This window comes from Podarcis tiliguerta (genome assembly GCF_965153285.1).
Source record: "Podarcis tiliguerta genome assembly, chromosome: 7".
Taxonomy (NCBI): Eukaryota; Metazoa; Chordata; class Lepidosauria; order Squamata; family Lacertidae; genus Podarcis; species Podarcis tiliguerta.
The window spans coordinates 25,055,412-25,327,775 of NC_139540.1; the positions used below are offsets into that span (position 1 = coordinate 25,055,412).

The 272,364-nt window shown below is 43.5% G+C and overlaps 7 protein-coding genes and 1 long non-coding RNA gene across 29 annotated transcripts; 4 read left to right on the forward strand and 4 right to left on the reverse strand.

The window, feature by feature from the left end:
- Positions 1-1,796: 1,796 nt before the first annotated feature.
- On the reverse strand, positions 1,797-38,453 carry ESRP1 (epithelial splicing regulatory protein 1). 2 transcript variants are annotated; one of them, XM_083451098.1, is made up of 15 exons: positions 37,933-38,453; positions 36,897-37,025; positions 33,027-33,140; positions 29,900-30,014; positions 24,448-24,546; positions 23,306-23,360; positions 22,364-22,474; positions 20,735-20,867; positions 20,603-20,645; positions 16,266-16,567; positions 13,766-13,984; positions 11,886-12,084; positions 6,625-6,793; positions 4,585-4,690; positions 1,797-3,048 (listed from the first exon to the last, which is right to left on the reverse strand). In XM_083451098.1, exons 1-14 carry the CDS (start codon positions 38,062-38,064, stop codon positions 4,600-4,602), a joined length of 1,911 nt encoding a protein of 636 aa, XP_083307224.1. In that variant the 5' UTR covers positions 38,065-38,453; the 3' UTR covers positions 1,797-3,048; positions 4,585-4,599. The 2 variants fall into 2 exon arrangements, with proteins under 2 accessions (XP_083307224.1, XP_083307225.1); XM_083451099.1 differs by having other exon boundaries at positions 11,898-12,084; positions 37,933-38,430.
- A 6,007-nt stretch (positions 38,454-44,460) lies between these two features.
- On the forward strand, positions 44,461-73,307 carry VIRMA (vir like m6A methyltransferase associated). 2 transcript variants are annotated; one of them, XM_083450891.1, is made up of 24 exons: positions 44,461-44,561; positions 48,975-49,090; positions 50,581-50,667; positions 50,951-50,999; positions 51,921-52,089; positions 52,363-52,485; positions 52,928-53,227; positions 54,667-55,816; positions 56,376-56,867; positions 58,049-58,203; positions 59,797-59,879; positions 60,908-61,001; positions 61,340-61,884; positions 62,369-62,604; positions 63,589-63,841; positions 64,947-65,164; positions 65,874-66,006; positions 66,592-66,744; positions 67,323-67,483; positions 68,409-68,505; positions 68,748-68,914; positions 70,792-71,123; positions 71,789-71,932; positions 72,961-73,307. In XM_083450891.1, the coding sequence occupies exons 1-24, from the start codon at positions 44,499-44,501 to the stop codon at positions 73,116-73,118; spliced, it is 5,478 nt and encodes a 1,825-aa protein (XP_083307017.1). In that variant the 5' UTR covers positions 44,461-44,498; the 3' UTR covers positions 73,119-73,307. The 2 variants fall into 2 exon arrangements, with proteins under 2 accessions (XP_083307017.1, XP_083307016.1); XM_083450890.1 differs by having other exon boundaries at positions 44,466-44,561; positions 58,034-58,203.
- A 487-nt stretch (positions 73,308-73,794) lies between these two features.
- LOC310682468 (RING finger protein 151-like) lies at positions 73,795-86,247 on the reverse strand. Of its 6 annotated transcripts, none has more exons than XM_083451389.1 (6): positions 86,129-86,247; positions 81,123-81,350; positions 79,233-79,372; positions 78,113-78,275; positions 76,936-77,056; positions 73,795-74,896 (listed from the first exon to the last, which is right to left on the reverse strand). In XM_083451389.1, exons 2-6 carry the CDS (start codon positions 81,326-81,328, stop codon positions 74,690-74,692), a joined length of 837 nt encoding a protein of 278 aa, XP_083307515.1. In that variant the 5' UTR covers positions 81,329-81,350; positions 86,129-86,247; the 3' UTR covers positions 73,795-74,689. The 6 variants fall into 6 exon arrangements, with proteins under 6 accessions (XP_083307515.1, XP_083307514.1, XP_083307516.1 ...); XM_083451388.1 differs by lacking the exon at positions 86,129-86,247 and adding an exon at positions 85,319-85,508 and having other exon boundaries at positions 81,123-81,347; XM_083451390.1 differs by lacking the exon at positions 86,129-86,247 and adding an exon at positions 85,422-85,483.
- A 296-nt stretch (positions 86,248-86,543) lies between these two features.
- Positions 86,544-124,044, forward strand: LOC310682339 (fibrinogen silencer-binding protein-like). 7 transcript variants are annotated; one of them, XM_083451003.1, is made up of 16 exons: positions 86,546-86,666; positions 87,568-87,706; positions 89,844-90,015; positions 106,568-106,759; positions 108,024-108,308; positions 109,686-109,848; positions 111,197-111,422; positions 114,224-114,431; positions 114,708-114,847; positions 115,910-116,200; positions 117,984-118,058; positions 118,389-118,564; positions 120,110-120,371; positions 122,027-122,093; positions 122,252-122,452; positions 123,616-124,044. In XM_083451003.1, the coding sequence occupies exons 2-16, from the start codon at positions 87,584-87,586 to the stop codon at positions 123,810-123,812; spliced, it is 2,778 nt and encodes a 925-aa protein (XP_083307129.1). In that variant the 5' UTR covers positions 86,546-86,666; positions 87,568-87,583; the 3' UTR covers positions 123,813-124,044. The 7 variants fall into 7 exon arrangements, with proteins under 7 accessions (XP_083307133.1, XP_083307132.1, XP_083307129.1 ...); XM_083451004.1 differs by lacking the exon at positions 86,546-86,666 and adding an exon at positions 87,027-87,078; XM_083451005.1 differs by lacking the exon at positions 117,984-118,058 and having other exon boundaries at positions 86,547-86,666.
- A 14,539-nt stretch (positions 124,045-138,583) lies between these two features.
- On the forward strand, positions 138,584-160,916 carry GEM (GTP binding protein overexpressed in skeletal muscle). 5 transcript variants are annotated; one of them, XM_083449834.1, is made up of 7 exons: positions 138,584-139,100; positions 139,728-139,814; positions 142,600-142,834; positions 144,388-144,732; positions 150,624-150,700; positions 154,368-154,572; positions 159,387-160,916. In XM_083449834.1, the coding sequence occupies exons 4-7, from the start codon at positions 144,402-144,404 to the stop codon at positions 159,662-159,664; spliced, it is 891 nt and encodes a 296-aa protein (XP_083305960.1). In that variant the 5' UTR covers positions 138,584-139,100; positions 139,728-139,814; positions 142,600-142,834; positions 144,388-144,401; the 3' UTR covers positions 159,665-160,916. The 5 variants fall into 5 exon arrangements, 4 of the variants coding, with proteins under 4 accessions (XP_083305960.1, XP_083305961.1, XP_083305962.1 ...); XR_014513670.1 differs by lacking the exon at positions 138,584-139,100 and having other exon boundaries at positions 139,614-139,814; positions 159,387-160,355; positions 160,407-160,916; XM_083449835.1 differs by lacking the exon at positions 138,584-139,100 and having other exon boundaries at positions 139,558-139,814; positions 150,627-150,700.
- A 12,740-nt stretch (positions 160,917-173,656) lies between these two features.
- Positions 173,657-200,859, forward strand: CDH17 (cadherin 17). The gene is made up of 18 exons (XM_083451026.1): positions 173,657-173,790; positions 175,875-175,960; positions 181,963-182,064; positions 182,160-182,297; positions 183,838-183,976; positions 185,128-185,286; positions 186,142-186,341; positions 186,722-186,856; positions 187,819-187,972; positions 188,422-188,637; positions 189,928-190,004; positions 190,663-190,854; positions 191,971-192,215; positions 193,676-193,806; positions 194,803-195,033; positions 196,399-196,515; positions 196,607-196,723; positions 198,309-200,859. Exons 2-18 carry the CDS (start codon positions 175,892-175,894, stop codon positions 198,416-198,418), a joined length of 2,532 nt encoding a protein of 843 aa, XP_083307152.1. The 5' UTR covers positions 173,657-173,790; positions 175,875-175,891; the 3' UTR covers positions 198,419-200,859.
- A 26,756-nt stretch (positions 200,860-227,615) lies between these two features.
- On the reverse strand, positions 227,616-231,058 carry LOC310682590. The gene is made up of 3 exons (XR_014514029.1): positions 230,591-231,058; positions 229,473-229,602; positions 227,616-228,553 (listed from the first exon to the last, which is right to left on the reverse strand). It is a non-coding gene; the product is annotated as an uncharacterized lncRNA (long non-coding RNA).
- Positions 231,059-250,859: 19,801 nt separating this feature from the next.
- Positions 250,860-259,582, reverse strand: PDP1 (pyruvate dehydrogenase phosphatase catalytic subunit 1). 5 transcript variants are annotated; one of them, XM_083449839.1, is made up of 3 exons: positions 259,393-259,546; positions 256,313-256,347; positions 250,860-254,785 (listed from the first exon to the last, which is right to left on the reverse strand). In XM_083449839.1, the coding sequence occupies exons 2-3, from the start codon at positions 256,341-256,343 to the stop codon at positions 253,131-253,133; spliced, it is 1,686 nt and encodes a 561-aa protein (XP_083305965.1). In that variant the 5' UTR covers positions 256,344-256,347; positions 259,393-259,546; the 3' UTR covers positions 250,860-253,130. The 5 variants fall into 5 exon arrangements, with proteins under 5 accessions (XP_083305965.1, XP_083305964.1, XP_083305966.1 ...); XM_083449838.1 differs by lacking the exon at positions 259,393-259,546 and adding an exon at positions 258,849-259,146; XM_083449840.1 differs by lacking the exon at positions 256,313-256,347 and having other exon boundaries at positions 259,393-259,582.
- Positions 259,583-272,364: the final 12,782 nt, after the last annotated feature.

A 272,364-nucleotide genomic window follows, 5' to 3' on the forward strand; every position in this document is an offset into this window, starting at 1 on the left:
GAGGCCAGCCTTCTTGTTCGCTCTGGCACATCTTCTGTACACAGTAGAATGCTCTATGCCAGACTTGAACTTGACAGACATTAGGAGTCTGCTCAGATACCCCTAGAAAGGGATGGTCCAAGGAGGTGTGGGGCATTGCCATGTCTATGTGTTTAGCCAATCAGAAGAGGTCTTTAAGAGGGGTTACAAAACAAGACCATTTTGATACTGTATGGTCTCCAATTACACGCTTTATAAAGATAGTGCTTTGAATAGGCCCTATACGGCAAGGCTACTCCATAGCAATATGGGACTCTTGCTTCCAAAATGCCCCTTTGCATATTCTACTGTATTACAAAGCCTGCAAAAGTATACTGAACTGTCTGTTCATTCCCCCCCCCCAACTGCAGTAATGTGCTCCACAGAGACCCCCGTTTTCATTTCTTTGTCTTGTCTGCAGGTTTTTGAAAACTTAAACACATCTCTTTTTTTAAACAACAACAACAAAAAGGTGTTTATTACAGCAGTAAACTGAAAGGAAAGGGTGGGGAAGAATCTTCAGTTGCAATTTGGAATACAGTGGTACCTCGGGTTACATACGCTTCAGGTTACACACACTTCAGGTTATAGACTCCGCTAACCCAGAAATAGTACCTCGGGTTAAGAACTTTGCTTCAGGATGAGAACAGAAATTGTGCTCTGGCGGCACGGCAGCAGTGGGAGGCCCCATTAGCTAAAGTGGTGCTTCAGGTTAAGAACAGTTTCAGGTTAAGAACGGACCTGGGGAACGAATTAAGTACTTAACCCGAGGTACCACTGTATTGTTACCTTACAGCAGCTGAGACTGCTGCTGCTAACAGGGCTGGCCATTGCTGTGCAAATGCGGCCCCTCTTCATTCCCCAAACCAGCCTGCTGTTCTCAGGTGGAGTGGAGGACGCTGTCCCAACTGCTAGTGTTTAAGTCAGTGTCAGCTGTCACTCTGGTCAGGTTTTGAACATAGATGGGGAAGGAGAGGACCAGCTTGCACTTTTATCCCAACTTCCCTCCCTCCTCAGAGGTTTATGAAGAAGTGATTTGGTCTCATTCATGGCAATTGTGTTCTCTCTTCCTCCCAGAAGGGAGGGGGGGGTGGCAGGAGGCTGTATGTTTTAAAGTGATATTTCCTTAACAAATGGACACGCAGCAAACCCTCGGCACTTTAGCATAATACTGATTATACAGAACCTTGCATTAGAAGGATCTGATGCATATGTTATGAAGATGGCATGTGCCAGCCAGGAAATCTTGCAGAAAAGGTCCGGATCTTTGGGAAACTACCGTATTTTTCGCTCCATAAGACACGCTTTTTTCTTCCTAAAAAGTAAGGGGAAATGTCTATGCATCTTATGGAGTGAATGCATGGTCCCTGGGGCAGAATTGCTCAGATCATGCAATGGCGCAAAAACGTGGTTACAAAGCACGGATCCACATGCATTCTCAGGATTTTTGCATTGGGCTACCCCAAACTCACCATCAAATCACATGTCTGTGGCCACAGCATGAACCACAAAAATCATACATCCACTGTTTCGTTCCGAGTATTTTTTTTCTTGTTTTCCTCCTCTAAAAACTAGTTGCATCCTATGGTCAGGTGCATCTTATGGAGCGAAAAATACGGTATTTCCACACAGCTCGGGATTGCAGCTGTTTCTTTTACAAGAACCAGCCCCATTGAAGAATGCCAATTCTGCTCCGCTGGGAGAGCAGGTGACCAACATTCAGTAATAATCAAGCAATAATGGTGTGTGTACAGAATGCAACTCAAGGGGTCCACAAATGGATTTAAAACAGTTTTAATACTTGTAGAAGATGCAAATGCAAAGTAAGTCAAGGAGCAAAATGTCCACATAGCAGGGTGGTACAAAATCCATGTAGAGTAGCTCAAAAAATGCATTTCTACAACAGTGATATGGTCTGTTTTTAATTTTTTTTTTTTTAATGCTTTCGGTAACAATTCATTCTTTTAACTCAGCAGACGGGGCAGGTACTAAAAGTTAAAAGGAGAGTTTCTGGGTTACAATTCTCCCAATAATCTCCGATAAACCTCCAATACTATCCAATCTAATTACTGCCTCCGTAGTCAAGACCACTGTGAGCAAGTATTGTGTTCCCATTATTTCCAAGTGTCAGATTTTATTATCATACCAGTAATTCTAAATTCTGTATCTTATGAGAGAAGAATGGAAGGGTTTGTGTATTGTTACAATACCCTCATTCCCCCACATTAAAATAATCCTGGGACAGTAACTTAAATATACAGTAGTCCAAATGTGCAATATACAAGTTTAGAACATTACATTTTATACTTTATATGCATATAATAATATATAATCTATTTTACAAAAATGTTACAGCATTTTCTCCCTCAAAGTATTGCATTTCACATTCTTAACCAAATCTAGACTGTCAAGTATACCTGGCTAGAATCCAGTTTTTTAAACAAATAAATATATACAAACACAAAGCAAACAATTCTTTATATATATAAAAAAACCCCAAAAGGCACAATCCCAAGGTCTTAAGAAGCCTTTATTTTATGGATATATAAAAATAATAATTTTGTGTGCAAATAAAAATGAAAGGTTGGTTTTCTCATATGTTTTTCTAACAATTTGGGTTTTTGTTTTGTTTTTGTAGTGATTTAATCTCAAGGAGGACCCTTTGTGTGATAGGTGAATTTAACACTTTGAATGCCAGGGCAAAGAAAACATCCAGCAATATCCCTCGCTTGTGAATTTGGCAACTGTGCTATCAAAGTAGTGAATGTCCCAGAAACTTTAAATGGCAAGCTTGCACCTGGGGTGTGCGGAGGGAGAGAAGCATCCCTATGGCCAACTGTGCATATGCCTAGTTTTTGTTTCCAAATAATAATTAGAAAACACCACGAAAACACAAAATGACAGGTAGATATCCAAGACAGTGGAAACTTCCCCATGTGCTAGAAGGGTTCAGCCACTGTAGAATTAGGAGTGAAGTCAGAGGGACCGGCATTTGGTTGGCTGAAGTTGTGCAGGAAGTTTAAGTGGAGCCTAAAAGAAACAGGCAAATAATAATAATAATAATAAATTTTTATTTATACCCAGCTCTCTCTGGCCAGAGCTGCTAACACCAGTAAAATTACAATAAAAACATAATGGGGGGGGGGGGACCAATTTAAAATACGGGTTAAAATATATCGTATTTTTTGCTCTATAAGATGCACCAGACCACAAGATGCACCTAGTTTTTGGAGGAGGAAAACAAGAAAAAAAATATTCTGAATCTCAGAAGCCAGAACAGCAAGAGGGATCTCTGCGCAGTGAAAGCAACAATCCCTCTTGCTGTTCTGGCTTCTGGGATATCTGTGCAGCCTGCATTTGCTCCATAAGACGCACACACATTTCCCCTTAATTTTTAGGAGGGAAAAAGTGAGTCTTATAGAGCAAAAAATACGGTAATTTAAAATGCAGTCTCATTTTAATAGTAGCCCATAGATCAAAACCATAAGGGGAGGGAAACATAAGGGTCAGACTGAGTCCAAACCAAAGACCAGGTGGAACGGCTCTGTCTTGCAGGCCCTGCAGAAAGATGTCAGGTCCTGCAGGGCCCTAGTCTCTTGTGACAGAGTGTTCCACCATGTCGGGGCCAGTACCGAAAAGGCCTTGGCCCTAGTTTAGACCAATCTAACCACCTTGCGACCTCCAAAGTGTTGTCATTTGTGGACCTTAAGGTCCTCCGCGGGGCATACCAAGAGAGGGTCCTAGGCCGCATAGGACTTTAAAGGTCAAAACTAGCACCTTAAACCTGACCCTGTACTCCGCTGGGAGCCAGTGCAGTTGGTAAAGCACTGGATGAATGTGATCCCGTGGCAAGGACCCCGTAAGGAGCCTCGCCGCGGCATTCTGCACCCGCTGGAGTTTCTGGGTCAGCTTCAAGGGCAGCTCTGCATAGAGCGAGTTACAATAATCAAGCCTAGAGGTGACCGTCGCATGGATCACTGTGGCCAGGATCAGGGTGAAAAAGGTAAGGGTCCAACTGCTTAATACGGCGGAGAGGGGAAAATGCCACCTTTGCTGTGGCTGCAATCTGTGCCTCCATGGAAAGGGAGGCGTCGGTTACACCCAAGCTCTGAGAGTTCTGTAAACTAGTGCTGAGATTCATTTTGCTTATAGTCTTAAACAGACTCCACCCTGCCGGCCCCAATCTACCAGTTCATTACCATGTGAGGGCTGTCCCTCAATAGATGGATTCAGGCAACAGCTACCCTTAAACATAATAAGCTGAGCATGAACACAGATGCCGCCTTAAATACAATATGCCAAGCATGCAACCACAAGTTGGCATGCACACAAGGGCAGTCATCTACTAAAGCACTGTGCCACCCCTCAACATTTGGAAATGGCAACGTAGGATTATTTAAGCTGCCGATCCTGGCTTCAAAAGGCTTGGAAGGACATGGAGGGGAATGAAGGGAAGGAGGAAGGAAAAAGATCTGGGGGTAATTGTAAGCACCCACTCCCCAATAGCTACTCCCAAAGTTCAGTGCCTACATTGTGCATTTAGGAGAAGATGTTGCTGAACCTTACCTTTGTTAGGAAAATCTAACTGCTTGGACCTTTGAAGACAAATCCGTTCTTTGGGCACTGACCTGGCCGATTCATCTGTGTGTACAGATCCATTCTCTGCTGCATACTATAAAAATTACAATTAACATGTGTTGCAAAGGGAACAGTTGTTAACACAAAGCTTAGCTTGTAACATCATCTCAGGCTCATTCCATAAAGAGCATAAGGTGCGTCTATTGTCTTCTAGCACTATTACTTGATTCCAAGTGTCTGTTTAACATTTACAGTTAGTTAAGTAAAAGTTGGATTCCAGAGAAGGCTTTCAGCAATCACAAAATGGCAATTGCTATCAAATGTTCACAGTTTTACCCCCCTGCATCCGGTGGGCTTGAATAAAGACCCCAAGGTACACATGGATTTCTATTAATCACGATTATTGTAGAGAAGATTGATTAGATAGCAATCTTTTCCAGATGTGCCTGGTTACTCAGGTCAGGCTCTCAGGATATGCACTTGGGGCAAGGAAAGCAAGCAGAGTTTTAGTGAACAGCCTATACCGAATTTGAACTTAAAAATACAACTTCCTGAGGAAGTTCAGGACCTCAGGAGTCGCAGCCTAACTGGGTACTGGAATATTCCCCAAAAGACTTTGGGTTTGGTTTGGCTTCCATTTCAATACCTTCTTCTGTCCTCATCCTTGTCTCAGCCAGAACATTTTCCAGGATCACAAACCAGCTCCTTTCCCAGTGCTCAAGAACTACTACAGCTCCACCATCATATGAGCCTCCATTCCTCCAATATGCTGAGCTTCTGGACTTCCTTTATGCTGCTCTCTGGGGCTCGTCCCCTCTAACCCTGCTAGGCTCCATTAAATTTCCAAGGGGAATGCCTACGGCACATGCCCCCCCCCCCCGGTCACTGCTACACTGGCTGCCAACACACAGAGTAAATATTCAGATATTCCCCACTAGGTGCTTCCAAAAGTTCATTTACTAAATAGTATGGGGGTAGTCCAGTGTTTCCCAATTGTAGTGTTTTGGACTACAATTCCCATCATCCCTGACCAGTGGTCCTTGCTAGCTAGGAATGATGGGAGTTGTAGTCCAAAACCAGCTGGAGACCCAAGTTTGGGAAACAGTGGGGTAGCCAATCACTGCATCAGCTTTACTGAGCATGGTCAGTGGTCAGGGTTGATGGGAGTTACAGAATAGAACATCTGGAGGACCATACTGGCTACCCTTGCACATAATTTCTGACCAATTACAGGTGCTCTGTACTCTTATGTATGTCTGATTGAGTTATCTGGGACATACGCCCAGGTAAGTGTGCGTGTACAGCAATCTTTCTCCAAACTTAGGTTCCCAGATGTTAAGGGACTACAGCTTCCCTCACCCTCGACCATAGGGCTGTGGCTGGTTGTTATGATGTGGGGTCAACAACATCTGGAGACCCATAGTTTTAGGAAATGCCAGTGCACAAGATTGCAACCTTAGTCCCCCCCCCCCAAAGTGTCAACTAATTTCTGGAGATCATTTACTAACTTTGCCTCATTGAAAGAGACGCGCTTCCAGATCTGGCTCCTATAAACCAGGACATCTCTCAAGACATTAGCTTGGATTCCCAACTTCCCTTCCATGAATGAAGAGAGCCCATAGAGCAGAATTCTCCCCTGCTTCCTTTTGTAGCCCCCTGAAAACCTGCTCTTAAGGATTGAGCAGCCCTTTGGGGGTATTGTAAGGAGGAGATGCAGTGTTGACAGAAATCGCACGCGCACACACACACACACACACACACAAACCCTTTCCTTGCACGAACAAGAAAGCCACTTAGGATCCAAGTCAGCCTTATTTTAAGACAGGTCAACTTCCTTTCCAACCGGCAAAACATTTCACACAGGTGACAAGTCCAAACTCACTCTCCCTACCCATAACACAACAGCATCAATCCGTAATGCATCCTGATCAGTGATAAGCAACAGCTTGTTTTGCTGCAACATCGCATGTTCATAGCTTGCTATATTCCGCTACAAAAGAAGTCTGCCCCTCACTCTCTTTTGCTTACCTAGGGTAATATGCTGTGTAATTCATAAAGAGCTGAGTGCCAGCTGGATAATATGCTGTAGAAGGTTGAAGTGTCCGTGGGTTGAGGAGCACGGAGGGTTGGTAGAGTGCTGCATCCGTCGGGATAACTGCCGCAGGAGCAGGGAAGGAGTAGGAAGGAGGAGACATGCCTAAACGACAGAACAAGACAGAGATGAAGAAGGTCAGTGCTTCTGCGCGCAACCTTTTTTAAAAGCACAAAGCATGATTAAGGCCAGGCTACACTCCCGATCCAGCTGGTCATTTCACAGCAGAAAGATGCAATTATACCACAAGCTATATTTTGCCCTCACACTTCTAGGAGGTAAAGGTAAAGGACCCCTAGACGGTTAAGTCCAGTCAAAGGAGACTATGGGGTTGTGGCGCTCATCTCGCTTTGAGGCCGAGGGAGCCGGCTTTTGTCCACAGACAGCTTTCTGGGTCATGTGGCTGGCATGACTGAACCACTTCTGGTGCAACGGGACACCGCAACGGAAACCAGAGTGCATGGAAACACCGTTTACCTTCCCGCTGCAGCGGTACCTATTTATCTACTTGCACTGGCATGCTTTCGAACGGCTAGGTTGGCAGAAGCTGGGACAGAGCAACGGGAGCTCACTCCGTTGCGGGGATTCGAACCACCGACCTTCTGATCGGCAAGCCCAAGAGGCTCAGTGGTTTAGACCACAGCGCCACACACATCCTACTACACTTCTAGGAAAAGATGCACTAATTGACACATACACAAAAAGGCCATACTTCTTGCTGACCACTGTTCTTAATCTGTTGAGTCACATTGCGGCCTTCATTGGAAAGAAGTATTCAGACCTAAAAATCTAAAAAAACAATTTAACCAATCACACACTCAAAGAGGGCGCAGAGGTGGTGAGAGGTGTGACCCAGGGAGAATCCTGCCTGATCATTTAGTGCTGGTTTCCTTCCAAATGTTTTGGATTATAAACTCCCATCATCTGACCGCTAGTATGTCATGGTGGTTGGGGCTATTTTAGATTAGATTAGTTTAGAATGCTACGTGAACCCTAAACTTAAAACCATGGTTAGCAAAAACTAGCCAGTTTCACAAACTATGGTTTGGAGATTTATTTCTACTAACCAGTTAAGTTTAACCAGATGGCAAGGCAGGCTGTGGTTGGTAAAATGGAAGCGAAATCTTCCAGACTCCCCCCTGTGGCTATGCGAGCTGAGGGGAGAGCATGGAAGCCCAAGGAGTGGTAGGTTTGTTCTCATAGTGCTGAACCACGGTTTAGCATTACAACCAAACTAGCCCCTGTGAACGCCAACTTTATACATAAAGAAGTTATTCTGTCTGAACACTGGTCTGCCTCCAAGATCTTATTGCAAGTTTAGTTTGGGCTATTCCTAAATCAGACACAAACCTAAGTAGCTGACATGTTGGGAATTTGGGACCAAACACTGACCCAAACTACACCCATTTGAAGTGGATGTTATCTCATGTCAAGCTGCAGGATTAGTAGTACACAATACAGAAAAAGGAGCTCTGTCTCCATATTATAGTCCTATTCTCAACAATGAGGATGAAAAATGTGTTCCTCCATCCTCTTCCAGACTTAATGCCTTCCTTGTTTTTGAGACTGCAGATATTGAAGTATGGAGTGTTTAACTTCTAAAAGGAAGAAGTCAGGATCAAAGCCTTTTGAGGAAGAATGTGTTTTCAAAGCTCTCCGCCCTGCTATTAACATTTACACTCTGTTTTATGGCCTTGGCAGAACCCCCAAGGCAGCGTATAGAAATTAAAATTCCATATATAACATTAAAACCCATAATAATAAAGCCAAACCAATACAACCCAATAAAAATGGAAGTACTGCACAATTCACCAGTATCCAACAAACATAGGAAGCCGCCTTATATTAAGTCAAACCATTAGCTACATCTAGCTGAGTACTGGCTGTCAACACTGACAACCAGTGACTCTCCAAGGTTTCAGACAGATGTCTCTCCCAGGCCTAACTGGATATGCCAGGGATTGAACCTGAGGCCTTCTGCACACCAAGCAGGTGCTCTGCCACTGAGCTACAACCTTTCCATGTCAACACAACCAGCTATTCCAATTACTTTACAAAAGAGCCAAGTCTTAACTGACCTCCTGAAAGCTAAGAGAGCACAAGCTGATAAGCTTCCTTTGGACAAGAATCCTGAGAACAAGAGAATGCTGCCCTCAAGATGGCTTTTGAAATGCAAAATAATTTGTGGAGTTGTAGTTGTTAGCTTCTTACAGCAAAAACAAATCAAAGATGCATCTGATGAAGTGGGCTTGAGTCCGCAAAAGCTTAGGCCATTACAAATTTGGCTAGTCTTCCTCCCAGAACTAGCAGGTAATTCTAGTCACTCACTGAAGGCACCTGACAAATCATTTCACAATCAACACACACTTGGCCTGTGCAAGCTTCTTTCCTGCCTTAAAGACATTCTGCATTCTCAGTTCCAGCAGAGAGCCTCCCCCCTCCCCAAGCAGGTGACACTCAACTTCACTCTGGCCAAAGCGGGTGGGGGAGAGAGGGAGGAGAACAAAGAAATAAAGAAAGAAGCTGGACATATTTCACCCTGCAGATGCTACCTTATTGGCGGGAGTAAGCCTCATTGAGCTCAGTAGGGCTTACATCTGAGCAGGTAGGCATAACAATACAGTCGTACCTTGGTTTTCAAACAGCTTAGTTCTCAAACCTTTTGGCTCCCGAACGTCGCAAACCCGGAAGTGAGTGTTGCAGTTTGTGAACTATTTTTGGAAGCCGAACATCTGACGTGGCTTCCAACTGGGCTGCAGGAGCCTCCTGCAGCCAATCAGAAGCCGCACTTTGGTTTCTGAAAGTTTTGGAAGTCAAACAGATTTCCAAAATGGATTCCTTTCGACTTCAAGGTATGACTGTATACTGTACAGCAGGGGTAGCAAACATGGTATCCCCTTCAGAGGTTGCTGAACTACAACTTCCATCATTCCCTGACCATTGGTCAGATTGCCTGGGGCAATGGGAGTCGTGGTCCATCAACATCTGGAAGACACCATGTTTGCCATCCCTGCTGTAAATACTAGTTTTAATTCAACTTAATTGGCATTCCCTTGCTAGCTGAGAAAAGAGTTTGTCCTGTGCAAATTTCTCCCCCTGTCCAGACTCCAAATCCCTGGAGGATATGTAGCATATCTTTCTGGCATCAGTTTTTGTGCTGACACCTGCGCCCTCAACTCTGTTGGCAGTTTGCATCCCCAGCGGAGAAGGGGTGGAGGAGACACTGCACAAGGAGGGAGGGGCCCTTCCTGCTTCCCAGAGTCCCACTCAGCTTCTTTCTCACACTACTGATGGTTAGGAGTTAAGGGTACAGAAGGCTTTCAGGTAATAAAACCAAACAGGAAGGAAGACGCCTGCACAGGGGCAACAGATTTACTGAGGGCTGGATCAGGCCCAGGGGATTTGGAGTCCATCTCCTCACCAAGTAACCCCCTAGTGACGATCACAAGCTGGTCAAATGGGAATTAAGCAAAACAAGCAAATAGACCCAGTATTGCTGGATTTAGCCAGGTTCCAAATCTGGATTTCTTATGATACAGCTTTTTCGCTTTATGTTTTACTTTGCAGAGCAAACAGAAGCTAGTCCAAGATCAACCGATCAGTACACCTGGGAGACTTTTACCAGGCACAACCACTCTGTGAACGTGAACAGAGGGAGAAATATTGGACTAAACTCAACTTGGAAGCTTCTCACTGGCCATTGATAGTGGAATAACCAGGCTTTGTTCACTCATTTCTGAATGGGGCATCTAATCGACACAGTGATTAGAACAGGGGTCAGCAAACTTTTTCAGCAGGGGGCTGGTCCACTGTCCATCAGACCTTGTTGGGGGCCTAACTATATGGGGGGGGTGAAGGAATTCCTATGCCCCACAGATAACCCAGAGATGCATTTTAAATAAAAGGACACATTCTACTCATAAAAAACATGCTCATTCCCAGACCATCTGCGGGCTGGATTTAGAAGGTGATTGGGCCAGATCTGGAGCGTAGAGAGAAGGGAGGATTTCTCTCTCCCCACCCCTTGCACTCAGTGGTCCCAATGAAAGTCACCACACTTGAAAGTCATTTGGGACTGAGGAACTGCCCACTTGGGTACCATTTGGATTCTGGAAGCGAAGATGCTATTCCACTTTCAGCCTGACGTAGAACAGTTATGATCAGATGTGACTACTGGCAAATCACCCATGTCATTAGGAAGCACTCCTGGACTCCATGTTAAATTAACTACCTCTCTCACCCAGGCTGCGACTATTGAAAATAGTCACCTATACCTTCTGAGGTTCTTAAGTGTAAATATACTGAAATATAGTATTTTACTATGTCAGCCAGAATACATAGGTCTCACCCATCTGAGCTAAAAGCTCTTTGTTCCCTAACAACCCATCATGAATTTTGGCTAACTTTGGTGTAACGAAATGCCCTGTACATGCTCCTCTGAATTTCCAGGCACCCATATTTGATATTGGCTTCTGCTGCCAGTCAAGTTTAAAACAGGGGTCGGCAAGGCTTACCAGGCATGCGCCGGATCGCTCCCGCAGAGATCCTCTGTGGGCCTGACCAGAGCAGCATGACGCCGGAAATCGCATCTGCACATGCCCAGATGCTGAAAATTGCGCCTGCGCAGAAACAATTTTTGTGCGTCTGGGCATGTGCAGAAGCGATTTCCAGTGCCACAGACATGTGCAGACGCAATTTCCAGAGCCACGAAAGAGAGTCCCCGAACCGCACTGATTTAGCACAGCAAATGGGGACTTGCCGAGCGGGCGGCTCAGTTCGGGGGCGGCTCAGGGGCCGGTTGAAAGGCCTCTGTGGGCCGCTTCCGGCCCATGAGCCGCAGGTTGGGCACCCCTGGTTTAAAACATGATCCTGCAATTCTGAGCTGAAGTGCTCGAAATCAACACTTGCCCAGTGCAGATTAAACTCCAGAAGGTGTGGGGGTAGGAAGGTGTGGGTCAGCAGAAAAGCGAGAGTAAAGAAGCCAATTACTATCCAAATCACAGTAGTCCACAGCCAAAAGGGAGAACAAAAATCAAAGGCTGCTACCAATTTCAGATGGGAAAAGCTTTGCATTCCAGACCCCACAGACACGCTGATCCCTTCCAAGAGAGGAACACAAAAACAGAATGGGTGAAAGAAGCTCCAACACCTACCAGCGTACAGCAGAAAGTAGCGCCAAGACCCAAGCTAAACTTACATGGTAACTTACATGGTGGTGGGGATAAGCCATTTCGATTTAAAGTGCCCCCCATTAACACAAAGTTCATCTCCTCTGCAGAACACTGAAAGACTTCAACGTATCTGTCCTTCATGGTTTTCTTATGGCACTTCTGAGCAGCCATAAATGCTCGGTCTGAAGATTTCATCTGGATAAAAGCGTCTCCGGAGGGACGACCCTAAGAGGGGAAAAAGAGAAAGGTGAGGCGCTGCAGCATCAAGACAAAAGGATTTACTCAATTTTTAAAAGAAAAAAATCATCCGAGATGATAGCTCTTCTAAGTTTCACCCAGCAGCTGTTATGTTTCAATAGTGGGGGAAAGGTACAACTTTTATTCCTTGCTGTAAAGCAGCAATATGCCTGTTGGGCAACAGTCCGACAGAGTTCCTATGTACCAGGAAGTTATTTTGAAGAGCACAGATTAAAACAGTTCATGTTACATCCTAGGATAAATAATTGCAGGAGATCTTTCTGAGCCAGGCTTGTAGTCAGTGTGACACCCAAACCCATTTCTACATCGACAAGCAGTATCCGGGAAACATTGCTAGCTGTTGCTAGGCACCCGAGAAAGCAAGTCAACTGTACAACTCCATCCCATAATTATGCGACCAGTGAAGAACAGCTGTGGCACAACCAGGGGCTGCAGGAATAATGCCTGGTTAGCATCATAACGAGGTGGGAGGTACAAATTTTGACGTGCCGTGAATCCTGCCTCAAGGACTGCCTCTTTCCATATGAACCTACCAGGACCCTGAGATTATCTTCTGAGACCCTCCTTTGTGTGCCCCCTCCTCGAGAGGTTCAGAGGGTGGCAACATGAGAACGGGCCTTCTCACAGCGGCAAGACTGCTCTTATCTAAAAATTGGAAATCTCAAGAAATACCAACGGCAGAAGAATGGCAGATGAAGATGTTGGAGTTTTTGGAGCTGGCAGATCTGACTGGAAGAATCCGCGATCAGAAAGAAGAGGAATACCAAGACAAGTGGAAGAAATTTAAAGACTATTTAGTTAAGTATTGTAATATAAGATAAGTAGAAAATACTTGAAAGTACCAAACAGGCTGAGGATTAGAACAAGAATGTTGTATATTAATATGGAACTAAGATGAAGATAGTGAATTGAAGGAGTTAATTGCAGTAGTAAGATGATTTTGGAGAACTGTTACAAGGTGATACAATGAAATTCAGTTAGAGGGGATTTGAGGAAGTCAGTTAACAATGAAATTTAAAATGAACTTTTGAAAGAATGTGTTTCTATTTTATTTCCCTTTCTTGTAGTATTGTAGTGTGTTTTCTTTTGTATGTTTTATATGTTTTATCTGTTAATATCAATAAAAAAATTTGGAAAGGAAAAAAAGAGAATGGGCCTTCTCTGCAGTGGCTCCCCGTCTGTGAAATGCTCTCCCCAGGGAGGTTTGCCTGGCACCTTCATTATACACCTTTAAGCGCCGGGCAAGAACGTTCCTTTTTAGTTCAATAAATAAACAATAATACATAGGAACCGCGAGCCACAGCAGAGTTCACCACTATTTAGTTCTCTGAGGACAGCCCTTTATAAAAGCCAAGAACACACAGGAAGGGGGTTCTATACAGCAGAAGTGGGGAACTGGGAGCCTCAGTGCACAGTGCTTTGCAAGCTGCCCCCCCACACACATCAGCTGAGCATCAGCATCTGCAAATCCCCTATTTGGCTCAGTCACACATCTTCCAAACCTATAGGCGTAGGGAGGTGAGAGTGGCTTGGCTGAAATGGCCTCAAAGAGCCCCAAGTGGAGAGGCCTGGTGGGCCCGATTAGGCTAGAGGCTCCCCACTGCTACTGCGCCCTTTTGAGAAAAATGGGATTGTCCTCTCCACTTACCTGGTGATTTAATACCATGTGAACCCCATGAGTCCTGATATCTCCAGAGAACTCCCCTAGGAATCCCAGAATGTCTTCTATAGTGGCGGCATACGGAAGCCCCCGCAGCCGTATGCAGTCTCTGACGTTGGTAGGAGGTACAAATTGCTGAGGTAGTACGGGAAGGATGGGCGGAGCAGGGAGAGGAATGAGAGGCACAGATGAGTATCTGTTCAGTACCTGCAATAAAATAAAATAAAAATATGTTAACAGCCGAGTGGCTTCCCTGTATTTCGGACTATAGCCTGCACCGCCACATCGTATTTTGTTAGCATTGTTAAGTTCCCATTTAACTAAAAGCAAAGTAAGACAGCTCATGCCTGATCACTCCTCAGAGTAGGCAGCTGGTGTATGGGGTACAAAGAGGCCAAGAGAAAAAAGAAGAGGTGGCTTCTTGCTGGCAGGAGGAATCCCAAGGCACACCAGAAGATCCTCTCCTCTTGAATTCAGCAGCTAGGCCAAGACCATATAACAGCAGTTCTGAAAGACCTACATTGGGTTTCAAGTACATTTCCGAGCACAATTCAAAGTGTTGGTGCTGACCTTGAAAGCCCTAAATGGCCTTGGCCCAGTATACCAGAAGGAGCATCTCCAACCCCATCGTTCAGCCCGGACACTGAGGTCCAGCGCCGAGGGCCTTCTGGGGGTTCCCTCACTGCAAGAAGTGAGCTTACAGGGAACCAGGCAGAGGGCCTTCTTGGTAGTGGCACCCGCCCTGTGGAACACCCTCCCACCAGATGTCAAGGAAATCAACAACTATCTGACTTTTAGCAGACATCTGAAGGCAGCCCTGTTTAGGGAATTTTTAAATGTTTGGTGTTTTATCGTGTTTTTAATATTCTGTTGAGAGCCGTCCAGAGCGGCTGAGGAAACCCAGCCAGATGGGCAGGGTGTAAATAATAAATTATGATTATGAAAGGACTCTTCCATTCGTGAACCGGCAGAAGGTATAGGCTGCATATTGCACGTCTCATGCTGCACCCCCAAATGCTGACAGCAGAGAGCAGCACAGAGGCATCACTCTCAGCCCACCCGAGTTAGGCCTGCCATTTGAGACAGTAGCCTGGCGAAGGTTTTATACTGCTGCTTTTAAACTGCCGACTGTAGTACTAGTAGATGAGCGTTTTAATTTGTGTTCATGTGATTTTATTGGTGTGAACCGCCCTGGGCTCCCTTTAGGGCGGAAGGGCAAACTATACATTTGCACGCAATAATGATCTGCCTCATCCTTCCAGCATGAGGCCCATATAAGAATAATAACAACCATTTTATTATTCATAAATAATATGGCTGTGTGGGTGGGTGTTTGTTTGTACCCTGACTTTTCCCACTGACAGCAACTCAAGGTGGCTTACAGATAAAATAAGAAGAGCTAAAAACATTAGGGGTGAATAAATAAAAACCAATTAAACATTAATATAATTAAAACCATATTTTAAAAATCTATAAAAAAACATACATATAATAACAATAGAAGCTGCACAGCACCAGCCCTTTCATTAAAAGCCGTCTGCTCCCAAAAGCCTTAGGAATAAGACGGTCCTCACCTGCTGGCTGAAGGGCAACAAGGAAAGAGCCAGCCTAACTTCTCTAGGGAAGGAGTTCCAAAGTCGAGGAGCAGCCACTGAGAAGGCCCTGCCCTGCAACCCTGCCAAGGGTGCTTGTGAGGGTGGTGGATCCCAAAAGGGACCAAGGAAGGGTGGCAAGGAGGGACTGGGCTTGGTGAACCATCAGGCGAGCATTCTCTAGGCTCACCAGCACCACCAGACCTTTTAAAGGTTTTAAACTGTAAAAGAGGAATGGCTCCCTGGCAATTTAAAAAGTTTGCAAGGATGGTAGTGGAATTGGCCTCTGAAAAACGCTCTGCTGTGATCCACTGCACTCCAACCGTAACATTCCCTCTCCCACTTGTTAGAATGAAAACAGAAAGGGACTACGGAATGAGTTACTGGTACGCTACAAACACATTTTCCAATCATCACTTTTGTAATTCTACATTCTTGTATCATGCTTCTTCTCTCAGGCTACAGCCCATTGCTCAGAGATGTTGCAGCTGGGATCTGAATGCGCAATTCTGAGCAAGACTTAAAAGCTGACATCGTCATTTACTATTTGTACCCTGTCCATCTAACTGGGTTGCCCCAACCACCCTGGGCAGCTTCCAACATATTATATATAAATAAAACATTAAACATTAAAAAGCTTCCCTGCCTTCAGATGTCTTCTGCAGGCTATATAGTTACTCATCTCCTGAATACCTCTTGACACTTGGAAGCTCAGAAATACCCAAGTTGTTATACAATCAAACAATGTAGAAATTTTATGAAATAAAACAGTAAATAATCTTGTATTGGCCCTGGACCCAACACTGAACGGACTCCTGCTATAACTTCCTCTGTCCCACAAAACTTCCGTTTCACAAGATTCCTTTTATGACATTAAATCAAGTCCTTTAACTCACCTGCTGGACCTCAGCAGCTGTACTCCTGAAGAGCTCTATGTATCTTTTGCCCAACAAGTCCTTGTGTTTCTTTAGCGCATTCTGCGCATATTCCTCACAGGCAAACAACACAAACGCATCCCCTGTCGGCCTACTGTCAGGATACGTCACGAAAAGGATCCCTTCTTTTCCACCCGTCACGGGACAGTGCTGACCAAAGAATGCCAACACTTCATCGGTGGTGACGTTGAACGGGAGGCCGCGCATACGAAGGATCACTTGGTTCTCTTTCGAAAGGAACTGAGCCACTTCATTGGACGTGCCTTGAAGAACCAAGGAAGTTAGAAGTTGAGATAGTTGTTCGTTTCCCACAGATAGGACAGAGTAAAATGGGCTCAAGACCGCAATACTTCAAGAACCGCCTTGTTCCATATGAACCTACTCAGACCCTGAGATCATCTTCTGAGGCCCTCCTTCGTGTGCCTCCTTCTCGAGAGGTCTGAAGGGTGGCTACACGAGAACGGGCCGTCTCTGTGGTGGCTCCTCATCAGTGGAATGCTCTCCCCAGGGAGGTTCGCCTGGTGCCTTCATTATACACCTTTGGGCACCAGGCAAAAACATTCCTTTTTAACCAGGCCTTTGGTTGACCTGATGGACATCCTATACCCTTTTAAAATGTGGCTCTTGGGGGGGGGTGTTATTTGGGTTATTGTTTTTATTTTGATTTTATATACAGTGGTGCCTCGCAAGACGAAATTAATCCGTTCCGCGAGTCTCTTCGTCTAGCGGTTTTTTCGTCTTGCGAAGCAACCCTATTAGCGGATTAGTGCTATTAGCGGTTTAGCGGCTATTAGCGGCTATTAAAGGCTTAAGGGATTAGCGGATTAGCTGCTAAAAGGCTATTAGCAGCTTAGCGCCTTAGAAAAAGGGGGTGGGGAGCGAAAAAAAATCCCAAGAATCGCAAGACATTTTCGTCTTGCGAAGCAAGCCCATAGAGAAATTTGTCCTGCGAAGCGCATTGAAAAACGGAAAACCCTTTCGTCTAGCGGGTTCTCAGTCTTGCGAGGCATTCGTCTTGCGGGGCACCACTGTATTGTGATCTTTTCTGTGAACTTCCCTTAGACCTCCGGGTATAGGGCAGTATATAAATTAAATCAATCAATAATGAAATGTAATGTAGCAACTCCTCTCCTTGTGTGGCCTGTGCTCATTTTAAGAAGACTCACATCTACAGCATACATTTAAAGCACTCCAGTGCCACTTTACCTGTCAGGGAGAATCATGAGAACTGTAGGGTGTAAAGGTGGTGGCAACTGTAGCTCTGTGAGGGAACAGTTCCCAGCATTCTCTACGCCTGGGAGAAGGGTGCCCTTCAGTGTATGAGGTGGATGGAAGTTTCTTTACTTCTATACAAGAGCCAGAAATACCACCACAAGGGACACACCCCGACAAGTCTGGCAATGAAATTCCTTTAGCTGTTTGCGAGGTCCACCCTTACCTGAGGCAACGTGTGGGATTTGTTTAGTTTTTCGGAGCCTGCACGCAACTAGTGCTTTTGAAATGCTAAGCTTCCAAATCTAGAAGCTATTTTTATTGCCCTATCAGTGTACGGAGTGCCTTATAAATGCGAGGGGACTGGCCTTTGCCCCAAAGAGTCTACAATCACTTTTTTTTTTTGGCCTATTAGCAATGCCAGGTACAAGGCTGCTTGGGAATTTGAAGAAGAAACAGCCCAGTGCCATTTTGAAATCAGGTGGCTAGAATCAGTGCTGTTTTGAAAGGTTTGTTCAGCCACTGCAACGTGAAATGGTGTCCCGTTGCATCCAAGTGTGGATGAAAACCTGCTCCTTGATCTCAGGAACCACCCCACGAAATTTGGTTGCGATATCTTCAAAGGTTTCCAAATTCAAACAAGCAACTTTTTGAAAGATGTAGCAGATCAGGAGGGGAGTTTCCCATAAAGATTGTTGCAGTTATGGTATTTTTTCTATAATTAGTCAGCATTCTGAATGGCAGCTAGTCCCTCCTGCCTCCCCCAATTGTGGGTGTGTGGAAATCTTATTACTTTTAAGAATGCTAACTATTCGTGCCAAGGAGCTTTGAGAATGCACCATAGATCAGGGGGAGAGCATGCAATCTGCAGACAGAAGGTCCTCAGTCAAGTCTCTAGGTACAACGCAACCCCCAGGATGGCCAAAGGTCAAAGATGAGGGGAGCTGTACTCCAGCAACACCTGCAAGGCCACAGGCTCCACATCCCCGCTCTACGCAACAGATGAGCCAACAGCCTGTCTTGGCACAGCCCTTCATCTACATAAGGCTATAGTGACATGATCAAAGGCTATAATAGCATGATCACACCCAGATAAAATCTTGCAAAACTGGGCCTGCACCAGAACTTTCTCTCAATAGCAGGAAGCAGACCTTTTCCTCGTAAATCACAAGCCATATCCAAGCAGTATTCAGCGTCACCTAAAAGCTTATTGCACCTAACTCCATAGTGAAGCAATTTCTGTAACCTCTGAAGATGTGGGAAGCTCCATATTATCAGATCCTTCACTTTGCCTTCCCCCCCAGTATCCAAACAGCTGCAAGGTCATGGCAAATACAGGCCTGCCATGTGAGGGTCCGCAGGGCCACTCTTTTAACTGACTCCCTATTCTCACGTGGCTCCTTCTGGCTTCAACATTCATAAAAAGCATCTGCAATGGGGAACCTGCTGCACCCAGGTTCGCTCCCTGGGTGATCGGGGTTCCAAATTACGCAGGGAGCTTAGAAAAAGTACAGCCAGAGTTGCTTGACAATGGCAGGGCAAGGAGAGGTTGAGGCCCAGCCACTTCATACTTGCAACTGAAGAGTTCTGCATTAAAGCCCAGTTCATACATTAATGTTGTTCAATGCAAGTCCCATCTACACTGCATTGGTAGCGTCTGAATAGCTGAGACCTTCGTGGCTGCTCTCTCCACACCAATTTTATGCCAGTCTATTATTATTTTTAATAAATAATAATAATATACTGCCCTTCATCTGAAGATCAAAGAGCGGGTTACAGCATGTAAACAGAAAATACTTAACAAAACAACAAACAAGCAATAATACCCCCCAATAAACCCACACAGAAACAGTGGTACCTCAGGTTACAAACTTAATTTGTTCTGGAGGTCCGTTCTTAACCCGCAACTGTTTTTAACCTGAGGCGCGCTTTCGCTAATGGGGCCTCCCGCCAGTGCAAGATTTCTGTTCTCATCCTGGGGCAAAGTTCTCAACCCGAGGTACTACTTAGCGGAATTTGTAACCCAAAGTGTTTGTAACCCGAGGTACCACTGTATTATGTTGGCCAGTGTGCCAAAAGTGCCCCATTCTTTTTGAAGCCACATTACTATAGGTAAAATGGTAAAGGACCCCTGGACGGTTAAGTCCAGTCAAAGGCGACTATGGGGTTGCGGTGCTCATCTTGCTTTCAGGCCAAGGGAGCCGGCGTTTGTCCACAGACAGCTTTCTGGGTCATGTGGCCAGCATGACTAAACCGCTTCTGGCGCAATGGAACACCTTGATGGAAACCAGAGCACATGGAAACGCCATTTACCTTCCTGCCGGAGTGGTACTTATTTATCTACTCACGCTGGTATGCTTTTGAATTGCTAGATTGGCAGGAACTGGGACAGAGCAACAGGAGCTCACTTCGTCATGCGGATTCGAACCACTGACCTTACAATCGGCAAGCCCAAGAGGCTTGGTGGTTTAGTCCACAGCACCACCGCGGCCCTGGAACGTTACCTTACTGCACATTCTCAAAATATGACTGGTGCCCTTTGGATCAGTGCCAAGTTATATAAAATGCACCTCCTTGCACCTTCAAAGAGAGAATACCTGAGCTGAGGGAGCAGGGAGGCTGTCCCTCAGACCACTCTGGAAGCTTAATGGCAGAGAGAGATCTGGCCCAGGGATTTGGCTGGATAGACAAAACGTTCAGCTCCATAGTACAGTTTCATTTGACCATGTAATAACATGCTAGGTAGCCCGTGTGACATAGCAGTTGGGAGTGTAAGACAAGGGTGACCAGGGTTCAAATTCTTACTCAGCCATGCAACTCACACCTTGAGCCAGTCACAGCCTCTCAGCCTAACAGACCTCACAGGGTCGATGAGAGGATGACAACAAGGAGGGGGACAACCACGTATGCTACCTGGAGCTCCTTGGAGGAAAAGGTGGGATATAAATGCAATAAATAAGCAAAGCAAAAAACATTTATATACTGCTTTATATCATAAAGTATCAAAGTAGTGTACAGAATAGTAAATTCATATTTTAAAACCCTACCATAAAAAAACACCCATCACCAGATTAAAGAACAATTACCTCCAGCAATTTTCAAGAAGTCCTCCCCAGTCGCTTTGTACACCTGAGAAACGGAAAGGGAAGCGATTATGCCTGGAGAAGCCCTCCGTACCATTTAATCCAAACACCGATTTTGGAGCTTGAGCAACATACCTCAATGTACCGGTTCCCCATGTGATGCTTGTGTCTTTGCAACGCCAGATCTCGGTGCTCCTCACTGACAAACCTGACAAGAGCTTCTCCGTTCCTCCTGCCTTGTGCGTTGAGGCAAAGTGCGGCCCCTCCTCTAAAGAGTTAAGGCAGCAAACAGAGGCAGCCGTAAGCCACACAAAGCATTATGTCTCACCTTGCAAAACCAGCACTTACATAAATCAAAGGCAAGCAGCACTGGGTGTTCTTGGGCGCATTCACACCTCCCTTTTAAAAGCAGGAGTAGCTACTTGCATGTGAACCTCAGGAGCAAAGTCCTTCACTTCTGAAATGTTCCCACTACTGGCATTTTAAAAATACTCAGTATTTATTTATTTTTTAAGCACCTTTTTAATCAATAGTGTGCGCTTTTAAAAAACCCTACCCTAAAAAGCAAGAAGATTACATAATTGTATACAGACTGAGAATTCAGCTACTCACTCCTGGCTATAGAATAGGGGTTCTCTTACTGCAGAGTTTTTTAAAAATAATTAATTCAAGGAAGTACAGACAATGATATTTTTTATTCATGCATATGAAACATGGGAATATGAAAAGAGGATGTCTGAGAAGGGTCCACCAAACATTCCTGTCAGCCCCACACCAGATGTCAGGTAAAGAGGTCTTTGCAAAGGAACAAACAGGAGGCTAAAGTGCTGTTCATTCAAATTGGCTCTGCAACAGACGTTTTCCCTCTCTTCACATAACTTTGTTCACAGCTTTGCTCACAGCTGTGGTCTGAATGCAAACCGCACTTGCGAAAAGGCAAAGCAGGGCTTGCTGTCCCTGCCAATCAGATGACAGCAAGCCCATCTGAAGTTGTCATCTGTTGTTATGACAGAATCAAGTGACTGGCAACAGTTGGGCCACAGGTTCAGTGGGAGTAACAGTCCGTCAACATCTGGAGGGCCATAAGTTGACCACCTTTGCATCCACGCCAATTTCAGAATGTCCAGAAAAAGACATTAAAATCCATTTTTTCCAAACAGAAAGCAAACTATTTTAGCTGTGGTTTTGCTGCACTGTGATTGTATTTTACCTGGTTTTTAACTCAGCTGCTGGGCAACTCAGGAAATGAAAAAAAGTAAGGTAAAGGATCCACAATTGCACTCGCTAGCTTGCCACTGGCAAGGGCATATTTTCTTCTGGCAAGAACAGGGGATGAAGGAGAGCCCCTGCCTTTCACCTAGGCCCAGGGAGGCTCTGTTCCTTCACTGAGCCTTGGAGACATTTCAAAAGCCATGAGTTTCCCCACTGCTTCCTGAGTGCCAAAGGCAGGTGTGCAGAAGCTTTTGCCTGCCAGATGTTGCTGAACTACAACTCCCATTAACCTCAGCAAGCATGTCCAGTCCCCACACTTGGTCTAAGGCTTAGGGCAAGGGAGGTAAATTTCCAGGCCACTTTCTTAGCCATGAGCCGGGGAGCAGGGTCTCACCCCTTTACAATAGTTGCATTTTGCCTTCATTGTATTTAGCAGAGTCATGCCAAATACAAATTTCAGTTGGTCGCCAAGGGCAGCCAATACTTCAACTCCAGGAAACAGTTTGAGAACGTGGCTGAAAATAACAAACGTTACTAAATGAGAGAACTAACTTGGCAATATTAAGGCCTTTGAAGAACCTAGCAATGTCCTGGTCCGATGACTGCCATGGTAAGCCTCTTGCTCGGATTATGGTGTTATCATCTACAAGTTCCATCTTGCTGCTGCAGATCAAGCAGAAGGATATGTATTTAAAACTTGCCTATCATCATGAACCGTGACCAGAGCAAAGGATATTTTCTATAGGATCACATCCCACATTCTTCAAAATGCTTTTGCAACAAGTCAGGGAGAGACTTATCCCCCCCCCCGTCCCCCAAAAAGAGAATCTCAACCAGTTTTGAAATTATGGGCCTGTCCTCCAATATGCTGTAATCTTCAAAAATGGAAGTAGAGGAAAAATCCAAGAGCCAATGTTGTCACCACTAGGCTGCAGATGTTTTGAATGGGCTATCTGTGACAGTCTTGCTGCTTTGTCTCTTTCCTACCTTATCATTTTTATATTGCAAGCTCCTTGCAGGTAGTGAAATGTATTTAAGGCTATGGGTTGTAGTAAACTAACATTTACTCAAAGCAGACCCACTAAAGTTAGAGACCATGCCTCATTTATGTCCCTTAATTTCAACCGACCTGCTTAGCTAGTCACTATCGCTTAAGTCTTAACCTACCTCACGGGGTGGTTGCAAGGATAATAGAGGAATAGAACAAAGTATGCTATCCTTTGCTCCTTGGAAGGAGGGTTGAGTTTAATTGTAATGGTAATTTTTTTAAAAAATGCTGGGTCAGAACATTAGTCCACCTAGCACAACGTTTTAGCTCTTAACCACAGTCACCCAGACACCACAGGTCAGTTCACAAGCAAGATGCCTGGCTGTGGAGGTATGGGTCCATTTCCCTGCCCCTAAAGTTACAGTATTCTAAGGAAAACAGCAGGCCAGATTCAAAATAGAAAGAAACTGTTGCTTTCCCACGTTACAAAAAGAGCATGCACTTACCAGGTCCCACTTTCAAATTTGTAGTTCACCCTTTCTGGATCCGAAAACATGTGATCTACAAAACACAGCAGCATGAAGTTAGCGACAAGTCTAGACCCAGAGTAATATATACCTTCCAACATGTTGCCAAAGAAGGGGACAATTGTACACCTCAAAAAAGCACTTCTTGTCTCAAGAACCGCTGCATGATTCCTCAAGTCAACCCAACAATTACACATTGATGGGGCCTCTTCACTGCCAACCATACTAAGCCTGAAGCTGCTTCTGAAGCTGGTGTGTAATGGAGTGTCACTTGTGCAAAAAGGCAACAGCGGGGTTACAGGGCTCTATGTTTAGTCTCTGCCTCCAAAGTTGTGCAGCTCCTCTCAGTCCCTCACATGAGAATATTTAAAGCAGGGAGCATGTGTACCCGCAGGAAGTTTTCTCTGGGGTGAGGAGTAAAACACTAAAATATGATAAGCAGACTCATTCTCACAAAAATGGGAATCGTGTCTGCATATTTTGTCTTATCTGTTAGGGGTAAGTTTCTAGCATGTTGTGGAATCTATTTTAAAAATAAAGGAAGCTGAGAAACTGGAGATTATGGTCCACCCACCATGGATGACCATGGCAGAAGTCTTATTATTTCTGTGTAGGTTCCTCATGTGATTTAGAACTCTCAGGCTGAGCATGTGATCCCCACAGCCTCTTTGCACCTGTGTTGTACTTTCACGTGAGGAAAGAGGGCTATAGCAGAATCTGGGAGCTGTGTGGCCCCCTCCAGATGTTGCTGGACTCTAGCTCCCATCACGCCCATCCACTGGCCACACCGGCTGGGGCTGATGGGAGCTGGAGTCCACCAGCATCTTGAGAGCCACAGATTTCCTGCCACTGCGCCACAATTTCCTTTTCATTCTGCTGATTTCTAAGTTCCTAGGCTGGCTTTCTGGTAGTCTAGTTTGGAACATTTAATCTTGCAACAGAACTGGCTCAGCAGCCTTTAGTACCTGGATAGTCAGTGGGGAAGGGAGGAAATTATGGCACACCTGAATATCCTAAATTTCTTTTTAAAAAAACAAGTCATCCCTGTCAATCAGACGCAAAGGACAAAGTGATGACAGATTTACCAGGAACAGGCAACTGGAAAAACAGAAACAGCTTACTGTATGGTTCTGAGATGAGTGTTAAAATGACGTTTCCCATGTCTTCCACCTGAGACGCTCCAAAATTCTGTGGTGAACTGCTCTTGTCAAGATTCAGATCTGAGCATTGGTGTTAAGAATCTTAAAGTGGCAATTTAAACAGATTATGCTTCAGGGCCAGCTATCAACCTGTATTGATTCACTGTAGTGTTTGTCCCTAGGCCTGTTCTCTCATATCCTCCACATCTAGGTATCTGCCCACCCACCATACTATTAAAAGAGTAATTAGAAACGTAAGAGCTGGAAATGTACAAAAGGAAAATATTTGCAATCTTGATGAGATCTGACGCACGATATAAAATTTTAAAGCTTCAAACGTGTTTCCTCTGATCTTGGAATGACGAAGTTAATCACTAAAGCCATAAATCTATTACAGTAACGAAACATAACAAAAAGCCTGCTAGATCAGGCTAATGGCTCATCTAATCCAGCATCCTGTTCTTAGTGGCCAGCCAATGTGAGCAGAATGTGAGCACAAATGCACTCTCCCCTCACCTGGTTTCCAGGTGGTATTTGGAGCCACTGCTGTCTCCAGCTGTGGAGGTTAGAGCACAGCTTTCCTGGCTAGTAGCCATTGATTGCCCTGTGCTCCACCAATTTGTCTAATCCTCTTTTGAAGTCATCCAAGTCGGTGGCCGGGGGGGCCCTAAGTCGGAGGGGATGGGGGGCGAGTTCCGTAGTTTGACTATGTGCTGTGTGAAGAACTACTTATTTAAAGGTAAAAGGTAAAGGACCCCTGGATGGTTAAGTCCAGTCAAAGGAATCTTTGGGGTGCGGCGCTCATCTCACTTTCAGGCCAAGGGAGCTGGCCTTTGTCCACAGACAGCTTTTCCAGGTCATGTGGCCAGCATGACTAAACCAATTAGGGTGCAACGGAACACTGACAGAAACCAGAGTGCACGGAAGCACCACTTGCCTTCCCGCCGCAGTGGTACCTTTTTATCTACTTGCATTGGCATGCTTTCGAATTGCTAGGTTGGCAGGAGCTGGGAATCGCAGGGAATCAAACTGCTGACCTTCTGATCAGCAAGCCCAAGAGGCTCAGTGGTTTAGACCACAGCACCACCTGTGTCCCTGCTACTTCATTAGTCATTGTAATCAATATATATCTCTATGTATCACACACACACAAAATATGAAAAGTAATTTTTGTATATGATCATATATATTGGAACTAAGTACATCCATTACATCCCTTATGCTTCAGATTTATTTTTATAAAACAGATTGTCAAACACAAAATGAGACTCTTTGCTTCTGCAGCACTGCAAACCTCTGCATGAAAGCATTTGCATGAGAAATATTTCTTTTCCTACATAAAATGGTTTCATTCCCAGTTATTCACAATTAATGGCTTGCCATTCCCATGCTGTATTATTAGTTCTGGCCATTGATCTGCACATCGTTATTAGACTTTTTCCTCTTTGATACTCCGACAGATTAGCATTTTGTTTTTACAGTAGCCCCCTCCGGCTCCTGTAGATTACCAACCACAGCATTTCTTCCATTTTATACGATTCCTCAAATTGTCAGTGTAACATTGGTTGAAATTGAATCAGACATGCTTGATGAAGTCAGAGTCTAGACTCTTAGCAGATCTACGACTAGCATTTATCCTTTCCCACAAACCATTAACATCTCAAAGCCAATGAAAAATGTTCAGGGGGGGTGGGGGGAGAACCCAACACAATCCTCCTAGCAGTGTTCAAAACTCCCATTGTTCCAGGTGCATCTGGTGACAGGGAATTTCTTTAGTGTGAGCAGCTTCTGAGCTCTGGGCGCAGTACTGCGCCTAAGATTTCAGATTAAAACTGCAGAGTGGAAGGAAAGGAGAACCTTTTTCTGCCTCCCCACTTCCAGCTACTCTCTCCAGCTACTGGAGAAGAGACCCTATTAAGAATACAGTGGACCCTCTGGTTATGGATTTAATTCATTCTGGGGGGTCCGTAACCAGAGGCAACACTTCCGGGTTTGCCACACTCATAACTTGAAAGTTACGTATCCGGCGTGGTATGTGACCAGAGGGTCCACTGTATTAGGGGTTTGGGCTGGGGAAGGACTACACCATGTGAAAAATGAACATAATATTTTAGGGGCAGTTCATTCATTTTCAGCTTTGTATTCTTCTTATAAAAAAGTGTGCCTAGACATTCCACTGCTGCGTCCATAAACGAGGTTTAAGATGACATTTAGCTCCTAGCTTTCATGTCTGTTTCCAAGACTGCCTCCTAGGGCTGTAGCACTTCAGAAGGCAGGAGGAATCTCCCTGAATGCTCCCCACGAGAGAGAACCTCTTAGCAAACGGAAGAGAAGCATCTCAAGAGAGAGGGACTTCTACCTGGGCTTTTACCTGATGCACTAGCTATTCATGCACAAGATGTTTGTATTGCAGAGCAGCATACTGAATAGCAGAGGCAAAAACGACTAGAGAAAGAGGGGGGTGTTTGTCAGTCCCACTCCCAGCTGCACCTCCTGCCTTCCTTGCAATTGGGAACCTTCGTAAGACTAAATATGCAAAGGTTAGGAGAATGCGAGATGCACTTGGCAAAATTAGGATTCGGTGCGATGCACATTCCCCAGTCTCTCTACACTTCTGCCCTCCTGTGTTCAAGCCTACACATCATGTAGCACAAGTGCTGGTTCACCTCCCATAGCTACTTCAGATTGCTTTTCAGAACACCGTTCCGATAACTTAAGAGCCAGCATGTTATAGCACTTAGGATCTTGCCAAACTGTGAAGCTCACTGGGTGGCCTTGGCTCAGTCACTACCTCTCAGCCTCATTTGCCTCACAGAGGTTGTTGTGGGGATTATGAGGGGAAGATTATGATGGTTGATGAGGGGGATGAACCATCTATGCTACCTTGAGCTCCTTGGAAAAACAGTGAGATATAAATGCAATAAATAAATAATCAAATAATTGTCCTGTACAGTACAGTGGTACCTTGGTTTGCATACGTCTTGGTCTGCATACGTTTTGGATTACAAGCCATTTTTTTGGGAGGCCCCATTGGTAAAAGCGCGCCTTGGGTTACAACCTGTTTTGGTTTACAAACGGACCTCCGGAACAGATTATGGTTGTAAACCAAGGTACCACTGTATAGGGAAGTTTTTATATTTGTTGGAAGCTGCCCAGAGTGGCTGGGGCAACCCAGTCGGATGGGTGGGGTACGAATAATAAAATTATAACCATCATCTTTGTGCAATTTTACATTCCAACTAAAGGCTACTGCCCCAGCCTGTATCTTAAGTGGCACAGTGCTAGGAGGACAAAACTATTTCCTTCAAACATCTGAATGGAATTTCAAAAGCCTTGACCCAAACAAGTCATGTGGGCATTTCCAGTTGCAAGTATACTCATATTGGCCATGTAATGATTTCTGCATGTCTGACTGTTAAGGGAACAGCAGAATGTATCCTCCGAAGACACATGATTTATGGGCAGCCATGCAAGCTTGATTCACTCCACCCTTGAGGCAACTGCAACCAGAAACTAGCTGAGCGAGCTCTGCAAGTGGAGAACGGCGATGAACTGAAGCAGGGGCAGGGAATGCAAGCAGATAGCTGTAAAACACAGGGCCACTTTAGGATCCAAGTTGGAACAGTCAGTTCCCTAGCTCGTTGGTCAGCGTGGTGGGAAGATCTCACACCGAAGAACTAGGCTGATAAACCCACAAGTCGATGCCTTATCATTTATGGCTATATAACATGATGGGCAACTAAGGCTGGCACATGAGTTGTAGTGGACCAAGGGAACTTGAGTCAGCAAGGTGATGCTGCAGCACAAAAAGCCAATGTCGTATCTTAACAGGAGCATTGCTCTCAATACACTAGAAAGGAAAATGACTCGATGTTAGTTAGATCTTGCTTGAAATCCTGTATTTATGCTCCTTTGGAAGGAAGGCCAGGATACTGTATAAAATTGATAAATAAAAGTAAGTAAGTTATGGAAGGCTTCAGAGAAGACCGCCACAAGGTGAGAAAGCTGTGGCTTCAGATGCAACAGTAAGGTGCTTGTAGTAACTATTGTCGAATAACATTTAAGGCTAATGTTTTATTAAATTTATATCCCACCTTTTCTCAAAGGAGCTCGAGGTGAGAAAAGAGGCAGAGAGATAGTAACTGGTCCAAAGTCAACCAAGTGGGCTTGAACCCTGATCTCCCAAGTCCTAGTCCAGCACTCTAACCACTACACTACAGTGGCTCAGATACATGGGCCTCATTCAGTGGTAGATGACCTGGCGATGGTGGTGCAGCAGCAGTGTACCTGACCTCACACCAGCTGACTGGCTCTGCCACAGTATATGCACCACACTGACCTTCCCACCAATTTGCCCCTGCCTCCTGGTAAGCAGCACTAGCAGTTCAGCACTGCCTCCCCCGAACTGCCACCTGCCACTGGCCCCTTTGTTAAGTTACTTTTACAACTGATTAAAAAGCTTCACAGTTTGGGTTGTGTGGTGCGCATGATGCCAAACCTCTGCATGAGTCTGACAGAAAGGCTAGTTATGCCTCCCACTCAAAAGAAACGTCAGGTGGCAAAGCAAGAGAGACCTTGGAGGGTTGGATTAGATGTCCCATGGCTGACGCATGTTAACTAGTTCCCAACCTTTCCTTTTTTTAAAAGAAAAAATGAAAAGCAGGTGGCTGAATCAGAAACTGAAAAATCCCCCTCTGATTTTTTTTTCCAGCTCAAAATGTGCTCTCCTCATTTGCTTCCCCCCTTTACAGTCAAAATTTCACAGTGAGGTCACCAAAGTAGATTTAACAATAGCATGATCCCTTATCCCCAACTCATGCTGGCTGGGGATGAAATTCAGAGGTTTCAAATCCCCAGGGCTGTGGAACCTAAAGAACCAATCTGCACAGGGCAGGGGTAGTCAACCTGTGGCCCTCTAGATGTTGCTGGACTCTAACTCAGGTAGAGAAGTCCACAGAGCCACCAAGCAGCATAACGTTGTGCTTGTAATAATGGTGTAATTAAGAACACTACTGTGGAGAAACCCAAGAACAGTCCCCCTTCCTCCCCTCAGTCCCAGCCCCAATGGTTGATAGGGGTCTGATTAAGCTCTGCAACTAATCACGATACAACCTGCCAGGCAGAATTGTGTGCAAATAACACAAAAGCCGGGAGACTTCCAAGGGTAAACTTTGGAACTGATAGAGGGGTACCTGTGCCAAGTCTGTTGCAGCAAACAAGATGTGGTCTTGTAGCAAAAATCTAACATCAGAAATTGCAACATTCAAGAACCAGAGAGTGTTTCTGCCTCCAAGGACACTCTGGCTGGTCTTAAAGAGGAGAACCTTGAAGAAAGGAGCTTCAAAGGCAAGGCGAAGTGAATCACAATTCTTGCAGACGCTTTAAAGATTAAACTTGCACTGCTCTTAACACTTCATTTATTTTAAAAGGATACATTCAGCCATGGCTTTAGCATCTAATTTGTCGATTTCAGGTGAGCCAGGACAACATTTCTTGAATTCCTTCCGCAGGTCAAAAAATGAGTAGAAACATTCAGACAACAAGATGTTCTGCAAAAATGAGATGTTAGTTCTAGTAAGTCAAGGTGTGTAGCTTGTGCAGTATCAGGTTGAAAGCATGCTCAGTTAGCCTCACAGGAAACCGTTTTGTAAGCTGCAAGTCAACTTTTTATCACTTACCGGTATCTAAGTTTCCCCCTGTGAGAGCTCACCCTCAGTGTCCTTTAATAAGAAATTGTGCCCCATTCACAATGACTCACAAAATGAAGACTAACAGAGCCAAGAAAGGTTTTGCAGAACCCATTTGAAAAGGGAAACACATCATCTCAGACTAAGGGCAGGATTCAACTAACAAGCCCCACTAGCAGAAGCCAGTGCAAGGGTCCCTGCTAATAGAGTGGGGCTTCTTGCCTCCCTCCGTACACACCCAACACTCTCAAAAATGATGGGGGGATTAGGAGAACCCCCAGTCTAGCATGCGGAGGGGGGAGAGGGGGTATTGTTCCACCTGGTAAGCTGAAAAGCTTGCACATTGATGGAACAATTGCCATTGCATTATGCTGGATTCCTCCCATAGTCCTTCCAGGCCACATTTATAGTCTTGTGCAAAAGAAAATGCAAAAGAAAAGAAAAACCACAACCCACACATTCCTTCAGTATTGTAAGCCAGGTATGAGGAACCTGTGGCTTTCCAGGTGTTGCTGTTTTCCCATTAGCCTCAACAGCTGATCATGCTGAAGCTTGAGGCCAGCAAGATCTGGAGGATCAAAGGATCCCCGTTCTTGCAAGAAACTCTCCATCTTTTCCAATAAGCTCCCTTACTACGGAAAACATTTCCATAAAAAACCTCCCAACTTAAAAACTCCTCTCTCATTTATATGCAGGGTTGAGCTCCCTGAACCCTGGCTTGGCCTGGCTGTATAGCAGAGAAACATAGAGAAGTCTCTTCCACACAGCATTTTTTGTACCTCTGCATATATTGAAAGATGCAAGACTGGAAGAGCCTGCAATGCTCACGAGAAGAACTATGGACGAGCTACGCAGCTCATCCCAAATGAACGCCAGATTTCGCACGCACCCATTATTCTGTTATTTTATAGAAGCTTAAAGACTGCTCTAAGAATCAAATAAATAGTAGCGTCTCTCTTTCTCTCTCTCACACACACGTATGTATGCTATGCTTCATATCAATTCAACCCCAAAGGCTTTTTGAGAAAGGACAAATGCATTGCACCACTTTATATTTATGAATGGGGTTATTCTTATTTTAGCTGCAATTGACAGAGTTTAGAACCTTGGGCATGGCTAAAAAGCTCCATTCCCTCCCCCACTCTGTTGGCACATCACTAGTGCAATGTGATCCTATTATAGGGCAATACGCCTCAGGCACCGATTTACATAGCAGAGGGTGGGCTGAAGTGAAAAGTAAAAAAAAAAAGAGGCATACTTCTGTGGCAGATTGATTTCTGTTTTGCCTCTGCTTCAAGCCTCACAGCTGATGTAAACTGTGGAGCTCTCCAGGTGGTGCTAAACTCCAGACTGTCCACCCAACTACTAAGAGAATATGTATTCTCTTTATAATGGGTTGAAAGATGAGTTTACTGGTGTTCTTCCTTATTTTTGAAAGCAACAACGAAAAACCCAACAAGACTCAAAACACACATGTATTTTTGCTACTGTAACATTAGCGGCAATAGGAACCCTTGGAAAGCACAGATGGTTCACGACCAGAATTTCAAGATCTACAACAACGTGATCTGAAAGGTGCGGAGCACAGATTTAATCTCTTTGAAAAGATGACTGATAGATTAAGCAGCAAAATGCATTAGCTACAGCCGAAGTAAAAATTGCTTCACATGTGATTTTTACTGGCATTGCTGTCACATGCGCTGGAAATCTACATGCAGTGTACCTGCGATGTAGTACATATGCAACACTGCATATGTGAATTTCTTATACAGAAGCAGCATAAATTCCAAGCAAGCATTGCTTGGGAAGGAAGATCGACCACTGCATTACTGGTAATATTTTTACACGTTTTATCTCAATGGATTTCAAGGTAATTTACAAAAAGTAAGACACAAAGCAAAACAAAATAGATAATATAAGGAAACAAGCAGTAGATATAGGGAGGCAGTAGCTGTTGTCAAGTTTTAAAATATTTAAGTCATCAGAAATAAAATGTTTTTGTCTGGCACCTACAAGTAAACAAGGTTGGGACCAGACATACCCCCCCCCCGGGAAAGGTACCAACTGGGGTACCAAAAATAGGTCACCTCCCTTGTTGAAGCAATTCTCCCTTGTGATAAAAGTAGCATTTGAAGAGGGGCATCAGAAGATGAACTTAAAATGCAGGCAGGTTGATTTGGAGTAGGCATCATCAAGCACATGGGTCCCAAGTTGTTTGGTACTTTAAAGGTTAAGCATTAATTCTCTGCAATGGGCCTGGAAGCAAAGACCTAGCCAGCAAAGTGTAGTTGTTTTTAAGACTGGCAATATATGATCCAAGTCTGCAATGCCAGCTATAACTTAAATGAAACATGCAAACCATTTTCAGAGGAAGATCCAAGTAGAGTACACTGCATTTTTGCAAACATGATCCTACCAGAGTAGATTAAAGATTAAACTTGGCGGGATTTCCAACCAAGGATTAGGTCCAAGCCAAAATGAATATTGTTTTATGCAACCTGGTCCTATGCATACTTTATTCAGATGTAAATCCCACTGAAGGCAATGAGTCTTAATCAAAGTTAAGTGGACATAGGTCATTATACTACTCAATAGAAATTACAGGCAAGAACTGCAGTTAGTATGTAACAGAAATATGTAAAGAATGAATACTTAGTCCTGTAACTCCCCCCCCCCCCAAAAAAGAACAAGACTGTACTGTGAAAAACAAACCATTTTCTTCTTTTACACATCCCCGTACATCAGTGATTTCAGAAAACGGGAAATGTGACGAGAAATACCTCATTTTAAGCAAAACTATATGCAATAGATTCGTGCATATCCTGATTGTCAGAAGGGGTCAGAATTAATTAAATCTTCTTTAAGTCTTCTTACCTTTTTCGAAGCTTCAGGATGAAGAACTTGCCTGAGATGAAGCTGCCCATCTGTGCAGAGACAGAACGAAGTACCTACACCAATATTTAGTTCATTGCTCACAGACTGGTTAAACTAAAAGTTACAAGACACAAAAAGAAAAAGAAAAATCCACTTACAACCTGAAAGTACAATTTGCAATACTAGATAAATATTTTTTATCAGTTATGCTTTCAGTAGGATTCACTACCTGCCCAAATCAGAGTGCTGCTTACGTTACTTTGTATCCTGCTTTTCAATCACAAAGTCCCAGAAGTGGCTTTCAAACCAAAATATTATTTTTATTTATTTAACGAAATGTAATTAATTTTTATACCACTTAATGCCAAAATAGGCTTCTGCTAAAAACATGTTAACAAATGCAAGAGGAATCACAAAAATGCACAACAGCAAACAACCATTCAAGAGATAGTGTAGGTACAGCAAAATTAATAAAGAATATTTGAACATCAGCAGATTTAGGTGTATTTCAAGGCTGCAAGTTAGATAGATGTTAAGATTTTTTTTTGCACTGTGGATTTAGTTGCCCTTCCTCAAAATAACTCTGAGCAGAACACAGCGTTGCTCCTTTTTACCCTCATAATAGCCTGTGATGTAGGATAGGCAAGAGTATGTGACTGGCCAAAGTCAAGCAGTGAGCTTTCTGTCTGAATGGCTAATGATTCCATTCATACAAACCACACACACAATTTCTACTGGAGAGGCAGGATTTTTTTTTATAGCATCTTGATCATACACAATTAAATATGAGCAACCTTCAGCAAATCTTTACACAGGGTTGGCCCAAGTTACTTTGCTTCCTGAGGTGAATATGAACCTCACGTCATCCCCAAAACAGAATCTGACCAGCTTAACCACTGGATCTTGGTTCAATCTGGCATTTGGACAAAATGCTCCACTACATTGCAGGGGGTTGGACTAAGATGACCCAGTACGAGGTAGACCACATGCTACACACACACACGCAGTCCTCCAACACCTCAGTGCCCCTCACTCACTGTCCAATTGACAACAGTGTGCTGCTTATTCAAGACAGCTGATGTACAGTCATACCTCATGTTACGTTTGCTTCATGTTATGTTCTTCCAGGTTACGTCCCGCGGTGACCCGGAAGTACTGGAAAGGGTTACTTCCGGGTTTCGCCGCTCGCACATGCGCAGAAGCGCAAAATGACGTCATGCACATGCACAGGAGCAGTGAATTGCAACCCACAGGTGCACAGATGTGCTGCTGTGGGTTGCACTCTTTTCATGTTGCAAACGGGCCTCCAGAACGGATCCTGTTCGCAACCAGAGGTACCACTGTAATGCAATGGATCAGTGCAGCGGCACCCGTATGCATCACATGAAGAAAGCTGCAAGGTGTGGACCAGGCAGTTGGCCTTTCGTCCTGCTTGCTTGGTCAGGGATTTCCCCCAAAGGCAAATCAGCACATCTGTGACATATTGGAAGAAGGCAATTAAGTGAGACAGCCAGATCCGATCAATAACACGCAGGCACTGAACGTAAGAACTACCACCACTGGATCAGGCCAATGGCCCATCTACTCCAACATCCTGTCGTCGCAGTGGCCAACAGGATCTCTGTGGGGGGCCTGCAAGCAGGACATGAGCACAGCAGCACTCTGCCCACCTGCAGTTCCCAACAACCAGTATTCAGAGACATATTGCCTCTAACAGTGGAACCTCGGGATGCAAACGGGATCCGTTCCGGAGCCCCGTTCGCATCCAGAAGCAAACGTAACGAGCGATGGCAGGTCTGCGCACCCGTGCATCGCTTTTGACCGCTTCTACGCATGTGCGAGGGGTCATTTTAAGCGTCTGCGCATGTGCGAGCGGCGAAACCCAGAAGTAAAGTGCTCCGTTACTTCCGGGTTGCAGCGGAGCGCAACGCAAACGCGCTCAACATGAGGCATATTCAACCCAAGGTATGACTGTACAGTTATTGCTGCCATCTCAGAAGGTTGCAAAAGCTGCTTAATCATAAAATCATAGAATTGGAAGGGACCACAAGTGTCGTCTAGTCCAACCCCCTGCAATGCAAGAATCTTTTCCCCAATGTAGGCTTTGAACCCATAACGCTTAAAGAGTCTCAATGGTCTACCAACTGAGCTATCCCAGCTGGCTCAAGAAGAATGGCCACTCCCTGCATCCCCAGCAATTGTTTCGAGGTAACTGCCTCACTCTGCCTCATGGTAGGATTAGCCCATCTGTAGGGTTTCATAACTAATGACGTGATTTTAAAAAAAAAGGTTCTTCATCTAACTTTTTGTACAAGCAGCACAATATTGCCCCTAACATGGCAAGCTAAGGGCTTGGCTCCACAGTCATTATTTCCTTACAATACTTGCACATCATTTATTCTATGATTCACTACAGACTCAAACTCTTCTTAAAATCCACCAATAAGGAAAAATGTGCCCATTGTTCCACATGAGGACATATCAATTTGTTTAGTAACTTGAGTTATTATTTAACCTCTTATCTGTTTTGGAAAGACCTTGTAGGCAGTTGTATGCTTGCAGCTCTCTCCTCGTTAGAGAAAGGTAAAAAGGTAAAGGTAAAGAGACCCCTGACAGTTAAGTCCAGTTGCGAACGACTCTGGGGTTGCGGCGCTCATCTCGTTTTACTGGCCAAGGGAGCCGGCGTTTGTCCGCAGACAGCTTTTCCGGGTCATGTGGCCAGCATAACTAACCTGTTTCTGGCGAAACCAGAGTAGTGCACGGAAACGCCGTTTACCTTCCCACCAGAGCGGTACCTATGTATCTACTAGAACTGTGTGCTTTCGAACTGCTAGGTGGGCAGGAGCTGGGACCGAGCAAAGGGAGCTCACCCCGTTGCAGGGATTCGAACCTCAGACCTTCCGATCGGCAACCCCTAGGCTCAGTGGTTTAACCCACAGTGCCACCTTCTGATCGGAAAGCCCTAAGCTCTGTGGTTTAGACCACAGTGCCACCCGCGTCCCTAGAGAAAGGTGCAATGCTCATTTATCAGTTAGCTAGCTGGGTGGGGGTGTGTTTAATATATTTGCTAGTCAGCTGTGGCCTCCACCAGCTTGTGTGGAAGTGACTAGTAGTGACCAGCAACTTTAGAGAGACCTAATTTACTGCACCCACTCTTCAGGTCTTTCCTCTACTCAACTCCAAAAACAAACCACAGACTTATGGAATGACAGAATTGAGTAAACAAGGTGGAAAGCAAGTGTGCCGACTCTGAATTGGGTTTTTTTCTGACCCAGCAGTAGGGAAGTCACAGGGTCCACCTTCCTTTCAAGGCTGCCATTTCTAGTCACGTTTATCTGGGAGTAAGTGTCACTGTGGAGCAGTTGGGGCCGGACCACAGCTCAGTGATCGAGCATCTGCCTTGCATGCAGGAAGTCCCAGGTTCAATCTCTGATGCCCCTAGGCAAGGCTGGAGAAAAGCTGCTACCTGAAAATCTGGAGAGCTGCTGCCAGTCTGAGTAGACAATACTGAGCAAAATGGACACATGTTTTGGCTCAGAGCAAGGCAGATTTCTGTGCTCCTATTTTGAAGTGATGCCTCTACAGCAGCAACAGCCATCCTCCTGGCTTTACTTGCAAGCACGCACACAAATGCCAAGGCCATGGAGCTTTGAAACATCAGAAAAACAGTCTGAAGCCATCTCCTGTCTTCCTTAGGCGCACGTGGGCGAGGAAGGTCGACTTTTTCCTGCTCCTTCTGCGGTGACTCAGCTTTCCCTCCCCTCCCAAAACAAGCCCAACCCATCCCTGAAGAGAAATGGAGCGTCTTCTTAGCACTTCTCCCCCTTTTAACCTGCATGCACCCAATTCCCACGACCCAGCCTAGCTTACCTGTCTCAGAGCTTGCTCCAGCTGCGGGGCGAGCGCCAGGCGGTCCTCGGCGAGGCCGGTTTCTTCTTTGCACTCGTCCGTCAGCTCCAAGTGATCGGGCCCGATCAACTCCTCATGCAGATTTCCCAACTCCATGGAATTAAGGGAGGGGTCGGGGAGAAGAGGGGGGAGGCAAAAGGAAGAGATAAATCCTTCCAACCCAGGGTCTCCCCTGCAGGCATTCCCAGATAAGACAGGCCAAGCTGGTTGCTGGTAAACCGGATCTAATCTGGGCCAGCGCCGGGCTTTTTGACCCATGTAGGCCCAAGCCTCTGGAAGTCAAGGCCCTCGTTTCTTCGAGCGTTTGTTTACACTGCGGCCGCTTATCTGGGAGAGTAAGGAAGGGTTTACTTCCGAGTAGACACGTGCAGGCCGGTTCCGTCGGGTTTCTGAGTCACCCAGGGCGCGCGGGGCACAAATCGAGCCTTGCTTTCAAGCTCCTTGGCAGTCACTGGGACCACGCGGAGAGTTTACACGCGGCCCGGGCGAGATCCGAAGTCGGGGCTCGCAGCCTTCTGACGCCAGGCTGGCTCCAGCAGCAGCGCTCCGGGCCTGAACAACCCCTCGAGCACACTCCTTAAGCCGGAAGGGTTTATTGGGGCAGTCTAGTTTCTTTTCAAACACCTTTACGGTCAAAATCCATGCATATATATATATATATTTAAAAATAGAACACCCCACTAACAACTCAAGAGGTAAATCCCACGGCATCTAATTGGATTTACTCCCAAATAACCGTGCACTGGATGGGAGCTGGGCTGCGTTCACACATTTAAAGCACCCCCCACACCAAAAAAGGAATCCTGGGAACAGAAGTTTAAGGATGCTGGGAATTGTAGCTCGGTGAGAGGGGAACTGCAGTTCCCAATGGGATTTGGGGGGTATTAAATAGATGGTGTACACAACCTTAATTCCGACCCACCTCGGTTTTGCCGAGGGCACAAAAGTTCCTGCCCACACTTTTTAGCGCAGAAAACAAAAAAGGAAAGCGGAGTACCTTCTTATTGGTTAGATCCACCACCTTCCACAGCAGCTGGATCAACTCTCTCTCATCGGAGCCCAGCCGAGCCCCGTTGGCTCCGGCGGTGGTCCCGAACAGGATGACCAGGTAGCCCGGAGACGTCGTCATGCCGACGGGGATGAGCCCCACAGAGGGAGGGGCGGGAAGAAGGACCTTCACCAAACTTTTGGCAAAACCAGCTAGCCAGCCCCCAACCCAGCCACCCCCCAAGCCGCCCTCCTCCTCCTCCTCCTCTTCTGTGCAGGGGAGCAATACTACCCCCTTCCCAACCCTACACCTCCAGCCACCTCAGCTCTCCCTCAGTCCCTGCCCCGCACCTGCATTTAGGAGAGCGGGGGCGTGGGGGTAGGCGCCTGCCCCACGCGGCCTCTTTTTGTAGCTTAATTGCAACAGGAGCCAATTCCGCAGCGCAGGGCGGGCTACACCCCTGCGAAGCGCGCAAATGGCTGCGGGCCGGGGCTGTTTGGGGATGTGGCTGTACCTGCCCCTTCCTCCGCCCCACGTGGTGCAGGTGAGAGAGACACACCTGAGGGAGGCCGCCCATTGGCTTCTCTCCCCGCAAGGGACGTGGCAACCGGGCGGGGGGAGGAGGCGAGGGCGGGTCAGGGGAGCAGCCCGAGGGGCTTTAACCGAGGGACGGAGATTGCGCCCAGGAGAGGCGCCAGGGGACACCTGCCTGAGACGAAGGCGCACGCGATCGTGAGTTTGGAAGTCCCGGAAAAGGCTGTCCTGCTCACCTCCACAGCGGAGCCTTTTTATTCTTTCTTTGTATGGAGCTGCAAAATAAAGAAATAAAGTGCTGTGTTGGTTTTATGTATTTTACAAAGCTGAGAGTGCGGTGTAGTGGTAAGAGTGTTGGGCTAGGACTAGAGGGGTTATTGGTTTGCTTTGCTTTATTGTGTATTTCGCATTCTCATTTTGTATTTTCCTTTTGTGAACAGGCCTGGGATCTTCTGGTGATAAATTAAAGAATATTATTAATAGGACCTGGGAAACAAAAGGGCATGAAGGTCACTGGGTCATCTTGGACCAGTCACTCTCAGCCTAACCTACCTCTCAGGGTTGTTGTGAAAATACATTGGGGTGGAGAACTATGCCGCCTTGAGCTCCTTGGAGGAACGGTGGGATATAAATGCAAGTAGTAGTAGTAATAATTAGCAAAACAATAACAATGTCCATCATGCGCATTGTTCAAAGCATTTCACGTGCGTTACCTGGTTGTGATCCTTCCAACAACCCTGACAGGTAGTCAGCGTTCTTCCCCGTATAGAGGATGAGAGGCTGGGGGGGGGGGGGCGGCCTTGTTTAGGACTCACGTGGTGAGCTCATGGCAGAAGTAACACTTGAACCAGGGACTTCCCTTTAACAAATGCACCAGCCACTAACTGTCTATGACTAGCCTACTAATAAAGGTTATTTGGCTGCAGTACTGTGTTCACTCATTTGGAAAGGAGCCAGTGAGGCTTACTTCCAAGTAAACAAGCACAAGGTCAGGCTTTTTGTTTGGGTGCCAAGGATAACGGAAGGACACGCACAACGGAACATACGGAGTAGTGTCATAAAATGGAATCTGAAAGGATGGCAGAGATCGGCCAGATAGAGAAGAGGCGTCCGCCCAGATTGGTGAGGATCCGGGAAACAATATAGTCAAGTAACGTTAAAGGAGAACTGCCTCCAAATATATGAAGGGCTGTCGTGCAAAAAAGGTTGGAGCAGAGGCTAGTTCCCTGTTGCTCCACAGCCGTTTTAAGGACGCAGGAAGCTGCCTTATACCGAGCCCAGTCCCGTTGACACTGACGGGCAGCATCTCAACAGGGGACATTTCCCAGTCCTACACCGCGATACTGGGGATTTAACCGGGGACCTTCTGCACACAAAGGATGTGATCTGCGTCCTCCGCGGCTATGGTTCCCCCTCCACTCACCCCAACAACAACAAAAAGATATGTACGGATCTATCCGTTTAGACATAAATATTCCTCCTTCCCACGATTAGACCCATTGGTCTGACCAATCCAGGTTTCATCTTCGTAGAATCGTAGAGTTGGAAGGGACCCAAGAGTCATCTAGTCCAACCCCTTGCAATGCAGAAATCTCAGCTGGAGCATCCATGACAGATGGCTTATCCAACCTCTGCTTTAAAATCTCCAAAGATGGAAAGTCTACAACCTCCCGAGGGAGACTGTTCCACCGTTTGAACAGCTTCCTGCCAGAAAGTGTTTTCCCTCCCGTATGTTCAGTCGGAATTTCCTTTCTTGAAACTGGAAGCCATGGGTTCCAGTCCTACCCTCCTGAAGATACTTGCAAATGGCTATCATCGCTCCTCGTAAGGCTTGGTTTTCATAACCTTGAAGGATATGATCTGTCCCCTCCCACCTGCTACTACTCACCCCTCCTTTAAAAAAAATTATGGGGAGGGGAATATTGCATTGCAGGGGTTTGGGCTAGATGACCCTCGGATTTCCTTACAGCTCTGGAATTCTATGGTTCTTTTAACTCTGCCCTTGAGATGCCCTGCGCTCCGGGTTATGGAAAGACCCGTTCATCTCCGGGCATCAGCGGTGGGGAAAGGATCCATTCCTGGGTGCAGCGGGGAAACCAGCAGCTCCTTTCAGGATCATCTGGCCCTGTGCGCGCAAGATATCTAGAATTTGGATCGCGCGCTCCCTCGCTCGGTGGATACTATAGCTCGTTGCCGCCCTAGTGTTTCTCAACCTGGGGTCCCTGGCTAGTGTTGGGCTGCAACTCCTACGCTCCCTAGCTAGCAATACCAGCGGGCTGGCTTGATGGGAGTCGTCCAACAACAGCTGGGGACCCAAAAGGACTTCCTAGAAGCCTGTATAGATTTTCAAGAAGCTGGAAATAGTTCCTCTGTGGCAGCCTTTGCAGCCCAATAAAACGCCCACTGGGCCCGAAGCTGCGGAATAAAAGTTTGGAGATGAACAGCTGTCCCGTGGGTAGCGTTGGTTTCCCGCGGAGCGATTTGACAGGCTGCTAGCAGTTTGAAGAGTCCGCCATGGGCGCAGCTGCCTTCCCAAATCAAGTAGATAAATAAGAATACTTAACTAAAACTAGAAATGATAGAAAGATTTTGACAAGTTTTTTTCCGCGTGCTTGAGGTCAAAAGAGGATGGTGACCATGGGGGTGAGAAACCGAATCGACTGGGACTGATGGACTGAGCAAATCTATAGCATACTTACCAGGAAGTAAGTCTCAATAAGCTGCGCTCTTCACTAAGAGTGAGTCCCCTGTGACTGATTTTCCAGGAACACGGTGGAATCGGGAGGCATTTCTTCGCACATTTCCTAGAGGAAGGAAACTCCATTGATAGCAGCGGGACTGACTTCCGAGCAAGGAAGTAATTATTATTATTACAGTACTATTATTATTATTACAGTTAAATCCCGATTTCCTTCAGAAAGCTCAAGGGGGCGTACAATATTCTGCTCTACTCCTCACAACAACGCTGAGAAGGTAGATTAGCACAACTATTCCCAAGTCACACACTGAGATTCATGACTAAGTGCAGATTTGAACCCTGGTCTCCAAGGTTCCAATTCTCCGACCCCGCTACAAGAGCCTTATGTTCACACCATTGGGAGCTACTTCCGAATTAAGCGTGGTTTCTTATTTTTATAGAAGGCTGGACAGTAACATTGTTCTCTGGGCGGCTTAATGAAGCATAAAATGACAAAACATAAATTGAGAACACACAGTGCCCTAAAACAGATGGCTGGCGCCGTCGTTCATGTATGATCCACTTGCGATTCCTGCATTGCAGGGGGTTGGACTAGTTGACCCTTGGAGTCCCTCCCAAATCTCCTATTCTTTGCTTCTGTGAAAAACAACCCCAGTTCCTGAGCACTTGCAGTGCAATCCTACTCAAAGGTTAAGTCCCTTTGAATTTAACGGGGTTTACTCCCAATAAAGTGGGCATAGGATTTCAGCCGTAGAATACCTACTATTGAACTGAATGCGGGTTTACAGTCCCATCCCATTGTGTGTGTATGTTTGCTCAAAAGTCGCTTTGAGTCGCCGTGGCAAAAAAGCGACCAATAAATGTAATAATAATAGTTCCAGACGCTTATTCGGAAACAGTGGAGAAGGGTCACATGCAGGAGGTCCCCCAGGTTCAATTCCCAACATCCCCAAGTAGATCTGGAGAAACCGTGGAGAAACCCTGCTAGTCTGGGGGCATCTCTAGATCGATCCATTGCTCTGACTCGGAACAAGGCAGCTTTGTTTGTTTCTAGGGAATGGCAAGGCGGAGACAAGTTAGACAACCAACTTGGCGTGCTAGGTCTCTTCCCACTTGTTGATGGCACAAGAGCATTTTTAAAATTTATTTTTTGCTGAGTGCCTGAGATTTGCGCGCTGTAGACTCACCAGCAGAGCGCAAAACAAAACCAGGAAAAGGAGAGGGCGGAGGAAGAGAGTATTTTGCGTGGGAATAGTCTTGCCCCCTGTGGCCTGTTTCAAGACAGGGTTGCTGGCTTGTATATATTTCCTTTACAAGTTAATACGAAGCACACTGTCCCTTTTTTTTTGAAGGGGTGGTGGTGCGTGCTTTGGCCACTGATTTCAGACAGATGCCATTTTCATAGAACCTCACAGTGTGCTCTTTATTTTGGAGCTCTTTGGTGGCTCTCCTACTTGCTAATGCGATTTCCAGAAGACAGGAGCCGCGAGTCGCGACGACCCGCCTTCCATGCCCATCCCATCCTAGTCCGATTCCACTTTTTAGCCTTTTTTCAGCTCCATCCTGCTGCCCTCCCGCTCTCTGCAGAAAAAGGTTGGCGAAGCAGCTGCTGCAAAGCCGTGCGCGCAGTTCCGGGCGGGCAGCTGCCTGCAGGAAGCAGTGCCCGAGCAGGAGCTTTGTGGCGCCGCCGGACTGGGCGATCAGGTTTGGGAGGAGAGAGCCGTCGCGCTCGGAATTAACTTGCTCAGTGTTTCCAGTACTCCCCGCCCTCTTTTTCAGGGCAAATGATTTCGCACCGTAAGCAACAATTGGAGACACACACTAACACACGGAGGGAAAATATCGTCAATCATTCCAGACTGGCAATTCTTGCCTGTCTGCACACAGCGGCTACGGGCGAACTGTCTCTGCACCGACTGCCATTCATAAAAAAATCACCATCATCTCTTCTCAATGGAACATTTTGAGTCTGCGCACTGCACTGCAGCTCGCTCGCCTGCGAGATTGTTGCGCGTGAGAGGCTGCTTCGGATTCGAAGAGCTCCTTCTTAGCCTCTGGCCAGAGTCGCCGTGCCAAAAGGGGGTGGCTGCGGGGAAGAGAGTCACAGAGCAATCTTATCTAACAGGTATTCCTGTTGGGCCTCTGGGAGTTGGGGAGAATCCCGATGTAGCAATAGTTAGGGCATTTCTCTCCATTCTGATGTTATAGGGCTCCCAACTCCCATCAGCCTCCGCCGACATGGCCAAGGTCAGGCATGGCGGAGTATGGTTTTGGATCCATGTTTCTAGCCCCCAAAGCACAAGATTTATACCGTTCAGTCCTCCGAGACTGATGTGGCCTGTGATTTAATGGTAGGTTTTGCGGGTGGTGGTTGGTACATTTTGTAAATAGTAATAATAATAATGTGAATTCAAGAGGGCACATTTTTAAAATCCTGGATCTGACTTTTACCAGATCTTCTACAAGTACAGGCTGGCTTATAAGCAGTATGGTTGTAAATAATGCTTATCACATCATAGTTTGCCTGTGATGTGGCGCTCTTGTGATTGTCAACGTTCAATGATTTGAGGATTATAGAATTACTTTCAGCAAGTTGCGCACATTTAGAGGCACGTATCGCTGTTTACTCAGACACAAGTATGCACAGGAGCGTAGTTTGATCCTATGCAGGTTCAGTTGAAGCAATTCTCACTGTTTAAAGGAGCTTACTCCCAGGAGCGGATTCTATGCAACTTCATTTTGAGACCCACCCCCGCAATTAAGCGGTATATACATTTTATGAAACAAATTTGTATGGTATAGCTGCTGCGCCTTTAATAATTGTGTGAAAGAGGGAATTTCAGCAGGTGTAGCAGCATAACAAGCCACACCTACTGAAATCCCCTCTAACACACAATTATTAAAGGTGCAGGAGTTTTGTTCCTCTTCACACAACTTCCGCAGCTGGACGCCCTGTTTACTCGGAAGGCGCTCTCCCTGTACCAAATGCTGCTTACTCCCAAGTAAGGCTGCAGAGGTCTAAACCCCGATCCCACGTAGAAAGATGACTCAGAAACAACGCACTTGATTAATGGGGATTATTCCCAAGTAAGGGCACATTGCATAGCATGCCTTAACCCCACAACTACGCTGCCTTTGCTTTTCCAACGATATATAAGCACGTTGTTCTGCTTTTAGCCAAGCGGCAAATTTAGGAGTAAAAGGGGCAGCTGAAAAGCATCTATTTTCCGAACGGCTGGAAAGAAGCTTAGTGCGCATGCGCCCCCTCACTCCACCGCCTGCCATTCTTCCTTGACTCCGGAAGTGCTTGTCGTGTCAGGCGAGGTGCTTCCGCCGAAGGAAAATGGCGGCGGACACAACAACGGAGCTTCTGTTTTTAGACACTTTCAAGCACCAGAGCACAGAGGTAACGGGGGAGTCGAGGGCCGTTTCCTTCTGTTTGACGGGCGCCCAAAGAGGACGGGCATAGCGGAGTTTTAGTCTTTTTTGCTCCAGGGACGAGGGTTGATTTTATGAGGAGAGGTCGGACCCTCGGGGCGGAGCTAGAGCCCCTTTCCTCTCTCGAGCCCCACAAAGGAAACTGGTGACAGCTCTGGCCCGTTTCCTTCTTTAGTAGGTGCATCTGCGTCTTCGCATAGAGGTTCACCCGCATGTACAGGTGTAAACATATTTCTTTTTCATATTTTTTTGGGAGTGGGGTGGGTTTCGACCATAGGAATGGGATGCCTTACCTTTAATAAAAATAAAAAGCCTGTCAATTGTCTAGGTGTTGTTTGATCTGAAATAACTGCTACTCTGTGGCAATTACTAACATAGGTTATAACCCATGATAACACACTCTGAATATTGTTGGATTCCAAGTTATGCCAGCCCAACCGATGTAGCCAGTTGTGGGAGGAAATGGGAGTTGCAGTTTGGCAGCAGCAGGAGGGCCATAGTTCCCCGCCCCTGGGATAGAAAAAGCCTGTTGAAGTGGGAGTAAGAACAATAGTTTAAGTCAAAACAATCATAGACTAATTGGAGATCTTAAGGATGTGCAGCCTTACTGACAATTTGTATTGCCCTATTTGTATGTTATTATGTAGAGGAGATCATTGATGAGAGAGGTTAAAAACTCTTAATGTATAGAGCCATCAAAGTCCAGTACTACGTGCTTTCCAAGCAGCTGAATTATCTGCATGTTGCTGTAGCTGTGCTTCTGATGCCCCCTGTCTTGACATAGGAATCTGGCCCAGCACTCTTTTCTGTTGGGTAAAACAAATCTTTTGAGTCTCTTAAGTTGTGAGATAGTCTGAAAAGTAGAATGCATCTACTGTCTTTCTCTTTCTCTACTCTAATCTACCAAAAGCACAAGTATGCAATGCAGTCAGTTATATGGCTTGGTGAGAGATAGGGAGCAGGTAGAGTCCCTTCTGTTCCCTGTGTGAGATATCATTTGTGTCTGTGAAAATGATAATACAGGTGAGGTGTACTGAGTTCTAGCAATATTGTCAAATTATTGTTTGTGCTGTTGTAGCTAACTACACAAACACTAGCATTAATTTGTCAAATTTGGTTGCCTGTGAACTGCTGGAAACCATTTTCAAATATTTTCTCATACATATCTGGTACACGTATGCATGCCTATTTTTTTGGAGAAAGGGGAGTCTATGCATGCCAAATGACCCATATGTTGGGTTAGGAACATTTATTTGGATTTCAGTACATTTCATCATGCAAGTATAACCAGATTTATGCTGCAATTGTTTATATTAAACTTTGCCTCTTGACCTTCACAGACTAAGACACTTGCTTACTCAACAAATGTGGAGCATGTGAAGTTGCTACTTGTGCTTATAGTGAAATGTTCATTAGATGGACTGTAGTGTTCTTAGACTTATGAAGATCAGATGGAGGATGCTTGTGAAAATGCTGACTGTTAAATGGGAGCTGAAGCCAGGCAACATCTGGCCTTGGGGAAGGCTGGGGGTACATATAGAGTATGCTTACATATAGTGGAGGCATTCCTTTTTACCCTCCAAGCTGAATACAGCTTGCTTGCCATGTATCTTATCAGATACATGTAACTATCAGATGTTGACAACACTTCAGTATATACTGACAGTTAGTTCAGTATATTATTTGTTCGTTACATTTGTATTATGCCTTCCCACCAAATAGTGCTCAAGGCACATAAAATCAATAATATGCCATTTTGCGGGCAAGTAGGAAACAAGAAAGTTAGAGAGTCACTAGTAGGTTGTGTTTGACTTCATAGGCCACAAATGTATTAATTTAGAAAAAATATTCTGTGCTTCCCTTCAATAAAATTCCTCTGTATGGTGTACATTACAATAATAGAAGAGCAAAACAAGCAAAAAACGAGCAGAAGTTGTAGCCTTTTTTTGTTCCATTCTTAAAATTACTTACCTTTTAAAACATTAAAACAATTTGCTTAACAGCCAGCTGTATTTTTTAGGATGGCAGCCTAAGGAATTGGTGAAAGGCTTCCTCTGGTAACATTAGTGGTTACTTTTTAACTGTATCATCTGTAGCAAGATGTAACTTTATAAAGGCATGCTATGGCCATTAAATTTACATTAAAATACTGATAGGTGACTGAGTCATTGTGTGAAGCTTTAAATCTTCATGCTTTTCTTGTTCTTTTAGTACCGTGTTTCACACTAATATCATTCAGCTTTCCTTTTGTTTTGGCCAAGTACTGTACTAGGTTTTCAGCATATACTAATAATAATAATAATAATAAATTTTATTTATACCCCGCCCTCCCCAGCCAAGCCGGGCTCAGGGCGGCTAACAACAATAAAAACAATCCAACATTCTAAAAACTTTTCACCATAAAATCAATCAGAAACAAATTGATGGCAACCAGCAAGCAGGACCCTGTGCAGATTGCCAGAGGAGGGGGTCAGGCTGCGCCCTGACCAAAGGCCTGGTGGAACAGCTCTGTCTTACAGGCCCTGCGGAAAGATGTCAAGTCCCGCAGGGCCCTAGTCTCTTGTGACAGAGCGTTCCACCAGATTGGTGCCACAGCCGAGAAAGCTCTGGCTCTGGTTGAGGCCAGCCTAACCTCTCTGAGGCCTGGGACCTTCAGGATGTTTTTATTTGCAGACCGTAGGTTTCTCTGTGGGGCATACCAGGAGAGGCGGTCCCGCAGGTACGAGGGTCCTAGGCCGTATAGGGCTTTAAAGGTTAAAACCAGCACCTTAAACCTGATCCTGTACTCCACCGGGAGCCAGTGCAGCTGATATAGTACTGGATGAATGTGATCTCGCAGTGACGACCCCATAAGGAGTCTCGCTGCGGCATTCTGCACCCGTTGGAGTTTCTGGGTCAGTCTCAAGGGCAGCCCCACGTAGAGCGAGTTACAATAATCCAGTCTGGAGGTGACCGTCGCATGGATCACAGTGGCTAGGTCAGGGCGAGAGAGATAAGGAGCCAACTGCTTAGCTTGGCGGAGATGAAAAAAAGCCGCCTTTGTTATAGCTGTAATCTGCGCCTCCATAGAGAGGGAGGTATCGAAGATTACACCCAAACTCTTAACGGACGATGCTGGCACTAGTTGCACCCCCGCAAGAGATGGGAGTTGCCCCCTCAATCCCATATCGCCCCGTCCCAGCCAGAGGACCTCTGTCTTCGAAGGATTTAACTTCAACCGGCTCCCACGAAACCATCCAGCCACAGCTTCTAGACATCTGGTCAGTGTGTCTGGGGCCGAGTCAGGATGGCCATCCATCAACAGATAGAGTTGGGTGTCATCAGCATACTGATGGCAGCCCAGCCCAAAACTCCGGACAAGCTGGGCGAGGGGGCGCATAAAGATGTTAAAAAGCATCGGAGAGAGAATCGCACCCTGAGGCACTCCACACACCAGGGAGTGGCGCGATGACAATTCCCCCCCAAGCGCCACCCTCTGTCCCCGACCAGAGAGAAACGAGCGCAGCCATTGAAGGACTGTGCCCTGGATCCCCACGTCGGCAAGGCGGTGGTCCAGGAGTTCATGATCGACCATGTCGAAGGCTGCTGACAGGTCTAGAAGAATCAGCAACCCCGACCCGCCTCGATCCAGCTGCCTGCGGAGATCATCTGTTAGGGCGACCAGAGCCGTCTCGGTCCCATGACCAGCGCGGAAGCCGGACTGGAATGGATCGAGAGCCGATGTTTCATCCAGAAACCTACCACCTTTTGTTTTGCTCTTTCTCCTCTTCCCTGTAGCACATTGCAAACTTTTTCTGTGTTCCTCAGTTCCCTGATGGATCACTGTCTATTCTTTCTGTTCATCCAATCATCCTCTTGATCAGTTACCTGATGTCAGAATATAGCTTTTTCTGTCTCTTTGAGAACATCGAACATTCATTTTTTAACAGCAATGTTTGACCAGCCCTTCTTATAGTAGTTGTGAATATTCCATGACATCACAGCAGCCCAGATAATGCCTTAGGCTGTGGTTGTGTGAAGTGAGTGAAAGATAGTTTAGAGACTTACTGTATATAAAAAGAATATTGCAATGCATCTCAGTATGGGATGCATGCCATTAAATTACTCATTAAAAAGGTAGACAACTATTAATATAACAAAATCAAAATTAATTTGTACTCTTCAAAAGCTGCACTCAGTGGCTGAATGTCACCTCTGAATTTTATTTTTTATGTCCTTGCCTGCTGCAAATGGTAAGCAGCCTAGTGTGGGTGGCACATGTCAGGAAAAATGGGTGGATACAGCTGTCATATCATTGCTGGCCTTTTAGACAATTTCTGGGCGCTGTGCCATATATTTTAACCTTCATGAATTTTGTTCACTTTGTTTTTGTTTTTGATAGCAAAGTAGTAATGTAGATGTGGTTCGCTTTCCATGTGTGGTTTACATCAATGAAGTACGTGTCATCCCTCCAGGAGTAAGAGCTCATTCTAACTTGCCTGAAAACAGAGCTTATGGGTAAGTGCAAGTTGATTAATTGAATTCTTTATTTAGAATATAGACATCCTGCTTTCTAGCACCTAGTGCCTCTCAAAGCAAATTAAACAAAGGCTTACAGAAGATTCTCAAAGTCAAACTCAAATGTGGTACAGGAACAAAAATTACCTACATGGTGTAAATATGGGGCCCGGAGTATTCAGGCTCTCATTCTTGTTCTTCTGTGGTGTCAATGTCATCTGAAGCAAGGAGGTGATTTGTATCTCACTGAGTCCTATGATGAAGGCAAGCCTTCCCTTGTTGGCAATTCCCATTTGCCAAGTAATAGCTTCATCTGAGGCAAGGGAGTTGGGCTGAGCAGCTGGAACTTGCTCAGCACATAGTGAAACTATTCTTCCTTTTCTGGAAGTTAGCAGCTACCTACCAGTGGTTATTTGAACAGCATTTTAAATTTGGAAAGTGTTTTGTTATGTTCTCCTTGCCAACAACCTTGTAGCTCCCATTATAGAGATGTGGAAGAAACTTGCCCTTGGCCACACAATGACGGAAAGACTTGAACTTGGGTCTCCTAGATCCATCCAGCACTCACTATCCCCTGAAATCAGCCTTTTCCAAAGCTTAGGACAATATGAGAACTCAGAGAGGGATCTAGATTGTGTCAAGACAGTGGCCATAGCCAGAATGCCAGGGTCACTTGACCCTGATGAACTGGTGAGTGGATTTGTGCAGTCCTAATACAAGGCTAGCACAGAGCTGGAAAGTTCATTTAGTTTGAAGGGAATTGGCAAACCATAGCTTGGAGACAGTTTTGGTTAGCTCCAACCCTTATTTGCCCTATTGGGGTATTATGTCGAAGTAGGATTAGAACAAATCAGGAAAGGGAAGTAAGAAGTGTGCTCACCCACATCTTCCTCCTGGTGGCAGTTTTCTGTCTGTCTTTCCCAAAAGTTACTTCCAAGGTTTGGGGAATCCCTTTAGAATGGTATTTAGCGTGGTGAAAGGGGATGTGGTTTTGCGGTGGGGGTTTCTGGAAATCAGGGTCTTTATTGACCCCCAGCATTTATGATCATTTATCAAATCTGTGCAGTGTCAAATACCACATGTGTGGTGGAGGTGCAGTCACAGATCTGCAGGCCTCTTACATAAGTGTTGAGCTTGCCTAAAATTACAAATGTGATGGTTAAGATAGTGAAAAAAAATTAAATGTATAACAATGTATTATTTACCTTTGGATCCAACAATGCTAGGTTTATTAGATAATGGCCTGATGAAATGTCATGATAAACTGTAAGCTATTGGATTGAGAATGAGCTGTGTGCTTCTTCATTACCCTTCTCCACCTCCCCTTGAGTTGTGGCTTATCAATTTTATAGTCAAATACTATTAAAAAGCTCCCCACTTCTTTACTTCTTGCAGATTGTGGCTATATGATAATTGGTATTTTAAGGCTTGATTATCTTGTTTATTGTGGTCCTGTGAAATAATTTTTTACCCTTTGGCTTTCTTCTCAGTGAAACATCTCCTCACACATTTCAGTTAGACCTGTTTTTCAACAATGTCAGCAAACCAAGTGCCCCTGTATTTGACAGGCTAGGAAGGTAAGCAATTCTTTCATAATCTTGGCGCCATTGTAAGACTTAAGCAGGGCTAAGGCAAGCCGTGTAAGCCTGGCTACTAGTTTCCTTGTTTCTTGTTTATGAAGAAAACAGTTGAAGTAAATGAAAATGTAAGCTTTGAGTTTCTCTATTCTACTATTAAATATAAAAAAAGTAATTATCATTCTCATTAAATATTGCTTGAAAAAAGTACCATTGTGAATCTGGTTGTAAAAGATGTTGGTGCAGTTTCTTTGACCTTTAACACATATTTCTGTTTTAACAGCCTGGAGTATGATGAGAACTCTTCAATAATTTTCAGACCTAATGCCAAGGTAATGATCACTTGTAAATTCTGAGATTGACCCTTCTAGTGACAACTCCTGTACAGAGAGAGGCTGGTAACATACTGGGCTGTGTTGGGATGTTCTTGGGGTACTTTCTTCATACCAGTGGCTAGTCCAGTGGCTAGTCTGTTTCCAAGAGCAGTTCAGAGTGCTGGTTGTTAGCTATCTGAAGGACTGCCATCTACCTCATGAGCCTGCCTCAATCCTTTGATCCTCATCAGAGTCCCACAATCATTTGAAATAAGGAGGTGATGAGCAGAGCAAGTGCCTTCTCAGTCTTGGAGGATCACATGTGGAATGCCCTTCCCCAGAGGTGCTCAGCTGGTTCCCACTCTTTATTAAAAACAAAGTGTCATCTAAGAAATGCTCTAGGGGGAGACATGATTAGCTTTAGTCCATTGTGTGATGCAGTGCAGGCCATCTGAAGCCCATTAGAAACATTTGGTCTGAGTGGGCCAAGTGCACACAGTAGGGGGACCAGCATTATGCAGCCAGATGCTGTCTCACGTGTGTGTGTGTGTGTGTTAGAGAACCTGTGCATGTAGGCCAGCCGTGGAGAACCTCTGGCTCACAAGCAGAAGGTGACCTTTAAGTCCTCTCTATCTGACCCATGGGACTCTCATCAAGTCACATCCCTCTGCCCAGCCCATGCCCCTCACACCACAGCTCACCTGTCTTTTTTATATAAAAAAGCTGAGGCTTTCAAAACTATTACAGGATTCTGTGCCTCATGTATTTGCAAAGTGCATTTATATCCTACTGTAACATGTAAGTGAAATCTAACAACGGCATAGCTGGAACTATATTTCATTGCAAATATATACTGGTACTGAGCTTGTAGTGTAGGTGCAGCAAGTTAAAGGTTTATCTTTGTTTCTTTTATGTTCTCTCTCCTCCTTTAAAATCCAGGTCAACACTGATGGATTAGTTCTGAGAGGCTGGTACAACTGCTTGACGCTTGCAATATATGGCTCTGTTGACAGAGTAATAAGCCATGATAGGGACTCTCCCCCTCCGCCGCCTCCGCCGCCACCCCCTCCTCAGCAACAAGCAGCTTTGAAAAGAACTCCGAAACCTGGTAAGCATTCCAAAACTAAGCCAATTAAGAAATGCAAATAGAAGTAAGTGATTCCCCCCCACAGAAGTTAAATCATCTACGTCTAAAACGCTTGTGTCTCATTACTTCTTTCAGCTGAAGTTTTTGTCTGTGATCTGTAAGTGAATGCATGCACCACTACAGTTTTTTACTGAGTGGTTCATTTTCAGCAGCTTCCCAAGTGATGCCACAGGCTTCCCATGAATTTATTTATCTTTATTTATAAGTTCATTTATATGCCTTTTTTTTTTACAGCTGATGGAGAGAAAGAGGATCAGTTTAATGGCAGTCCTCCACGACCACAGCCTAGAGGCCCAAGAACACCACCAGGCCCCCCTCCTCCTGATGATGACGAAGATGAGCCGATGCCCGTATCAGGTATTTTGGAATGTAACTTTCTTTCCATTTCTTTCTCACCTGTGTCCACATGCATGCATATTTTAAGTGAGGCGAAAGTGTTGCTGCTTTTCTAGTAGTAGGTATATTTTCCAGCTGCAACTGAATTCACCACTGGGAAGTGGCAGTTGTGACAGGAGATATGATGCATCTATTAGGCTGTTCCATACGGGAGAATTGGCAAACATCTGTATTGGTCCATGGAGGCTAACCTTGCCTTAAAACTACAAAACCAAAGCAGCAGTTTATTAGCATCCTAGCTTGAAGATTTAAATTGTATGGAAAATACACAGGATTCTCTTAGCAGAACATTAAATTACACTATGGGTATTAGTTGTTTAGCTTTTGTTGTTGTCTGCTTTCTCTTTCTTTTTTTGAAAATGACAGTTTAAATTAATTTTGCTGTGGATTCCATTCTTTCCAGTGGTTGGGGAGAAAGATGACGATGTTGATCACAGAGAGGATTACTTTGAGCCCATTTCTCCTGATCGGACATCCGTTCACCAGGAGGGGCCATATTCTGATGAAGCAGAAGTGGAAGAAGACCAGCCCGAAGAAGTGGATGATGAAGAGGGGGTGGATGTTGAGGAGGAGGAGGAAGATGAAGAGGATGACGATGGTCAGACGGTAGAGAGTATTCCAGAAGATGAAGAAGAGGATGAAGAGGAGGAGGAGGAGGAGGATGAAGAAGAAGAGGATGTTGAAGAAGAGGAGGAGGGTGAAGGTAGGCAAATACAGAAACGGCTGAGGACTGAGTTGCATGTGCATATGTGTTCTTTCATCACTTCATCACAGAACAGTTGATTTTCAGCTGCATGTGTGAAATGTCCCTATTGAAAAATATTGAGTAGTGTTCAAGCTTTACTGATAACAGATCTATTGAAATTAATGCACCTAATGTCATATTCATTAATTTCAGTTGGTTTACCTTGAGTAAAATCACCCATTGTTTGATTTGACTGTGGGGCATGCAAACATTCTGTGTTACTTAACCTGTGTCAGTCAGTTCACACTAGTTGTCTCTAGAAACTAATAATGATAAGTGGTGTGTGTGTGTGTGATCTGGTCCTGTGACAGTGGAATATATGTAGTATTTTTGGGGGGAAGCCAAGCACTTCAGAGGACACTAGGGAAGAGATTTTGAAGGTTTTGTGGCGTATAGATTTTCTACCTTTCTGTCAAAATATTATTTGTGCTATAACTGCAGTTGTGATTCATGGTCTTTTTATGTTTGCGGTCCTGTGTTGATGGGCATGGACTGACATACAGTGACACGAGAGAGAACCTTCTCAGTGGTGGTGCCCTGATAGTGGAACTCCCCTTCATCAGGAGATATGACTGCCTCCTTTCTCATGAGGTTTAGAAATCAATTTAAATAGTTCTCCATATGAGAGAGGTGCAGAGGGTGGTTAAATTTTTCAGTGGTAGGCCCCCTTTTTGAAATACTCTCCCTAGGGAAACCTTCCTGGTATCATCAGCTTTTGGGTGATAGATACTTCTGTTTGCTAGACTTTTGGTGCTTCAGTTAGTCTCTGTTGTGCTGCTCATCTTTTAGTGGGGTACAGTAGGGCTAGTCCTTGGATGAGCATTTTAAGAGTTTTGTATTGTACATTGTTTTTCAGTTTGACTTTTAATTGATTTAAATTATTTGTATTTTATCTTAAGTTTCTTTAATACTTTTTTTGTATAAAGTGACTAACAAATACTACAAATAATCTTTTCATACAGTCCTTTGGGTGAGGTCTGTAAGCTGGATATGGTGGTTTGAATGTTGCTGCGGAATGGTTTGAGTGGTTTCCTTGTATTTTAGTCTGACTGTATTGTGGTATTCACCACTTCAAGATCCTACGAGATAGACAGTGGTCCTGAAATAAATAAAAACCAAGGTTAAGAATTCTCCTTGTGGAGATAATCTAATTATATGGTGCAATTATATATTTCTCCTGTTAGTTGTGATACCTTTTGGTTCTGTGTGTGAGTGTGTAGCTGATGGGTTGGCAAAGCATCCTGCAAATGTTTTAGCTGCTGGGTTTCCCATGTTTATGAGCAAAAAGGGAGAAGATGGTTTATTTTTCAAAGCTGTAATTAATGGTTGGGTGTTATTTGTTGCTTTTTTTGGTTCAATTGATTCAACAAGGTAATTTTAAAACTTTTACTTTTCAGGGGATGATGGTTATGAGCAGATTTCAAGTGATGAAGATGGAATTGCTGACTTGGAACGTGAGACGTTTAAGTACCCGAGCTTTGACATTGAGTACACTGCTGAGGATCTAGCCAGAGTGCCACCTGTGACCTATGATCCTTTTGATAGGGAACTTGGGCCTCTTCTGTACTTTAGCTGTCCCTACAAGACCACTTTTGAAACCGAAGTTGCTAAGATGAAAGATCAAGATCCAGACAAGGAAAATTCAGGGGCAGTTGAGACCTCTACTAAATTGACCGAACTCCTAGAATTATATCAGGAGGAGAGGGGTGCAAAGTGGGTCACTGCTCTGGAAGAAATTCCAAGTTTAATAGTCAAAGGGCTAAGCTACTTGCAGTTAAAGGACCCGAATCAGGATTATATAAGCCAGTTGGTTGACTGGACAATGCAGTCATTAAACCTACAGGTAGCCTTGAGACAGCCGATTGCTTTGAATGTCCGTCAGCTTAAAGCTGGGACAAAACTTGTCTCCTCGCTGGCAGAATGTGGAACTCGGGGGATAACGGGCCTGTTGCAAGCAGGAGTAATTAATTCTCTATTTGAACTGCTGTTTGCGGATCATGTCTCTTCTTCTCTTAAACTCAATGCTTTCAAAGCTTTGGATAGCGTTGTTAGCATGACTGAAGGAATGGAGGCATTTTTGAGGAGCGGCTCAGAGGTGCATGAAAAAAGTGGTTACCAGAGACTACTGGAGCTCATCCTGCTGGATCAGACAGTAAGGGTCGTCACTGCCTGCTCTGCAATTCTACAGAAATGCCACTTCTACGAGGTTTTGTCCGAGGTCAAAAAGTTTGCTGACCAGTTAGCAGAATACCCTCCATCTCTTCCTAATCACACTGAGCCTGAGCAGGATACGGACACGGGACTCGAAAGGGGTAACCAGGAATATGAAAATGATGTGGACACTCCAATGGATATGGACAGCCTTCTGGAGTCCTCCAGTATGAGTGAAGGAGAAGTGGAGAAACTCATTAACCTTTTGGATGAGATCTTACATTTGATGGAGACTGCCCCTCACACTATGATCCAGCCACCGGTGAAATCTTTCCCAACAACAGCACGTATTACAGGGCCACCAGAAAGGGACGACCCTTTCCCAGTGCTCTTTAGGTGAGTGGCCTTAGTTTTTTTTTATGTTTCAAAGGGATACCCGTTTGTTTGCTTTCTGCCACTTGGTTGTTGACATAAGTACTTGTCATGCATGTCATGTGTGCTGCTTAATAAGGGTCTTTCAATGTTGGGAGATGTTCCAGCCTAGACTGTGGTCTCTTTTCCCCCTTTCCCACCCTGTGTCTTCTGTCATGCCATCTCATAATTAAACAAAACTCCTCCACTGTCTTCATGAAGTCTCTTCACTCTAATCCTTTAAGTCAGTGAGGTGGTGGAGAACAGTGTCAGACTTGAACTGAGAAGATCTGGATTCAAATTCCTGCTCACGTTTGAAGATTAGTGAGTGCTTGTGGGCACATCACAATTTCTCAGCTTCTATTGCAGTGTTCATTAATTCCACTGGGTCTGTTCTGAGTAAAACTTTATTGAATCCCACCCACAGTTGTACACTTCTGCAGCTATTTCACATACCATTGCATTGAAAGTAGTAATAAAAAATTCTGTCAATGTACCATATTTTGAAGTGGAATTGAGCATGCTGCTTCTTACATATTTCCAGGTACCTTCATAACCACAATTTCTTGGAATCTGTCACGTTGCTGTTATCCAATCCAATAACGAATGTGCACCCTGGGGTGCTGCAGTCCACCAGGGATATACTGAGGTTTTTGGCACAGTCCCAGAAGGGCCTTCTTTTCTTCCTCTCTGAGTATGAAGCCACAAACCTGCTGGTTCGAGCCTTTTGCCATTTCTCTGACCCTGATCAAGAGGAAGGTCTCCAGACTGATGGGGCAAGCGATGAAGCCTTTCCCCCATGGCTTCTTCATTCAACACAGACGCTGCAGTGCATTTCAGAACTCTTCTGCCATTTCCAGCGCTGCACAGCCACTGATGAAACTGACCATTCAGATCTCCTGGGAACGCTTCATAACCTTTACCTGATCACTTTTAACCCTGTGGGAAGAGCTGCTGTCGCCCATGTCTTCAGCCTTGAGAAGAATCTCCAGAGTCTTATTACTTTAATGGAGTTCTATTCCAAAGAAGCATTAGGGTAACTATCCTATTTTTTAACCTTGCTTTAGGTTTTATGCTTTTAAATGGATGTTTGCAGGTTGATGTGGGTTTCACAAACTTTTAATTTGGGGTTGCTCCTTGTTACGGAACTTGGCTGCAGTACAGAATCCAACTTCTTACCCTCCTCACTTTTCTCCTTTTACGAAGCCTTCCCTTTAAAGAAGTGAACCAGGCTTTCCTTATTCTGGGGAATAAGGAATAGTCTGAGGATACGTATGGGCTGGCCCATGAGTTAGCAACCTCTTCATCCCAGTCAATGCCTGGTGATTTGGCTCTGATTGCTGCTGGGCGGACAGGAAATCATTCAGATGTTTAAACAGATTTCTCACCCCCACTCTCCAATCCCTGCTTTTAAATGGGTGGGCTCAGTATAACTAGGTTTGAAAATATTAGCTCTGCAGCATATGAATCTGTGCTACGTCCTCTGAAAAAAACAACACAAAACACCGTGGATGACATGAAAGAATAGCTAAAAGCAAAGCCAAACATTTTAAAACCAAGGAACAAGGGGAGCAGCGAGCACGTTGTGCTTCCTCCTCATCTTAATGTCCTGTAAGATTGATCTTTTGCATGTCCACCAGTGTGGAGATTTGCAGGTTATCTGCACAGAAGTTCTATGTTGCATGTGACAGAAATGTGGTGGAACAGGAAGTGTAAGCTGCACGGCTGTTTTCTGATTCCTTCATGTTGTTATGAGAGCATTTAATGCTTGTCTGAAACTGGCTACTCAGATCAAGAGCATAATTTAGATAAACATATCTTAGATGCTGGAGTTAAATTCACAATCGAAAGAGTGGGGTTTTCAGATCAAAGTGGCATACACAACTTTAGCTTGTGCTAAGGAGGTGAATGTTTGCCTGTGGCATTGCTTGTATGGATTTGAAATCAGAGCCATTCTTTATCCCTCCTGTAGGTTACTGCTATATTCTGATCAATATAATTGACGTTTCTGTTTTGAGTTCTGAAAAGATTATGAGAAACTAGGAGAAAAGGCTGAGTCAATCAATCATTTGCAAACTCCCACTTGTAGTATGAACTTTTTTCTTCTCCATACAAAATAATCGTTTTGTAAATGAAAATCTGAATAGTATTCTGTAAGTGTACGTTTAAGGATTCAAATGTGAACTGTGTCATAATTTTCAGAAAAATCTGTTTCAGCGATTCCAAGTCAAAGAAGTCAGTTGCCTATAATTATGCTTGCATCCTTATTCTGCTGGTGGTTCAGTCCTCCAGTGATGTCCAAATGCTTGAGCAGTATTCGGCACCCCTGTTGAAGCTGTGCAAAGCTGATGAAAATAACACCAAACTACAAGGTACAGTATGTGCTGTTAATGGGGCAGTTGCTGGAAGCAGTTTAGGAGAAATCTTTTTGGTGTCTGCTAAGGCTCTCCTGACCTTCTGGTTTTTGATAATGCGAGTAATGAGATTCCTTTGGTAAATACAGATTACTAGAAAGGCTCATTGAAAAACTGTGTAGCTTTTTTCCTAGTGTCAAAGAGTCTTTGTGACACAGAAAGTTCTCTTGTTTGTGTAGCGTACTGTTCATTGGTGGGAGTCATTCAGTAACTGCAGAAAAATGTTCAGTGTTTGAAATCTTCTAAGGAAGCAACGTAGGGGGATCCTGTTCAAAGAACAAACTAAAAAAAGTCACTGGACACTGATGATGACCTGAGAGCTTCCATTGTAAGTGTGTTTCTCAAATTGGAGCTGGTGTAATCTTGTCATGCCCACTTCAAGACAATGACAGATGAAAGGAGACTCCTTTGTGTGCAGGCTTTTACATTGCACGGACTGTTTTACTATACATAGCTTTTTAAAGTCCCAAGCAGCCTTGGGTCAGAATATCTAGGGAATCCCACCTGGCCAAGTTAGCCTGCCTGGGACCTTCATTCCACTTCAAGGATCTCCTTCAGTCCTGCATCTGAAACAAGGCAAATAGGAGGTAGGAGAGAGAGCCTTTTTGGCTATAGTGCTGAAGATTTGTAAAGACCTCTCAATAGGTGTGCCTCACTCCTTCATGACCTGCTTTTAGCCTGGTGATAAAGGCAACATTACAAATGTACCTTTATTAGAATCTTGATTTTTATCATGAATTGTGCTGTTTTAAAATGCTGCGCTGATTCTGTGTTTTTAAAGCTCTGTTTTGGTTTTCCTCCTGCCAGTACTTCCATTGAATTTTCAGTCTGTTTTTGTTTTTGAGAGACAAAATAGCCTTGGCTTGCATACAATAAAGACTAAGAAATTCAAGTTATTCTGAGCTGAGGAAAAAACTTTCATTTTAGAATATGCACACAGGATGCCTTTGTAGCTAAGATGGGGTTTAATATTGAATATTCAAGAGATTAAATGTTTGAATTATGCTGGGCAAAATTGCCTTTTGGGACAAATAGATTGTCATGGTTCAGATACTTTTTATGGCATCAAATCCAATATTAAAACCTTTTCAAAATCCTTGTAAGAGTCATAAAGCTGCAACCACATACGTTGCAGTAAGTTGAATTGAAATCATAGGGATTTATTCCCACATAGGATAGCAGCCCAAGTCATACTAATTTCCTCCCACTGCTGAATGGAAGTGAACCTTTTTGATTGTTTTAATGCAAATAAGCTAACTTTTGATAAAGACATCCCTGGACCTATAGAGCAGTGTTCTTGGTGCTCTCAGCTGAAGAAATCAGCTGAAATGTGGTATAATAGAGAATAATTTCAGACCAAATCAAAACCAACATTTGGCTCATATGTATGCATTGCGTCTTTATTCTTTGAATTAAAGCAGCTTTAATGTTGTATTAAAAGTTAACTTGATTTATATACAAAGGCCTATAGCTCTAATGCTTGTCACTATATTTTTGGAATGCATAATTTTACATAATGCTGCATTCTTCAAGTTTCCTTATTTGTTTTAGAACTTGGCAAATGGCTGGAACCCTTGAAAACACTTCGGTTCGAAATTAATTGCATCCCAAATCTCATTGAATACATTAAGCAGGTTAGTAAAAACCATTTTCAATACCTGCATTTTCTTAACAATCCACACCTAGCTATTTCATTTGTTGATCTTTTGCAATTGTATATACAGGAGGCAAAATTCTTTGTTTTCACAGTTCTGATGGCATAGGGTTATCATAAAGTTTGCTTGGTACTCTTTTATCCAGAAATGTTTTGTTACAAGTACATTATATATTGGATAATTTTGCGTGGTGTTTTTAGTATAATCCTCATAATAACATTCTTTAAAAAGTAGCCAATGCATTTCAAGAAGGAATTGTTGGTTCTCTGCTTCTAATAGTGTCCTTTTTGAAGAGCAAAACTAGATGTGACCTTATTAATGGAACTGCTAATTCAATGCCGCTTTTAAAAAGTAAATAGCAGCCATGGGGAGGGGGAAAGATCAAGTTATTAGCTGGCTTTTATTCACATTGGGATTTCCACTGGATTGGAACTACAGCTGTGGAAAGAGAGTATAGCTCCACTTCTCCATTATGGCCCCAAGCAAGATTGCTTCCTTCGTGGTTGCTATTTACCTAAAACATTTGTATAATTATCTAGTTTGGCTCTAAGGTGTTGTGTGTTTTGTGATGACCTTCCATTAGATTTTTCATTCCTTGTGTTACTTTTACTTGGATGCCTTGTATAAAAAGGGTGGGAAGAAGTTTTGTAGACCAGTGCCCCACTTCTGGTGGACCACCTAAATACTGGCAAGTAGAAAATACGAACATTGGTCTGATGCAACAAAATGGTACTTAAGATTCCTAAGCAAAAGTGTGCACAATCAGAATAACTTAGCCTAGATGAGTTATTCCTTAGCTATTAAAAAAAAAAGTTCTGTGTTGAAGAAATCAATAGATTAAAGGGATTCTAGGGGGGGGAAACAACCCTAATGGCCCTAGCACTCAAGTTTGAAGTCAGCCTACCATTTGTTGCTCAGAAGCAAGATAAATTTCTCTATTGCACCCTTTTTTGTTGAATATTGATCTTTAATAACATGAGTCTTATTTTTCAAATTTTATTTTAAAGAATATTGATAGCTTGATGACCCAGGAAGGCGTTGGTCTTCCTACTGCACTTCGTGTCCTGTGCCATATTGCATGCCCTCCACCACCGGTTGAAGGTATAATACTTGCTTTTAACATTGTTCCATTTCCTTTATAAGACTACATCAGATTTAATCACCCCCTCCTTTAGCCATATTGAAGTAAATCGTTTCTTTGGACCATTTTCTATTGCTGACAGAGCATGTAGAATTTTGGGAAGGGAAAGTAAAATGCAAGGATTCTGTGCCCCATGATAAATTTGGCGTCATCTAAAAATATATGTTCTTGGTCATGGACAGAAGTCTCATAAAAAGGAATCATTGCACCTGATCTATATTTTCCTAATGACTGAGATCAAGGCACAACATGGTTTTTCTCTTTCCTCCTCTCCTCCATTCCCCATTTCCTCCTAAAGGTCAGCAGAAGGACCTGAAATGGAACCTTGCAGTCATACAGATGTTCTCTTCTGAAGGAATGGACACTTTTATTCGTGTTCTGCAAAAGCTAAACAGCATCCTTATTCAGCCCTGGAGACTCCATGTCAACATGGGGACTACCCTCCACAGAGTCACTACGATTTCCATGGCCCGGTGCACCCTCACCCTCTTGAAGACCATGTTGACGGAACTGCTGCGTGGAGGGTCCTTTGAGTTCAAAGATATGCGTATTCCTTCCGCACTTATTTCTTTACACATGCTCCTGTGTTCTATTCCCCTCTCGGGACGTTTAGACAGCGATGAACAAAAAATCCAGAATGACATTGTCGACATTTTGTTGACTTTTACCCAGGGGGTTAATGAGAAGCTAACCATCTCGGAGGAAACTCTGGCCAATAACACTTGGTCGCTCATGCTAAAAGAGGTCCTCACTTCTGTTCTGAGAATTCCTGAAGGGTTTTTCTCTGGTCTCATACTGCTTTCTGAGTTGCTGCCTCTGCCGCTTCCCATGCAGACCACTCAGGTATGTAAAAACTACCAATTATTTGTAAAAGGCAAGAAAATTAAAAGACTGGTGAAGAGGATGGGTAGGTAAGAATGGACTGATAAAGAGTTGTGCAGTGGATCTATCCATTTGACGGATTGTATACCAACCTCCCTCAACCTGGTGACCCCCAGTGTCATTGGATTCCCATCAGTCCCAGCCAGCATAGTGAATGGTCAGGGATGATGGGAATCGTAGTCCAGCCACATGTGGAGAGATGCAGGCTCCCTATCTCTCATTTAAAGGGCTGATAGAGGGGATCCGTCCTTTTGATGCTGGATGATGAGTGGGGGTATTCATCCTTAGCTGGGAGGCAATAGCTCTATATGATGGAGCACATATATTGGCTACAAGGGTTTTCGTGATTGCCTAAAGAGCACCAGGTAGTGTGCCTTGCATGTGGTGTTGGAGAAGAACTGTCTGTTTTGGCACTCTCATAGAGTTAATTTTGCTTTTCTGACAGGTCATTGAGCCACATGACATATCGGTGGCTCTCAACACTAGGAAACTGTGGAGCATGCATCTTCACGTTCAAGCGAAATTGCTGCAAGAAATAGTACGGTCCTTCTCTGGCTCCACCTGCCTGCCTATTCAGCACATGCTGAGACGCATTTGTGTTCAGTTGTGTGACTTGGCTTCGCCAACTGCTCTCCTTATTATGAGGACTGTTTTGGATCTGCTTGTAGAAGATTTGCAAAGGTACGATTTTATACATTGTCCTAAGGGTCTTTAAGTAGCAGTGCTAACCTGGTGCCCTTCAGAGGTTTTGGTCTATGACTCTCACCATAGCTGTGCAGATTAAGGATGATGGGAGTTTTGTTGAAGGCTTCTGTAGAACCTCTGCATGTTGAGGCTGGAAAATGGGCTATGCCTCTCCTATCTCATTCATGAATAGGCAGTGGCTGCCTTGGATTTAGGCCTTCTGTTTCTCTCCATGCATGGTGATGGCTCTTGGAGGATGGAGCTGTGTGATGGCTCCTCCAGCTGGGAAATCCTGAGGGCTGCAGTAAATTGCTGCATGTATGGCATGAATATGACATGGAGAGGTAGGCTTCATACAGTTGGTGATAAGAGATGCCTCCACAAATGGAGAGGGCTGAAACATAGCATTAATTTCAATACTTTGTTAGGCTTACTGGCTTTGGATACCAAAGTCAAAACTGTAGTGGTTATCTCATCTTCGCTGGCAACTAGATACACAGCTAATTAATGACCACAACCTGAAAACTATCAAATTACAGTGGTACCTCGGGTTAAGAACTTAATTCGTTCCAGAGGTCCATTCTTAACCTGAAACGGTCCTTAACCTGAGGCGTGCTTTCGCTAATGGGGCCTCCTGCTTCTGCTGTGCCGTTGGGGATTTCCGTTCTTATCCTGGGGCAAAGTTCTTAACCTGGAGCAGCCACTTCCTGGTTAGCGGAGTTTGTAACCCAAAGCGTCTGTAACCCGAGGTACCACTGTAATGGCAATAAGCTCATTTGTGACAAAATCAGTGCCACTACAGTAGAAAACGTGCAGATAGATAGGTATTATATTATATATATATATATATATACACACACACGTGCACACACACACGTGTATGAATCTTTTAATGGAAATTTCAGATCTGAAGTTTGTTTTGTCATAAACATGCATGCAGTATATTTGTCTTTTCTAATAAGAGCATTGGTGTCACTTCAGCAACCCAGAAGACAAAGAGAAGCAATACACTGGCCAGACTACCCGCTTGCTTGCGTTACTCGATGCCCTGGCTTCACACAAAGCTTGTAAACTGGCTATTTTGCACTTGATTAATGGAACTGTGAAAGGGGATGAGAAGTATGCTGAAGTCTTCCCAGAGCTTTTGTCTTTAATGCGAGCTGCAGGGGACAACATTATTCACCAGCAGTGTGCTGAGTTCTTGGCTTCTATTTTGCAGTCTCTCTGCGATCAGGTATTTAAAAATGAAAATCTAAAGAACCCTTTAATTTCATTCTGTATTGATTGTGCACATGTTGTCATGCGTGTGGGGGTTGTCATGCATGTGTGCAGTGGGGGGGGGGGCTGTCCTGGAAGGAGTGCAAGTCTCCCCTTAGCAAACATGACAGGCTTGTCCAAGAAAATACGAAAAGGATGTCCCTACTCTCCATCTCCCCAGAACACCTAGCCAGCATGCCTTCAAGGAAGGAGAAAAATATACATGGAGGAAAACCAATGTAAGCTAAAAGGTGTGTGTAGGTGTGTATAAATACTTCGTTTGTTTCCCAGATATAAATCTCTGCTCATTTCAAATCTCAATACACATTCTGATTGGTTCTCTCTAGTCATACCCCTGAACAACTGTATTCATTAAAAACCTGTTCTTCATTAATTCACAAATTGCACCAAGGCTGAATCTTCTTTCAGGAATTCATGAGTTGCACCAAGATTGAGTCCCTCTTCCTTTAATTGCATTCCTAAGTCTTATAAAACTATGCCATACCTATTTCCTGAGCCTGTTAGAAGAACCTTGAAACTGTTTGGTTTCTGGCAGAGAGGGATTGTTGCTGCCATCAACTCCTACCATAAATCTACCTCTCCTTTTCCAAACTAATTGCATATAGGCTATATTTGCACAGCTATATAGTACCACCCCTATCTATTCTCGCTGAGGCTGGTGGGACTTCATTGTCACCAAAGGGCCTCAGATTCCCAATTCTTTTAGTACTCAAGAGCAGGCCCTTTCAAGTTCCGCTTTATAGAGCTTAATGAAACGGCTGTTGAGTGACACTTCATGTTTCTTTGCAAAGCTAAATGCTTTTAAATAAGTTTGGCCAGGAATCAGAAATTAGTTCTCAAGAGATCTAACAGGTTGTGAACAGTACTCTGTGCTGCATGGCAGGACATTGCAGCTGTGGACAGTCTTGTAACTGTGAAGTCCTGCGGTGTGTGATAGTAGAGCTTTGCTTTTTGAAAAACCCCACTCGGTTGGTGCAAGCTCTGAAGTGGCTTTTGCCATGGCCCCAAGCGATGTCTGTGGGCCTTTCTGCCTTTTGTAATACTGTGATTTCTCTTTGCAGGATATTGCCTTGGTCTTGCCCAGTTCCACGGAGAGCACTCTCTCTGAATTGGAGCAGCTTTCAAATTCGTTGCCAAGCAAGGAACTCATGGCTTCCATCTGTGACTGCCTGATGGAGACATTTTCTAATGCTGAAAGCAGCTATAACTGTTTGCTGACTTGTATCAGGACAATGATGTTCCTTACTGAGCACGATTATGGATTCTATCACCTGAAGAGGTACAGTCCACACATACTCGCACCGCAAAAATGTTTAGTTCAGCCCCCCCCCCCGGGGGGGCTTACAAAGCAGAATATTGTGCTTAATGTAATGTCAAATTTCACAGGCAACGGTAACAGCAAGTGTGGCATTTTTTGGTGCTGTTGGGTCTTCTCTTTCCCTTGGAAAGAATTGTTCAAAGCTAACTGTATAATAAAACACTCAATTTGCAGATTTCTTTTAAAAAATTTATCTGGCAGTGTTCTTGTATAGTACACATTCTTTTGTGAAGATGTTAATTAGGGCTGCTGGCTGATTAATGAAACCTTAGTCAGTTCATCACATGGGTTTCATTAAGTCATCAGATTTGCTTTAATGTGCATGTAATTGAGCCACAATTCTGAACAAAGCATCCTTGCTTTATTTCAGGTAGTGTCTGATATGACATAAAAGGTATTATCTTAGAAGATGTATTCCCTCCTATATTTGAGAGGAGGAATTGCTTCTTCTGAGCTTTTGTTTTGGATTTAAAACATTTTTAAAATGCTGTTTAATTAATCAAGGACATCCTTTTAATTAACTGAAACATTGAAATACATATAAGTTCATTCAGTTGTGTTTCTGAAACTGCCTATGTTTTAAGTGCTTTAGATCTATTAATCATATTTTTATCATATGCTGTGTCAAAAACTGGATTGTTAACAACCTTTTTCTTTGAAACGAAAACAGCTCTCTAAGAAAACACTGTGGGGCTCTGCACACTGGATTGAAGCGAGTAGTGAGCAGCTTTAATAAGGACCCCGGAGAACTTGCGTCTTCATTTCTGGACTTCCTGAGGCAGATACTGAATTCTGATACACTGGTGAGTAAATGTGTACAGAGGGCTTTCTGAAGCTTTGCCTTTATTGCATTCTGTTGCATTTCAGCTCAGGAAAAGTAGCTGCAGTTTTCTTTAAAGCTTACAGCTGTAATACTTCCATCAGATGATAGAAATTATGGTTATCTAACAGAATCCCAAAGGGCCAATTTTATTTATTTATTATTCAAGTGGATTTATTTCCTACTTTTCTGTTACAATAATAATACTTAAGGTGGCTGACATCATTTTAAAAATGTACACACATGGACACACACACAAACACACACAAACTCGAAACAACAAATAAGTAAACATTAAATCAGTAAAAACAGAATATAGTTTGCAGCAGGTGAAAACAAAGGAAATGTGAAAACCATTCAACCTGGTAGGTTATGTGCTGGCAGGGATAAAAATGCCTTAATAGAGTAGTGAAAACCCATGAGAGAGACAGAGAGAGAGTTCTAGCAAGAAACGTTTGAAGGTGGTTTTACAGGGAGATGTCAAAAAAAATATGTCATCAGTTAACTGCATTATGGTGCTGTGGTGTTACTGCTTTTGTACTCACGTAATGTACTTAACCTTCCTTAGGGATGTTGTGGGGATGACGGAAGTCTTGCAGAAGTTGATGGAGCCCATCCTGCCAGAACTTTGGGTCTTACTACTGCAGAATTAAAATACCAATTACAAAACAAAGAAGAAACTCCTGAAAATCTGCTCCTCGAGCTCGAAAAGCTAGTTTTGGTAATGTAATGTTCATATTTTTTGGTGTCGGTGCCAGATGTTTGAGAGTTAGGAGTCTGATCGTTTCTCATTGCTACTGTTCTGATTTGATTGTAATGCATTTTATATGTCTTTTTAAACATTTGTGTATATATTCATTTTTATGCAGTGTTTCTGAACACTGCCCATGTATCTTAACTAGATGACGGTCAGGCTACAAATAATAATAATAATAATACTATACCTCTTGAACTTATTTATTACATTTTTCCTGCCCTTCCTCCCATGACAAATTGGCTCCACTGCGTACAATTTGTTTCTCAATAGCCCTGTACATGTACTAGATAACACTTCAGGCACCTGATTGACCGGGGCCTAGTCCACAAAAACGTACACTATAATAAATCTGAGTAGACCTATTGAAATCAGTCCATTGATTTCAGTATGACTGACTTTATGTCCATGATGCCATATGTCCATGATGTCAACTGAACATGTATTTATTGAAAGAGTTGCTGCTAGTTTGCTGTATCTTACCAGGTGGCAAAAATACTTAAATTTTGTCTGAGCTGCTAGTGATTGCAGTGTTCCTTACACAGGAGCGCTCAAAAGAAGATGACAGTCTGGAATCTTTATTGGACAATGTTGTTGGACTTCGGCAGATGCTGGAATCTGCTGGTGATCCTTGTCCACTGAGTGATCAAGATGTAGAGCCAATCCTTCCTGTACCAGAATCTCTCCAGCATCTTTTTAATAATAGGTAAAGTGCTGAATGTGCATCTGTGTCTGTGAAGAACTAGAATCTCTGAAAACCAGGTGTGTGTGGTGGTATATTTGGGACCGTGTTTAACTTCATGCATTTATCTTTACGGGCTATATGCATTACAACAGAGATTACCCAGTTCTCTTGTCTCAGTCCATCACCACACCCCCTTCCCCCCCCCCCGCAAATGATAGGTTGAGGTTCTGAGAGTTGTCCAATTCTAGATCTTGTGACACAAGTATTGCACAAGTATGATGGATGTGCTTCTTTGTCAATTGTGATATCTCCCCTTCTTTTTGTCAACATTGCTCAATGTCTCTTCTGTTCCTTCTTTATTTGGAAATAATAGACGTTGAGTAGTCCAGCTTTCTTTTTATCATTGATCAGTGTCTTTCTTGAACAAAGCATAGACTCAATGTGTCCTTTTTGTTTGTCTTGTTTTAAACATACATAAAATTGTTTTCAACTTATGCACCATGACTTATCACAGTATTGGTTTATCACAGTGTTGATTGTGAACCGTGTCCCTGGACAGATAGAAGGACAGGGCATATGTTTTCAAAATAACAAAATAAATAGTGTACCAATTGCTAAACAAAATACAGACGTGATACGGTCCCTGTCCTAGAAGGCTGTCAGGCTGTTTTTGATGACATAGGAAAGTAAAGTGCTTGATAGACATTGCAAAGAATAGGAGACAAGAGCACCTGGTCACAGCAGAGGTGCAAGCCATGCTCTCCATTGGGCATTAGGATGCTCCAAGTGGGATTGTGTTCTTGAGGAAGGAAGTGGTGAAGCCATGGCTCTTTAGGAAACGTTTTATTGGAGGAGTGGATGATGAATACCAGTGGGTAACATTTATTTCATATGGAGACAGTGAACACTGACCGTTATTTTTTAAAAAATACATTTGCTATCACAGGACTGCATACATCTTGGCAGATGTCATGGATGACCAGCTGAAATCTATGTGGTTCTCGCCATTCCAGGCTGAAGAAATTGAAACTGACCCTGACATGGTAAAAGTCTTGAGTTTTTAATACTTGAATGGGTGGGAACTGGAGCATTTCCAGCTTAATTGTCAGCAGTGTTTTTGAGACCCCATTCATAGTGTAAGCAACAAAGAGGAATGTTAGGAATGTAGACAGATAAAAATGGGATACTCATTTAGCAGCAGCCTTCTAAGAGTGTTTCCTGTCTGGGGATGCTGACAGTTGTATGGGGGAATGATTAAAGTGGAATGAATTTCTCACTCCTACAGGTAAAGGTTGACTTAATTGAACTGTCAGAAAAAGGATGCAGCGACTTCGACCTGCAGGCGGAGCTGGAGAGGTCGTTTTTGACAGAGCCTACTTCTCCGGGTCGGACAAAAACCACAAAAGGCTTTAAACTTGGCAAACACAAGCACGAGACGTTTATAACTTCCAGGTAACCAGTGGTTTTGATTGTGACTGTGCCTTAAGGTGGATTTCGATTTTGCCATTGCACTGGTGATGTATTTGTAATCACGGCATAGTGGGATCCAAGTAGATTTGAGTCACTTGAAAGGGTCCCTCCCACAAGTCGTTCTGCTGCAGCATTCTCTTTGAAAACCAAAATTTTAAAAAACAGATTTTACATGAACAGATTTTGCTGGTGCAAGGGAAGGGAGTGGAGGAGGAATGGTTCCTGTGAATGATAGAACTAACATGGGTTATAAAAGGCAGAATCTAGTTCTACCCAGAAGAAATTTAAAAGAGTCTGGGTTGGAAAAAAGCATCTTACATCCTCTAAAATGCTGCAGACAGGTGTGCCCGAGCAAAAGAAAAGAAAATTGACTGTGAAAGGAACCTTAGAATGCAACACCTTTCTGTGTATTTTGCCATATAATAAGGTGGTACACATAAAGGAAGGGATCTCTTCTTCTCAGAAGCCTGCCTTCATCCTAGAGACTTGGGTAACTTAACTCCTGGAGCCAAGGGATGAGGGCATCAAAACTAAATTCTTAAGTCACAAATGGGCAACCTTCAGCTCAGGTGCCACATGGAGTCCTTGAACCTCTTGAAATTGCCCCCTTTTCATGTCCCATCACAGTTACTTCCTTTCATTTTGTCCTTTTTACCCATGGCTTTTAAAGTGGTCTATCCTTATTCCTATGTAGTTTCAGAGCAATTGGAAGGGGCAGAATTGTATTTGATAAAAATTTGTTTTTGACTTCTTTCATGGTTGGTATGCCTTGGGGAAAAGAATAGTTTCCCTCCCAGCTGCCTGAGAACAAACTGTTAGGCTTCTGTTGTATATGTATATGGGAGAGAGTGGGTTAGCATGCAACACTCTGCTAAACTGTACCTGAGCTTAATCTTGGTTTTCCAGAGAGGAGGTTATGGCCTCTGAGGTCCTCTTCTTTCTGCTGCTGTGATGTGATATGGCTCAGCATGTTGTCTGAACCCGGTTTCTCGGTTTGTCTAGCTCCAGACAAACCACAAACCTGGGTTTGGAGAAGAAACTAGCCCAACCATGGCTTTGCTTGCAGCAGGACAAGGGGAGGTGCATATTGGCTGTGATCTTTTCTTTCTCAAGTTTGACACTTGTGCGATTGCACTAAGCCACTGGTCTTCAGCTGGTGGGTCAGAACCTACGAGTAGGTCACAAGACCTGTTCCAAGGTGGATTGCAACAGGTGCATTGCCACCATGCAGATAAATACATGGTGAATAATTAAGAAATGTGTCCCCAAGTGCATGTTTGGGTGCAAAATGCACCCTGGGTTTGAAAAGGTTGAAGGTACCTGCACTAAGCCATAGTTCGGCTTAGCCTTATGTGTGAACCAGATCAGAAAGGGAGGTTATTCACAAAGGAATTACTTTTAATTTCCAGAAGAGTCATGCTGTACTAAAAACATCCTCTATATATTAATATGAGAATAACTCTGTCAAATCTAATTTGGCTACCTCGAATCTGAAAATTCAAAAATTGAAGCGGGGATGTCTTTATTCCAAATTATTTAATCCAGAACATTTTTGTCTTTGGCTGTGCCTATCATTGGTTCAAGCTCCAGCAACCACCATGCCGTTTGGATTAATTGCTACTAAAAATTTTGACTGAACAACTAACACTAATGCAGATGAATAGCGAGAGACAGGATAAGGGCTTAGAAAGGATAGGAGAAAGAGACCTATTTGCAAACGGCACGTCTGTATGGTTTTTCTAGCTTGTGAAGTATTGGAAAAGGTTCACATTCTCCTGTATACGTTAATACCTGTGTCCTGCTAAACCAAATATCGCTTGTTAATTAATTTACCATGCGAAATTTCTGGGCCTTAACAGTGGGAAGTCTGAATACATCGAACCTGCCAAGAGGGCCCATATTGTGCCTCCCCCGAGAGGAAGAGGCAGGGGAGCATTCGGCCAAGGCATTCGGCCCCACGATATCTTCCGTCAGAGGAAGCAGAACACAAGCAGGCCGCCTTCTATGCACGTTGACGACTTTGTGGCTGCCGAGAGCAAGGAAGTGGTTCCACCAGATGGGATACAGCCTCCCAAGAGACTGCCTAAAGTTTCACAGAAGATCTCTTCACGGGGCGGGTTCTCAGGGAATCGAGGAGGGCGAGGAGCCTTTCACAGTCCAAATAGATTCTTCACGCCACCTGCTTCGAAAGGTAGGTTTTCTGGTCCGCCTGAAATATGTGAGCTTTATGCCTTCTGGAGGACAGATTTGAGGTTCCATTCATTCAGCGTGTTCCTTAAAGCGAAGTTAGTTGTAGCACTTCTGCTACTATTCACCATTGCAGCTATCTTTTTCGGGGCTTAGAGTCATGGAATTGTAGAGTTGGAAGGGATCTTGAGGATCATCTAGTCCAACCCCTTGCAATACAGGAATATGCAGCTGTCCTTTACAGGGATTGAACCTGCAACCTTGATGTTATCAGCACCATCCACCCAGCTGAGCTATCTTTGCAGTAAACTTTGTCCACAAAGGATGCAATCTCAGGATTTGGCCTCTAGCCGCAGCCCCCTACAAACTGAGATGTTGTAAAAAAAAGTTTGATGTTCTTTGATTCTCCAAACAAACCTGTTGCTGTCCCTATTTTACAGATGGGGAATTGAGAGGTAGAAGGAATGGCTTGTTCAAGACTGCTCAGTGTGTCCATGATAAATTGAGAACTTGGGCCTCCCAAATTAGCGTCCCGTAATCTGGCTGCCCGGCCAAACTAGGTGCTACCTTCCCTCTAGCATGCATGAAACCTTTCAACTCAGATTGTGGAGCTGAATATTTAGAAACAAAGGCAATTCACAAACGGCTTAGTTGTGCTTTTTCACTTAGGAAATTACAGTCGCCGTGAAGGAGCTAGAGGATCAAGCTGGAGTGCGCAGAGTTCTCCGCGAGGCACCTACAATGAAAGCAGAGGCGGCCAAAGCAACTTCAACAGGGGCCCACTTCCACCTCTAAGGCCGTTAAGTTCAGCAGGTTTGTGGTTTCCCTCCCCTCACAATACTTCGTTGAAATTATATGCACAATCAGTTCAACCAGTGGTATTTTTCTTCAGTTTTGATTTATGGCACTTATTTCCTTCCTTTCTGTTTTACATAAAGCACCAAAAGACACCTTACAAAATTAAGTCAAAAATAAAAAAATAGCTAAATGCAAACTCAAGAGAGACTGGATCCTCAGACAAAAATGTCACCTTAAAAAGTTGGTCAACAATGACGGGAGTTGTAGCAATATTTAGAGGGCCACAGCTTCCATGTTCCTGCTTTATTGCATTTATATACTTTGTTTGCCAAGCATGGATTACAACTGAAAGCAAAATAAACAGTTCAAAATATAGATTTTTTGGGGGGTGGGGGTGGGGGGAGAATTTCAGGCTGCTGATGTCCCTTCATGAGCTAATGACCTGATCTCCTTTGCATGGGCTTTTGATTCTGGGGTTGATCCACTGAAGGATAATTTTCATGTTTTACTTGGTTGAAACTATTGCATTGTAAATAAGTGTACATGTATGATGAAGAATATCAAAAGGTTGTGCTGTTCATTTTGATCTATGATCTGCAGTCTTAGCAAGATTAAATATATCACATATTTCCAGCCTGATTTTATAATAGAATCAGAGATGGAAGGGAACCTGAGGGTCATCTATGCAGGAATCTCAGCTAAAGTGTCCATGGCAGATGGTCATCCCACCATAATGGGGCTTGCTCAGTAGTAAGCCTTAATTAATGAAGCTTAAGTGGAACTAGGTGTGCTTAGGATTCTAGCATTAATAAGTTTGCCTCGGTGCCTGTTGTATAGTAGGCAAAAAACCTGGCCATTATGATGGCAGAGATTTCTATACAGTGCTGGTTAAATGTATATTGAGTTGTTCTGTATTAATATCATAGGTTGGAGGCTGTTTTTAGAGGCCTCAGTATAGTTGCAATGCATATTTTCGCCCTTATGTATATCCCAGTAGGAATCATCACTGTACTGTTACCAGTTATCTCTCTCTCTTTTTTAAGGCTACCGGCCAAGTCCTCGTGATCGTGCTTCCAGAGGCCGTGGTGGCATTGGGCCATCTTGGGCAAGCACAAATAGCGGCAGTAGTGGTGGCTCAAGAGGAAAGTTTGTTGGCGGAGGCAGCGGAAGAGGGCGTCATGTCCGCTCTTTTACTCGATAAACACACCATTGAGAACATTCTGACTGTGAACCTTTCAAGATGATGGCAAATTGCTTGAGTGCTTGAGGACCAACGCTAGACTTACTGGTATCGGGGGGCAGAAAAGAGACTTTTTTTTTTGTTTGGAAAAAAATCCCATTTTGTTTGATACAAGATCTGAGGTTTCAATAAAACTGTTTTTTTGTGTTAGTGTGTGTGTTTATAGTTGCCTATGCTTTTATGGCACTTCCGCCAGAAGTACAAGTTTAGATTTGGTTGTAACAGTCTTGCAACATAGTCCTCATTTGGGGTAAGTAGCAACAGCCGTTCCACGGCAACAGTGTTTTATTTAACAGTTTATATACCACTTGATCGTAAAACAACCAACTCTAAGCTGTTGACAAAAATATAAAGTAAAACAATTTTTAAAACACATATTTAAAAGCAAACAAATTATTAAAATCAACAGTCACTGAAGAGGGAGAAGTCACATGTGACTTCTGCTTGCTTCTGTGAAAATGTTTAATAGTGGAGCCATGCATGTAGCTGCCTGAGAAGCAGTTGTTTTACTTTGCATGTATTTTCCATCTCTGCATATAGTGTGCACTCTTACCAAATATCCGAGTCCCTTAACTTCAAGAATACATAATCTGTAAACTTTAATTTCTATATATACATACACCCACACACAACACGCACATGTTATATTAGTTTTATTAGGTCAATTCATTTCATAGGATACCATAGCCAATGGTATGGGTCATCTCGTCAGCTGACACAAGCAGGAGCAAAGGTTTGTGGGAAGTTGGTCCATTTCCCTCAGGTTTTTTCCCCTGCCTGATGCAGCAGTACGTTCCTCCTTGGCTCTCCTGGCTTAAGCCAAGTTTCATTAGATTCCTTCATTTTTCTATTTGCTTCTTTTTTGTTTCTTCTCCTGAGTACACAGAACTTTGTTCTCTCCCTGCCTTCATATTATTATTATTATTATTATTATTATTATTATTATTATTATTCCTAAGAGTAAAACTAAAACATAGTAAAACCATAAGACAGGAATTTAGTAACTCAAAAATAACTGAAATAAACAGCTTAGCTAAAAACAGACCAAAATGTTAACTTCTTCATGTCTGGAAAAACTTGCCTGAACAAAAATGTTTTAGCAGACACTGGAAAAAGTGCAGTGAAGGTGCTTGCCTGATGTCAATAGTCATGGAGTTCCAAGTTTGAGTGCTGCCATGCAAAAAGAGCTTTTTTTTTTAACAAGTGTGGTGCACCTGCAATAGTGCCAGTGCTGCGGACTGAATTGACTGAATAGAAATATACGGGGTAAGGCAATTCCTGAAGTAAACTGTTTCTAACTGTTAAGGGATTTATATACTAATGCTAACAGCTTGAAGTTGGTTCGGTAACAAACCTGCAATCAGTGCAGATCTCTGAGCGGAGGTGTTATCTGCTGACAGAATCTCATTGCTGTCAGCAGGTGGACTGCAGCATGCTGCACTAATGGTCAGTTGCCAGATCCAGCAAAAGGAAGCACCACATAAAGCAGACTGCAGCAATCCAATCTTAAATAACAGCCACCTCTCTGGTTTTCACTTCATGCTTTCCAGCCGGGTCAGAGGTCGAACATGTGTTGTTTTCTTGCTTCCATCCCTAGTCAACCGACAGTCTTCCTGGAGAGTCTTCACTAACTCCAGTAATTCTAGCTTCTCAAGCTGTGCCTGCTCCAGTTCTTGGTGATGCTGCCTCTCTGTTGCCAGCAGGGTACGCATGTCAGACGACATCCTGGACATCTGGCTCTAAAAAGCGTAAGAGGGTTTTTCAAGTGTTGCATTGGGACTGCCTGTTAACAGTTAGATGCTCACAATTTCCTATCTATTACATTTGTCTCTTCCCCTTCCTCCAAGGACCTCAGGGTAGCATACAGATAACAGAGCCTACATTGCATGGATCTGCCCCTTTCAGGTATCCAGACTGCTGCAAAACAGATCTGTTTCTGCCCACTCTCCAAGGCAAGGGAAAGAGGCTGCATCGTCTTGGAATGACTTGGGCCCAGACCCAAATGCTTCTGTACCCAGAGTTTAGGGTAAAGCAAAATGTGCATGGGCATTCATTCTGAGGGCTATTGCAATGATTGTGCTCTCCCTGTTATCCCAATAAATTTGGGAAAAGAGAACTCAGCAGGTGGGGGATGTGTGGTAGGGAAGGCTCTTCTAGGCCAACTTGGAAGTATCTGATTTTTTTATTAATGGTCCATCTCCAAATTAATATAATAATGGGACTGGAGGAAGTTTGCCAGGCACCAATAGCAATGCTTCCTTGCTTATGTGAATTGTAGTTAAAATACCTGCTGCTGAAACCATTGGTTCTAAAATAGATGCTGTAGGTGAGACTTCCCCAATTTGATGCCCCCCAGCTGTTGTTGGACTTCAACTCCCATCAGTCCCAGCTGGCCTGGCCAATGAGCAAGGATGATTGGAATTGTAGTCCAAATCACCTGGACAACACAAGGTTGGGTAAGGTAGCTGTCAGGTGCTTGAGGACTGTGGCTACCTTCTGGAAACTGAAAAAGAGTACAGTGGTACCTCAGGTTACATACGCTTCAGGTTATATACACTAATAATAATAATATATAAAAAAATTATTTATATCCCGCCCTCCCCAGCCGAAGCCGGGCTCAGGGCGGCTAACAACAATAAAATAGTGCAACATTCTAAAAACATTTCATTACAAAAATTAATTAAAATCAAATTGATGACAACCATTAAGCTAAAGTTCTGTGAAATTGCCAAAGGAGGGAGTCAGGCTGCGCCCTGACCAAAGGCCTGGTGGAACAGCTCTGTCTTGCAGGCCCTGCGGAAAGATGTCAAGTCCCGTAGGGCCCTAGTCTCTTGTGACAGCGTTCCACCGGATTGGAGCCGCAGCCGAAAAAGCCCTGGCTCTAGTTGAGGCCAGCCTAACCTCTCTGTGGCCTGGGACCTTCAGGATGTATTTATTTGAAGACTGTAAGTTCCTCTGTGGGACATACCAGGAGAGGGGGTCCCATAGGTACGAGGGTCCTAGGCCGTATAGGGCTTTAAAGGTTAAAACCAGCACCTTAAACCTGATCCTGTACTCCACTGGGAGCCAGTGCAGCTGGTATAGCACCGGGTAAATGTGATCTTACAGCGAAGACCCCATAAGGAGTCTCACCGCGGCATTCTGTACCCGCTGGAGTTTCTGGGTCAGTTTCAAGGGCAGCCCCACATAGAGCGAGTTACAATAATCCAGTCTGGAGGTGACTGTTGTGTGGATCACAGTGGCTAGGTCAGGGCGAGAGAGGTAAGGAGCCAACTGCTTAGCTTGGCGAAGATGAAAAAATGCCGCCTTTGTTATAGCTGTAATCTGCGCCTCCATGGAGAGGGAGGTATCGAAGATTACACCCAAACTCTTTAACGGATTTTTTCTAGAAGAATCAGCAGCCCCGACCCGCCTCGATCCAGCTGCCTGCGGAGATCATCTGTTAGGGCGACCAGAGCCGTCTCGGTCCCATGACACTTCAGGTTACAGACTCCGCTAACCCAGAAATAGTACCTCGGGTTAAGAACTTTGCTACAGGATAAGAACAGAAATCGTGCTCCAGCAGAGCGGTGGCAGCGGGAGACCCCATTAGCTAAAGTGGTGCTTCAGGTTAAGAACAGTTTCAGGTTAAGAACGGACCTCCGGAACGAATTAAGTACATAACCTGAGGTACCACTGTACAGCACAGAATAAAGCTGTCTGGAATACCAATTCACCAGAGGCAACATTTTAAGGAAGGGAGATGACCTCATAGCTAATGGCAATACAATTCGTTTACCTTTAGTTCTTCAATCTGATTTTGCAAAAGACTCTCCTTTTGCACCATATGCTTCCTTTGAGAATCTAGTCGAGATTCCATCTCATGTTTTGCCTCTTCCATCCGGCAGATCATCTCTGACCTTAAAAAACAAAACACATTTTGTTAATCAGCCTATCTGTCTTTAATCTGAATACAGAGGAAACTTGAAACGTACGCCCATTCAGTTTTATGCGCTTGGCAATTATTATTTTTAAAGGGGGCGAATGTCTGGGGAAAAAAGACTGTGGCAATCCCTCCCGCCATTGTCTTATCTTACTGTTCATCCTGCTTTAATTTTGAAAAGGATTGCTTGGACTGAAACAAACAACATGCACCTGTTCATATGTAAGCTAAGTTAATACGCTGATTTGTTTCCGCTTGGGAGGAGGGCAGCTGGTGCAGCTGAACAGTGTGCCCCAGGAAATTGATCATTCACAAAAAGAGATGGTTTGTTTTAGATCAGGACTTACCATTATATGTGAACAGGGCCACTCATTACCAAAACAGGAAGTAGTGTTTAATCCACCAGTTTTGCACTAATTATTCTGTAAGTCACAAACAAGATCTGGTTTTTTAAATCTCCCATCTGTTTTATGCAATATCTGCATCTTCCTTCGGCCCCAGATAAACATCTCATTTTAACAGCCCCAGCTTCACTCACAGGGGCAGATCCCATAAGCTAGTACTGGCAAAGAAGCTTTTCATTTATGATTAACTTAGGTTTCAGGTTACCACCAAGCAGCGCACAAGCTTATGTTACACAAAAAAGATGTCAACAAATCTTTTATTTCAATCAAATCAGGATGATAGAATACCAGGTGTAATTCGGGTGGGAAGATAGGAGGAAGAGATGGTGATGGCAATAGAAGCAATTTGCCAAGTTACCAGATTGGTTTCCTGAGCACCCAGGAAATTGCAGCAGTACTGAAGAACAGCCCCCTTGTGTATGTTTTAGAGAGATGGGCAAAATATTTAGGTGTCAGTTCATGCTTTAGGCATGGCCAAACTTGGCCCTCCAGATGTTTTGGGACCACAACTCCCATCATCCCTAGCTAACAGGACCAGTGGTCAGGGATGATGGGAATGGTAGTCCCCAAACATTTGGAGGGCCAAGTCAATCCATGAGCAGCCAAGGTAAGGGGAAGAATAGCTTTACCTGAGCAGTTCTAGTTCCGTTCTCAGCTCTGCCACACAGTTATGTTGCGCATCGTCAGCACTGAGGATGGCATACCCACAACCTTTGGGGCACTCGCGGCTCCTGTATTCACACACGGCCAAGTGACTGTCTAGGTTACGTCTTTCAACCCGAGCTGGGCAACCTGATTGGAAAGCAGAAGATTGGAGGAAGTGCACCAGAGAGAGAATTGTTTCATTTTCCCCATAATCTTCTGACAATGATAGACTGTGCTCCAGAGAGGTCACTTCAGTGCTGCTAATGCAGCAAAAACGTGGAAGGCAGCAGTGACGAGCTACTGGGTTCCGCAGCCCCTGTGATTCTCCAGTAGTTTGACTTACCCCTAGAGGCGCACTCCATTCTCTCTCAAGACAGAAGGATGCTAACAACAGCACTACCACCACTCTCTCTCTTTTTTTAAGGTAAAGGGACCCCTGACCATTAGGTCCAGTCGTGGCCGACTCTGGGGTTGCGGCACTTATTTCACTTTATTGGCCGAGGGAGCTGGCGTACAGCTTCTGGGTCATGTGGCCAGCATGACTAGGCCACTTCTGGCGAACCAGAGAAGCGCACGGAAATGCCGTTTACCTTCCCGCCAGAGCAGTACCTATTTATCTACTTGCAGTTTGACGTGCTTTCGTACTGCAAGGTTGGCAGGAGCTGGGACCAAACAACGGGAGCTCACCCTGTCGCGGGGATTCGAACCGCCGACCTTCTGATCGGCAAGCCCTAGGCTCTGTGGTTTAACCTACAGCGCCACCCGCGTCCCACTACCACCACTCTTGAGGAATCTAGGTTAGTGTTTCCTGCTGTGCGCAGGTACAAGGATTCTCCAAGGGGGCACTGGCACATCAGCTGCCTTTCAGTCCCCCAAACACCAACACTGAATCCATAATTTGCTTTGGCAAGTGTTGGCAACCGGTAGAAATGGAACAGGAAGGGGTGTTCCCACAGGAAAAGAAACCGAGAAGGCCCACTCTGCAACAGCCACTAACTCTGGGAATTCCCTTTAGTCTACATTCCAGAACCGTGGGACTGAATTCAGGTGGAAACCGAGATCTATCATCTGTTTTAAAGATAACCATCTCTGCATTCTACCTACCGCTATTTGAACAGGGGACCCGGCTGCATTCACACTCGCGTTCATGTCGGTCAAGGGATTCCAGTGAACACACCATTTCACAGCCACACTCTCTGTTCCTGCAGTGAATCTGGAGTCGATTGAGATCGTTCTTCATGTATCTGGGTACAGAGGTTTATTATTTTTATTATTGCAATACTGCTTGCTAAGATATAACATATCACATGCTCCCCATTTTTCTGAGTGGTAAGACATTCCAGAGTCAGTGCTAACTGATTCAGTTTTCTTTGAATGAGTCCACATAGCAGACTAACCATGACTGCGTAATATTTCGTTTTCTTGCTAGTATACAGGCAGAGCACAGGCGAAGGTAAACAGCAGGTCCCCAGAAAGGCAACTTGCACCACAAGGCATTTCTGGCCTTGATGTTAAGAGCTTCCACACTTTACCTTCTGCCTGTCCATACATTGCACCAGCCACCCTCTTCAGCTTGGCTGTGGTGTCACCCTCCACCCTAACTTTCTGGAGAAATATCTGTATCAAGAAGCCATCTTCTCAGAATTAGATCCCATAGAAAGACATCCCCTGGCCACTGTGAACCATTAACCATAACATCCTTTCCACAAAACTTAAGACGATGATCAGCCATTGCTTTAAGGCAGGGGTGGGAAATCACAGGTCTGGTCACCAAATGTGACCCTTCAGACTTACCTGGCTGTCAGGATTTCTTCCCTGCTATACCCCTCACTGGCTCTGCTCACCCTGCCCCTGGAAGGCAACACCCCCTTGTCACGATTAAAACGCACATGTTTCCAGAAAGTTGGCAACCCTAATGAAGCAGAAGCACTATGGCCAACTTGTGTTATTTGGCAACACAGTAAGTCAACACTTGTTTGTGACATTTATGTTTAAGATGTGTTCATTCTTTATTACATACAATACTTTAAAAACATGTATCGTGGGTATTACCACTTATGCTGTCCTATCCTTTTGTTTTTCAAAAGTTGTGTTTTTAAAACCTTAGCTGTTAGTAGGTTAATGAAGCAGTTTGCTCCAACCTTGAGAAAAGGAGATTGGTCAAGCCAAGAATTTTCCTAGCAACTGCACATTTCTGTCCTAGCAGAAATTGTGTGTGTGTATGTGTGTGGTTCTTCTGTGCAAAGGAGCAAGGTTAAAAGGGGTGCAATCAGAGGTGTGAATTCAGATCAAGCCGAAGCTTTGTGATGCAAGCAATCTGGACTTTGCTACTTACTCTGGACCCATATAATAGGATTATGTTTCCACGTACGAGAGGAGGACAATATAGAGATATTTTTGATAACTGGAACTTGGCACTGGATCCTGTGGGACAGAACATTCTTGTCTATCCTGTATTTCTATAAAAACAGTTCCTTCTTTATTCCAATTTGGAAAAGGCTACACAGTGAACCCCCAAAGAGTTAATGGGTCTGCAGCACATCTTACTGCCTCACTCTTTTCTTATACAGTGGTACCTCTGGATATGCAAACCTCTGGTTGCATATCCTTCAGGATGCAAACGCGGTAAACCCGGAAGTATTTTTCTGAGTTTCTCCGTGCGCATGTGCAGAAGCGCTCTACTGCGCCGTGCATATTCCTCAGGATCCAACCGGAGCTCCAGAACTGATCCTGTGCACAACTGGAGGTACCACTGTACATCTCTTTCCTTGTAGGAAAATTTTCTCTTTAGAGTGAAATAGACCAAATCTAGGCTTACTAAGCCTAGTCAATTTCATTAATTTGCATGACATATGGGGTAGTAACTTTAGTAAGGAAAACCAATCAAACAGGATGCTCCATCCTTCAGCCTTACATTTGCATATTTGCTCAAACTACTAGTGTAAGATTAGATTTTGTGATATCGGCAATTTGGACTCAGAAATAATTATGCACCTGTAAAGCGGTCGAAGGACAGACAGATCAAGTGGCTGACGATCTTCTGGGCAGCTGCTGTGATGAACAAGCCACCCGTGTATGCAGGAAGTGCAGAAAGCATGTTCGCAAGGAGCCTGCAAGGGATCTTCCAACACATCTCGGCAGATGCAGCACAGGAGACCTTCATTCACGTAACCTACGAAGCGCTCAATGTCATATCCCATTTTCTCAACGACCTCTAGCCTGCTATGGAAGTGAAAGCACAGAATTAGTAACTGCAGCCACATTACCTTTGAAAATCAAGTGAGCACATTATCAGCCTTGCACCTTAAGATCTGAAGAGATATGATGCAGAGGGAGTGACGTGGCTTGTGAGTTTTATGCCGTGGACCTTCAGAATCTGCATGCAATTCCAATTTGCAACCTTTCCCCAAGCGTGCAAAGCCATAGCATAGACAAGAGCAAACTTACACTTTTTTGTTCATTTAGTTGCATCTCAACCCTAAAGAGGGCCCTTTTTATAGAAAAAAGCATGCAGGCATTGATTTCAAGCTTCTTTGCAACATGTCACAGCCCCACAAAAAATAATACATTGCCTTTTCAGTATTCAGTTTCTTCTCAGAGAAACCCTAATTAGATTTAGGAGGATTAATGCTTCTTTCTCCATTAAGTACATAAAGCAGCCAGAGCACCTGATCAAAGCAACTAAGAGCCACCTGCTTCTTTCTCAGGTGTCATTCTAGAAAGATTCTCTGGATTAAGTGGCATATGGAATGGGTTCTAAACACTGAGCTTACAAAGTGTTTATAATGTGCATGTGTTTTGAGATGCTAAAAAACTGTTGAACAGAATGTACCCACTCTGTAATAACACAGTTTCATATTTTTTAATGGTGGGGCTATTTTTCTTTTTTAATACGGAATATTCCGATACTTTCTGCTGGAATATATATATATATTTGTTAAAGCATGTTATAGAACAGGCACGTCCAATTCCCAAGAGACTGTAATTTACTCCCAGTATAAAAAAACTTGCCAACAAAGGTCCATATAGTTAAAGCCATGGTTTTCCCGGTAGGGATGTATGGAAGTGAGAGCTGGACCATAAAGAAGGCTGATCGCCGAAGAATTGATGCTTCTGAATTATGGTGCTGGAGGAGATTCTTGAGAGTCCCATGGACTGCAAGAAGATCAAACCTGTCCATTCTTAAGGAAATCAGCCCTGAGTGCTCACTGGAAGGACAGATTGTGAAGCTGAGGCTCCAATACTTTGGCCACCTCCTGAGAAGACTCCCTGGAAAAGACCCTTATGTTGGGAAAGATGGAGGGCACAAGGAGAAGGAGACGACAGAGGATGAGATGGTTGGACAGTGTTCGCGAAGCTACAAACGTGAGTCTGATCAAACTGCGGGAGGCAGTGGAAGTTAGGAGTGCATGGAGTGCTCTGGTCCAGGGGGTCACAAAGAGTCGGACACGACTAAACGACTAAACAACAACAACATAAAAAAAAACTGGCAGTGATCTACCCTTTGTCACTGGAGAGAGGAGGAGTGTGCGTGGGGTGGGTGGATTGCACATGAACATTATTGTCTTGGAAGATGTTTAGTAGGGCCAATTCTGGGGTGATGTCTAATACTTGCTTAGTTATTTTACATATTTCTCGTATGGCTGTTGTCCAGAATAGTTGGATTTTGGGGCACTCCCACCACAGCATTTTGGTGAGGTTCCTGGGCGTATTAGCGCTAGTTTTCTTGGTGTTAGGTACCACCTGCAGGTGAGTTTCAGAGTGAGTTCTTTTATTTTCGTTTATATGGATTTTAAGGGGGGGGGGGTTAGACCACATTTTGGTCCATTGAGTGGGGTTAATCTCATAGCCTATGTTATCCTCCCATTGTTTTTTGATTGTGTCTAGGGGGTTCGTGGGATTTTGGAATAGTATTTTGTATATTGCGGATACCATCCTTTTACCGTGTCCCTTTGTTGTTAGGAGGAGGTTTTCGAAGGTTGTCAGGGGCCTAGTTGCTGCTGATTTTACTGCTGGGTTGTTTAAGAGGGCATGTAATTGGTGTTGTGCTAACCAGGGCATTTGGGTGTCTTCTAGTTTGTGCTGTATTTCTTGTGTTGACAAAGGTTTGTTATTTTTATAGAAGCCTATTAGGCGATATAAGCCTTAGGTTTTCCAGGTTTTTATCTGGAGGTTTTGTGCTGCATGGTGGAAAAATGAGTGGTACGCCAGGGGAATTAGTGGGGATGGGGTTGGGGATAGTTTGCCTATTTCTGTTTTCCATGCTTTGAGCATGGTCTGTGTGTACCTGTTAAGTGTTGTGGGAATTTTCCTTTGTTTGGGAGGAGTGGGAATGCTGTGGTGCAGGTATTTTCAACTGTGTCCCTCTCTAGGTGTATCCAGTGTTTTGTTGCATCTTCTAGTATATATGGGATTATATGGAGTTTTTGGTTGGCAATGTAATAGGCTTCTATGTTGGGGATTCCCCATCCTCCTCCTGAGGTGGGGAGGTGCAGGTATTTGGGGCTTATTCTTGTTTTTTTATGTGAGAAAAAAGGGTGATCATTTTGATCATGGCTATTTTGTCTGAGAGAGTGAAATTCATGTTGTTCCATCTCTTTAGGTCTTTGTTAATTTGTTGCCACAGGGGCTTGTAGTTGTGGAGGTACAATTTATTGGGGTTTCTGGTTATTTGTACTCCTAGGTATCTGAACTTGGTGTGGCAAAGTTTTATTTTGGTGACATTAGTGAGTTCTTTTTGGGTGTGAGGAGGGGTGTTTACATCCCTGTTACAGAACATAAAGTAAACAAATTCTTACATTTTCCAATCAGTAGCCTGCTGTGTTCCCCATAAATACTCCTATGTTATAAAAATGGCTATGTACAAACTGTGATTTTTAATTGTCTCACTCTGCTTCACTGTGCCTGTCTCCAAGAAAATGAAAAACACGTTTATTTGTTAAGCTTCCTAAGTAAATTATCCCAGCACTCAACCCACTGGTCGCAATTAGCTGCCACCTCTACTTTTCACACAGCTACAGAAAACATATTCTAAATTTTGACAGCAGGAAACAACAGAGGAAAGGGGAAGAAAGCAGATGGGAAGCAGCATGTGACTGTTTTGGTCACAGGGGCTTAGGGTCAGCATTTCCAACCCTATTTTGCACATCTATGCTCAAAGGTTCAAGCCAGCACAGTTGGTCAAAACATTTGGAGAGCAAATGAGCCAGTGTGGTGTAGTGGTTAGAGTGTTGGACTAGGATCTGGAATCCTCATGAAGCTCACTGGGTAACCTTGGGCCATTCACCCCACTCTAACATACCTCACAGGGTTCTTGTGTGAAGAATAGGAGAGAACTATGTATGCCACCTTGAGCTCCTAGGAGGAAAGGCAGGGCATAAATAAAATGAGAAAAATAGGTACAGCTGCGCATGGGAACTAGGCTAGGGGACATGCTAGCTGGAGATGCTGGAGGGCCCAGGCAAGCAGATGCTCTTACCCCTGAGCTATGGCACTGGAGAGCCATATTTTATTCTATTTTATTTCACAGAATTTATAGGCCGCTTGAGTGTAGAAGAAAAAACAAACCCCTGAAAACGATTTTACAGAAAGCCACGACTCCTCCATCTTACGCTGTAACAACTGTCAGCAAAAACAGACTAAGGCAGCTGCTCCAGATTCAGGATGTCAGCAACTTGGTACAGAACCGTAGTTCCCAACGTGGGGCACACCCCCCACAGTTTGATTTGATTTGATTTTTGTGGGGGGGAATTTGATTTTTATGGGGGGGAATTTGATTTTTAAGGGAGGGCAATTCGAGAATGAGTTATTAACAGTTCATGGTCTTTTAGGCTTCCTCCACATGAACAGCTCACGTGAATAGCCCCCTTTGACATATAATAAGAATTATATATCAAGGGGGGGGGCACCAGGATTTTAAAGATGCTTAGGCGGGGCATGGCCAAAAATGGGTTGGGAACCACTGGTACAGAATCACAGAATGGTACCCAAGGTGCTTTTGACAAAAGTGGGCTGTTGGTTCCCCAAAGTTCACACTGCAACCTACTGTTAAGTCTTTTGAAAAAAAACGCAATAAAAGCTGAGCACCCTTTCAAATTAGTTTTAGCCTTTTCTCTTTTTTGGGGGGGGGGCGAGGGTTACTTTTTAAAGGCATACAGGCAAAAGCGCTATCAGAAAACAAGGGGAGCCACCTGCCTCCAAGCTTCCCTCCCAAGGCAGGTTTCAGGGTGGCGATTCCTCTCCTCCTTCCCGCCCTCCAAGCGAAAGCCCAGAGACGGCTCCTCTTCGCCTCACCCGCTTCGCGAAAGCGCGCTTCCGCAACATAAATTGCTCCCCACAGGCCACCGTCCCGTCCCTACGCGCCTCCACCCCCGCCAATAAGAGGAGTGAGGGGCTAGCCTGGCCCCGCCTTCTTCGCACGCGACCGCTCAGCTGGCCCCTTTCTTCGGAGTAGACTTAGAATAGTTAGAGCAGCACGTGCTTTGCAACTTCCGAGTTTTTCATGATGCTTTTTTTTTGAGCTCATTGAAAGCAATGGAGAAAATACAGGATTTTAGAGCAGCTTTTTTTTTTTCGCAGGCAGGCCGCGTTCTGCTAAAGCAAAAGAAAGCAGGAGCCCTTCCTCTTTCCAACTCGGATCTTATTTATTGCGGGGGGGGGGGGGAGGAATGTGACAAATTTCAGAGGAGCCATTCGGTTAGAAGACAATGGATCGCAATGGATTGTTTTTGAAGTCATTTCAGCACCGGGTGGAAAAGAAAATCGCCACAACGCCTCCGCCCTATCCTGGATTTTGGCAGAACAAAGGTGGCAACCCTAGAACTTAACCCGGGAGGGCGCAGGGTGGGAGAGGCTAGGCTAATAAGGGGTGTTTGGCAGGGAAAGGCGCTGCCTGTAAATCCACATTGAACCTCAGCGCCACCATCTGATCAGCAGTTTGAACGATGGGCTACACTGCAGGGCCGCCCTAAGACACTCCCCGCACCCCAGTCACGACTTACGCTAATATCCTGGCTCTGCCCGCTGTCTTCTATGGGTAGCTCTGAGCAGGGAAGAAAAGGAGAAAAATATACCCTGCAAGTTTCAAATCTGTGTTGGAGTGAGTTGCTCTATATTTTTATCTCTATGACTCTCGGCAATTCATCCTCTTCAGCCTCGCGAATTGGTTAACGCCCTCCTCTGCCAGCGCCGTATTTTCCTGCGAAAACGAGTAACCTAGGCAACGGGGGAAGGAGAGGAAGGCACTTTGCGACAAATACGCTTGATGGCCGGAGCGTAAGCGTACCCGGTGGCCCGCCATGTCGAGCGCGGCAAAAGCACCAGCGGAGCATGCGCAGTAGGGTTTCTTTCATACCTCCTGGCAGCCCTCAAGAGAGGCGAGGGCGGAGGCGAGCGCCGCGCATGAATGCTGGTCATGCGCAGTGGGGCGAACGGAGGGCGCGATAAATTGAGAGCTGCCTGGGGCGATCAGCTGCGCATGCGCCGTTTGGTGAACGATAGGGCGACGGTGCTGTCTTGGCGGGACGGTTAAATTGCAAAGTAAGTGCGGCGTCGTGTTAGGACTGGGAGGGGGCTGAGGCAGTCCTTCCTCAGAGGCATAGGGTGGGGGATTCAATAACTGGGCTGGCTGCTCCCGGTGCGCTTCTGCTTTTCAGGTTTCCGTTTCCACAAACACGAAAGGTACTCTGTACATGCTCAGAAGCTCTTGCTCCCTCGGTTCAGTTTTAACAAGACCGTGTTCTCTTTCCTTCGGTGGACAAATATTTGCTTCTGGTGCTCGCTGTAAGAACCTGAAGAGTAGTTTTGTTCCTGCATGTATGAAATTAATAAATATAAGCAACTGACACAAATGGCCAGCAGAGGCCTGAGGAAATAGAGGGCTTTATGGCTTTTTTTTTAGCAAGCACCAGGTCAACATCATTGCTGGCATTTGCCTTGGCTCACAGTGGAGGTGAGGAGAGGGTTGCCACCAGAAATGAAAAGTTGCTATGAAATGAATCTCTTCGGACTGTGGCAGAGTCAGGAGATGAATGTAGTGGGTTGAATGTAGTGATTGGGCAGGTTGATACAAAAAAAAAAAAAAGGTGCTCCCATGGGTAGTCTGGTGCTTAAGAAATCATGATTAAAACTTTCAACTTAACCTGAGAACATAAAAGTCTTCACCTGGCACCAAAATAGTGGTGGGTACCAAGTTAGCCTCCCTCAGGACTCCAAAGAATACTGAGAATGGCTTGACCACAGCTGCCCTCTTCCTACCACCCACCTAATAAGGCTGGTACACCTGGAGGAGAAACAAGAGGAACCATACTTCCTAGTTTTTGGGGTATTTTCTCCCTGGTGTGAGAACAGGAATAGGATATGTTCTGGGAAGTATTTAAGAGTTTCTTTCTCTAGGGCTTGCTTTTTAAAGCAAACTTCTTCTTTTTTTGCTGTTTTTCAGACGAACAGAACTGAACATGAGACGATCAGCAGCTCCTAGTCAACTGATGGGAAATTCAGTCAAAAAGCCAAGGTTTATACCTCCAGGAAAAACCCATATGTTATCTCTGAAAAAAGAATCTGAACACTCAGGCTCAGAGGTAATATTAAAAGGGAGGAAGAAAGCAAGTGTAATATTATTACTGAATGAAAACTGAACTTGAAGAATCTATGTCAAAATTCCATGGAATCTTAATTCTCACTGGGGCAATATGCTTTTCTGGCCTAGGCTATAAGGGGCTTACAGAGTCAGATGCTTCACTCACAAATTCTTCCATATAGAAGATAAGCTGTCAGGGAGTGCCAGTATCACTTCCACTCTGATACTTAACTTTCTGCATGCAGGGATTTATTTATTTTTCGGTGCGGGAGTATGCAATCAATAGGAGTATAGCATCTAGATCAAGGGAAGTAATAATGCCACTGTATTCTGCTCTGGTCAGACCTCACCTGGAGTACTGTGTCCAGTTCTGGGCACCACAGTTCAAGAAGGACACTGACAAACTGGAACGTGTCCAGAGGAGGGTAACCAAAATGGTCAAAGGCCTGGAAACGATGCCTTATGAGGGACGGCTAAGGGAGCTGGGCATGTTTAGCCTGGAGAAGAGGAGGTTAAGGGGTGATATGATAGCCATGTTCAAATATATAAAAGGATGTCACATAGAGGAGGAAGAAAGGTTGTTTTCTGCTGCTCCAGAGAAGCGGACACGGAGCAATGGATCCAAACTACAAGAAAGAAGATTCCACCTAAACATTAGGAAGAACTTCCTGACAGTAAGAGCTGTTCGACAGTGGAATTTGCTGCCAAGGAATGTGGTGGAGTCTCCTTCTTTGGAGATCTTTAAGCAGAGGCTTGACAACCATATGTCAGGAGTGCTCTGATGGTGTTTCCTGCTTGGCAGGGGGTTGGACTCGATGGCCCTTGTAGTCTCTTCCAACTCTATGATTCTATGCTGCCACTTGCAACCTGAAGCTGTCCAGCCCAGATGCATGTTTACTTGTAATTTTGCATTCTGCTCTGTTAGTCCATGTGCAAAAGGGTCCTGAAAGCAAAACTATAGACAAATTGTCTGAAAAATGACTCCAAAGCTAAACATCAGTGGCATCGGTGGAAACTGGTTCATGCAATGGCAGCGTTTGCATGTCACAATAGTTGATGGTTTACTGTCAACGTGCAGAAGTCTCCCACTTCATTCCTCCCTTCTAGCCAGTAGAAGAAAAAAAACACAATCCCTGGCTTACTGTTACATTCAAACTAGGGATTGTGATTTGTTTCATTCAAAGCAAACCACTATGTGAAGCCAAAGTTTCTAGGTTTACCAGCGAAATAAACAATGACTCCCAGTTTAGATGTAATAGTAAGCCAGGGATTTTGGTTTGCTGCACCCACTTTCCCCAAGTGGATGAACAAAGTGGAAGTGATCACTTTGTGCATGGTAAACTATTACCTTTGGCATACTAGAACACACAGACCAGGCCTTGGTTCTTTTACATGTGTGTTAAGATTGTTCCATGGTTTGTACAGTATCTTTATATTAATATGGAACTTAGGGATGCTGTGTGAACACAATGCTTGGTACTGAATGTGTGGTACTGAGTGTGGTGGAGTCTCCTACTTTGGAGGTCTTTAAGCAGAGGCTTGACAACCATATGTCAGGAGTGCTCTGATGGTGTTTCCTGCTTGGCAGGGGGTTGGATTCGATGGCCCTTGTGGTCTCTTCCAATTCTATGATTCTATTATTCTGTGAATAGAGCCACAAATAATAGATTCATATGTTATTTCAAAGTACATATGTGCAGAAGGTCGATGTTAGCCTTCCTGTCCTAGAGAAGCCTTTCTCTCACTACTTCAGTTTTCATATGTGTTCTTTCCCCAAAGTTCTCTTAAGGATGGCTAGAGAAATATATCTGCTCCTAGTAACTCTGCCCCAGTCCCAGAAGTTATCCATTGGGCACTTCTAGGATAGCCTCATCCTTTTGTTTTGACCTTCTCTTAGAATGGTGAGGCCAGGGAATGCACACAAACCACTCTCCACTGGCTTGGAAATTGTGGAGAGAGCATAGTTCAAGCTAGGCTTCTCACGGTGCCTCCTTCCCGCCTTGGAGCTATCTCCATCATATGAACTTCTACGTCTTTCAGGCTTCAGCTTGTATTTAAATAAGAAAAAGCTACACGCTTATTTTGATACTGTTGCATGAAAAGTCGTGTACAATCTAAACTGTTTCAATGTGTTGTAGGTACATGAGGGACAACTGAATGGCTCAACATCTGTAAACATCTGTTCTACAACTTGCGACTTAAATTCTACACTGCCTGTGAAATCTGATCAAGAAGAATTTTGCTCTAAAAATAATAATAATGACTGCCATTTTGTAACTGGAGTGAAATCACCACATAGAACTAAAATAGGTAAGAAAACAAACATTTGAATGTTATCCTAGTAGACTGTTTTAATATAAAGCACAGCAGTTTTAAAGATTGCTTATGAAGGAAAGCTGTCAGGAGCTTGGGAGCATCTGGCTGAGGATGAGTTTTTTTCTCAACAATGATACTGTCAGTGTTTCAGGTTCTCAAAATGAGGAAAGAGCAAAAATGAATAGACGAAAACAAATAGCAGCCACTTTCAAGGGACCAAAGAGTCTGACAGGCACTTGAAGAGGGATACAGTATATAGGTGTTTATATGATATTATTGACACTCATCTGCCTCAAGAGACAATGGAGTGCACCTCTGGGGGTGAAGTAAAACCATTAGCAGGGATGGCCAACTCTCAAGAGACTGTGATCTACTCAGAGTTAAAAACTGGCAGTGATCTACCCCCTTTTTGTTGAGCTTTTTTGGGGAGGAGGAAGGCCCGTTTTTTAGGACTTGGGAACATGAGTTCTGAGAACTGTAAACAATAAATGAAGGTTAAATAACTCCATCAAAAATAAATCTATATCTACTAACTGTAGACTGTGACGTAATGATTTCTGTATTTTTTCATAGTAGGGTGGTATGCGTTTGAATAAATTAAAAACCTGTCAGATCCCACACTTGCCTTATTACACCCTTTCAGATTTGTTTATCCACTTGCCCAATTTTATGATGCTTGGTGTTTGTGCTGCTTTTGATAAATTGTACTTTGTTTGAAGGATCCTTTTTGTTGTTGTTAAGGCACGTTTCTGACCTGCATGATGCTTGGTTCTGATTTTCTCGTTCCATTTGGTTTTGTGGTTCTTTTAATAGCCTATCTGGCACTCTTTTTGTTGGATTGTTACATTTGTTTTTCTGACCCTGTTTTTAAATTTGCTGCTTTGAATGGTTTGTGACACAGTTGTACTCCCACTTACCTGGTTAGAAGTTCTACCTGATTGAATAGGACTGACCTAAGAAGAGACATGTATAAAACATCGTTGTATCTTCCTAGTCTACAGGAGGTTCCCCTATTTCAGAGGTGGAAACCGTTTTTTGCAGCCCAAGGGCTACATTAACTATTGGCCAACCTTTCAGGGGACACATGCCATTGGTGGGCAGGGCCATATCAATGGATACAATAGGCTTGCTTCTGCATCCATACCACCCTCTCTGTTCTCCAGCCAGGAATTACCAGACTTCAGGGACTCTCTAGCCAGACAAAAACATTTGAGGAGGTTGTGAAACAGGGTTAGTAAGAGGTGTAGTCTGGGAAAGGGTGTATGATGGGGGCAGGTCTGGATTGTTCTCCCCACCCCCAGCCTGAGATTCTTTACCTTTGCCCTATTTTATAATATATGAAAGGTGGGGGATGGAACATTCGCCTTACTCATACACATGTTATTTTATTTGCTCTCATTATATTTTTATATTGCCCTTCCTCAGGGGTCAGCAACCTTTTTCAGCCACGGGCCGGTCCATCATCCCTCAGACCATGTGGTGGGCCAGACTATATTTTGAAAAAAAATATGAACAAATTCTTATGCCCCACAAATAACCCAGAGATGCATTTTAAATAAAAGGACACATTCTACTCATGTAAAAACACACTGATTCCCGGACCGTCTGTGGGCTGGATTGAGAAGGCGATTGGGCCGCATCCAGCCCCCGGGCCTTAGGTTGCCTACCCCTGCTCCAGAGAGCTCAGAGCTGAGGTCATGGTGCTCTGCTTGAGCTATGAGTTAATAAAATTGCCAATGAATATAGGTATAAACATAATTAACAGGCAAATTGTGGGTGAACCTTGCTTGAAGTTGCCCACGCCAAATAGCTCACTTATAAAAAACTGTTTATTGTTTGGCTTCCCTCCACATAATTATTAGGGCTAAAGTAGCAATTGGATTAAATCTTCCCTCAGATCTTCTCAGACTTGATACAGGGTAAAGATTTCCAAATCCTAATTACAAATGTAATGATCTGTCCATTTTGGTTCTCTTAGGGGGTCCCCCCCCCCATCTTCAATTCAGTTCTCCACACTTCTGTGGCAATTTGCATTTTATAAATAAATCATGAAAGTTCCATGCTTATCCATATGAAATATTTCAGAATTTACACTGGGGCGAAATGTCCATTAGTTAACAAACTTCCAAGAAATCTTCATCAGGCTGGACGTAAAGCAAAATGGGGGGGGGGGAATGGAGGGAATTTGGCTGATGATGTCGGTTGCCAGGCAGTCTGGATTTGGTCATTGTTTTAAGATGGAAGTGCAGGAGGAGATGGCAAACTTAATTGGATTAGGCTAGGAGGTGCTATGCCGGTTTCGGGTTGCACCAAGGACAAAGAACCGCACAATGGCTGATCTCCTGTTTTTGAAAATGTAACAGCCAGATGTCTCCCCAATCTGTCTCAAGTCTTAATCAAAACACACTTTTTAGATAGAGAACAGGAATAAAGATGCCTTAAAATAGGGATATTTTCATTTGTTAGATGTGTGCCTCTTTCAGTTTCCTTGGCTTTAAATATTGCCTTGGGCAGGAAAGAATTCTGAATGGCTGTCTTACAGGATGTCATACTTTATCCTCACAACAACCCGGTGAAGGGAGGAGGCCAGGCCAAGATGTGGTGCTTTGACGCTAGAGAGTGACCTTCATGGAGTGGGTTTTCCAAGTCCAAATCCAACAGTCTCTCCTACTTCCTTTTACAGTACTATATATTTTCTGAGAGAAAAAATACTGTGTGTGAATACCTGTGTGATTTGGGCAAACGATAGTTAAAAATTGATGTTTTCCATTTGTGCAATGGTTGGGTTTCTTAACATAATAATAGCTTTTTGGTGGAAGTTATGAAAAGCCCACACAGTACAATGAATCCAGAACCCTGATTGAATGTTGTGTTTATTACTTGACTCCCAAGAGCTATTTTTTACCCACAACCCTGCTGAATGGTGACCATGGATGCTGTGAGATGGGTAGATTACGGAACGGCACAGCTGCAAGGGGTGGCAGAATATGAAAAGAACTTGATGTTAACGTCCCCGTCCCCCCCAGCTCTTTTGTTCATGGCACTCCTCCTTTTGAGCGACTGCCTCTTTAAAAAGTGTGTGCGTGCGTGGGAAGCCGAGGCAAGCTGCAAAGTGCTGGGGAAGCTTAGCTTTACTGTGAAGCCTGAGCCTGAGTGAAACCTAACTAGCTAGGCGATATGCAATTCCTGATTGACAGCAGGACTAGCATTATGCAAATACTGCCAGAGAGAACAGCAGCTAGGGAGCCGTGATCAGGGGCTCTGTTAGGGATCTCTCTACACACGCCCGCTCCTAAATCCCCCTGTTTGTTGTTTTCATTTCTCCTTTTGCTGTGGTGGTTCGGCTTAACAATCAATAAATGACCAAAAAAAAAAAAATGTTGTTGCTTTCTTGGGCATGAATAAATCCAATCCTCTGTGCAGTTTCAGTTTCTTGTCAGCTCAAAGAGATGTGCGTGAGCTTGTTAACTCAGGATGAATTGGGTAATATTTAGCAGGGTAATGTGCTAATCTTTAAACCTTTTATGTTTTCAATCCGGTGTATGTATGGGTCTCTTGACACAAAAGTGTGTGTTTTGCCTGCTTCTCCTCGTCTCCTTCAATCTGAAGCCTTATGTAGGTCAGGCTTGGCTTAAGCAGATTTCCTGAACCTGCGTCAGCTTAAGCTGAAGGAATTTTAATAAACCCTCCCTTGTAGGCGTGGGCCTAAATGAGACAAGCCTAGTTAAGCCTGATCTTTTTCTGTTTGTGAAAAAGAGCCGAGCAGAGCTAGGATCTGCGTGGTGCTTTCAGGAACTGCTTCTTCAAGCTGGAGAGAACGATGGTTGGGAAGGCCAGGTCCTCGAATTTTACCTTGTCTGAAAAGCTCGATTTGCTGAAACTTGTCAAGCCGTATGTTAAGATTCTCGAAGAGCACACCAACAAGCACTCGGTCATAGTGGAGAAAAACAAATGCTGGGACATCATAGCCGACAACTACAATGCCATTGGAGCCGACCGCCCTCCTCGCACCGCGCAGGGCCTGCGCACCTTGTACAAGAGGCTCAAGGAATACGCCAAGCAGGAGCTACTGCAGCAAAAAGAGAGCCTTTCTGATTATAAAAGCTACATCTCTGAACCGACCAAGAAAGTTGTGGAGATGATCCCCCAGATTTCCAGCGTGTGCTTGAGGGAGAGGAGCAACCTGCCATGGTAAGTTGACTTTTACATTGCGCCTGGATGGCCGCTATAGCGCCTCCTGTCTTCTCTGGCCATCCCCCTTTGAGCTACATGCCTTAGCCTTTGGGAAAAGTTAAAACCTTGTGATTATTGTTATTTTTTACTTCTTTAATTTTTAAACAGTGACTGACTTTTCTGTTCAACTTCCAGCCGCATTTCAAAAGATCTTATTGTCAGACCCTTGGCAAGTGAGGGTTAAGAAAGAATCCAAGGGAAATAGGAGCTCCAACTTTTACCCCTCCCCTTTTAATAGGCATAGCATTCAAACACTGACCAAGCAAAAGGCTGTTCTACATTTAAGGTAGTACTGTGGTCAACTTGCCTCTGCATACGGAAGCTGATGCCCGTTTTGGATAATATCTATCTACATAAAGTCGAGCAGGAGAACAAAGGAGCCTCTCTCAGTACAGTGTGCCCAGTCAAGGATTATGTTAATCTCTCAGGGTGGAATACATTTTGACTGAATTTAGACCTTTTAAATGATTTTACTTCGCATGCTACCATGCCTTTTTAAACAATGCAGATGGATTGTTTTAAACAATCACATTCTCGGAGGCCAGTATGCAAATTAATGCTCCAATTTAAACTGCAAAAAAGAGGGTATGGAGCACATTTACAGGGATCGTGCGCAGACAGATCGGAACACTGCAGTCACACAAAAGTCTTCATATTTTCCAGCAGCCTTTTAGTGTAGAATCAAATCGGTGCCTCTCTAGATTTGAGCCAGACGTAGAGCAGGCAGGCTGTCTTCAAGGTTTCTTGCAGGGCCTTTGCTTATGCCGCCCTCCCCCTCTACAACTGACTTGCAAAACACGGCTGCTCAAAAGCTTCTCAGACCAGATTTGTCCTGTGCCTGGATGCAGACATTTTAAAAACCAGGGGGAGTCGAGCAGCTCTCTTCCTTACTCCTGTCGCAAGCCATTTAAATTCATGTCACTTACTGTGCAAAACAAATATGTTAATCTGAGTTTCCGGGAAAACTGGCATGTTTGTGCACACTGGCCAGTCCTTGATTTGTACTCCCTCTGGTTGCTCTGAATGGTAACAGTTGTCTAAATCCCACCATGGCAGATGCTGTAAAAATAACATGTGGTGGTGGGCCTTTTGGTGAAATAATTCTGTATTGCCTAGGGCAAATAAGGTGTAATCAAAATGGACTTTTACAGCACAATCCTTTATCTTTCTACTCAGAAGTAAGCCCCTGTTGAGTTCACTCAGGCATACTCCCATCTAAGTACTGTATGTATAAATCTGTAATAGCATGTTAGAAGGGTGTGTGTATATAATTTCCACAATACTGATGTAGATTGAAATGGTCAGCATAAGCCAGAAGTATGGGGCCACTTTTTGGGTGGTCATATACTCTTCCTTTAACCCCTTAGCCAATACAGCAGGTTTCTTTTGTAGCTTAATAATTTTGTAGTAGTGGAAATGGGTGGACTTGTAATTAGCTGTATTGTATTTTTGTCTTGTAAGCCATTTTGGGTGCTGTGTGAGCAGCACAAATGTGGTACACAAATGTTTTGAAAACATTAATAGCGTGCACCTTAAAGACCATTGAAATCTGAAAGAGTTGTTTTTTTGTTCAATAATAAATGTTTTCCAAAAGCATCAGTTCACTAACAGTTGGAGAAACAATCCTCTGATCCTGACCATATTATGTTGGAGTAAGTTTCATTAATCTGAATGAAACTGACTTCCCTGTAGTTGTTTGGGATCTAAGTGAAAAGCTTTTCGAAATCCTTTTTATACATAATATATTCCTTTTTTTCAAGAGAGAACCTGTGGACCAAATTGGCCATCCTCCCAACCAACCGGGGTTCTGCCTCTTCTCCCCACCACTTCCCATGACTATTGTTTCCGTGTCAGTCTCTGCTGTCTGGAAACCATTAATTTCTTCCTCCCATTTGATTAACAGGAACCTGATACGTAGGACCATTGAGTCATGGAATGGGGTTGGCCAACAGGGATAGATAAAAATGATGCATAGCTCCAAATTTCCAGTTCCCAATCAAAAGTCACCATTGAGAAGTTGAAACACAATATGCTCTGCCTCATCTCTCTAAAATGCTCCAGTGGCTGGATGAAGTGGTGGGTTGGATGAGAGTGATAAACTGAGTCTGAAATCATAGCATGATGGAGGCTCTGTGTGTGAGTCCAGGAAACTGGACTCTTTGAAGGAGCGGGTGCGCCATCCAGGGTGTCACTGGAGGCGCAGGTGTCCTCAGTGGCTAGGAGGACTTTTTAACAGCTATGACCACTCATGCATTGGTAACCTCAGGGTTGGAGTACTGCAATGTCCTCTGCACATTTGAGGTTGTGTTGGAGGCTTCAACCAGTGTAGGACGTGGCAACTTGGTTGCTTGTGAGAGCAAACAACTGCCAGTATTTAACACCTTATCCATTGCATTTTCACTGGTTGGAAGTCTGCTACCAAGCCAAGTTCAGTGTTCTGGTACTAGCATATAGATCCCTATTTGGCTCAGGACCAGGTTGCTTGCGAAACCTTCATAACCCTTATGTACCTGGTAACTCCGTGCGTTCTACAGGAGACTTTCTTCTTAAAGTTCCCCAAATATCAAAAGCCTGCTTCAGAGTAAGTAATTTGAAGCAGGGCCTTCAGTGTGGCCGCCACTGTTTTGTGGAATAAGTATCCCTGTTGAGATACCAGAGGTGCCCACCCACTACCTATACTTTCCAGAAATAATGGAAGACATTTTTTGTTTTGACAAGCAGCATTTTTTGTTGGATGAAAAGGTTGTGGCCTTAGGTGTTCCTTTTTACTGTTTTTAAAACTAATTTGAGCTGTTGGTAAATTGCCTTGAGGCACATGCAAAAGGAGATTCATAATATTACCGATTAATATATTTACCCCCCACCCAAGCTCACATTGCTTATAACAAGAGTTCAGTTCGTAAGCAGCCAATGACTCATATTTTTCCTATATCCTGGCCTATCGTGCAGTGTCATTTGACTGGCATTGCCATTCTCTGTTACCTGTTATGACCCTGAGCGGTACTTTTGTGGGTTTTATTCTTTTCATTTTGTGTATTCGGAACTGGAGTTAAAATTACCGTAAATCATTATAGCTTAATTCAATTGAAAGGTGTTTGAAAATTTATTAGAATTGTTTTGTTACCTCTTGCCAAGTAGTTAGAAAGCTCAGGGCAGCCTTTTTGAGGCCAGTTAGCTTAAGGGGCAAAAAGTATTGGGCTTTGTGCTCTCTAAGATTTGGCTGAAAGACAAAAGGGTGTGTGCAAACCTTTACTTGTTCATTGTTTCTGTGCTCCTAATCTCCATCCCGTGAGCTTCAAAATGCATGTTTATTAATGATGTGAACCCTGTGGTCCAGGGAAACCATGGGGGGGATTCACTTTGGTGCCCTAAACTGGCAGATGAGGAATGCGGTAGGCGCCTTCCTGGTGCAACATCTCTCAAACCCCAGCCCAGCTGTTTTTCTTGCATAGTCCAGCATCAGGCCTTTGTTTACCAGTAGTCAAGAGTTAGAAACTCCGATATATAATCTAATCGCCAAATGGCACCTTAAACTTAGGTTACGGTCATCACAATGGACTGTCCAGGCACCTTCTTTTGCAATGGGGTTTATTATATTTATTAATTATATTTTTATACTTATTTATATTTTAAATGGCAAGTCTCAGAGCAGTTTACAACACATTAAAACATCAAATAAAACAATCCAGAATAAAATGAATTCAAGCTTTGAGGAAAATACTCCAGAGCCTTTTCTAAGCAATATTTTGCTTTCCCCAGTTGCCAACCTTGCATCCGGGAATCTCCACATGGCTGCAGTTGGACCTGGGCCAGTCAAAAACGCTCCTGGCTCCTGGCTAATTTCCAACTGCCTGTTATATGCAGTTAGCCCCTTAAAAAAACAGTGGGTATCAAATGGTTCTCTCCCAAAAGGTAAGTAAGTATGCAGGCCTTGGAGAGTAAATCTACCATGAAGAAAGGTTCCAGTATTTGGAGCTATTTTGTTTAGCAAAAGGGAGACATTAAGGAGGTATATAAAGTTACACATGGTGTAGGGAAGGTGGCTAGGGAGAATCTTCTCTCTCTGAATACTAGGGAGGGGTCATCCAGTGAACTGGAAGGTGGGAGATCCAAGACAGAGTAAACAGAATACTTTTTCACACAGTGCATAATTAAACTATGGAATTCATTGGTTTGCACAAGATTTGGTAGCAGCCACCAACTTAGATGACTTTAAAGAGAACTCTAGACACATTGATGTCAATGACTACTAGTCATGATGGCCCCAGAATCAGAGGCAACATGTTTGTGAACCAGCATGCTTGTGCTGACATCCTTCTTGCGAGCTTCCTGTAGGTACCTGGTTTGCCACTATGGGAAAGAGGATGCTGGTTTAGATAGACCTTTCGTCCTGGACTAGTAGGGTTCTTATGCTTTTAATACTTAAGACTCCTTGCATTGCCCCTACCAAAGCAGATTTCAGCTCCATCCCTGGACTTGCACAGTAATCAAGTACCTATGCTCTGTTTTTACAGAACACCCATGCTCTGTAGGTAGCTGACTAATAAAATAGGGTTGGGCCACCCTAGTGAAACACACCATTGAATTCTGCTGTTACCCAATAACCTTGTCGAAGACAGTCACTTCCTTATGAAACTAGTAACAGCAGATTTAGTCTGGGTGGATCAGCATATGATTTGTTTGGAGGCAGTGCAGAGTTAGGAATCTAATTTGGCATTTGATGACCAATTCCAAGCTTTGTTAAAACTGACATAACTGACTCATACTAAACAGATGCCTGACGGATTCTGAATACCAATTCCACCACGGTAACTGTCTCTCTTAATTAAGGAATAGAGGTCTCCCCACACTAGTAGATGAAAACTTGCATTCTTCTTAAGTTTATAATATAAATGTGAATCTTTGATATAAGCTAGTTTTTTTAAGATAGCCAGTTAGCACACACTGAAGGCATTTTGTGAGAACATTAATGCAGATTTCCAGCCCGATCTTCATCTCTATTAATGTAGTAAATTATATTTCCAGCTTTCAGAATTTTGGTCGGACTGTTCACCCCAACATTACTCTGTATTGTATTGTATCTTGTTTTTCATAGATGTTTTAAAAATATTTAAGAAACAATGATAAATAGGTAAGTTGGTCCTGGTGCTTCACCAGACTGTCCAATGTCTTTTATAGCTGCTTAGCAGCTTGCTGTCCTGTTAAAGGACTTTTGCATGGACAGAAAGCCTCCAGATGTTAGACTACAGCTCCCATCTTTCCTTACCATTGGCCATGCTGGCTGTGTCTGATAAAGGAGGGGAGTCCTACAACATGTGGACAGTCACAGATTCCCCATCTCCAGGATTGAGTCACAACAGTTTCTATCCTCTCTGGTTCTGGTGAAGCTAGGCTCTCCAATCCATACAACGATCTACTTGGGCGCAGGGGAAGATATGTAATTTGGTGGAAGGGAGAAGGAAAGGAAAGTCCTCTCCTTTATTGGAGGTTTTTAAGCAGAGGTTGGATGGGCAGCTGTCATAGATGCTTTAGTTGAGATCCCTGCATTGTAGAGGGTTGGACTAAATGACCCTTGGGGTCCCTTCCAGCTCCACAGTTCAATGATCCTATGATCTTCAGTAGTCTCTCCCATACCTTCCTTCATACTTTCAAGGCCCTCTGGAAAAGTGGAAGTGAGAGAATGTTGCTCTTTCAGGATTTCACCTAATCTGGAGTAAGCTGAGAAGCTGATCTCGAGCCCACCTCACAGGTCCTCTGAAGGGCAGGATCATTCACTTACCTTGCACTGTACTGGGGAACATTTGGAAGCAGCTAGAAATTCTCTCACCACTTCCAAGTGCTTCCCAGCCCAGTGCCAAGTAACCAGGTTACTCTTGCCCTCCCCACCCCCCCAGACAACCTGAGAAGGGAAGAGTTGGAGTAGCCACAAATAATCACTGACTATTAAAGCCCAGGTAGCACTTGTGACCCCCAGAACTCAAGTGCTGAGATACTTACTTTGAATAAGGAATGCTGCAGGATGTGTGGAATATAGATGGAGAAAGAAATGCTTTGAGATAAAATATTATTCAGGCCCTCGGGAAAGGAAGCCATACAAAGCGCTTAGAGCTATACTGGCAGGAATGGTTTGAGATTTTATTGCTCCTTTCATTCAGTCAATATGATGTTGATGTTTAAAATAATCTACACTCCTCCTTTTCTCTGTATTTCTTTCTTCACTTTTTCAATTAGATTTTATTATTCATCATATGACAAAGTCAGGTAGCCTTATGCTCTATGTGTACCCCTCTCAGTGACAAATCTACATGTGAACAATGGTAGTGTCTTTTATCAAATGTTAATTCACAAGTGGTTTAGGACAGCCTTCCCAACCTGGTAGCTGCCAGATGTGCTGGCTGGGGCTGATGAAAGTTGTAGTCCAAAGCATCTAGAGGCCACCAGGTTGGGAAGGCTGCCTTAGAAGTTGAGTTTTTGCCTTTTTTGTGGACTAAGAAGATCCTTTTTCTTTCCTGTTAATGATGAAAATATTATTTGTCTGTTTTTAGTGCTACACCGGATAAAAAAATAGTTGCTACTACCAGCTCACCACAGTCAATGATAGAGCACCAACCTGCTGCTATCACACTGGAGCTGGATGAAGACGAGGAAGATGTCAAACCACCTGCATCGTTGATTGTAGAGTTACAAACACAGGAGAGCTTAGAGCAAAGAGATGAAGAACATTTGGTCCATGCAATGGAGAGATCTCCTTCAACTTCCCTGTCTTCTGTGGATATAAGAATGTTGTCTCCATCTCCCATCCCCAGAAGAGATGAATTTTTCAGGCTTGAAACTGGAGAACGATTTAGACCGGCATGTGGGGGATATGATCCCCAGATGTTGCAAATGCTGAAAGAAGAGCACCACATCATTTTGGAAAATCAAAGGAAAATCGGGCTCTATATCCAAGAAAAAAGGGATGGCTTGAAAAGAAGGCAGCAGCTGGAAGAAGAGCTATTGAGAGCAAAAATTAAAGTAGAAAAGTTAAAGGCGATACGACTACGTAGGGATCTTCCTGAATTCAACAATCTTTGAATATTTAGCAATTCTGCTTAAAAACCAGGGTTATTTCACAATTCTTTTTGATCTAGAAAAGAAGTATTTACCCAAGTTTTGGGGGTAGGGGTATGCATGTTTTTTCCATTTTGTTTCTCATGCAGATTTGCAAAAAAATTAAAGCCATTTCTCACTGGTCTTCCCAGGTTTTCTGATTTAAAGTAGAACCAGATCTAAGACTAAAAAAAAAACCCCTTTGAAATCTTATGACCACATGACTGTTAGCAAAAGCAAATGATAACTTATACAGCTGTTGTAAAATATGCTGATCTTATTCTTTTTCATTTTTTGGTGAATCAGTTCTTATCTGTCCTTTGAAATACTCATTTATCTGTGAGTTAATAAACATATGCAAAATGGAGAAAAATACTATCTTTGTTTCCTCCTTTCATAAAACTTGTGGAAATGGCTGTCATTCAAATGAAGTATTTATCATGGAAATATCTCACCAGCAATTCCTTTCTAATTTGACCTGAACAAGGGTGGATATAATGGTGGCATTCGTACATCACAATAAGCCATAGGTAACTTTTGAGTGTGCACTGCAGAGGGCTCCTCCTTCACTCCTCTAGACTACAGAAGCAACAAATCATGATCTCTGAATCAGTGTTACATCTGAACTAGGAATCTTCATTTCAGACACACCACACTGTTAAAGCAAGTTTTGTTCTTGGCTTACCTACTGTGGTTTGTTTTGAGCAGAAGAAGCTATGACTCCAGGTTCGCAAATAATTCTTCGCCAAGGATTACAATTAGTTGCTCCTACTGGGTATAAAGGAGAAGTGAAGCATGCACAATATTCATGGTAACTATGGTTTATTGCAGCACTGCGGTACTTCTAATAGTCGATCAGCAAAGCCTTTTGGCCCAGATGCATCTTTACCTATCCTGCCTCCCCTTCCCGAGTCACATAAGACGTCAAGCGTAGGGCAGTTGAGCATGGCTTAGCTAAAATAGCCACAAGGGCCAAATGGGAAGTCCTAGCAGTCCTAATTAGGCTTGCAGACCAAAAGTTCCTTGTCACTGGTTTAGGGCTTATGCATACTTGCCTATTGTCTTGCTCTTCCAATCAGAGGTTTGCACTTTAATGCTCTGTGTCCAAGCGGTTTTAGGCTTTTGTTTTTGCCCCAAGATTTCCTCATGGAAACCTGCTCTTTAAAGTTGAATTGGAGCAAAAATCAATTTGGGTTTTCCACGGATTGACGGTTCCTCTGACTGAGCTTTGAAGGTTTTTGCAGGGAAAGCTCCAGGGGGCAGGGGAAAGGTGCTCAGACACTGCGTTTTAAATTGCAGAACGTGTCTGGAATGAGCGGAGGAAAGGTAAAGGTATGGACAAGCCCTTACTTAGGACACACAAACTGGGCCAGAACATACTAAAACGTAATTATAAAAGTACAATAGTGAGAGTAGGCTTTTGAAGGGGAAGTACCATAGCCCAATGGTAGAGCTCAATAGAAGGCAGCTTCCTCTGCTTTTTTAATGTTTCTGACTTTTAGGTGTGAAATAATTAATTATTTTGTCTGTTTCTGAAGCTGCTAGCTTGTACTTGCCTAACAGTTCCAGTTGAACCAGTTTCCTGCACACACACTCTTGAATTTTGGCTTCCTTTCAGGGGGCCCTCCGCCACCTAGATAAAGCTTCTTCTATTTCTGATATGTGCAAAGGATATCGCCCTGTAAAATAAGAGGCAGGGAAAGAGATTACTTCCACGTAATCTTGTTTGGTTTAGTCCTTTCATCCTTTATCCTTCTTTACCTACACTTAGGGAGCATTGCTTGTATACTCTCAGTCTCCCTGCCGCCACCCCCAATCTGTGTTTCTGGGTTTTTTGTTTTCATGAGCTCTTTATTCCTGGAAATAAATTGGCCTTAATAAAGCTTGTAAACAGTTTAGGAGTGTAGAGATCACTGATTAAATATTTTGTAGAAGTCGCCGTAATCTTGATCAGTAGCATATATAAGTCTAGCTACCTGGTGACAAAATGTGTATCCCCCTACTCCCATAAACTTCAAAACCCTTTAGAGTGCAAATATTTATTTAAAAGATTATTGTGTTTCACCACTCCTTACTTATGACAATTAACATCTTTATAGATCAGAAATTTTCTGATTTTATGGTTAATTTTAACTGATTTTATCTTTTGTAACTTGATTGCTTAGAACTCTGGTGGTAAGCAATATATACATAGCTGACATAATAAATGAACAAATAACCATAACCACTGCATTATTAAAATGAGCACAGGAACTTTCCTTCCCAATCCCTTGGTATCCCTGTGCCCAGTGCTCCCCCCCCCCCCCTGAAAAACAAGTGCCGGTAGTTACCATGAAGTTGTTACAGTAAGTGCTACACTTATTAACAACCAAAAAAAGAGGTGCTGGGACTGCTTACTCTTGAATACCCCCTGAAAAAAAGCACTGATGTGCCCCCTAAATCTGTTCTGGGGTTTCCCTCAACCCTCTGCAGCAATTTGGGGAGGGTGTGGGGGAAGAGGCAGGGGCAGGGAGTTTATGACCATTGCCTGGATCGTACTCAGCCTCATTGTTTTAACATCTGAGCTCCAGCTGTTTCTTAGCTGCTAGGACAATTAAGCAAGTATAAATGGAACTTCAGGCAAGCTTTGAAGCAGAAACCCCAGACTTTCAGATTCATGGCTGGAATTATGGCCCTCAGTCCTTTTACTTGGACCTGTTCTTGGCTTGGTTGCCTTCTGTTTGATAAAGCATGTTGAATTTGATTAGGCGCTTCAGTGTTTATATTACTTGGACTAGCTATGGTTCCGGACTTCCCTTTGTTCTTCTTTGGCTTGTTTTTCCTGGCTCCTCTTTCTGCACCTGCTCTGTTCCTCCACTTGTCTCTCCCCCACCCCTGTTCTTCTCTTACTCTTTAGCCCATACTAGGGTCGTCTTCTCTTCTTCACCTGTTTATTTTTTGGCTATAAGGTTACCTGCTTAAGCACAAATTGAACTGATGAGGGGGTTGCCCTGCCCTGATAGGTGTACCCTATCAAAAGTTTGACTTCCTGCCAGTGGAGAGGTGGGTAGTGACAACCCCACTTCCTTCCTACAGAGAAGGAACTTATCACAGTAAGTACCAATGTTCACTTTTCCCCAAGAACAATTTCTGAAGAGGTTTTTAACAAAATAGTTTGTGGAATTGGACCAGAGATGTCAGTGAAGGAATGGTAATGGCATCTCCAGAAGCCTGCCTCCAAAATCCATTATTTTACACATATCCTCAACAGTGGTTGTGTTGAAAGCCTGGACAACTGGTGAAGAGGCTGACAGGTCACGTGGGTGGAATCTTTTTTGATGTTGAGTGTTTGTTCAATAGTCATTCAAGTGAAAGCAGAGGTTCATGAGTAGGCAACAGAGGACAGGGATTGAAAATCAGGAAAAATGTCAGGCAGGGTAAAGATATTCTCAGCAAGTCTATCAAAGACTGTGTTTTATTTTAATTGCCACCATTATAAGGGTCTCAACCAACTGAAAGATAGGGCTGGAGAAAATAAAAGCCCGGTAGATCCTACAACAGTAAGAACAAGGGACTTCAACTCTTTCCAAACATTTGATGCTGCCTGAATAATGCAACACAGTGTGCCTAGAGAGGTAACTGGAAAACAAAACTTGTCATAATCCTGAAGTCCGGCAGTGACCAGGACAACGAGTCAAAGGCTATACTGCCACTGTGTGAGAAGCTAGACCAGATTCCTAGCTTCCGAGCCTCAGGTCTCATGTTTGGGATCAGGGGGTTCACTGACCATGAGGCTGACTGGCAGGAAGTCGCTAAACTGGATCCCATGGACCAGGGCCATAGAACTAGAACTGAGACCCTCACAGGCGGCTAGTTCTGGCCTGAGAAACTGAGTGCCTCCTATGCTACCCCACCAGTCTGACAGTGCATGGGACACCTAGAGCAAAGGAGAAGTGCCTACCTTCAGTTCAGAGGGCTGGCCCTTTGAGAGCCTCTAGTGCTCCAATAAAAGAGGTGGAGGATCAGAAAGATGGACTTGGAGGCAAAGGCTCACCTCCAACCCTTGTCAAGCACGCTGTTCATTAGGAGCTCTCCATGGTGCTGCAGCAATCAACCTGCCTTGCTCTGTGGGCGGCACCTCAGAACTAGAATAGGATAAAATATCTGATGCAGTCCAGAGATAAAGTTCACCATTATCCCATTCTTTCCTCCCTTCCCTGTGCTGCAAAAAATATTGAAATATTTTGGAGTTAGAAAAAAATACTGATATGGGTAGCACTTGCTCAGGGATCTTACTAGCTACTTTAGTGCAAAATGATAAGGTTAATGGGATTTTAGGAAATCAAGGAACATTTGTGTGCTTAGTTAGACTCCAGATTACTAAATTCTAGAAATTTTGCTTTTTTAATTTACACTAAAGGAAGTTGGTAGACAGGATGGGCAGAACATGAATATTTAGATACACATGACTACCTCTGAATAACCCTTATTAAAATTGGTCTCTACTATTAGTTTCCTGTTTAAATTATTGAATGAATTACATTTATGTAAATCGGGTTTATGTAATGTGGTTTGGAAAGATTATGTCTTCCCCTTCCAAGAATGTCTTTGGCTTGTCTATATGGAATTGCTGCTGCATAGCATATTAAAATGCTTAAAAAAGGAATAATCTTTCTGACTTCTTCCAAGGTAATCCCACACATTCTACACAGGCAAGGATGTTCAAATTATGTAGATAGTGAGTACTAGAATAAACCATGTTTCTGCTCCACTGTAGAAAGCATGATTATTATCAGAGTAGACCCACTGAGACCAGTGTATTTGAAATTTATTGCTAGAATTGCATTTTTCAGTATACAGTATGGTCATTTAAAAAAAAATACTAAAAATAAAAAGAATTATGCTACAATGTGGACAAGAGATATTAGATGGTATAAATTACCTGTTTGGGTTATATTTAAATAGGCTCAGCATTTGTTCTAGTAAACTTTCCCCCTTTTCTTTTGAAGTTATGGGAAGTACCATATACACTTCTCAAATTTAGTGTGTCTGCAAGTTTCAATTTTTTTTCTTAAAAAAAGAAAGGCATATAGTCTATCTAAAAGCACAAAGAAAGGGAAAAGACTGACAGCTGAGCTAGCACTCACAGCTGTCATGTCATTTGCCTCCCTGGGCTCAACCTGAGGGACGTGTTACAAGCGCTCGCTCTCTCCTTCCCCTTCTTTGTGTGTCTTCGCCTCTACAGGTCCAGCGTGCCCAGTGACAACAGCAACAGCCAGGCACCAGGAGGACCCTGGCTGCCTCACAAAATACTTCAGTGTAGTGTGGTGCAAGGCCTCCAAGAAAAAACACAAGAAGTGGGAAGGTGATGCCATTCTTATTGTGAGAGGGAAGTCGGTGACCCTGAAAGATACAGAAGGCAGAGACATTGGAAAAGGTAATGCCAATTGGAGTGCAACTCTGATGTGTAGAAGTTCAGCACTGCTCCAAAAACATGTGCTTGAATAAAATGAAAACAGTTGTTTGTATGGTCGGCATTACAATGGAGTAGGAAATTTGGCAGTGGTGCAATCTTCATCAGTGATTGGCTGAACTGTTCTTGTGTCACAGAGAAGTAGGAAAGCCAGAATTGTCTCTGGGTGCTTGCTACTGGTTATGGGCTCAAATCCAAGAGAGAAGGGCCAGGCAGGTGCAGGGGCTTGGGAAACGAAGAGTAAAAGAGGCAGAGGGGCCTGAGAAGGAAGTAGGTCAGAAGGAACAGAAGGACTTAGGGTATGAGTATTGGTGCTGGAGAAAGATCTGGAGGAATGTGGGGAAGGACAGGGAGGAGTCTGAGAAGAGAACTGGGAGAGAGAAGAGGGTAGTTAGGAAAAGATGCATGTGACCCGGAGCTTCAGAGGCAGAGACCTGCCTCTGATTTGAAATAAGCAGCCAAATCTCAGGCTGAAGGCCCCTGAAGGCTCATGTTTAATGCACCCCACCATTTTGGTTTTTCTTTACTCTAACTGATACAGTGGTGCCTCGCAAGACGAAAAGAATCCGTTCTGCGAGTCTCTTCGTCTTGCGGTTTTTTTCGTCTTGCGAAGCAAGCCCATTAGCGGCTTAGCAGATTAGCGCTATTAGCGGCTTAGCGGGCCTAGCGGATCAGCTGATAAGCGGCTTAGCGGCTTGGGAAAAAGGGGGGGGGGGAAGGGAAAAACCCCCGTAAGAACTCGCAAGACATTTTCGTCTTGCGAAGCAAGCCCAGTGGAAATTCGTTTTGCGAAGCACCTCCAAAACGGAAAACCCTTTCATCTAGTGGGTTTTCCGTCTTGCGAGGCATTCGTCTTGCGGGGCACCACTGTAAATCCAACAAATTATTTGCTTTGTTCTGATGGTTCAAAAGTATAGTAATACTTCACACCCCTTAATTCAGGGGTTCTCAAACAGACACCCATGGAGCTGGTTGGGGGAATCCTCTGGATAAGCATGAGAAGGAGGATGTAGGGCTTTAGAGGAATCAGTGAGAATTGCTTTCTCCTTCCCTTCTTCCAGCAAGGAGTCTCCATTGGATCTTGGAGCCTTTCCGTTAATGGACAGGGCGCTCTGGATCCAACCTAATGTGGCCAAAGTCTTTGTCTAACTTTCACCTGACACTTTCATTATGACTATTATTTTAATTTTATGTTCATCTCGGCTAAACATTTTGCGGCCTTTCTTAGGTGCTGGATACAAAGCCAAAGACCTGGAGAATTTTGACCAAGGCCAGACTCTGATGGTTGGAGGCAAAGAAATCGAAGTGATGGGTGCAATTGCAGAAGAGGACTTCAAAAGCGGCAAGTGTTTTCAGTCTGGTGTGAAGACTGCCGAGGAGATTTGGAACGTCTCGCAAGCTGCTACAAAACCATTCTGCAACCCTTTCAAAAATGTATCGAAAACTAACACTGAAGGAAATCCTCCCAAAGGCCTCCAGAACTATAACCCACGTCATGATCCATGCGCACCAAGTGAGGATTTTTATGGTTCACCTGCTTTAATCTGTTTTTAACCTCTGTTTTATCCTCTTCTGAATTTGAATAGAACGGCAGGATTTAGACCCTGTTTTTTTGGCCTCCTCTGCTCCAGTATATTGGGGTGAATATTTTTTTAATTAATCTCGAATCTACATTAGGAGATGTGCAGGGGTTGCTAGTAACAGGCAATAATACATTTAAATGGACAATCTACAACTAATGCCCACCCATCTGATTAATTTGGAGAGGATGCTTTCTTTTCTGCAGCAGCCTAACCTTTCCCAGCCTGGGGCACTCCAATTGTTTCTTCTTATTGTTATAACAAAAAACTGCTCCTTTTTCCTTATGGGGTACCCAAGAGCCCATATAGAATCCTTTTGTAGGTTCTCTATAGGTAGGAGAAAATAACAGAGGCCAACCAGAGAATATTGAGAAGCAAAGCAGCTAGTAAGCCTGATCTTTATTAACTGTTGCAACAGGGTCCTCACTGCCACATGCAAGAGACAGGAGAGACTCCGAACCATGCGCTCAAGCCCTTATATAGCCTTTTGAATTGCTCACCCTGGAGCCCAAGACCACCCCTCCATACATACATCATAGAAGGGGTGTAGCCCAAGAACACCCCCTAGTACATCATACATCCATCCATCAGAGAAGGGGCGGACTACAACAGAAATCTGAGTGCATTGTTTTTATCCTGTCTGCCAGGTTGCCTGATTGGATTACCTGGGCATCCTGACCACTCTTTTGTTATGATAACTACTCAATTCCTGAATCCAGGTCACAGGTCACAGGCTCACTCTATTCATTTCTTAAATGTGCCCTTGAGACAGAATTTGTGAGCATAGAGATAATGCGGAGGCTCCCCATTTCCTTCAACCTTGCAGAGAAATATTTGAGGTCATTTGGAAGAGACAAAATGGTTTCAGGACCCTTTTTCTGCGGGGTTTCAGACATGTGGTTTATACATTTATATATGTGCTTGCTTGGTACATTTATGAACCAAGCATTTATATATATGACCTTAAAATTCTTATAATTCACATCAGCGCTAACTGTTGGGCTTGCTGGCTGGTGCTGATGGGAGTTGGAGTCCAACAGCAGCTGGAGGGTACCAGTTGGGGAAGGCAGCAGTGGCTAGTCAAATATTCCTTCATACCTTGAGGGCAGATCCACACCATGCATTTAAATCAAAACAAGAGTAAAATCTATTTAGGTAACATTGACAATCACTTGCCGTTCTGCTGCTTTACTTAATCTGATAATTAAAAACATAACAGTGTTTGCCAGCTGTCATTTCTCCCCCAACCAGTAGCTTTTATTGAATAAACAGTAACGTAGCATTCATGATTCCTGTGTTTCAAATTTAAGATTGCTTAGTTATGCTGCGCCCATCCCCAAATCACCAGCGGTTGTTCAACAAGTCGGGCTTGCCTGTGGTGGATGTTGTTGTGGACCCCCACATTGTAAACCATCTTCGACCGCACCAACGGGAAGGGATCTCATTTCTTTATGAATGTATGATGGGAATGAGGTAAGAGGATAATCATTTTGTACTTCTTTTTAAATTGCGTGAACAAAAGCCGAAGGATGGCCTTTCAGTCATCTGCAGCAAATCACACAGGTGGGCAAACTTTCTTCTTGCTTTCTGATTTCATCAGTCTTTTTAGAACCTTGGCATGGGGTGGGAGGCAGGCTGGTATCTCCGAAGCTTATTGAGAATTGGCCTACATGTCATGGGTATGCTGTAGTGGTAGGAAATGGCATAGCCCTGGTGGTTAATTCGGTTGAATTGCATTTGGACTAGCTGCAGCAGGAGGTTTCTATTAATGAATAATGCAACCGATTCTCTCCTAGCAAATTCCACCCTCAGAGAAGCAGGGCACTCATTCGAGATACACTTGACACGTTACATATTAACAGGGAAGTTAGTGAGAAAGCTCACTGTTGAAATTGCTATGCCATTTGCTTAACATAAATTTTGTAATTTGAAGTAGGGATTTTAAACTGCAATCCTATACACACTTACCTGAGTGTAAGCCTCATTGGACTTCTGAATAAGAACAAAGGAGAAGACCACAATGAAAGGAGAAAGTAGGGATATTGATTCCTGTTCATTCAGTAAAACTGTTCCAATCTCGTTCCCTTATCAGAGTAAGTTGAGAAAGCTTTTGCCAAAGTTAGGAGCTTTCTAGAAATTTGATTCAGGTTGTACAAGAAAAGAGCCTCAGAAACTTAGAAGGAGGTGTATTCTAGGCAAAAATACTAGATTAAGCTAATAAACATAAACATTATTTTGTTATTCATTTTTGTAGCCTTTTCTGTATACAGTGGTACCTCGGGTTACATACGCTTCAGGTTACAGACTCCACTAACCCAGAAATAGTACCTCGGGTTAAGAACTTTGCTTCAGGATAAGAACAGAAATCACGCTGCGGCGGCGGGGCAGCAGCAGGAGGCCCCATTAGCTAAAGTGGTGCTTCAGGTTAAGAGCAGTTTCAGGTTAAGTATGGACCTCCGGAACGAATTAAGTACTTAACCTGAGGTACCACTGTATTAATGTTTTTACCCTTGTGGGTTTTGTGGGGTTTTTACCCTATCTGGTTTTGCACTAAAATGAATTATTTGATATGCACCTTGTAACAACATTGTTATATTATTGAAGGTGTGTGACTGAACCAACACATACAAATAGTAAGTAAACAAAATAAAAATCTAAGGCCAGGCCTCAATACATATTTTTGTGAAAAAGAAAAAGAAAAAAGGACTTACATTGCTTAACAATATGGATTTTCCTAAGACTGGTTTGTGGAGAATTGCAAGGTTTAAAAGAAGAAGAAGAAGAAGAATAAAGTATCAACCATGCAATTGTCTTTTTTCAGAGTAAGCTGTAGATTTGGAGCCATTCTTGCAGATGAAATGGGTTTAGGAAAAACTCTGCAGTGCATTTCAGTCCTCTGGACTCTCCTGCGTCAAGGGCCATATGGATGCAAACCTGTAATAAAACAGGCACTGATAGTCACTCCTGGGAGTCTGGTGAAGAACTGGGGGAAAGAATTTCAAAAATGGCTGGGAAGTGAGAGAATCAAGGTGTTCTTAGTGGATCAGGTGAGATAATAGTCTGGTTTGTACATCATGTTAAACCATTCTTAAACCACTGTTAATTGAAAAATGCCAAAGAACGTTCTGCAGATAGAATCCTGGAAGGGACCCTGCGGATCATCTAGTCCAACCGCCTGCAATCCAGGAATATGCAGCTGTCCCTTATGGGGATTGAACCTGCAACCTTGGCATTATCAGCACCACGCTCTGTTTTGTCATACACTGCCTTCTTTCCACGCGACCTACTTCTTGCCCTAAGCTGCCCCTCTTCCTGACGTCCCATAAGGCTTTACAGTGCCCAGCTGCTAGCATTACCTCATCATGTCACCATTTCCCTTTCCATTGGTCAGCTCCAAGAGCGAGGGGGTGGGAATCTTAGCAGTCTTTAGCAACTTTAATCAAGCGGCAGTGTTCTCCTTACATTCTCCCGATAAAGAAATGCCCATACTCCTTTGCAGCATGTGGGGTTTTTTTAGAAATCATTTTCTTCCACTCCTCTGGTCTGCCCACTGGGTCCTTGACAATTGACCCATTACCATAAATTTGAGCTCAGTAAACCTTACCTATGTTGGAGCTATCCCCTATCTCCCCTCTCCATCTGCTACTGGATGGTTAAAAGACTGCTTTCAATAATGCACACTTAAGTATTTTCATCTGTTTCATTTGTAATGATCAACAGGAATAGAACCTCTTTTGAATTCCTTCCACTTACTTGGCATTCTCTCTTCTATTTCTGTGCTTAAAGTTGCTGCTGCTGTGAGCTGTACCTACTTGGATAAAGTAGGTAGAGCTCAAAGTGATATGTCAAAGAAATTCCCTTTAAGTTTTCAACTCCAGCTTGAGCTGCAGCTGTGAATTGAAGTGGGGCAGGGATGGGGGCAGGGAAAGGCAGAGCTGGATGGGGAACAGGATCCTGTTATTAGTCAGAGTTAGCAGCAACGTGAACGTCAGGAAATTTTCTAGTGAGAGCTGCTGAATGCCAAGTTTGGCTTCTCTTGCTTAAAGTTGCAGTAACCTGGTGGGCAATTTGGGCAGGGCAACAAAACAAACACACGTAAAGCATCGTTAGGGAGGTACTTACATTCACATGTAATACTAAGCCATAGTTAAGGTCAGTAAAGCAACAACAAACCATGGTTTGTTTTCACAAACAAGGCATAGTTAAGGCATTTTGCTGGGTTAGTATATAACGCTAAGCCATGGCTTATTAACTAAGATTTCTTTAAACCATTGTTTAACATGATGTGCGAACCAGGAACAATGTTCACCTGCCACCTGTAACAATGCTAGGTACTTTCCTTGGTGTTTGGATAGACCTCAGTTCTATTTTTACTGTTGCAGAGTCTGTTAGCTGGTTTGAGAATGTTTACACTGCGCCTTGTTAGCATTTGTATTCCTGTTATAAAAACTGGAAAAATCATTTTGAGTGTTGCTTTTGGCTGCTTCCCCATGTGGGGAAAATAAAATCGAGATGTAACTTTACAATTCTACATTGACATGCTGTGTGGTATTGTCAATGGAGCTACCCAAAGACTTGCAACACAACTAAGTAGAAGCACCTCACCATTTGTGAATAGTGAATAATGAGGAGCTTTTTAGCAGCTTTCTTTCTTTCTTTCTTTCTTTCTTTCTTTCTTTCTTTCTTTCTTTCTTTCTTTCTTTCTTTTTCCGATCAGCACTGCCAGGAGGAGGATAGCGTTTCCTGTTATGGGCCTACCGTGATTTGTCATTCCACCTTTCTCCTCTGCTGTTAGAACAAATGTAACAATTGATAGGAAAAAGGGCAAAAAAAACCCAGAACACCAGGGTGCCTCCCCCTCACCAGAGTCATTATTCTGCTTTGCAATTAACAGAAGGTGCAACATTTTTTGATTGGAGAGTATGCATGTGAATTAGGATGTTTATATGCACATGCATGCATGCATAAGAAGCCCACATCATGGTCAGTTTGAGAAACAAGATGCTGGGCTTGACAAACCATTGCCCTCATCTAGCAGGGCTTCCCGCATGAAAGCAACTCTCTTGCTCTTCTTCCCCAGTGGCTGGTGTTCAGAGGCATGGTGCCTCTCATCCTACAGGTAGTGTACAGCCATCATGACTACTGGCCACGGATAGCTTTCTCCCCTGTGAACAGGAGTAATCACTTTCATTGTTTTTTAGTCATGTCCGACTCTTTGTGACCCCATGGACCAGAGCACGCCAGGCACTCCTGTCTTCCACGGCCTCCAGCAGTTTGGTCAAACTCATGCTGGTAGCTTTGAGAACACTGTCCAACCATCTCGTCCTCTGTCGTCCCCTTCTCCTTGTGCCCTCCATCTTTCCCAACATCAGGGTCTTTTCCAGAGAGTCTTCTTTTCTCATGAGGTGGCCAACGTACTGGAGCCTCAGCTTCAGGATCTGTCCTTCCAGTGAGCACTCAGAGCTAATTTCCTTAAGAATGGATAGGTTTGATCTTCTTGCAGTCCATGGGACTCTCAAGAGTCTCCTCCAGCACCATAATTCAAAAGCATCAATTCTTCGGCATCAGCCTTCTTTATAGTCCAGCTCTCACTTCCATACATCACTACTGGGAAAACCATAGCTTTAACTATACGGACCTTTGTTGGCAAGGTGATGTCTCTGCTTTTTAAGATGCTGTCACCTTTGAGAACCATCTAAACTAGCAACTATGCCCATGTCTTATGGCAGTGACATACACAGATTAACTAACCGCTATGTGAGGAAGTAAACACACAGGCATTTTTGTTTCTTTAAACTGCCAACTTGCCTGACCCACAAGGCATTATAATTCTCTCTCCGATCTGCAGGATCACAAAGTAGAAGAGTTCATCAATTCCCCGCTTTATTCAGTCCTGATCATTAGTTATGAGATGTTTCTACGCTCCTTGGACCAAATACAGAAGGCACAGTTTGGCCTTGTCATTTGTGATGAGGGACATCGCTTGAAAAATGCTGCTATTAAGACGACGACTGCACTTGCCAGTCTGTCTTGTGAGAGGAGAATTATTCTGACTGGTGAGTACTTAATCATCCTGTTGCCAGCAAACGGACTAGCATGGGGATAAAATAAGTGTTTGTTACATTTATGAATGTAGCTGGAGAGGGATCACTACATGAAGAGTTATTTGTGTCCAAACAAGATGTTGAGATCAGACCCCTCTAGCTGGAAGCACTGTTTGCCATACAGTAAAAAAGATAAGTTTACATTGTAATGCAGAAGATGAATAAAATGTAAGTATCTCTGGGGGGCGCCCTTCTGAAGGTGTAAATGCATTCCTTTTCTCTTCCAAGGTACTCCAGTACAAAATGATCTGCAAGAATTTTATGCATTAATAGAGTATGTAAATCCGGGAATACTTGGTCCTTTGTCTACATACAAAAAAGTATATGAGGAACCTATTCTCAGATCCCGAGAGCCTTCAGCAACAAAGGTACATTACCATCAAAATCTGGAATTGAACAGCGTGGTTTAAAATTAAGGGGCATCCGGTGCTTCTTGACAATTTATGAGGAATGATCAGTTCTTTTGGATGAGATTGTACAGAAAGGCATTACATAACTTTACCCTTGCAGTGTTACATGCGTTCATACTTCTAAAACCTGAGTAGGATTTTCAGAATTTATTGTACAACACAAACGGCTCCGTTTGGTCTTAGCTCCCTATAGTGACTTCCATTGCTGAATACTATTGAAAACTGGCGAAATGCTCATAACTTTTGCTGAGTGGGGTCTGCACAGAGCACATCAGTATGCAGAGGCACAACATATTTGGCACAATGAGTGGGAAGGGGCCATAACCTAGAAGCAGAGCCCATGTTTTGCATGCAGAAGGTCTCTAGTTCAAAAGGGGTTGGAAAAGATCCTTGCCTGAAATCCTAGAGATCCAGTCCCCATAAACGATACAGTAGTAGCTGGACTAATGGTCTGATCTGTTACAAAGGAACTTCGTACGCTCATAATATGCTCATATTTTGAGGATCCCTACTGTTATTGGATGAGTCACCCAGTATCAGGGGTGGGTGGCAAGTTTGGTGTTCATTGCAACAGTTGTCCTCAGGCACAGTACTTCACTCTTCCCTATAGGAGTGAAATGACAACTATTGACTTATGCAGGAGAAAGTTAAGGGGTGCATGTTAACAGTGGATAAGTCTGCTTCTTCCTCATGGAAACCCTATTGCCTTATCTCTGCTCCAGATTGCATTTCTTAGCCAAGCTAGAGTGGTGTGAACTTGAGAACTGGATTTATCATTCCCTCGTATTTCTGAAACACAGTCACCACCCACCCACAGTAGGGGGATGTATCAGAACTGCACATGCTCTGTACTTTGGGGATGGGGGATGGAATGGAGTATCCTGGAGGGGGACGGGGCTGCCTGACTCAAAGAGGAACACTCCTCAATACAACATTGCAGGTCTCTATATCTATAGATCATTACTATTCAGCTGAGCTTGCTTGTATAAGCCAGTTTGACTGTCCATTTCGTTTACTTAGGAAGAAATTGAACTGGGAGAGAGAAGAGCAGCAGAACTGACTCGCCTCACTGGACTCTTCATTCTGAGAAGAACCCAAGATGTCATAAACAAATTCCTCCCTCCTAAATTAGAGAGCATACTTTTCTGCCGCCCAACAGCACTGCAGCTCGATCTGTATCGAAGTCTGATGAGCTCTCCGTTTGTTAGATCTTGCCTTCAAGGTAGTCTGGAAAACAGCTCCCATTTAATATGCATTGGAGCTCTGAAAAAGCTTTGCAACCACCCCTGCCTTCTCTTCAAAGCAATAAAGGTTTGTATATTGTGCTTTGTTTAAACACGTTGTTTACAAAGCATCCCACATTATCGGTGCCATGAAAAAACACAATGGACAGCATTTCAGTCAACATAAGGACCAGCAAGTATCAAAAACCACATAAGCATATCAATAAATTCACAAATTACAGTAATTCAAAATGAGTTTATCACAAAAATACAATGAAACTATTCCCAATTATATTAATTCACCTAAAAAACCTGACTCAGCAGCATGATAATCTTGTTAAGAAAGGTGCTGCTTCTGTACTTTCTAACAAACCATCTGGGAGTAGGAGCAAACCTTGAAAGTTGTGAATAACTATGGTGGTTGCAGAGTCAACAGATCTGAGTGGGCAATGAGAGGAAGAAACAAATTACATGCATACATTGTGTGGCAAGCACATCTCTTATTTCGGGCAGTTCACCTCCCAGCTTTTATCTGAGCTTCCCTTGTAGCCCCACCCCCATCTCTCACCTGGGGTTCAGATCATTACTCCCTCGAGCCCTAATGCCCTTTGATGTTTACCCTTTGGGAGTGACCTGCCCATGGCAGCTTTGGGAAAGATGCTTCCCTCCCAGATACTGCTGCAGATATATCCCCCCCCTCGGTTTCTACTTTCTCACCTGAGCACATGGAACAGCTCTAGAGGGTTGTTAGTATCAGCAGCGGCAGCTGCAGCTGCAGTTGAAGGCATTGGAGGCAAGGATCAAATTCTTTTCCAGCCCTTCAGATGTTCTGGCTGCTGTTACAGGACAAATGAATTTTCTTTGTCTCCCTTTCCCTTTGCCTCGAGGCTGCCCTTTGTTACTTACTACAGCAGTGCCTGCTGCTGCTGCTACCAGCAGATCAGCAAAAATCCCTTGAGAAATTATGTACTTCAGAAAGTAGCCACACCTTTTGATTTCTTCAAAAACCTCAAGCCTGGAAAGTGTGAAAATGAAATGTTAACCTTTATCAGTTCCATTTCTTACAGTCTTTATTCTCTTAGCTGGCTTCTGCACTCATTATTAATTGGGCTTTTCTTATCCCGTCTCCCTAACTCCCTCTCAAACTAGTTAATAAAAGATGTCAAGAGATGCCAGCGTATTTTATCTTGTCCTTTTACAAAGCAATGCCTATTGCTTCTGTTGTATTATATTGCCAGTAGCAGCCATGATTCCTTCAGGGCAATCTTTTAAAAATGTATGATCTCCTTGAGGTTCCTGCATTCCAGGGGGTTGGACTAGATGACCCTCGAGGTCCCTTCCAAATCCCTACAAATCTATGATGCTACCTTTATGGAATCTGTTCCATGCTGATTTTCCTGCCAAGGACCTGCCAAGCATCCCCTGCCTAAGATGCTTCTTTATTTGCTTTAGTGGCAACTTTGAACCTTCTGCTTGGAAATACATTATATTTATATATATTTGTGTGTGTGTGTGTGTGTGTGTGTATATACACACAAAACGTAGTCATTTCCTCTGCCTTCCCCAACACACACACACACACACACACACACAGTGGATCAGGGCCACAGGCGGAGGCAGGATGTGTCATAGTAAATTTTACAGGCAGCTCTCTTGTTCCATCATGATGCTGCATGTGTGCAAAAAAGCCACAGTACATAGTGTGATACCCAATTTATTAGTATTGTGGAATAATTGCAGTCCTGTATATAGTTTCATGGGAGTAAGCTCCATGGAGCTAAGTGGTGCTGATTGCATAGTTTAGACTTGTAAACCTTACTGAGCTTTAACAAGAGTTTTTTCAAGCCATGCAACTTTTTGCCTTTAATTAGAAGCACACACAATCCTACAAAGAAGCGTTGTCATTTAAACTGCTGGCATGGAGTGGGAGCTCTGTCAAAGGAAAAGTAAGAATTAATACTTGCAGTATTATCTACGTATTCAACATTTTGGGATATTCTGTCCTCAATGCTTTATAACACCCACTTTGGCTACAGCATCCTTTTATTCACTTCAGAGCAGCTGAAGAAGGAAGAAGCAGAAATGTTTTGCTGTAAGGCTTTAATAACTTTTGTTTGTCACTGAAGGGGAAAAAAAAAAACAGCTTTAGTGATTAACTGCACCCTTCCAGGATCCAGAGTAAACTTGTCTGAAGTGTGGGGCTTGATGCTTTAAAAATAATATGTCATGTTAACAATAAAAGCCACCCAACTTTTAATGAACTGTTCTTTTTCTAGGACAAAGGATGTGATCCCAGTTGTGATGTGCAAGAGAAACAGAACCTCCATGAGGCTTTGCTTGATATTGTTTCTCAAGAACATACCCCAACCTCTTTCTCTGAGACTGACTCGGGGAAATTGAACGTGCTGACGCAGTTGCTGGCAGCAATTCGGGAACTGAGCCCTGCAGAAAGGTAGGAAATTGGTTTGGTCAGCTTCTCTCTCTCTCTTTTTTTAGTGTAGTTGAATCTTTTGATTTAATCTGATTTCTCTCAGATGACATACACCTGGAACAGATGATCCTAACAATCGATGTTATAATAATAATAATTTATTATTTGTACCCTGCCCATCTGGCTGGGTTTCCCCAGCCGCTCTGGGCGGCTTCCAACAAAGACCAAAGATACACTAAAATGTCACACATTAAAAACTTCCCTGAACAGGGCTGCCTTCAGATGTCTTCTGAATGTCAGGTAGTTGTTTATCTCTCTGACATCTGATGGGAGGGTGTTCCACAGGGCGGGCGCCACTACCAAGAAGGCCCTCTGCCTGGTTCCCTGTAACTTTGCTTCTCACAGTGAGGGAACTGCCAGAAGGCCCTCGGCGCTGGATCTCAGTGTCCGAGCAGAACGATGGGCGTGGAGACGCTCCTTCAGGTATACTGGGTCAAGGCCGTTTAGGGCTGTAAAGGTCGACACCAACACTTTGATTTGTGCTCAGAAACTTACTGGGAGCCAATGTAGGTCTTTCAAGACCAGTGTTATGTGGTCTCAGTGGCCGCCCTCAGTCACCAGTCTAGCTGCCGCATTCTGAATTAGTTGTAGTTTCAGGGTCACCTTCAAAGGTAGCCCTACGTAGAGCCCATTGCAGTAGTCCAAGTGGGAGATAACTAGAGCATGCACCACTCTGGTGAGACAGTCTGCGGGCAGGTAGCGTCTCAGCCTGCATACCAGGTGGAGCCCATTTTGCATGGGCAGGAGTAAAAATAAGGCAAACCCCCTCCCTCCTGAACCACAACAATGCACTTCTTAAAACCATGCAGGTGGCATCTGGCTACAACACTCTTGCTCAACCTCTGTCCCATGGCTATTTGTCACCCTGTGCTCTTTGAAGGAAGAAGGCTAGGTCTCTATAATGTTGTTCATCTGATAACCTGGCATTCACTGAGTTTTAGCAAAGTTGTAGCCTGGGAAGCAGGCTAGTATTGAGACAGACGATTGGTGCAATCTAGCTCAATATTGTCTGCAGTCCTCAGCTGCTATGATGACCCCCCCCCCCCCAGAATAACCTCTTCCACATAGCATATGAGACCTTTTTAAAAAACTAGTTACCGCAGAGGAGTGTTACCTTCCCCTTCCCAGCTGCCTGCCTCTAATTCACCCTGCCGCAACCCGGGCAGGAATTAAGAAAATATCTCTCATTGGTCTGAATGGAAACTTTCTTGGGGGGGGGGGCAGTGCTGAGGAGGGGATGCTGCAGGCCAGATCCAAAAGTGCTGCAGACCGCATGTGGCTTGTGGCCTGGCACTTACCTGGACCTGTTCTGTGCTAAAAGGAGCCTTTCTCGACTCTATACCTAGAGGTTCCAAGGATTTGAACACTGGACCTTTTTGCATGCAAATTATGTACCCTGCCCTTGGTACACACGCTAACGATATATACGTTTTGGAGATTTAAATGCAATGAACCTGAAGGAACTGTATTAGCCAGTAACAGATCTACTGTATTCTGGATTGACAGAGTCGTGGTGGTATCCAATTACACACAGACCCTGAACATATTGCAAGAGGTGTGCAAACGCCATGGATATTCCTATGCAAGGCTTGACGGCAACACTCCCGTCTCCCAGAGACAGCAGATCGTTGATGGTTTTAATAGTAAATTCTGCCCATCTTTTATCTTCCTGCTGAGTTCAAAGGCTGGTGGCGTGGGTCTGAACCTTGTCGGAGCCTCCCATTTAATCTTATATGATATCGATTGGAATCCAGCCACGGATATTCAGGTTTGTTGTGAATGTCTGAAAAGCCTTTTACACCAGGCATCATTAGCAGCAGCTGTTTAATGGCACACATTTTTGCTCAAAGAAACATTCAGATTGATACCATTTTGTATGCAGGCCTGTGCCCTGGGGTTGCTGAGCATACTTACCAAAGATGGATGCAGGTGGAATTAATGTTTTCCATTGCAGAAATTTAACTCACTTTCTCACAGGAAATTTCAAACAGGATGCTCAAAGCCCAATTCAAATAGGCAAACTTCTCCTTTCCGAGGGCTATATGGTAGTTACTTTGAGAATAGCTAGTTGCATAGGGGTCTCATTATTTTGAGCTCAGCTGCAAGGAACGAAAATGCCATAACTGATTTATGCAGGATGGTTAAAATATCTGAAGTGCTGAATAATTCCCCTTGCATTCGTTGTCTGAACAACGCTTTGAAGTAAGCCATTGCCATTATATTATTATTATTATTATTGCTATTATTATTATTATTAATTTATTCAACATATACACTGCCCTATTCCTGGAGGTCTCAGGGCGGTTCACAATAAGACCACAGCATATAAAATCAAACCAAAAGCAGTAACCCAATAAACCCCCTCCCCCCCCCAAAGCACTAGTTCCTCATGTAGCTCACTGATCTTGAAACCAAGGAAGGTTAAAAAGAAAAATTGTGATCTGACATGGAGGCCTGTTGCTCAAAGAAGTTTAAAAAAAAAAGTCGCTGGGCTTGCCAAAGGCCTTGCACACCTAAAGTTGTTCTTTGGATCTTAACCATTGTTTTGCACATTATGCACAGACACACACAGGGTAAAAAAATTGTAGTTTGGCTGCTGTTTTTAATACTAAATTACTTTTAAAATTAGATGTGTATGGAGGAAACGGGCTTTCATCCAGTGGAGTCGTACATTACCTTAATTTGTTGGGAAAGGGTTAGGGATGATAGAGATGCTGTAATCATAATAAAGGGGGGAGGAGCCTGTGTAGCTTTGAGAATTCAGTTTGGTTGGTCATGACCACTGGATGCTTTGCTCTTGAAATTGATGATACACATTCTGTTGGTTTTAATGGAGTCATCTTAAGGCCATAGTTAATATGAGTTGTTCTGTGACTGGTGCTGCCACAGCCTCAGGGAGGCCTGATTTGGAGTGGCACCGCAGAGCCGGGGAATGGGGTTTTAACCCTTTACCATTGTGCTGAGTCTCTGATAGATAATCCCTCATGCCAGAAGCTTCTATTAGCTGTGGAAGGCCTGTGTGTTTTCCTCTCCGTAGCTAATAGTGGCTATAGGGAGGGGTGCTGATTTTTGTTACGCAATTGGCAGCTGGAGGTTCAGGCTTGCACTCCCCTCCTGCCATGCCTCAGTCCAAATACGGCATCACCCACAGCTGTTTATAAGACAGGGAAGAGATGTTGGCAGCCTCAGTTACGGCTCTCCTTCACATGTAGTTTTGGGATCCACCTTTTAATAAACATATATAGGTTTATGTTGCACTTGGTTTTCCTTATAAATTCCAGGACCTGATAGTTTGGGTCCGAAAAAGAACTGACAACCAAATGTTAGAGAAGCGGGTAAATTTAAATAAGGTGAAATGCTCTTGCCAGCCACATAATACAGAATAGTGTGCTCAGTCATATTTCCCTTCTCCTTCCCTTTTAGGCAATGGCCAGAGTTTGGAGAGATGGGCAGAGACATACAGTGCATATTTACAGACTGCTTACTACAGGTCCACCGCATATTTGCAAACTCTTGTTTGAGTTTGGTTTGCAGGAAACATCTCTAGATGTATCCGCTCTTAAGAATTATACAGCATTTTCTGTTGGCTTTTATCTCAGGCCCTCATTTCCAGAAATAAAACCAGTGTCTCTGCTTTTTTCAATGCAGGCACAATAGAAGAGAAAATCTATCAGAGACAGATCAGTAAGCAAGGGCTCTCTGGGGCAGTTGTCGACTTTTCCAAGGGATCTGAACACATCCGTTTTTCTGTTGAAGAACTTAGAGATCTGTTCACCCTGCATGAAGAGTCTAGCTGCCTTACCCACGATTTGCTGGAGTGTAAATGTACAGAAAAGGAAGGTGACCTAGGTGAGTTTTGTTTTGCTTTCGTTCCTCCTCTCCATTGGCCACTGGCTTCTCTCCAACTCAGTATACAATTCGGTACCCAGCATTCCCTTAATGTCTTTATAAATTGCAAAAATAGGGATTGGTAGCTTTCAGTGGTAATTGCTTTTATGTGAATAACAAATTGCCTCTTTGTGGAACCTCTAAATCAGGGGTGGAGAACTTGCTGTTTCTCTCCTGATGACTAACATCCAGCATGGCCAATGGCCAATAGTTAGAGGTGATGGGAGCTGTAATAGAATAGATTAATAGAATTGTGGGATTTGAAGGGACCCTGAGGATCATCTAGCCCAGGCTTTCCTCAACCTCGGCCCTCCAGATGTTTTTGGCCTACAACTCCCATGATCCCTAGCTAGCGGGACCAGTGGTCAGGGATGATGGGACTTGTAGTCTCAAAAACATCTGGAGGGCCGAGGTTGAGGAAACCTGAATTCTAGCCCAAACCCCTGCTTTGCAGCTCCTCGCATACAGGGATCAAACCTGCAACCTTGGTGTTACCAGCACCACGCTCTAACCAACTGAGCTATCCAGGCTAACAGCAGATTGTGGTGCGCAGGTTTCCCAGTTTGTGTTACAAACTATGCCTTTTGTGCAATAATTTGACCCATGTTTAATCATAATCACAGGTGGTAGATTGGGGACAGATGAAAGGGAGGACTTCTTCTCACTGTGCAGAGTTAACCTACGAAATCCACTATCTTAGATACCTTTTAAAAGGGGATTACACAAGTTCATGGAGAATGATGTTATCACTGGCTATTAGTCAGGATGGCTGTGTACATCTTATCTCCAGGATCAGAGACAACATGCCTCTCAATTACCACTTGCTGAGGAGAAACAGCAGAGGACACATAGTGCTTTCTTGAACTGCTTGTGCGCTTCCAGGTACATAGAATCTGGTTGACCCCTTTGGGAAAGAGGATGCTGGACCAAATAGGCCTTTGCTCTTTCAGTCACACGCTCACACACACCTACACACGCTTAAACACCTTAAACGGGGACAAATTAAGGACTCGTTCCCATGATCTTGTATCCGTTTCATAATTTTCACACTGTTCTCTGTCAAAAATAACAGATTTGGCATTCGATGTTCTTCCCTGCGTCTCTAAAAATGCCATTTCTTTCAGGTCCCTCGGAAAACCTTTCTCTACAAGATTGCCAGCTTGGCCAAAGCAATGTGAAACCTGACTCAAAAAAGCCTCTCTCTATGTCACAGTTGATGCAATGGAAACACTATTCTGGGAATCACGAAAATCTTCCCGATCCCTTTCTTAGAAGAGTAAAAGAAAACATTACATTCGTTTTCCAAAATATGACCAACTAAATGATGCCATCTAAACAGGGACGTTAGTTTCTCCCTTAGTCACAATGGACGTTTGTGCCTTATCTTTTACAAGCAAAGCAAACTAATGGGATTGTTGGGGAATTATGAAGAGCATGTAATAAGGTTTATATTGGGGAAAGATTTAAGAATAAATTATGGTTGGGGAAGAAATCTTGTTTACTATTACTTTTTCTGATTTGGTGTCATAAATAAAATTATTTTGTAATATCTTTCTTGGAGCTAACCCAGCCCAAGGGTTTCCTTTATGTCATACATAGAAGAGACCTTCTTATTATCATGGCTATTACTTCCCTAGCTGTCAGGGAACTGCCATCAGTGCCGGAGGGAGAGAGCAAAATCCAGAGGGATTCCGGAGAGCGTCCCGGGATTGGGAGAGGCAGCCCATCTTCTGGGGAAGAGAATCAGCATAGCACCAGTGGAGAAGGGGGGCAGATGGGGGAAGCAGCGAGGCGGTCCCATGACTCCTTGCCGGGGACCAGCGGGGAGAGTAGGGGTCCTCTGCTGCCTACACCCTCCTTGCGCAGAAGGCTTTCGCGCAGAGAGAGTAGGAGGAGACTAGGCGTCAAAGAGCTTCTTTGCTGGAAGAAGTTTAAGAAAAGCCCACTGACGGATTCTGCCAGCGATTGAGACAGCCACGGGTGAGTGGCTATCTGGACAGAAAAGGTTCACTCAGGCAATCCAGCCAGGTGTTTGCACCGGCTTACACACGAGCAACCCCTAGAACCATTACAATAGCAGTAAGCCTTCATTTGTTGCTCACAGTTTCCATGTCTTCACAAGGCTGTGCTACGGTTGCGTATTCCAAGGGCTGAGCACACTCTTGTACTTGGGCAAATATTTCTCCTCTTATTACTTATTACTAATGGAATCATCATAGGAATGTTCTATACATGTCATGAGCCTCTTTTGGATAGTCCCTTTGATGCAGTTATTCACAAATGATAATAACACCAGCTGTGCTAGGACTTGGTGGGGAGAAATATTATTAATAAAGTGTGCTTTTCTACAGCACTTAGTGAGTTACTATCAAATGATCTACCATTTGCATTCATTGGTCCCACTCCTGGGGTGTAGTTATTAGTCATAGTCATTAACCCTCATCTTGTGTCCTTGGGGCTGCTGGCTGAAATCCCACCTTCTTCCCTGACTTGCATTTTAAAGAAATGTTTAAAGGAGAAGACCATAGCTCAGTGGGAAAGCCTCTGCTTTGCATGCAGAAGGTTCTAGGTTCAATTCCCAGTAAGAAGCAGTGGTGGGAAGGACTTTGGCAAGTCACTGAAGTTAGTAGACAGTGATGGATGAGATGGGCCTGCCATAATTTCTGAAGAAGAAGAAGAAGAAGAAGAAGAGGAGGAGTTTGGATTTGATATCCCGCCTTTCACTCCCCTTCAGGAGTCTCAAAGCGGCTAACATTCTCCTTTCCCTTCCTCGCCCACAACAAACACTCTGTGAGGTGAGTGAGGCTGAGAGACTTCAAAGAAGTGTGACTGGCCCAAGGTCACCCAGCAGCTGCATGTGGAGGAGCGGAGACACGAACCCGGTTCCCCAGATTACGAGACTACCGCTCTTAACCACTGCACCACACTGGCTCTCACCACACTGAGGCCTCAGGTACGTCGCATCAGCAAGATGAAGAATATCCTCTACTAATATTTTCCATCCCAGGATGTTCTGTGCTATCACTTTGATACAATGAGCAGACATATCTACCAAGCACAATGCCTTTCACCAAATGCTAGGCAGTGTTTGTGTTGAAATATAAAACTGCCCAGAACGCTTGCTACAGCTTTTGTAGTCCGATTTCATACTATTTCATGTAACATTTGACCAATTTCCAACAATAATGCTGTGCATGTTTATCTAACCTTATTGGTTTTATTCAATTATATCCCATAATCCAGTGATAAATGCAAACAGAATGAATACTATAAATTAAAGGACATATTACTCCACACATGCACACTTATTAATTTATTTTGAAATGTATAGCCTGCTGTTGGAGGAATTTTCTCCACAAAGTGGACAATAATCTCCAGTAAAAACCAACTCTTCCTGACAACGAAGTAAAAATGCATCTTGAGAACAATAAACCAGCTCGGCACAACTTTAATATATCTGGAAAAAATTATCTGAGCGTTTGTTGTTCTATTTTTATTTTTATGTAATTGTTGTATGTCATATGCTGTTATTTAAACAAAGATGTATATCAGTGCAACCACATTAGCTTTTATTCATTTTTGTCTTTATCTTACAAAAAAAGAACAATAAACTAGCATAAACAATAGACTACAGAAAAAGAACATAAACTTAAAACAGATGATAAAAACAGTATTAAGAAATAAAAAACAAGAATTGAAAACTGCAGAGAAAAAAAATGTTTTCAACAAACTTCTTCCAATGGATGAGAATTCCAGAGAACTGGTGCCACAACATTAAAAGTACATGCTGTAGTCACTGCACATATAACCTAAACCTAATGGGTCCACCTGGAAAGAATCACTGCTTTAGTCAGTACAGCATGAGACTCTTAATCTCAGGTTTGTGGGTTCAAGCCCAACATTGAGCAAAAGATTCCTGTACTACAGGAGGCTGGAGTAGATGATCCTCATTGTCCCTTCCATCTCTTTGATTCTATGGTTCTGCCATAAAAGATAAAAATGGGAATGTGTTTCATGTGCAGATATTTAAATCTGCCTAGTTTATATCAGTTTTAGCTACTTCTTTGTGAAAACGCTTAAAAGTGAAGCTGCAACCCTAGCTTACTTGAGATCAGTCCCTACTGAACACCGTGGGATTTTGCTTATGAATAAACATGCATGGATTGTGCAATCAAATAATCTTTGGCACATCATTGCCGATATGTAAAAGGAGGCTGCTGTCAGTTGAGGTGCCTTTTGTATATTCATTTCCAGACCGAATTCTCAAAAGGATGAAACGGTTTTATTCCGCTGCCTTCCAAGTGACCTGATGGTGGCAGCAGAAGATCATAGTATATCATATGGGCTTACTGAAGACTGAGTAACAGAAGTACAAAACCTTCCAGGTTTTACTCGGAGTTAAATTTATATTCAACGTTGCATTTTTCTACTTCAGAAGTGCTCAACCTCTTCCTGCCATCTTGGACCATTTGAAAATTGCCAGGCCCCCCGGTGGCCATTTAATTTTTAAAATTGTTCTGCAAATCAAAGCATGCCTTGCCTTTCTAATGCAATGAATATGCCTCTGAATTTTTGAGAAGGGCTGTGGCTCAGTGGTAGCTTTGCATGCAGAAGGACACAGGTTCAATCCTGTATCTCTAGGTAGGGCTGGGAATGTTCCTATGTCTGAAATACTGGCAAGTATTATCAGTGTTAGGGTTGCCATATTTCAAGAAGTAAAAATCCGAAAGCGCAAAAGCAAAAAACAAAACCCCCCATGATTTCTTGGATTACAGTGGTACCTTGGTTCTCAAACTTAATCCGTTCTGGAAGTCTGTTCCAAAACCAAAGTGTACCAAAACCAAGGCACGCTTTCCCATAGAGAGTAATGCAAAATAGATGAATCCGTTCCAGACTTCTAAAAACAACCCCTAAAGCAACAATTTAACATGAATTTTGCTATCTAACGAGACCATTGATCCCTAAAATGAAAGCAATAAATGTACTGCAGTCGCACAATCAATCCTGGGTTCCACACAGTCACAAAAACAAAAGCAAAAGAGACACAAAAACAAAAATGCAAAATCAATAGCAAAAACAGACAGACCTCAGCGTAACACTCAAAACGGAAATGTGGCACTCAGTCAGAAGCATAACACTCAGATCGGAAGCATAACATTCAAAACATAGCACGTTTGGCTTCCAAAAATGGTTTGCGAACTGGAACACTTCTGGGTTTTCAGCGTTTGGGTTCCAAGTTGTTTGAGTACCAAGGCGTTTGACCACAAACTTGACATGAGCCAACAGTGTGATGCGGCAGCTAAAAAAGCCAATGCAATTCTGGGCTGCATCAATAGGAGTATAGCATCTAGATCAAGGGAAGTAATAGTGCCACTGTATTCTGCTCTGGTCAGACCTCACCTGGAGTACTGTGTCCAGTTCTGGGCACCACAGTTCAAGAAGGACACTGACAAACTGGAACGTGTCCAGAGGAGGGCAACCAAAATGGTCAAAGGCCTGGAAATGATGCCTTATGAGGAACGGCTAAGGGAGCTGGGCATGTTTAGCCTGGAGAAGAGGAGGTTAAGGGGTGATATGATATCCATGTTCAAATATATAAAAGGATGTCACATAGAGGAGGGAGAAAGGTTGTTTTCTGCTGCTCCAGAGAAGCGGACACGGAGCAATGGATCCAAACTACAAGAAAGAAGATTCCACCTAAACATTAGGAAGAACTTCCTGACAGTAAGAGCTGTTCGACAGTGGAATTTGCTGCCAAGGAGTGTGGTGGAGTCTCCTTCTTTGGAGGTCTTTAAGCAGAGGCTTGACAACCATATGTCAGGAGTGCTCTGATGGTGTTTCCTGCTTGGCAGGGGGTTGGACTCGATGGCCCTTGTGGACTCTTCCAATTCTATGATTCTATGAAAACCAAGGTACCACTGTACATGCCGAAGATCCTTAATTTTCTTCAGCACGCTCGCCCAAACTTCATAATTCAGTTCGTAAACCAGTAAGAATTCCAAGGCGTGCTCCACAGTTTCTTTGGGGTAACAATCGTCCATCCTTTCAGACTTTCTCGCAGTGTCCCCGTCCAGCGTGTTTATCATCCATCTTGCGTCACTCAATCCATGAGGGACACTGCTCTGTCTTTCAACCTCAGTGTCCTCAAAGTCAGATTTGTCTCCATCAGTTTGGGACTCTGCTCCTAAGGCTTCCCCTTGCAAAATCAAGGCCGGTTTTAATTGCTTCCTCGTCTTTTCCAGTGCTTGACTTTGTGAATTTGGTTCCTTTTCTCGAGCCTCAGTTATTAATTTGTTCCCATTCTGTACCAAAGTCATTACATTCTTCCTCAGATCAGAAACACTCTGTTCAAAAATATTCACTTTATTTAAAATGTCATTCAGTAGAGCTGTTATTCTCTGAGCCATATCTTCCAGCTTGTTTTCCCAGTATTGTCTGCTGCCTCTCAACGTCACTTCAGAACTTCTTGTCTACCATCTGGTCAAAATTTTCCATCTGCTATAACTATGTAACAGTCCCATTATCCAAGCAGGCAACATTTAGAAACTTTTGGCAACAACTTACTCTTCACTTCAGTTGTAAAAATCTGCCTTTCCACTCCTTTTTTCTTTCAAAACCTGCGAGTCGGTGCCAAAAAGTATATGTCTCTGATCCTCTTTCTCATTAAGATATAGTCCATTCCACCATTATTGTTGTTTTTAAATTATACAGGCTGACAGCCCGGTCCCAGGTTCTGAGACGGCGATAATCCAGGTCAGGTTTTCTGTCCTGCAGGGCTCAAAAGATAAAGATCTCCCCCTCTTCCCCTGCTTCCGAGGGAGGGTCCGCAAGCTTAGATGGTAAAATTCCTCGCTTTAAAAGACACCTTTCCCAAGCTCCGGATTCTAGCGTCTTTGCTTTAGTCTTTATGCAGAACGGAAGGTGAGCTTCCTGTTTATACCTTCACGTTCAAATGCCAAATTCAAATAATTTATCGTCCAATTCTGTTACTTACGAGGTCTTTTCGAGTCCAAATGTTCACAGGAAAAGTCGGCGCTTTCTGGCAACAGCTGTGCGGCTTCACTCCCTGAAAACAGCGATTGATCCGATGTGCCGTGCCTACTCACCCCACGTCGCTCCGGAGCCCCGAAACCGGGGTCTCCCCGCGAGTAGGGGGGGCACTGAAGGCACCTACCGAACCCCAAGTCCACGGTCTTCCTCCGACCGTGGTTTTTAGCGGGTCTCCGCCTCGCCGTGGCGGTCAGACCCTTCTTTTCAGGGAGCAGTCTCCTCCGCAGCGGAGGAAATCCGCCATTAGCCAGCGCGTCGACTCGGAAGACGTTGAGAGAAAAGCTCTTTGGGACTTAACTTTAGGCCAGAGAAGAAACTTGCAGGCAGTACAGGGAGATGATTTGAGGGCCTCGGACATAAGGGAACCGGGTTAGGAAATTAATTTTGACTGATAAGATTGATAAAACTGGTAAAAAAGACTGGCAGTACCTGATACCAGGGAGATGAGACGGTGGGGAAAATTGGGAAAATAAAAAACAGTATTTAAATAATATGGTATAATTAAGATCAAATGGGAGATGGTGGAATGATTTCATTCGGCTTTTGTGGAAACAACATAAGGAAATGAGGGAATAAGATTTAAAGGTATATGAGTTAAAAGTATAAGTTTTAAGGTTTTTATTGTGGTTGTTTTTTGTATCTTCTTTTTAACTAGGGAATTGGAGTTTAGTTAAATTTGTTTTTAGGCGCTTACTTGAACTGGGAAGATAATAAGATATAAATGGATTAAGTAAATAAGTGAGTAAGCAGTAAAAGACGGAAAGAATTTGCTGATCTGATTAATAACTGGAATGCAGAAGGGGAGAGGGGAGGAGGCCAAGGAAATAAGTTATTTGAAAATAGATGTGGAATGATGGAGATTTATTCTTTTTTGTTGTTGTTGTTGTTGTTTTTTGTTTTTTGTTTTTTGATGTTCTTTTTGTATGTTTTGAAGGGAAGGGTGGAGGGAGGGTGTGGGATTCTTGTTTGGGTATATTTTGGCTTTGCTTTTCCCCCCCTGCTTTCTCTTCCCCTCCTTTTTTTTTTTTATCTTATTGTATGTACCTCTTTTTTATTATTATTTCTAGCTTTTCTTTTTTTGTACACTTGGAAAATTAATAAATATTATTATAAAAAAAAAAAAAAATACATGCCGAAGATCCAGGACAAATCTCTGCCCTGAACGTTGCTTCCGCCTTTGAAATTCCAGTAATGTCCAGGATATCCCTAGTCAGTGTAGTCAGTGGTGAGCTAGATGGACCAATCAAACTTCTCTTAAGGCAGCTTCCTCTGCTCCTAGCTGATTCCTACTGTGTGTTTTAAACTTGAAACCGGCTGCTGAATATCCAAATGGAAGCCATTTTGGGTGCCCTGAACTTGCGCAGTTCGCAATGCGATTTCCCCTGGGGGAAAAACTTTTTTTCCAGGCCTGCAAACTCCAACCACATGTTTTGGGGGGCTGTGAGTTTACAGCATCCATCATCTGTGTGGCAGACAGATCAGAGTGGTTTTTCTTAGGGTGGGAGGCTGAGGAATGGGGGGAGACCTCCCAGGTGGGAGAATGGGGAGATTCAGCTCTCAGTATGCAGATGGGAGATTGAGATAAAATGGTGATAAAGGACTATAGATTTATATATATAATTGTGTTTTATGAGGATCATGAATATTGTGTATGTTATGTACTGAAGTCCTCACCCTGGGCCAGCAGGGGGATACTGTAGATAGTTATGCAAATGAAGGATTGAAAAGCGACATTCAGTGATTGGATAGTTTTAGAAAATGGCAACAGTTACAATTGTTCTGGAGCTCTATATAAGCAGGCGGCTGACTGAGCCCCTCAGCTTAGTTCTGTTCTGACATCTGAATAAAGAAGAGCTGTTTGAAGAATCGCTGTATCGTCTGCTATGTTCGCCCCCAACTTGACACTGTATTATATTTTTCTATATTATTTCTTTTGATACTTTGCCTTTTATTATCTCTCTATAGAAGAGTTTGGATTTTATTGCTTAATATGTTAAAAAACCTCTAATAAAATTACACACACACACACACACACACACACAGAGTGTACGGCACCCAATATGGCCACCTCTGGTTTCTCCAAATAGAATGTTTCTCCTAAACCTATTTGTTTCCTCAGACCTCCTTTCCTAATTGTACATCCATTGCTCCTGAGGAATTATGTACTATATCTAAGTTCTAATAATTTCCATGCAGGCTGGGAACATGAAACTTTGCACATTAATAGTTCTCTTTTGTTTAGAAAACCATCCCTCTCTAATGGAGAGAAGAGAGACTGTGCATACTTAAATCTAAACTGTGTACATAGGCACCATTCGCTTACCAATAGTCACCACTAGATAAACACAATTTTACCTGCTTCAAAGCAAGTAATTGCAAATAATGTCATTGCTGTTTGCTGTTAAGGTATTGTTAAGGAATACAGACCCTCCAGTTCTTCCCGAAAGAACTGGAGGGTCTGGTAACGAGTGTTTTTCCACCACCAGAGATGGTCAATTCATTCCAAGGCATCTACATGGCTGGTAATCTCCAGTCAGGAGGCTGCTTAATATTGCTGCTTCAGAAGAACAGTCATGGCAGTGCATTTGGGTGAATAATGTTTCCTTTCAAACCACCTGTGCTCTTTAAAAGCAGGGTTATTGTGACTGTGTTGCTAGATGTAATCAATATTACAGTCATTTAAATGATGATGATAATAATAATAATAATAAAAATAATAATAATAATAAAATTTATTATTTATACCCCGCCCATCTGGCTGGGTCTCTCCAGCCACCCTGGGTGGCTTCCAACAAAAGATTTGACTCCCTGAGAGGTATCCCCCCAAACAACCCATTTGCTAGGTAGTAAATGAGGCTGTGATGCTCTCTGCTGGCTGCCGGTACAATGTGGGGAATTCCAAGCAGAAATCTTGGCTACCATTGCAGAACACACTTGGGGCTGTCCTTTGAGACTCCACAATAAAATAAGTATAAAAATGCCAGTGTACAGTGCTTTCACCTAAACAGCAATTTACCTGTATGAGATCTAGTGTGATGTAATGGTTAGATGGTTAGACTAGGAGTGGGCAGATGTGCACTTAAAATCCTATTTGTCCACAAAGCTCACTGGGTGACCAAGGGCCAGCCACTAACTCCTGCATGCCCTCCAACATTTTGAAGCCAAAATCTGGGCAGCCAGCTTGCTGGATGCCATCTTCCCATTTTTTTACGGCAAGAGCATGGTGGCCCCTTGGGTTGCTGTGATTTTACTTTATTTCCAGGCACAGCTTTCAAAAGCACATGTGAGATTGCAGCCCCACAAAAGTCCTTTTTTGGGGAGGGGGAAATTGTGCTGTGAAATAGTGGCAACTATTATTTATCTCTTGCGATAAAAAACAGAATGTCCCAGTTTTTCTGGAACACTTGCAGGTTACGCTCCTGGCATAATTCACTTTATAGCATTGGTATGTGTGGTGGTGGTGGGGAATAAAATGGGGGGAGGGTACTATGTATGTCATCTTGAGCTCGTTGAAGGAAAGTTGGGCTACAAATTTAGTATGTGGAAGTGTGATTAACAGGGCGGGATCACACAAGCAAATTCATTTCATGATTTAGGACTAGCTAACTCTCATCAGAATGTGCGATGAATAGTCTCTGATGAATAGTATTGCTGAGTTAACCACAGGAGACATGAACGTTCCATTGCCATTTGTTAGGGCTTACGTGTGCCATTGCTTTGGGTTGTTAAAACTGCAAAACTGTATTCAGTCTGCTGGAATATTCAGTAAAGTGTCAGTTTGCATTTCTTAGTTCAGAAAGTATTGATCTGATGTGTAGAGATCTTTCCTATTCTGATTAATTCAAGAGGGTTCTGGAGGCTTCTCTGTGTGAAATAAGCTTCATGATGTTTGGGTTATTCCTTCAGAGAAGCTGAGTACAGCTGGTTTAAACTGGTTCTGTTATCTCTTTCAGTCAAGATCATGCTGACTATAATAGTGAGGCCAGAAGGAGCGTGGGCTCACGATCTCTTTCTATCTCTTTTACTTTCTGGTGTTCTGTATGTAGTGTTAAGGTTTAGTCTCCTCATAAATTTGTAAGTTGAAGTTAAGTCTGCTGCAACTTGATTTCTTATGAACAATACCAATCCTGAACGTACTGGATTTATGACCATTATGCTAATTTGCCTTCAGTAGCAGTAAAGCTCTGCTAGATGAAATGCCTCTGGTCTATTTTTGGGCAATCCTGCAACGTATTTAAGTTTTTACTCTGCTAACTATACATTGGAATCTGCTCTGGATCAATATTGTGTAGAATTTCAATGACATAAAGAATATGGAAAGTGCTTTGTTGGAAGAAGCAAGAGGATTAGTAGACATAGTCACTGAGGATAGATTTACCACTTGCTATTTGTCATGACTATTTGTCGGGACATGGGTGGCGCTGTGGTCTAAACCACTGAGCCTCTTGGACTTGCTGATAAAAGGTTGGCGGTTTGAGTCCCCGCGACAGGGTGAGCTCCTGTTGCTCGGTCCCAGCTCCTGCCAACCTAGCAGTTCGATAGCACACCAAAAAGTGCAAGTAGATAAATAGGTACTGCTCTGGTGGGAAGGTAAACGGCGTTTCCATGTGCTGCTCTGGTTTTGGTATTCTGTTGCACCAGAAGCGGCTTAGTCATGCTGGCCACATGACCCAGAAAAATAGTCCGCGGACAAATGCCGACTCCCTCGGCCTGTAACGCGAGATAAGCGCCACAACCCCAGAGTCGTCTGCAACTGGATTTAACTGCCAGGGGTCCTTTCCCTTTCCCTTTATTTGTCATGAGTCATGATAGCGATATGGAATCTGCATTATAGTCTGCCATTGAACATCCAGCGCTGGGGATCAACACCGAAAAAGAGTGATTGCCTTGAAGCTCTGTTTGCCCACTGTGGGAACTAGATAAACCTTTGTTCTAGCAGGGCTCTTATATATTCCTACATTCTTGAGCGTTTAAACATGCAGAAGTAGGCAAAGCTGGCTGGGCAGAATGTGGGAGAAAGAAGCAGCTCCTGCAATTCAGCGTTGCCTGCTCAGGGACACATCGGATCTTCCCAAAATTGTTAGTGGTTCAGAAGGAGCATTAAAATCTTAAATCAAGGCTCATGTTTCATGTTGTTTTTCCAGCCTATGATGCCAACCGTCCAATATTTACGGCTTGCAGGATTAGTGAAATAAACACTCCTGCAAGATAGCAGCCAAAGTGACCCTATTCTGTAGCTACAGTAAATCTGGAGCTGGATTTCCCCCATACACTTCCAGAAAAGGAAGGTGAATTGCTGCTGTCAAAATACCTTTGCTTCCTTTGGAGTTTTTGAGCCTGGTGGGAGCTAAAGCAATAAGAGGAAAGGTGTCCACCCATTTAAAGCACAGTGCAAGCCTGCTTATTCCTCACAGTTGTAATTACATTAAAAAAGTGACCAGCTAAAATTTAAATTGGGTGCTTAAAGCATTTTTCTCAAAAGAGTGCCTTGCGCAACTTCCTGTATGGCTGGGTCAAGCTGTTACCATTACCACCATGTATCTCAATACAATTTATCTTCTGCCTCAGTTTATCCAACAGTAACTATGGTTAAGAATTGGCTAAAATAGCACAGTGATCCAAATAAAAGTGAAAACAATATTTTATGTACAATAGTTATTAATATAAAATACGGTGGTGTTCATATGTATGGCTTATAAACCAAATGGCTAACTTTGCTTTGTTACAGTTGTTATACAGTGGTACCTCGAGTTAAGAACTTAATTCGTTCTGGAGGTCCGTTCTTAACCTGAAACTGTTCTTAACCTGAGGTACCACTTTAGCTAATGGGGCCTCCCGCTGCCGCTACACAATTTCTGTTCTCACCTTGAAGCAAAGTTCTTAACCCGAAGTACTATTTCTGGGTTAGCGGAGTCTGTAACCTGAAGCATCTGTAACCCGAGGTACCACTGTATAGGGTTCCTGGTCCTTTGAAATGTTGGTAGTGCAAACCTCAGTTCTATTTAAACCTAAAGCCAACTTCTTTATACCACCTCTTCCCAGTTAGCACTCTTCATCTAGGCACCGAGGACTACTATGCTTGCAGTCTTCCATCAGGTCCACAACCTCTTCCCTCAGGAGTCTCTCCTCAGTGGCAGGGCATATGCCCGCGCTGCCCAGGGTGGGTGTGTGGCACTGAGGGTTCCCTCCCAGGCGCATGATAGCTGCTTGGGTGCCTGGAGTGGTGCGCATGCCCTGCAGCCTGGGGCAGAGCAAGCCACCCATGGCGGACATTCGGCGCACCGTGTGCCCGCGACTCCCAATCCTCACCCAAGCTGTCAAAATGAAGGAGGAAGGGGGATTGCTGCTGGCAAACCGGCACAGCTCCCCTCTTCCCCTGACGGCTCGGGGTAGGCTTGGGAGTCGTGGATGGGTGGCACGCCAAATGTCACCCCCCCAGCGAAGACACTTGGGGTGCTTTGCCCCCACTGCATCCCCTTCCTCTGTCCCTGTGTCTCCTGCTGTACCTCCACAGCTTTCAGCAGGAATTCGCAATAGTTTACAGACAGGTAAAACGTTACATTCACCTATATAAATACCTTTATACGTTAAAAAATAAAAACTTTACCATGCCCATTGAGTCAATCTCCCATCTCCCACTACCCTTCTGAGAAAACCCCCACCCCACCCTCCCACTATATATAAGGGTCTGGTGACTTCTGTTTCAGTGTACAGTGGTGCCTCGCAAGACGAAATTAATCCGTTCCGCGAGTCTCTTCGTCTTGCGGTTTTTTCGTCTTGCGAAGCAAGCCCATTAGCGGATTAGCGGCTATTAATGGCTTAGCGGCTTTAAGAAAAAGGAAACCAACTCGCAAGAACTCGCAAGACGAAACGTCTTGCGAAGCAAGCCCATAGGGAAATTCGTCTTGCGGAACGACTCAAAAAACAGAAAACTCTTTCGTCTAGCGAGTTTTTCGTCTTGCGAGGCATTCGTCTTGCGGGGCACCACTGTATCTGAAGAAGTGTGCATGCACATGAAAGCTTATACCCAGAACAAACTTAGTTGGTCTCTAAGGTGCTACTGGACAATTTTTTAATTTATTTTGACTGTGTCAGACCAGCACGGCTACTTACCTGAATCTACAAATATCGAGAGTAATTCTTCAGAAATAAGACCCTTCACAGTAAAACTGTACCTGTATAGGAATCTTTGTATATGCGGTATTTTTGTTTGTTTGTTTTACAATTGGTTAAAGTAAATCTGCATCATAGTTTTGTGTTTGAGGCAACTCAGCTTTCCCAGTGACATGTACCGGTATCTTTTTTCTTCTTGTTCACATCATGCGCAAATGACATAGCAGCTTTTTCAAAGGGAACAGACAGTGATGGAGTACACGGCAAACTGTTTAAACAAGCTGAATTTTTAAAAACACATATACTGGGAAGCACAGGCGCATGTAATTAGTTTTTTAATTAAAAAAAATCTACAGTGAAAAACAATAGGTACAGTGTATCAAATCTATGTAAAAGCGCAATCCTAAGCACAATTTTTATTTTTATTTAGTTAAAGAATGTAGAAACTGCTCAAGATAAAACACATAAGTGATGAACAACAGCATAAAAATTGATCACTAACTGGGATTACAAAGCATTTTTTTTTAAAAAAAACGCTGTACATTGTGCTGTGTGCAAAGTCCACCAATTTCTCGTGATGATTGGATTGTGTGGAAATGCTTCATGACATGAATTACAGCCGCTACTCAATTGCTCATCTAGGTCAAGGTATTTTCTCAGCTTACTTGGGGATGTCCCTGATTATAAATAGCTAAGGTGTTTCTTTTCAGCCACTAGCCAGAAGGATTACTATTGAGTCTAGTTTGTACGTAGGGACATATTGTCAGGTGATGCTAATAAAATAAAATAGAAATTGAGTAAGAATAAAATATCTGTATATAGTGGGCTTCCTTCAAGCTACAGTGTGCAGGAGTTTAAAAGCCAATTGTGATGGCTTCATTATGAAGGCATGGGTCATCAGAATAGTAACCACAGCTGCATGGGTGCCTACAGAGCTGTTCTCTGATACCCACAGGGTGTTCCCTGCTGCCCCACCCCTGAAATAAGGCTTGAAACATATGGTAGTTGCCCCCCCCCAAACCAAACAGCTGTGGGGGGGTGTAGTCATAACTGGGGAGAAAAAAATTAATTCCCCTCTTCCCAACTATCAGGACCGTCCCCACTGAAAATGCCCCCTATATAACAATTAGACTTCAAAGAAGTGCGACTGGGCAGAGAGACCAGAGAAGGTCGCTGAAGTACAGTGGTACCTCGGTTTACGAACTTAATCCGTTCTGGAAGTCCGTTCTTAAACCAAAACCATTCTTAAACCAAGGCACACTTTCCCTAATGAGGCCTCCTGCCACCGGTGCCCTTCCACCATTCGGATTCTGTTCTTAGACTGAGGTAAAGTTTGCAAACCGGGACACTACTTCCGGTTTTGCGGAGTTCGTAAACTGAATCGTTTGTAAACAGGACTGTTCCTAAACCGAGGTACCATTGTATACGTGGGTCTCTACAAGCCAACACACAGCGTTAACAGCAAGAGACTTTATTGAGTTATCAGAGAACAAGACAACCAGGGCAAAGCAACTGCTTATATACATTTCTGAAGGTCTGGGCCACTCCCACTCTCAACGTGATTGGCTGTCTAAAACCCTGAACTTCAAATCGTAACTCAGAGCTTGGGAACCAATGCCAGTAGCCCAAATCCTGATAATGCTACGTGATTGGATATCATGTATTGAATCTGTTATGTACTGAAGTTCTCACCCTGGGCCAGCAGGGGGATACTGTAGATAGTTTTCACTCAGGTCCACGTCAGTTATTTTAGGTGGGAAACCCTGGGTTGTTGTTGCTACAATGTTGACAGCCGGCTGCCTATAAAAGCAGGCAGGCTGAACTGTTTGCTGTTCAGTTCTGTTCCAGCTTACAAAATAAAGAGCTGCTTTGGAGAAATCGCTGTTCGTCTGCCATGTCTACCCACTATTCAACAGAATCAGAATCCTCAGTCCAGACTCAAGCTCAGGCAAACACAGACCACTGAATATGTCACAGTCTCCACCTTTGCCGCTCTCAGGAATAGGACAGGAAGATAGTGATAATAGCAGTGAATAAGTTTGAAGGCTGCTATATTAAATAATGAAGGGGGAAAAAGAAATGAGAAGTTTGAAGGATAAGACTTTCAAATGAGAAGAGCTAAACACACGAGCTAAAGAAAATGTTCCATTTAACATTTGTGAAAAAGCCTGAAGCTTTCTTTTTAGGGATAGTTGGAAAAGACCTGCCAAAGAAATTAAAAAATATTTTTATGTACGCAACAACGGCAGCAAGAGTCTTAATAGCACAAAGATGGAAGAATGAGGAAATCCCGATGAAAGAACTGCGGCAAGAAAAAGTGATGGACTATGCGGAATTGGCAAAATTGATACACAAACTACATGATAAGGATAACTGTGACTTCAAAGATGAATGGGAACCTTTTATGAAATATTTGAAGAAGCAACAAAATGAACTGGACTCTCTGGCAGGTTTTGAATAAACATTCACAAACTTTTTATTGTAATATATAGATAGACAACTTGAGGATCTTTACAATTTTATAACATGCAGATAGAAATATGTGTTGAGAAACCAGAGAAAGGAGCTGAGGGAAGTCCGGGGGTGGGGTGGGAGGTTGGGTTTTTTGTTTGGGGGGAGGGGGGAAATGGAGGGGGAAAATAATAATGTGGATGATGTATTTTTGATAAAACCATTGTGTTGAAATTTCCAATAAAAAATTTATTAAAAAAGAAGAAGAAGAGCTAAACACAGCGGTCTGGCTCTGTTTGGAACATGGCTATTGTTGCTTCTAGAAGACACCATTGCCAGATATGCTTGCCAGGGCTCACTGGCAGAGGCAAATCCTTATCAGGAGCTGCAGCTTTTATAAGCCACTGGGAGCTCCTTGGAAGATGTACTAGGTATATTCATTGATATATTTCTTTTAAAAATCCCAGCTTAGAAAATGACTCTCAGGAAACAGCTACTTGTGATCTGGCAGGAAGAGAATAATATAGTTTGGGGTTACGAATAGTAGCAGTCTGGTGTCAGAAGTTATAGGCGTGTGGTTGTAACTAGGAAACAAAAATATTTCCCTTCCTGTCTGAAACAGGGTTGGTCTACAAGTGGTGGCGTTTTTGAGGGCATTATCTCCAGTTTGATTGCAAGGGTAGATTACCCTCTCTGGGCCATGTCTGCGGTAAGCTTGTTTTTTTTACTTTTGTGATCTTGACAAGTCATTTAAAATGAATCAGGCGGTTTCTCCAAAGTGTTTGCCGTTATGGGAGTGATGTTATCTTCTCCAACTTTTGCTTTAAACTAACAAGATCGCCCAAAGCTTAAAGCTTGAGATTTGCGCCAAAATCAGATCTGTTCTGAGCTCCTCTGCTTTAGAAAAATTGCAAAATATATCAAGTGGTTATGTTAGTAAGCTTAACAATGCCTTTGGTCTCCTTCACACATTAATACCTTGGCCATGTGGAATTGATAGCTCAGCTCAGCTCAGCACAGCCAGCCCACCTCCCTTTCAGTGTCCTCTGTCTTATGCAAGATAAAATACTGTACTACACACTCTCTGAGCCAGACAGGAGGCTGACATACCAGATGAACTTTTACTCTTGTAAATCATTTTTAATAAGCTTATAAAACCTTTGGTTTCCCCATCTGAGGTGGCACTAGGAGAACTCTATAGGGGAATTTTTATTATTATTCACGAGGCCCGAGTCTTGGGGTCTGTTTCTTTCTTTTGTTGCTATGCATTTCTGAGCTCAATTGACTCATCACTCAAGAGAGTGGGCTGTGTGTACATCTCTTGCTATGTGCAATTGTTGCTCTCGCTGTTCTTTGCTGTGCCACTCATTCCTGGCTCCTTTGGCGTAACTGAGTGGGAACGAAGCCAAGAGAGCTGGAGCTGCTGGCATTTATTGATCGCGTCCTTCATTAAAGTACTGGCTGTGTTCACCCCTTGTTCGGGAAAAGTGGTTCCTGGATTTCATGATGCATATGTGGGATTCTAACAAGGTCCTTGTGAATTCTACCAATGGACAAAATAACATTTTAAATAAAGGGACCCAATAGTCTGCCAGCCAGCAATCAAAATTCTGGAACCATTCTTTAGAACGTTTGTGTTCTACAAGTGGGGCTTGTAACAAAATGTTGTAGCATGAAGTGCTCCTGTAGTGTTCCAGCCAATCAGGCATGTATTCTTCCAGGTTATTTCATTCTATTCTATTCCATTCTACTTAGTTTTATGTCCATCCATTGCCCTCCGTACCTGCACATCAGCTAGTGAGCATTCCGTAATGATGATAATGCTTTAAATGCACAGATGCAACAGGCGTGATCGTCTCAGTTCTTCTGATGAAAAGGGCAGGTTGCACTTCTTCTGAACACTAGAAACTGGGTACACTTAAACGATAGCCAAAGAAACACAAATTCCAGATCAAGGTATTCCAACCACCCAGTCAGCCATGTGGTCTGCAGGCAATGGAGCAACCAATCACCTGCAAAGCTGGAAGTGACGCCGACTGCACAGTCAGCCAAAGAACCCAGTGTACTTTCAGTAACATCCCATCTTAGCACTGTCTCTAAGCACGGCAGAAACAAATCAGCTGCTGAGGGATTTTCGAAAGCAAATGAACAGCACTGTTTAAACAAAGCAAGTGAGTTTGCAGCAAACTTCTGTTTGCAATAAGTAAAATGATGCAATTTTAATCAAATGAACATCTCAAAATCAGGGTGCTAGAGTTGTGGCCTGTTTGTTGTGCCTGCCAATATACAGCTGTGGAGACCATTTGGGATACGGAACTAGGAAACTCATGTTCACATTTAACTTTACCTTGCTGTCTGCAAGCATTTTTCTCCAGCTCATCTGTTCTTTGTGGTTTGAATTGCTTTAGTTGATCCTCAGGGGGCAGGTGAACGCACTGTCTTTTCTCCCCAATGGCATTAGCGCTAGGTGCTTAACAATGCAATCCTATGCATGTGTTCTCAGAAGTAAGCCCCACTCAGGTGGTGTTTATAGGATTGCAGCCTTAGTTGCTTTTAACTGTCTCAGTAAATTGGCATGACAAAGTTACCGTACATAAGTTTCATGTCAGATTATGGCTTCCCCCAAGGAATCCTGGGAACTGTAGTTTGATGAGGGTGCTAGGAATACCTGACTAGAGATCCCAAGCCCTGCTCATAAAGTAACAGGGAATGGTTTAAACCCATGGTATACATATACCCTTAATTAAAGACCTTCCAGATTGATTCCCACCCAGAAATAGTGACAAACATATACTGGCAAATGAAGGTTGTGGAATTAAAGTTGGTTGGGTGCTCCCACCCACCTTCACCCCAAATTGGACTTTTTGCTATAAAGGAAGTGATGGGGAAATGCTTTAGAAAGTTTGGGATAACAACTGCTTGACATTACATTGTATAGCCTACCTGTCAACAAATCAGAACGCAGGCCAAATAAAGAGCCGCTACTGTCAAATCTCCCTGCAAACTTTGTGTAAACAAATCGGGATGAATGCTTATTAAACAGGTTGTCCGGATGCTACCTTGGTAGCGTTTTCCTTCGTAACTTGCGGGCAGCAATGCTGGTAAAAAATGGGATATTCTGCGCAATTTATTCTCTTGTTGAAGGAGGAGGTTGCATTCTTCTATTCATCTAAGGGGGAAAGACTAAAATAACATTGTAGAAAAAGAGTAATTTTCAGTCTAGCATGGCCTTTAGGTCAGTTAAGACGTTTGCGACATTCCTGCGTTAATGCATCCAAAGTGATTTTTAAGAATCGGTGGTATCACCAGCATTTTAGAGCAGAGCAAGAAGGAACTTTTGGATGTCATTCCCCCACTTTTTTTTGCTTTGCTCTTGTGAAAAAGGTTCTGTACTTGCACCACCGGCATTATGTGCACATACAGAATAATAAATTGTTTCGTTAGCAATAGTAACTCTTTCTCTCTCTCTCTTCTGCATGCCTGCTTCCGTCCAGCTGGGGGCTGGCTGTCGGGCGGACAGGCCAACGACGTCACGGAAAAGCCCTGTCTCTGATCAGATGGGCTTAATATAAACCAGGTTTGCTGAGAAAGAATTAGAGAGGCAGCCCTTGGACAGAAGAAGGATTTCCAGTGGGAGAGTGGATCGGTGTTCAACACTCTCCTGAGAACTAGGGAGTGAGATTAACGGAGTCGCCTGTGGCTGGAACAGAGAGTAAAAACAGCAACAAGGTAGTGTTGACTTTAATGAGCATTGATTCGAATGCATTGCTTTAGCACTGCTGGCATGTGAGTAGATAGACAAAAATGTGCAAGTTGAAAGAGTGTTCAGAATTTGCGTCAGACCAAACTTTATTTCTTTGTTAGACTATTAAAGTAACAGCATAGTTAGCTGCACATTGCAACGAGACTGCTCTAAATGCATCAAAGGAAAGGAAAGGCATCTTATTCTATCCCTTTGTAGAGAGCACAGTGTTAACTAGAGCCACAAAATAGTAGTAAATGTGTTCATATGTCACATATACAGAGATGAGCTTGATATCTGTTCACTATCATCTTTGGCTGAAAAAGTTGAAGTGACTAGTCAGTAAGGGAGAAAAGGAATAGTCTAAATTTGCATTGGATGCTGTTTCTGTTTCTGACCAGCATTCCTTTGTATCTCTCAACCCAAACAACAGGCAAGGCCAAATATAATAGCTTTGCAGGTTGCTGCAAAATGCATGAAAATGTGTGCACCTGAAATGTCATGGAGTGGAGTTTCCTTCTTTGCTGCATATTTTTGTTTTTAAATTGTTTGGAAGCCTCTTGAGGAAGTTCTCACGGAGCTTGTCTGAATGGCAAAACAAGTGCATTGCTTGAAAAAGAGTTGAACTTGTGAATGCTTCTGCATCTGAATTTTGAAAATGGCCTTCAACAATCTTTTGGGCAAGTGCTCTGTTTGTTAGCTGGAGAGAAGTGATGTGAACTGAGAAAACTCAAGCATAAGCTTGAATAAGCAAAATGTCTAGCTTAGCTGTCATGTTGGGAACTGGAGAGCATCAAAGCAACTTTCCTAAAAATGGTAGCTGCAAATGAGAGTGGCCATCAGGAATTAACTCGCTGCACTGTACCGCCCACCAACACTCAACAGTCCTTCCTGCAAAGTGTAATTAAAAGCCATCTTTAGACAAGGGGAGAGCACCCAGTTCACTGCTCCAGAGATGAATTAGGGGCTCCCCAGTTTGACTGGACTTCTTGGTCAGTAAACTATGGTTACTTATTTGTAGTGCTTCCTCTTCCTAACTGACCCTTTAAGGGGCAGAAAAAAAGGAATGTAGGTATTTAGGAAAACCGAAGCAGGGGGGAGACCCAATGATGTAACTAACATCCTAGCCTCTGACACATCTATGAAGAAATAACCCTTTTGTATGGTGTAAAACCATGTTTCTTGGTTGCTTTGGGTGCTTCCCCCCCAGATGCTGTAGTACCATGAGAGGTGACCAATGCACTGATTCAGAGCATCAATCACACATGGACCACTTTTTAGATTGCTGCTAGTCCATATGAATGTGCAAGGTTTGCAAAAGGGCAGAGTGCTGTTGTCATGTGCAAACAGCAAAAAGATCTCAGAATAAGAAATAATCTCAAGAGGTACTTCCTATTATCATCACTCCTAGCAGCATCATTGACACTTCCAGGTGTCAAGTATTTGCAGATCTCGAGAACTCACCTGTTCAGATATGGTATGCAGAAATTCAACGGTACAAATAACACTTGTGATTTTACTGTTGTTGTTTTTTAACCAGGGCTGGGAAAAGCCATGACTCTGAACAATGTCACGATGCGTCACAGCAGCAACACCTTACAATCACAGCAGCAACGCTGGAGCATCCCAGCGGACGGGAGAAACCTGGTGGTCCAGAAAGACCCCCACGAGTGCAACCGAAACAAAAGGTACACCGTCAACCCCGAAGAGTATTACCGAAGAAGCTGGTCGTCGGAGTCTTCTGACTCTGTCATCTCCTCCGAGTCAGGAAACACCTACTACCGAGTGGTACTCATCGGGGAGCAAGGAGTTGGCAAGACAACCATTGCCAACATCTTTGCAGGCGTGCACGACAGCATGGACAGTGACTGCGAGGTGCTCGGAGGTAAGTCCTTACGTTCCACGCTGCGGAGGTTTATTTAAAGCCTCTTGTGTAAGCGGAGATTAGCTCTGAGAGCTCCTGATATTGAGGCCGTGATTCCCTTGGCTCTTAGCCTCCAAGACGATTTTGGCACGTTGGGTGCCCAGTGATGTAGGGTGGAGATTACGGTGGAGATGGTGGAAGGAGATTCTCTGTTGTCAGTGCTTTAAATCTGGCCAAGTGCAGAGTTTTCCCCACGGAAGGGCTGTTTCTGCTTCAGGGCAGCTTAACATGGGCCGCAATGGGACTGGTGGGTGGGGCACCAGAGACAAGAATGGGAGGAGGAACACTTTTATGCAGTAGTAGGTTCGTTTCTGCACACAGCCCTCTCTGTCCTACCATCCAGGCAAGAAGCAAGCCACTATCAGAATTCAAGGAGACAGGGAAAACACCCAAGGAAGGTGCAAAGCAGGTTTTGAGAGGGGTGGCCTGGAGGGATGGGGGTGGGCAGGGAGAGTTTGAAGGGCCAGATAGAGACACTTGATGGACTTCATTGGCCCCTGTTCCTGAGGTTCCCCACTGTCTGCATAAAGGAAGGAGATAGGGTTTATTACACTGCACCAGAAATCAAATCTTCCACATATTTATTTATTTTTGAAACAAAAAATCCTGTCATTTCCACAAGATACTCAGGGCAGCTTCTCCCAATAGTGCTGGCTGTGGAGTCCATTTATCACTGGGCCTTTGGTTGTGCAAGCGCTCCCTGTTTCGAATCAGTGTGTGCCTTCTTCTCAAATATTCTCAATTGCAAACCAGACTGACTTAAGTGACCATTGACTTTAACAAAGTTTACATGTTACAGATTAGACTGATATGCAAAGCAGGATTGTCACATACAGAAACACAACAGCTGCAAGCTTAAGAAATGTTTTCTTAGGGCAGAAGTAAAGTTCCTCTAAGTCACAGTTGATCCAACAAGAAATAAGGAAGAAAGAGGAAATGAGAAAATAAACGTAGCTTTACAAAATTAGTATTGGTCTTGATCTAAATTAACAACCCTGTTGCAATATTCCTAACGATATGACAACAGAGTTAGAAAATTAGCAAAATAAAGAGGTTGAATGAAGAGATGTTTGAAGTTCAAGAGACTAACAATGGAATCCTATAACTTTCATCTCTGATTCCCAGCTTGCAACATGGAGCCCACTCAAACATTTTCATTTTCTGAGTGGTTTTCAACTAAATATTATTCAGAGTAGACCCACTGAAATGAATACACCTGACTTAGTCATGTTCATTACTTTCACTGGGCCTGCAAAACTTGACTACAGTACTGCTCTTCGGGGTGGATTTAAATGTGGCACTGTGTAGGGAAGTTTTTAATATTTAATTCTGTACAGTATTGTTTTTAACACTCGATTGGGAGCCGCCCAGAGTGGCTGGGGAAACTCAGCCAGATGGGTGGGGTATAAATAACAACAACAACAACAACAACAACAACAACAACAACTAACATTTCATCTGCACAAGCATCGCAGCTTGCTACGTGGAACGATTCCCCACTCTCCTCCCTCCTGCACATTGTGCTGGGGGCTCTCTGAATGCCCCCCCCAGCCAATATCGCAGGGGGAGGAGTGGAGGCAAAAAACAGCAGTCCTTGCACAGGGCCTCTGCTGATGGGGCAGGTGCTAGGTGAGTCCTGCACTTTATTACCCCTGGACAGTGCTAATAACACACATGATTAATCCCAAAATGTTGAATTCAAAGAGCATTTAGTAGTAATGATATTCGTAGTAGCAGGCATTTGGGAGCAATGATATAGCATTGCTAGGAACTCATAGGGAGTTTCTTTTTATCGTCTCTCTATTACTCAGCAGCGATTGGAGGGTGCCGCTGTGGGCTTTGTTATGTACTGAAGTTCTCACCCTGGGCCAGCAGGGGAATACTGTAGATAGCTTTCACTCAGGTCCACATATGCAAATAAGGGATTGAAAGTGACATTCAGTGATTGGTTAGTTACAGAAAGTGGTTACTGTTGCGTTGTAATGTGTTGTCTGATATGTTCACCCACAACTTAACAGGCTTCGTGGCCACTTTCCTTTCTATTGCCTTCTTTCACATCCCTCTCTATTGCCACTTGTCTGCCTGCTGCCTTTTCCTCTCTGCTCACTCTTCTCCCCACCTTCCCTTCACCACCTCAGGCCTCTTTCAGGCTTTTCTTTCCCCTTCCCCTCTTCTACTTTATTTCACCTGATGCTGTTGCCTTTCTTAGAGGAGCATGGTGGGGGAACCCCTGGTTTTCCACACCTCTCGATTTGCCCTTAGGCCACCCACCATCCCCAAATGCGTTCTGAGCTGGCTGTTCTTCTCACTCTCTTTGAGCATTTTTGCCTGGCTGGAATTGGTCCCTGAACTTTTAACAACGCCCTCACTGTTGCTTCCCTGGATGGAGGCTAGAGGGGGCTGTGTGTGTGTGTGTGTGTGTAAAATGTAGCCCACTGCACAAAGGTGAAATTTACATTCGTTGCACCATCTACAAGAGGCAGATGAGCCACATTAGTGACCAAACACTTGCTTAAATAATTTTATTTTGCCTGCTGGACTTGTTTCAATTAATTGCCACTGAGATTCTGCCTTTCAACAAGGCTTGTGTGGCATCATATTTATACAGTGGTACCTTGGGTTAAGTACTTAATTCGTTCCGGAGGTCCGTTCTTAACCTGCAACTGTTCTTAACCTGAAGCACCACTTTAGCTAATGGGTCCTCCTGCTGCTGCACAATTTCTGTTCTCACCCTGAAGCAGAGTTCTTAACCTGAGGTAATATTTCTGGGTTAGCGGAGTCTGTAACCTGAAGCGTATGTAACAGTTATGTACTGAAGTTATCACACTGGGCCAGCAGGGGGATACTGTAGATAGTTTTCACTCAGGTCCACATATGCAAATAAGGGATTGAAAGTGACGTTCAGTGATTGGATAGTTACAGAAAATGGTTACTGTTGCCTTGTAGTGAAGCTCTGTATAAGCAGGCTGGCTGAACCCTTCAGTTCAGTTCTGTTCTGGCCTGTGAATAAACAAGAGCTGTTTGAAGAATCGCTGTGTCGTCTGACATGTTCACCCACAACTTAACAGTAACCTGAAGCGTATGTAACCCGAGGTACCACTGTATACATAATAAAGAAACAAGAGAACATTACAAACACATCGGCTCCAGCAAGTGGACTGTTCCCATGAAGCATTGGCAGGGTTTGCTGCTGCTTTCACTGACAAGCTAACAGGAGATAAAGGCTGGAAATCCTCTTGTACGAGTCACACCAAGGTGAGAGAGCTTGGTTGCTCTTTGCCAGAGGCTTTCCCCAGCAGGTCTTACTGTGTGATTAAAAGGAGAGCCTCGGATATTAGTTATTCCTTGAGCTAATAGGCATTGGGCTGCTTTTGTTTACTATGAGGCAGGAGGGGAGACTGAAAGGGGAAGATGGAGAGATACACACACAACACCAGGATCCTCTACTTGAAGGTGATTCTCCATTTTGTGGTGGTATTGTGAAGGATTTACTGGGTGCATTCTCTTGTCCTCATATATACTAATTTCAGTCTTCAGTGAGAGAGGGCTCTAGCTCAGTGGTAGAGTATCTGCCTTCCATGCAGAAGGTCACAAGTTCAACCCCCAGCCTCTCCAGTTAGGCCTAGGAGAGACTTTCCTGAAGCCCTAGAGAGCCACTGCCCATCAGTGTAGGCCATATGGAGCAAGATGGACCCATAATATAATAATAATATTTTTAAAATTTATTTATACCCTGCCCCAGCCACTCTGGATGGCTTCCAATGCATATAAAAACACCAGCCGTTAATAGTAACAATCTGATCTAATATAAAAAGTCACAATAACTTATATCAAGCAAAGAAACATTCAACAATCCATCAGAATCTAATAGCAATCAGCAAAATCAAACACCGGCAAATAACAATTAAACAATTTGCACTTAATAAAATAATAATAATAATAATAATAATAATAATAATAATAATAATAATAATTAAACAGTTTGCACAGAATAAAAATATTACTAATCTATATTCAATTAAAAAAAACCCCAGCAAATCACAATGCATAAAATACCACCAAACATTCTAAACCATGTAAAATGATCAAATTGAGAAACAAGGCACACAACTGATGTGGTCTGACTCAGTATAAGATAGCTTCCTATGTTCCCAGACTATTGTTGCGTACATAACCAAAACTCAAGAGGGTCTCATCAACAGCTTGAAGGAAGGTGGACAGAAATGGGGGGAAAAATTGTGATGGGCTCCTAGGGGGTGAGGGGAACATGAAAACAGTCTAATGCTCAGTGACCATTGAGTACCAACACTGGTTGCGTACACACCATGCATTTAAAATACACAACTTCCCCCAAAGTATCCTGGGAACTGTAGTTTGTTAAGGGGACTTGGAATCAGCACCCGTAGCAAACTGCAGTTCCCAGGATTCTTGGGGGGAAGCCATGGCTGTTTTGATGCCATTTTAAATATACAGTGCAGATGGGGCCCCAACTTTCGAAAGGAAACAAAATGAAGAGAAAGGAATTAAGATTGCAGAGATGGGGGCAGGGGATCAATTTATCATATTGTCTGGGGAGCTTCTATAGACCAACCCTGGGGCCTCTTAAATTCTCTGAATTATAGGTTGGCTTTAGTACATAATCCTTCCCCTAAAGATAGTCAGACATGGATCACAGATGAAAGAAACTTGCAGGAAATACATTGCTGCGTCTGGCGTTTTCGCACATTCATCATATTTAGCAAGAAGCACTAATGTAAGGAAGAGTTATTGCCGATTGAACATCCTACATGGGAACTGCTTGTCTCTTTTTGAAAAAAGAAAGGCCAGCGTCCCTTTGCTTTCCACACACTTTTGCCCCAGGCAAAAGCTGCGCGCAGCAGCAATGCCTGTTCACCCATAAACTGAGTGAAAACAAATATTTTCCATTACTAAGCCTAGCTGGAGCCTTTGCGTCTGTCTGAAGCTCCCATGGGGTCAAACGTTCAGTATTTGGCTTATTTCTTTCAGTGGGTCTTCTTCTTCCTGCTCTTCTTACTCTCCTTCGGATAAAGATAACTTCAGAAGAGTGAATGTAATCGTTTGTCTTACCAGCTTCATGATGTCTACCAAGGAAATTATATGTCCATGTAGCTCATGGAAACTATAAGATCTTTGCCAGAAATCGTTATTTTAATGACAAATTGTTGGAAGATTTGCATCAGAACTGAAAGGACTATACACCCCCCCCCCAAACACACAGCTATTTGCAAGTCTTAGAAGATGCAGTGGAAGGAACAAAGTTAATAAAAACATTTTTGGTCAGCAGTACTGCATTGTCGGTATAAATAGAATCACAGATTTGGTAAAAACCTTAAAGGTCTAGTCCAACCCTCTGCTGATGCAGAAAATCTACTGCTAGAGCACCCCTGATAGATTGCTATCCACACAGAAGCTGCAAAGCAATGGATTTTTATCTGACCTTATACGAAGGCTGAATTTGGTTCCCAGATGGAAACAAACAAATCCTGATATATTTTTCATCATTGCAATAGAATCACAGGAGATCCAAAATAATAACTTGTTGTCAGAGCAAAATTATGTTGGCTCAAAAATATCTCAGCTGTTGAGTTTCAGAGAATGCTTTCCATTACGTTGTGTGGACAGGTATGGATTGTCTGATGAAGAGTTCTCTGCAACCCCAAAGCCTGCACACTCTTACACCAGTTTAATTCGTTTTATACAGTTGTAGGATTGCTGGGAGATCCTAAATAGGAATCTTCTTTATAACAGCCTATGACATTTCCAACAGCTTTCTCTCCAGCTTTCAAGAACATTTTTTTTAAAAAAATGACACTGTGTTGTTTTTCTTCTAGAAGATACCTATGAACGAACCTTGCTGGTAGATGGTGAAAGTGCAACTATCATACTGATTGACATGTGGGAGAACAAGGTAGGATGAAATATTCATTTTGCCATGCTGAATTTTTCAAACATTGCTTTGGAAATTTGACTTTAAGGGATCTTAAAAAACAAACATCCAAATGTTAAGAATTGCTAAATTGTAAGGCAAAGAGATGAATCATATTCAATAGGTTTGTTCTCTATCTTTATTTCATTTTAAGCTTATAAATTCAACATCTGCTATGCTTGGGAATATATTATGATTACTATCATCATCATCATCATCATTTCTATACTGCTTTGATTCTTTAAGGAAAAAATCTCAAAGCAATTTACAGCCTACATGAAAACATCAAATAACACAATCCAGAATAAAACATTACAGAAGAAAGTCAACTATAAAGTGTATATTCAAAGCAGCATAATTAACAGGAAACTAAAACATTATCTTAAAGATTTCAAAATTGAAATCTAATCTAAAACTAAAACATTCTTTTAAAAGATTTCAAAAGAAAACATTACAAAGGAGGTCAATTACAGAATGAACATTTAATACATCAAAAAACAAAACCCAAACCTATTTGAAACATTTCAAAAGAAAACATTACTAAAGGAAGTCAAATATAATGCACATATAATTATCAAGAAACTTAAATATTCTCATAAGCATAGAACATATCTGCCGCTGTTGCTACCAGTCCTGCCGATGGTGGCGGCAGCTCAGGCTCAATGACTTGCGTCTGTACTATGAGACAGCCAAGATGATCTCTGGCCTCTTCAGCAGCCTCAGCTTTTGTAGCTGGAGTCAGTCAGCGCCCCACCCTCCCAGGCCAGGTGGGAAAAGGCCTGCAAGGCAGGGAGCAGGTCTTCCAAGACTCACAGCCAATATGTTCTCCAATATTGAGAAGCAAAACTTGAAAAAGTTTCAAGGGGCCTTTGTGATGATTAGAAGTCTCTGGGATGAGCTCTTACTTTGTGCAGGGAAAGGTTGAATAACAACAGCTGGTGGGCTGGATCAATCATATTTGCCTGGTGCTCTCATGTGAACCTAGCCTGCCTTAGGGATCAGCCTCAGAGTCCCATCAGCCTGATCCATCCATATATGAGATCAGGCGGATGGTGGAAAAGAGACAGGGCCTTTTTGGTGGTGGTATAAGGACTATGGAATGTTCTCTTGGGGAGATTAGCCAGGCTCCCTCTCTTCTTATATTTAATAGTAAACTGACATCCCTGTTTAATGATGTGTTCTTTATCACATTTTAGTACTGTTGATATCTAAGTAAGTCATACCGAGTGCACACCTATTGAATAGGTCCCACTTGTCCTCTGTTTTACGGTTGTACTCTTTAAATTGAGCAATATTTTACTGTTCTTTTATTATATTGCAATTTTGTGGAGCATTGCTTTGTTCTTATTTGTTTTATTGCAATGTGGTTATTTCTGTTTTAATAGAAAAATGGCATATAACTAAAAACAACTCAGCTAAAGGTTGAGTTCCACAGGGCCACTGTTCGTGGGCATTTGAACTAACTACCACTGAAGTGTTACATATTTCATCCACTTCTGCAAATCTGGTCTTTCAAAGATCTAATCTTGCACAGGGTGGCAGTTCCACAACATCAGCCGGCACTTGTGGGGTTTTTTAAGGGGGTGGCACATTCCTAATGGTTGCCTGAACTGGCCCTAAATTTACTTAAATCTAAGGACTCTCTTAATGGGTCTGTGAGCTGTAACTTAAATCTCAATGAAGACATAATGCACTGTTTTTCTGGCAGCCATGCATTGCTAGAACTTAATATGTGTTGTTAACGGTGCACTTATGGAAATAGTGGCAGTGGTGGAGGAAAGATTCATGACCTAGGTTTTAATAATAATAATAATAATAATAATAATAATAATAATTTAATTTATGTCCTGCCCACCTTGTTGAGTTTCCCCAGCCACTCTGGGCGGCTTACAACATATATATAAACACAACAAAGCTTCAAACACTAAAAAACAGAATATCCTATATGAACAACAAACAAACCAATAAACCAATCATCTCCATAAACAGGCAGCACCAGTTTCTCAGGCCCTGACTGATGCAGCACTATTTGGTGACTATCCTTTCATCGTGTAGAAAAAGCAGACATTACTACACATACACACCTTTGGAACCTACTTTATACTGAGTCATATGATAAACCACATGATAACCAATGATTTATTTAGCTCAGTATTAGCAGTGACTCTCCAGGGGTCAACCAAATGTCTTAACCAGCCTTGCCTGGAGATGCGAGGGATTGCACATGAGATTTTCTGCGTGCAAGGGAGAAGCTCAACTACTGAGCAATGGTCTTTTGCAAATGTACCCCATGGACACCCAATTACCTCTGTTGCATCTTCTGATGGATTACCATTGTAAACTGCTTTGAGAGACAAGCAGAGTATAAATATAATAAATAAACAAAATAAACAAAATAAACCAAGAAGATAGCAGAGAAGATGTACATTCTCAATTTCTCCTTCTACCCAACCTAGGTGCCATGCCTTCCTTTGCATCTGGTCTTCCCATGAGGTGCAAAGTGTTTTTCGCTATATCTCTGCATAAACACATCCAGCTATTGTATGTTTGGAAGCAGAGAAAAGGGAGCAAGAATTGATTTTTTTTTAAAAGCCTTGATGTTGATATTCCATTTTGTTAGTTCCCTTCTCTCTCCTTGATCTCAAAGGGAAGCAAATTGGAGTTTTTTTACCAGTTCCTATAAAAATGCAAAGGGACGCGGGTGGCGCTGTGGGTTAAAGCCTCAGTGCCTAGGGCTTGCCGATCGAAAGGTCGGCGGTTCGAATCCCCGTGGCGGGGTGCGCTCCCGCTGTTTGGTCCCAGCGCCTGCCAACCTAGCAGTTCGAAAGCACCCCTGGATGCAAGTAGATAAATAGGGACCGCTTAGTAGCGGGAAGGTAAACGGCGTTTCCGTGTGTGGCTCTGGCTCGCCAGAGCAGCGATGTCACGCTGGCCACGTGACCCGGAAGTGTCTCCGGACAGCGCTGGCCCCCAGCCTCTTTGAGTGAGATGGGCGCACAACCCTAGAGTCTGTCAAGACTGGCCCGTAAGGGCAGGGGTACCTATAAAAATGCAAAGCATTTCCACACATTACACATATGTATAATATTATATGCACCCCACATTTCCTAAAGTAACAGCACATAAACACACCCAACAGTGCATATAACATATAAAATACTTATGTATTAATACTTATAAACTTATGCTGCAACAATATAGTAGCACAGAGGATTTTACTTTTTTTATACATGTTCAGTGTATAAATATATGGAGGGTTTGCATCTCATTTTGCATCTAATTAGTCAATTGTATATTGACAAATGCAAGAGCAGCTTAGACATAAGTGGGCACTTGGTGCTGCAAGAGACACTCTGATGGTTTGAAATGGATCCCTTCTCCATCTCTCAAAGGATATATTGAAGGTCAAATGCAGAATTTAGACACAGGCTTCAGCCACAAGCTAACCAATGACCACATAATGCAGCACTCATTCTGTAACCCGGAGCTACATACCAAAAGTAATGAAAACATGTGGTGGCAATATTTTGTTTGTTTCCTGTAGAGACACAGGTTTTCCAGTTAAGACACCCAGTATTTGTTGACTCGCAATACAATTCTTCATTATTATTATTATTATTATTATTATTATTATTATTTATTTAAACAGGGTGAAAATGGATGGCTCCAAGATCACTGCATGCAGGTTGGGGATGCATATTTGATTGTCTATTCCATCACGGACCGTGCAAGCTTTGAGAGAGCATCCGAGCTCAGGATACAGCTCCGCAGGGCACGCCAGACAGAAGATATTCCCATTATTTTAGTGGGCAACAAAAGTGATCTCGTTAGGTGCCGGGAAGTCTCTGTTTCAGGTAGGAGCTACTAGATGTCAACTGTTAGTGCTGTTTGCTTTGCTTCTACGCTTTTGACACTAACCCTTCTCGGAGGGTTTGTAATCTTAGATATGTCTACGCTACAAACAACAATATGTCTTTCTCCCAAGAAACCTTGGAAAATTTCATTCTGCATGGGAGATAGGACAAGGGCAGAGCCACACTATATGTTTAGAACACACCCAACGCACACACTTAAAACCCCATGGATCCTGGGAACCACAGAGCTACAATTTGCAGTACCTTTAAGAAATGTACTGTGGCGCTGTGGTCTAAACCACAAAGTCTAGGGCTTGCTGATCAGAAGGTTGGCTGTTTGAATCCCCGCGACGGGGTGAGCTCCCGTTGTTCGGTCCCAGCTCCTGCCCACCTAGCAGTTCGAAAGTACACAGTGCAAGTAGATAAATAGGTACCGCTCCGGCGGGAAGGTAAACAGCATTTCCATGTGCTGCTCTGGTTCACCAGAAGCAGCTTAGTCATGCTGGCCACATGACCCGGAAGCTGTCTCTGGACAAACGCCAGCTCCCTCGGCCTGTAGAGCGATATGAGTGCTGCAACCCCAGAGTCGTCCATGACTCGACCTAACGGTCAGGGGTACCTTTACCTTTTAAGACATGATAGTTCTCAGGATTCTTTGGGGGAAGTCTCCTGCTTTCAACATGTGTTGGATGTGCTTTAAATGTATGGTGTGGATCTTCTCAAATGTCAACGGTCTCACAAAACCTATAGCCATAAGGTAGGGATGGGAACCTGTGGCCCTTCAGATATTGATGGACTCCAGTGCCCATCAGCTCCAGCCAGCATAGTCAAGGATAATGGGAGTTGTAGTCCAGGAACATCGGAAGGGCCACAAGTTCCCCATCCCCCATTTCTTAGGGAAATTTCATGGCAGCTAATTGAATTAAGATAAGCCCTGTTCATCGGTACAACATAAATACTCTTGGGGTTGGACAATGAGTAAACACCGAAGCAGGGGTTGGAATATAATTATTACCAAAAAATAGCCATGGAATAGGCTGTCTAAGACTGTTATAGAATCCCCATGATTGGAAGCTTTCACAAAAGTGGTGGAGACAGGCTGGGTGCCTGGGATTTTCTGTTGTTCATTCATCTCTCTTCTTCAAAGGCAAAAGGTAAATCTCTAGCAAAATTTCTAGCAAAATTTGAAATCTCAGAAGCCCAAAGTGTGGTGGCTGAAAATGAGTTCCATGATTTAGATGGTGGAATTCAGTGCCACCATGGATGGTGAAAGCGGACAAGAAAAAATATTTAAATTTGCTATATTTGCATAATTTATGCGTGGCTCTGAATTCAGCTTTTCCTGTCTTAGAATGTGAGTATGCTGGGGTAGAACTTTGATCACATTTAGCACAACAACCAATGTTGTTGTTGTTGTTTAGTTGTTTAGTCGGTCCGACTCTTCGTGACCCCATGGACCAGAGCACGCCAGGCACTCCTGTCTTCCACTGCATCCCGCAGTTTGGTCAGACTCATGCTGGTAGCTTCGAGAACACCGTCCAACCATCTCATCCTCTGTCGTCCCCTTCTTCTTGTGCCCTCCATCTTTCCCAACATCAGGGTCTTTTCCAGGGAGTCTTCTCTTCTCATGAGGTGGCCAAAGTATTGGTGCCTCAGCTTCACGATCTGTCCTTCCAGTGAGCACTCAGGCCTGATTTTCTTAAGAATGGATACGTTTGATCTTCTTGCAGTTCATGGGACTCTCGAGAGTCTCCTCCAGCACCACAGTTCAAAAGCATCAATTCTTCAGTGATCAGCCTTCTTGATGGTCCAGCTCTCACTTCCATACATCACTACTGGGAAAACCATGGCTTTTACTATACGGACCTTTGTTGGCAAGGTGATGTCTCTGCTTTTTAAGATGTTGTCTAGGTTTGCCACGCCTTTCTCCCAAGGAGCAGGCGTCTTTGAATTTCGTGACTGCTGTCACCATCTGCAGTGATCATGGAGCCCAAGAAAGTAAAATCTCTCACTGCCTCCATTTCTTCCCCTTCTATTTGCCAGGAGGTGATGGGCCTAGTGGCCATGATCTTCGTTTTTTTGATGTTGAGCTTCAGATCATATTTTGCGCTCTCCTCTTTCACCCTCATTAAAAGGTTCTTTAATTCCTCCTCACTTTCTGCCATCAAGGTTGTGTCATCTGCATATCTGAGGTTGTTGATATTTCTTCCGGCAATCTTAATTCCGGCTTGGGATTCATCCAGCCCAGCCTTTCGCATGATGAATTCTGCATATAAGTTAAATAAGCAGGGAGACAATATACAGCCTTGCCATACTCCTTTCCCAGTTTTGAACCAATCAGTTGTTCCATATCCAGTTCTAACTGTAGCTTCTTGTCCCACATAGAGATTTCTCAGGAGACAGATGAGGTGATCAGGCACTCCCATTTCTTTAAGAACTTGCCATAGTTTGCTGTGGTTGACACAGTCAAAGGCTTTTGCATAGTCAATGAAGCAGAAGTAGATGTCTTTCTGGAACTCTCTAGCTTTCTCCATAATCCAGCGCACGTTTGCAATTTGGTCTCTGGTTCCTCTGCCCCTTCGAAATCCAGCTTGCACTTCTGGGAGTTCTCAGTCCACATACTGCTTAAGCCTTCCTTGTAGAATTTTAAGCATAACCTTGCTAGCGTGTGAAATGAGTGCAATTGTGCGGTAGTTGGAGCATTCTTTGGCATGTCCCTTCTTTGGGATTGGGATGTAGACTGATCTTCTCCAATCCTCTGGCCACTGCTGAGTTTTCCAAATTTGCTGGCATATTGAGTGTAGCACTTTAACAGCATCATCTTTTAAAATTTTAAATAGTTCAGCTGGAATACCATCACTTCCACTGGCCTTGTTATTAGCAGTGCTTTCTAAGGCCCATTTGACTTCACTCTCCAGGATGTCTGGCTCAAGGTCAGCAACCATACTACCTGGGGTATACGAGTCATCCATTTCTTTCTGGTATAGTTCCTCTGTGTATTCTTGCCACCTCTTCTTGATGTCTTCTGCTTCTGTTAGGTCCTTTCCACTTTTGTCTTTTATTATGGAAATCTTTGTACGAAATGTTCCTTTCATATCTCCAATTTTCTTGAACAGATCTCTGGTTTTCCCCATTCTATTGTTTTCCTCTATTTCTTTGCAGTGCTCGTTTAAGAAGGCCTTCCTGTCTCTCCTTGCTATTTTTTGGAAATCTGCATTCAATTTCCTGTATCTTTCACTATCTCCCTCGCATTTTGCTTGCCTTCTCTCCCCCGCTATTTGTAAGGCCTCGTTGGACAGCCACTTTGCTTTCTTGCATTTCCTTTTCATTGGGATGGTTTTAGTTGCTGCTTCCTGTATAATGTTACGAGCCTCCATCCATAGTTCTTCAGGCACTCTGTCCACCAAATCTAAATCCTTAAACCTGTCCCTCACTTCCACTGTGTATTCATAAGGGATTTGACTTAGATTGTATCTTACCGGCCCAGTGGTTTTTCCTACTTTCTTCAGTTTAAGCTTGAATTTTGCTATAAGAAGCTGATGATCTGAGCCACAGTCAGCTCCAGGTCTTGTTTTTGCTGACTGTATAGAGCTTCTCCATCTTTGGCTGCAGAGAATATAATCAATCTGATTTCGATGCTGCCCATCTGGTGATGTCCATATGTAGAGTCGTCTTTTGTGTTGTTGGAAAAGAGTGTTTGTGATGACCAGCTTGTTCTCTTGACAGAATTCTATTAGCCTTTGCCCTGCTTCGTTTTGAACTCCAAGGCCAAAATTGCCAGTTGTTCCTTTTATCTCTTGATTCCCTACTTTAGCATTCCAATCCCCTATAATGAGAAGAACATCCTTCTTTGGTGTCATTTCTATAGAATTGGTCAATTTCAGTTTCTTCAGCAGCAGTAGTTGGTGCATAAACTTGGACTACTGTGATGTTAAAAGGTCTGCCTTGGATTCCTATCGAGATCATTCTATCATTTTTGAGATTGCATCCCAGTACAGCTTTCGCCACTCTTTTGTTGACTATGAGGGCCACTCCATTTCTTTTACGGGATTCTTGCCCACAGTAGTAGATGTGATGGTCATCCGAACTGAATTCGCCCATTCCCGTCCATTTTAGTTCACTGATGCCCAGGATGTCAATATTTATTCTTGCCATCTCACTTTTGACCACATCCAACTTACCCAGGTTCATGGTTCTTACATTCCAGGTTCCTATGCAATATTTTTCTTTACAGCATTGGACTTTCCTTTCGCTTCCAGGCATATCTGCAACTGAGCGTCCTTTCGGCTTTGGCCCAGCCGCTTCATCAGCTCTGAATCTACTTGTACTTGTCCTCCGCTCTTCCTCAGTAGCATGTTGGACGCCTTCCGACCTGAGGGGCTCATCTTCCAGCGTCATAACTTTTATATGCCTGTTGTCTTTGTCCATGGAATTTTCTTGGCAGGGATACTGGAGTGGCTTGCCGGTTCCTGCTCCAGGTGGATCACGTTTGGTCAAAACTCTCCACTATGACCTGTCCATCTTGGGTGGCCCTGCATGGCATAGCTCATAGCTTCTCTGAGTTACTCAAGCCCCTTCGCCACGGCAAGGCAGTGATCCATGAAGGGGGCAACCAATGTAGCCCTGATTATATGATACGCCGTCTTAAGGCAAAGGATTGGAGTAGGTGATTCTCTGGGTTGTTGTCAACACCAGCTCTTGTTTTTATGAATCTACTCCAGCTCATTGGCTCTTTGTCCATTGTTTAAAATAATGTGCAGTCACCTGAGCTCTCCAGCTAGTACAATGACAAATCCCCTTCAAATGTTTTGCAGAGGGCAGGGCCTGTGCTGTTGTGTTCGACTGCAAGTTCATTGAGACCTCGGCGGCCGTCCAGCACAATGTGAAGGAGCTGTTTGAAGGCATTGTGCGTCAAGTGCGCCTCAGGAGAGACAGCAAAGAGAAGAACGAAAGGAGGCTGGCATATCAGAAGCGGAGGGAGAGCATCCCTAAGAAAGCCAGGCGATTCTGGGGCAAAATCGTAGCCAAGAAGAACAAGAACATGGCCTTCAAACTTAAGTCCAAGTCTTGCCATGACCTCTCTGTCCTTTAGGAACATTGGATCATCCTGAGCATTTTCTTTCCTGGACCTTCTTCAGTTCTCTTCTGAACAATAAACCAATCTATATTAGATTGGTCAACAACAAATGCAAATCTGACTTGGACTCACAGTTGTGATTATTCTGATGAAATGTGCCAGCAATAAGGACAGCCTAATGCATGCAAGGATGAAGAAATGCCATTTATACTTTCCAGTTTATAGTTTAAATGTGTGAGTGTGTTTGGGTTGGGGCGGGACAGAACTTTTGTCTTATAAACAATAACATTCCAAACTTACAATGAGATGTGTCCAAGGGGGGAGAAAACTGTTTCCCTTGTTGCCTTTTAGATAATAGTATAAGAAATCGGAACGCATCGTTTATAAAACGGATGCCATCTTTCTGTTATTATTTCTTACTAATTCTGTAAGCCAATGAAAAAGGGTTCCCACGAGATATGCCTTCTCCCTAATCAACCAGTTGACTTTCTTAAGTGCCCGCAGCTGAAAATCTTTGTTGGTTTGATATCATTTATCCCAATGAATAGAAAGATATCAACTGCAGTCAGATATTCAAGTGTGTGGTTAAATGGGAGCATTATTTACAGTGGGTTACATTGCCACAGAACACTATGGGAGATGAATGTGAATTTCACTAAATGGATATTTGTAGTTAGAATATTGGCGATATTAACTGCTAATGGCTGTAGCCCTAAAAACCACTTACCTAGGAGTAAGTCCCAGTGAGCTCATTGAGGCTTACTACTCTGTAGGCACGTGCAGGGTTTCACGGTAACTGTATAATGAGTGTTGAAGTGTTTCCTTGATGCATCTGGAGCCATTTGATTCTCTTAAAAAACATAGGTATAGGAGAAAATTGTAATACAACTTTCTGTTGTGTTGTAACACAAAATTGTTTATATTGATAGAATAAGTAGGAAATGTAAAACATAAAATCAAGTGCAAAATGCCAAGTTTTGGGAAAGAAAAATCTCCTTTTCTAATAAACCACAAAGAGATTTTGTGCTGAAATCTCACGTTTGTATTATGCCATTGTAACTTTCTATTTATTGTCTTTCAACTATTTGCATTTTTAATGGGTGAACTGTTAGGAGTGGGAGGGAAGGGGGAGACATAGTGTTGAAATGTATTTATTAAGTGATTTCTTAAGAAAAACGATTTTATTACTGTTTTCTATATGATGTCTTTTGGACTATTTACATGCCTTGTAATAAATCAATAAAAGGTTTCACTGCCTTTGAACCTAGCAAGAAATCTCAAACTTGATTGAAGCTTAGCTCATATAAGCATAGCTGTCAACTTTCAGATTTGAAAATAAGGGATCAGCAGCCTCGAAAATAAGGGATCAGCAGCCTCACCTGTCCCGGGGACAGTCTACGGGATATCTAACAATCTGGGATAGCAGCGGGAAGCAGCGGGAAACGGCGCTAGAATAAGGGAATTTCCTGCAAAAAAAGGGAAGGTTGACCGCTATGCATACAAGAAAAGTTCCTGATTTGGTGTTACTTGTGAGAATGGGAGAGAAATTTGATAGGTTCACATTTTGATGTGAAACGGCCTCATTCACAAATGAATGCATGAATTGAAAAATAGTTATCCTGTAAAAGTCACACTTCAGATTTTGCAATGCTGTTTCCCAGTGAAAAAAATGCATTTAAAAAGTGCACAATGAGAAAAAACGGGCATGCAAAAATGTATATACAGCGGTACCTCAGGTTACATACGCTTCAGGTTACATACGCTTCAGGTTACAGACTCCACTAACCCAGAAATAGTGCTTCAGGTTAAGAACTTTGCTTCAGGGTGAGAACAGAAATCGTGCTCCGGCGGTGCGGCAGCAGCAGGAGGCCCCATTAGCTTAAGTGGTGCTTCAGGTTAAGAACAGTTTCAGGTTAAGTACGGACCTCCGGAACAAATGAAGTACTTAACCTGAGGTACCACTGTATTAGTGAAAATAACATGAGCATATTAGGAAATGCATTATAAAATTGCATTTTATAAAGAACTGGAATTGGCTTCCATTGCTTATGTGTTACTTTTTGTTTCCCCTTAAACTTGCTACACTAGCACAGCTAGGAGGCAAGGTAAAAGTAAAGGACCCCTGGATGGTTAAGTCCAGTCAAAGGCGACTATGGGGTAGTGGCACTCATCTCGTTTTCAGGCTGAGGGAGCTGGCGTTTGTCCACAGACAGACAGACAGCATGACTAAACCACTTCTGGTGCAACAGAACACCGTGTTGAGTACCCACACAGAAACGCCGTTTACCTTCTCGCTGCAGTGGTACCTATTTATCTACTTGCACTGGCGTGCTTTCGAACTGCTAGGTTGGCAGGAGCTGGGACTGAGCAACGGGAGCTCACCCCGTCGCGGGGATTCGAACAGCCAACCTTCTGATCAGCAAGCCCTAGACTCTGTGGTTTAGACCACAGTGCCACCTGTGTCCCACAGCTAGGAAGCATGCTAGACTGAATGGTTGCAGGCACTGCCACCTCTATTTTCCCCATTGCTTTTGGGACTTACTCTCCTCCCCACCTCCATGTAGCAAAGCTACATCAGGATCCAGAGGCAATAAAGTTATGTAGCATTAAAAAATAGGAAAGTCGTTGAGAGAAACCAGTGCTCGTATCAACCTTAGCAAAATGACAGCATGCCTCTTGAATTTGCACCTTAATCAATGAGTAAATATTGAGGTTGTGAGATATCAAGATTTGCTTTGCTAGGCAGCATTTATATTTATACTTTGGAATGCAATTTTAAGAAAGTGCTCATGATAACTGACTTCCAAATGCTGGTGATATCTTAAGGAAGGAGCAATGTGTGATGGTGGTGGGAAGACCCGTATTTTCAACACAGGCCACACCAAACTGCTGTAGAGCAAGAGGTGACCAGTGTTGATCAGGTTGCAGGTAAGAAGTGGTTCAGAGGCCCTTCCACTACTTCTTGTATGGGAATATACAGAGCTGTCCTATACTGAAGACATTGGTCCATCTAGCCAGTACTGTTTGGCAGCAGGATTTCAGATACGAATCTCTCTCAGCCCTAGCTGGAAATGCAGGTGATTCAAGCTACAACCTTCTGCACACAAAGCAGTTGATCTACCACTGAGCTGCAGAACTTTCCTTATAGCCACCCCTCTGAGCCTCTTTTCTAATAACACACTTTGGAGACCGGAAATGCCCTTGGCAAGGTGAAAAACTGCTTGCAGGAGTGGCTCTATTTACGATATGATAATCTTTATTGTCATTGTCCCATACAGAACAACGAAATTGAAAAAAACCTACAAAAGACATTCAAAAACCAACAAGCCTGCTATCCCAGCTATCCCAAACTGGTTAGCTCCCTAAAAACTCTGATTCCCCATTTTTAAATACAATATACTCCCATAGAGACCTCTTACACTGCATTTAAAACCAAAATCGCATTTGGATAGAAACTGTTTCTTAGGCGGCTAGTCCTAGTCTTTATAACCCTGTACCTTCTTCCAGAAGGCAGAAGCTGAAGGAAATCATTTCCAGGGTGCGCTATCTCTGCAGCTTTCTTATGGCACCTGGAAGCATAGATTTGATCCAAGGTGGGAAGGGTGCACCCAGTTATTCTCTCCGTAGTCTTTACAACCCTGGACAGCATTGTTTTTTCCCTGACTGTGCAGCTCCCAAACCACGCACACAGACCATAAGTTAATACACTCTCAACAGTACAATGGTAAAATGCCACCAACAGGTCCTTTGAGAGATTGTTTTTCCGGAGGATTCTCAGAAAATATATTTATTTAAGGTTATTATTCATTTTAATATGTATATGCTGCCTTTTGGGCAAAAGAAGAAGGAGAGAAGAAGAGTTTGGGTTTGATATCCCGCTTTATCACTACCCGAAGGAGTCTCAAAGCGGCTAACAATCTCCTTTCCCTTCCTCCCCCACAACAAACACTCTGTGAGGTGAGTGGGGCTGAGAGACTTCAGAGAAGTGTGACTAGCCCAAGGTCACCCAGCAGCTGCATGTGGAAGAGCGAGGAATCGAACCCGGTTCACCAGATTACGAGTCCACTGCTCTTAACCACTACACCACACTGGCTCCCCATTGCAATTAAAGCTGTTTCAATGTTGTTTCAATGCTAAAAACAATGGTAGTACGAAGTCTAGGTTGTAGTTCAGGGATGGGGAACTTCAGGTCCAGGAGCCAAACGGAGTTTCCAGTCCTCTCTGTATGGCCTGTGGGACTCTTACCAGGCCTCACTCCTCACTAACCCTGGCAGGATGGAATGTGTCTTTGAACTCTGATAGGCTTCTGGCTTGCCTGGATGGAAGAGGGAGGATGTTTGGTGTGTAGACATTAGCCTACTGTACAAAAAAAAAATCAGATTCATTGCTCTGCCCTCTGGCCTGGCAACCACTTGCATGTGGCCCCCAGAAACTTTCCCAGAAGAGCATATGCCCCTCAGGCTGACAAGAAAAGTTCCCCATCCCTGTTGCAGTTGGTCTCTCTCTAAAACCTGTTGCTGCAGTCCATTTCCGAAGAACCCTTTACAAAGGAAGTCCTCTCAATATTAGAATTTTCTTTAAACATTAAGGTTTTGTTCAAAAGCCCAGCCATGTATCTGTTTGGCCTCGTTTCTTAAAGAATCGTTCTGATAGCATGAAAATAAAGTTAACCCTCCTGAAGGGTTTTCTACAAAGGGATTGGAGAAGTAGATCGGAGATCTATTAAGCAGCCAATGGATTTGAAAAGGAAAGGATCAGAACTGGGTTTGGGTCAGATGATCCAGTGACTCAGCCTAACGTGCTTCGAGAGACATAAACATCAAGTTTCTGGGACAGAAACTAATAAGATAATTGCAATGTCATCTATAGAGATCTGGCAGTGGCTGTGGAATCTGTGAGTCATAGTCCTGACTGGATGACGGCAGTGATACTGAAATATATGCAGCCTCTGTATAAGGCAGGAAACAGGAGCATAGAAACCCATGATCATGTGAAAAGAAGAGCTGCCATAATAACTCTGTTTGGATAAGAGATTATTATCTATTAAACTTGTCAGATGCTATATCTTGCCCAAGGCAACCCAAAGCGACTTACAGTCCATTAGGCTAATAACATGAAATAAGAATAGTTAGAATATATTAATTTTTGGGAAGGGCTGCAGTTCAGTATTAGAGCATCTGCTTTGCATGTAGATGGCCCCCAGGTTCAACCTCCAGCACCTGCAGGTAAGGCTGGGGATGTCACCTGGATGTCATGCTGGAGAGCTACAGCCAGTTAGTATAAACTAAGCTGAGCATCTTAAAGACTACATCTTAAAAAGCAGAGACATCACCTTGCCAACAAAGGTCCGTATAGTTAAAGCTATGGTTTTCCCAGTAGTGATGTATGGAAGTGAGAGCTGGACTATAAAGAAGGCTGATAGCTGAAGAATTGATGCTTTTGAATTATGGTGCTGGAGGAGACTCTTGAGAGTCCCATGGACTGCGAGAAGATCAAACCTATCCATTCTGAAGGAAATCAACCCTGAGTGCTCACTGGAAGGACAGATCCTGAAGCTGAGGCTCCAATACTTTGGCCACCTATGAGAAGAGAAGACTCCTTGGAAAAGACCCTGATGTTGGGAAAGACGGAGGGCACAAGGAGAAGGGGACGACAGAGGACAAGATGGTTGGACAGTGTTCTCGAAGTTACCAGCATGAATTTGACCAAACTGCGGGAGGCAGTGGAAGACAGGAGTGCCTGGCGTGCTCTGGTCAATGGGGTCACAAAGAGTCGGACACGACTAAACGACTAAACAACAACAACAAGCTGAGCTCAATAGACAGATGATCTGATGCAGTTTAAAGCAGCTTCTTATGCTCCTAAAAGTCCATTGGAAAAATTCTGGGTGCCTCCAGGTGGGATCATAGAATCAATTGATGCTTTTGAATTATGGTGCTGGAGGAGACTCTTGAGAGTCCCATGGAATTCAAAAAGATCAAACCTATCCATTCTTAAAGAAATCAGCGCTGAGTGCTCACTGGAAGAGTTGGAAGGGACCCTGAGGACCATCTAGTCCAACCCCCTGCAATGTAGGAATATGCAGCTATCCCATTCAGGGATTGAACCTGTAACCTTGGTGTTATCAGCCCCACACTTGAACTAATTGACCTGGGTCATTGGGATAGCTGCACTGTTTTAATTTGTGTAAGCCTTCTTGAGTCCCTGCCCGGGGGAAATGTGTGATGATTACACGCAGCTCCTTATTTGTGCACCCACACTTCGGTGCAACAGGTGTGACCCGAGGCTGTCACTGTGAACAAAAGGAGCTGCCATTCTGTGAGCAAAAATCTCCTTCCGTTCCCAGACGGATTCCTTTGAATCCAATGAAAACAAACCATTGTTTCATTTTTATTGGCACACACGCTTTAATGCAAAGCTGAAATGTCTGTGGAAGCCATCCTACAGGAAAGACTCTGTGGTTTTAGCATACCCTGCAAGTGTCCCGGAAAAACTGAGACGCCTTGTTGTTTATTGCAAGAGAACGGCAGACATTTTGGTTGCTGTGATCTCCCGCAATTTCACGGTGGGATTTCCCCTCCCTGCCCAAAGTGTGGTGTGCCCCCCAAAAGTGCTTTTTATGGGGAGGGAGGGGAACCCATGGCACAAAATTGTAACCACAGCAATCGAAATGGCCACTGTGCTCTTGCGAAGATGGCATCTGGCAATCTGGTGTCCTGGATTTTGGCTTCAAGGTGTTGGAGGGTATGGTTTTGGGGAGAAAGCTCCTATTAGCACCAATGGGAGCTTTCCCCGCTAAGCCTTATAGTTGTGAGGGAGGGAGCATTTGTTGTCAAAGTCACCACTGGGATGTAGTAAACACTCCCTGCCCCATACACTGCAGTCCCACTCGAACTCTGCCCCTTATTGTCAAGGGCTGGGCAGAGGAGGATGAGTGGTGGAGACCACCTCCCCATCCTGACCCTTCCAGGGAGGAGGAAGGGGAAGACAGCTCAGAGACAGTTGAGGGGGAAAGTTGGGAAATAATGGGAGAGAAGGAGCAGGCAGAGCTGGAGCAGCTGCTGGCTGACACATTGTCACTAGAAAGCATTTCAAACCCACCATCTCCCAGAACCCGGTGAGCCTTAAAAGTAGGAGAGCAAAGAGCTCAAAGACAGAGAGAACTTAGTGGCACCCATAGAGGAGGAGGTGATGATGATGAGGAATGAGGAATGAGGAAGTGGGAGGGGTGGAGCTGCACTTGGGACAATGCCATTATCCAAGAGGCTGGGTTATATAGCCTCTCTCTGTAAAGTTTGAAATAAAAAAGGACTGTAAGAAACTTTTCCTTGACTTTATTCTTTCCTGGGCAACCAGCCGGGAGTCGCTGACAGCATCCTGACACCTATGTCTGTAATAAAATAAAACCACAGGTTAAGGTGCTCATCACCCACTTAAATACCAAACTGATTGCTGTGCTCTGTAGGTGAGGACCTCTTGAAGATACTATTGCATCAGGAGTTTCATTCCATTCAGTAAAGGAATTGTGCCTTTAGTGTTGTGGCACCCACTCCTTGGAATGCCCTCCGACTGAAGATTAGACAGGAGCCACTCTTTTTTGGCCCCTATGGAATTCCTTCCTCTTCCTACAAGCCTTTTAAAGTAAAGATCTTTCCCAACCTGCAGCTGTATTGGAATTGCTTTGAAGATCTTTTAACTGTTTGTTCGCTTGCATGTTTTCTGCCCTGCACGCCTTTAGGAGGAAGAGCCAGCTATACCTTTAATAAACAAAATAAAATAATGTCTAGTTTGGCCCTGATGGCGCAAATCAGGTCATAAGCAAACATACAGAACTGGATATGGATAAATACACACACACACACCTTTGTTTGCCCTGCCAGCACCATGACTTTCATAAAGAACTTGCCCTCTCCTCATGCTATCTTCATACCTTAGGGAAGATAGGCCATGTGCGTTTCTCTACTTCAGGACCAAGAAGAGAATATCCTTCCAACTGTGATTATTATATTGCCAGTTTCATTTTTGATTCCTTTACTGATGATCCCTCGCATGGAATTTACCACTTTCACAGCCACCACACAATGGGTCGACATCTTCATTGAGCTATGACCACAAGGTCTCATTCCTGGTCAGTCACCACCAGTTCAGTCACCATTAACATATTTGTGAAAATCTTTTTATGTTTTGCCCAAACGTGCATCAATTTACACTGGTTTACATTGAGTGGCAAAGCAGTTGTCTCCAAGAACATTGGAAGCTGCCTTTTGGCTCATACTAGTTCAGTGGCTCTCCAAGGTTCCATGCAGGGATATTTTCTGGTCCTACCTGGAGGAGCCGGGAACCTCTTGCTTACAAATAATGGGTGCTATCACTGAGCTATTGGCCTGCCCAAGCCATATTTGTCTTTCCAGCACAGATACTGGGAGGGGGATACTCGCAAGCATCCTGCACTTAGCATATGTGCAGAAAATGCCAAATGGACAGTTATACTCACAATAGAATGTCCAGGCTGAGGCAGTAACCCACTGAGTGAAAAGTGAAGTATGAGACTCCAAACACTCCCTATGACTGGTGGCTCTTAGCCCTTTGCTGACTCATTCACTATCTAAACAACTGGGATAGACTTTTATATACAGTGTGTGGGTTGGCTGCTACATGACTTTGGAATGAACCGGGGTTTTCAGTAATTCAGTGCCTCGTTTGCCACCTCCCACGTTTACCTTAGGATGGGCCAACTGGCATCCAACCCCAGAATTTCAAAACACGAACTCTTACAAGCAAGGTATAAAAGGGGAAAAAGCATGGAGTTCTGCAAGATTCGACTTGTTTCCCCACTCCCTGCTGAATTGTTCTCTTACGGGTTAAAATAGCTCAAACCGAGAGCCAAAGTACATTTTACACCCAAACACAATTAATTAATGAATACATTGAAACCCCACCCATTTCCTTCAAGGAGCTCAAGGTGACATACCTGGCACTCAAACCTTTCATATTATTCTTACAACAACCCTGTGGTGCTGGTTAGGCAGAGAGTTGGAGACTGTGGTGCAACTGACTTGTAAAAGCGATATGTGGTAAATGTTTTGTAGAGAGATGTTTGCTAGCTGTAAGCTAAGGTGTGAGTGCAAGGGCGAAAGTGAGAGAGGGATGGGATGTTGGGGTTGTGTGATGATGGGCTGGATGTGGAGTTAGGACAGGTGTGTGTGAAGGAAAGAGGCAAGTGAGTTTGGGAGGGAGAAGCAGAAGGGTGGCTGGTTTGGGTGCTGAGGAGCAGAGGATAAAGGACAGGATTAGGATTTGCCTTGGGTATAGATAGAGTTATAAGCACATATTACATATTACAGAATACGAAGCATCCAAATACTATTGGAAACAAACCCAGTGTGTGATCACATTTATATTTCTGGTCACCTTACCTCAGAAAGGATATTGTACAGTTCGAAAAGGGCAACCAAAATAATCAAGGGGTGGGGGTGGGGTGACTCCCTTAGGAAGAAACATTGCAGCGTTGGGGGCTTTTTAGTTTAGAAAAAAAGGGCAAGTTAGAGTCAACACGAGAGATAAAATTATGCTATTTCGGCTCTGTCAATTTCTCATTTCTCCAATCTTAAATTCAGTTCATCACATTTCTGCATTAATTTGCGATTATTATTATTTTAAACAGAAAAAGCCTTCATGAAAATTCACTGGCCTTTTAGTGTAAATTTCTCCCAATAAACCCACCTCTGATGGAGGAAGAAAAGTGAAAGCTCCATTGCAGTAGTGCACGTCTGCTCTTGCAGCACCAGGATCCTGCCCTATCAACGAATTTTGTAAGCTGTCTTTGTAAGTTTTAAAAACTGAAAAGTGGTACATACACCCCTCCCTTTTTATAAACATTGAAGCATAAGATTGTTTTTTTTTTTGTTTTTGTGGTGGACTGAGGAAGTTTTACAAGATAGTTCTGAAAGAACATGAATAATTTTTTGTTTTGTTTTGGGTTTTTAATTTGGAGAAAGAAGCTGCTGTTTTGGAGATCTTTTAAGCTCTGTGTAAAAGGGTGGCTCAGCTGTGATGTCATCCTAGGAGCCTTAATGAATGAAATTAACGGATAATGGAATATCAGATGAGGCAAGAATACGAGGGAAAGGGACGTCAATATTCAAGAAATGGGTAGGTGGAGGAAATTACAAGCAGGGAGGAAAGCTGTGTACAGTATATGGAAAAACTGACTCAAGCATTAAACATCTTAAGGCTTGGGTTCCTTTTCATCATTTGCGCTCAAAGAAACTGCCAGAGAGAGACATTTTGCTGCTGATTTACTTCCATTAAGAGCTACTTCAGTCACTTCTGGACCTTGAAATATTTTTGAGACACTTTGATCTTACCCCCATCCTGCCTCAGTCACATGTACGTCCTGGGCGGTGGACACACACACACACACACACACACACAAACTTCATACAAGGCCAGCCTAAGACATTTTACAGCCTGAAGTGGAGCAGCAAACCATTCCCTCACAGTTCAAGTTGTAGAGCGGGGGTGGGAGCTGTTTCAGCCAAAGGGCCATATTCCTTTCTGCGCTATCTACTGGGGGGCCAGATGGCAGTGGTATGTAGGGCCAGAGGCAAAAGTAGACAGAGCGGTAAATGTGCTTTATTTCCTTTGTGCGGTAGCTTGGTTTCCACACACAAACAAACACTTCTCTACCTCCATCTAGGAAGCGAGAAGCAAGGATATATTCCAGCAACCAGGCAAAGAGGGTGCAAGCCAGACTGGCAAGGGGTGTGTCTGTGGCAGGGGTTGTGGCAGGGGTTCCCCATTGCTGGTATATATTACCTCAGAAAGCCAGGCAAGTTATTCTGGTGCCTGAAGCAAAAAGATATTCCAACCCCCCACACAGTAAACACAGAACAATAATAACTTACTTTTTTTGCTGTAGGAAAGACAAGGTGTCTGATGGTAGGGCTGGCCGTGATAGGACCCAGTTGTTTGGATCCATTCTGCTGCACACATGGAAGCCTTGCAAATATAAGCTGTACCATTAACAGAGGGAGCAGATTTGGGAAGATGAAGCCATGTGTAGCGTACTAGGGCTGTTTGTTGGTTCCAGCTGAATCCCAGCTCCAAAACTAAATCGGGCCAATTCAGCTCAGCCCGAGGTTTGGCTGGACTGGGCTGAGGTAACCCCAGATCAACTGGGCTCAGTTCAGGTCCATCTGTGGCAGTCTAGGGCTGGCAAAGGAGGGAGACACTCAAGTGATGAGAACTGAGGGTGGGGAGGAGATGCAGGGAGGAAGCTGGCCTGTGTGCATTCCTGTCTCCTTCCACGGCATGTTTAATTAAGGTTTGAAAGCACAATTAAATTCTGTGCAAGGCCCCCAATTTAGTTATGGGCCTAGATCTGGGTTGGGCTGGTCCCAGGTTATCCTGGGAGGGATCAGGTTTGCTCTGAAGCACCAGATCATGCCTCAAATCAGATAGGGTGGGCTGTGTATAGCCCTAATTTTAACTCAGCTCTGTTTTGTCCATTGAAATGAATAGGGTTTTCAAGTGGGAGAACTCCATTTGCACATCAAAGCTGTCACCGCCATAAAAAAAAGTCTGGATCAGAGGAAATGTCTCTGTGCTAAGGGAATGATGTTTGAGGACATATTTCTTATGGGCTTCTCAGCGATGTGTAAAGGGGTGTATACAATGGTTGGAACCTGAGCTGCTGACCTGAGCCCTGAAATGCATGTAAAAGGCCAGAGGAAGAGCATTGGTCCTTCCCACATCCTCTTTCAGTTCTATGTGTGAGCTCAGTTCGGCACGCAAGCTGCCGACCAGAGCCTTAAAAAGCACACAAAGCTTTCCAAGGCTCAGATTGTCCTGTGTCTGAACAGTGGAACAGAAAGCAGAACATCTAAGAGGGTAAGAGGGGAAAGGAGCCTAGGGCAATGAAACAAGCTGGGAGACAGCTGGAATGCGAGTGGAGAAAAGATTCAGTCGAATGCAATCAAACACTGGCGAGGGCTCATGACTGAGCCTACCTAGTGGCAGTGAAGGCAGCAAAGAACTTTTCTGGGTAATGCAGGGCCTCTTTCAATCTGGCCTGAAGGATTTGGTAGAACCGACGGTAGCTTGCTATGACTTGTTTGCAAAGCATTTCAAGGACAAAACTGCTTATATCCACTAGGATCTTGACTCCACTGTAGTAGCAGATAAGTCTCAAGGGGTGTCCAGAGCACTATTTAGTCCTGTTGTGTTGGATGAGTTTCAGTTAGTAAGGGACAATGACGCAGACAAGGTGCTTTGATCAGTTAAGGCGGCAACGTGTGCTCTGGACCCTTGCCCAACTTGGCTAATAAAAACTAGCAGGGAGGGGACAGTTGGCTGGGCCAGGGAGGTGATTAATGCTTCCTTGTGAGAGGGGATGATCCCTTCCTGCTTGTAACTTCCGACCAGCTGCTAGTCTCTCCTTCTTGGGCAAGGTTCTTGAGCGGGTGATTGCAAACCAGATCCAGGTGTTCCTAAAGGAAACTAATTTTCTAGTTCCATTTCAATCAGCGTTTACACCCGGTTTGGGCACAGAAATTGCTTTGGTCACCCTGTATGATGACCTCTGTCAGGAGAGAGACAAAAGAAATGTGTCCCTGTTAATTCTTCTCAACCTCTCATTTGATGCCATCAACCATGGTATACTTATGGAGTGGCTGTCTAGGTTGGGGGTGGATGGCACCGCTTTTGGTGGTCCCAGTCCTACTTGGATGGATGTTTCCAGAAGTGATGCTTGGGGAGTCTTTTTCGGCCCTGTGGAGCCTTCCTTGAGGTTCCTCAGAGTTTGATTTAATCCTCTATGCTGTTTAACATCAACAAGAAACTACTAAGTGGGGTTATACAGAGGTCTGGAGTACGCTGTAAAGCCCTACTTCTCCTTTACATCTGCAGGTGAGGCAGTGGGTGTGCTGGACTGTTGTCTTTCCTGGGTAATGGACTGGATGACAGCCAACCATCTGAAGCTAAATCCAGATAAAACTGAGGTACTGTTAGTGGGTGGTTCCCTAGAATAGATGGATGAGAGGTTGCCTGCTCATGATGGGGTTATATTCCCTCTGAAGGAGCGGGTATGTAGCTTGGAAGTTGCTTGAGGCTCAGGTGTCCTTCGTTGTACAGAGTGCCTTCCATCAGTTATGGCTGGTGGTCCAAAATCCTGAGAACTGCAATTTGTTGAGGGCACTGATAGTTGTTAGGAGACCCCTTTTCTCTTCACAGTTACAATTCCTACAGTGTTAGGTCAATCAATCCCTCTTCCCAGGGAATTCTGAGAACTGAAGCTTCATTGCCCTCAACAAATTAAGTTCCCAGGATTCTTTGGTGAGAATTCTTTGGTGAAAACCAAGACTACTAAAAGGAGTATAATAGTGCTTTGAATGAATGGGATGGTACTCAGCTAAGTTTTACTCAAGAGTAGACCCACTGGACCAGATTCAACAAAATAGGTATGCTAGCAGGAGTCAGCACAACAGGGCTTTTACCCCTTTCTCCTCCCTCTGTGTGCCCCCACCCCATCACCTCTAAGGAGTCAGGAGAAACCCCAGGACATTTCATATAATAGTTCTTTAACTGTAAGGTTTATGGTTTGGATGTGACTGATTAACTGATTAGCATCATAGATAGGTTATGATGGTGCACCAATTCCTGATTTTTTGAGCTTGGCTGATAGCCATTATAACCAAAATAATGATATGATTGTAACAATGGACTGTGAAGGGTTATCCCTTCTTTACATTCTTGATAATCGTTGCTCAAATATTACATGTATTGAAGCAACCTCATTCTCGGTATGTTTTTCAACCAGTTCTATGATTCAATCAATAAAAACTCACATGAAAGTTCAGGGGATGAAAGATACGTGACTTGGAGGTGTGTTTGAGTGTGTGAAAGAGGGATTTGCTCTGCTCCAAACTGCTCCTTTGCATTTTATTTACCATGGTTGCCATTTCAAGCCACACCTTTCCGTTTAAGATCGGGACTTGTCAATGAAGGAAGTTAATGTTTGATCAAAACCCTGCGGAGAGGCTTAGAAACTGCCAAGGGTTCTGAGAGACACAGGCAGGCACCACCATCTTGGGCAGGTGTGGAAATACCCTTCGGAACAGATCGAGGTTTTTGTGCACCAGGTAAGAGGTGATCTTTTAAACAAGATTTATTGGGGAGGTTTTCATACCGTACGAGATTCTTTTGACCGTTCTTGTCAGTGAGAATTTGCTTCCCTGCTGCTTGTGAGGGCTGTTTGCTGTTACGAGCCAGTCTCTGTTAGGAGTTTCTTTTGTTTGTTACAAAATCCAAAAGTTCCTTTGTGGAGGACGAGGCTATCAGTGGCTATTAGCCACAATGGGTATGTTCTTCTACCTGAACTGCTGGCGGCAGTGTTTCTTGAATGCCAGTACAGTGGTACCTCTGGTTACGTACTTAATTCGTTCCGGAGGTCTGTTCTTAACCTGAAACTGTTCTTAACCTGAAGACCATTTTAGCTAATGGGGTCTCCTGCTGCTGCAGCGCTGCCACAGCGTGATTTCTGTTCTCCTCCTGAAGCAAAGTTCTTAACCCGAGGTACTATTTCTGGGTTAGCAGAGTCTGTAACCTGAAGCGTATGTAACCCGAGGTACCACTTTAGCTGGGAATCACAAGTGAGGAGAGCACTCTTGCACCCAGGTCCTGCTTCCAGCCTTCCTTTGGCTGGCCACTGTGAGAACCAGGACAAAATGGGCCTTTGCCCTTATCCACCAGGGCTTTTCTTATGCTCTTATGTCCCTGTCCATGTCAGGTGATACAATCTATATTTCATACTTCTGCAGGTAGAACTGGAGGGACCTAGAGAGAGAAAAGGGGAGCTTGCACTAAGCATCCTCCCTAGAGGAAGGGTGCAGACGGTGGACTGTATGATAATAGTAAAGGTAAAGGTAAAGGTACCCCTGCCCGTACGGGCCAGTCTTGACAGACTCTAGGGTTGTGCGCCTATCTCACTTAAGAGGCCGGGGGCCAGCGCTGTCCGGAGACACTTCCGGGTCACGTGGCCAGTGTGACAAAGCCACATCTGGCGAGCCAGCGGAGCACACGGAACGCCATTTACCTTCCCGCCAGTAAGCGGTCCCTATTTATCTACTTGCACCCGGAGGTTCTTTCGAACTGCTAGGTTGGCAGGCGCTGGGACCGAATGACGGGAGCGCACCCCGCCGCAGGGATTCGAACCGCCGACCTTTCGATCGGCAAGCCCTAGGCACTGAGGCTTTTACCCACAGCGCCTAATGATAACAGTAGCGAGCCCCTATTATTGCACTCTCAATTATTTACCCACAGCCCCTAATGATAACAGTAGCGAGCCCCTATTATTGCACTCTCAATAGCATCCCTGCTGGATGTTCCCTCGGTTCCCTGCCACTTTGAAAGCCCTCACTGTTTCTGGGGGGAAAGAGTTCCTTAGTTTGTGCCTTGATTTGTCCCTCTTGGAGTCTATTTTCTATCCTTCTTTGATTATAAAGAACCAAGAGAAACCTCCCTCCCTTACATTATAGGGCAGTTAGGACAGGATATTGTTTATAGGTCCAAAGGTTCTTTTCCTCCGGTGCAAAGAGCTTTCTCAGGTGGAGGAAGCCTCCTTCTGACTGAGGAGGGAAACCTTTGGATCCAATCCGTCCGCTTGCTGTGGGGCAGAAGAAGGGACTTATTGCAAAGGAGACCCTATGCACCATAATCTGTGCTTGTCCTACCTTCCCGCCAACTCCCCTTGCTTAACTGGTGATTTGCTTTGTCCGAGTTTTCCTTTTATCTAAAAAGAAAATCTGATACCTACTACCTCCCAATGAACAAAGGGGAATCATATCCTCGTGGGAAAGGGTTTTTCTGTCTGGGGAGGCCCCATGGTGGTTCGCAGTGGTGGCTGCTGCCCATTGTGACAGGCAGGGAGGCCAACAGTAGATGGCGCCAGAGGGGCTGAACCAGCTAATTTTGGTGTTATTCCTGTCCTCCTCCCTGCAGAGTTCTACCAGGGGCAACACTAAGGACAGGCAGTGACAGCCCCTGAATTGGTTGTAAGGAACAAAACAGGCAGGTGGGGCTGGCTGAGGGGAAACTGGGGTTGGTGGGCCAGCGCTCCATTAGCCCCTTCCGCTGGTAGTACAGTTCAATGGAGTTACTTGCTTGCCTGAACATTCAAACCTGCCCATAACAGCTACTCGAGATCTTTTCTGTGAATGTTTTATAGGAATTGGAATAATTGGAATGGAAGTTCTCACCAAGATGCTTAAAATATATCCACATCACTTTGGGTGTCTCCTCATACTTCATCTGGTAAGTCAAGAAACACCATAGGAACTCTCTAAATAACTATTTGAGAAGAAACAAATTATTCTGGCCATAAGCCATGGCAAGTCCAGAGATCACAATGGGAAGAGTCTTTTGTTGTGTGCTTTGTTTGTTAATTTATTTATTTATACATTTTCTAATTTGCGCTAATCCATAGGATCATGCCAGGAAAATCAATGTCCTTTTCCCACAGCAGTTAACAGATAGATAGGAGACAGGGACTGACCCTTGTTTAAGTTATTGAATGCGGAGAAATCGCTTGTGAAAATTTATCAGCATTCTAGAGTGACTTTCTCCTGATGTAAAGTTTTTGTATGCTTTCTTTGGGCAATATATACATCTTCACAAGCAATTTCTCCATATGTAATGCGGTTTTTGTAATTTTCATGAATATTTCCCTTAAAAGACACATTTTTGTACAACTGGAGAACTGCATCGCAAAATTTAGAGAAGCGTGAGTTTTGAAAGATAATTGCTGTCTGGTTTGTTCATTGCTTTAGGAAGTGAGAATTAAGGAGTCAAATATCTTCCCCATTCCTAGCAATAAGTGATGCCATTCCCACACCTGCACAATTTTTGGAAACTTTTTTTTTTTAAAAAAAATACTTTCATTTTTAAAATTAAAGTTCAAGAAAATTTGGAAGCTGTTCAGTTCCTAACTACCGTATTTTTCACTCTATAAGACGCACCAGACTATAAGACACACCTAATTTTGGAGGAGGAAAACAAGAAAAAAAAATATTCTGAATCTCAGAAGCCAGAACAGCAAGAGGGATTGCTGCACAGCGATCCCTCATACTGTTCTGGCTTCTGGGATAGCTGCGCAGCCTGCATTTGCTCCATAAGACTCACACACATTTCCCCTTACTTTTTAGGAGGGAAAAAGTGAGTCTTATAGAGCAAAAAATACGGTATACAATACTAGCACAGGAGAAAGCAGCAAACAGCATAAAGACTATACAGCAGAGCAATGCATCACCCATTTGTAAACCTTTCATTTTAAATTTTTGGAGAGAAAAAATTGGGATGTGCTTCTTGAGTCCCACCTAGGGATGGGGGAGAAATTTGTTTCACTTTACATTTTTAGACAAACCAACCTAATTTTCACTACCTGAAACAGAACACAAACCAAAAGACAGCCATCCTCTGGAATTTGTAATGCAGTTCCCCAAGAAGAGGAAGAAAAGTTTTAAGATTTGTATTTTAGGGGAAAGTGTGAATAAAAATGCATATACTTCTGAGAATAACATATTGTTACAGGCCACCCAAATCTGCATAGCAGTGTGAGATTCCAGGAGTTTCAACTGCATTCACCCAGGGTCTGTGTTTCCTTTCGGACAATGAGGCACAGCAGAGACTGTGGTGTCTTCATGATATGTGGTTTATTTACACACAGTGCTTTTTTCTGAGGGGACGCAGGGGTACGCATACCCCTAAACATTTTGTGAATCTAAGTTTGGCCTCATTGAGGGGCAGTATTTCAATATGAGTAGGAAAATGAGAGTCCCCCTAAACATTTTTTTTAAAAGAAAAAAGCACTGCTTACACATATATCAAACCTGAGCCCATGATGGAGGTGCTGACAGCACTGAGGCTCCAAGATGTTCTTGCTTCTCCCATAGTCACAGCAGCCTTGGACTTAAGCAGACCTCAGCCATTGCTCTTATTTATTGTTCCCTGACTCTCGCTCCATCCTGCTGCTTACTATCTCCAGTGCAACCCTAACTCCTAACTGCAATCCTAACACCCTACCCCGAAAACACTGGCACTGGCTTTTAAAACTAAATTTCAGTTGAGGGAGGGAGCCCACTCATTTGCAAATGAGATTTACCCTTGATTTAATTAGCTTTTGACACACCACAGGAACAAACCTACACATGTTTACTCAGATGTTTACCCCATTCTATTTAATGGGACTTCCAATTAACTTTGCATAGGATTGCAGTCTGTTAGGACAACTAGAAATCAGTGTGCCTTTGGGATAGAGGTATTAGAAGCAATACTTTAGCATGTTGACACTCAACTAAACCCTCTGCCAGAAGCTCCCTTACAATTGAGCTGTATGTTGTCATCCTTGAGCGGGATATCTATGGGAAAAAATACAATATTTAAAATATATATCAAATTAAGTTAAATTGTTCCCTCTATTTCTAAAGTTCAGAGGGGAATGTGGATCCTTATGTAGCCAGAGAGGAATAATATATCACCAAGCTTATGGGAACCCTGAGGTTGGCAGAAGTACAAAAATCCTTTGGAAGAAAACCCCCAAAATAGCCCCATGAAGACTGAAGCAGACTCAGTGGCCATGGAATGCTGACATATTGCTGGGGAAGCGAGTGGGAATGGAATGGAGTATTTTTGAGAAGGGTGTGGCTGGTTAAACAGCAATACTACACTCTGCAAATATTTGTTGCAGATCCCACTTGTCAATACCTGTTTTTGTCTCTGAGAACCAAATGTCCATTTATATTTTAAAAAGCAGATATATTTCATAATTATATTGTGGAACAGGCACCCAACAATACTTCTTCATACCTCTGACTTGATATATGGCATGATTGGATTTAACCTAATTTGGTTTTTCAGCACCAAATTAACTGGTTTGTTGTCATCTGTCATACGCAGCACAGTCCAGTATCAGTGACCCACACTACATTATGCCCTCAAACTACATATTCATCTCCTTGACGTCCCCATGACTTTTGTGTGTCTGATTCGAAGTATACTTTTCCCCAGGCAGGTGATCTGGATTGTCTGCTCCCTCTGCAAATCAGACATGCCATAGGCAGGAGTGGCCCAAGACATTTCCCACCTTCCTAAATCCATGTCCAGAAGCCAATCAGACTGGCAGTGGTTTCTTGCTTTAGTAGCTATCCTGTAACAGTATTCTCATTGGCAGTAGGGAGCAGCAAGCTACCTTAGACCACACAACACAAGCCATTTGGCACACACAGCTCTGTCCTCCAACACCTGCCCACCCAGCACTGCCGCCTGAGGCAGCTATCTCTAATGGTATAGTTTGCCCTGGTAGTATAAAGGGTAAAGGGTAAAGGACTCCTGGACGGTTAAGTCCAGTCAAAGGCGACTATGGGATTGTCACGCTCATCTCGCTTTCAGCCGACGTTTGTCCGCAGACAGCTTTCTGGGTCATGTGGCCAGAATGACTAAACCGCTTCTGGCACAAGAGGACACTGCTGGGCGGAAACCAGAGCACACGGAAAAGCCATTTACCTTCCTGCCACAGTGGTACCTAGTGTGCTTTCAAACTGCTAGATTAGGCATGAGCTGGGACAGAGCAACAGGAGCTCACCCTGTTGCGGGGATTTGAACCGCCGACCTTCTGATCGGCAAGACCAAGAGGCTCAGTGGTTTAGTAATGGTCAGTCCCCTACTGAACAAACGATAAGGATGGCTCACGCTTCCTGCATATTCTAAAGGAAACAAATATATCTGCTTTCTCTTCTGCTGCAAGAGAACAGGAAATCTTGTTGTAGACATGGAACCATGGATTTTTGTACTATGGCTGCTGCCTCTGACCTGACGTGAGATCCTATGAATCATCATGCTGCATTTTAAATATTTCTTGCCAGGGATTTTACTGACGGTTGAAACTGTCCTTTGCTTGCAGCCATTTCATACAGGCATTGGAGCAGCTGCCAAACAGTAAATGGAACGAGGAAATAGAAGGAAGTGCCCCTCCTCATTGTTTCATTAAATAATGATTCACCAGGCAGCCTAACATTTTACAGCTCACATAAAACATTTCTAATTGACAGAGAAGGATCTATACACTGATATAAGAACTAAACTTTGAACCCTGGATTTCGGTTAGAGAATTAGACTTTGCTCTTTCCAAACAGACATATTTCCCTATAAAATATGACAAAAGCAGACCTCTATAAACACTTCACCCAATAAAAGATCTTGTTTAATTATACAGAGCTCAATGTATTCCTTTCACCCATTTAGAAGAAAGGAAATGCTATGAACATTATTGGGGCCTTTGGCACAATGTAAGCTAGCGAAACAGATAAACTAGAGAACCTAAATTAGGATAGGAGCACACACACAATTTAAAACGGAGAGACATTCATGCATAATGGCTAAACCATGGCTTGGCCATCAAGGGCATGCATATTCCCGTTTCTCCTCACATGTTCTGATTCTGTAACTTAGTCCCGCAAATCAAGCAACCATCAGGCTGTCTCTAAGACAGAATCTGAAAATCACTTCAGATCATTGGTTCCAGTTCTGGTTTAGAAGCAATCTCTAGTTTATCAGAACTGGGCATCACAGTAAACTATGGTTTGGCCAAACTAGGAAGTGAAGGAAGAAGCTAGAGCTTGAGATGGTGAGATGGAAGGGGAATAGGACAGGAGCACATAAGCCTGAGCTAGTGTAGTGAGAGAGAAATGCCTCACCTTCTGCTCTGGCAGGTGTGAACTAGCAGCAGAGCTTGAGAAGCAGCAGTGTATCTGCCACTCTGCTCTACCCATTCCCACCCCACCTTTGGATTGCTCTGAAATTAAAACAAACGTTCCCCAGCTGTAAGAACTTGTAGAACAGATGATTGTATATGTATTTATAATGAAAGCAGAGAGATGAAAATCCCTGATAAAGGCAAAGAAGAAAAGGTAAAACAGTTGATTAAAGGACAGAGAATGATACTCCTTTTCAAGTATTCATTCTTTGAAAAAAACAATGGAACTAGAACAAAAATTTCCTCAGAACACAGTGTTAGTTGTGGGCTGTTCTATGTACAAGCAAAATATATTAAGGGGTGGGAGGTGAGGGATCACTAGAAAATGGACTCCATGCCAAATGCAGTGGTGCCTCGCAAGATGAAATTAATTCGTTCTGCGAGTTTTTTCGTCTTGTGAATTTTTCATCTTGCGAAGCACGGTTTCCCATAGGAAATGCATTGACGGTTTCCCATAGGAATGCATTGACGGTTTTAAGAAAAAGGCGCAAGACGTTTTCGTCTTGCGAAGCAAGCCCATAGGGAAATTCGTCTTGCGAAGCAACTCAAAAAACAAAAAACTCTTTCGTCTTGCGAGTTTTTCGTCTTGCGAGGCATTCATCTTGCGAGGTACCACTGTGTTTGTCAAAACAGACCACCTTAGCATTCGCAGTATCAGTCAAATGAAAGTCTGAAAGAAATGTCCCATGTGCCTTTAGTTTAGAAGAGCAATAGAGCATATGCGTTAGAAAAAGCTTTGCTTTACAGCATCTATTATCTCTACAGGAGCTCTTGCAAGATACTAGGTGGGGAATCAACCTTCGAACAACATGTGCACATTCAACACTTTAATGGACTGTTGAACTTGAGTCATTCCACCCACCCATGAATGCTCTGTAGTCACCCTAGCATTTATGACAAAAGGCAATATACCCTGATCCTATTGTGGAAACAGCAAAAAAGAACTATGCATCTGTTAAGAAATGCATGTTTGGTTCCGGAAGGTAGCTACTTGCATTTCATGAGCTCAGTGGGACCAACTTTCAAGTGTGTGTAGGATTGCATCTTTACTTACACAGGCTTCATTGTTCTAAGCAGCATGAATGAGTTTGCAAATACTCACATTATGCTAAATCTTCCACTTTCACCATTCACATTTTCTAGTGGGGAACTGCAAAGGAACGAATCAATTCACATTCTATATCTGATTATTTTCGAACTCTAAAATCTGAAAGTCAAATTCTCTTGTGGGCATCTCTGGATTGCTTAGACTTCTGCAAACTTCACATATAAAAACTTAGAAGCTATGTTACTGCTAAATAGCTATCTATTCGTCTATATTATTGTGTCACACAGTATCTATCAAATGTTGTAAGGAGAAATTCCCTATTTCAGCCAATGCAGTGTCACCGCTGCTGCAACAATGACACAGAATTACAATTATATCGCCCTGGTAGGAGGACCAAAGTTTTATTAATTAATATGGACAATATTAATAATCTGGGACTCTTTCTCATTTTTCCTGCAGGTCATTTGCCAAGGTACAGATGACCCACATATAAGTGGGCCTCTGGAGGACAAGACTTTTTCTGTTCAAGAGGGGAGGACAGGAATCACCTATATCTATCGGGTAAACGGATGTCTAAAGTCTTCACTTTCAAAACTGTTTGATATTTGAGAATGGGAAACTGGAGTTCTGATTTGTTTCTTTTCCTCATGTACTAGTTTACATTGCAACCTCCGACTGTCAAGCTGAGACTCATTGGTGTGACAGACGGCAAAATATATATTTACCCGAGAGATTGGTCTCTGTATGTTAATGGGTCTCTGGACTGGGAAACTAGAAACGTCTACAATCTACAGGTAAAAGAAAGATGTGACATTTTTGTTTCTTTCTAATATTTTATTTGAATACTCCCAGTCAAAGCCCTCTCAAGTTGGCTTCCAAGTACACTATAACTAAGTACAGCCATAAAAATGAATAAAAACCAGTCATAAAAGCAACATCCATCTCAAAAAATACTAACCCATCACAATGACCATAGGGACATAGGAAGCTGCCTTAGACACCAAGTTACATCACTGGTCCATCTTACCCAGTACTGACTGCACTGGCTGGCAGTGGCTCTCCAGGGTTTCAGACCAGAAATCTTTCCCACTCCTACCTGGAAAAGCTAGAGATTGAACCTAGGAGCCATTGCATGCAAGACAGAAACTCTATCACTGCCCTATGGCCCTTTCCCTTATAACCAATAGGTAAAGGTAAAAGGTAAAGGACCCTGGATGGTTAAGTCCAGTCAAAGGTGTTATGTACTGAGTTGAATAGGATCCAAAATGCAGCAGCCTCATTGGTCCTAGAACAATAGGATCCAAAATGCAGCAGTCTGGTCCTAGAACAATAGGATTCAGAATGCAGCAGTCTGATTGGTCCTAGAACAATAGGATCCAGAATGCAGCAGTTGGTCTGCAGGAGCCACCCAATCCAGTTCCAGGTGGAAGTGAATCCGCAACCTGATTGGCCTACAGGAGAATCCCGGAATTAGCCAATCACGTGGGACTCATTGTGTAAATAATGTATATAAAGCAGACATTTTGGGGGAACTAGCATTCCTCACTACTATGAGCTGAATAATGAGCATGAAATCCACACTCGACTCCGAGTATATTTCAAAAGGTGACTATGGGATTGCAGTGCTCATCTCGCTTTCAGGCTGAGGGAGCCAGTGTTTGTCCACAGACAACTTTCTGGGTCACGTGGCCAGCATGACTAAATCGCTTCTGGCGCAACGGAACACCGTGATGGAAACCAGAGCACACGGAAACGCTGTTTACCTTCCCGCCGCAGTGGTACCTATTTATCTACTTGCACTGGCATGCTTACAAACTGCTTGGCCCTAGGAATTGGCCCTATGACTCAGTTGCAGGCATTATTGGACTCTTAGGGTATACTCAGGGCTTTTTTCCATCTGGAACTCACAGGAACTCTGTTCCTGCACCTCTTAGGTTGGCACCATTGCCATTATAAGAGAACAAGGGAAATGTTCATGGTGAGTTCCGGCACCTCTTTTTCTAGAAAAATAGCACTGGGTATCCTGATTATTTGGACCCATTCCAATTTAGGTTCAGTCCTGGATCCAGGACCAAATGAGCTTTCTTCGCCTAATGAATTATCAAGAGAAGGATGATATGAAGCAGAGGAGGGGAAACCACAATGGTATTTCCATATCACTCCTAACATGCAGTTCCATCCTAGCCAATTCAACTCAAACATGGAACGACAAAACTTTGTGACTTACTGTAAACTGCTTAAAGGTTTTGTTACAATGAGGTGGTACCTAAATCTTGTTAGATATACTTGTTGAATGACCTTGTTTTGATATCTCTTCTTTCTGCCTCAAATTAGGTGGAAGGTCTGGACGAAAATGGGCAGAGAGTGAAAGGCCCATATTCTATCACAATAAATGTTATCGATGTCAATGACAACCCTCCACAATTTTCGCAGAGGGAGTACTTCGCAGCGGTGAGACAAAACTCCCGCCCAGGTATTTATTTCAAAATTTACTTGACATTATTTGGGGCTTGTAATGATTGACAAATACGACATTGAGATTAACTTAAAACTGTTATTGTCAAGCTGTGTTTGAGGTGTATTTTGCCAAGTGGCTGGGGACACCACAGGAAGAAAGGGGGGAAAGCAGAGGAGCAAAAAATTTCATAGACATTTCCAATGCTACTCTTTCATTACTGAAGAGGTTATCCATTTCCCAAGTATACCTTGCGCCATCACTAAGCATACAATTGCAGGGGATCCCTGATCTCATGACTCTCCAGTTTGCGTGCATATGTGTTTCAGTTGTGTGTTTGGTACCTCATCTGAAAAGCTGTGCTCATTGTGGGCTGAGTAGTATATTATCCCACTTCTTTTCAAGTGGCTATGGTTGAGTCTGGCCAAACCACCCCACTTCCACATTTCTCTCAACCTCTGGGTACCACAGCTGGGAACGTGAACCTGAAAGCTGACAAAATGGAGATTCAAATGACATAAAATAAGAGGGTACGGTAAATGCACAGTAGTCATGAAACCCAGAAGGGTGTGTTTTTTTTGTAATTTGCTTGTCAAGCAAAATCAGCCAGAGATAAATCAAACCCTTTCTCTTTTTATGTGGCATGGCAACCATTTATTTGTTTTGTGTGCCATGAAGACCAAATGAGAAAGCAATTTTGAACTCACAGAAACCTATGGAAAGATCTACCTGATTAAGGACTCAAGTTATTATTGTGCCTGTCTGGTATGCAGATACCAGATTGTCTGTTGTCATTCTCTTAACAGAATAAACAATCAGCCACTTTGGTCTTTGTTCGTGGTAAATGTTTATTTATTGTTAGATATGCTTGTTCCAAGCTGTGAAAATAAAAAAATAAATTTCTAAATAAATAACTCCAGAAAGTTAAAAATCCCAATGTGAAAGGTCACTATCATATTTTTACCTAGTGTGCTAGAATGCCAAGAAGACCTATTGATCTTTCTATTTTATAAACCAGGAATTTTGCTGTTTATTGTTCTGAAAACATTGCCTGGTTCCTTTAAACTAGAAAATTGTGGATTACTGTCGGTGGTTCGTCTTCAGTGGAGAATGATACCTTCTGTTTGTCTTTTTGATATGTCTTTATTTTTCTTTTTACACCCAAACAGGAAAGCCCTTCACATATGTCACTGCTACTGATCGTGATGATCCCACCACTCCTCATGCACAACTGAGCTACAGCATTAGCAAACATTTCCCAGACCCTTATCAAACGATGCTTTTTCAGATTAACAATGTCACTGGAGCAATTTCCACAACTGCTGCTGGTAGGCAAGTCTACTTGTGGAACCAAGTTCCAAACAACTAAGCAGTCTGACTTGAAAAATTGGGCCAACCATTGTTAATAATATAAGGTGGTCACATCCAACCCCCCCCCCCAAAATTTCTGAACTACTTAGATTTGTGGGGAAGAAGCAGCTTTGCAAATGTGCCTTGAATTTCTGAGTGAATGCCTAGTACAAACCATTAGCAAAACACCCTATATGTTTTAGTGAATGTGAGATCAGATTCTATGCTACTTTTGTTAGTTGTTTTGTTCTCTGAGACGAAGGTAGAAGCCAGAACAAGACATATACCCCCAGACATTCCGGAAGTCAGTTCTTAAACCGAAACCATTCTAAAACTGAGGCGCAGTTTCCCTAATGAGGCCTCCCACCCCCGGTGCCCTTCCTCTATTTGAATTCCGTTCTTAGACCAAGGTAGAGTTTGCGAACCGGGACACCACTTCTGGTTTTGTGGAGTTCATAAACCCAATCGTTCATAAACAGGACAGTTCTTAAACCGAGGTACCACTGTAGAGTAAAGTCTGTATGTAAACAATGGCTTGCAAAATTGGACATAGATTTAGGAATGTGCATTCCCTCCCTCCCTTTTTTGAATTAAGTTCCTCCTCCCTTCCTTTGCCAGTATTAGCTATGGTTTAGTTTTACATGTGCAGCAATGTTGGTGATTACATTTAAGACCCTTTATGTTTGGGTGCTAGATTACTTGCAAGACTACCATGAAAAATGCATGTCATTATTTGCAACCTTTGCAATATTACATTTGCAGAGGGTTTTTAGTCAAGAGAACGTTGCTGCCAGTTCAATAATTGTTTCGTTTATTCTCTGTTTGATTTCCAGGAGCTAAGTATTTAAATCCAGCAGATGGGATCAATTATACCATCGCTGTAAGAGTAAAAGATATGGCAGGGCAGTCAGAGAATTCCTTCCCCAGCGATGCTGACGTGATTGTCACCGTGTTGGAAAACCTCTGGAAGTCTCCTCCACTAGTAAAGCTCAAGGAAAATTCTACAGAGCCCCACCCCATGAGAATCACTCAGGTAAGATATGGCAATCGCCAACAAGCCCAGGAATCAAATCTAGCATCCAAAGTCTGATTTTCAATTTCCCATGTTTACGTGCTCCATTCATCCATAAAACCATTACCACAGATGTACAATTAAAGACTGGGTCACATCTCAGGGAAAACCTTTTTAAACAAAAATGTCTCCAGTAGGCACCTAGCTATCATGATACTAGGCACCTGTCTGGATTCCAGAGGGCTGGAGTTGCAACACTAAAAGCCCAGTTTCTAGTACAAGCTAAGCACCCCTTTGGGGCATGTGGCACTCTCAACAGTGCCCATCTGAGGACCGCAGTTGTTAGGCATGGATATATGAAGGATTTAAACCTGCTGTTTTACTCATCTTCGAAATGATAGGTACAGTGGAATGATCCAGGTGCAAGATATGAAATCCGGCAAAAGGAAACGCCTCCCACTAAACTCCCATTTATGGTTGCCCAGAACGGGACTGTCTATGTAACTGAACCACTAGACAGAGAAGTAAAAGATGCAGTAAGTATTTGGAAAAGGGCTGTCAATATACTTTTAACGATGGAGGAAGCGAAATGATTGTAGGCATGTCACTATTACTACTCAAAATGTTGATCTGGTTTTTTGTTTTGTTTTGTTTTGTTTGCATTGGCTGCACACTGAATCAGGGGTGGAGAATTGGTAGACATGAACCTATTTTGGACTCCAACTCCAAATAGCCTCTGGGCAGATCCATGCCACACATTTAAAGCACATGACTCCCCCCCACCAAAGAATTTTGGGAACTGTAGTTTGTTATGGGCGCTAGGAATTGTAGCTATGTGAAGGAAACTACAGTTCCCAGATACTTTCAGGGAATTCATATGGTTTACATGTGGGCTGGCTGGGCTCTGAAACCAAGGTGTGGATCTGCCACTGGCCACCACGGCCGATGGTTAGCAATGATAGGAATTGTAGTCCAGTAACATCTGGAGGGCCAATGGTTCGGATGGAGGAATCTGACAATTTTGGCTTCTTTCATTTCCCCCCTAACCTTAATTTCAGTTGGATCCATTTCTGCATCAGTTTGCCATTTTTTAAAAGAAAAAATCCTATGAAATTGTGTAAACATTTTTGTATTCATTTCCACCAAAATACAGATTTTTGCAAGCATTTTCTCCTAATATAATGCATTTCTAGAATACATTACCTAATATGCTGCACATTATTTTCACTGTCATATAAACTGTGCCTTTTTGTGCACAATTTCCCCTAATGTGTGCTTTTTCTGTACTCATTTTTTTTTCTTGCATGGAAAAACTGCAGCGCAAATTTTCAAGGACTCACATATTGATTTGGAAAGTACGAATTTGGTCGATTCGCATTCAGATGCAAATGGAACCAATCCCCCCCCACTTCCACCCAGAACTACATATAACCCATTGCAGGACTAAAATAAACATTCACTATTGTTGCAATTCCTAATCACAATATTCCCATTTTAGTATTCCTTTTACGTGGTTGCAAAAGATAAAGACGAAGACATAGCACTATCCTATCCACTGACCATTAACGTCACAGTTGAAGACATCAATGATAACCCCCCTGTGTGTGACAAAGCTTTGACTATATTTGAAGTTCAGGACAACGAACCCGTAGGTAAGGAAACACGGCAAAAATTTACCAGGCAGCTCCCTTGGGAACCAGATAGCTGAAACCAGTGCCAACCTTAATCACAGTGCCAATCAAATGTGAGCAAAGGTACAATCATTTTGAATTTGGACAGTTGTGCCTCTAATAAATTTCATGGTGTACCAGTCCCTTGCCTGCAGGCCTGTATTACTAGCAGCTGCGAGAATCGTGGGGTCATTTCAGGCTCTTTGTTCTAGATTATTTAAAATATTGTCTTTCTGTTGCTTGGGATTGGTTCCTGAAATATTTTCATGAGTCTGTAATCCTGCACATCCTTTACCTGGGTGTTAACCCCACTGAACTCAATGGGGCTTACTTCTGGGTAGACACAGGTTCACACCACAACATGTTTTGTTTTCATCTGCCTCATGTTTATTTGCTGCTCAACTAATTTTGACTTTCTTTGCCGCCACCAGGGAATTTCATAGGAACTTTTCATGCTTCGGACAGAGACCAGGAAAACACTTTAAACTCCCGCCTAACCTACAACATTGTGGATCAGAGCCCCAAAGTGCCTTCTGATAATATGTTTCGCATCGAACGCGGAACTGGGAATGTCAACTTATTTGCCTCTGCCTTAAACAAGGAGCTAGTCTCTAACTACTCTTTGACAGTGGAGGTGACAGATCCAGGTTGGTATTGCTTGCCAAGGCCCTGTGACCCACAGTTCCCTAATGGATAATAAACACACAGACATGAGCATTTTGGTTTATGGGTTGAAATAGGTTTATGGGTTACAGGTGTGAGCAGCTTGCCTTAGGCATTGGGTGAAGCCAGGCTATATCTCGACTCCTGCCTGTCTGCAGGGACTCCATCTAAGGGTAAACCACCAATAGGGGGAGTCCTATGACTTACATCAAATAGGGGAACCCCAAAGGGTCCCTGCTGGGGTTGTGGCATGGCCCTAGCCCATGTCTGGGCATCAGACAAAATCCACACAAACACACCCCGATTCCTTTAACAGGATACCCTTAATGAGGAGGGGCAGGCAGAGGCTACAACCTCCCCTTCATCCAAACAAAGGCTTACCCAATGCCTAACCTCACAAAGCTGTGACGATTGCTATGAGGTAGACGAAAACCAAATGGTTGGTGCCATTTTGCCAAGTGGAAAAAAATCCTACCTGGCCCCAACAACATGTCCATCACCCCTAGATTTTCACTCTGACTTCTTCTTCTTCTTCTTCTTCTTCTTCTTCTTCTTCTTCTTCTTCTTCTTCTTCTTCTAACATTTTTTATTGGTTTTTAAACATCACCAATAAAACGGCATTATCATATGAACAGTTTTATTTTCAGTTCCTTTCCTAATAATCCCTCACATGGAATTTGCCATTGTAAAGATGAAAAACAGCAACAACAACCCAGAAGGTTCCCATCATTAAAATAACACAGTCAGCAACAGAATAGAATAATAGAATAATCTTCCTAAATATCAAAATAGGCCTGAGTAGATGAAAATATAAGAAAAAGATCTACTGAATCAGGCCAATCCAGCCTAGCTCCCAGTTCTCCCAGTGGCCAAACATATGCCCATGGGAATCCTGAACACAGCAGCAGTCTCTCCACTGGTATTCAAAGGTATACTGCCCCCAGCAATGAAGGTAGACCATAGCCATCATGGCCAGTACCCATAAATGAGTTCTTAAATGTTCTTAAAACAACCAACTGATGAGGCCTTTGGGGAGGGTTTCCAAAGGCTTAGCACTACAGCTTGAAAAGCTCATCTCTGAGAGGTTTTTAGCTGGCAATTCATCTGCCTGCAGTATTGCTAGTTGGGTCTCCTCTGATGATCACAGAGAATAGTTTGGCTGGCTTCTAACAGCAGAGGCAGCCTGCTTGAAGTAGGCAATTGAAATGTTTGGGAACCCTTGTTCTACACAGAGCAGCCTTGGGCGTGATCCTGTCCTGTTCTTTTGCCAACAGTATTCCGAACGCTGTGCAACGTACAGATCAATGTCATTGATACCAACGATCAGATTCCAATCTTTGAAAAATCGGACGTGAGTGTTCTTTTAACTGGTTTTGCTTTTGTAGTATCTAGAAAACGCCTCTCACTCGATCAGGGATCTTGGGACTCATTTCACGGAGGCAGAAAACACGTTTTAAATGTGTTGTAAAGTGCAATATACAAATGTGACACTAGAGGGCAACAATGAGCTATGCAAAATTCAATGTATTTTTCAAAACGGTTTTTTTTAAAAAAGCATTTTCACAGCATTTTTTATACGTGTGTAGATTCCACCTTGATCCAATAAATAATTGCTCCCTGACAATGAAAATGTGATATTGATGTAGAAGCAGGTTTTTGTGTATGCAGTTTCAGTTAGATATAAAATCATAGTGTTGGGCAGATTGTGGTAATACAGAGCCCAGAGTGAGGACATAATTTGGCACCCTCTCCCCTCTTGCCTTCCATGTACATGTTGTCAAATGAACTACGTCATAGTTTTGCATTGGTTTGGTACCTTGTGTGTGTGTGTGGGGGGGGGGGAACCATCCCCACTGCCCTAAACCAGGCGTTGTTTGGATGTGGCCCTTGTAGATGAGCGAGAGCCCACTGTCCACCTTTGTAACTGGTTCCACTGTCAAGCTATTTCTATCATTAAGAAGTTTCTCTTCATCTGTTCTGGTTGTTGTTGTTTCTTCTTTTCTCTTTAGTATGGCTCTATGACGCTTCCAGAAAACATACCATTAGGAACAGTAATACGGGAAATCCAAGCCACAGATGCTGACGAACCCTTCACTGGAAGCTCTGAGATTGAGTACAAAATCGTTAAGGGAGACCCCAACAACACTTTTAAAATAGTGACAGATAAAAAAACAAACAGAGGATATGTTACAATTAATAAGGTGAATAAATTTTGTTTCTTTCCCTGATGGATCATGAGTAAAGAAAGCTTAACATTTAAGTGAGGTGGGCTTAAGAACTTGGCCATCCATTGAGGTAATTGGAGGAGACTCTTCTTGGCTGCGGAAATTAAGCAAGCTGTGACCAAGGGCTAGGCCTTCTCTATCCTGTCAGCAAGGCCATGGAATGCTCTTCTCAGAGTTTTGTACCTGACTTCCAGTTTTTAAAAAATCCATACAGAGCAGCCATAGGGATTAGAGGACAGCTTTCAAGGCAGAGGTGTGACTTTCAAGAGTGCTTGGCTGCTCCCCCAACTCTCTCTTTGAAAATAAAATAAAATAATAAGCACTACAGTGTTACCTCGGGTTACATACGCTTCAGGTTACACTATCCGCTAACTCAGAAATAGTGCTTCAGGTTAAGAACTTTGCTTCAGGGTAAGAACAGAAATTGTGCAGCGGCGCCACAGCGGCAGCAGGAGGCCCCATTAGCTAAAGTGGAGCTTCAGGTTAAGAACAGTTTCAGGTTAAGAACAGACCTCCGGAACGAATTAAGAACTTAACCCGAGGTACCACTGTACAATGATGAGAGACTGCTAAATATTCAGGGAGTGGAGATCACTACGGTTTTCCAAGTGGTCTCTTGCCATAGGTCTATGGTCTCATCCGCAATATACATTTGAAGTGCATTTAAAGCACAGGGCTTCCCCCAAAGATTCCTGGGAACTGTAGGTAACCCATCACAGAGCTGCAATACCCAGCATCCTTAACAAACTACACTTCCCAAGGTTCTTTGGGGGCAGGCATGTGATTTAAACATAGGGTGTGGATGTGACCAAGATCCATTACAGTGGTACCTCAGGTTACATACACTTCAGGTTACAGACTCCGCTAACCCAGAAATAGTACCTCGGGTTAAGAACTTTGCTTCAGGATGAGAACAGAAATCGTGTTCCGGCGGCGCGGCAGCAGCAGGAGGCCCCATTAGCTAAAGTGGAGCTTCAGGTTAAGAACAGTTTCAGGTTCCGGAACGAATTAAGTACTTAACCCGAGGTACCACTGTATTTGTTCATCTAGCTATTCCTGATACAACTGGGTTTTCTCTCCCTGCTTTCCTAGACTCTTGATTTTGAAACAACTGATGTGTATAACCTCACAATCCAAGCCACAAATCCTGAACCTCTTGTGACTGGGGTACAGTACAATTTAAGCTCCTTTGCTTACTTGAGAGTCATAGTTATTAATGTGGAAGAAGCACCAGTTTTTCTCAAAACCATTCATACAGTGGAGATACCTGAAAATGCTACTGTGGGTACTTTTTTGACAACAGCGACTGCCTTTGATCCAGAGCGTGACTCGATAAGGTAAAGATGACTTTCTCTCTAAACTTAATCATGGTCAAAGTAGACTTTACGTTAATCATATTGCTGAATTAAGGGGGCCAGCTGCAACAGAGAGCCGGACTCCTGCAACTTTAAAGGTTGTGTAGAAGAGGGGATTTCAGGGGGAAAGAAGATAAACATTTCTCTGAAAGATGGACACTCAGGGCTTGTAACCGTGTAGACATTATATTTTTGCCCAGGCTTTCCCTGACCCATAAGATCGGACTCTGCTTTGATCTGTTTGAATTCCCCTCATACATATTTGTATTTTTTTCTGTATTGTTTCATTTATTTAACAAAATTTATATCCCGCAGGATTGTAATAAAACATTGAAGCGGTTTACAAAAAAAGCTACATTTAAATTATCAACAAAAGACAGAAACAGGTTTTTAAAGACATTCAAAAGTTAATTAAAATCAGCAGTAAGCTAAAAAGGAGATTAAAACTCATGTCGACATTTTATATGCTTGCCTAAACAAAAATGTTTTAAGCTGATATTGAAAATAGTGCGGTGAAGGCTCCCAGTTGATGTCAGTAAGCTAGCAGTTCTATAAAGTGTAGTTTCTGCCGCACTAAAAGATAAATTTCTTACAAGAGCAGAAACAAGTACCGGTATTATGTGGCACATACTGGGTAAGGCAATCCCGCAAGTAAACCAGCCCCAAGCTGTTAAGGATTTAATATACAAGTAGTAATGATTTGTGAATTTGGGACGTTGAGGTCTGTGGAATATACAAATAGTAACACCTTGAGCTTGGGACGTGGGTGGCGCTGTGGGTTAAACCACAGAGCCTAGGACTTGCTGATCAGAAGGTCGGCGGTTCGAATCCCCACAACGGGGTGAGCGCCCGTTGTTCTGTCCCTGCTCCTGCCAACCTAGCAGTTCGAAAGTCCGTCAAAGTGCAAGTAGTTAAATAGGTACCGCTCTGGCGGGAAGGTAAACGGCGTTTCCGTGCGCTGCTCTGGTTCGCCAGAAGCAGCTTAGTCATGCTGGCCACATGACCCGGAAGCTGTACACTGGCTCCCTCGGCCAATAAAGCGAGATGAGTGTTGCAACCCCAGAGTCAGCCATGATTGGATCTAATGGTCAGGGGTTCCTTTACCTTTTAACATCTTGAGCTTAACCCAGTCTTTATTTTCATATGCTTTTATACTACTGTTTTACTGATTTTATGTTGTATTTTCGTTTTAGTGATCCTGTTTTAATGTCAATTACTGCTTAGATACATACACTTATATACACTCAGGAAGTTGTGACCACTAGGTGTGGTTCCCCTTCCTTTCTTTGCATTACAGGGAGGGGGAATGAGTCAATAGCGCTATAGCGTCCATGCAACTGTTTTGATAGGTCATTCCTGCATCTGTAACCAGCTATCAGTGAAAGCACATCAGGCTTTATGAATAAGCTGGGTTCTTATATATTGGCCTTCTTCTTGCAAAGGTACGCGCTGAAAAGTGATGCCAGGAAGTGGCTGCGGATTGACCCTCTCAATGGCACAATATATACTGCTGCCCCGCTGGACCGGGAAACTCAACAAACCTACATCGTGGAAATAGTCGCAACTGAGCAAAGTAAGAAAAAAATGAAAGGAAGGAAGTTACTCCCAAATTAGAGGTGACCCAGGACAAAGTGCCCCTCCCTGGCAGGCCCATCCTACATTGGTGCCCCTCCCCTTACATAATGGGTGTCAATGGCACCACCATTAAAAATGTCACACAGCTCCCTGGACTGATGCTACGTTAAGCACTCTGGGATTTTTAAAAGGATAGCTTATAGCTCTCTGGTACAAAGGGCAGATGTTTGTGCCAGTTGGCCTGGATAGATAATAATAATAATAATAATAACAATAATAATAATAATAATTATTTATTATTTGTACCCCGCCCATCTGGCTGGGTTTCCCCATCCACTTCTGAGCGTCTTCCAACAAAGATTAATGTCACACATTAAAAACTTCCCTGAACAGGGCTGCGTTCAGATGTCTTCTAAATGTCAGGTAGTTGTTTATCTCTTTGACATCTGATGGGAGGGTGTTCCACAGGGCGGGTGCCACTACCGAGAAGGCCCTCTGCCTGGTTCCCTGTAACTTTGCTTCTCGCAGTGAGGGAACTGCCAGAAGGCCCTCGGCACTGGACCTCAGCGTCCAGGCAGAACGATGGGGGTGGAGACGCTTCTTCAGCTATACTGGGCCAAGGCCGTTTATATTTAGATATTTAGGTGTTTATAATTCCCAAATGCAGAAGCTTCATGTCCTCAAGAAAACATGTTGGATAGACTGGAGAAGATGGAGGAGTCTAACTCTCCCTCACTTGTTTTCTTCTTCTCCTTCAGTATCAACTAGCAATCTGTTCATCATTATTTTAAATGCAGAGAGGCTGGCACATACTATAGTCATGCGTCCACATAAGAACATAGCAAATGATGCTCCCAAGTGCCACTGCTGGCATTTCACAGATGTTGGCATGCTGAACACCCTATCCCACTCAGTGGCAGAGAGCCTCTGAAACTTTGGAGAGCCCCTGCCCCTCAGTGTGGAATATTGTTTTGCACTCTGTTCCACTCCACAGCTAAAGCAGCTCGAAGCTCTACAGCACAGCTGAGACTGAACCTGAAAGATGTGAACGACAACCCTCCGAGGCTAGACAAGAACGTTGTGTTCTTCTGCCACCCTCTCCAAGGAAACGAGAAAACGAAAATCGAAGTTTCCGATCCGGATGAACGTTCATATGTTCAGAGATTCACTTATTCCCTTGTTGGTACAGATGCAATACAAAACTGGAATGTTTCTAAACCTGATGGTAAGTTTTTGATCAGTTCCATGGCAAATGCAACCCCAGTGCAACCGAGCTATCCATTTTAGGAAGGAGCTCTATAGCCTTTTTATGGGACTCTGAGTTAATGACGTATATATTTTCAGAGATGGGGAAACTCTGATCTTCCAGGGGTTGTTGAACTCCAACTCCCATCATCCCTAACATTAGCCCATGCAAGCTGGGGCTTATGGGAGCTGGAGTCCAACAATATCTGGAAGCCCTCAGGTCTGCATCTCTGCTTCACAGGTTATCTGTTATTTTTAAAACTGTACAATATTTATGCATTTGGGTATGGATTCCTGCCTATTGTAGAGACTCGGACCCAGCGAAGACACGATAAATGCAGTCACATTCCTTATTCATGGCACAAGGATTCTTGTCTTAGTTTTCCCGATTATAATGCTACCACTTCTATCATGGAATCTAATGTTCCTTTATGGAACTGTGGCTTTTTGATCAGTATACTGCCATGCCGTACTAAATTTTTAAACATCATGTGATATCACAATGCAAACCTGCCATGATTTTCTGGGTTGACGAGGTTGTAAACATCCCGCCCCCCCGCCCCCCCCCCGGAAGCAAGTAACATGGGAGTGTGCACTAAACTTCCTCTAGATTCTGCTAGTTTTCTAGAGGTGGCTTTTATGTCATATGAGAGGTCACATAAAATGTAGAAGTAGAAGCTATCTGGTAAGGAAACTTGGGTGAAACTCTGGGAAAGAGCATGAATCTGCAGCTGCAGCTGAGATTCAGGTAAACAGGCTTGACCCAGCCCAAGTCCCATAGATTTCCATTGAGTTAAACACATGCTTACATTTGCCGTTTAAATCAACGGGACAATGAGTATCCAATCATTTGCTTGGATTGCTCCCCCCCCCCCATGAATTCCATTTTACAGGTCTTCCTTTTTACTTATTTATTACCAGATAGACAAATAGCACTCTCTGTTCTCTGAGCGCTGGTGCTTACGTAGCCATAATGGCAGTACCCAAAAGAGACATATGAGCGAGCTTAGGGGAACCCTAAGGTTTGCGGAAGTATAAAAAATATTGAAGAGGGGGACGACTCTGATTTGTTGGGTGAGGGTTCCTGAAACAGACCAGTGAGGACTGATGGCCCTCAGTGGATACTGAATGCTGACTGACAATTGGTGTGTGTGTGTGTGTGTGTGTAAAACTGTGTGGGAGGAGGAATGGAGTACTATTGACAAGAGCATGGCTGGCTGGCTGGGTGAAATGCCACACTCCACAGTGCAACATTTTGTTCCAGGTTACACTTGCTCTTATTATTGTTGTCACCATCATCTTGCTTTTCTGTTAAAAATTTACCACCCACTGTTTATATTTACAGGCTTACTTGCCTACATTTCCCCAAGGAACATGAAGCTTGAAGAGAAAGACTATTACGTACCATTGAAAATCAATGACAACGGAAAGCCTCCTATGGAAGGAGTTGTTACTCTGAAAGGTACAGTGAAAATGCTGTCTATGCTCTTTGCTTCCCCCCCCCCTTTGACTATTTTCTCTTAATGCCTGGGAATTTGTGGTTTTGTCCACAGTGAGACTGTGCAAATGTACAGAGGAAAATAGATGCTTCATGGCAATTGATGATGGACATTCACTTCCGACAGTTGGGATGGCAATTGGAATTCTGGCTGGAGTACTGCTAATCATTGGTAAGTGGCTGTTTTAAATGGGCCTAATGGTGAGAGTGGGATGCGGGTGGTGCTGTGGGTTAAACCACAGAGCCTAGGACTTGCCAATCAGAAGGTTGGTGGTTCGAATCCCTGCGACGGGGTGAGCTCCCATTGCTCGGTCCCTGCTCCTGCCAACCTAGCAGTTCGAAAGCATGTCAAAGTGCAAGTAGATACATAGATATCGCTCCAGGGGGAAGGTAAACGGTGTTTCTGTGCGCTGCTCTGGTTCTCCAGAAGTGGCTTAGTCATGCTAGCCACATGACCCGGAAGCTGTACGCTGTCATGAATATTCATCAGCACCTGTGTGCTTATTTCCCCAAATATATACATTTTTGTACGGAATGTTGCATAAGTTTGCAAGTTCAATTGTTTTTATTCTGAACAAAGCAGGCTGATGATGCTGGACCTCATTGCACTCGACTGGACAGCAGCAGTTGACAGAACTTAAGCAACTTGACTGTTTTGGGGGGTTTTTTTCCCCACTTTCCAAAACAAGACAAACCCCTTGGGGGAATTTTGAAAATAAATTTAAACACTGAAGCAGCCAAGATGACTGACTGGGGAATTTGGCTTTCAAACATGCAAACAAAAGCAATATATATCGAGCACAGGTCTTTGTGGTTTTTGGAAGCTGTCAACTGTTGGAAGCAAATTGAATAAACTGTTATTTGGATTCATAGGGAAAGGCTATTCGAAAGCATGAATTGGATAAGGCAGGCTGAATTTGCAAAACTTTTGCTGCAAACTCTATGAGACACTCCCTCCCATCACGTTTCGTGCAAACTTAGCTTGGAAATGAAGGCTGCAGTCCACAACTTAGTGCCAGGAAGAAACAGTCACCATGGAATAATTGTAGACCCAACTATGCACTTTTGCACGGCTAGGAACAGTTGCAACTCTCTCACACTGAAGGAAATCGCCATTGACCATCTTTCTTTAAGGATGTGGGCAGAGGATTGCTCTATCACAACATCTCTAGGGTGCAAGCCCCACCAACTTGAATGGCTTTGAAAGCGAACTAGACTGATTCATGCAGTATAGATCTATCAATGTATAGACGATGCAATGCCTTGGCCTACAGACTTATGAGATCTATGGACAGAGTTAGAGATCAATAGGTTTCCTAGATCTATAAGTCAGGGCATTGCATTTAGGATAAATTAAGATGACAGGTAGCAACCAAGCTTGGCTCCCATTGAAAGGTGGCACCGCTGCCTGCCCACCACTAGCATCACCTGCAGATCTGACTGAGAGGGCAGTGAGTAATGGCAGGTGCAAGCTGAGTTGGCGAGGGACTTTTCTGAGCATCTGGAGTACTTTGTCCAGTGCCAAACCTGGCTGACTGCTGATGCTGTAAGTGTTCATCAGATTACATTGTCGGGCTGTTATTTTAAACGCACACAATAGGAAGTAAAGCCCCATTGAACACAGAGGGCCTTAAAAGTAAAAATGTTTTGGGTTGTACTGTAAAAACCTGGGCCTGTTTTGCCTGCAAAGTGTTTGCCAAAGCTAATTTTGCTTAAAGTGTGAGATAAAGATCTCCTTTCTCATTTTGTTCCCTCAGGTATCATTTTGGGGGTCGTCTTTCTCAACCTGAAACGCAAAAAGGAGTATGAGCTAAAGGCCCAGACAGCAAATGCTGTGAGCCCATCTGAATTGCGGAACTTGACGTAATTGTTTTATCAAAAGGAACAATTGCATTGTGGGCTGTGTGTTTTTTAAACTAGTTTTGTTGTTATTATCTGCTCCCATTAATAAATTCCGTATTTTCCACTAATCCGAAAATACAATTGTTACCTTTCTTCCCCTCTTCCCCTTTCATCCAGAAATACAGACCTATACTGAGGTTATCAGAGCCCCCCCAAGTCATTTTGGTGCCAGAAGACTTAACTATGATGCAAAAAGTGTGTTAAATGTTTAGTGTACATGTTTTTCATTATTTGAATATTAGCTGTAAATAGGAACAGGAGCATGGCGCATAGGGAATGGAGAATGTTTATGGATGCTCCCCCCAGGATAATTACAGCTTGGGGTGTGTGTGTATTTTTCATGTGGCTGTGGCTTGGAAAAGGGTTAAATCCACTACCTGTGAACTACAGTCCCAAAATTGCATGCACATACACAAGAGTAAGTTAAATGGCTACCAGACTAGTGCTTAAATACAAGGCTGTGTGATAGGAAGGTTTAAGTCTAAGAAATCTTGTCTCAGTGTAGGAAGAACTACATGCCCTAGGAGCCTACATTTATGCTTCTGAGTCGTTTTTTTTTAAAGAAATTGTGTAATTTTAGCTATTTTCTATATTTAGCATAGTTACAAGCTTTTTGCCAAGGACAATATTATAACATAACAGACCCACTGATGGAATCATCTGAGAATGTGTCCCATGACTCTGCCTCTTAAAACCTTGTAAGGTTCCTTTATTAAGCACAAAGTCAACACAGGATCTTTGTTCCAATTCCCCTGCAATTCATATCTTTTGAGCTTTTAGGTATGACTTCTAGAACTAAAACTATGCACTAATTAACCTGTTACTAATTAGTCTTCATCGTGAATCTGAAGTAAATATATACAGGCGCTTTTGCATCGAACTTTGTAAGACGCATAGCTGTAGTTAAAATGGGGTGGGGGGGATGAGTGTATTTGGTTTAGTAAAGTACAGTACATCTCTGCTATTCATAGAATGTGGAATGTTGACCATAAAAGTGACCTATTAATAATCATGCCACCCTTACGCAGATGGAACAAGTTGGGCAGAGATGTATGCACTTTGCCCTGAAATAAAACAAACATAGAAACTTTGCACCAAAATGGAAGAATTGGGATGGACCGGATTTGTAAGTGACACATGCAAAAGTGACATGGATCAGAAACAGATTGATTTGTTCATTCATTCTTTATGACCCAGCACAGAATTCAGGTTTTGGAGAAATCTCTCTCTCTCTCTTTTAAAAAAGTAAGTTTCTAGACCTTTTATTGGGAGAGAAATCTGGACTTGAGGCTTATATGTTGGATGAAATACCTGGGAAGGAGCATTTGAGAGAAGGCAGCTCTCTAGCTGTTAAGGTCATTAATGGCAAGAACAAACAACTTAAGACGGGCCTGAGGTTTTTTTTTAAAAAAAGGTTCTTAATCAAAATAATGGACTGTAAATGTCCAATTTTCCTCTGAAGCAGGGCAGAAATAACTGGTATTTGTTCCGCCAGCTGAAGAACCTAACAATAGAAATACAGTGGTACCTCGCGTTACATATGCTTCAGGTTACATACACTTCAGGTTACAGACTCTGCTAACCCAGAAATAGTACCTCGGGTTAAGAACTTTGCTTCAGGATGAGAACAGAAATCGTGCTGCGGCGGCACGTTGGCAGCAGGAGGACCCAATAGCTAAACTGGTGCTTCAGGTCAAGAACAGTTTCAGGTTAAGAATGGACCTCTGGAACGAATTAAGTACTTAACCCGAGGTACCACTGTACCTGCATTATTTGACAGTATCTTCTATACAATACAAAGTATCATTTCGAGTATTTGGCAAATACGACGGACAAAACTCACTTTTGGTTTCTCTAAGATTCTGTTTTTTTCAAATTCAATTTGCACATTTCTGCAACAGTTTGTTTGTTGTAGTTGTTGTTTCCTCAGACACACTCTATGCAGTTCCGCCCAATACAATGCATTTTTGTATGCTATTGTCACAAATGTGTACATGCGTGCCTACTTTCCCCTAACATATGCATTTTTGTACGCATTGTTTGGCTGGAGGCTGTCTCTCAAAATTTAGAGAAGTGTGAACTTAGACTGGTAGCTGTGCTTCGGTTCACATCATGTTTCAGCAAATGCAAATTTGGTAGGTTCACAATAAAGCCAACTTTCTCCTCCATCCCCATCGGTGAACATGTGATGAAAATACGTAATTGTTATTGTTTTGTAATATGTTATGGGACACAGACATACAAGGTCTTCATCTTTCATCTGTCTTCCTGGAGCTCTAGAACCGTGGAGTGGATTCTGCCACTTGGACTCTAATTTCTTCGCTTTGGATATCCTCAAAAGCTTTTCTTCTGTTTCCATGGTGTTGTTTTCTCATGTAAATCAATAAAATATGTTTTATAAAAATACGTTTGCTATTGGTTAACATAGTCTTCTTTATTTGTGGCAGCTTGTTGCTCTAGAGCAGTGCTACTTAAAAGTGGTGGCCCATGGACAGATCAGTGGTGCTGATCTGTGAGCCATTGGCTGCTGGTCCACAACAACTCCAGCACAGCCCAGGTTGGGTGGGATGCTTCAAGGCCTAAATATGGTACCAGTCCCTGGCACTTGGAGAAAAGAAATGCCTGTCCACCACATTACAGGAGGGGAGAGTGCTCCTGTGCTCGGATCCTGCTTGCTGGATTCCCACAGGCATCTGATCGTCCACTGTGAGAACAGGATGCTAGAATAGATGGGCCTTTGACCTGGTCCAACAGGTTTTTCCTATGTTCTTACATCAGATAGTTGGAGAAGTACTGCTCTAGAGGACTGTACTTCCATTCTTGCAATTTTTTCTACTAATTCATTTGAAAGCTCCTTTCTTCTTAGCAACCCACTCACGGTCTATGACAATGCATCTCTCGGCTAGCTTTTAAACCATTCAGAAGGTGTTGGTTGTTTTCACGGTCACAGACGGAGCTTAACAAAATTATCTGCTTTCTGTCCTGTACTCATTGCCAGATCCGTCTTAGTGTCTAGCCTGATATCTTTTATTTCCCACAGCTGTCATTATTGTTTCACATCAGCAATTATGAGCAGCACCAGAAAATCCTCAAACCACCCCCTAAATAAACCCCATAGTTCTTTCCAAGTGCCTGAAAGTCCCTTATTCATATAAATATTATCAAAGAATTGCAGACTCCAAAGGAGACACAAAAGAATGTTGTCTCAGAGAGAATTAAAACAAGGGAGAAAATTAAATTGAGGAAATTTAAAGCCTAGTTGGAAAGCTACAAGACTGGGGCTATTCACTTTTATTTAAAAGTTGAGATTTGCCCATTAAACAGATGGGCTTACTTCTGAGTAAACATGATAGGTTATCCCATTTCAGAATGGGTTGTACCTTGTGAACAATCCTTATAGCAATCCTTGTCACTGTGATTACCTGATCCTCAAATGATTGTTATCAGCTAATGGTAACACAGAGTTGGGCTTCCAGTGTTGTGGAATGCTCTCCCTGCTGAAATATGACAAGTTCCATCAGTACTGGCATTCTGCTGGCTCTTGAAGACATGCCTGTTTAGACCGTGGGATAAATCAGCCTCATATAACCAACATGCTTAAGTCTAATTAATGCATGAAAGGGTTAAGACCATAGAGTAAGCTGTCCTGCCAGGCTTAGCTAGGTCACTCCTCCTTACCTTGGGAGGAAGGGTTATCAAACTTATTGTTCTCTCAATTCCACCATATGAACCCTACCAGTAAGGAGGTCTAAGCTGGATACTTTAAGCTTAGACCACGTGGCTTAAGCAAACCATTTTTGTGTTTGTACACAAATAATTTAAAAACATTTACCATTTTGGAACTTAAGTTATACTGCCTGTCTTTTCTTGCTGCTGTATGGAAAAGCACATGAAACCAAACCATTCTTAACCTACCAAATGTGTATTCCCTTTCTATGCAAAGAAAAGTGGGGAATTTTGGAAGCAACTCAGAAGGGAATATTTTATAAGTCAAAGAGCTGCCACACTTTATTTTACTGCATGTTTTGTGATTTGGGGCTCTCTCACCAAAGAGTACTAGCTCTAAACCTAGATTTAGGCACACAGAGAATACTCCTTTTATTTTACCATATCTATTTTTCTTTTAATCTGTTTGATTAAATTGTTTTACTGTGCAATTTAATTATGTATGGCTGTATTTCTATAATTGACTTTATACTTGTAAACTGCTTCAAAGTCAACTTGGCAAGGATGGAATATATAAATTAAACAACAACAATATTGCTGGCTCAAGGAGCATCCCCAGACATTCCCTTAGAATTCTTCCCTGCAGAAAGTGATGTGGATGGACTAGAATAACCCATTTTCTGTTCTTGTGTAGGAACAGTCTGCCAGGGATGAGGCAGATAATAAGTAACCAAACAATTAAACCCCTGTGTTGCAAACAATTATCAGTAATAGTCAAGGCAACACGATGACCAAGTACAACAATGTGATGCCAATACAAACTCTTTATATAATCTATACAGAACATTGAACAGTATGAAATATACAAAATATGTACTCTCTGCAAAACCAAATAAACAGAAATCTTATAAATCTCTGAAAATCATTGCTTCTTTCAGAGACTTGCATAGTCTACAAAGACTTTCAGAGACTTATAAGACTTATGTTTATTTGGTTCTATGTTTTCAAGAGAATCCATCAAGAGTGCATATTTTGTGATTTTCAGAGATTTATAAGATTTCTGTTTATTTGTTTTGCAGAGAGTGCATCTTTCATATATTCCATACTGTTCAAGGCTCTGTATAGATTATACAAAGAGTTTATATTGACATTGCATTGTTGTACTTGGTCATCGTGTTGCCTTGGATATTACTGAGGGATGAGGCAGAGGCAGTTGTCAGAAGTGAGTCAGGAGCCAAGATGTCAAGAAACGACAGGGAACAAAACCCAGAACTGGAGTCACAGGAAAAAAGCAGAGTCAAGAGTACCTTGTTGTTTAAGTCATGGTCCCAACCCTAATAGGAAGCCTTTAAATATAGCCCTTTCTGCCCAGGTGAGGGTCAGGGGGAGGACCAGTGGCTAGCCTTGGTGGCAGGACCAGTCCACAAACCAAGAGAATTTCACTCTTAAGAAGATGCTCCAAGCTGCGGTCCTGATCAATCATCTCTCAAGGCACACAAATATTGAAGTTCCTGGTTTCATCCCTAGCAACTCCTGATGTACTCTCTGTCTCTCCTTTCCTGTTCAGGCAGCCTACAGAAAGTCTTCAAAACAGTAATTAATTCTAAGGTCAGCTTCCTTGAAATCTGTGAGGAAGCCATGACTTCAAGAAAGGGCTTCTGTTCTATGTTCATAAGCCCTAACAAGGAACGGTCGTCTGTATTACGGAGCTACAATTCTAAGTGTTCCCCTAAAGATGCCACATCGTTTAACCTGTTCAATGTTTTAATTTCATAATGTAGGTGAATCCTGAGGCCCACCCACCCACAACCGTTACCATGGTCTCTAACTGGATGTATAAAAGCACCTTGAAGCATTTTTCAAAATGCTGACTGGTTCCTATTAATAGGGAATTGACTAGTATTCTATTGATGACCTCTCAGTGTGTTTGGGGTTAATATTTATGGTGTGACATTGAGATGTGCAAACCAAACTGCAAAACGTGAATAAAGGTTTCATGGAGAGGGGTATAAGGAGGAATTAAGGACATCCACGGCCCCATCTTCTCTGTCATTCCACCCTCAGATAAGAAGGATTGCTTTGTTTATACATCTAGCTCCATTTTTGAAACTAAAGTTTGGCTAAAGCTGTAAACTCCAAAGGAAACAGGAGACTGTTGCTTTTTCAAAATCTCTTCTAATGTAAACGCTTCTGCTTGCAAAAATCTGATGAAATGCTGCTTTTTAAAACAAACTGTCAGATGCTTGGCAAATGCTGCAAGGACATTTAAATACAGCAAGCATCCTTAGCAATTTGCTGGTGGGGAGGAATCCCTGACACATTCAGTATTTAGGGCTGGGTTCTCTCATAAGAAAAGTCCCACTAGATCAGGCCAAAGGCATCCTGTTCTCACAGTTGGGAGAAGCCATTGCTTTCCCCCAAAGAATTCTGGGAGCTGTAGTTTGTTTAGGATGCTGGGAGTTCTTAGGCGGTCCTTATTCCCCTCCCAGGGGCCACAATTCTCAGAGTGGCTTAATCATCAAGCCCTCTTCATATGGTACTCTGAAAATTGTGGCTCTGTGATCATTTTCATCCCTGGAAAAGATCTCAGACCTGAGAGCTTAGACTATCACCAGCAGTCAGAGTAGCAGACTAGAGCAGGGGTCACCAACCTAAGGCCCAGGGGCCGGATCCGGCCCAGTCACCTTCTCAATCCAGCCCACGGATGTTCTAGGAACCAGCATGTTTTTATATGAGTAGAAGGTTTTTTTTATTTAAAATGCATCTCTGGGTTATTGTGGGGCATAGGAATTCGTTCATTCCCTCCCCCATCAAAAAATATAGTCCGCCCCCCCTCAAGGTCTGAGGGATGGTAGATCGGCCCATGGCTGAAAAAGGTTGCTGACCCCCGGACTTGAGAGGCCAGGAGTCTGCTGCAGCATAAGGCTGCAGCACATATTAAACAGCCATGTTTCAGATGTGGTCTGTTGCACTATTCTGCAAGCTGACATCATGGGCAAAGGACCAATCCTGCCCAGCTGGTTAGGGCAATATGAGCTTACAAGTTTTGGCATCAAAAAACATTTTGAACAGCTTCATGCTTCTATCTTTACATCTGTTTTTCTCTTGCTTTTGGATGTCACTCTTGGAACATCAAAGGGAGTCTCACAAGAGCCAATGAGAAATCGTTTGAATGCTAATTTAATATATTCTGTTTCTGGCTGGATTTACTTAAGGAAATGAACGCAGGACTTATAAAACAGGAAGAGTTTTGAATTGGATGATGCACAGCAGTGATTCATTTGTGCTCCCTGAAATATAAAAGAAACCTTCTGGACTTCATAATCGTTATTGCTGGTGAATACCAACGCAAAATGATGAAGGGCATTTTCACTGACCCCCCCTCCCCCTTTCCCGAATGAAACTTTTATTATAACAGCACACATATTCGAAAGGGACATATCCTTGCCAGCTTTCTGTCTTCCTGGCAACTGAAAATTCACTCTCCGGAGCTGCAGCAGCAGCAATGGACACAGAGCAAAATGTGCTGTGCCAGTCAAAAGGATACATACCACATGATGTGTGATAGTGAAACATGACCAGACTTAAGAACAAAATTAGATTCCTGCTGGATCAAGCTAGTGCCCCATTTGGTCCATCATCCTGCTCTCACAGTGGCCAACCAGAGGCCTGTGGGAAGCTTTGAAGCTTAACAGCACTCTCCCCAATTGTGAATCACAGCAAGTGGTATTCAGAAGCATACTTCCCCTTCCCCTGTAGATGGGACATAACTATCACAGCCGGTAGCCACCAGAAATGGCTTACCAGGTGGCGTGTGCAGCAGCTAGGCTAGCTTTCCAACTGGTCGGTCAGAGAGCAATATTTGATTTCTGCCTGAATCCAAGACTGTTGCTATGGGAGAAGCAAGACCATCTTGGGAAATGGATGGAGTATGCATGCACATTCAACTGCCTAATGGTGTCCGGGTCACCCAGGAAATTGCAACTGCAGAGATAAAAAGAGAAGAGTTATTCCGTCGTCCAGAGAGGTCACTTCCTGGTTCGCATGGAGAAGCCATTTTAAACAGAGCCCAGCAACAGAAGTGCACAGGTGTATTAAGGCAGCATCAGGGGTTGAAATGTTGCACCCCTAACCATTTTGCACTGGAGGCAACCACCCCTGTGGCCTCCCAATGCTATACCACTGGGTTTTTTTGTGGGGAAAGCATTGTGGCAAAAAAAGTGGCTTGCAACAGCACCCACAAAAGAGTTGAGCAAACTTCTGCAGTTGTACCTGCAGTGATAGTTGGCAACATGACTAATAGACAAAATGACTCCTCCCTTTAGGAGTTCCTGAGGAACCCCTGGTCAACTCAGAGCACAGCTTGAAAACTACTGCTCTCTCATACCACCTTTAAAGTAAAGGTAAAGGGACCTCTGACCATGAGGCCCAGTCGTGACCGACTCTGGGGTTGCGGCGCTCATCTTGCTTTACTGGCCGAGGGAGCCGGCGTACAGCTTCCGGGTCATGTGGCCAGCATAACTAAGCTGCTTCTGGAGAACCAGAGCAGTGCATGGAAACACCGTTTACCTTCCTGCCAGAGCGGTACCTATTTATCTACTTGCACTTTGACGTGCTTTCGAACTGCTAGGTTGGCAGGAGCAGGGACCAAGCAACGGGAGCTCATCCCGTCGCGGGGATGCGAACCGCCAACCTTCTGATCGGCAAGTCCTAGGCTCTGTGGTTTAACCCACAGAGCCACCCGCGTCCCTCTCATACCACCTTTAACTCTCCCTAAATAATATACTGCCTTTGTGATGAATCAAGGAAATGTCTTCAAGCTACTTGACTCCTTTATTTAAACATTTCTCCACAGGAATTCCATAACCAGCAAAGGTTCTACCTGTACTCCTCATGGCTTCTGTCCTTAAACAAACCCCCCATATTTTGGAGTTTTCCTACTGGTACAATTCCCAGTAACTGGTTTGAAGGAGGGTCATCAGGAATAAACCTAAGAGATCACTTTTGGTGGAAGTTTAGCTAGTTCGGAAACAACTACTGAAAAAGCAGACTTGGAAGTTGGAGGCCATTTTCCCACATATCATCTAAGAGGTTAGAACATGTCAATCTTTTTTGCTTTATAGAAAATTATGGTTTTGCAACTACCCATATTTTTGCATAGAGCTGACTAAAAATTTAATAAGGGATCCTTAGATTATCAGTCATACAAATGCCTGCAGAATGTATATTCACGTCACAGCACATTTATTTTATTAATCCCCTTCCATTTATCATGATGGGGGAGGGGAACAAACATCACTAGCAAAATGTTAACAAAAATATGACAAAGTGCTAGTTATATAAGAGGCAAAAATAATTTCCGAAACCCTACACAGAATGTTTTTCTTTCCAAATTATAATTTACAGTCTGAATGGATTATATATCACAAAGAGATAGTATAATCCAGAGCAGGCCTATTTCCCCCCGCCAAATAAAAAGCTTTCAATTGTGGCTGCAAAGGTCATTGTAGAATTGTTGTTCATACTCTACAGAAATGTGCTGTTTCTCGTCTCTTACATAATCTCTGGAATGCTTGAAAACATATTAAAATGATAGCTATTGTCTGCTTTTAAGCACAGCAGAAAGAAATAAGACTGGACCATTTCTGTTCTTAAAAGAAATCTTACTGGCAAAAAAATAAAATAAAATGTTGACTTGGAAAGTAACAACAACCCTAGTTTGTCCAAAATATAGTCTCCTATTGAACTGAGGTCCCATAGAATTCAATGGGGCAAGTTAGTCATGACACTCATGTCCCTTTGGTTTCAATAGGAACTAGGTTCAGCTAACTTCCTGTCTGGATCCAAACCATATTTAATATATGAAATCATTTGCATATTTTTGCCATTACCAGATACAAGTTGTGTTAGACCAAACGCTGACATTTCAAATTAGCTTGAAGACAGTTGCTGGTATCTGTGGATGAAGACATATGTGTGTTAAAATGTCAATGTTAGACAGGTGCCATCTCTGTTGTCTTTTTGGTGCCTCCTGAAGACAAGCCCAAGTTGAGATCTTTCCCAGTCTACATCAACACTGGAAATGTATTTAAGATGTTTTTATTGTTTCATTTGTTGTTTGCCACCCTGCGCTCTCTTGAGAGAAAGGGCAGGATATAAACTCTAGCCTTATTATTAAGAATAAACCCAGACCATCGAACATCTTCTGGGCATTCTGTCAAAAGAAGTGCTCAGAGATTGGGGTGGGATGTAGAGAGGAACTGATGTTTGAGGTACCACCTCATTCGTCCTCCCTCAAGTTTCCCCACATACTCTGGGACCACTCATTTAGGCCGACAAACAACACCTCAAACTGTATCTAGAAGGCAGCAGGAAGCCAGTGCAGATACGGAGCCATTTGCATAATATTGTCCCCCTGATGTTCTGCCCTTTCAAAATGTTATATTGTACTGTTTGAACAGATGATATCCTCAGACTTTATATTCCAGTAAGAGGAAGTTTGCTTACCTCGTGGGTTTATTCATATTCTTCCCCCCTTGGGTCATACAAGATCATTCTCATTAGCATTGTTCTGATCTCAGATAATTCTGGGAATGATCCCAAGTTTTAGCTTGCTGACAAAATTTACCAGCTCCATTTAATATCCTAGAACGTGGGCATGCTGAGCACAAGTTCTGCTCACCAAAGATTTATATGTCAGACAAGGTAAGAGTCTTGCCAGGATGCTGTCAGGCAAAGTCCTTGAGAAAGATTTCCAAGTACCATGGGGGTGGGGTGCAAATCTGGGAAATACTTAACCACCGTCTTTATTGTTAACATGTCAATATTGCCTTAAAGCAGAAGTGGGAAACCTCAGGTTGGGAGACCAAACAGGGTCCTTCAGACTGCTTTTTCCAGACCTTGGGACCATCATGGGTGTGCTCCTTTTTCTCCAGGCCATAGCCCTCACTGGCCATGCTCCACACCCTCCTCAAGCACTTTTGCCTGGCTGGCATGTGTCCTTGAAGTGTGAACATGCCTTTTGCTTGTCTTCATGGAGGATGGAGAGATCTGCAAGTGTAAGGCATTTACCTTCTGCTTCTGAAGACAGTTCTTCAGCTGGTGCAAAATTTGGCAGCCCAGTTGCTCACTGGGGCAAGACAGGTTGAGCATATTACACCGATCCTGGTCAGACTGCATTGGCTGACAGTTAAAGTAAAGGTAAAGGTACCCCTGCCCGTACGGGCCAGTCTTGACAGACTCTAGGGTTGTGCACCCATCTCACTCAAAGAGGCCGAGGGCCAGCGCTGTCCGAAGACACTTCCGGGTCACGTGGCCAGCGTGACATCGCTGCTCTGGCGAGCCAGAGCCGCACACGGAAACGCCGTTTACCTTCCCGCTAGTAAGCGGTCCCTATTTATCTACTTGCACCTGAGAGTGCTTTCGAACTGCTAGGTTGGCAGGCGCTGGGACCGAACAACGGGAGTGCACCCCGCTGCGGGGATTCGAACCGCCGACCTCTTGATCAGCAAGCCCTAGGCGCTGAGGCTTTAACCCACAGCGCCACCCGCGTCCCAGCGCCACCCGCGTCCCGGCTGACAGTTAGTTTCCAATTAAAAGTACTGGCTTTGATCTATAAAGTTTTAAATACCTCTGGACTGCAATACTTCAGAGTCTGCCTCTCTCCATATGAACCTACCTGGACCCTGAGAACATCCTCTGAGGCCCTTCTTCAGGTGCCTCCTCCACGAGAGATCTGGAGGGTGGCAACATGAGAATGGCCTTTTCTGCAGTGGCTCCCCATTTGTGGAATGCTCTCCTCAGGGAGGTTTGGCAGCTGCCTTCGTTATACACCTTTAGGTGCTAGGCAAGAATGTTCGTCTTCAAGCAGGCCTTTGGCTGATTCACATCTGATGCCCTTTTAAAATGTGTTTTGGGGGGAATTATTGGTTTGTTGTTCTTATTTTTTACTATACGTTTTGTGGTTTTTATATTGTAATTTTATTTCATGAACCGTCATAAGGTCTGCGAATGAAGGCGACACACAATTTTAATAAATAATAATAATGAATAACATGGAAAGAGGCCACAAAAACATAACCTTGCCTCACTTTGGCAGAACAGGCAACTGCTCATATAAGCAGAGACATATCCCAGGTGATCTGTTGGTGAAAGGAAGCAGAGTAGATTTCAGTGGAGAGGAAGAATGGCTGTGGCGCTAAAGAGGGCAGGGATGCTCCTCAAGTGGTCCATGGTGCCCTCCATATGCTGTTGGACTCCATCTTCCATCTGCCCCGGCATGGCCAGTGGTCAAGGACAAAGGGAGTTGTAGTCCAGCAACATCTGGAAGAAACCACTTCACTTACTCTTCATTGACACCTGTCTATCCAGTCCCAACAGAAGGCACCTTAATGTGGTTTTAGATTTTTAAGTAGGGATGTGTGTTGATCCTACCAAGGGGCACAGTGTGGCATCTGCCACAGGCAGTGAGGGGTTGGTGTATGAACCATATGACTCGTCCTCTGGTCCCTAAGCTAGCCTGTTGCCTTCAGGTGGGGTGGAGGACACTTATACATGGCCCCCCAGTGTATAAGTAAGGTTCAGCTTCCGGTCTGGCTGGCTTTTAAAGATGCACTGGAGAGAGGAGTCATTTTGCCCTTCAACACAGGCCACATAATGTCTTGGGCTGGCTCCGGGTGTCTGTCACAGCTCATCCCCAGAGATTTCTGGATCTTACACAGAGGTGTGTGAATTGCTGCACTGACCTCATGTGAACAAATTCTGCTCATTTATTCCATTTTTAGATCTATCTTTTAGCTCAGAGGAGGGTTCACGTGCTGCTCACAAAGCCATAATAAAAAAACAGCTTAATGACCAACATAATAAAGCATTCATCCCAAACCAACCAATGGAAAAAACAAACCAGACCAAAATAATTAAGAGTCAGCAGTAAAGTTTTCAGCCCGAATCTAGCAGCGGGCAATAAAAACGCAGGACATCATCTGTCCTCCTCCCATGCAATTAATAATGTTTTGTGGGATACATAAAAGGGGATTCCAGGGTAGATGCAGCAACATCCTGTCTCCATCTGTCACATGTGTTCTTGATATCATGCTGTCACCTTTAAGGACTATCTCAACAAAGCGGCTGGGGAATGCTTTGAACTGCTTGCCCCAATGCACCCCAAGTATGGGTGTAATGTGAATCACGTGAAAGGAGCCGCTCATCTTTCACTAATAGTGACTTCTTCCCCTGCCACTCTGGCAGCAGTGGCACATGGAACAGTCTTGTGGAGGCATCTGCTGTTGAGCACCATTATACATATGGGTTCTGTGCCGATGCCCCAATGGAAGGGGGTCATTAGGGGCAGGGGCAGAGGAAGGGGGTGCAATGGGGACATGGTGCCCTGGGTGTCACCACTGGGGGTGGTGACAAAATGCCAGGCAGCACTTACAGCGGGGCCTGTAGCACGCCCAAGCCACGTGTCTCTCCTGGGAGTGACATGGTGGCTTGGGCGCCCGCAGGCTCCATGCTGCACATGCCACCTGCCACCTCCCCTCAGCTGTAGGGTGGCTGAGTGGGAGGAAGCAGGCAGACTCCTCGGAGGCCCCACAGAGCATCCTGTCCTGGCTTGCCCCGCCCCATGGGGTGGCTGGCCCCACCCCTGGGTGCAGGGCACGCACACAGCCCCAGGCGCCCAGTCAGCTTGCTCCACCACTGATTAGATGGCGGAGGAGACACGAAGGCTCAGCACCATGCAGACACATGGCTATTAATGGGCTAGCCTGGTCCAGCACAAGTTATTGATATCATGGTCTGTGGCCAAGCTGGATGCTCCTAGCTTCTTAGTAGTGGCACACCTGCACTGTGCTGAATTGACAGCCTCCATGCCACCTCTGTTGCCTCACACAACACCCTTCAGGAAGAGCACCAGTCTCTGTCCAGATGCAACGGTGCTCAGGAGCACTCACTGGCTTGGAGGAGCAAATCACATCACATGAGCTGATGCTGCACTCTGCTCAAGTTTCTATCCAGGATAGCAACATAGGAAATGGGTGTGTACCAGGTCAAACCAGGTCCATCTCATGGCCATTGGCTGGAGGTTTTCAGACGGGGGTCTTTTCCAGTCCCACTTGGAGATGTTTGGGATTAAGAGGAAAAGAAGAGTCTTCTGAATCAGGTAAATGGTTCATCCAGGGGCCGGATCCGGCCCAATCACCTTCTAAATCCGGCCTGCGGATGGTCTGGGAATCAGTCACATAACACCGGTCTTGAAAGACCTACACTGGCTCCCAATACGTTTCCGAGCACAATTCAAAGCGTTGGTGCTGACCTTTAAAGCCCTAAACGGCCTCGGTCCTGTATACCTGAAGGAGCATCTCCACCCCCATCGTTCAGCCCGGACACTGAGGTCCAGCGCCAAGGGCCTTTTGGCGGTTCCCTCATTGCGAGAAGTGAGGCTACAGGGAACCAGACAGAGGGCCTTCTCGGTAGTGGCGCCCGTCCTGTGGAACGCCCTCCCATCAGATGTCAAAGAGATAAACAATTACCTGGCATTCAGAAGACATCTTAAGGCAGCCCTGTTCAGGGAAGTTTTTAATATGTAACGCTGTACTGTTTTTAACACTTGATTGGGAGCTGCCCAGAGTGGCTGGGGAAACTCAGCCAGATGGGCAGGGTATAAATAATAAATTATTATTATTATTATTATTATTATTATTATTATTATTATTAGCACAGGAGCACTCTGCCTTCCTATGGTTTCCACCAACTGGTATTAAAAATGGGATAGAAACTGGGGGCTTCTTGGAGGAAAGCAAGTGCTCTGCCACTGAGCCAGGGGCTCTTTCCAGAATTAGAAACATTGCAAGGCTGAGAATAATGCAGCACTTTGCCCCCTAAATGTTGTCCTTTACCCTGACCGGATGACCCTCAGGTGATAAGCAACTGCATCACTGGCTCTGCTCATTCAATCCCCGGCTACAAACAATGTCAGAATGGTATTCGGGTGGGGACACAGGGAAGTGCTTCAATACTGCCACCATTAACAGATGACTTTCCCATCAAGTCCTTGTAAGATTTCACTGTGAAATGGTGAGAAATGTAAACTAGATACTCATCTGACTTCAGTGAAGACTTTCTACCACTTTTCGTGCTTGGCAGTTCCTAATTTAGGAGTAATCTCTATACCAATGAAGTAATGCCATGCACTGAGGTGGCTGAGTGCTGGATTGCACCACTCCAGACTGTATGTGGGGGAGGTGTCATATATTTGAATTCTCCTCCTCTTAATTAATTTAAAAAACCCCATTCCCTGCATCTAGTAAACTAGCACTTCAGACTGTAAACTGAAAAGGTGTCATGTATTTGAACACTCCTCACAACTGGAGCGCTCACAGGCAAGTGTTTCCCAATTGTTGGTGTTTATGCTACAGACATCACCTTGCCAACAAAGGTCCGTATAGTTAAAGCCATGGTTTTCCCAGTAGTGATGTATGGAAGTGAGAGCTGGACCATAAAGAAGGCTGATCGCCAAAGAATTGATGCTTTTGAATTATGGTGCTGGAGGAGACTCTTGAGAGTCCCATGGACTGCAAGAAGATCAAACCTATCCATTCTTAAAGAAATCAGCCCTGAATGCTCACTGGAAGGACAGATCCTAAAGCTGAGATTCCAATACTTTGGCCACCTCACGAGAAGAAAAGACTCCCTGGAAAAGACCCTGATGTTGGGAAACATGGAGGGCACAAGGAGAAGGGGATGACAGAGGACGAGATGGTTGGATAGTGTTCTCGAACCTACCAGCATGAGTTGGACCAAACTGCGGGAGGCAGTGGAAGACAGGAGTGCCTGGCGTGCTCTGGTCCATGGGGTCGCAAAGAGTCGGACACGACTAAATGACTAAACAACAACAAATACTACATTTTTAAAAATTTGCCTTAAGATAGTCTTTAAACCGCTTTTGTTGACACCAGCCTTACGCTTTCCATTTTTAAGTTCGGAATAGAGTAGTTGTTTTGGAAGACGATAATCAGGCATCCGCACAACATGACCAGTCCAACGAAGTTGATGTTGAAGAATCATTGCTTCAACACTAGTGATCTTTGCTTCTTTTCCCCACTGTGGAAGGACGTGTGGATCCAGAATTGGCCTCCACAGTCACTTACGGACTCATTGTTAAAATTGTGTTCATGGAAGACAATCTTACTCAGCTGTGAGTGATTCCCAAAGAGAAGAAGAAGAGAACATAAATAAAAATAATACTTTCCTGCACTTCAGACTGTGGGAGAGGTGATATGCACCTGAATGCTCCTCATGTTAATATAATTATAGTCATTATTGATAGTTCCCTGCAGCTAGTAAATTAGCACTTTGGGGAAAAGATTTAGCAAAGCCATCTCCCTGATAAACTAGCGTAGTCCATAAAGGGAGCTTTTTACATGGCAAACATCTTCAAAAACAGCTCACCCCAGTTTCAGCCTGAAGTTGTATGATCCAAAATTTTGCTCCCTCCGTCAATTATTAGCCATTAACTTTTACGAGAGGAAGCAGAGATGAGGGAGAAAGAGAAGCATCCTGCGTCAATGAAAACAGTTATCAGAAGGCAAATTCAGTCCTGTGGGTTGTTAATGAAGTGCGAATGACAGAGCTGCTTGTTTTGGAAACCCGACTTCTGGCATAGAAGTCACAGCTGGGAACGATAACCAGGCCGTAAACTAGAATAAATGCCAGCATTTCTAAAGGACGTTCATATCAAATTTCCCATTTGCTCTTGGTTGTCTGCAGCTAGAAGAGTCTGGGCAATGGTTTTGCCAGTGAACCTGGGGAGGCTCCCATACAAACTCTTCCTCTTGCTTGCCACCAAAATAAGGTTGGTCAGTGGAGGAAACAGACGTAGGATGAAGAAAAGGGAGCCAAGTGGCTCGTGACAGCCGGGCCCTATAAAAGGGAATTAAGAAGCACAATTGAGAGTTCAGGAGAGCAAGGACTGCTGGATTTGGAGCACTTTTGGCACTGTTGTGGAGGACTGGTGCCTTCTGAGCGAACAGTTGTCTGAGTTCCACAGCCAGGCTCAAAGACAACTCTCTCTCCAGAACACAAACAAAAGTCCTGGCACTCAAACCTTTGGAGCCAGTTTTCTATTACACTGTTAAATATCATTACCGCTCTTCTGTAATGTGTTTCTGTACCTGGTTTTCGCAAGCTGTGTAGGCAAAATCTGAATCCAGCAGGAAAGACTTGCTGTGTTTATAAAGCACATTCGTTCCCTCAAAGAATTCTGGGCACGGTAGTTTACCCCTCACTGAGTTACAATTCCCAGCAACACTTAATAAACCGCAGTGCCCAGAATTCTTTGAGGGAAAGAATGTGCTGTGAATGTGTATCAAATCACAGTGTGTATATAGTCTTAGGACAGGGATAGGAAGCTTGAGGCCCTCTAGGTATTGTTGGATATCTATGGATCGTGACTAATGTCATGGGTTCTAGGCCTCAAACACCCCTGGTGGGAATGCTCTGGAGTAAGCACCACAATGTGTAAAACGGCCCAAGGTGGCCAGGTCTGGTCATTACAATGGGTCTACTCTGAGTAGGGCTAGCACTGGATACACCCCTCTGCCTGAGATCCTGGGGAGCATTGCTTAGTTCAGGTATGGAATTTGTTCCCACAGGAAGCGGCGATGGCCATCAACTTGGATGTTTTTAAGAACTGGGCAAATTCATGGAGGTCAGTGGTATCAGTCACTGCTACCCATGATGGCTATGCTCTGCCTCCATATTTGTCTATATTTGTATATAGCCAGCAATCTCGGCCGTTGAAAACAGTGGAAACCACTGAAACCAAGAAAAGCTCAACCACTTTGTCAAAAGAACAGCTTTTCTGTCCAGATTTTCACTTTTTGAAATATGACAACCCTAATCTGCAGCAGAACAGGCTGTTTACTCATAGGTGCCAACTTGGAACAACATATTGCCCCTCCCCCCTCCCCCCCACACACTTCTGCAGAGCACACCTTCCTCTGCTGTGTGCAACTGGACACAGGCCTCCCCTTCCCTGCACCCACTCGCCTCTCGCCACCTGCAAGAATTTTCTGCCCGCTTACCCACCTCCTGCCCCAACCCGCCTGCTTGCCAGTTCACCTCTCCTACCTGCCTGCCTGCCCACCTGCCTCTCCCCTGCTGCCCTGGCTCAGGCGCGCTCAGAAATGGCACTGAAAGCTGGGAACAGAGGGCTGTGCAAGGTTGGTAGGGAGGTGGCTGCCCAAGAGGAGGGAGGGAGGCCCCAACTTACAGAAAATATTGGGGGGCCTGTCCCCCCTAAATATTTTATTGGGAGCTGAAGGGACCCATAGAGTTGGCACCTATGTGCTCACCTGTGAACTATTTTGGATGAAAGCTAGTGGGCCCTTTGGAAACAACATGTGCTGGGTAGGGAGAGGAGTAGAAGACAACAACGTCTTGGCTTCTGATTCTGGCCTTGATGTATGCTAAGTCAGGCCCCTCAAGAGCTGCCTGGTTGTGCATAAATCAGCAGACAGAAAGCACAGAGTGGTACGATGAGCTGCAGTTCAAAAGATGAGCAGACAAGTTTCTCAAGGTGCACAGGAACGCATGACCTTGCTGAGGCAGGTCTGGGAAGATAAAAGCATGTCTTTGGTTGCATCTTGCCTTCTGCTGCACACAATTTCACACACTGAAATCTCTTGTTAACCATTGTTTTGGAACTGTTGCCTGGAAACCGCAAGGGTCTGGCTTCAACCAGGCCAGTTAATTTGACATTAAACCTTAAAAACACCAGATGCACGCCAGTGTTGAGACAGGATTCCTAGATGGAAACCATAGCATTGGTAGACAGCGGCATTAAATTGAGGCTGAAGGCACAAACACTTTGGCATGTTGTCCTCCCTAACCACTTTTTTTATTGCACACTGGCAAAGACCCAAGCATCATTAAAAGCAAGTGTTGATGCTTTATATGTACAAATACATTTGCAAGTCGCCATGTGCAGTCAGAATTAGAGATCTCCCCACAGCTGGAGGGATCTAGGGACATGACAAAGGCAATGAACAATATGATGGGCGGATAACTTGCCCTCTCAGATAGACCTATTCCCATCCTATAAAGCATAATTGGGTGTGCTGCTTATGCAAGGAGATTCTGTTACGTGCAAAGCAGAGCAGCTGGTGATCAGGCTACAAAGTATTTTTTTCAGTTTAATTTGAAACAAAGATCTACAACAGAAGTATATTCTGAAATTGAAATGGACTTTGAATGGGCTTTGAAATGTGTGTGCTCATTTCCGCATTACTACTGATCTACTAAATCGGCAGCTGCTGCCAAAATTATGTTGCATGCCACCCCAATCTCTGACCGGTCCAAGATTCCAGGGGTTCCAGCCGCTCACCCAGGGTTCGTGTTTTCTTCTGGAATGAGACACAGTGGCAACTGTGGTGTCTTTATGATATATGGCTTATTTACACAAACACAGACAACCTGAGCCAGTGATGGAGGGGGTCACAGCATTAACAAGACTGTCTTGCTTCTCCCATAGCCACAACCCTTGATGCCAGCAGAAATTAGGCATGGCGCTCTCGCTCTCTCTCTCTCTCTCTGCCTGTCTTTCTAGCATGTAGCTTTTGCTTCCAGCATCTAGCTCACATAACTATTTATTCTGGCCTTTTGTCTTTCTAACTACCTGCGAGTTGAGGGAGAGACACCCATTTCCTGTCTCGCACAGATCCACTTCCTTTGTTCCCCTTCAAGGCTAATTATATTTATTATTCTAAATCCAACTGCAATCCTATTTTGAATATGTGTTACTTTGCAGCTTCTCGCTTCACTCTGTAAACACTGTATTTCATATTCACATGAGCAAAAACAGTGAATATATGTTGGCTTATTTTTCTGCTAGAACTGACTACGATTCATTACTGGAGACATTTTGAAAAGCAGCTTTGAGCCAGTCTTTGTTCCCCTCATTCTTTCTTCTTTTTAGCATTAGACCTTTCAGCTTATACTACTACTTTTTAATATACTTTTATCTTCTTTCTGTTGGGTTTCTTTAGTTCTCCAAGCTACCAATTACCACTCACCCATCAAAGTGGTGGGCAGGGTTTGCCCCGGTGTGGGCTTCCTGAGCCTGGATGACACCCCCTTTGGCTTGCTGGCCATTGCCACGCCCCTTCCCCAGCTAGCCAATTGGCTGCTGGATGGGGGGCGGAGCAAGGGCCAGGTAGGGCAGGCTCCAGCTGACCTCTCTTCAGTTGGTCTTTGGAGTGTCACCAACCATCCCTCCCTCTAACTTTAATGTGGTTTTCCTGCAGGCTAACCTTTCCTTCCTAGGTCTGCGGGCATTGCTACGGTCACACAATGGTTGATGTTTCCCAGAGCCGGGAAGGATTTCCCCCTGCTCTGCAGGTTTTGCCTTCCCCATAGCAATTGTCACAACTTTGGCAGTTTTAGGCCTTGGACGGTATCCTATAGTTTCTCTTCAGAATGGGGGGTAGCATTATTATGCACCCCTATGTGGCAGCGTTTGCAGGGCCCGTTAAAGGGTTTATTGTGGGAGTCACTGGCCCTGAGCGGCGGCGTAAGATCAAACTCCCAACATTGGTGAAGTGGGGCGCCCGCTGTGTAAATTCACATTTTGCAGTCTCCCCACAACACCTGTCTGCCCTGTGTATCCTCAGACCAAAATGGGGCTGAGAGGAATGCCGTCCAATGGCTAAGCCAAGGTTTCCTACATCTGAAATAAAAAAAGTTGTGGCCTATTTTAATCCCATACATTGTTGTCATGTTATTTATGGGCTGGCTCCCGGGCCGGGGGGTTAGCTCATGGGCTCGCCAAATATGTGGCCTCGCCCACTGCAATGTTCCACTGACATATTTAATTAGGTAGCATCTCTTCATCTCATTCATATGTAATAAACTAACAGTTTGTGGACACAAGAACCAGCTCCGTTATGCAATGTAATAAATAAACGCAAAAATAAAACACATAAATAAAAGCAGTTTGTGTTAAGAGAAAAGGTATGGGGAGGAGATCGAAATACCCTTTTACTATGCCCCCAAGGCCTTGATCACAGCTGGTTATTTGAATCCAACTCATGCATATAAATTAATGTTCCCTTTATGCCAAAATGGTTAGAATTTGCCGCTCTCAAAAATGGAATTATATAGGGAAATTTATATAGGGAAATTTAATTAATGCTGTACAAACAAAATAAGATAGCTAAAATAAAAATGCAAAACCCAAACCCAACTACCTCTTGATACATAAAAGCAAGACAGCATGATTTCTGTAATCTTGCACTGGCTTTCAATTTCGCCTCAGAAGGCAATAACTTGCCATGGAAAATATGAACCATTGGAATGCAGTTGTAATTCCGACATTGACCTCAGAGCAATATGTTTCAGATAAGGATGCAATGAACAGAACACTTTGGGGATTACTCTAAGAAGATTAGAATAGTTAAAATCACAAGTTGCTAGGCTTTTACCTGTAATGGTAAAAAAAAATACATTTCCCCCCATGATATTTTTGACAACAGATTTATGGTCAATTTTAGACTGAGGAAGATAACTGCTCCCCACTCCATCCCTAACACTTCCCCATTCTATTGCAACAGGAAAACTTGTCGGAATATTATTTTTTGTGACAGCAATATATCAACTTTATGGGTAATGGGCTAAATTTAGTGTTTATATCACATTATCTTTTTGAAGATAAATATGTTATTGCTTGGAGAAGCCAGTATCTGGGGGGATTCTCATTCTTTTAATGATAGTAAAATTCCTAGAATCTGTCTGACACACAGAGAAGTCTTGTTAGGAAAGCACTGATATTCAGGATTCTTCTGAAGAGATTACAAGGGAAGCATTTCTTACTAGTAACAGAGAGCTTTCTGATGGCCTTTCATAGACTGTGGTTACTTGTGAGATGTAAGGCTTTTCCTCCTGACAGCAGTGTGTACGACAGCCCCAGACTTCCCCAATATGGTGATACATGTTTTATTTCTATTTAAATTATAGAAATATTTTCTAAATTTGCACACACACATCTGCACGCCCTAGTACAGCTTTAAGCGCATAGACCTCTCTCCCTGCTTGAACCCAAAGCAAAACAACCAAAGCCCTCACAGTCTTCCTGTTTATTCACAAAGGCTCACCAAGTATATTTCTTCCATGTTCTGGAAACACAACATCAACTTGGTAACAGTTTTGTTGACACAGTGGGGGGGGGGGGATTAGACCATGGGTAGGCAAACTAAGGCCCGGGGGCCAGATCCGGCCTCACTGCCTTCTAAATCCTGCCTGTGGATGGTCCAGGAACCAGCGTGTTTTTACATGAGTAGAATATGTCCTTTTATTTAAAATGCATCTCTGGGTAATTTGTGGGGCCTGCCTGGTGTTTTTACATGAGTAGAATGTGTGCTTTTATTTAAAATGCATCTCTGGGTTATTTGTGGGGCATAGGAATTCATTCATTACCCCCCCCCCAAAAAATATATAGTCCAGCCCCCCACAAGGTCTGAGGACAGTGGACTGGCCCGCTGCTGAAAAAGTTTGCTGACCCTTGAATTAGACCTTTTCTTTTGGTTGTTCCAAGAAACCTGAATTCTAAAAGCCTCTTAGTTGGTGGGGAAGTAGAACAAGCTGTGTATCGCTATCTGCAAGTTGAAAATATTTACTAACACCCTCCGCGAGAACAAATGATAGGTTAGAGGTAACACTAGCCAGTAATAGGCAACCTGTTATAAAAATTTATCAGCCTAGGCACAAAAATCTGCTTTAGCTGCTGAGGGGAAGCAGTCAAGGAGCAATTTGAGTTTGCTCACCAGGCTGCCAAGCAGTTTTGCAATTGGTTGATCAAAACCCACACCACCTTTTGGTGTGCAAATGACACATTTCAAAGACGACTCATGTCAATTCCAGCCTTGTAACCCACCCAGCCAAGTGGAGCTCCCCCACCAAGATGGTGGCCTGTCAGGCGATAAATAATTTTTTGGGATTTTCTGATTGCCTGCGATGGCCCCCCTAAAAACAGGAGGCTTGTCAAATGCTTCACAGGCTATAAACTGTGGTTGCTGGAAGGCAACCGGCTTAGTAGATCACAAGATGTGCAAGTTGTTTTAGAAAGAAAAATGATTGTTGATGGTGATGGGTTTTATTGCTTTAAAATACAGATGTGGTTTTTATATAAGGGTGTAATAAAAATTAATGAAGTTTTCACACATGACTCTGAGAAGCATCTTGTGCTGTTTCCGTGAATGCTGTTCAGGTGGGACTACATAATAGGAGAGGCAATTTATTTGATTAATTATTACATTTGCATTCCACCTTTCTCCCAAGGAGCTGAAGGTGGCATGCATGCTTCTCCCCCATTTTCATCTTCACAGCAACCATGCGAGGTAAGCTATTTGTCTGTCTGTCTGTCTGTCTGTCTGCCTATATGTTTGTCTATCTATCATCTATCATCTATCTCTATCTCTATTTTTAAATGTTTGATGTTTTCGTATGTTCTGATATATGCTGTGACCCGCCCATAGTGGCTGGGGAAACCCAGCCAGATGGGCAGGGTATAAACAATAAAATTATTATTATTATCTTCATCATCATCATTATTTATCTATAATCTATCTATCATCTATTTATCTATCTTTCAAACGTGTTACAGAAGGGAGGATTATTGGTTTGTTTTTGTTCTTATTTTTATTTTGTGTTTTGTGTTTTTTTATATTTTATAATTTTATGTTGTGAACTGCCCTGAGATCTATGGGTATAGGCTGGTACCCAAATTTAACAAACAAACAAACAAACAAACAAACAAACAAACATATCCTGCCTCCCCCTCCCCCGGGGGGATTGGGAGTCTACTGCTCTTACTATAGCAGGCTTTCCCCATCCCTGCTCTAAACACTGAGCCACACTGCCTCTGCCAGCTCATAAATGCAACTTTCAGGCTTGGAAAAAGAAAGGTTGGCTTTTCAGCCTAGATTTTACTATAAGGTAACAAATAACCCAGCTCCGCAGAGTTTATACATTTGATCATTTCTCATAATAACACCCAATGGCAGAAGGTCCATCATGCAACAAGTTCCAAGGCACTTACTTAAAAGGGCATTGGCAAGTAAGTCGCTTTTGATTTAGTGGCTTGTCCACTTTAAAACTGTTATGAGCTAGTTAAAAAAAACAACCCGCAGCATCCTGTGGAGTCTAAACAATGCCTCCCTTGCCAAAAAATCTCCTGCTTCTATTAGATATGGGTACTTTTACTTCCTTAACGCCACACTCTTAAGCATGTTTATTTGGAACAGAAGTAAGCCCCATTGAATCCTGTGGAGTTTATCCCTAGGTACATGGGCTTGGAATTGCAGCCTTAGGGGCTCTGACATCTGAGGCTGCATGCTTCTTACCAGAGCTAAAACATTTATTTATTTATAACAATTAATTGTTTCTGTGTCTGGAAAGACAGTCCACTTGTAAGTTGTTTAAAACAGTTTTAAACAGTTTTCATGTTGTAACCTGTCCTGGTACCTTATAGTGAAGGATGGGTAATTAATAAGAATAAGAATAATACATAATACATAATACATAAGCAAGAAAGATAACTTTCTTTGATAACCTTTGGTAACTTTATGAAGTTGGCTTATACTGGAATCCACTGATCAATCCCATTCGTATCATTACCATTATTATTTATTGAATTAATAGCCATCCTTCTTCCTGAAGGAGCCTAGGGCAACAAACATAGAACAATAGAATTGTGGGGCTGGAAAGGACCCCAAGGCTCATCTAGTTCAAACCGCTTCAGATCTCAACACCAGTCTCCCATCTAATTATGAAACCATAAATGCCCTGAGTGCTCACTGGAAGGACAGATCCTGAAGCTGAGGCTCCAATACTTTGGCCACCTCATGAGAAGAGAAGACTCCCTGGAAAAGACCCTGATGTTGGGAAAGATGGAGGGCACAAGGAGAAGGGGACGACAGAGGACAAAATGGTTGGACAGTGTTCTTGAAGCTACCAGCATGAATTTGACTAAATTGCGGAAGGCAGTGGAAGACAGAAGTGCCTGGCGTGCTCTGGTCCATGGGGTCACGAAGAGTCGGACACAACTAAACAACTAAACAACAACAACAAATGTGTTTGCAGTTCTATCACCACTGCACCACTTGGAGGACTGCAGCAGTTTAAAAATAAGGCAAGAGCATTCAATAAGTGTTAAAACCTCCTGAAAACAATTATGCTAAAAGCAGTTAGAGATGAAAAACCATTATTCCATCAAGGGATGTTGGGGTTACCAGGAACACACAGTCAACAGCACAATTCTGAGTCCTACTGTTCTTTAACTGAATGTCACAGGGGTTGAAACTCAGCCTTGTGGGTGTGAAGCATTTATTATCCACTGAACGGAAACAGCTCCATTATTCTGGGGGCAGGTTTCCCCCAAAAAAGATCAACAATATGGCAACCCTAGCTATGGCCCCTGATATGTATGTATGGCTGGTGGAGAGTAATGGGAGATCCACATGGGACCTTCAAGAGGAAAGGCAGGGTATAAATTTAATAAATAAGAACAAAAGATAAGGATCCTGACCTGGTTGGATAGCTCTGTGGAAGAGTAGGGATCTCTGACTGATGATGCCAGCCTCCCAGCTGCTACCTGCCAGTACTTATTCTAAGTAAATAATAATAATAAAAATCATTGTAAGCTTGGACAAATCTGGTCTGTCACATCAATTTGTAAAGCAAATTTTAGGAAGTATGCTGCTGTGAGAACCAAATAGGGAGCCTGTTGCTTCTGGAGACAGGTTCCTTTTTGGATAAATATTCTGAACAGGAAGAGCCACTCACCGAGTTTGAGGCAGGCCTTCACCCCCCCCCCAAAAAAAAAACCCCATCCCAATGTCTGGGTGTAAAGCAACAGAAAGTCATGAGAGAGATGAAGAGACACAGAGAGCTGAGGTTTTGTACTCTGCAATTGTATAGTACCAGTATTTTAAAGTACTGGTTATCTCCCTAGAGATCTAGAAGCAGTGGCTTGTTGGTTGTCTGTTGGGAGTGTTTAAGCCAGGGGTCAACAACCTTTTTCAGCCATGGGGCGGTCCACTGTCCCTCAGACCATGTGGTGGGCTGGACTATATTTTGAAGGGAAAAAAGAACGAATTCCTATGCCCCACAAATAACCCAGAGATGCATTTTAAATAAAGGGACACCTTCTACTCATGTAAAACACACTGATTCCTGGACTGTCTGCGGACCAGATTGAGAAGGCGATTGGGCTGCATCCGGCCCACGGGCCTTAGGTTGCCTACGCCTGGTTTAAGCCACGGACCTCCATCTATGACCAACCTATATATCTGAAAATAAATGCAAACAGAAAGGCACTCTCAGACCACATTGCCCTGCCGCCAGCGCCCACAATGGAAATACTTCCTCACCTGATGTGAGAAAGGGATCTACAGGCGTATAAGAGCTCTATATGTGTATACATCAGTATTTTGCATGTACCCCAATCTCTGAGTGGCAAGAGGTGTGTGTGTATGTGTGTGTGTGTGTGTGTGTGTGTGTTCCAGCACATATCTAGGGTTCGGTTTCCTTTGGAATTAAGGTCAGTGGAGACCGTGGTGTCTTCAGAATATATGGAAGATATACACCCTGAGCATAAGATGGAGAGCCTCACACCATCAACACTTCAATAGATCTTGCTTCTTTCTCCATTAGGTGTCCATGGAAGACATCTGAAGGCAGCCCTGTTTAGAGAAGCTTTTAATGTTTAAAGGACCATTGTATTTTAATATTTTGTTGGAAGCCACCCAGAGTGGCTGGGGAAACCCAGCCAGATGGGCGGGGTATAAATTATTATTATTATTATTATTATTATTATTATTATTGCCAGTGATTTGGGTTCAGCACAGAACAAGATAAGCCTCTGTGTCTCCAGCTCCAGCATCAGCCAAACTTGCACACACAGCTCTGGCTATTGTTCTTCTACCTTACAAAATATTATCTTAACAAAGAAACAGGTTTGGCTGATTTCCTTTTACAGTATCTACCCTCACTTACACAGGATCACAGGTCTGGAAGGGATCTACATCTATCATCCAGACTGACCCCCCAAAAAATTTACAACAGGGTAAATGCACAGATAGTAAATAAACATTTCTGTTGTGGGCACTGGTGGTAGAGTGAAGTGGTCTTGGCCTATGTCAGTAATGAGGGAGGGGGGCAGGGATAGTCTGTGTGCCCCCGAATGTTCTTTCAGCACTTGGGGTTGGGCTTCTGCAGAGCTCCGTTCTTAAACTTCACCCCAAGACAGTGGTGTTCCTGTCATGTGTTTCTTTAGTACACAAAAGCCAGCCATTATTCATTATTCTGAAGTTTACGTTTCAAGTATTAGGAGGCAGTGATCTCATTGCAATAAAAAACCGAAACCTATATATTACAGACCAGCAAGGACCACCACAGCCCTCAAGTATGCATTCAGCCAAGCTGCATTGCTAAGAGATGACATGTTCCCCAGTTAGCAATCCTTAGCCAGTCGCTTTTCTCCTGGTTTTTAAAATGTTATCATTATTTATTATTATTTTAACCCAGGGTAGTTTCCCTGTTATAAACATAGAGCATACACCAATCAAAGCTAGACCCCAAGGAGAAAAGCAGTGGGGAAAACTCCAAACACATGTTGTGACAGGACTTCGCAAACACTCCTGGTGCGATGGTGGATGCCAACAAATTCTTTGAAGAAGAGGGTTTACTTTCAAAGCAGTCCTTTCCCCTGTCTTAGGGCTGAGTCTCATCGCCATTCAGCACACAGCTGGTTTTCGTTTTGTTCTTGCTCAGCCTAGATTGCAGGGTTCACATGGCCAGAGGAATCTGATCTTTCTTTCTTTTAATATACAGTGGTACCTCTGGTTATGAACTTAATTCATTCCGGAGGTCCGTTCTTAACCTGAAACTGTTCTTAACCTGAAGCACCACTTTAGCTAATGGGGCCTCCCGCCGCTGTGTGATTTCTGTTCTCATCCTGAGGTAAAGTTCTTAACACGAGGTACTACTTCTGGGTTAGTGGGGTCTGCCTGAAGTGTTGTAACCTGAGATGTTTGTAACCCGAGGTACCACTGTAATATTTTTATTGATTTAGCAATAATATACATTAAGTGAACACAAAATGAAAACATACAAAGAGGAATGTAAACACCGCCTTCCTTATCCACTCAGCAGAAGCCAAGTAGGTATTCTTGTTCATATACTATTGTACAATCATCAATTGTGCTTGCTGGCTGTCCTTTTTTGCCATTCCTTCAACAGGGGTCTTGTGTATCATATCCTCATAGTCTCCATCTCAGTGCAAAAAGTGACGAATTGCAATGATGGGACAATATCTTATGCACATGCCTTGAAAAGTGAGCAAAATATATCCATTCCAGAGAAAAGGGCTGCTATGGAAGCAACCCTGGTGACTTTCCAAAGCGATCTAATGAGCTTCATGGCTAAGCATTTCCCCAGTCCATATATCCAACTCTCTGTTCATAACTTTTTGCTATGGACTTAATCAATGAACAAAGAGAGAAGACCCCCTAACCCCCCCCCATCATTATTTTTCAATTTGGAAAGATTCAGGAAGAAGGCTTGGCAAACCTAAGCAGGGTAACAGCTCCAGACAGATGGCAGGCCAGGATAAAATGGAACAAATTAATCTCTGGGGCAGAGGCAGTTCTTTGATTTTTTCTTACACCGCAGAAAAATGCTTAGATTGGCTACATTCCAGGCCAGCAACTGAGCAACACTTTGAACAAGCCATCCAGAAAGAGTTGATATGAATATGTGTATCTCCTGCAGGCAAACAACCATTCTACTGGGAGTCTCACTGAAGTTAGACTCAGGGACTTAATTCTGATTAGATTCAGGGTTAGGGTCCATATAAAAGAAGGGTAGCAAATTTCTAGAGGCAGGGAGAGTAAAACTAGGAAGAAAGAAAAATTGTGATTGAGACAAAGCAGGAAATATGACATGCTATCTTTGAAAGCAATCAAACCAGATCAGCACTCAAATTATTTGGTAAAATGAACCGCCCTGGGCCTAAAATCTCTAGCTGGAGAAAGAGATGCATTTTAAAATACTGCTGGTGTGTGTTGCTGGGGCTGTCATTCTTTAACTGTGAGCGCTTCTAGGTGTTTTGAAACAAGGGACTTGTGAAGTAAAATCTGGATGGAGGAAGAAGTGGGTACATCTTGCCTCTAGTACACACATACGTCAGCGCATGCATATAAACATTTACAGTACATGCCATTTAGTAGCCAGGCAGTCCTGTCATACACTGCAGTGAGTTTTAATATGGAGGAGCTATAGCTAAGCAGCAGATCTCATGCTATGCACAAAGAAGGTCTCCAGTAAGGGCTGGGAAAGACCCGTCTCTTCACAGGGGAGAGCTGCTGCCAGTCAGTGTCTGGTCCAACGTATTTAAGGCAGCTTACAATGTTCCTATTCTGAGCTGGTTAACGGTTTATAGGACGATGCTGTTTTTCTGGTGTGTCTCTAACCCAGGCACCTTCTTTGCATTTAAATAAGGGTAGGTAACACAAGTGTGGACTAAATAGAGTGAACAGCGGGCAGAGAAAAGTGTTAATTAATGCATAATAGTGGGACAGTTGTGTGTTGGTGTGAGCTGGCAGTGAGCTGTGGCGTGAAAACGGAGGGCCTTGTTTTCGTCTGTGAAACCCCGATGACCGTGGGATGAGTGTGTATACACTGTGGAGGAAGCCTGTTTTATACCAACATCTGCTCTCTGAAACAACTGTCTCCGGGCCTTACAACATGATTGATTACAGACCATCTGAAGTTGTAACCACCGCTGTGGAACTAGCCATACTGCTTATGCGTTTGTTTGGCTTTTGCCCTCTGCCGGCTTATGTGATATTTTATTTTCCTTTGTGACAGGCCTACGCCGCTTGTGATCCCCAAGATAAACGTAGCCCAGCAGCCAGGGAGGGTGGCCTGCCAGTAGCTTGAGGAGCCCCCCTCATCTTTACAGTTCCAGGAAGCAAAAACTGGTTGACTGGTCTTCTAGGAGGCCACCGGACATGCTTGGTGGGCTGCATGCAGCTCGGTAGGTCATTAATTGCTCGACATAGCAAGCTGAAAGGAACTAATCATGTTTACAGAGCTCAATGGGCCATCCTATCTGGTATAAATAAACGTCCTGCCACAGACAAACTCATTATTAATTGTTCTGCACTTCAAATGAAATTGTTTGCTGATCAGATTATGCCTCTCGCCTGGATCTTCTCAACAGCAAAGCTGCTGAGTTTCTTCTCTCTGGCTGGTCACATACTGCCCTCTACCTGTTTTCCCCCTCCTGATTCAAGGTGCTTTTGTTGTTGCTGTTTGTAGGATAATTTCACAACAGATGTCGTGTACACATAGGGGAAAACTCTCCTCATGGTCTCCCAGCCTGTGTAAATGCATAATATATGCATTTAAACACAGACATACACACGTTTGATTATTTCATGCCTCCTGCCATAGCTGTCAACCTTCCCTTTTTTGTGGGAAATTCCCTTATTTCAGCGCCGTTTCCCGCTGCTTCCTGCTGCTATCCCGGATTGTTAGATATCCCGTAGACTGTCCCCGTGACAGGTGAGGCTGATTTTCGAGGCTGCTGATCCCTTATTTTCAAATCTGAAAGTTGACAGCTATGCCTCCTGTTAAAATGGAACAGATAAAGTGTGACCCTTATTTTAGATCAAAAAGCAAAAAAGCCGGTGGTTTGATGAAAATGTTGCCTCTTCTACCAGTCTGTGAATAATTCAGCCATTTCTCCCAAAGACAGAAATCTGGAAATGAACCAGCAACCTACAATGTCTGTCGGTTTAACACCACTGAGTTCCTTGGAAAGGCATTTTGCTGCAACATGCAACTAATTACACCAGGCATAGGCAAACTCGGCCCTCCAGATGTTTTGGAACAACTCCCATCATCCCTAGCTGACAGGACCAGTTGTCAGGGATGATGGGAGCTGTAGTCCCAAAACATCTGGAGGGGAGAGTTTGCCTGTGCCTGAATAACACAGAAGAATGCAGTTAGCTGGTCTGTTTTTAATAGAAAAAAAGCAGCAAGTAGCTTTATTATGGTCACTGCAAAGTCACAAGTAGTGAGCAAGCTTTTGTGTTCACCCAAACTCTTCTTCAGGCTAAATGTTAAAAAGAGTTTTGGGGGACTCAAACACTTGCTAATTTGTGGCTGTTTAGTTGTTTTTAAAATAGGTTTTGTCCTCTCAGTTATGACTCCCACCCCAGCACGTAAAACCCTGAGACATTAAAAAGTCACTCTATCCCACAGTTACCCTTTGTGCTGTCACCCAATGCCCTTACATCAGCGTTCACTGTTCTTTGCCGATGACGTTGGCATCCCTGCGCATTTCTTCAGTTTGTGCAAGAGCAAAGCAAGCAATGGCTCGGTCTGTTGAGCTTAGGTACCTGGCAGTTCAGCTCCACCTGCTGGCTTATTGAATAAATGACAAGCGGTTGTTTATACAGTAATCTGCTATTCCAATGATAACAGTCCTAGAAATCAATCGATCCAGAGAGTCACAAGCTATGAACATCCAGAAGGGTGGAAATGGAAAACTGGATGAGTGAGAGACATGAGGATTTGGAAAGAAAATGAACTTTAAGGTCTACAAACATTTTGGAGTTGCAAATAATCTACCTTTACATTAATATGCCTAACAAGGGAATAATAAATAGAATCATAGAATTGTAGCGTTGGAAGGGACCCCAAGGGTAATCTAGTCCAACCCCCTATGATGCATCCAAGGAAGGCGAGTCTACCACATTCAGAGGGAGTCCTGTTCCACTGTTGAAGAGCACTTACTGTCAGAAAGTTCTTCCTTAAGTTTGATTGGAATCAGTGGTGTAGCTTGGGTTGTCAGCACCCGGGGCAAGGCAAGTAATTTGCACCCCCTAACCCGTGGATTTGCACCCCCAACCCGTGGATTTGCGCCCGCTAACCCTAACCCCCAGATGTTGCGCCCGGTGCGGCCGGCCCCCCCTGCACCCCCACGCTACGCCACTGATTGGAATTCCCTTTCGCGTAACTTGAAGCCATTGGTTTAGGGAAGCTTTTAATGTTTGATGCATTAGTGTATTTTAATATTGTGTTGGGAGCCGCCCAGAGTGGCTGGGGGAAACCCAGCCAGATGGGCGGGGTATAAATAAATTATTATTATTATTATTCAGGTCCTAGCCTCTAGAGCAGGAGAAAACAAGCTTGCTGCATCTTCCGTGTGGCAGCCCTTCAGATATTTGCAGATGGCTATCATATCGCTTCTCAGTCTCCTCTTTCCCAGGCTAAACCGACCCAACTAGATGGAGAGGCCTCTAATACCAACCTTCTTGACTTCTTGTCACTAGCATCTCTTTGCCCAAGGCCATGTGTGTGTGTGTGTGTGTGTGTGTGGATTTGTATGTTTGAGAACTGTCATAATTACCTCAGTTCAAATCTGTCTCCAGTTGCTGGTTGACCTTAGGTATTTTAAGAATGCTTTGTGATCTATTAGATGTAGTTTTCAGTCAGCTTCTTTTGGATTACCACCCTGGGACCAGTTGATGAACTGAAACGTTAGAAAGAACACTAACAGACAAGATGTGGCTAAGCTGGTACTGCTGCATTTGCTCATTTTGATAAGTAGGTTTAAGGACCTCTGCCCCAAAGTCCTGCCCTGAAGAGCCTTCCAGTGGATCAGGCCAAAGGCCCATCTAGTCCAGCATCCTGGTCTCACAATGGTCAATCAGATGCCAATGGGAAGCCGGCGAGTGAGACCTGAGCTCAACAGGCCTCTGCCTACTTGTGATTCCTAGCTTTCTGCCTTCTACAGTAAATCAGGAGTGATGGGAGTTACAATTCAGCAGAATCTGGAAGGCCACAAGTTCACCATCCTAATACAGCGGTACCTCGGGTTAAGTACTTAATTCGTTCTGGAGGTCTGTTCTTAACCTGAAACTGTTCTTAACCCAAAGCACCACTTTAGCTAATGGGGCCGGGCCTCCTGCTGCTGCCACGCCGCCGGAGCACGATTTCTGTTCTCATCCTGAAGCAAAGTTCTTAATCTGAAGCACTATTTCTGGGTTAACGGAGTCTGTAACCTGAAGCGTATGTAACCTGAAGCGTATGTAACCCGAGGTACCACTGTATAAAATAATGTTATAAATAAATACAGTATTTCCCCCTTTTTTATTCATTCTTTTATTTATATCTTATACATTTATTTACAGTTTATACATTCTTTTTTAAAAAAATCCCACAAAGTAATTTTCATAAATAAGAATAAAAATGTGCACCCCAATACTGAGACCATTCCATTGTAACTATCCAACCTCCCAAAATTTCAACACTTCTTGCGATGGTTTGACCCTTTTCCGTTTTAACAGTACAAATTCTACAAACACCCTCCATATCTCCTCAAAATCATTTCTCCTGCATATTCCATCTTACCTTAATGTTAATTTATCATTAATTGCTACACCTCACACCTCTTTATACCATTCTTCCATTTTATATTCTGTTTGCCCCTTCCACTTCCTAGCTATAATAATTCGTGCAGCTGTCAATAAATTTGTGAGCAAGTCCTTCATAGCCTGTGAAGCTTCCACCCCATCGTAAATTGATAATAATGCTTCCTCTGGACTTTTGGTCAGCTTTAACCCAGTGATTCCTGTTATCTCCTAAATACAATAAATTTAAGGGCTGGGTTGTTTCCACGGAGTCTCCAAATGCTCAATCGAATTCTAGAGCTGTGCGAGGAACCGCCAAGAGACCTCTTTCTCCTCCGCTCTTTAAACATTGTCAATACATAATCTGACATAAAAGGTGTTTGTTTGATGCATTAACACATTCCTCCACAGACTGACAATATTTGGAATGACTATTTTAGGCACTTGTATCATTCATGTCTTATATCATTCATGACAATGCAAGGAGAGCAATAATCCAAAAAACCGGCAGGTTTATTTGCTCATGTCTGTTTCTATGGTGATGTTGCTAGGCAGCATTGAGACACCTCACTCATGTTCCTGGCTTGCTGTGGAAGAAGGTGGTTCATACATGCACTTAGGGGGCTTGTTTTCACCCTTTGCTTCAGTAAGAACCCACAAGTGTGCTTTTCAGTGACATGGTATCCAGACACCCGTTCGCAAGAGCAAGGTGTGCTTCATTCCATACCTCCAGTATAGGGGAAAACATGACATCAGCGAAACAAAGCAACAGATCAAACACACAAGTGTGACGATGTCCCCAGATTGCCTCTCTTTGCAATTTGCTGCCCTCGCCTCCTCTTTTCAACTGCTGTCAAATGACAGGTGCCAGCTGCGCCGATGGTACCAATTTATCTGGAAGAATATAAAACGTTGCAGTCTTATCACCAGATTCCATTTTATTTTGCATTGAGCGTCTGCAGCAGAAATCCCTCTGCTTTAGCAAATGCAGCTTCTTCTAGCATTGGGTCTCTTCCAGGACCGGATTTAGGTTTGATGAGGCCCTAAGCTACTGAAGGTAATGGGGCCCTTTATATGTCCAGCTGTCCTTTGTCAACAAAAAATTGTTGCTGTTTTTTGTGTTGAATATATGGTAATTTATGGGCCTAATAGGTATCTAAAGCCATTTCACATGTTGCCATGCCACCAGTCCATGCAGAATGTAGGCACCCTAGATATAGAAAGGAGCAAATCAGTGATATTTTAGGGAGCAGGTTAGCAGGCTCCATTACTTACATCATAGCAGCCGACACAACACAAAATACTGTTGCTGTATGTAGGTTTTATTTTATTTGTTTTTTATCTTGTATTTTGGAAATGTACATCAGGGGTTTTTTCCCTTTAAATTTGGGGGCAGGACAAGAGAGTGGGGCCCTAAACTATAGTTTGTTTAGCTTAATCCGGCACTGGTCTCTTCCAACATTAGTGTACACTCAGTTGTGGTGTTTTGTATAATGCCAGGTTTAGGATTTCAGTGTACAGTCTAGGATGTAAGCTGAGAGGGGGAGTTCCTGATGGGCAGTGGGTGGTGACATGGTCTGAAGGAAAAATTGTGGCATTTTAAAAAGACAGTTTGGAAAGGGTGGGCATAACACCATTTTGGCACTGGCTGGAGGAGGCTGCCCTGAGAGATCGGGAGCCATGACTGACTGCTGCTTTGGCCCCAAGTTTGCTGGAGCTATAGGAGGGGCAATGAGAGACACTATTGGGGTACAATGTTCTGCACCCTATCCATTACAGACTTCCAGGTGTAAATACAGTGGTACCTCGGGTTACAGACGCTTCAGGTTACAGACTCCACTAACCCAGAAATAGTACCTCGGGTTAAGAACTTTGCTTCAGGATGAGAACAGAAATCTCGTGGAGGCGGCGCAGCAGCAGGAGGAGGCCCCATTAGCTAAAGTGGTACCTCAGGTTACGAACAGTTTCAGGTTAAGAACAGACCTCCAGAACGAATTAAGTTCTTAACCCGAGGTACCACTGTATGCATTAATAAACCATATTTCTTAAAGACACTAGCCCCTGCTGTGACTTGATCTTCCCAATGGAAATACAACCCTGAAAAATGCTTGGAACCCGCTGGAAGTTCATGCATCGCTTGGCAGAGATTGGCGTGCAACCTTCATAACAGTATTGCCAGCTCTGCCATCCATGATTTCAGACAAGTGTCTCTCCCAGTTGTACCCGGAGATGCTGCAGGATAGAACCGGGGACCTTTTGTCTGCAAAGCAGATGCTTTAGCATCTAGTCATGAAAGCGAAAGGCAAGAAGTTTAAGAAGTCACCCCAAAATAAATATGAAACCTCATGGCACAAAGGGGATAAATGGCGGCACTGCTACAGGCTGGGGGTTGAGCTCTGTGTGCCTCAGGGAAGCAGCAGGAATGTTATGCTGGAGTGGAAACCTCTGGCAGGAAATACAGGCTTAAGCCACTTGCATAGTTGCAGCAAACATGGCGAACAAACTGGCTCTCTCAGTGCTTCCTCCACACAATTCTGGGAGGAATTGTGGAGACGAAGTGGTGGTCAGTATCCATGTTTAAACTGGCCCTCATAGAATCATAGAATCATAGAGTTGGAAAAGACCACAAGGGCCATCGAGTCCAACCCCCTGCCAAGCAGGAAACACCATCAGAGCACTCCTGACATATGGTTGTCAAGCCTCTGCTTAAAGACCTCCAAAGAAGGAGACTCCACCACACTCCTTGGCAGCAAATTCCACTGTCAAACAGCTCTAACTGTCAGGAAGTTCTTCCTAATGTTTAGGTGGAATCTTCTTTCTTGTAGTTTGGATCCATTGCTCCGTGTCTGCTTCTCTGGAGCAGCAGAAAACAACCTTTCTCCCTCCTCTATGTGACCCTCAACATTATGCTCTCATTTCCCCCTTGATACTCTTTCTCTAACCACTTTTTTTCCACCAGAGGGAGCCATATATGCAAAATGAATAAAGAAATCAGTATTGTTTTCAATGGTACCATCCTATTTAGGATGATCTGTGCACTGAGCCTTCATCCTGATTTGTTTGCCAGGAGATTAGATGAGGTGGACTATTTAATGAGCATCCAGTCTGATTTGTTTTCGGAGAGGTTAGAATGCTAAATAATGTTGCATCAAAGGAAGCATCATCCCACATTTTCCACTGCATCTCCCCATCACTTTCCTTAGCACAAGAAGTCCAGCCCTTCAGGGAAGCAGGTTTGTTGTGCAAGGCCTCCCAATCACACGTAATCATGCAGCCTAAATTTGCCCATACCTGCCTGAACTCCACCTGAAAATAGTGACAGTTTGGAAGTACTCTTAATTACAGCAAACACACATTCTCTAAGTGTGGATCCTTACATAGCCAGAGTGCTGCTATCCATTCAAAGGAGGGAGGGGCCCTGTCCCCCCAAAAACTCCCCACAATTCAGTAGAACTGAGTGTACTCAGTCGTCCTGGAATGTGGACTGTTTTGAGGCAAGCAAGCATGGAAAAGAGGGCAGGGGGAGTGTAATGTAATGTAATGGCGTATCCTGGAAAAAGGTTTGGCTGGCTGGCTGGCTCAGACTATGAACACTGTAACAGTCTGTTGCAGATTCCACTTGTATTTATCAGAATGCACATGAATAAATTGCCATTGTGCTGCCTGAGTTGTTGTTATTTTTAAACCAGCTAAATCCTTTGTTTTCTAAAGATGTGTTTCTTCCTTACATTATCTCAATTTTCTAATTATGTAGAGAACAGATGTTTTATGAGCAGAAATAAGCACACTGGAGAAGGGGACATCAAAGACAACCCAGCTTTGATCAAGAATCAAAATGAAATGAAGAAACCAGCAAACTGAGCAAGGCAATTATTATAATATTGCCTGCCTGGTCTTCCTCTTCAACTCAATTAACTGTTTTGCCTATCACATTTGCTGACATTGGCCAGAAATCAAGATGAAATTAGCTGTGTTTGGCTCTTCTTGTTGCTGCAGCATAAACACAGAAGGAGACCAGTAGAGATCAGTTAGAAAACCTTAAAAGTCTAACTGCCCTTTCCTCTGTGCAGTAGGCCCTAGTATAAATACATCATAATACCTCTCCCTCCAAATTTCAAGACATGTTTTGCAGCCCTTCACATGCACTTACCTGGAATTAAGTCCTGTTAAGCAAAGTGGGATTTACAGCGGTACCTCAGGTTACATACACTTCAGGTTACATACGCTTCAGGTTACGGACTCCGCTAACCCAGAAATAGTGCTTCAGGTTAAGAACTTTGCTTCAGGATAAGAACAGAAATCGGGCTCCAGCGGCATGGCGACAGCAGGAGGCCCCATTAGCTAAAGTGGTGCTTCAGGTTAAGAACAGTTTCAGGTTAAGAACGGATCTCTGGAACGAATTAAGTACTTAACCCGAGGTACCACTGTACTTCCCAATAAACATACATAGCATTGCACTGCACAACTGCACTCTTAGGCATGCTCACTTAGGAGTAAACCCCATTGAATTTAGCAGGATTTGCTTCTGAGTAAATGTGCATTTACTCAGGTGGCACAGGTGGCGCTGTGGGTAAAACCTCAGTGCCTAGGACTTGCCGATCGTATGGTCGGCAGTTTGAATCCCTGCGGCGGGGTGAGCTCCCGTCTTTCGGTCCCAGCTCCTGCCCACCTAGCAGTTCGAAAGCACCCCTAAGTGCAAGTAGATAAATAGGTACCGCTTTATAGCGGGAAGGTAAACGGCGTTTCCGTGTGCTGCACTGGTGCTGGCTCGCCAGAGCAGCTTCATCACGCTGGCCACGTGACCCGGAAGTGTCTCCGGACAGCTCTGGCCCCCGGCCTCTTGAGTGAGATGGGCGCACAACCCTAGAGTCGGACACGACTGGCCCGTACGGGCAGAGGTACCTTTACCTTTTTTAATGTGCATAAGGCCCCATCTGCACTATGCATTTAAAGCAGCATGAAACCACTTTTAATAGTTGTGGCTTCCCCCAGAGAATCCTGGGAACTGTAGTTCCTTCAGGGCACTGAGAGTTGTTATGAGACCCCTTCTCCCCTCACAGAACTACAATTTCGAGAGTAGTTTAATAACTAGTCCCTCTTCTCAGGGAACTCTGGAGACTGTAGCTCTGTGAGGGGAAAAGGAGTCGCTTTAACAACTCTCAGAACCCTTAACAAACGCCCTGCAAGCAAATTGGGATGAATGCTCATCATCATCATAAAAGCAGAGTGAAAATTCTACAGGACATGCACATATTGAAAAAAAGCAGTACATCCTCCCTAAAACATTTGCATGTGCAAAACGTATTGCAAGTGGTATCGTCAGGAGGGACCCATAGTTTTGTAGGCTTTGTAGTAGGAAAGCAGGATGAAGGCTAAATAAACTGTTGTCATTATTTATTTGGAAGAGTTTGCCAGGCCAAACCTGTGTGAAAGTGCTGATAGTTCCTTATGGAACAGGACTCTATCAAGCTAGGTTACTTCCTCAGAGCAAAACTTCGGCAAGTCAGCAGCCACGACCATCCTCTCTGCCAGAGGGATTTGCTTCAGGGTAACCTGAATAGATATATCAGCAGTAGATGACTGCATTCGCCAGTCTAGATTGATTTGCATTGTAAAAATGAAGGAAATATTTTCCCCGGAAGTAATTACCACTGGTGTTTTCCCAATAACACTGTGTAGCAAAGATTGTTTTTTCCACCAACACAGTGGACATTTCGTAATGAGCCCTGCAAATGTGCCAGCCAGCTAAGAGAAGTTTTGCCTCTTTTTGTTTTGCTCCCTATACTGTTGTCACCTTGAGGGCTCACATTTGCTCCACTCTGGTCACAAAACGGGTTTTGCTTCCTCTGAGGGGTTTGTTTTCTGCCACTGAACCCACTTGCCCTCTCTGGTATGTACTGCAATGTACAATTATTTTCCCCTCAGAGGGAGAGAAGCACTTTCTCCCAATCCCTGATATTTTCAGAGCTTGTTAAGTTCTAGCTATTACAGTGGTGCCTCGCAAGACGAAAAGAATCCGTTCCGTGAGTCTCTTCGTCTTGTGGTTTTTTTCGTCTTGCGAAGCAAGCCCATTAGCGGATTAGCGCTATTAGCGCTATTAGCGGTTTAAGGGCTATTAGCGGCTATTAAGGGATTAGCGGCTATTAAGGGATTAGTGGACCAGCTGATAAATGGCTTAGATCAGCTGATAAGCGGCTTAGCAACAGCTGATAAGCGGCTTAGCTAACAGCTGTTAAGCGGCTTAGGGGCTGGGGGAAAAGGGGGAGAGGGAAAAAAAACCCCGCAGAACTCGCAAGACATTTTCGTCTTGCGAAGCAAGCCCATAGCAAATTCGTTTTGCGAAGCACCTCCAAAACGGAAAACCCTTTCATCTAGCGGGTTTTCCGTCTTGCGAGGCATTCGTCTTGCGGGGCACCACTGTAGTTGTTTATTGCATTTCTAGAATACATTTTTCTATGAAGAGCTGGAAGTGGGGGCACATGGTTGCCTCCCACCTCATTCAAACCCCCCCCCCCCCACATTTCTGTGAGGTGGGTTAGGTTGAGAGACAGTGGCTGGCCCAAGGTCACCAGGTGAACTGAGTGGGGATTTGAACCCATGGCCTCCCAGGTCTTAGTCCACCACTCTAACCCAGTGGTTCTTAAAGGGTGTGGGCATGTCATACTGGTGTGGAAGGAGAGGATCACAAATAAGGTGAGAATATTCAAGGACAATCAAAGCAACATTTAAACCTTTCAGCATAGCATAGTATAGTATGAAAATAATTTATTTTGGATATACAACCAGAAACAGTACCTACACCTCTCTTCAAGAGCATTGGCTATTACAGTATTCTACAGCTCTCCACAACTTATTGTTGTGAACAGGGACTTTCACCTCTGACAAATATGAAAGGTCAGAAAAGAGAAAGGCTTCTTTGTGTTGATGAGGAGATGAGAGTTTGACTCAGACCTAAAATAAATGAGATTACAGTGGTACCTTGGGTTAAGAACTTAAATCGTTCCGGAGGTCTGTTCTTAACCTGAAACTATTCTTAACCGGAAGCACCACTTTAGCTAATGGGGCCTCCCGCTGCCGCTGCACGATTTCTGTTCTCATCCTGAAGCAAAGTTCTTAACCCGAGGTACTATTTCTGGGTTAGCGGAGTTTATAACCTGAAGCGTATGTAACCTGAAGCGTATGTTGCCCAAGGTACCCCTGTACTTGACAAAAGCAAGTGAGGCCCTCTCATTGAGTTTGTATACATACTTTAAGCTATACAGTTGTATGTTGGAAGTTGAACGTAATCCATTCCTAAAATCTGTTCGACTTCTGAAAGTATTTGAAAACCAAGGCACGGCTTCCAATTCGCTGCAGGAAATTCCTGCAGCTAATAGGAAGCTGCGTCAGACATTCGGGTTCCAAAGAATATTTGCAAACCAGAACACTCACTTCCGAGTTTGCGGCGTTCAGAAGCCAAAATGTTTGACTCGCAAGGCATTTGACTTCCAAGGTGTGAGTATATGGAAGAGGCTTGTTTATCATTACATTATGATTCCTGTTCGTATGTAGCTGCATTGTTTTATACTTTCTGGGGGTCCCATGATTATATTACAAAGCAGTTGTGTTCTGTGCTCTAAATCAAGCAATGCTAGGAGCTATTGATTTTTTCTTTCCAATGTATTTCTTATCAATAAAACATTTCATGTGGGGTGAGCAAATTTTTATTCTGAAAGTGTGACTCAGAGAAAACAAGTTTCAGAACCATTGATCTAACTACTACACCACACTGGTTCTGCATGAAAGGTGAAGGAGCCTTGCAGTCCTTTGCATCTGAACACCACACCCAGTAAAGTGCTGTATTCGAATTACGAACGTCAAGGAGAGATTCTGCCCTTTGAGCTTGCCAGCAGGCCCAGTATCAGCGCCCTGCCAACAGGGCTCTGCAAATGCCAAAGCCAAGAGTACCCATTGGTCCTGACACCATTGGTTGGCAATCCTCCTTTCCTTTTAAGCATCTCGATGAGGGCTGTGAAGAGCCAGTCAAGGCTACAACAGCTCACCACCTTCATTTCCTGTGCCACGGAAGCCAACCCCAACTGATTTATGCATGTATTATTTTTATACCCTGAATTCCTCCAAGGAGCTGTGGGCAGTGTGCATTGATCTTCATTTTACCCTTACAACAACCCTGTGAGAAAAGGTGGGCCTGAGAGATAGTAATTAGCCCAAATTGCTCAGTGAGCATCATGGCTTAGTAGGGCTTTAAATTTGAATTTCTCCGGTTCCAGCCTTAATGAATACACCACATCTAATCCCAGATTGCGAAATGGTTGAGTTCATTGATGGAAGAGTGCATTGTACATGCTCAGGGGAGCCCTTCTTTATACAGTATTTTTCGCTCCACAAGTCGCACCGGACCATAAGGCGTACCTAGTTTTTAGAGGGGGAAATCAAGGGGGGGGGGGAGCCTGTCTGCTTCTCCCAGAGCTTCTCAGGGCTGCCGGGGGAAGCCCAGGTTTCCCCCCTCCCAGCCCCAAAGAGCAAAGAAGCCAAGACAGCGAGCGGGATCCATCCCGCTGGCTGTCTCGGCTTCCTCTTTAGCCATGTGCAACCCCTCCGGCTGGGAGAGGCTGCGCGCGGCTATGGCAATTCCCTCACCTCCCGCAAAAGCCCACAGGAGCCGCGCACCCTTTAAGGAGCGCATGTCTCCTGTGGGCTTTTCTACGAGGAGGGAGAAGGGACTGACTGGCCGCGTCAGTCCCTTCTCCCTCCTCGTAGAAAAGCCCACAAGAGCAGCGCGGAGCTTGTGTGTGGCTCTTGGGGGCTTTTCCTGCCTGCCTCCCCCCTGCATTCACTCCATAAGACGCACACACATTTCCCCTTACTTTTTAGGAGGGGAAAAGTGCGTCTTATGGAGCGAAAAATACAGTAATTACATCAAATATTTTTTGGACTGACCACAGCCTACGCAATGCCAGGGGGTGTGGGGACAAGCTCCTCTTCCAGACAAGAACCCCGGCAGCAGTTCCGCCATTGCTAGACCCCTGGGGTGAGTTGACTGACAGGCAGTTTTCACATCCTTGGAGTGCCTTTTTTTTATCATCAGTTAAAATACATGAGCTTCCCAGGGGCTCACTTCTGTTTGTTGGTAACAGAGCTTTTGGGGAGGATAACTTTGGAGCTGGAAGGAAGCAGATGGGCTCCCTTCCAAGCAACTGACAATGTCAAACAACCGCCAAAGACAACAGGAAATGAGAAGCAACAAGCCTGTTTACATGCCTGCTACTGCAGGGCAAATGAAATAGGTTTTTTTATTTGTTAATCAGGAGGGAAGGGGAATTTTTCCAGCAGCAGGAAATTAAAACTAACAAAACTGGAAACAAAAATATAGCTGTCTAGCTCAAGACTGCCTACACTGACTGGCAGCAGCTCTCCGGGGTTTCAGGCAGGGGACATTCCCAGCCCCACTTGGAGATGCCAGGGAACTTGGATAGCTGAATGGGAGAGAATCTGTTTTGCAGGCAAAATTAGCTTCCAGGTTCAATTCTCAGCATCACACTTCCTGAAATCCTAGCTAGCCAATCAGTGCAGACAAGACTAAGCTAGATAGGCCAATGGTCAGGCTCAGTATATAAGGCAGTTTACTGTGTTTCCCAGCACGCTTACTTAGCTAATGATGTCAAAGCCAACATTTTATCTGTTTCTTATACTGTAGTGGTTTTAAAAAATGTTTTATACTGTTGTATACCACTTAGGTAAAGGTAAAGGTAAAGGGACCCCTGACCATTAGGTCCAGTCGTGACCAACTCTGGGGTTGTGGCGCTCATCTCGCTTTATTGGCAGAGGGAGCCGGCATACAGCTTCTGGGTCATGTGGCCAGCACGACTAAATCGCTTCTGGTGAACCAGAGCAGCGCACGGAAACACTGTTTACCTTCCCGCCAGAGCAGTACCTATTTATCTACTTGCACTTTGACATGCTTTTGAACTGCTAGGTTGGCAGGAGCAGGGACCAAGCAACAGGAGCTCACCCCGTCGTGGGGATTCGAACCGTCAACCTTCTGATTGGCAAGTCCTAGGCTCTGTGGTTTAACCCACAGCGCCACCCGCGTCCCTTGTATACCACTTAGTAATGCTTAAAATATTGAGCAGTTTAGAAATACTTTTAAATAAATATGGATAAAATATTTAGGGATGGTGATGTAACACATTTTGTTATTTCACTTTTAGAGCACTAACATGCAGGGCAAAATTTACCTTCTCCCCATGCAAAAAAAAAAAATGAATCATGCCCCTTCTTGGCTCCCAACTCCCACCCCAAATATTTATTCTGATGCCATCACAAGATCACAGGCAGGATTTGGGCTGAATCTTGGCAAAATGGTAAAATGACAGTTGTTTTGTGGTTTATGTCTCCTCAGGCATTTTAAATGCCTACAAAACTTATAGAAAAATTTATATGCACTAGATACGCCATCAGTTTTTGCATAGATTCCTTATTTATGCTATTTCAAGGGCAGCTGCTTTGGGTACATGAGGTCTCCAGATACTTACACAATGGCCTTGCCTAACTGGGAGCAACAAGACCTGTTAACCAGGGCCATCTGGTTCACTTGCACTGTTAATCTACACCATGTTCATCACAAACCTTGGCCTCCAATGACATCACCAGCGCAAGCAGAGGCTCCGTGCTCTGTGTCTCTGATGAACAAACATATATATTAATATGCCACACAGATCCAAAAGGAGACTCTCTCATATAATGAAAACTTGCCTGTGTCAGATAAGTGCCAGGATTAAATATTTGTTTGTGCCTCTGTGCCGGGAAAGAGAGGTCACCTTTTAATCTAATGACGAAAACTTAAATCAAAATTGATTTAGAGGGGAAACCTTAATTACACCAAATTGCTACTGACTGAAGAACACTAGCTCTAACCCTTTTGTCCTGGTCCTATGCATAAATCTCCGATGTCTTAAATTGAAGTTACTGCAGGAGGAAGAGGAAGAACAACTTTCAAGCAAAAAAAAAGCTTTTATGTGTAAGGGGGAAATGACTGGAAGGCATTCTTGATGCAGCTGAGCTATAGACACAGAAAATATACACACTCCATCCCTCAAATGCTGAAACTCTCTATAGAAGTTACCTGCATTTTTAAAAACTTACTTTTAGTAAAGCTGAGATACCCTAAATTCTACACCTATTGTCCATTCTGCCAGATTCTGGAAACTTACTGCCCAGGAAAATTACTAGGACATGGTGCTTGTTTGCTATTCTGATTTCGTTGTTTGCTGAAAGATAGCCATCTTGAATATCAAGCATCTACCAGGTGAAAAGGTTATGCTTTTAAAGCTGAAATATGGAGCCTCCAGATGGTGGCTTAACACTGTCAGATGGGTCTTTGGTAAAACAAAAAAACTTCTCAGATTTCCCCCAGAAAAGGTAAAATCAAGATAAAATGGTGTTGGTGCCGACAATATTGTGTGGATACTGTGGGGGAAAACCTGCATGCATGTAGAGCATCCATCCCACAATTAACACCCATAGACTTTGTATGTATATGAAATCAATCTGTAAAATATCTATCATCTTTTCTGTACCTGGCCTTTGAGGTTATACAGGAATGCTAGGACCTACCTTGCACTGAGATGGAGCATATCAACCTTTCCCAACCTGGTGCCCTTCACGTGTTTTGGACTATCATCCTTGACCACTGGCCATGTTGGCTGAGGCTGATGAAAACTGCTGTTCAACATATTTGGAGGACACCAGATTGGGGAAAGCTGGCCCAGTTCTCCTCCAGGATTTCAGGCAGAAGTCTTTCTTCACTCTGCCTGGAGAGATGTCAGGGATTGAATTTAGGAGCTTTTGCATCTGGTCTATCACTGATCTACATACAGTCTTCCCTTGGAAGACTGTACTTGGGCAAAAAAAATGAGAGGCACAAATACAAGATGGGTGACACCTGGCTTGAGAGCAGTACATGTGAAAAGGATCTAGGAGTCTTGGTTGACCACAAACTTGACATGAGCCAACAGTGTGACGCGGCAGCTAAAAAAGCCAATGCAATTCTGGGCTGCATCAATAGGAGTATAGCATCTAGATCAAGGGAAGTTATAGTGCCACTGTATTCTGCTCTGGTCAGACCTCACCTGGAGTACTGTGTCCAGTTCTGGGCACCACAGTTCAAGAAGGACACTGACAAACTGGAACGTGTCCAGAGGAGGGCAACCAAAATGGTCAAAGGCCTGGAAACGATGCCTTATGAGGAACGTCTAAGGGAGCTGGGCATGTTTAGCCTGGAGAAGAGGAGGTTAAGGGGTGATATGATAGCCATGTTCAAATATATGAAAGGATGTCACATGGAGGAGGGAGAAAGGTTGTTTTCTGCTGCTCCAGAGAAGCGGACACGGAGCAATGGATCCAAACTACAAGAAAGAAGATTCCACCTAAACATTAGGAAGAACTTCTTGACAGTAAGAGCTGTTCGACAGTGGAATTTGCTGCCAAGGAGTGTGGTGGAGTCTCCTTCTTTGGAGGTCTTTAAGCAGAGGCTTGACAACCATATGTCAGGAGTGCTCTGGTGGTGTTTCCTGCTTGGCAGGGGGTTGGACTCGATGGCCCTTGTGGTCTCTTCCAACTCTATGATTCTATGATTCTATATCTGGAGGACACCAGATTGGGGAAAGCTGGCCCAGTTCTCCTCCAGGATTTCAGGCAGGAGTCTTTCTTCACTCTGCCTGGAGAGATGTCAGGGATTGAATTTAGGAGCTTTTGCATCTGGTCTATCACTGATCTACATACAGTCTTCCCTTTTAAGAACATAGAAATCTGCCTTATACTGACTGAGGTAGACCATTCGTCTACCTTGTGCATTAATTCCTCCAGAACGTAAGGCAGGATACTCTAGCAACCCTACTTGGACATGCCAGGAACTGAACCAGGGACCTTTGCATACAAAGCAGATGTTCTACCCGTCAGCTATGGCTCTTACCCTTCATGTCCCCCTTTCACCTATCTACAGAGCATCTGTAGCAGGTATGCCATAGAAGTGCCATGCTTAGAGCTGCAGGTTTGTGGGCTGTTTACATCCTGAAAGATGCCACTTCTGGGAAGCCACCATCCAAATTAACAAGCAGACTGTTTCTTCAGCAGCAGGAAATTTGCTAAGTGTTTTTGTCTCAAATGTGCATAGCCTTTCTTTGAACCTGGGCAGGGCCGGCCCAATACATTCTGGCACCTGAGGTGAACCATGAAATGGCTCTGCTACCTCTGGGCTAGGAAAGAAGGGGTGAGTGAAGGTCTACATCACAAACAAGGGTTGGAGGAGACCAACAGCCCCTTGTTTTTTGCCAATAGGCTGCTTTAGAGGTGACACAGGGGAGGGGGCTGCTGAGATGGCAGACCCAGCTCTAAGGAGCACAACACAGATGTTTCTGCCACCATGACAGCAGCAGCAGCAGGTGATGCATTCCTTGGAGGCTGGATTTGCAGATCCTGTGGTCACCTCAGCTTGCCTCATGGATGGGCCGGCCCTGAATCTAGGTTTATGTCAATATCTTTTTTAAAAAACCACCTTAAGACTAACACATATTTTATGGTATGTCTAAGATTTCATGGGAAAGGGACGCGGGTGGAGCTGTTGATTAAACCACAGAGCCTAGTACTTGCCAATCAGAAGGTCGGCGGTTCGAATCCCCGCAACAGGGTGAGCTCCCATTGCTCAGTCCCTACTCCTGCCAACCTAGCAGTTTGAAAGCACGTCAAAGTGCAAGTAGATATATAGGTACTGCTCCGGCAGGAAGGTAAACGGCGTTTCCGTGCGCTGCTCTGGTTCGCCAGAAGCAGCTTAGTCATGCTGGCCACATGACCCGGAAGCTGTACGCCGGCTCCCTCGGCCAATAAAGTGAGATGAGCGCCGCAACCCCAGTCGGCCACAATTGGACCTAATGGTCAGGGGTCCCTTTACCTTTACCTTAAGGTTTCATGGACTATAGCCTACTTCATCAGGCACACAAAGCGTTATCCTGAGTTGCAGAAAGATATACACATGTTTGGATGGGGGGGAATTGTAAAAAGAAAAAGAGGTCATAGGGAAACAAAATACAGAAAAACACATGGATAATTATGTACTTAACAATGGTAACTCACAAAACCCTTCAGCATTTCATTTCAGTCACTTTTTACAATCTCCCAAGCCGTATGCCTATGTGCAACTGAAGATAACACTTAGTGCATCAGCTGAAGTGGACTGCAGCCCATAAACGTTTATGCCACCATAAATTTGCTGGTTTTTACGGTGTCACAAGACTCTGCTGTATTTGCTATAAAAGCTCTTCTTCTGGAAATACAAAGTGTCAGCTTTAATCTCTGGGTTTCATCTGCTCATTAAGAACTCCGTTCTTCACTGGAAAACTGTAGGCAGATTGCTTGTTACTGGTGATCTGTTCCACCAGGATCATCATATCATTGTAGATCAAAGGAGCCTTTATACTTTCTAAGGCAACAGAGTTACCAAGCTGGGGGTGGTTAGTTTATTCGTGTCCCAAATCCTTGTTTCCACAAACAGCACATGATTATTATTTTTTAAAAAAAGAAGAGCAATTGAATAATTGGCAGTAACTGCCTACATCTGAACTGGCAAGGTTGTGCATGGACACGATTTTAAGACTGATGCAAATTTAATTCAGGGTTTGAATTAAATCATGAATGCTGTAGATGTGCAGGGGGGGAAAATAATACAAAGGCACAGACCACAAAAGACCAAAGACAAACAACCGCCAGAGCAATTTTATGAATTGACTGGGATGAGCCTCTGACAATTCTGAGATGTTAAGAGTGAGGGAACTACAAAAAAAGGAAAGTGTCAGTCAGCTCCCTGCCAGGATCCATGAAAAAGAGCCCCTGATGGGATGGGAGAAGAACCTCAAAATATCTGTCAACTGTGTGTCACTCACAGTGCCTGCTCCAGAGCCCTTAGACAAGGCATCCCTCAGCAAGCCTAGCTCCTTTACTGCCAGCATCACCCGTTGCTCCAGTTTTGTCATACCATTGTAGTTGCTCTCCAGGCAACCAAGCAGGTTGTGATGGTAAGGCGAAGGGGCAGGTACAGGGGCCGTTTGTCAGTGGGATGTGGGTCCAGATCTCAATTATTAAAGAGATGAAGCTATGCAGACAATGGCAGGCCAACTCCTATCAATCCCAGCCAGCATGGCCAATGGCCAGGGAAGATGAGAGCTGTGATCCAGCAACATCTGCAAGGCTGCAGGTTCCTCATCCCTGCTGCATAGGGGAATGGAGGGCCCAGTCCCAGCATCTGAAAAAGTGGTTAGCACATACCATCCATCAACTGTCAGAACCTATCATCCCTTACAACTGTGTGAAGCCCACCTAGCTTAGGCTGAAGGTTTATGGGTCCACCATGTGGAAAATCTACTTCGAGCTGCAGGGTTCCATTCTGTCAAATTGCGGAGAGGGCGCTTTGAAAGAAACAGCACTGGAGAACGCAGTCAGGAAATGCAGAAAGGTGAGCTTTATAACTTGCCACCAACTATCATATTATGGGTTTGTACCCACCATAAACCACAGGACAGTATGAACCAGCACCTGATAAGCAAGTGCCTTCTTCTGCATTAGCTGGAGGGGATAATGGTGACTTTTTTTAATGTACAGTGGTACCTCGGGTTACATACGCTTCAGGTTACATACGCTTCAGGTTACAGACTCCGTTAACACAGAAATAGTGCTTCAGGTTAAGAAATTTGCTTCAGGATAAGAACAGAAATCAGGCTCTGATGGTGCGGCGGCAGCAGGAGGCCCCATTAGCTAAAGTGGTGCTTCAGGTTAAGAACAGTTTCAGGTTAAAAACGGACCTCCAGAACGAATTAAGTACTTAACCCGAGGTACCACTGTGCTAGGTTTTTTGTAAACAGTTGTAAACTGCAGTTATGCGCAATAGCTGATGCAGGGGAGATTCCCAAGGGATCATTAACATGCTTGGAAATGTGAAAGTTCAGCTGAATGCAGACAAAAGAACTGGCAGCAACTAATCCGTCACTTGAGTAGATCTCAAAACATACAGAAGTAACACAGGGATGCCAATACCAGATCCCCATCCAAGGCATAAATAGAGCTATTGAGAGAGTTTGGCACCAACACCAAACTTAGAAGCACTTCGTTGGCGAGTTACCAGTGTGCCCATCATCCTCTCATTCTTGGCATTCAGTGAGCCAGCATGTCACATGACAATAAACAGAGCAAAACCAAATTAAGTGTGTTACTTAAATTGCAAAATGCCAAATACATTGTCAGTGCTAGGAAGTGCAGCTCTGCTTCTTTTAACTGCAACTGAAAAATGCAGGGGAAAGGACAAGAACTCCATCCATCTAAAGCTGAGAAGTGTGGGCAAATCCATTTTTGTGTAGACTGCCTGAATAGCCTTTGAGAAGCTTATTGAGAAAGTAGGAAGGAAGATGGAGTATCTCTGAGATTCTGGAATCAACAGTTTTGCTTCTGCCAGATAGGGAATTTGCCAGGGAGCTGGCCACTCAGAAAAAAAGCATAACAATGTGAGTGAGTGTTATGTATTTTATATATAGGCACACACATGGGCAGAAGAGTATTGCTTGCCTTCTTAATGTATTCCTGCATTGCAGGGGGTTGGACTAGATGACCCCCCCTTCCAACTCTACAATTCTATGATTAATTCTTCACATCCTCTAGTTAAGCTGCTGTTTGGGAGCTGAAGCAATTCTCCCAAGGGGAAGATTTGGGGTTCTTTTAAGTTTAGGAAAGCAGCAAGTAAGGGGAACATGCTAAGAGAAATATAAAATGATTGCATAGTGTGGAGAAAGTTGATAGTTGTTCTTTATCTAGCTTTATGAGGTCATTCAGTAAATCTGCATGGGATATCCTGGATAGACATAAGTACTTTTTCACCCAGCACATAACTGAGCAATTTATCTCCAGGTGTGGTGACAGTCACCAACTCAGATTGCTCTAAAAGGGGATTAAATGAATTTGTTGTGGAGGGTAAGGCTTTCAGTGCCTACTAGTCATGGTGGCTTAATATGCCTTCTTGAGAATCATCATGTCCTGAATGCCATTTGCTGGAGAACAGCAGTGGGAGAGGGCTATTGCTCTCCTGCTTTTTGACGTCTTGTAGATATCTAGTTAAGACCTTCAGAAACAGGATGCTGGACTAAACAGGCCCTTGGTCTGATCCAACTTTCCAATTGATGTGTGAGCCATGTCTGTTTTGAGTGGAACATGGAAATTAAGACTGTGGTAAGCAGCTGAAACATTTCTGAGGAGCTAGAACAATCTTGCAGCACAGGCCTCCTCGCATACAGATATTAGAATTCCATTCTATAAATATGATCGTAAGTCGTTAGAAATTTAATTCAGAACTTTTCCCACATTTCTGAAATTATACTAGATCAAAGGATGGTGGATATCTCTAGAGATCTACTGTGGGTACATAAAAAGCACCCCCCCCATGTTTTAATGCGTAAAAGAGTAAAATAATTTTATGTAAGCTAGTTCTTTTTAATACATAGAGCTGTGCACAGGAAAGTGTTTTCTGGCCAACAGTTATTTTGTTCTGAACATAATGTTCTTCCCATCAATATGGTACATTCAGACAGAAATACACCCAAAGGTGTTAAACCATTTTCTCCATAACTTTATTTTTTTAGCACTGCTTAGAAAGAACTAGCCTCTAGTAAAGTTTAGCTTATGTAAAACAGTAATTAAATTACTGGATGTCATAACAGATTGCAGTTCGTCAATAATGCTACACTAAGCCTTCGTGCCATCAGATGCACTTGCTGAAGGTTAGGAGAAAAGGGGAGAAACCTCTGCATAAGTTATATTTAGTTGAGATATATAACTGAAGTGGCTTATCCAAGGAATCATGACAGACCAGGCTATAGCAGCCGTGCAAACGTCATGTGGAGTACTCCTGGGTGGAGGAAGGAAAAATTCCTGAATACAACAGCCCTAATGTAAAAGCCAGTTTTCAGAAGGCAAGCAACCTTTAAAAATATCTCTTGAAGAATAATGGGAAGCCAGGAAGTGAGGCAAAACGTCTTTAGCATTCACTATTTTACTTCAGGCATAAACACAACACTTCAGGCATATGGTCTTAAATTCCTGTTAGAAATCCTAAGAACATTTGAAAAATATACCCAAAGTATTTTACCAATTAAGGACCCTAAGAACAATTACTAAGTAACCATGCTTATTATCAATGCACCTTATAGCATGTGTACTTTTTTATTGGAAATATCTAGGGAACGATTTGGAAATCTGTTCGATGAAGTAGGGCAAGTTTAGCAGACATATAAAAAGCCACGAAATGGAGACTTCAGTAAAATAATGACTTCTGGCATTTATATGGGTACCCAGCAGCTTGGTCAGCAAATTCACCAATGAATGGCTAATTTCACTACTCCCATTTCCCCTTTGGAAAGTCAACAGGGAAGTTAAACAGGTTTTAAACAGGGTTACCTAACATGTACCCTACATTAGAATCATTTAGCTCAAGGGAAGGCACCATTTACACGCAGAACCTAGCATAAGATATGCCAGGCTTCCTCAACCTCAGCCCTCCAGATGTTTTGAACTACAATTCCCATCATTCCTGACCTCTGGTCCTGCTAACTAGGGATCATGGGAGTTGTAGGCCAAAAACATCTGGAGGGCTGAGGTTGAGGAAGCCTGAGATATGCTATCAGAGCATAACTGAAATGAGACTTGTTTTCCTACTGAAGGGAATGACCAGAAAACAATCACATGGGAGGGAATAACAGGGCTCTTAGTTTGTTTCACAAAGCTACACCTTGCTTGAGTTTTATTGTGAAACTACTGAAGTCCAATTTCCTTATTCACTACTATATATTTTTAAGTTTGCTTTTCCTTAAAGCCAGTATCTGAACAACATTGTGCCCCCATTGCCTCAGCTGTTTCCCAAAATGCAGCCCAAAGCCACATATTCCACCTACTGTGAATTTGGGGCAACAAAATAAAATGGAGGAAACTAAATCAGTGAACAAGGCAAAGGAAAAAAGCAAAACTAGTTCTGTTCTAGCTCATATACCAGCTATTTATTCCAATTGCAGGTTGTCTTGAGACAGGACAGCTTTACTGTGTGCATCTTCATAATACCACACATTAATTCTGCTATTTTAGATATAAATCCACTGATCAAATCTGACACTTTACACCATCTCAGAAAGGCAAACCAATAGTTCAGTGAATCCTAATAACAACTCTAATGCATTGATATTCATATAATAATTTTATTGAAGTCTACTAAAAGATATTTGTTCTTAAGATCTTATCACGTGATGTTCAGAAAGCCACAATGCTGTTTCAGTTCATTGCATACATATTTTGGGAGTCTTCAGTTAAATCTTGTTCACCTTGCATTTTACAAAGTTGCCCCCACACCAAGTGCTAAACATACAGGATGAGGGTTCAATTTGTTAAGACTAGTACCAAACCAAAATAAGACATTTACACGTACTGTACATTTCACAAGTAACATAAGGAGGTCTGGATAATGTAACAGTTTAGAATTATTTTGTAGCCAACACATAAAATAAAAGAAATTGACCTAGCCAATGATATTTAGTCGTATTGCATGTACAAAGGCAATGAAGATTATAAGCTGCTTGGTTTTGTCATTAGCACAATAAAAACATTCAGGTTAGGGTCTGGAAAAATAGGATAACTTAATTACTTTTCTTGCACACAAAGGGAGATTTGTCAAAGCTATGGACAGGACTTCGAATGTGTAGGTTACTTCATAAGCATATGAAGTAAGAATATCTTCTGACACTTGCATTTTCAAACCTGTTACTTTATAAGCACGTATGTCCTTCAGTGCACAGAAAAAAGAAAAGGGAACATTACTGCTAAGGAACTTAAGTGCTGGAATAAAGTATTTTGTAACAGGAATACTCTGGAAGCACTATTCCTTGACTCTCTTTTTAAGCATCCACATGGTCAAGAACACCAACATTCTTCAGAATGTGTCAGCTCAATAGCTATGTGAAGAGGAAGATTTAAAGTAGAATGCTTATTAGCTATTTAGAGAAGCACAAAGAATGTTAATTTTATCTACAAGTGCTTCATATTTAGGCAATAGCTAGTCAAAGTAATGTTTGCATAATGCTTTCTATCATAGCTATACTACAGTTTAATAATAGCAAAAAAAGCAATTTATTTTGTTTTTATATTGGGAGAAGTCTTAAATATTACACTGTGCTTCAGAACATAAAACTTGTGGTTGCCAAAAATGCTTTTTATCTGACAATTCATAAGCATTCTATGCGACAGTGGCACAAAGCTTTGTGATGAAACATGCACTTTTAGGAGTTTTTTGGATGCAATCAAATGTGCACAACTAACAATGATATTTTGAAAGGTGTTACAATTAATGTGGGAATGCCAGTAGGAGGAGCATGCAGCTGTTTCCCCATTACTTGACCTATTTACAAATCTTATCACAATGCTTTCTTCAAAAGCCGACGTGAGAACCATGTTATATGGATATGCTTTTGCGTCGTGATACTTAAAATATCCAAAACACCAACCAAACTGTCACTCAAACTACAACATATGTGACTACACTAGTTTACAAAGTCACTACTAATTGCCTAGATTCAAACACAAGACCAGGGACTTATGACTGGAAATAGGTTTGGTACAAGTCAAGACTGTTGCTTGCCATGTTTTTGCAAGACAGCCCTATTGAAAATTAGCTCAAGTTTCAGAAAACGTATAATCATAGTTTCATAATGCAAGTCAAAGTTCTTTTGCATGTCCCCCATAGTTAACCCATTTTCTCATCATCATTTATTGCCCATTGAACTGTGCAAAATATAATCTTCTCAAAGTAAGTCATCTGGTGCAAAATTTTATTCCACTACTATGTTTGGACAGGCTTAAGGTATTTATGGCTTAGACTTACTCTTTTTAACAGTGGTATTCTAGGCATGTGTTTCAAATGATATATCATTACTCAAGACCAAGAGAATAGCTTCTATCAAGACATTTGCCAACCAGTTAAAAAGTTCTCTTCCTTTCCTAAAGGGAAGACACCACAGCTACTTTGTAAATAAAAAAGTCATCAGCCCTATTTAAATTCAAATTTACAACCAAGTTACCCTCCAATGTACTGTATAGTTACTGGAGATACCTAGCTATACAGATATTTACATGTGACAAAACACACAATATTTTTTTTTGCCTTGCAAGACATTGCACTGATGCATACAAAGCCTTTACTTCTCCACCAAGAAATCCCAAATTACAAGCCACTGTTCAAGCAGATAGGTTGAATAGTGCAAAGTTGTCCCAAGTTGTTCTGCTCTCTTGTTAGCTTAATTCGAAAACCCTTTGACCATTGCTCGATTTGTGCAAATTATACTTGCTTCAACTGTAATTCTGACGGCCAGAGATTAATCAAATAAGTTTCACTATCATGTCATGCAGTCAGTACTGGCCATTTTGTTCTGTGAAAACTTTGGTTCACACATTTCAGTTTAAAATTTAAAACTCTTCATTTTGACATGCACCTATAACATGGGAATTAAATTGCACCACTATAATTGTGATATCATCCCGGTACATCCGAGCCAACTCTTCTGGAAGACTGAGCATCTTTGACAGCCGTTCATGATCAACGGTACCAAACTCATTATTTCCAACCGCATGGCGTATCAAGTGAGTTGCTGCATTCTGGTCTTCAAAGGCTGAAGAGACCCGGGCTCTCCTTTCTGTTAGAAGACCATGCATCTGTCCCAGAGTTACCTTGTAACCTCCAACAGCTATTGGTTCTTCATGATGAACACCTGTTAGATACTCACCTACAATTCTAACCACATCCTGCCTGTGCATGGTTTCCCACAAGCCATCTGTTGCCAATATCAGGAATTTGTCCTGAGGTCTTAATTTGTGATGTATTATCTCTGGCTCAGCTGTGAGGTATGGCGGAGTATGGTAATTTGGTGGGATGAACTTTGTATATTCGTTATCATTGAGCTGATCTGGGCCCGTCTCTACCACTCTCTTCTGAAGGTCAATGCTCCATTTAAATTTGACATCTCCAAAAGCTCTGAAAGGCATCAGTAGGCCCAACAGTCTATCTTGTTTCACAACACTCTTTTCTTCAGACTTTGGGTGCTCCATTTTGAGTCGTGCAATCTCATTTTCGTTCTGTGCATTATGATCATAAGACAGAGCAACAGCAGACCAAGATCCATCCTCTTCTTGGACACCAAGCATGGCCCTGCTGTCACCAGTATTAGCAACATGTAAATCAACTCCATCAACATGCGCCACACAAGCAGTTGCACCAGAGAAGGCTACACGTAGTACCAAATAATTGAGAAAAGAATTTGGATCGCCTACTTGAGCTTCTAAAGAAATGTCATTGTCAAGCCTTTTAAAGGCATTAATTAAAGCCTCTTTTACATCAGTTGTCTCCCCAGTGTTAAGGTCTATGAGTTCCTGCCAGTAAGTTCGTAAGCTGTTAAAATACAATTTGGAGGCTTCTTTACTGAAATAATCATTGGGGTGCTTGTGCCACTGTAAGATGGGCAACAGGGCCCTACCACTCTCAACAGCATTTTCTATTTCAAGTAAAGTCTCATGGGGTAACAGAGAAACAGCTATGTAATAAAACAGTCTTTCACTGACAGCCTGTGCACAGGCACATCCTGCATGGCCATCAAACACACCAAGAAGCATTCCTCTTGTTTGCAAGCAAGTGGCTGCACTTCTTCTGTCTTCTATTGGTGCATTGGCAGGAAGCTGGTTGCTATCAAAGCCAAGGACAGAACTTAAGTTTTTGCCATCAAACTCTGGCACTTTGAAACTGTATTCATTTGCCTTCAGGATGCTGTTGACTTGTGGAGGTGTGAGGTAAAACCTCTGTGGTGTGGATACATAGTTTCTTGCATGAATAAACTGACTGAAATTCTCCTTTGGCCTACTGAGTGTTGCAAACTTCTTCGGAGGAACATACCTCAAATGATTGTGAGTTAAGTGAGGTGACAAGCAACATAGATGTTTATGATGACAGTAGCATGCGGTGTTGTATATCTTGCCAATCTCACAACTGCGAATTAATGGGAGCAATAGCTGAGTTGGTGCTGGCATGGCATCAGAGAACAATGGCAACCTGGGGTTTCTGACTGGAATTGCTGCGGGGGAGGGGGGGAACACAAGCAATAAGTAAGCTTAGAAATAATTTTAAAGGAAGCAATACATATCAACTACTCTATTCTAAATGACAATTTAATATGCACAATTAATTAACAGCAATTAACTGACAAAAACAGCAACACATTTAAGGAAAGTTTAATAGACTAATCTAAGGCTAAATTTCCTCAAGGAGAACATATCTCAGTTCACACTGTTATACTTGTGTAGAACTATAAACAGAGTGACCTATTTTTACAGCTGTACTAACTTAACCAGAACTTTATATTGGGAGTGTGAAAAGTCAACTAAAGGTTACAGTATGAAGAACAGTGTCATAGATTGAGATTCAAGACGACGTCTAGAAGACAGTCTCCATTTCTGAACTGGCAGTGAGAAGTTAAGTTTATCCAGCCCAAGATTTTATTTATTCATATTGTTACTTATGTTAATTTTTCCAACGCCTCCCTCAGTTTTTACAAATTTAAGGTCAAGTGTGTACAACCAATACATATATGTGCATTTGTTTAATCAAAAGATAAGTCATACTCATTTTAATGGGACTTAGTTCCAAACAAGCATAGGATTACAGTCTTAATATCCTATAATAAATTTGCTGCACCCCATCACCTGTCTTTTTGAAGTTTTATAACTACTAGATATTTAGGAGCTACAAAACTTCAATCAAGGCTTCTAAACCCTTGTTTGTTTGTTGCTTTAACAAATTTAATAAATAATAATAAATCTTTACTCTGATCTCAGTCAATGATTGCTGTGGATTGCATGCAATACCATCTTTTGTTCTAAGATATGCATTCATATAGAACACATATTCAAATGACACCCTACCTATCACTACCAATCTAAGGCCAGACCAAATTTATGAACCACAACTGAAGGCTACCAACAGCCGCCTCTGAAAGAAACCACATATATTATCTACTAAGTATAGTCAGGCTTAATAGTTTTCCTTTTCATCCAGAAGATCAATTGTTCATAGTTTACTATAGGACCTACTGTTTTTTTAAAAAAACTTTGTTTAAAGACTCATTAATTCAAGTGAGATTATTTGTTTTGTATAAAGTTTAGATCCAGCCTTCCAATAGAAGCTTCTGAAAGCTGGTTTAAGAAAACTATGGTGCAAATTATTACTAATATTACTATAATATTTATTCATATACCTTCTTTTCCCCAGTCAGGGACTCATTATAGGTTATTATGCATAACATCCTGCTAATTTTTCACATTTGAACAAATCAACATTCTGCACAAATGTGATACTTTTGTGAAGATGACACTATTTTTTCTCTCTGTACTGCTTCACATTCACAACCCTTATTTGTAAAGATTCAAATCCTAGGAGCATGAACTACTCAGCTTAGGAGGCAACACAAATTTAAAGTAACCTTCAGAGTACGGTACTATAACATGCAATAACATATATTCATTATATAGTCTTCTAACCCCACTACCATCCCTCCAAATTCCTATTACAGTACTCAGAAAAGAGGAGCACAAAAAATACATACCAATCCGCCTGGGCCCAGGACACACACACATTCTCCTGTCACAACAAGAAGCCGCCAACATCCACAAAGCAGTAGCCCAGGAAAAGCAAGGCAGAGAGTTTATTAAAGAAGGAGGAAGAGGTCTCCAACATTGAAGGGGGACAGAAAGACAAACAGTTTGTTTGTAGTGACAAGCATTAAGAAGCAGCAACTGCAGCACAGCCATCTCTCAGCAGCATTGTCTAATCCTACTGCAGACCCAACTCACTGCTCGTCATCCCTCTTGCTGAACAACATAGCACTCAGTTCACGCATGATTCATCTGTCAGCCCAACCTAAAGAGCAACAAGCACACTCATCCTTTTAAAGCAGGGCTGGAGACCTTTTTTATATATATATAAAAAGATAAGCACCAACTTTAGTTGATTAGAGCCACAATCAAAATTATAGGTACCAGCTCTGCATGGGACAATGTAAAATTCCACCTTAGTTGCTACAAACTAAGGTGTTCAATATTATTCCAGCTCTGTTGGCCTAAAACATTAGTAAACATACTAGATTCCTGCTCTGTGGGATTTAAAACCACACATATATGCCACATTAAATATGCTCATGGATAATCTGAAAAAGGTGCACATCATTAACAGAGAGGGAAGGAGCCTCCCTCTACAAAGCAACTTATCCAATAGTGCCTTTCTTTTTTCTCCTATAACCCTAACTTGTTGAGGGTTTTATATACATGTACATATTTATTAGGGAAAGCTTATCTGGGATATTGGTGGTGCTAAAACTATGCACAGATGATGTCTGCAACCCATACATATAGAGGGGTTCATTATAACGAATATTCAACTCAGCTACAAGAAATCAAACTGGTCCATAGCCAATTCAAGTGGAAGACAGGCACAACTGCAAGACCACTAGTATCTCATCAGCTATTCTATCTGCAAGGATAACTTCTTACTTGCAGTATGGTGGTATCTTGACAACAAATTAAAACAGCTTCTCATTCCTAGGAAGCCTGTGCATCCAATCATACACCACAAGGCCTGGGATCAATTGTTGTGCTGATGAGGTCTTATTCACTCCTTAGGTTTCAAGGCAGGAGGAAATATGATTATCAAAACTGCAATGATCAATTGGTTGGACTGATTTTTTAAAATCAGTTAATGTAATAGAAATGTCCCTGAACAGCTTCTTTTAAAATATAAATACATGCATATTTTAAATAGTACTTAATGTGAACTTAAGCAGTACTGTACTCTCTCTTCAAAATGCAGGAATGCTTCTTCTAAGATAATGGGAAGTATGCAATGCCCTTGTTCCACTTGCCCAAGGATTTATACTTGTGCAGTGGAACTTTCCTCTAGCAATCCCAAAGTCTGCCCTGGAGGGTTGTGGGAACCCTCAGAACAGATTTAGAGGGCACACAAGGGGAAGGAAAGGTGCAATGGTAAATATTTGTCCTAACAGAACAAGAGACTTAAGAACTACTTTGGAAACAAGCCAATGCCTGCTCTGATACCAATCTAAAGATAAACAATGTCTACTTCTTACTTCCGAACTATAATTCTTTACATCTCAATTAAATTTGCATATGGGCCATCAGCCAGGATTTAGCAATAGCTCTAGTTGTGACATCTAGAAGCACATCAAGTGAGACCCTTTGCTTATCTTCCTCAATACAGCAAACGAACGGCAGCAGTCCTCCAAGGTTTCAGAAAAAAAAGAAGCCTTCCCCAACCTACCTGCAGACTAAGCCTTCCACATGTAAAGAATGTGCTCCATTGCTAAACCTCCCTCCCTTGTGTCTTGTGCACAGGTCACGATTTAAGAGACCACAGATGCTTCCCTCAACAAGAAGACCCCAGTGCAGCTTCTTTCTTTAGCGACTTGAAAGGCATACGCTGGTTGGGGAACACGCAGCTCTCTGGATGTTGCCAGGAATTCCCACTTCCAGCCAACCACATCCATGGGAAAAAGGCAAGGGATTTCAGCCTTGCAACGTATCCCAAGGGCTGCAGTTCCCCTGCCTTAGCTGAAAAGGCTGTAGCTTGCCTCGTCTGCCCATTGCGCCTTTCTGGCCAGCTGGGAAGTGCAGCCTGGATTATACACGTGGGAAGGGAGATGACGGGTTAACTTCGGGTTGTTGTTTTTTAAAAACCTAGAGTTTGATTACATATTGGTGGAAATTGGGCTGCCTCTCCCCGCCCCCCCCCCCCCAAATCAAAATAAACCTCAGCACCAGCAAGGAATCTCGGCCTCCCTCCCTGCCGGGCATCCTTTTCAGTAGCTGGGCGGCACCTGCCACAAGAGCAGCCTCACAGCCACCACAACCACCTCCTCCTCACCTCCACCTACTCGGCGGCCACAGGCATCGCCTCAGGCCGAAAGGCAAGAGCTGACACCTAATCCTCCCCGGGTCTTTCCTTCATTCTCTCACACACCCGCCGGCAGACAAATGCCCCGCTCCGCCCCAGGGCCTGTGTCAAGACCACAGTCAAGACAGGCACAGACACACACACACACGCAACACACCCTCCTCAGAGAGACTGACCTGGTCAGCTTTAGGGTCGGGGCCCCGCTCGGGCAGCGGGAAATGGAGAGAGCGGGGAAGTTTGACACCCACCCCGCCTCTTGTCTGTCAGGCCCCCTCAGCGACGGCCGCGCGCCAGGTGGAACTCGCCGCCGCCGCCGCCCCGCCCTTCCTCACCCACCCCCTTTTTTCCTTTATCCCGCCGCCGGCAAGCGAGAGCGCGCCCCCGTGTGCGCGCGCCCACCGCGTTCCCTCAGCGGCAGCAACGGCAGCAGCGCCGAACGCCCAGCCCGCCGCGTGACAGCTTCCCTTGTGTCGTGGGCGGAGTTTTTCCCCCCTTTCTCCTTTTTTGTGACGAGCCGCGGCTTATAAAAGCCTCCGTTCGGCCGGGCTCCGAAGCTCCTATTGGCTGAAGGGCGACTCTCACGTGAGCCTCTCCCCCGTCACGTCAGCTTCCCTTCCCCCGCCCCGCCTCGCCTCGCCCCGCCCCCTCCTCTTTCTTCCACCCCCCCCCCGCTCTTTTTCTCTCTGTCTTCATTTTTCTTATATCAAACGGTTTCCTTACCGGCGGAAGGATTTCACATTCTCGTCTTCTTCGGCCTGCTTTGTTCCATTGGTGGGTAAAGATCTTGCCGATGCCGCCTCCGCGGATGAGTTCCTTCTCGTTCTTCTTAGCGCATTTCTCCTGGCTCTGTTAGACGCAAAGAGGCTGAGAGAAAAAGGGCGGGCTCACAAGAAGAGGCTGCGCTTTGCCGGAGGAGGAGGGGGCGGAGTTTCTCCGAGCGGGGCCCGCCTTTCCTTCCTCCTGGCCTATCGGGGCTCTTGGCGGAGGAAGGGCGTGGCCCGCATTCCTCCTGAATGCGGGGGGGGGGGCTGTTAAAAAACCTCGCATGGGCGAAATAAACGGTCGCATTTCCTTCTTCCGCCGCCTGTTTCTTAGCGTCCAGCAAGGTCACTTTCAAAGCTTTTGTTCCCCGTTCTGTATACATACATTGAAAAAGGTGGTCATAAAGATGAGTGCCAACAGTGTCCCTATCCTAAAGTGCTTTTCCTTGGAAGAAATCACCACCGACTGCGGGTACAAATCCTCATTTATTTTAGTTTTAGGGGTGCCAACTTGGAATAAAATATCCGGGGGGGGCACGTAAGCCCCGTCCCGCATAATCGATCACAAGACATGGCACATGCGCACCATTGGAATGACAGTGCCCATCAACTTTTTTGGGGGGGAGGGTCCTGACCCCCTCAAATCTTTTATTGGGGGGAGCGAAGGGACCTCGGCCCCTAGGAATTGACTCCTGTGTTTTAGTTTGTATGCTCATCTCCAGGGAAAGGAGGGGGCTGAGTGAGGAACACGTCCCCCCTCCCCACTTTTATCTTTACAACCCTGTGAGGTAGGTTAGGCTGAGAGAGAGAATAAAATGGGTTACTGCTGGCTGCCACTGATGGGTGGGGATGGGTTTGGGCGATGTGGCCTGCTAGGCAATGATTTGCGGGACAATCAGCCAGGGAAGAGTTTTGCATTGGGAATTGCAATATCCCCCCCTTATCTTTCCAGGTCATAAAAGGCTTATAAAAAAGGGAGGACCCTCCCCTCCTCTTCTTGGGTAGGTGGGGATGGGAAAAGTTCTGCTGCCCCCTGGTCCTAGCCCAGCACTAGGCAAACAGAGACAGGTCTCTGCCCGCGAAGAGCTTATATTCTAGAATAATTGAAGAGGGGAAGAAATAAGAGGTGAATACAACTATCCTCTCTACCGTTAGCAAACTCAACCCCATGAACATAAAAAATGGCACTGTCCAGCAGAAAGGTGTCAACAGACAGGTTTGCAGGAGCCCATAAAAGCTGGAGGGACCCCCTAAGGGATGGACCCCAGAACAGAATAAGGAGGGGTGAGCGTGCTCCTTGGTCACAAAATGCTTTGAGGAAATGAAATGGGAGTCTCCTGAAAGCAGGCTTGGCTAGCGCTAGCAGGCTGGACCTCTTGATAGGAGCACTCCACAAGTTTTGTTCGTTGCAGGTCCCCACTTGTGTGTACTGTTTTCCATTTAAAACGAATGTAGCCGATGTGTAAAAGGGACTTTATAATCTGAACATGGAGACGATGTATGTACTTCTGTAACCCAAGAAAACCTTGAATAAAAACAATAATCACACACACAATGAATAGTCAAGTGCACATGTTGATGCTGTACCAGAATTCAAAGTAATGTGATCCTGCCTTGACCTCATTTTCCCTCGAGGATTACCTCATTGTCCCTCGACCTACCTATCCACTTATCAGACAAGTGGCTTTGCACCTTTTAATAACTGCATCATAAAATCAAGACATGAGGATTGATAGCTCAGACTTCTCCCATTGCTGCATCTCTATGCTGCAAAAAGTTCCCCTTGTTTGATTTCTGCTTGTTACATGGTAGAGTAGCATTACATTTTTAAAAAAGTCATTCTGGTCTCCATGCAGAATCAAAGCGGCACCAAATTAGAGAAACAGAGGGTGAGGTGGAGACACAATATGATTGATAGTTCTATTTATTATCCACTCTTTCAAGCAGCTCAGTCAGGGTAACTTTGGTCGCCTGTCCAGACACTGCTGCTCAGAATCAGACTCCCTTCAATTCAACAAATTAAATTTGCATGCCTTGGGAGCGATCCCTGATGACCAATGTTTGCACCATCTGTGCACCTGTGGCATTTTGCAAGGAACATGTTCCTACCCCACTGGACTTAATCAAAATAGATGCAGAAACAACAGAGAAAGGGGGGGGGGAGGGCAACATGTGGAGCAAAGAAACAAATGTGTGGTTATGAAAGTATAATTAAAATAAGACTGTAACACTTGGATTTTAAAATCACATTGATTTCAATGAAGATAACTTTTCAAGTGACATCATACAACAGCCTTTATGAAAGTTTTTAAATGTGTTTTGCAACTGTAATGTGCATGTTTTAGTTAGCAGCCATTTAGAAGTCCAATCGGGACTCCTGCTGAGCCTAATTAGGATTGGAAGTTCTCGACCCCTGCTCTTGACCATTGATCTTCAATTGGGGGGGGGGGGGTGGTCCAAGACTCATACTGGGTTGGCATGACAGTCTGAGGTCAGTAACCACAGTGGCATTCCCACCAATTTATTATGTTTGTTTAAGAGGGGCGGGGTGTGTGAGACGAAATGTAAAGGAGGATAGATCACTTATATCTTTGATAGTTGTGTATGAAAGGGAAATTTCAGCGCTTGCAGCTTCTCACCATTTCACTGCATCTAGCAGCATTCCGCCTACAATGCAACTCTGAAAGGTACAAAAGCCCTGCTCTTGCCTGTAGAAAAAGAAGGAAGGTAGATGTATATGGTTAAGAAAAAACAAACAAAGTGGGTCTCATGTTGCAGGTTGTAGTTAAAAGTGGACCCTATATCTCAAACTGTTGAATGCTGCTGCTTTAGAGCCGTGGCTGGCGCTGTTTGTAATCTCCAATTTGTTCAGAGGGCAGAACTATTAATAGCATTAGCTACTGACTTGTGCTGCTGGTCTGCAAATAACTTGGTAAAATGAGGTGAGGGGAGGGGGAGACTTTTTAAAAACAAAGTATTGCTCACCTGAGATAGCAGCCCTCTGCTTAATGTTGCCTCATTGATTCACCATTTTTCTGTCATCCCTGAAAGTTTACAAGTGTCTTGACTGAGTGTAGTTTACCTTGATGTGACCTGATGGTCAGTTGGTTTGCGTTTAGTCTGCTCGTACTATGTTTAGAATGGCAGAATGCCTGTGGGGAAAAAAAACTGTGTAGGCCTTCAGCTTAGTCCACTGGGGAGTCAGCAAAATATTTTTGGTGGTTGTGGCATATTTAAACTGCTGCTTTCAGCAATATAAAGTAGTACTGCTGCTCCTGAATTTATTTTGCAAAATTTACTTCCCCCATGGTTGTAACCGGTCCCTGTTTGTGCTGCAGTGAAGCATTGCTATAGAATCCTTGCTACACTGATATAATGGGAGCAGAAGCCCCCCCCAACCCCCCTTGTATGACATCTAAAGGCTTCCTTGGAGGCAGGTTGAAACATGCACAAACAAGAAACAATCATTATTTCCTGGCAAAGATGGCAGACTTTGCCTTTTCCTGCATGCCCAGCGTTGGGTGAATTCATTCATTCATTTCTCTTTCACACCTTCAAGGACAGATCCCTGTTTAATACCACTGTTACATAAATAACAAGTGCTGCAATTTGTGGCTTTGATCTTCAAGCTGCTAACCTCATCTGGAATAATTAACCCATCTAATGTGACTACTTTGGAGTAAGTCACTTAACATTGGCACAATGCTCTATATAGACCACCCTTTTTCAAAAGACCCTAGGATAGTTTACAAAAAGCAAGGCAATAAAAATACAACAATATCATTAAGTGGTACCTCGGGTTAAGAACTTAATTCGTTCCGGAGGTCCGTTCTTAACCTGAAACTGTTCTTAACCTGAAGCACCACTTTAGCTAATGGGGCCTCCTGCTGCTGCCACGCCACCGGAGCACGATTTCTGTTCTCATCCTGAAGTAAAGGTCTTAACCCGAGGTTCTATTTCTGGGTTAGCGGAGTCTGTAACCTGAAGCGTATGTAACCCGAGGTCCCACTGTACATCCAATAAAATGGCAAAACATTAAACCCAACATTTCCCACTTCATAGCAACAACACAGTACTGTACCTGGTAAATCAATATAGATGGCATGGCACAAACATTAAGATATCCTAAAGACCTGGGTGAAGAAATGTGTCTTTAATTAATAACAGAAAACTCACAGGGCTTAAGTTAATGTACGGGATTCTCCCTCTCACCATTTTATTCTTACAACAACTCTGTGAGGTAGGTTAGGCCGAGAGTGAGTGAGTGGCCCAAGGTCACTCAGCAAGCTTGTCCCCTCCAGATGCTGGACTGTGACTCCTAACATCCCTGGGACCTGGGACAGCTCAGTCTGTAGAGCATGGGATTGTTAATCTCAGGTTCATGGATTAGATGATCCTCAAGGTTCCTTCTAACACTATGATTCTATAATCATTTATGCTTGCTGGGGCTAGTGGGAGGTAGAGTCCCACAATGTTTGGAAAACAACCGGTTCCTCACTCCTGCCTCATAAACTTACTGTCATAGTTATTAAAATATCCTAAATTCAATTTTAGTAATAAAGGTAAAGGCAAAGGGACCCTGAACCCTGACCATTGGCTGTCAGGCTGGGTCTTCTGCAAGGTGGGCTCCAGCAACAGGTTCCTCACCCCTGTCCTAGATTATGTGGAACTGAATTTGCGTTTGAGGGATTTAAACTGGCAAGGCAGCTTGGTGTCCCTAGAACTCAATGCACTCTCCATAGTTGCCTCGCTGAGTCTTTGGGGCTTCTTAATAATTGTTTGTGCGGTATAAACAGCCACCAGTTATACCACAGATAGATCAGTGGAGCTGACGGGCTGATGGGAGTTGAAGTCCAACAACATCCAGAGAACCACACAGGCTCCTCTCTCCTGAGTTAAAGGCTGGCAGCTGAAATTAAATTAAGTGAAACAACCCATAGGTCCTAATAGACAATTATTATTTTCTTTTTTGTGAATTACTAGTTCGGGCAGTCATAGGGTGGTTCGTGGGAGTTTTGCTGGGACATACTAATTTTACTCATGGAAGAACCCCGACCAAACCTAAGAGGAGGCGTGTAGTGGTGATAGGGGATTCCCTACTGAGGGGAACAGAAGCAGTGATCTGTGGGCCTGACAAGATGTCTCGGGAAGTGTGCTGTCTCCCCGGGGCTAAGATCCAAGATGTAACTGAACGACTGCCAGGAATCATAAAACCCACTGACAAATACCCCTTCCTCTTGGTTCATGTGGGAACCAATGACACTGCAAGCAATAGCCTCCAGAAGATCAAAAGAGATTACGAGGCTCTGGGCAGGAAATTGAAGCAATTAAATGCACAAATTGTCATCTCATCTGTCCTCCCAGTTGAACGACGTGGCCCAGGGAGAGAGGGGAAAATAGTGGAAGTAAACAGGTGGCTTCGCAAATGGTGTAAACAGGAACGGTTTGGATTCTTAGATCACGGACTGCAGTTTCTTGAAGATGGACTTCTGGCAAGCGATGGGCTGCACCTCACAACGGTTGGGAGGAATGTTTTTGCCAAAAAACTCAGAAACCTCATCAGGAGAGCTTTAAACTGACTAATGTGGGGGAGGGAGACAGTGCTCCTGAAGGTAGGAGTCTATCAATTGATGAAGATGATCATCCAAATGTCATAGACCAAATGGAGCAAACAGCAAGCAGACCTAGTGGTGGGAGGAAAAAATCCTTAAATAAGAGACACGGGGGAATGACTAATGGACTTCAATGTCTGTACACTAATGCACAAAGCATGGGAAATAAACAAGATGAGCTTGAGCTCTTGGTACAGCAAACTAAATATGACATAATAGGCATCACTGAAACCTGGTGGGATAAGTCCCACGATTGGAATGTAAAAATGGAGGGATACAATCTATTTCAGAGAAACAGACCAGACAAGAAAGGAGGAGGAGTGGCGTTATATGTCAGGGATGTGTATACCTGTGAAGAGATCCAAGATTTAGAACCTCAAAGCCAAAGTGAGAGCATTTGGGTCAAAATTAAGGGAGAGAAGAATAACAGTGACCTCATTGTGGGAGTTTACTATAGATCCCCAAGCCAAACGGAGGACATAGATGATGCCTTCCTGGAACAGATGGCCAAGCAAGCAAAAGGAAGGGAGATAGTGGTAATGGGGGACTTCAATTACCCAGATATTTGTTGGATGTCAAACTCAGCCAAGAGCATAAGGTCAAACAGATTCCTCACTGGCCTTGCAGACAACTTCATTGTCCAGAAAGTGGGAGAAGCAACAAGAGGAACAGCCATTTTAGATCTGGTCCTAACCAATGTCGATGACCTGGTTAATGGGGTAGAAGTGGAAGGATCATTAGGCGCAAGTGATCATGCTCTTCTGAAGTTTACTATACAGCGGAAAGGAGCAGCCAAGCATACTAGGACTCAATTTCTTGACTTTAAGAAAGCCGACTTCATAAAACTTAGGGAAGTGCTGGGTGAGATCCCATGGACAGGAATACTAAAAGGAAAGGGAGTTCATGATGGCTGGGAGTTTGTTAAGAGGGAGATAGTAAAAGCACAACTTCAGGCAATACCAATGAGACGGAAACAGGGAAGGTGCCTAAAGAAGCCAGGGTGGCTATCTAAAGAACTTTTAACTGAGTTAAGATTAAAAAAGGATGTATACAAAAAATGGAAAAGGGGGGAACCACCAAAGAGGAATTCAAACAAATAGCCAGCACGTGTAGACACAAAGTCAGAAAAGCTAAAGCACAGAATGAACTCCGGCTTGCTAGAGAGGTTAAAAGCAACAAAAAAGGCTTTTATGGGTATGTTCGTAGCAAAAGGAAGAACAAAGAAACAGTGGGGTCACTCAGAGGAGAAGATGGTGAAATGCAAACAGGGGACACAGAAAGGGCTGAACTCCTCAATGCCTTCTTTGCCTCAGTCTTCTCCGATAAAGAAAACAATGCCCGACCTGAAGAATTTGGAGCAAATGATTCAGCAGAGAAAACACAGCCCAGAATAACTAAGGAGATAGTACAAGAATACTTGGCTAGTTTAGATGTATTCAAGTCTCCAGGGCCAGATGAACTGCATCCAAGAGTATTAAAAGAACTGGCAGATGTGATCTCAGAACCACTGGCAATCATCTTTGAGAATTCCTGGAGAACAGGCGAAGTCCCAGCAGACTGGAGGAGGGCAAATGTTGTCCCTATTTTCAAAAAGGGGAAAAGAGAGGACCCAAATAATTACCGCCCAGTCAGTCTGACATCAATACCAGGGAAGATTCTGGAGCAGATCATTAAGCGAACAGTCTGTGAGCACCTAGAAAGGAATGCTGTGATCACCAATAGTCAGCATGGATTTCTGAAAAATAAGTCATGTCAGACGAACCTGATCTCATTTTTTGACAGAATTACAAGCCTGGTAGATGAAGGGAATGCAGTGGATGTAGTCTACTTTGATTTCAGCAAGGCATTTGACAAGGTGCCCCATGATATTCTTGTAAAGAAGCTGGTAAAATGCGGTCTTGACTCTGCTACCACTCAATGGATTTGTAACTGGCTGACTGACCGGACCCAAAGGGTGCTCATCAATGGTTCCTCTTCATCCTGGAGAAGAGTGACTAGTGGGGTGCCACAGGGTTCTGTCTTGGGCCCAGTCTTATTCAACATCTTTATCAACGACTTGGATGATGGACTCAAGGGCATCCTGATCAAATTTGCAGATGACACCAAACTGGGAGGGGTGGCTAACACCCCAGAGGACAGGATCACACTTCAAAATGACCTTGACAGATTAGAGAACTGGGCCAAAACAAACAAGATGAATTTTAACAGGGAGAAATGTAAAGTATTGCACTTGGGCAAAAAAAATGAGAGGCACAAATACAAGATGGGTGACACCTGGCTTGAGAGCAGTACATGTGAAAAGGATCTAGGAGTCTTGGTTGACCACAAACTTGACATGAGCCAACAGTGTGACGCGGCAGCTAAAAAAGCCAATGCAATTCTGGGCTGCATCAATAGGAGTATAGCATCTAGATCAAGGGAAGTTATAGTGCCACTGTATTCTGCTCTGGTCAGACCTCACCTGGAGTACTGTGTCCAGTTCTGGGCACCACAGTTCAAGAAGGACACTGACAAACTGGAACGTGTCCAGAGGAGGGCAACCAAAATGGTCAAAGGCCTGGAAACGATGCCTTATGAGGAACGGCTAAGGGAGCTGGGCATGTTTAGCCTGGAGAAGAGGAGGGTAAGGGGTGATATGATAGCCATGTTCAAATATATAAAAGGATGTCACATAGAGGAGGGAGAAAGGTTGTTTTCTGCTGCTCCAGAGAAGCGGACACGGAGCAATGGATCCAAACTACAAGAAAGAAGATTCCACCTAAACATTAGGAAGAACTTCCTGACAGTAAGAGCTGTTCGACAGTGGAATTTGCTGCCAAGGAGTGTGGTGGAGTCTCCTTCTTTGGAGGTCTTTAAGCAGAAGCTTGACAACCATATGTCAGGAGTGCTCTGATCGTGTTTCCTGCTTGGCAGGGGGTTGGACTCGATGGCCCTTGTGGTCTCTTCCAACTCTATGATTCTATGATTCTATGATTCTATGATTCTATGATTCTACTTGGCCTCATTTTCTTCGGTTTGAGTTGATATTATATAATCAGAGTTATTTTAAAGCTTGTTCCCCCGAGATGCCCGGAGCTCAGTTGAGGCCACCTGTTCTAACTGTGTGCTCTGAGAACCGACTGAGCAACACGTCGATCACAGCTGCCGTTTGTCATTCTCCAGGCGCCAGAGCCATCTACGTTACTCAGTTTCAATCACACATGGGTTGGAAGCCATATAAGCAGCACTTTCTCCTACCTTTGCATTCATCTTTTTTCCCCTTTTTGCATAGCCTGCCTCACCTTTCAGTGCCCACAAGAGCCCACCTGAAACACAAGCACACAAGCTTGTGTGCTACAGAGGTCATGAAAATGTGTTATTTTCAAAACGTGGCCTGTTCTGGGTGCCTGCCAGGTTAGGATATATGAGACTAGCAGCAAAATATATTTGTGTTTAAGTTTCAGATGGGTTGGCACAGACCAAGGAATTCCTACTAACCTACAGCACCCAGCAGCAAGTACCTCATTAAAGGAAAAAAAACCCCAAATGATTTACATAGAACTGATAAGCCGAAATAATTCACTGTAGATATAGTATAGTCTGTGGAAAGCTCTCCACTGGGAAGTTCGTCTGGCGCCTTCATTATACACCTTTAGGCACCAGGTAAAAACGTTCCTTTTTAACCAGGCCTTTGGTTGACCTAATCAACATCCCATACTCTTTTAAAATGTGGCTTTTTTGGGGGGGGGTATTATTGGGTTATTGCTTTTGTTTTTATTTTATATACTGTGATCTTTTTATGTGAACCGCCCTGAGACCTCTGAGTATAGGGCGGTATATAAACAACAACAACAACAACAACAATGATGGCAACTTGAACAATCACATGTCAGTTTACCCAGAACAAAGTAGGCATTGGAGAATCTGTCAATTTTGGTTTCTCCTAGTCTCTCTCTCTCCCCCCCCCCCCCATTTTAAGTTCAGTTCTACACATTTCCACATCAGTTTGAAGTAGTTTTTTTTAAAAAAAAAAACAAAAACTTTTTTATTTAAATATGACTGTGTTTCAGTTCACATATTGTTTTGGAAAATACAAACGTGGCATCTTCTCCTTTAAAAGTGAATTGAGTTTAATTTCTTCCTCATCCTTCCTCTTTGTGACTTGGGAAACCATGATTGTATTAACGCAGCCTAAAACCACGCCAGCCTTTTCTGACGCTGCAACACACTGCTGACAAATATTTAGCTTCAGATCAACCACAGTCCTATTTTACCAATATAAGATGTAATAACAAAAACATAATCAAGCAATGGTTAGAGAAGGAAGCTTCTGCAGATCAGCAGTGGGGACCCTGTGGCTCTCCACACAGAGGCGGCCATGCTGTGCACCCGGGGGGGGGCAGGGCGAGCCCCCCCACGGTGTGCCTTTTTGTCACCCCCCTCAGGGATGACACCCGGGGCGGACCGCCCTCACCCCCCCCTCCTACACCCGTCTCCATACATTGTTGGACTCTAATCCCTTTACAAAATGTTGTACTATTTTATTGTTGTTAGCCGCCCTGAGCCCGGCTTCGGCTGGGGAGGGCGGGATATAATTAAAATTTATTATTATTATTAGCCACAACCAGCATGGGAAGGATCAAACAGACTCTCTCATTTTGTTGAACTGTACCAAGTTTTTTTCTTAAAAATGAAACCAGTCAGCCCCCTATCTTTTTACATATTTGATGATAACCAACCACAGGGAAGACAATATACCGTATTTTTTGCTCTATAAGACTCACTTTTTCCCTCCTAAAAATTAAGGGAAAATGTGTGTGCGTCTTATGGAGCGAATGCAGGCTGCGCAGCTATCCCAGAAGCCAGAACAGCAAGAGGGATTGCTGCTTTCGCTGCGCAGCGATCCCTCTTGCTGCTCTGGCTTCTGAGATTCAGAATATTTTGTTTCTTGTTTTCCTCCTCCAAAAACTAGGTGCGTCTTGTGGTCTGGTGCGTCTTATAGAGTGAAAAATACGGTACTTAAAATTCTGAATGCCTGGCATCTGCAAACAATATCCTAAGCCTATTTCATGTTATCTTATTTACATTCCTGTGTCCAGACAACCCATGTTTTGGTTAGCAGGATATTGCACGCAGGATTTGAGATAGAGCTACGAGCAAAGGTTGCTTAATGTTCCTAACTATATTCTTGGCTCCAGGGCAGAAATCTTAGAAGGAAGGAACTGGGAGAAGATAAGAAGAAACTGGGTCATTGTGACTCTGTCCTGAATACAAAAAAGATAGCAAGCAGTGAAGCTATTCATTTAAGTCATTAGACAAGATATGAGGCCTTTATTTTAGTACTGTTGAAATGTTAGTGTTCTTCCTCTGAACAGCAGAATGAATGCTCTGGACCTTTTCCTTCTTAAGCATTTTTTTTTATATTTTCCATCAAATAATATAGAAAATATACAAAAAGTATTTTCAAGACAGGAAAACCTCTATATAAATAGAGGATATTGGGTTGTTGTTGTTTTATTTTGATTATGTACTTTGTGGTTTCATATTCTGATTTTATTCTGTGAACCACCTGAGACCTGCAGATATAGGGCTGTATATAAATTCAATTAATAATAATAATAAAACTTCAAATTATACATTGTCTTCCAAAATCCCACAAAAGGGGACATTTGGTCCAAGTCTCGAAGCATTGTCTGCCTTGTAAACATTGTAATCAAACACATTCTCTCTTTTTTAAAAAATAATTTTTATTAACCGACCAATCAAATCACATCACATAAATTCCGAATTACAAAGCCGAATTTTAATTTTTTGTTGAGGGGACCCATATTTCAAGATCCGAAGGGGGATTCTGATCATCTTCTTGCTACTGCGTTAATATCCAAATCAGTCCAAATAAAGTTCATAATTCTATCCAGTCTTATCTTACTGTTTCCACATCTCATCTTGTTCGTATATTTTTTCTTTTTTTCTTTATGTTCTCTTCTGATAATCTCCTTAAGCAGATAAACACCAATTATATCCTGTGTGAATTTTTCCGTTCGTCCAATCCTCGTATCGAGATGGTTTCCATATATCATCACTCATGTAATCGAACACATTCTCAGCTCAGGTCTTTCTAATTTCCCTGCTTGAATCAACCACCTTTTAAAGGAAATAGTAGGATGACGTAATTTTTTTAATGGTCAACATTCTTGCTGTCATTGTTTGGTTTCAAAGTAACTCACAATGCTCTTGATATATTGACCGGACAGTATTAAAAGAGGATCTGAAGCTACCATTAGGCTTATTGTGTGCACAATTTTGCTTCTCCTTGGTAGGTGGTTCTCCAATACATGGGAAAATAAACACATTTTGAGCTTTAGATAAATTTCCTTTGACGAAGAGGGCACTGATGGGCTCTTCCTTTATAAATATCTGCTTACTTACAGATGTAGTCTGAGCCAGAACATAGATGCAAGCATAGAAGTAGTCCCCTAAAGGCACAGCAACAACAACAAGAAGAAGAGTTTGGATTTGATATCCCGCTTTATCACTACCCTAAGGAGTCTCAAAGCGGCTAACATTCTCCTTTCCCTTCCTCCCCCACAACAAATACTCTGTGAGGTGAGTGGGGCTGAGAGACTTCAGAGAAGTGTGACTGGCCCAAGGTCACCTAGCAGCTGCATGTGGAGCAGCAGGGAATCGAACCCGGTTCACCAGATTACAAGTCAACCGCTCTTAACCACTACACCACACTGGCTCTCAGCAGGTTCAAAACTGCCTCCCAGATTTGCTGCTTCATGCAGCTTTCTCACATTGCCTGATGCTTAGAAAGCATCACTGCCCAAGCCCCAGAAAGTCTTCATCCATTACATGTCCTTGAAGACAGTTCAGCACTTGCTGTATTTATTTACTCAGCCAACAGCCTCTCCACTGATTTCAAAGCCAAAGGGATGTTTGTTCTTTCTGTTAAAGATATATATTAGGGAAACAATTGTTTTGCAATACAGTGCTGTTGAAAATGTATCTCAGCAGGGGAAGATTGTTAATGGCGGTTTCTACACTGTGTGGTGCCATTAAGTGTTCATGCCCATGTGTTCTTCTGTTTGTGTACTAGAGACAATTTATTTGCATCCAGAGATTTAACTTCTAGAAAGAGAGCTGAATGCTGAAGAAGAAGAATGCCAGCATCTCACGCTAACAAAATACGGACATCTCCCAAAGACCAGTGGTTAAACCAGGAGTTAGGGACTGTTGGGCTTAATGCCTTTTGTCTAAATAGGGCAGGGATTGGGGAGCCAGTGGCCCTATGTGTGTTGTTGGACTCCAACTCCCATCAGCCTCAATGGCCAATGGTT

Coding starts and splice junctions, on each gene's coding strand:
- ESRP1 (XM_083451098.1), bottom strand. CDS start 38,064: ATGACGACGTCTCCGGGCTACCTGGTCATCCTGTTCGGGACCACCGCC. Junction 23,361..24,447: donor ACTCATCTCAGAACCATACA/GTAAGCTGTTTC, acceptor TGTGTTTTGTAG/ATCACATGTTTTCGGATCCA. Junction 12,085..13,765: donor ACATGGTATTAAATCACCAG/GTAAGTGGAGAG, acceptor TTCCCCTCTTAG/GGTCGTCCCTCCGGAGACGC.
- PDP1 (XM_083449837.1), bottom strand. CDS start 256,517: ATGGCTGTGCTGCAGTTGCTGCTTCTTAATGCTTGTCACTACAAACAA. Junction 254,786..256,312: donor TCCTGGGCCCAGGCGGATTG/GTATGTATTTTT, acceptor CCTCCCCCGCAG/CAATTCCAGTCAGAAACCCC.
- VIRMA (XM_083450890.1), top strand. CDS start 44,499: ATGGCGGCGGACACAACAACGGAGCTTCTGTTTTTAGACACTTTCAAG. Junction 63,842..64,946: donor TGCAGTCTCTCTGCGATCAG/GTATTTAAAAAT, acceptor TTCTCTTTGCAG/GATATTGCCTTGGTCTTGCC. Junction 68,506..68,747: donor TTGAAACTGACCCTGACATG/GTAAAAGTCTTG, acceptor TCACTCCTACAG/GTAAAGGTTGACTTAATTGA.
- LOC310682468 (XM_083451389.1), bottom strand. CDS start 81,328: ATGGGATATGACATTGAGCGCTTCGTAGGTTACGTGAATGAAGGTCTC. Junction 79,373..81,122: donor GTCCTTCGACCGCTTTACAG/GTGCATAATTAT, acceptor CTCTGTACCCAG/ATACATGAAGAACGATCTCA. Junction 74,897..76,935: donor ATCAGATTGAAGAACTAAAG/GTAAACGAATTG, acceptor TACGCTTTTTAG/AGCCAGATGTCCAGGATGTC.
- LOC310682339 (XM_083451003.1), top strand. CDS start 87,584: ATGAGACGATCAGCAGCTCCTAGTCAACTGATGGGAAATTCAGTCAAA. Junction 118,059..118,388: donor GGAGCTCTGTCAAAGGAAAA/GTAAGAATTAAT, acceptor TTCTTTTTCTAG/GACAAAGGATGTGATCCCAG. Junction 122,094..122,251: donor TTACAGACTGCTTACTACAG/GTCCACCGCATA, acceptor TTTTCAATGCAG/GCACAATAGAAGAGAAAATC.
- GEM (XM_083449834.1), top strand. CDS start 144,402: ATGACTCTGAACAATGTCACGATGCGTCACAGCAGCAACACCTTACAA. Junction 144,733..150,623: donor TGACTGCGAGGTGCTCGGAG/GTAAGTCCTTAC, acceptor TTTTTCTTCTAG/AAGATACCTATGAACGAACC. Junction 154,573..159,386: donor CCGGGAAGTCTCTGTTTCAG/GTAGGAGCTACT, acceptor AATGTTTTGCAG/AGGGCAGGGCCTGTGCTGTT.
- CDH17 (XM_083451026.1), top strand. CDS start 175,892: ATGGAAGTTCTCACCAAGATGCTTAAAATATATCCACATCACTTTGGG. Junction 182,298..183,837: donor GAAACGTCTACAATCTACAG/GTAAAAGAAAGA, acceptor GCCTCAAATTAG/GTGGAAGGTCTGGACGAAAA. Junction 195,034..196,398: donor GAATGTTTCTAAACCTGATG/GTAAGTTTTTGA, acceptor TTATATTTACAG/GCTTACTTGCCTACATTTCC.